Consider the following 288358-nt stretch of genomic DNA (forward strand, 5'->3'; position numbering starts at 1 on the left):
GTCTCCATCCTTTTATCCCTTACCAATTACTATTCTGCATCCAATCACCCGCTGTCCACATTTCAAAATCCTGCAAGGACCCCCAATTTATGTTATGACCGGGATGGGAGGAGTGCGCAAATTATTAAGCCTCACTACTCCGCAGGCCATACCGTTAATTTAAATGTTTACTTTTCTCACCCAAATGGCCAATTGTGTACCTATACCTTCAGTACCCAGAAGAAAACAGACTCTGACAAGGCTTCTTTCAAAAGCTGAGAATGACTCATTTATTTTAAAACAAAACCTCTTTTAAAAGTTGCGAGCACTGGTTAACACACAATTGTAATCGGGAAGTATAACTATCTATCTCTTCCTAAAGAATTCCCCCAGCACACACACTTACAAACAAAGGCCAAACAGATAAAGAGTCTCTCTGTAGAAGTGGGCTTTGGAGGATTGGCGTTATAAAATAAAGGATAAAGTTTACAGGGTTTCGACGCTGATGACCTGGAGTTCTCTTGTGTGAAGACAGGCCACTGGTCCTGGTCCTGGAAGCTCTCACCAACTGATCTCAGCTTTGCAGGTCCAAATGCAGACTGGTTACACATAGGTGAGGGTTCTCTGGCTACAGGTTGATAGCTACACACAATTTTAGACAAGGTAGAGAGAGGAAGCCAGTCAAGGTAGCCTTCCTATCTCAGCTTGTTCTCCAACAAGCTTGCCCTCAAAACAAGCAGGTTCACAACTTAAATTTTTTTCCTCTCTCCGACATGATTGCCTTTTTGTCTCCAAGCTTCTCATTAATTAAAGGTCTTTGCAGTTCAAACACAAACAAACAACTCCTTCTCAAGTATCTTATAGGTCAGGTGATTCCTTGGAAGAGACCTGCATGCTGATAGTTCCAAGGTGAACTTATGACCTTTTAAAAAATATTCCAGGTTAGCATCCAGATGTCCAGGTCATGCCAAATCCTTCCATTTTGTAAAAGAAAACTTCTGTCTTGAGAGATATGATTCTAACATTTTTCTCCTACCTGTGAGGCCACTGCGCACTGGACATGCGATGTTGTGGAATCACTTCATGGTTTTGTGTTACTATACCAATGCATAATTCACTGCTATTTTGTAGGACATCCTTAATGGTTATATGGCCTCCTTTTGTGCTGTTAAAATTCTGTGATTCTGTTATGGGTTAATATTCAAACTTTTTTGTATCTTCGAGTAACAAGCTTGCCAAGTTAAACAAGATTAGTTTCAAAGTGCTAGGAGAAGAAAGTATGGCTTAACTTCTGTTTTTAGTATCTGCATATTATATATGAGTTGTGATTGTGTAAGGAAATAAGTGGCAGGGATTACATGAACCATGAGTGATTAAGGTATAAGTTTAGTTGTTACTTAGAGGGACTTGTTAACCATAGTATATAAAAGTAACAGTTAATTAACCTATGAAAGGATTTTAGAACCCTTCAGTTAGGAAAACTTGTTTGAAGTATCGTTGAAGTAAATAACTACAACTGCTTATGTAATTAGATTGTTTTTAAAAGATTTGGATATATCATGAGGTCTTATGTCACACATGTATCTTTGTTGTGGGCAAAAATAAGGTGTATAAAAGAAAATGGTTTTCAATAGTTCTTTATAGGGTTCCAAAGATAGAAGCAGAAACCGAAAAGCCACTCTGTGGGCAGAATTTTCTGCCTGTCGGGCGGGCGGGCCGGACCCAATCTCCGGCGGGCTGGAAGCCGATCCCTGCCGGAGAAGCGGGCCGTGCCACCATTTTATGTGGGCAGGCCAATTAAGGCCGCTCAGCGTGACGTCTGGTGGGAAGCGCTATGCGCTTCCTGTGCGGGCGGGGGCATTCCCCAAAAGCGAGAGTGCGATCTTTCGCGCATGCGCACGAAAGAGTACACATCTCCCTGAGGCTAAGTGCTGCCTCAGGGAGATCGCTTCCACATTGAAAAAGATTAAAAAGAGAAAAAAAATTCCCTAACATGTCCCCCTCATGTGACAATGTCACATGAGATGGGACATGTTCATAATTTACACTATAACTTTATTAAACTTTTAAAAACCCTGCATGAAACCTCATCTCGCTGGTGGATGACGTTTCATGTTTTTTCTAATTGCTGCCGGGGCTCCTGGCCTGCCCGCCAACCTTAAGGTTGGACAGGAAGGTCCTTTAATTGTTTAAATGAACCTGTCAATGGCCTCAATTGGCCATTGACAGGTCGGTGGGCCTGCAGCTGATTTTGCTGCACCCCCGCCTTCCTGAAAATTTAAATGGGCCGGGATGACGTTTGGGGTTCTGCCCGACATCATCCCGCGTCATTTTACGCATCGGCGAGTGGGCCCCGTCCCCTGCTCGCCGACGGCAAAATTCTGCCCTGTATTGTTAGATTGATCACCCAAGCTGTATGTGAATAAAGCCTGTTCCATATACTCCATCAGAAGTGTCTTGGGTTACTTGAACCACAGGAGGTTGACTAAAATTGAATGTTAACAATCACATCTTCCACATATAGATCATCAACTTCAGTCCTTATATTAGCAATTCAAGATATGAACAGGGACTGCAGAAGTGAAAATCCATAATTTTATTTTGCACTGCCTACAATGACCCAAGTCTTGAAGTCAATTAAACATTAAATATTCAAATTACTTGAAACTGTATGTTGGGACTCAAGATTAAGTGTCATCTTCCAGTGAAGCAGTGTTGGAGAGTGGGAGATAATTGTATGCCTAGAGCTTGTAGACATAGTTCAGGCATCATTTTAGAATCACACACCTGTTCTTATTTTTGCGCAATATATAATAAACTACATTGTCCACATTTATATTGGAAACTGACTGTGTAAATATATCCCTGTAATTAAACACTCCCACCATACTGCAGCACCTGCATTTGGGGAGATTATAATTACAGTATGACAAGTTTATGTAAGCAGTTTCCATCATAAATGTGAACATAGCAATTTGTAATGTAAAACATTGCACAGCGCTCTCCACATCCAAAGTTTGTCCTTGTGGTCTGAAATCGTTTCACACTCTGTAGCCTTTTGCATGCTATTTATTTAAGAAGTGACCATCAATGCTCCATCTCTCTTATTGTTCCACCTGGCAAGTTTCTGCACTGCTTATGTCTGGGCTTCTGTAACTCATTGGTAAGAATGTTGAGATAATGGAGAGGGAGAGTTTCACGAAGAATTACAATTACATTTAATTGTATCAGTATCAAAGGAATTCAAGGTGCAGTATTTCCAGTCCCAGATATCGGAAAGTACAGAGGTGGATGGACATGAAAATTCCTGTCACCAGCTGGCGTGCCAGTTCACTGGCACCATCTTGCTCAGTGCCATTTTCCAAGGTGAGATCAGCAGTTGAAGAGCTACCCGCCCACAAGCAGCAGGTTGCCAATTGAGGATACTTAATAGTCTATTAAGGGCTATTGTCAGAAGCTGACTGGAATTTTCCGTCATTCTCAGCTATGGCCGCAGGATCTTCCGTAGAGGGGCTTCCCCTCCACAATGGTGGCTCAACTGGTGAGACCTTTAAAATGTTGGGAAATGAGCATTCAAAATGGAGGCATTGTCCTTTATCAGAACCACAGGCTTCATCCCCTTCCCAACTGGAGTCATCTATTAGTCCTTCAACTTCAATAGCCCATGTCCTGTCCTTAATTGGATGTCATCTGGCAACATTTTGGCCAATTCCGGGAAAATCATAACAGGGTGACTGTTTCCCACACAGTGCAGGGTTGTTGCCTCCATTTAACCCCAACATCAGGGTCCCCACCCAAAGGGCAAAATTCTGCTTGAGGTTACATAGTTTTTGATATTTGGGTTTTATTTTTGAATAAGAACTCTCCTGATAGTCAATTAGGTTATTTCATGATTAATTGAGCAACATCAACAAAGAAGGTCATACGTTTGATCCCTGGCTTCTGAGCTAGCTTTTTTAATTGGGCAGTCATAGAGTGATTACAGCACAGAAGGAAGCCATTCAACCTACCGTGTCTGCATTGACTCTCTGTAGATGAAAAAATTCTCTCATGGTGAAACAATTGTGCTTATGGATGGAGAGGATAATCTGGTTACTGTTCCTACTGGAAGTATATAAATGGGGACATTGATCACAAAAGATTCCCTCTCTCTAGTTCAGGAGCTTGCTGAACACTGCCTCAGCTCAGACATGATGAAATCAACTAGGTGACATACCAGATTGTTAATACCCATGGAAGTGTGCACCATGAAGAAGCTGATGCCCGCAGGAGATGAAAGAGGCGGCAAAACGGTCAAGAAAGTATTGGCATTCAATATTATGAGAATGACTGTTAATTGAAAGTGATTTGAAGGTCCAGCCAAGTCCTTCTGCTCTACAGAAGGCATGTCAAACGAGAATAAAAGGTCAAAAGCTGAATACTGCAGATGTTGCAAGTCGGAAAAAATAAAAGTCAACGCTACTTGCAAGAGCACTGGGGATATACAAAATATAATGTGGCAGAAAGAACACAGTGAGCAGGTGACACTACCTCTTTGTGTTTAAACTTGTATTGTAGTGTGTTCATGTGGGGGTGTTTGAGCTTGTGCTGTAGTGTGGAGGGGCGTTTATGCTTGTATTATAGACAGTGTGTGTGGGGACGTGTACTTGAGCTTGTATTGTCGTATGTGTTTGGGGAGAGGGTGTTTGAGCTTGTATTGTAGACTGTGTGGGGGGGTGTTTGAGCTTGTATTGTAGACTGTGTGTGTGGGGTGTTTGAGCTTGTATTGTAGACTGTGTGTGTGGGGTGTTTGAGCTTGTATTGTAGACTGTGTGTGGGGTGTTTGAGCTTGTATTGTAGACTGTGTGTGTGGGGTGTTTGAGCTTGTATTGTAGACTGTGTGGGGGGTGTTTGAGCTTGTATTGTAGACTGTGTGTGGGGTGTTTGAGCTCGTATTGTAGACTGTGTGTGGGGGGTGTTTGAGCTTGTATTGTAGACTGTGTGTGTGGGGTGTTTGAGCTTGTATTGTAGACTGTGTGTGGGGTGTTTGAGCTTGTACTGTAGACTGCATATGTGTGTGTGGTGCTTGAGCTTGTATTATAGATTGTGTGGAGGGTTCAACTTGAAATGACACCATTACCCCCTCAGTGTTCACTGAGCACCTTCATCAGCATTCCCCCACCGACTTCCCGTGACGCAGTGACGTCCCTAGTTATGTACGTCCCCCTATACGTGCGTCAGCAGCCCGACGTCCCCTGCGCTAAACCGCGCGCTCCAGAAAGTTACGTCGCCGCCTGTGACCCGGTCGATGTTCGGTTTCGGATTTAATAAGACGCTCTCCGGCGCCTCGACGCACAGGTAAGAAGTGACCGTTCCGGTTGCGTTTCCATTGATGATCGGGCCGTGTCGCCGCGGCGGGTGCCGTCCGCTGGTGCCTGCGGGACGTCAGGACGCAGACGGGCTGGACGGCGTCGAGTGTACGGACGGCGGCGTCACCTGCGTCGCTGCCGATCGCGGGCTGACCACCCTAACGCCTCGCTGCCTCAACCCAACTCGCTCGCTGCTGGGCCCCGCCCACCGGCGCTGCTGATAGGACTGTTGGCAACCTTTTCGTTTGCCTTCTTGCGTTTGATTGGTCTTTGCGGGCGTCAATCAAGGCGTGCCTGCTTTATCAAGTTTGGTTGGGGCCGCGCTCTTTCGGCAGTTGATAACAGGGTTGTAAATGGTGTAGGTGAAACCCTAAGAGCGGCCTTTTTTAAAAAACATTGTTGTGGGAATACGCTCCTTGTACAGATGCAATTAAAATGCAACACACGCGGGTTGGTGCGCTTTTTGAACATGAGATTTGAACATGTAGAAAAAAATAAGATGGCGCAGGCTTGCTGCTGAGCTAAAGGGAAGCTATTAACTTCAGAGAAATTAAACCATACTTTAACTTAAAGATTCTCTTAATTCGATTGACTATTAATATGCAGTGTACCCTCGGCTGTAGTATTTGATGTGAGTCTTATTAGATCACCTAGGGAGGACAACCTAAGGTGATCCAAATGGGTGTTGTGTTGACGAAACCATACCGTGCATGCCCAGAACTGCGACAAATCAATATTTATATATCACCTTTAATTTTGTATGATTTGTTCACATTCCTTTATCTGTATAATGCGTATTTCCGTCTTTCATAATCAGTGGACAATATTGATCAAGTTTATTGAGGATAAGGATATTGGCTTTATTTAGCTTTTTCTGTCAAAATGTGCAAGCGATTAAGTATATGTCGCTCAAACCAATAGTTTTTTTAAAAATTCAACATTCCAACAGAGAACTTGACAAACATTTAGGGCTGCTAATTTGGGGGAGAAAAACACGGTTGACAACTGTCAGGTTTGAGACTGGAGAGTTTGCTTTTTGAGTGGACCATCCAAACAATGTAAACTAAGCACTGAGTTATTTAATAAAAGTCGATATTTACTACTGCATCTCATGATTTGAAAGTATTGAGATCTTCAATGAACTTTGATTATCAGTAAAAATAATTCCAGCTCCCATCCAATGCAGCAGCCTTATGCTGCCTGGTTTTGGACTTGACAAAGAACCTTGTTTTTAGATGGCACTTTTAAATGGAAATTTCTTGACACAATCATTTAAAAATTACACAATTGGCCTGCTAATGAATTGAACATTGTCAGTTGCAGGTGGTTAGTGTCTGAGTTAATTTGTTGGTTCAATTCTGGAAGCAGATGTGCAATTTTTGATTTGAATGTAAGATTTTGGGTGTGGGTTTTCAGTTTAGAGTAATTTAAATAAATTAATGAGCTTGTGGCAGTGTTTGCCAGTTATAATTTTTGTATCTTAAACAGGTACCAATTCATTTCCCTTATGCAAATAGGGAAACAATACAGTTTCATAAAAATGTAGTGCCACACCCAGTATTCCTTGTCTTTTGCAGAGACTGCAATATGTGGCTGATGGAAATTTTACAAATACTGCTCCAGTCATGTAGAACAAGATTGCAGCTAATTAGCATAAAACACAAGAGTGCTTAGATCATTGCATCAGTGGCTAATGAGCACTTGAGTGTAAGTGCATTCAAAGATCTTTTACCATTCCCCTGTACTGTTTATGTGGGACAGTTAAGTACTTGCAGTGAGACAGTTATCATTGAGAAAATACTAGAATGCATTGCTGGAAAGTTGAATTGAAGAACATTGTTACATTTACAATAATTCATATTTTCCCTATTCCCTCATTATTTCACAAACCTGAGAAATAACTCTTTGTTCACTGAGCCAATCTTCCTATTTCAATAATCTAATACACAGCAGCTAAACTGGTGCAGGTGGAATTCATTGAACCTAGTCATGGAAAGCCTGTTGAATTGTGCACTCCAAGCCCTACCTAAGCCTTAGCCAAGCTACAGAGGAATATTTCATGCTAGTGTGCTCAGAAATACTGCTGTTTAATTGCTTCAAGCTGACATTCATCAGTAAGCATAAACCCTTTGGGGCACTTTGATTTTCTAGCAGTAACATTTAAAATGTTAAGATGGATAACTGGCTCATTTCAAATAAAACATATTGCCAGGTTTATTTTCTACTTGCAGTGCAGTATGCAGCTGTTTCCAGATCCCATTTCAGAAAACAACTTAAGTCAGTTGGAAGCCTTCATTTATATATTCCTGTTTCAGCATCTAATTTTGTCAGAGAGCAGACAGGTGAGAAACACAGATGTACAAAAAATAAACTGCACATACACATTTGGATTGCAATGCTAAGCTTGTTAAGGAGGGGAGTCCACAGAAAAATGTCAGCATAACCAGTCAAATGCTACTGCAATCCGCACCAGGATTGTCAGTGACAAGATGAAACATCCAATTGGAAAATTTTCTCTTGCAAAATTACAGCTAGGAAAATGCAATCCACCAGGACTGAATGTAAAAGTATAAATCCAGGAACCTATTCAGGCTTCGTAAGTACCTGATCAAACATTTGTGCTAAAATGTGATCAGACTTCCTATACATGCTGGAGGAAACTCTGAGCTTGATACTGGGAGATGAGGTGCTCTATTTGCTCAAGGCACTTTAAATATAAGCCAATACAACATCTTTGAATTGGAATTGACCATGTTGTTGCCATGTTGTCACTTTAGGTTTATATAAAGAGAAATACTGAATTATACTTTACTCCTGCTGCAAATTCTTTATTGCTGCCTGTACAATTGAAAGAGTAGCCCCACCTGGTGTGGTATTAGGCCACATGTTTACAAGTTCAGCCCCTGGTTATAATGAGATAACTGCTGTCACCTTAGCTTCAATGGAGGTAATGACAGAGGACGGCCATCGTAGTGGCCAGGAAATTCAGCAATGTAGGTAACCAGAATTTAACAGCAGGACCTCATTTAAATTATTTTTTCTGTTTCCTGGCCGGCAGCTGGGCAGATGCTAAGGCTATTTGACAGCACAAGGCTACAGACAGGAAAGGCTGAAGAAGGGAATCAAGGGTTATGGGGAAAAGGCAGGAAAGTGGAGTTGAGGATTATCAGATCAGCCATGACCTCATTGAATGGTGGAGCAGACTCGATGGGCTACATCTTATGGCCTTATGGTTAAGGGTGAGAATGCGGTGGGTAGGGGAGCAGACACATCATGGATGGCTGTGATGGACATTGTGTGGGGGGAAAGGAAGGTGAGGATGGTGAGTGAGAGGGGATGTCAGATCTTGGGATGTTCCGGTAGAAGGTTGTGGTGATTGGTGGATTGTGGGAAAGGAAGCAGGTTAGCTTGGTGGGCTGGGGAAGAACTGCACTTCCTCTTGGCCCACAAGTAGTGCTGGGTAGGCACTTACCTGTTGTTCTTGCCTTCTCTCAGCTGCTGGATTTCTTGAGTATTGGGAAATACAGCAGACATTACAAGGAAAACTGGGGGACATTGCCCCATTAAGAAATCTGTACTTTTTTGTAGTTTCACAAGAGGACATGTAATTTCTATTGGTAATCCCTCACGTCAAAGATGATTCTTGCATATGGCTGAATGGGTGTGAGATGTCAGTGTTGGCTGTGGGGTCGCAGGTGGCTTTTAAGCCCTATCTTAGCCTTGCAGGCTCTCCTTCAGTGAGGCATTGGTTGTTGGCCAGTAGAGGAGCTGGTGATTGTTGGCTCCACTCTCTCGCAGTTCACTTTCAGTGGCTACTCTTGTTGATTGGAAGGTCTTAACAGCACTTTGTACTTCGATCTCACAAAAGCCTTCAACTTGGTGAATTTAGTTGCCAATTGGAAGGTGCTACAATGATATGGATGCCCAGCTCAGTTCACAGATGTCATCCTTCTCCTACATGACAATATGCAAAGAACCCTACCCACCTGCCACCCTCACCCACCTGCTAACTACCACCTCACCCACCTGCCACCCTCCCACCCTACCCAACCACCTCATCCACCTGCCACCTCACCCACTTGCCACCATACCACCTCATCCACCTGCCACCCAACCACCTCACCCGCCTACCACCTCACCCACCTGCGATCCTCTCACTCTACCCTACTACTTCAGCCACCTGCCACCCTACTACCTCACCCACCTGCCACCCTACCCTCTTAACCCACCCCCCTCAACTGCCCTACCCCCTTACCCACTTACATTCTTACTTTAGCGTTTCAAAGAAGCTTTGGGACATTTACACTCCTTATCTACACAATACAGCAGCTAATGCCGTAAAAAGGGGGCATGGTTTCTGTGCAGATTCTCTCCGCTGCTCCCTCTGAGATTCCTGCGCTGAGTCAGTTCTGCAGGATCCTCCATCAGAAGAAGGTAAGTGTGTATTTTTTTGTCTGATCAGGGTTGGAAATAGGTGTTCCGACCCTGAACAGAAGATTCGGGCCTATCTGATAGTCAGGATCGGGGATCGAAAAGTTGTGCTCATTACACCGATGAACACAGGACAGATCACTGACTTATTCGCTCAGTATTGGCACTTGAGGCAGCCCCCTCAAGGGGGCTGAGGAACCGACAGACGCAACAGATACACAGGAAGTTTGAGGTGTCTGGCCTGTCAAAAAACACCAAGCTGAAGGAATTTTAACAAATCAATCGGAAACCACAGGAATGGATGGTCACACCATCAAGCAATGTCCAAGATGACTAGCAATCATTGAAATCCATCATCACTCGTGTGCCAAGAAATTTGCAAGCACACCATTAAAAATCAGCAAGAGTGGTTTGATGAGACTGGATACTGAAATATGAAAACTCATCAATTTGTAAATGGACAGCATTCTAAACCTGGCATAGGGATCCAAACTCCACAGAATAGAAGCCTGTCCACCAGACAGCAACAGTTAAAGTTCAAAGAAGAACCTTCAATTTTTCAGAACAAATGGTGGACACAAAGGGTGAGGAAATTTAATTCCTCGCTGGCATGCATGCATGCACTTTTCAGGGCAACCAAAGAGATTTGTGGACACTCAACATATGGACCAACATCAGTAAGATCCAAAGACATGTAATTTATGCATTGCTTTTTATGTGGAAAGGGTACTGTTTTCATTCGAACCCTCACATCATATTTATACTAATGGTCCTATGACCAACACACACATGTATACTTGTGCTTTGTTCATGAATGTAGTTTAAGTTAAAGCTATTTCCTCTAGGAGGATATTTTCATTAGACCAGTCTCTGAGATGTGCAAGGCAGCACTCTGGATTGAATAATGCTGGTTTATACTCCCATAACACAATCACAACTGTGGATTTGCCCTACTACAGATTTGGGCTTAGTAAATGTTCAGCACAGAGACTTCTTGTGGTGACCACAGTTTGGCACAAGGAAAAAATGTACTTTTCAGTGAGCTGTGTTTACACTGGCTTCTGAACCTCTAGGCATGTATGTGCATTGGAATGCTTGCCAAGATCATATTGCCAACAGTAAGGCATATTGAAGAGCCACAACAGTGAATACAGTTGTTTTTACATTTCATAATGAGACCCTAAAAAATAGAATACACTTTTTTCACCCATAATTATAGCTGAAGATGTCCAGTATTCGAAATACTTGTACAAAGTGAGCCCTATGAGATTGTATGTATCCTGAAAGAAATTAAAACTTGCCACAAAACCGTCATGTTTTTGATGCTTATGTTTTAAACCCATTTTTGATTTGCAACAGTGGTGGGGAGATGTTAGTCCAAACCCACCACTGGTCAAACTCTTGAACTCAAAGTATGAATGTAGCACAACATTTGAGCAGCTTGTCACAAATAGCTACCAGAGAGTTCCACAAGTGACTAATTTCAGTTCCAGGTATGTAATTTATAATACCTATTTGTTAGCATGTTGATCTCTGGACAGAGGTTCTCTGCTTTGGAGAAGTCTCACCAGTTGCTTTAGTAAATAAATCAATAATAGTAACTCATTTACAACCTTTTTTTAAAAAAAAAATTATTTATTCATGCTATGTGGGTGTCGCTGGCTAGACCAGCATTTATTGCCCATCCCTAAATGCCCTTGAGAAGGTGATGGTGAGCTGCCTTCTTCAACTGCTGCAGCTCATGTCTTGTAGGAACACCCACAGCACTGTTAGGCAGGGAGTTCCAAGATTTTGACCCAGTGACAGTGAAGGTACAGCAATATTGTTACAAATCAGGATGGTGTGTGGCTTGGAGGGGGAACTTGCAGGTGGTGATGTTCGCATTTATCTGCTACCCTAGATGGCAGAGGCCGCGGGTTTGGAAGGTGTTGTCAACGGAGCCTTGGTGAGCTGCTGCAGTGCATTTTATAAATGGTACACACTCTGTCCACTGTGCTTCAGTGGTGGAGGCAGTGAATATTTAAGGTGGTGGAGAGGGTGCCAATCAAGCAGGCTTTTTTGACCTGGATGGTGTCAAGCTTAAGTGTTGTTGGAGCTGCACTCATCCTGGCACGTGGAGAGTATTCCATCACACTCCTGGCTTGTGCCTTGTAGGTGGTGGACAGGCTTTGGTGAGTCAGGAAGTGAATTATCCGCCGCAGAATTCCCAGCCTGTGACCTGCCACACTATTTATATGGCTGGTCCAGTCCAGTTTCTTGTCAATGGTGATCCCCAAGATGTTGATAGTGGGGGATTCAGTGATGGTAATGCCATTGAATGTCAAGAGGAGATGGCTGGATTCTCTCTTGTTGGAGATGGTCAGTGCCTGGCACTTGTGTCGTGCGAATGTTACTTGTCACTTGTCAGCCCAAGCCTGGATATTGTCCCGGTCTTGCTGCATTTGGACATGGACTGCTTTAGTATTTGAGGAGTTGTGAATGGTGCTGAACATTGTGCAATCATCAGCGAACGTCCCTCTTCTGACCTTATGATGGAAGGAAGGTCATTGATGAAGCAGCTGAAGATGGTTGGGCCAAGGATACTACACTGATGAATCCCCGCAGTGATGTCCTGGGCTGAGATGATTAACCTCCAACAACCACAACCATCTTCCTTTTGTGCTAGGTATGATTCCAACCAGCAGAGTTTCCCCCCGATTCGCATTGACTTCAATTTAGCTTGTTGATGTCACACTTGGTCACATGTGGCCTTGATGTCAAGAGCAGTCACTCACCTCACCTCTTGAGTTCAGATCTTTTGTCCGTGCTTGGACCAAGTCTGAAATGAGGTCAGGAGCTGAATGGCCTGATGGAACCCAAATAGTGAGCAGGTTATTGCTGAGTAAGTGCCAGTTGATAGCACTGTTGACAATGGCTTCCATCACTTTGATGATGATCAAGAGTAGACTGATGGGACAGTAATTGGCTAGGTTGGATTTGTCCCGCTTTTAATAAGATTTGTTTATGCTGTGCTACTGCTCTGAGGACTGTAGCTATGGAGTTTGAAACGTTATTGGCAAAACACCTGTTACAGTAGCTGGCTATGGGCTACCTGGGGACATTTTAATCCAGTGCACTGGAGTTATATAGTGTCAAACCCAGATGATGTACCAAGTGAATGTTTTACATATTTGATCTTTCTTGTCCTTCGAATAGATTATTTCAGCCCTCAAAGTTTAGTTACTCTTGAGTGATTTCCAACTCCCCATAATTTGAGAGTGCTTTCTTTTTAAATGTAGAAACATATGAACAAGGAGCTGGAGTAGGCCATTTGGCCCCTTGAGCTTGCTCCACCGTTTAAGAAGATCATGCCTGATCTGATAGTAACCTGAAATCTGCATCCCACCTACCTCGGATAACCTATCACCCTTGCTTGCTAAGAATCTACCCACCTCTCCCTTAAAAGTATGCAAAGACTCTGCTTCTACTGCCCTTCCTGGAAGAGTTCCAAAGACTCATGACCCTCAGTGAAAAAATTTCACTCATTTCTGTTTTAAATGGGCGACTCCTTATTTTTAAACAGAAGCTCCTAGTTCTAGATTTTTCCACAAGAGGAAAAATCCTCCCCACATCCACCCTGTCAAGATCCCTCAGGATCTTATATGTTTCAATCAAGTCGTCTCTTACTCTTCTAAACTCCAGTGGATACAAACCTAGTCTGTTCCTCATAAGATAACCCACGCATTCCAGGTCTTTGGTAAACCTTCTCTGAACTGCTTCCAATGCATTTACATCCTTCCTTAAATAAGGTGACCACTACTGCACACAGTACTCCAAATGTGGTCTCATTAGTGACCTGTACAACTGAAGCATAAATTCTCTACTTTTGTATTCAATCGCAGTAAATGATAACATTCTATTAGCTTTCCTAATTACTTGCTGTACTTGCATACGAGTCTTTTGTGATTCATGCACTAGGACACCCAGATCTCTCTGCACCTCAGAGATCTGCAATCTCTCAGCATTTAGACAACATGCTCCTCTTTTATTCTTCCTGCCAAAATGGCCAATTTCACATTTTTCCACATTATACTCCATTTGCCAAATCTTTGCCCACTCACTTAACCTATCTATATCTTTTATGATGAAGGCAAAATACTGCGGATGCTGGAAATCTGAAACAAAAACAAAAATTGCTGGAAAAACTCAGCAGGTCTGACAGCATCTGTAGAGAGAAAGACCGAGTTAACGTTTTGAGTCCGTATGACTCTTCATCAGAAGAACTTAACCAGTTCTGATGAAGAGTCATACAGACTCGAAATGTTAACTCTCTCTTCCTCTCCACAGATGCTGTCAGACCTGCTGAGTTTTTCCAGCAATTTTTGTTTCTGTATCTATATCTTTTTGTAGCCTGCTTATGTCCTCTTCACAAACTATTGGCTTAGAATTTCCTAGATGTAATTTACACTGCTGTTGTCCCTTTTTTCTTTGAAATGTGTAATATCCATAAATGGCTTTTGGAGGGAGATGTATAGAAGCTTCTTGGATATGTACACTTGCATACCCATTTGTTCAGGGGTTGGTGTAAGAGAAATGTACGTATCTGAATGAACAAGAAACCTCCACAGCCTTTTTAATCCACTGCACAGCCTACACTTTTCAGCAGAACTCATGAACAAACAGATAAGACAGGAACAATGCTAGACCTTTCATTTCTCTCATTTCTCGCTGCAAGTCTTGGTAATGTTTCTACAAGGACAGAAACATGAATATTCAAGGACTCTCTGTTTCCAAATACAGTACCTGTAAGGCAAAGCACCAAGTCAGAGGAGAAGAATGTTTAACTTCACTCCTTCAACTCTTCAAGCCCTCCTGGGGAGGGTACATTGAAAAAAGTGTGGCCAAATTATGGAGTGTGAGTGTCACCAAGCCACCCAGAATTATAATTTGTGGACCTGGAATGAGGTGATTACTTGCTCCCTCACACATGCCTATAGGACAGAGCTACAAGAAGCTTCACTTCCTCAGCAGGACAGGCATTATAACACTGGATAAATCTCCCTTTTGTTCCTTGCCCAACCTGGGCACCTTCCTTAACCTTTTTAAAAGCTACACTTAAACAACAATTACACATTGACATTTGGTTAAGGGGCTTCAATTCTGTATTTTGTTTGATGGCTATCCACCTCCCCTCCTGGCATTTGTTTGCATGCACAACCCTAAAACTGCTTCTTCAACTTTAATGTCCTTATCCCTGTTTCTCTTATTCACAGCTCCTATGACACTTGGCACACACACTGCTTGCCTTACCCTCAGTCGCTATATTTTAGTCAGACAAATTGGCACACAATACTCATTATTGGTAAACTATTGGGCTGGGGGTGGAGGACTTCTCCAACCTTAAGTACCTTATCCTCTTTAGGGACAAGGCCATGCAGCTCATAGGCACTCAGTTCTTGCTGTGGGAGATGGTGAGGTCCCTGGCATCTTGCTGGTTCTGGTTTGCTGACTGAGCACCTACACTGATGCCTTAGCATCTCTGAAATATCACAAAGGACAGAATCTTCTCCCTTTTATGTCTCCTTAATCCCAAGGCTAAAACTATTCTTAAACTGCCACCGTCCTTCATGCATATCCACCATTGCAATGGGTACCACAAGAGGAGGAAGATGGTAATAATGTGGATCAAGCCAGCCAGGAAGCTCAGCACATGATGTAGCTCTCTCAGGACAGCAGGACAGTAGCATATGTCAGGCCCCAGCTTTTCCCCTCATATCACCATTCCAGTGAAGCATGAGAGTTGAGACCAGCTGCCCAGGAGCACCCTCCAAACATATATGCAGCAGTGGTTTTGTGCCAGGAGTCAGCTGCCATGAGTCTATAGCCACCTCAGTCACTTGATCTTGATATACTGCAAGAGGAGTTAACCATCCCTTGTGATCCTGACCCTCAGGTGGCACTTAGCAGAAGTGCTAGAAATAAGTATTTAAAAGGCATGCATAGACATGCAGGGGAAGCAGTGTCTTAGGAAAGAGTAGGATGACAAATCAGGTAAAGATGGCTGATGTGTCATCATGTAGTAGGATAGGTAATGGTTTGAGGGAAGGCCTATTTAGTTGCAAGTGAAGGAGAAGGATGTCAAGCTGTGATATCCAGGTAGATTGAATCATATAGAGAAGAGACTATCTGTCCTCTAATGCCTCCTGCAGCTAAGAGTTGGAACTCCTCTGGATGGATGTCACTCTGAAGTCTACTCTCTGAAGCTCATAATCCTTCAGAACCAGTGCTGCTTCTTCAGCCCTATCAAATTGTAGTTCTTCCTGAAAGACAAATTGTGACCAGCACAGCAGGCAATGATAACTCTTGTTGATTGTATGGAACCGTTTCCAACCTATCCAGGCAGCAAAAATGTGCTTTCAGTTTCCTAATGGTCTTCTCAATCACCAGCTTGTAGCATATATGCCTTAAAGTATTGCTCATCTGCTTTTGTTTGTGAGGGGACCATCAGCCATGGCAGTCAGCGCTGTGCCTTGTTGCCCGTTAACCATCCGTTGATGTGGCTTTCTTCTTGAGATCAGGAAGTGCCAAATGCTGAAGGATGAAGGTGTCATGGCGGCTTACTGCATTCTGAGCTTTGACATGAAGGATTCACTGTGTGGTACCAAAACACATTTTTAGAGTGGAATCCTTCCTGTGTATGTAGTTGGGGGAAGGGGGAGGTGTTGCTTTATGGACAGCATAATTGTGATGTGGAGAAGCCAGTGTTCTCTCTCTCTCTCTCTCTTTCTCTCTTCACTACCTAACTGTGATGTTGAAACCAATGACATTGTGTATGCGTGCCATTACTGCTCCTGGGCTTATGACACACCTCATATATTTAAGTTTAGCTTATGCAGTGTGCAAAGGAGGCAAATGCAGGAAACCTGTGTTTACAGTGATATTGGCACATGCATAAATGAGCCCAACAAGGAAGTTGCTGGATGGTTGTAGAAAGGCTTAAAAACATTTCACAGAATCACACAGTGCAGAAGAGGCCCTTCGGCCCATCGAGTCTGCACTGACACGTGAGAAACACCTGACCTACCTACCTAATCCCATTTATCAGCACTTGGCCCATAGCCTTGAATGTTATGATGTGCCAAGTGCTCATCCAGGTACTTTGAGGAAACATGGTGGAAATAATTCTAAAGACACACAAGTGACGCAAATTGCTTAAACCCAAGTTTCCTCATTAAAAATCAATTCAGTGCTGTTCCAATACCATTAGTCTGCTGAAAACAGTGAAGAAGTTCACCGTATGGAAGTATGTTTTGTGCCTGTGTAAGATCTCGCTCTAGTCTTTGAGAGTGGTGGAATAGTCAATCAAACCTTGTCTCAGTTATTAAATATTAAACAACGAACCAGAGGAAAAAAAAATGATTATAATAGTTATAAAATAACTGCAACTCTTAAGCTGATTCTTTAGGGCACTTTTTAAAATCTCTTAAATTATTAAAATTTATTACTACTGAAATCTCTTGGAAATTTCAATTTTGGGAGTTTCAAACTAATCTGTTCCTTCCCTTTTTAATTTTAAGATTGATCCTTCAATTCCAACAGGTTTGCTGGTTTTATGTCCAGCAACAGAATTACTAGGACTTTCTAGATTTTGGATATCTGACTACTAGAATTTGCAAAAGAAGGAACTGTCTGGTTCAATTTGTATGTGATTGAACCGATGACTTGACATTACTTAAGATCCAATTATTCCTCTCTCTGACCTGAAACAGGTGTAATGGGAAATGTGGAAAAATGGAATAAGCTGGGTAGAAGAATCTGAACTGCAGCTGGCATTTTTTAAAAACAAAAACTGCTAATGTAGATTAACTGGATTTATAGGAATAGCGAACAAACCAAAACAATAAAAAAAAAGCCTCCTCTCTGTTATGTTCAGAAATCTGATTGGGATCTGACTCAGCAGTTATTCCACCATTTTGATGTTGACATACAATAGAAACCAATACAAGCTGATCAGAAACGAAACCAATGCACAATGGTCTCAAAATAATGGTATATCCAATAGTTTTATAGATTAAATCGCCATGATACCTTTATTCTGCATTAGTCTGCTGTGCCAGCTGCACTTGAACCACATCAGCAAACCATATGGGCTATCTGCTGATGACTTGGCTCATGTCTCCTGTACACAAGTCCTGTACACGTGTGTATCGTGCATACAATGAAAGGCATGCATGTTGCACAACCTTACTATCACATGGCACAGCCATCACCACCAACTGTACAGTGAATATCTGAGGAGCAGGAGTTTGAGGCGGAACAGAATGAGAGAAAAGGAGGAGGCAACCTGGACAGCCCATTTCTGCCCAGGCTGTCTGGACAACTCATTTGAGTGTAATACTAGTAACTGCAACTCCAATTCCCCATTCCCCAACTGTCTCTCACCTGACTTTCCCTTTGTCACTGATCATCCCATGATTGACCATGATGCAAAAATAAAAGCCACTACAAAAGAAACACTCGATATACAACTGAAGTCTCATAACCTTCAGGGCTTCAGACCAAGTACTGGAAAATGGGATTAGATTGGGTGGCTTATTTTTCAGCCAGTGCAGACACGATGGGTAGAGTGGCCTCCTGTGGTAAATTTTTCCACATTTTCTAATTTGCTAAATATCTGAAAAGGAGGAATGTGTAGGGATGTGGGGAGAGGTGGAGTAGTGGCAATATGTGAATGGCTCCTTAAGAGAGCAAGGACAGATACAATGGACCGAATGGCCTTCTGTGAACTAAATTTATGAATTGGATCATACCATATGGCATGCAAAAGTCAACTGATCACCCTGTGCAGTCCCTTAGTGGCTGTCTTCCATATCCTTTTGCCAGCCCTAGTCCTTTGTAGTTAGTACAGTGGCTGCAACATGATTGGTGAAAGGCTGCTGATTTTCAGTAGAAGGTTGCTTTGGAGGAGTCCCTTGAGCTTCGAAGGCCTGGCTGTGGACTGCATCCTCTTGGCTTGGGAAGCAGCAGTCTGGACTGGCTAGTTGACAGGAACCAGCAAGGGCACTGACAGTGGCAGGCGTTGGAGGACAAATGCTGTCTTCTTGAGAGTGGACTACAGGTTCATGCTCCATGATGCCAGTGCCACTTCCCTGAAGCAGTGCCTCAGCAATCTTAGTAATCGGTTGGAAGGACAGATATCTGGACTGATACAACATCCTGAAAGTCCCTTTGCACATTTTAATTCACAGCCAGGATGGCAGCAAGCTGAGATTATACAAGAGCAGTCTGAGCTTCCGCTGCAGCAACATCAGTCAACAATTACTGCATCATAATTGGTTCCACAACTGTGCGAGCGGAGTTGGCTATCACTTCCACACTGGAAAGGATGCATCCCAACCTCTGTGCAAAGTCCTGTGCCAAGCTGGTGCTCCTTGACATTGACCACAGACTTTCTGACAGGCTTAGCAATACACCATATATTTCATTGTGCAGCCCATCAGCTTTCTTCTGTAGCCTGCCAAAAGTGTTCACCTGAGCCCGATGCAGTGATACTTCTGTGACCTTGCGCTCCAGCGAACTGACACCCACACCATACTTATCCCCTATACTGACTGCAGGCCATTCATGCTCACTGTCTCATCAAGTGCAGATTGCACCTTTGATCTATTCTCTTAAAAGAGTGCAGTTTTTTTGTATTCTTTCATGGGATGTGAGGGTCGCTGCCAAGGCCAGCATTTGTTGCTCATCCCTTATTGCCCTTCAGAAGTTGGTGGTGAGCTACCTTCTTGAAGCACTGTAGTCCATATGGTGTAGATACACCTACAATGCTGTTAGGAAGGGAGTTCCAGGATTTTGACCCAGCAACAGTGACGGAATGGTGATATAGTTCCAAGTCAGAATGGTGTGAGCCTCGGAGGGGAACTTGCAGGTGGCGGTGTTCCCATGTGTCTGTTGCCCTCAGTCTTTTAGATGGTACAGGTTGCAGGTTTGGAAGGTGCTGTTGAAAAAGCCTTTGTGAGTTGCGCAGTGCATCTTGTAGATGGTACACACTGCTGCCACTGTGCGTCAGTGGCGGATGGAGTGAATGTTTAAGGTGGTGGATGGGGCACCAGTCAAGTGGGCTGCTTTGTCATGAATGGTGTCAGGCTTATTAAGTGTTGTTGGAGTTGTATTCATCTGGGTAAGTGGACAGTATTCCATCGCACTCCTGACTTGCGCCTTGCAGATGGTGGACAGGATTTAAGGAGTCAGGCAATGAGTTACTCATTGCAGAATTCCCAACTTCTGTCCTGCTCTTGTAGTCAATATTTATATGGCTATTCCAGTCATGTTTCTGGTCAATGGTACCCTCAGGCTGATGTTTGTCGGGGGCAGGGAGGATTTCAGCAATGGTCATGCCATTGAACATCAAGGGGAGATGGTTAGAATCTCTCTTGTTGGAAATGGTCATTGATTGGCAGTTGTGTGGTGTGAATGTTACTTGCCACTTATCAGGCCAAGCCTGAATGCTGTCCAAGTCTTGCTGCATACAGACACAGAGTGCTTCATTATCTGAGGATTCACGAATGGTGCTGAACACTGTGCAATCAACAGTGAACATCTCCACTTATAATGAAAGGAAAGTCATTGATGAAGCAGCTGAAGATGGTTGGGCCTAGGATACTACCCTGAGGAATTACTGCAGTGATGTCTTGGGGCTGAGATGATTGGCCTCCAACAAATGCTGTCTTGATCTCAAGTGCAGTCATTCTTACCTCACCTCTGGAATTCAGCTCTTTTGTCCAAATTTGAACCAAGGCTGTAACGAGGTCAGGAGCCAAGTGGCCCTGGTGGATGGCAAGCTGAGCATCGGTGCTCAGGTTATTGCAGTGAAAGTGCTGCTTGATACCACTGTTGATGACACCTTCCATCACTTATGTTGATGATCGAGAATAGACTGATGTGGTAATTGGCTGGATTGGATTTGTCCTGCTTTTTGGGACATATCCAGGTAATTTTCCACATTGTCAGGCTGATGCCAGTGTTGTAGCTGTACTGGAATAGCTTGGCTAGGGGAATGGCTCATCCTGCAGCACAAGTCTTCTGCATTACAGTTGGAATGTTGTCAGGGCCCATTGCCTTTGCTATATCCATTGCCTTCAGCTGTTTCTTGATATCACATGAAGTGAATTGAATTGGCTGAAGACCGGCATCTATGATGCTGGGAACCTCAGGAGGAGGCTAAGATGGATCATCCACTCAGCACTTCTGGCTGAAGGTGGTTGTAAATGCTTCAGTCTTGCCTTTTGCACTGATATGTTGGGCTCCCCCGTCATTGCAGATGGAGATATTTGTGGAGCCTCCTCCTCCAGTAAGTTGTTTAATTGTCCACCACCATTCACGACTGGATGTGGCAGGACTGCAGAGTTTAGATCTGATGCATTGGTTGTAGGATTGCTTGGCTCTATGTATAGCATTCTGCCTCTCCTGTTTGGCATGTACCCTGTGTTGTAGTTTCACCAGGTTGGAACCTCATTTTTAGGTAAGCCTTGCGTGCCATCCTGCACTCCTGATTGAACCAGAGTTAATCCCTGGCTTGTGGTAATGGTAGAGTGGAGGATATGCCGGGCCATGAGGTTACAGATTGTGATTGTATATAATTCTGCTGCAGCTGCCGATGGCCCACAGCGCCTCATGGATTCTCAGTTTTTAGTTGCCCGATTTGTTCTGTATCTACCCCATTTAGCATGGTGGCAGTGTCATGCAAAACGATGGACGATATCCTTAGAGTGAAGATGGCACTTAGTCTCCACAAGGAGATGCGGTGGTCACTCCTGCCAATATTGTCATGGACTGATGCATCTGTGACAGGTAGATTGGTGAGGTTATGGTCAAGTCGGTTCCCTCTTGTGGATTCCCTCACAGCCTGCCACATGCCCAGACTGGCGAATAAGCCCTGTAGGATTCAGCCAGCTTGGTCAGTAGTGATGCTACCAAGCCACTCTTGGTGATGGACATTGAAGTCCCCCACTTAAAGTACATTCTGTGCCCTTGCTACTCAGTGTTTCTTCCAATTGGTGTTCAACTTACGGGAGTACTGATTCATCAACTGAGGGAGGGTGGTAGGTGGTAATCGGCAAGAGATTTTCTTGCCCACTTTGGACCTAATGCATTGAAACTTCATGATGTCCACACCCACACCCTCCCACCATTGTTCAGCCTCCTCCAGTGGGTCTGTCTTGCGGTGGGACAGGACATACCCAGGGATGGTGATGGAGATGCCTGGGACTGTGAGGTATGATTCCTGTGAGTATGACTAGGTCAGGCTGTTGCTTGAATACTCTGTGGGACAGCTCTCCAAATTTTGGCACAGGCCCCCATACTTTATTAAGGAGGAATTTTCAGGATCAGTTGTGCATGCTGTGCCGTTGCTGTTTCCAATGCTTTGGCCAATGTCAGTGGTTCATTTGGCTTTATTCCTTTTTGACTTTTCTGTAGAAGTTTGTAACAACTAGGCCATTTCAGAAGGCAGTTAGGAGTCAACCATATTGTGTGGGCCTGGAGTCACATGTAGGACAGACCAGGTAAGCGTGGCAGATGTCAGATATGACTCTCTGAATATAACTGTCAGGTTGTTGGTGGACTAGTCTGTTGGACAGCTTTCCGAATTTCAGCGTAATCCCCCTGACCTTGGTAAGGTGTTGGTAGGTGAGTGAATTGAGCAGTACCTGAGTTTAGTAGTGTAGTGGCGAGATATGACATTTAAAGATGCATTCGCTAACCTTGACCACATATCAGGTCTTCGAACACTTTGTGGCACTGCATCCAGACCCCCGGGGTTTAACTCCTGGCCTTGACCTACATGGCTATCTGCTTCCACTGCCTTTTGATAGCACATCTGGAGACTTGGCTCCCTCAAGATACAGGATATCTTTGCCACATTCTGCCTCCTCCACCAAGACCTCTGATGTAGCGTCAGAAAACCTTATTGTCCACTGTCGCCCATGTTGACCCATTTTGTTTTAGTTTCACAGGTCAGACTAATTTCCTGCACAACTGCCAGCACCTGCTCCAGCCACAGTGCTCCTCTCTTTAAGGGGTTCAGCCTAGCTTTAACTGCTGTTAGCAAGTTACGATTTTGAGCCCTCTGCTGATGGGTGCAGCCAAAGAACAGTGTAGTTCATGCTGGCTGTAGGCAACAACCATTCAAATGAACAGGCAGCACCAAGTTGACATGATGCTTGCATTACATTTAACAGGCACACTTAACTGTATATTGCTATTCCCATACATGTTTTCAGGGGCTATCCAATCTAGCTGACTTAGAATCTGAAAAAGACTATAACGTTGATTTCTTGACCAGGCATTTTTAAGTAAGAATGGGGCTCGCAGAGAATGCTAGTTGGAAATCTGAAGGTCAGCAGCTACTAATTTTATGGCCTTTAATTTCAATGTGCCAATAATCAAAGTTTGCAGGCTTACAGGTTTCCTGTAAGCACTGCTCCTAGCTGGAAGCATCTGATTAGAGAATCAGCCCACATATGTTTTTGGTGCATGCTGAAGATCTTCAAGTTAACACTGACTGCTGCCAGTCAGTTCTATGAAATTTATAGTTTATGCCTTAGACCATGATTGCCAGTTAATTAATTAAAATAACTAAACTATGCCTTTATAAAGCCAAGGGTTGAAATGTGTTTTAACACTGAAGCATTAAGCTTGTTTCTCTTCATTGACCAGTTAATCAAATGACTCATACTGTACTCTTTTTGTAAACTTAGTAATTTGTTGAACTTATGCTTTCCTTTTAGCTGGACAACCTTCTGTCATCGACTTACCTAAAACTTACAGCTATGGCTACTCCAGACGTCAGTGTTCACGTGGAGGAGGTGGTTGTCGTAACAACACCTGATACCCCATCAGATGGAAATGCAGTTGAAGAGGTTAAAACGGTTTTGGTAGACTTCAAATCAACACAGCCTAGGTAAGGAGACGTGCTCTAGATTCTTGTTTGTATTTAGTCTAGTCATCAAATCTTAAAATGCTTCCAAATTCTCTAGACACTGATCTAAACAACTGTTGGCTTATTGCAACTTTAGGTTTGGGAAACAATTAACATTGTTGCAACCCAATTATTTTAATTACTTTCATTTAAAAGTTAGATTACTGTAGAAGAAACAGTAATCATCTTTTAAACGGGATTTTCTTTAACAGGAAGGGATAAACTCAATTCTGCAGTATGGTGTACCATGAATGGTTTGTCTTCACGGATTTTGATTATAACATGTTAATGAGTAATCTGACAGGGTTAGTAACTTGAGTTAGCAGTGCTTTATGGATCTATCTGCTCTGTGGAAATCGTGAGTCAGAAAATCACAATAACTGTGTCTTTTGCCATGGAGATAGTGAGATGATGACTGGCAGTATTCCATTTGGAAAGAAATGTGCAGTTTTGAGGCTGTCGGTGTTGAATCACATTTCAACTTCTGAAGATCTGAAGAGTTGGCTTCACCTTAGTCACTGTTTACTTTATTTAGCTATTAATCTAGATTGTAAAAGTTCATGTTTTGCTGATGTGCATTGCCAATCTTTTGGTAAGAAGGTAATACTTAATTGAGATAAAAGCAAAATACTGCGGATGCTGGAGATCTGAAATAAAAACAGAAAGTGCTGGAAAAACTCAGCAGGTCTGGTAGCATTTGTGGAGAGAGGAACAGTTAACATTTCAAGCCCAATATCTTCTTGGAACTGAAGAGAGGTAGGAATGTGATGGGTTTTATGCTGTTGAAAAAGGGAGGAGGGGCAGGTGGAGCAAAAGAGAAGGTCAAGGATAGGTTATAGGGCAGGGGAGATTAAATGACAAAGATGTCATGGAACCAAAGGCAAAGGGAGTGGTAATGATAGTATCAAAGAAACAAAGGATTGGTCCAGAGTAGATGTGAATTGTAAACTAAAGGTCAGTCAGTACTGTCTGAAAGCAAAAACATGGGAACAAGGTACAGACTAGCACTTGGGGGGTTGGGGGGGTGGGTATTGGTAGAGGGCACTTGCCAACCAATCAGCACTCTCTTTTCATACAGTACAAATATGTTGTTTCCCCTAACATTGGTATTTTCTAGCGAATTGTCCTGATGAGTGCAAGATGTAAAGCTTCAACAAAAATTGTCTTTTTTTTTCAGCCATATTACTACCAAACAACTATTAGAAGTGAGAGCAGTTAGAAGAGAAATTGTTCAATGAGAGTACAAGTTCGGCCAGGCGGAGGAGGTTGTTGATGGAAAATGGTTAGGCCTCCATTCGAGGAAGAAATGGAGAGTCCTTAGACCATCCTGGCACAAGATGGAAGTGTAGAGAGATTGGATGTCCATGGTAAGGAGGAAACTGTTAGAGCCAGGAAATCAGAAACTTTTAAAATGACAGAGGGCATCAGAAGAGTCACGAATGTTGGTAGGAAGAGACTAGACAAGGGGACAAAAATAGAGTCAAGATTAGAAGAAAAATAAGTTCAGTGGGGCAGGAGCAGGCTGAAATGATGGGTCTACTAGGATAGTATCTTGGCTCTATTTTTTCTTCCCTTGCCTAGTTTCCTCCCACCTACATTTGTGATTCTTCTGATACCCTACGTCATTTCAACAATTTCCAGTTTCCTAGTCCTAACTGCTTCCTCTTCACTATGGATATCCAATCCCTCTCCCCCGCCAGGACAGTCTGAAGGCTTTCTGTTTCTTCCTTGAACGACGGCCTGAACAATCCCCACCCTCCTCTCCCTGGCTGAACTTGTTCTCTCATTGAACAATTTCTCCTTTAAATTGTCTCACTTCCTTCAAATAAAAGGCGTGGCTATGGGTACCCACATGGGCCCTAGTTATGCCTGTCTTTTTGTGGGCTATGTGGAACATTCCTTGTTCCACTCCTACTCGCACCCCCTCCCACAACTCTTTTTTTCTGGTATATTGATGATTGTATTGGTGTCAATTCAAGAATTGGAAAAATTCATCAATTTTGCTTCCAATTTCCAGCTCTTTCTTATGGTCCATCCTCAGCACTTCCCTTCCTTGACTTCTGTGTCTCCATTTATGGTGATAGACTTTCTACTAATATTCATTACAAGCCCACCAACTCACACAGCTACCTCAACTACACCTCCCCACACCCTGCTTCATGTAAGGGCTCCATTCCGTTCTCCCAGTTTCTCTGTCTCTGTCGCATCTGTTCTGATGATGCTACTTTCCACAATGGCGCTTTTGACATTCCTTTTTCCTCAGCCGATGACCTACCCCCCCCACTCCTGCCACTGTTGGTTGACAAGGCCCTCAACTGTGGTAGACCCATTTTCTGCTCTCACCCCTTCCTGTCCTTCACAGAACCATGATTAGGGTTCCCCTTGTTCTCACTTTCCACCCCACCAGCCCCTGTATTCACAGGATCATCCTCCGCCATTCCCACCAACTCCAGCATGATGCCACCACCAAACACATATTCCCTTCCCCTCTCCAGGCAGCATTCTGAAGGCACTGTTTCCTCCGTGACTCTGGTCCACTCCTCTATCACCCCCAACACCTCATCCCCTTCCCATGGATCTTCCCCATGCAATCACGGGAGATGTAACATCTGCCCCTTTACCTCCTCCCTCTTCACTGTCCAAGGCCTGAAGCATTCCTTCCAAGTGAAGCAGCAATTTACTTGGAATTCTTTCAATTTAGCCTATGGTTTTTGCCGCTCACAATGTGGTACATTGGGGAGACCAAACGCAGACTGCGTGATCGCTTTGCAGAACACATTCACTCAGTCCGTAAGCATGACCCCGATCGTCTGCTGCATGCCACTTCAATTTGCGATCTTGCTCTCATGCTCACATTTCTGTCCTTGGCCTGCTACAATGTTCCAGTGAAGCTCAATGTAACCTGGAGGAACAGCACCTCATCTTCTGATTAGGCACTTTACATCCCTCTGGACTCAACATTGATTTCAACAACTTAGGACCATGAACTCTGTTCTCCATTTTGAATTTTTTTTCCCTTCACGTGCCAGTCTGTATTTTGTTATAATGTTTTTTGCTTTCAGACAGCATTGACCTTTATTCTGCTAATCACACCTGGACCAATTCTTTTCTTCTTTAAAACTATAATTACCATTCCCTTTGCCCTTGGTTCGATGACATCTTTGTCATTTAATCTCCCCTGCCCTCTAACCTCTCCCTGACCTTCTTTTGCTCCACCATTTTTTCAACAGCATAAAACCCATCACATTCCTACCTCCCTTCAGTTCTGGAGAGGAGTCATATTGGACTTGAAATGTTAACTCTGTTTCTCCTTCCACAGATGCTGCCTGACCTGCTGAGTTTTCCTAGAACCTTCTGTTTTTAATACTTAACTGAGCTTCTGCAAGCCAGTATGTGCAAAAGTTTGAAATGTACAGAACCTTACACTGAATGCAAACATTTCTGAACTGAGCACATTTTTGCATCATGACATCAAAAGGCTTAGTTTCTGGAGGTATTTGTTCTGCTACTCCGTTCTTGGCTCAAAAGCCTGAGATTAAATTCAAGCACTCTAAGATCACCAGCTCCTGGTTTACCAATCAAAAATGTTTTGTAGAATCTTCATCAAATGTGCTTAGAGAGCACAAGTAAATAGCTCATTCCGATCACTGGCGATTGGGAGAGGCAAAAAAGAACAGAAACAAAGCCCAGGGCCAATAAGGGAAAATACATATTGAAAATTCCTTTTAGCTGATCAAAACCAGTCATGGAGAACCACATCAACAATAACTTTCATTTATGTAGCACCTTTCACATAATAAAATATCCCAAGACATTTCACTGGACCATGCATAGGCTAACTTAATCCATTTACCTTCTATATGATGCGATCTATGCCCCAGCCAAGAACTAGTCCAGCTCCCTCTTGAAGGTGTGCAGAGTGTTATGATGTGGCAGGTGATAGGTGCCAGGCGGACCAAATCCACAAGGAAAAGTGGCCATGCTATCACAATGGTTTCACAATTTGTTTTTATTACGAGAAGATTTGTGCACTGAATTCAGAAGTAATGAGTCCACTAGCACCTTTAGTGATTTTAAAAATTAAAACATTTATTTACAAAATAAAACAGAACAATAAACGCACACAAGATTACACTCACGTGGTTATTTAGTCTTAACAGTTTCCAAAATTCTTAACTAAGCAGGCTCCCAATTACACACCCCCTTTAAGGCAGCAGTCCAAAATAGATTTGAAATTATAAAATCAATCCAGCAAGGTTATCACCAAGTTCACCTGACAGTGGAATTCCAAAGGCTTGTAACACAACTTTATTTTCTGGAACAGCACTTCTTCCTGCAGAGTGGCTAGGGCTTCTTCCAAGTCTGCCACAAGGTGTACCTTTCAAGATTTTACATGGCCACCCCACCACATAGCCTTCCACCCTTCTTTATATATGTTTCTCTCTCTAATGTGTAAAATCCCATTGTTCTACATGCCTTCGGAAATTTGCTTTTCCTATAATATATAAATCTTTCATGTTGTCAGTATGGCCTCTTTTGGAGGAAAAATAAACATAAAGCGTGGCCTTGTTTATCTTGTTAGTTATAATCATCCTACCATCCCTTTGAAAATCAAACAACCCCTTCACTTATCTAAAAATGCAAATTTCATTCGCACCTTATCTATGGATCCATAATCCTAGCTTGTCCATCTCCATTTGAAAAGTCTGATTTACGCCTAACTCTTTTGATAATTTCAACCTTACAGTCGATCTGACTCTAATCCAATTAAATCAGTCACACAGACGGAACCATCCACACTCACACCCATAAGCTTACAATAACATTATCCCTCAATACTATTATTAAAAATATGATAGTTTCTTAACAAGAGACCCAGCACACACTGCACAAGCTAGCAATGCATTCTAGAGGCTCACTACTCTCTGAGAAAATGAACTGCCCAACATCTAGCCTATTCCTACTTTTGTACAGTTTAAATCCATGTTCCCTGTTTCTCTACAGTCTCCAATCTGAAATATTTTATCAAAAGGCAATCAGTTTCATTATTTTATATGCCTCTATAAGGTTGCCTTCATCTGTGCTGCTCTAAACTAAGTAGACTCAGCTTTTTAAGTTTACTTGAGTAACTATAGTTCTTTAAGCTAGGAATCGTTCTTCTAGCTTTTTTTTAAACCACCTCCATGACACAAAATCACTCACCTTGTGAGGGGACATAACATGGCACAGTGCTTTAGGTCTAACCAATGATTTGTGTAATAATAGATTGATGTCCTTTGATTTGCACTGAAGGATTGCTTAATATAATCAAATACCTGTTTGCTTTAGCTGTGGCTTCTTCTCTACATTAATCGTGAACCTTCAGTGTGTGTGCGCAGTAACACCCAGATCAGGCTTGTCCAACCTGTTCGCTTGGCGGGGGGTGGTGGAGAGGCCACATGTCAGTTATTTTCTCACTCAAGGGGCCGATGAGCAAATTTCGGAAAGATAAGGTTTGGCGCAACATTAAACGAGTTTAAAAAAAAAGCTGATGTATGAAAAGAAACAACTTGCTGAGCAAAAAATGTCAAAACGATAAATTGATAATTTAAAAAAATTGAGTAATAAATGCAGATGACCATTAGTGTGTGAAAGGGTGAGAATTTGTGTGTCCAGCTCAATCCCAGTCTTGGATGCTCACTCACTCACTCTCACCGCCTCTCACGCGCACACACACACGCACGCCTCTCACGCGCACACACACACGCACGCCTCTCACGCGCACACACACGCACGCCTCTCATGTGCACACACACGCACGCCTCTCACGCGCACACACACACGCACGCCTCTCACGCGCACACACACGCCTCTCTCACACATGCATGCTTCTCACACACGCGCACACACACACGCCTCTCGCACACACACATGCACGCCTCTCACACACACGCACACCTCTCATGCACACACACACACGCACGCCTCTCGCACACGCACACATGCATGCCTCTCGCACACACGCATGCCTCTCACACGCACACACGCACGCCTCTCACACACACACACGCACACACACACTGTGAGAGTGGGTGAGAGTACATGATGGTATGTGGGGGTGAGGGTGAATGAGAACCCTGAGACTGGGAGTGAGCCAAACACACACTCTCCCCTCAGTCTTACCCCTCTGTCTCTCTCACACACACACATACTCACCGCCCCTCCCTCCTGCACACTCAGCCCTCCCTCTCGCACACTCACCCCTCTCTCTCACACACTCATTGCTCCCTCTTTCTCTCACACACACCCACGCACACCACATGCATACCTCACACATCACACATACACACACCTCACATGCACACCTCACACACACACGCACACCTCTCTCTCACACACACACACACACACGCACACCTCACACACACACACACACACATGCACGCCTCACACACACACACACACACACATGCCTCTCACACGCATGCCTCTCTCACACACACACACACGCACGCCTCACACACACGTGCCTCTCACACACACACACAGACTCACGCATGCCTCTCACACACACACACATAGACTCACGCATGCCTCTCACACACACACACACGCCTCTCTCACATGCATGCTTCTCACACACGCGCACACACACACGCCTCTCGCACGCACACATGCACGCCTCTCACACACGCGCACACACACACGCACGCCTCTCACACACACGCACACACACACGCACGCCTCTCACGCACACACACACACACACACACGCCTCTCACGCACACGCACACATGCATGCCTCTCGCACACATGCATGCCTCTCACACGCACACACGCACGCCTCTCACACACACACACGCACACACACACACGCACGCCTCTCACGCACACACACACACGCACGCCTCTCACGCACACACACACACGCACGCCTCTCACGCGCACACACACACGCACGCCTCTCACGCGCACACACACACGCACGCCTCTCATACGCACACACACACGCACGCCTCTCACGCGCACACACACATGCACGCCTCTCACGCGCGCACACACACGCACGCCTCTCACGCGCACACACACACGCACGCCTCTCACGCGCACACACACACACGCACGCCTCTCACGCGCACACACACACACACGCCTCTCACGCGCACACACACACGCACGCCTCTCACGCGCACACACACACACACGCACGCCTCTCACGCGCGCACACACACACGCTCGCCTCTCACGCGCACACACACACGCTCGCCTCTCACGCGCACACACACACGCACGCCTCTCACGCGCACACACACGCACGCCTCTCACGCGCACGCACACACGCACGCCTCTCACGCGCACGCACACACTCACGCCTCTCACGCGCACGCACACATGCACGCCTCTCACGCGCACGCACACACGCACGCCTCTCACACACACTCACGTCTCTCACACACACACACGCACGCCTCTCACGCACACGCACACACGCACGCCTCTCACGCACACGCACACACGCACGCCTCTCACGCACACACGCACGCCTCTCACACACACACATGCCGCCTCTCACACACACACATGCCGCCTCTCACACACACACATGCCGCCTCTCACACACACACATGCCGCCTCTCACACACACACATGCCGCCTCTCACACACACGCGCGCACACACACGCCGCCTCTCACACACACACACACACACACACACACACACACACACACGCACGCCTGTCACACACATTTATAATTAACATTATAAGAATAGTCAGTCCTGTATTCGGATGGGTAATAACAGTAAACATTAGGTCAGTCAGATATCTGGATTGGATGTTTACAGTAAAAGCGATGTCAGTAATCCATTTGGGTGGGTGTTCAATGCTCCAGTTTTGCTAAGACAAATTGGTATGTGCTGTAACAGAATCTTAGTTGAAAATCCACCTATTTTATGGTTCAGGGACATTGTCTGTGTGTAAACCACCCACTCTCCCGCCCCTCACTCTCCCGCCCCTCACTCACCCGCACTCACCCTCGCTCACTCACCTTCCCTCACTCACTAAATCAGCAGAGGAAGGGGTGCGATGAGAGGGGAAGAGATGGAGTGAGGTGGCGCCCAATTGCGTGTGCACTCCGAGGGCTGTGGGAAAGCAGTGGGAGCTGGGGGAATGCGGCGCAAGGCGAGGGAAGCGGGGGGAGAGCGGGGGAAAGTGGTGAGAGCTTGGGGAGGAAGCGGGGGGAAAGCGTGGCCCTGCGCACCCCACAGTCTCGCTCTCTAACTCCACATATTCACAGCTGCCGATGTTCCCTGCTCCTTCAATCGCAGCCTGGCTGTGATTGGAAGAGCAGCTCCTTGCAGAAATTTTCAGTTTCACTTACCGATCTGAATGGCTCTGGAAGGCTTCGCGGGCCACAGTGCAGCTTGTGGGCCATCTGTTGGACAAGCCTGACCTAGATCCTTTTCTCTCTCAACCACTTTCAGTATAACATCCTGTAAATTATATGTTAGTCCCACTTATATGCCTGGCACTGCATTTATTTGGTTTAAATGCCATTTGTTCATTGTTCACCCATTTCCTTAGCAAATCTAAATCTTTTTGACAAGATGTGCTCCTTTACAGTCTTAACTCTTGCACACATTTTACGATCATCTACAAACTTACTGATCTTATCTCCAACATCATTGTCGAGCTCATCAATAAAATAGTGAATTGTAGTGGGCTTAACACCAATCAATCCAGAATGGAGCGGCCTCTCTGTTGTTGGGAAAATCCAGGCCATGATGTTCATCAGATCGTGGATCTTATTAAGTTATGACTTTTGGAAGCTTAGTAAAGGGTACCAGCAAAATCCTCCAATAATTGAGCCCTATAGTGCAAAACTGTGAAAATTCACTTAAGCAAACTGAACAGTGCAGATTTATGAAAGATCTTATTTGAAACATGATGCTTTTAGTGGAATTCCTGAGAATTTAGATTCGGATGCAGCTGCTAGAAGTACTGTTTTGGAGGCCTGTGTCCTGAGTACTGAACAGATGCATCTGGGGTAAAAATAGAAAATGCTGGAAATACTCAGCAGGCCTGGCAACATCTGTGGAGAGAGAAACAGAGTTAGCATTTCAGATCTGGGAAAAGTTAGTGATGTAATAGGTTTTGAGCAAATGTAAAGGAGCAAGTTGGGGAAAAAGAACAAAAGGGAAGGCCTTTGATATTGTGTACGGTAGGAGAAATTAAATGACAAAATTTCAGATTTCCAGCATCTGCAGCAATTTGCTTTTGTAAATGCATCTGGGGAGTAGATTGTGCAGTGGGTTACAATACAACCCTTTTAGCTCTAGACCCTGGACTTGAAACAACCCACATGATGACTCCACTCTATTGGTTTAAAAATTTTGAGTCAAATAAGTTTGAACTTGGTCAAGCTGTCAGCTAATATGAATCCACAGCACAAATATGACCATGACCTGATACTATAGTGTTGACTTCACTTTGGCAACTCACAACGATGGCTAGTGTAGTAAATTGATATTCACATTGGTACTCTTTGTAATTAAGGTAGAGTGGAATGAGCTCTTCTTTGTATCTGTCCTATGTTATACATGACCCATGTATAACTGGTTACCAGTCTTCCCTTCCCAAAGATTGATATCCCTTATATGTATTAACAAATAATAAATAATAGCTGCAGCTGCAAGGTAAATATTAAGTAATATATACTATGTAGCTTGTTTGTGACAGACATTTTTGAACTCAGCATACTTTCACCAATGTAGCCTGAAGTAACCAAATACTGGTCCACCTTCATTTAGAGGAATACAGTTCGTGTGCTATTTATGTAATATTCAGAATGGTTGTGAGAAAACAGAAAGGACATTACACTGGTTGCAAGACCCAGTAAATGGTCAAAATTTTAAAAGTGCATTCACTCATGGCTTAACCACAGATAACGTACACTACTTACTGAATTTGACCTGATCATATTTTCTATTTGTGAATCCTTTCCAGCAATAGATTTAAAAAGAAAATGTATTTAAAAAGAAAACTAACTCTTAAACCATAAAGAAAATCATTACTGGACAATAAATAGTACAATCACAATTTTATGGAAATTTACTTTTAGTGTATTTTATTCTTTGCCATCAGTAGGAAAGCCAAATGAATGGTCCTATAAGTTGTTCATGCCATAGTTCATTACTAGGTGTCTTGATTACAGGGTGCTGCACTATTTTTCTGTTCTGTTGTCAGAAATATCACACATCATATGTTTAGCAATACCTTAAGCTAACAGAAACAGCTGTTTATTTGTTAACTGTATACTAAAGTCCTTTTTTTTTTGATGATGGGGATAATGAGGTTGAGCTGATGATGAGCAGACCTACATATGCCTGCAGCTCAGAGGGGGAGGGCAAGCCTGACTCAGTTTTCTGATTGGAGTTCCCCTTTTAATTTGAATGGGCTACAAGCACAGGAAAAGCTTGTCCAGAGAGCTTGACTTTTAGTACAATTGTCTGAAAATTAGAAAATCTAGTGAAACAGCAGTTCTAAGGGCTGTAGCTAAAGTAACAAAACCTAAATCAGGGTTACTATGCACGCATTTGAATGCACAGAGTATAGTAAATAAGATTGGGGAGTTACAGGTGCAGATTGCCATGTGGAAATATGAAGTTTTTTGCGATAACAGAGACCTGGTTCAAGGAAGGGCAGAACTGGGTGTTAAATATTTCCAGGTACAAGGTGCTCAGAAGAGATAGGAAAGGAGGAGGGGTGGCGGTATTGGTTAAGGAGAGCATTGCAGTGCTGGAGAAAGAGGATGTCCCAGAGGGTTCAAGGACAGAATCAATTTGGCTATAGCTAAGGAACAAAAAGGGTGCAATTATATTGCTTGGTGTAGTCTATAGACCGCCAAATAGTGAGAAGGATGAAGAAGAACAAATCTGCAAGGAAATTACAGCGAGATGCAGGCATGATAGAGCAGTTAATATGGGGGACTTTAATTACCCAAATGTAGACTGGGACAGTGGTTGTGTAAAGGGCGGAGAGGGGCAAAAGTTCCTAGATTGTGTTCAGGAGAATTTTCTGCAGCAGTATGTGTCCAATCCAACAAGAAAAGACACACTGTTGGGCCTGGTTCTTGGAAATGAGGCAGTAGATCAAGTGTCATTGGGGGAGCATTTAGGAGACAGTTATCATTGTATTGTACATTTTAGGATGATAGAAAAGGACGACAGGCATTCCTGAGTAAAAATAATTAACTGGACAAGAGCTGACTTCGATGGGGCAAGATGGAGCTGGGCCAAACAGACTGGAACGAAAGATTGGCAGGAAAACTGTAGCTGAACAATGGGCTACCTTCAAAAAAGAATTTGTTCGGGCATAGTCAAGGTATATTCCATCGAAAGGGAAAGGTAGGACAAACAAATTCAGAGTTCCCTGGATAAAAAAGAAGATTGAAATTAAGATAAAGAAGAAAAAGTGCGCTTATGACAGGTGTCAGTTAGAAAATACAATTGAGAACCAAAAGGAATACAGAAGGTCCAGACGGGAGGTGAAAAAGCATATTAGAGAAGCGAAGAGGGATTATGAGAAAAGACTGGCAGCCAACATAAAGGGGAATCCCAAAGTCTTCTATAGGCATATAAATAGTAAAAGGGTGGTAAAAAGAGAAGTAGGGCCGATTAGTGACCTGAAAGGGAATTTACAAATGGATGAAGGGGCCATAACTGAGGTATTAAATGAATACTTTGCATCTGTCTTTACCAAGTAGGTAGATGCTACCCAGGCCATGGTGATAGATGAGGAAACTCTGTCATTAGAAGGGTTCAAAATTGATAAGGAGGAAGTGTTGAATAGACTGTCGGTACTTAAAGTTGACAAGGCTCTGGGACCGGATGAGATGCAACCAAGGATACTGAAGGAAGCGAGAGTAGAAATTGCAGGGGCACTGGTCATAATCTTTTAGTTTTCCCTAGACTCAGAGGTGGTGCCAGAGGACTGGAGAATTGCAAACATTCTGCCCTTGTTCAAAAAAGGGTGTAAAGATAAGCCCAGCGATTACAGACCAGTCAGTTTAACTTCAGTGGTGGGCAAGATGCTATAAACAATTATTCAGGAAAGAATTAGTAGTCACATAGAAAAATATGGGTTGATAAGGAAGAGCCAACATGGATTTCTAAAGGGGAAATCATGTTTAACTAACTTGCTGGAGTTTTTTGAGGAGGTAACAGAAAAAGTCGATGAGGGTAATGCTGTTGATGTGGTGTACATGGACTTTGAAAAGGCATTTGACACAGTGCCGCACAACAGACTTGTGAGAAAAGTTATTGCTCATGGAATAAAAGAGACCGGAGCAATGTTGATACAAAATTGGCTGATGAATAGGAAACAGAGAGTAATGGTCAATGGATATTTTTCGGGCTGGAGGAAGGTTTGTAGTGGAGTTCCCCAGGGGTCGGTATTGGGACCCTTGCTGTTCCTAATATATATTAATGATCTAGATCTTGGTGTACAGGGCACAATTTCAAAGTTTGTGGATGATGCGAAGTGTGGGAGTGGTGTGAACTGCAAGGGGGATGGTGTGGAACTTCAAGAGGACATAGACAAGTTGGTGGAATGGGCAGATAAGTGGCAGATGAAGTTCAGTGCGGAGAAGTGTGAGGTGATGCATTTTGGTAGGAAGAACATGGACAGGCAATATAAAATAAGGGATGAAATTTTGAAGGGATGAACTTGGGTGTATATGTGCATAGGTCATTTGAAGGTGGCAGGACAGGTGGAGAGAGCAGTTAATAAAGCATATAGTATCCTGGGCTTTATTAATAGGGACATGGAGTGCAAGAACAAGTAGGTTACGCTGAATTTATATAAGACACTCATTAGACCTCAGCTGGAATATTGTGTACAGTTCTGGGCACCATGTTATAGGAAGGATATGAACACATTGGAGAGAGTGCAGAAGAGGCTTACAAGAATGCTTCCAGGGATGAGAAACCTCAGCTATGAGGATAGATTGGAGAGGTTAGGACTGTTCTACTTGGAGAGAAGAAGGCTGAGAGGAGTTTTGATAGAGATGCTCAAAATCATGAGGGGGCTGGACAGAGTAGGTAGGGAGAAGCTGTTCCCACTTGTAAAAGTATCAGGGCACAGATTTAAAGTGATTTGCAAAGGAAGCAAGTGTGACGTGAGAAAAGACTTTCAGGTCTGGAATGCATTGCCTGGAAGTGTGGTGGAGGCAGGTTCAGTCGAGGTATTCAAGAGGACATTAGATGATTATTTGAATAGAAACAATGTGCAAGGGTATGGGGAAAAGGCAGGGCAAATGGCATGAGGCCATAATGCTCCTTTGAAGAGCTGGTGGAGACATGATGGACCAAATGGCCTCCTTCTGTGCCGTTAAGATTCTGTGATTCTGTGTGATTCTATTCCTTAAAGGAGAAGTTGTTAGCTGGGCAAGCGGAGGTTTGCTGGGGACAGAGAGGTGGAGAAATTTATTACAATGGCACTATGAAGATTTATGGTCAGCATTGCTCCATTTAATGTTGAAGATTTGGAACTCCAGCTGCAGGAGGTACACCAAAGGATTGAATTGAAGACTACTCTTCACTAAAAACATAGGTGCAAGTTCCATGGCCTCATTCAATGTGGTCACCCAGGTCCTTCGCATCTGGCTGCAAACAAGGAACAAGTTTGCCGGTATATTGAGAAAGGGAATGGTAAGTGTGCTCCTAACTCTTGCATATATTTCTTGTGGCAGCCACGAAGCATAGCATAAATCCAAGTTGCGAACTCCCATCTCTCTGGGAGGTTCAATTTCACACAACTATTGGTCTTTTTTAAATTATCTTTCATTATGCCTGATGTGGATGGCACACTTTTCTTGCATTTATTAGTGGCAGGTGTGGAAAGGATGCTCAAGCTTAAAACTAAAATTGCCCCTCTGCTGTCAGGAGCGTTTTTACAGGGGGTCAGCAGCTGTAGATGCCGAGGGAAGTCCTTGTTTCCTTCTAAAGTTGCAGTGACTATGGATTGCTGCTGACTGATGACATTATGATATGAAGCAGAAACAACTAACACATGGAGAAAAATACAGTAACATTGCTTGTAATTGCAACAGCAATGCCACCAACAACTTACAATTATAGAACACGTTTAACAGTGTAAAGCATTCTAACGTATTTCACAGGAGAGTTTTGAAACAAAATTTCACACTGAGCAACATAAGGAGATATTAGGACAGGTGATCAAAAGTTTAGTCAAAGTAATTGATTTTAAGGAACACCATAAAGGAAGAAAGAATTTGGAAAGGCAGCGAGGTTTGGAAAAATAATTCCAGAGCTTAGGGGCTAAGGATCTGAAGGCATGCTTGCCAATGGTGGATTGATAAAAATCAAGGTGCGGAAGAGGCCAAAATTGGAGGAGCATAGAGAACTTTTTTATATCTTGGAGGATTGTAGGCTGCAAGTTGTTAAAAGAATGTTTTTCTACCATCAGAATGTTCACCTGCCATAGATTCAGGATTCCTGGTACACCTATGGAAAATGGGGCAGCAGCATGTTGTGGATAGTTCCCCAACTGCAGTTGGGAATTCCAGTGGAAAAAAAACATTATTCATATAAATATGACCTTTAAGTAAGAGTTGTGCGTGCTCATGATGCAGGCTTATTTTTGGTGCAGGAATTGTTTGAGAAAATGTGTTGTCGCAGGCCCAATTTCTTGATTCCTGTCTGTTTTCTACAACATTATGGCAGAGCTTCAAAATATTGGGGCTTAGGTACCATTACCATCTGTGTTAATAAAAACATTGTACCCTTTAGTCCTGTGTGGTTGGGGAAATATAATACTTTCAGCAAATAAATACTGAACAAAACAACATTTTATCATATATTTCACAAAACATAGATAACCTTTTTATAGGTAGTAATTGGCTCATTGGATGTTATGGGAAGGTCTTGCTGAGTAAAATGTGAGCATCAAACACATTGCTTTATAAAGGCATATGTCTTGGCATATATGTGTAGGCCTTGACATGCATGATGAGAATGTTTTCAGTAATGAGAAGGTGATTGGTGATTAAACTTTTAAAATCTTTGTTTTGATTTCATATGGTAATCATGTTTAAAGTATTTAATATCTGAAAAGAGTCTGAATTTTGTAACTTAAGAATAAGATTAAGAATAAAGCATAAATAAAGAATAAATAAATCACTTAAGAATGAAGAATAAAGGTTTGGGGTCAATTTTGTATTGTTAAAGGCAAAAGACACCAGTTCTGAGAAAGTTTTTGCCAATTTTGTCAGCTGGTATCAAAGTGAGGCTTGTGTAGAAGTGGTATAGCCCAGCCAGCCGCAAAGCCTCCCTTTACAGCAGAGAGAAAAAAACCATGTTGACTTGGTTTGAAGTAAGGTCTCAGACTTGAACGAACTGCAGCACCCAGGTCTCCTGTGATACAATTTTAATGGTAATAATAAAGCACTTAGACCTTGACCAAGTTGTATAACATTTGTTTAAAGTAATTATTACTTAAATGTTTTGAAACATAAAAAGACAGTTCAATTGAATGAAACATCTGTCATTGAAATTCTGTGTTGCACATTAAATACTTGTTATTGCATTTATATAAATTAGATTTATAGACATGAATTAATGTTTGGTTGGTTATTTTACTCAAATACTTGCAACATTCTTTGTCTCTGACTAAGCAGTGGAGGATTAAGTGACGACAGTATGGACTCTGTCAACACCCCTGGAACTTATTCGTCTACCTCCACACTGATCCAGAAGGGTGATATTATTGGTAAGTATAATGACTACATACAAATAGTTAATTATGTCAGACTATGGGAATAATTTTGATTTGGACTTGAAACCCATTCCGCCTACTCTTATCCTTTAGAGTTTTCTTAGGACACAATTTCAAAATAAGGGTGAAGCCATTATCCAAGATGAGGAGAATTTTTTTTTACTCAAAGGGCTGTGAATCTTTGGAATTCTCTATCCCAGAGGGCTGAGGAGGCTTGGTCATTGAGTATGTTAAAAGCAGAAATTGAGAGATTTCTAAATATCAATGACATAAAGGGGTATGGGGATAGTGTGGGGGTAAAAAGGCATTGACGTAGATGATTAGCCATAACTGTATTGAATGGTGAAGCAGGCTTAATGGGCTGAATGGCCTCCTTCTACTCCTATGTTCCTATGTGTTGGCACTTTAAAAATAGATCTGAGTGGTGATAACTGAAGGAATGACTAAATTAGAGTTGTATCTTTTGATACAACTTTTGAGGGGAAGACTTACAACCTTTCTATGAAAATAACATCAAAACCTGAAAACTATATTTTAGAATGTTTCCATCTAGGTTGTATTTTTGCAATTGTTCAAAATTGGTATTTCACTCTAATTGTATTAATTACACATTGACCCAAACATTTGCATCCTACAAAAAAGAAACTGGCAACTGTCTTAATTTCTCAGTTAAAATAATTCTGCATGGCATAGTGTTCAACTGAATATGCCCTGTGGTGGCATTTTGATTAGTCCAGGAAATGCAATGTGGGAAGAGTTCAAAAATCTATTCTATGGCTGCCATTTCCTGGCTACTCTGTGGTGTTGCCACAGATCATATTTAAGGGGAAGGATACCAAAAGGAAATTTTGTACATATTTGTGATTAACTAGTATTTAGAATTTTTTAATGTATCTTATACTACAGTGCCCTAACATTATGGGGACTTTAGTTTTCAGATGACATGGCTGTCATTACATACAGTCAGTTGATGTGAAGTTCAGGCCTCCATCAGTGAGTGACTTGATTCCGTAAGATACTTTACCATGGAAACACCACTGATTAATTAAACAATCTTTCAACATTACTGTGATTCTCGCAGCTTTTATGCTCGAAAATGGATTCTGTTAGATAATGCCAGAATAGCAACTATGCACTTGCAGAACTGCCTCTAAAGATTTGGGCATTTAAATGTTTTCTAAATGTAAAACTTCTCAAACAATTGGAACTGGAACTGTTCACAGTTAATATTAGTGTCTTTATATTTTTGTAAGGCATATTTTTCTCCCTATAATTAGACCACAGCATGTTGTGGATGCACTTATTTGTCCTGACATGTTCTTTTACTGTGAGCTGCAACAGGATATATATGATACATAGATAAATGTTCGCTTACTGGTTGTCCCTTAGGTTTCGATGCATTGAAATTGTGCATAATGCAAACTCGCCAACCTTCATTTCTTTGATGTTTGTTTGGTTAAGATGAATGGTCTTTGGCATCCACTTTTAAAATTCTCACAGCCGAAATACATGATAGGAACTAGAAAAAAGAAGGCAAATAAAAAGTTTGAAATTTTAAAAATCAACAAACACTTTTTATAAAAGATGGTTTGAGTAGAAAAAGCAACATTAAGTGGCAAGTAAGAGACAATGAGGGAACAACAAAGCAAACCCAAGAGTAGTGTTATAAGAAGATATACTTTTTTGTAGCCTTGTGATACTCTAATGCATAGCATTCAGTTTTCATTACTCTCTTATTAATGGTTGTGTTAGTGTCAAAGTGGATAAACAGAAAACTTGAGAAACCACTACCCTTTGTAATAGTTGGCAATTTAAGCATTAAAATACCTTGCATTGTTTAATGTGATGAAAATCACCACTGCAGGAGTTCCTCAGGGTCCTCGGCCCAACCATCTTCGGCTGCTTCATCAATGACCTTCCCTCCATCCAAAGGTCAGAGGTGGGGATATTTGCTGATAGCTGCACAATGTTCAGCACCATTTGTGACTCCTCAGATACTGAAGACTCCGTGTCCATATGCAGCAAGACCTGGACAACATTCGGGCATGGGCTGATAAGTGGCAAGTAACATTCGTGCCACACAAGTGCCAGGCAATGACCATTACAGCAAGAGAGAATCTAACCATCTCCCCATGATATTCAAAAACATTACCAGTGTTGAATATTCCACTGTCAACATCCAGGGGTTACCATTGACCAGAAACTGAACTGGACCAACCACATAAATACTATGGCTACAAGAGCAGGACGGAGGCTGAGAATTCTGTAGCGAGTAATTCACCTCCTGACTCCCCAAAGCCTGTGCACCATCTACAAAGCACAAGTCAGGAGTGTGAAGGAATACTCTCCACTTGCCTGGATGAGTTCAGCTCCAGCAACACTCAAGAAGCTTGACACCATCCAGGACAAAGTAGCCCACTTGATTGGCATCCCATCCATCACCTTAAACCTTTCACTCCCTCCACCACTGTTGCACAGTGGCAGCAATGTGTACCATCTACAAGATGTACAATGCAGCAACTCACCAAGGCTCCTTAGGCAGCACTTCCAAACTGGTGACCTCCACCACCCAGAAGGACAGGGGCAGCAGGTGAATGGGAATACCACAAATCTGCAAGTTCCCCACCAAGCCATACACCATCCTGACTTGGAACTATTTCGCCATTCCTTCACTGTTGCTGGGTCAAAATCCTGGAACTTAACAGCATTGTGGGTGTACCTACAGCACATGGACTGCAGTGGTTCAAGAAAGCGGCTCACCACCACTTTCTCAAGAGCGATTAGGAATGGGCAATAAATGTTGGCCTAACCAGTAACGCTAACATCTCATGAAAGAACATAAAACAAAATACATGCTTCATACTTAGAAAATTGTTAATGAGCACTGAAAAGGGGAGCTTCTGTCTGAATTTTGAAATGCAACTATTTTCTCTTTGAATAGATATTGTCCGAGTGAATTGCGTACACCAGACTTATCTTAATAATCTTGTTTAAATAACCTATTTATCGCATACAATACCCTCCGAGAAAGTTAATTTAATCATACTTGAACATTATTGTGTGATTAAATTGTCTTTTTTTTGGTTTTATAGCTTCGAAGATCCTACTGACAAAGAAATATAAATATGTTTGTAGAAGTTTGTAATTAACTTTTTTTCCCCATGTATAATTCCTGTGGTGTTATATCTCTTTCCTTCAGTAATCGGTTTAGGAGCAGTACTCAGAGTTATCATGAGCTTCCATTCTCCACGGGAGAAAGTAATTCTTTGACAATTGGACCATAGTAAGTCTAGTATGGCTTCAAACTCTTCATAAGCAGCATGAAAACTAAAACTGTTCCAATCATAATCAGATTATTTTCAATTCCGGTGTTAAGCCATATTATTGAGGAGTAATTTTATTTTTAAGCTAACAGTCCTGTTTTGGTGACTTGGGAGGAAGGACTTTTCACACTTATTCTTAAAATGAAAGTAGTGAGCTCCACCTTTTGGTGAACCTTGTGTCTGTGCAGTCAGGGTCCATATATTTGTTCACTTTTTCCTAAATGTACCAGTAATACTGGATATACTTTTGGCTGTGTGTCAAGAAATTATGGATTTCTTCCTGAAGGATGTGTTATTTATTACCCTCTTCTTAAAATGTTGTCCATTGATCCCAACCCTTACACGTATGTTAGGATTTTGCCATTAAGAAATTTTATCTCAAAACATCCATATTTTATAAGGTTTAACAAGTATGTCAACATTTTCATAATGGGAAAAGTTTATTTGCTGCTTGTAATGCTGTACTGTTTCTCACCAGTGCTGATACTGACGTAAGTTGCCCCAGATTCATTTGCCATCTTGTTTTTTAACTCGATGTTTGGATATTTTTTCTCAATTTATCAGTTATTGGAAACCTGATTTTCAGGTTTTTTACCTAATGAGTATGGCGTCTAATTGTCTGTTTCTTTAGCTGCCCAATTTTGGACCTCTGGTTATGACTTCATACTACTACCTTATTTGCTTTTCCAAGTGGTTGTGCACCAAATTTTAGGTTTCAACTTAACACCTCGCTCCCCCACCTCCATTTGCCTCCCTGGGTGGCTGGTGTTGAGTATACCACTTTAAGCCTCAGGCCATACATTGTCCTCCGCCTCCGCCTTTCCCTTCTACCCCATATTACTATCTCTGACTTCTACATCTATGTCGTCTCTGTGACCTCTGACCTTTCCCCACACTTCCTTCTCCTTAGCATTTCTCCCTGTGATCTTTCTTAGTGGTGACTAAGCATGAGTGAACTTCTGGTTCTAAAGAATAGAAATCCTTTACAAATACTTATGGCCATTATGCTATACAAATATATGTAATACTGACTGTTTTAAGTAATGTTGCAAAACAGAGTTTTTTTACCTCAAATATTAAAAAGGTTTTTGTTTTATTTTAACTTTCCTTTCACATTGGTGAAAACATCTGGCACAGGGGCACCATAGACCTAAAAATCATACTATACATCGCATTAACTTTTTAGCAGTCAATGCAAACCAAGAGCCTATTTTTCCTGATTAAAAAAATAAAAAAGGCTTTTTTGGATTTTAACCTATCCTTTTAATGACTATGGGTAGCACACTGAAATTCTCAGTAGGGAGAACATTCACATAGTCACACACTTGGTAAAACAGAATATCATTCAACTTGTCTTGAGTGACATCACACAAGATCTCAAAGTATATGAAAATGTTGAACTACATGGAAATTCTATGTAGTCTAAATCTCTCCTCCATTGCCTAGTACAGGATTATCAGAGAGGCATCATCAACCATCTGATTTTCATGCAGGCTCCACTACAAATCTACACTATTGTCTGGTAGCTTGGACTGGAGTTAAGGGCCAATCGTTGTATACATTGGCCAGTATAGCCAAAGTGAGAGTTGAACCAGAATCCTAACCTGAAGTGATCTGTATTTTCCTCCCTGTTGGAGTAACATTTTCCACAGTTTAAGAAATTATAAATGTTTATTTCCTTTCTCTTTGTAGAGGTGAAAATCGCCGATGAGGGAGAAAATATAGAGCCAGAAATCATTTATCCTATAACCTGTGGAGAAAGTAAAGCTAACCTCATTTGGAAAAAGTTTGTTTGTCCTGGTATCAACATAAAATGTGTTCAGGTCGGTGATCAGTTCTGTGCAGCTCTTTGTATAAAACGTAGTTTTTAATGTAGTGAAGGCAGGGGGCAAAGAGAAAATTGCAACTTTTATTTCAGCCGGAACAATAAGGAAGCTGACTTTAGAGTAAGCGATGGCGGAAGCTTTGAAGCACCAATCGGCAGTTCCATAGAATCACCTCACAGAGATTATTTCCATTATCCCCCACCCCTGTTTTGAGTTTTCAGCAAGTTTGGTGCTTTATCATGGAGGGAGTAAAAACCTAATGAAAATTCATCAATGTACCATTGTTGCATACCTTCTTTCACTTAGGCATTTGTGGAAACCTGAGAGCTCTTTCTACATGTCTTATTAGGTCTCATCAGTTTATGGACCTCCCACACAAACTGGTCAGACCTAATGGAAGGGAAAGTAGATAGGACATATGTAATATAAGAAAAATAAAGAAATTATGACTTTGGAGAAACCTATTCTATATCATATATATATTGGTAGAACCATATAGATTATAGAATGAAAAGAGGCCATTTGGCTCATGTATATGTTTCTGCTGGCTCTTCTGCAAGAAGAATCCAATATCTAACTCTATAACTATTAACTTGCAGTGTCTATTTTCCTTTCCAGTTTGACAATCAGCTTATAAGCCCCAAAGAATTTGTGAATCTAGCTGGAAAATCTACATTGAAAGACTGGAAGAGAGCTATCCGTTTGAATGGTGTCATGCTGAGGTTTGAGAAACGCTATTACTAATAAAAAGTTTAGCTTGCATTATTAATGTAATTTCAAAATATAAATAAAAATAAGTATATTTTAATAATCAGTCTTAAAATGGATGTACATTGCCCAGAGAATTGATAACATCAAGATTTAGGAACAAAGATGAGATCAATTCTCACTCGTGTCAATGGTATTTGACCAGGGATAGCCCTGTTAGGTGCATCTTCCATTTGAGTTTTTTCTCAATTCCAAAGACCTGATGGGGGAAAGATTAGACAACAGCAAGGGCACTGGAAAATAAACGCTGTCATTCTGAGATGGAACAAGAGATTTTTGCTCCATGGAGCCACTGCCAGGGTAGCACCTCAGCCTGAAGACAGATTGCTGACTACTGTGACATCCTAGATTCTCTGTTGAGTGCAGGGATCTAGAACCATGATAGCTGCAGTCTGAGCTGTCATGACAGCAGTTTAAAATTCCACAGGAGCACTTACTCGGTCTGGCTGAAATGTGACTCCAGATCCACAGCAAAGTGGTTGACTCTTAATGGCGCTCTGAAATGGCCTAGCAAACTACTCAGTTAAGGACAGTTAGGGATGAGAAATAAATGCTGACAGAAACACCCACATTCCGTGAATGAATAAACAACTAAGACTTTTAGAAGCTGCTTGTTCTGCGGTGGAAGCTGAGACACAGACCATCAGACACTGCATTATGGTTGGTCCCACGAGTGTGCTGGTGGAGTTAACCACAGTTCTGTGCTGGAGAGGATGGGCTTCAAGCTCTGTGCAAAGTCCTGTGAAGAGTTGGTGCCACCCTCCTCCATGCTCTGTGACATTGAATGTGCTTTCTGGCAGGCTTTCCAGCATACTAGATGTTTCATTATGTACATAAATCAACCTTGTTCTGTAGCCTGGCTTATCAGAGTCTTCATCTGAGTCCTCTGCCCAGAATTCACATGCAACCCAGCCTTCTGACTAGCTGGTGCCTTTGCTGTCGTTGGCTCCTACCCTGCCTGCGAGGCAACTGTCCCCAGTGTTCCATTACATGCAGATCCCTCTTTATGCTATCCTCTAAAATGTGCACCATCTGAGTTGGTGTCTGCAAATGAGAAGTGAAATGATGGCGTGTTTTCATCATCATTGTTTTCCTGCTCTGGGAAGGCTGCAGTTTTTGGGTATCGGAAAGGAAAAAGAGGCAAGAATAAGGTAGTAATGAGAAGGGAGGGGAAAATAAGAAAGGCATACTTATGTCACCTGCAGTTTGTAAGCCAGAATAGATTGTGGGATGAGCAGGAAGTGGGATGTGAGAAGGAGGATTAGATATGAGGATACCATTATTTTTAATGGATTCAGCCCTGCTGCTGGCCACGAGGTCTGCAGTGGCTCTTCCCATAATGGGAAGCTCCATACTATTCATGAGGATCACAACATGCAAGCGCATCTCTCCCCCTCTGGTTAATTTCTGCTTCCTCCAACTGTGCACCACCTTCAACAAGAAAGAATTTGTCAATGATGTGCAATATGCTAGTATGATGTGGCTGTCATGGTTGAACAGCTTGCATTGTATATGAGGTGTGAGATGAAGGTGTAAGGCTTGCAACAGTGCTAAACGTGTGAGGGTGAGTTGAATCATATGAATGTTAAGTATGAATTCTGAGTGATAGGGATTGTTTGTAGTTGAGTAATGGGCAGTGGGGTGAATTGAGCAGTGGTTGAGGCTAGGGATGGGATATGGTATTTGAAGATGCATTCACTGGCCTTGACCACTCTTGTGAAGTTATTAAACTCCTTGCAGCATTGCATACATGTTTTTGGGACTTAACTCCTAGCATTGACCTCTGTGGCTGTTTTCACTGTCTTCTCATTGGGCAGAATTTTCTGCCTGTCGGGTGGGCGAGCCCGACCCAATCTCTGGTGGTCGGGGAGCCGATCCCCGCCGGAGAGGCGGGCCCCACTGCCATTTTATGTGGGCGGGCCAATTAAAGCCCGCCCAGCGTGACATCCGGCAGGAAACGCCGTGTGCTTCCTGTGCGGGCGGGGGGGTGATTCCCCAAAAGCGAGAGTGCGCTCTTTTGCGCATGCGCATGAAAGAACGCACATCTCCCTGAGACAAAGTGCTCCCTCAGGGAGATTGCTTACACATTGAAAAATATCAAAAATAGAAAAAATAAATTCCCTAACATGTCCCCGTCATGTGACAATGTCACATGAGATGGGACATGTTCATAATTTACACTATAACTTTATTAAACTTTTTAAAACCCTGCATGAAACCTCATCCCGCCGGTGGATGAGGTTTCATGTTTTATCTATTTGCCGCCGGGGCTCCTGGCCTGCCCGCCAACCTTAAGTCTGCTTATATAATTGATCCTGTCAATGGCCTCAATTGGCCATTGACTGGTCGGCGGGCCCCCAGCTGATTTTGCTGCGCCCCACCTTCCTGAAAATTTAAATGGGCCGGGATGACGTCGGGGGTTCCGCCCAACGTCATCCCGTGTCATTTTACGCGTCGGCAAGTGGGCCCCGCCCCCTGCTCGCCAACGGCAAAATTCTGCCCATTGTCTGTATGGAAGGGGCCTCCTTGCCCCAATGTGGGTACTGGACACCTCCTTGTTTCCATCTCCTCTACAAAGACCTGCTGTGCTTCGTCTGAAAACTTTAGTGCAGGCTCGCTCACTCTCTCTCTCTCTCTCCCCCCCTCTCTCTCTTTCCCCTTCCCCCTTTTCATGGTCAGTCATTGTTGCATAGCACACTATTCCCAATGACCACCAGCAGCCACAATGCACCTTCCTTTTAAGAGTTGCAGGTGAGCTTTTAACTGGCATCAGCAAGATAGAATTTTTGGCCTTATGCTGATGCGTGTAGTCAGTGAACAAGATAAACAGTGCTTGCTGCACGCAGCAATCATTCAAACAAGCAGGCAGTAATAGGTTGCAGTGCTGTTTGCATTGCATTAAATTGACGTAGGGTAATTGTGTATCGCTATTCCTGCACCTTTGTGGGCTTTTTATGGGCTATCCAATTTAGTCCCTGATGTGCTTGGTGCCTACTTGATGGCTTTTACACAAGGAACACTATAGATTAAAAGCACGGCCCATGTTTTAACGTTGGCAACTAGAGGCACAATGCAGACAATGTAAAATATTGTAAGCACTGAAATTGTTCTGTTAATTTTGTAACTAAGAGAGGAAAGATCACGCAGCAATTGAAGGACGACTGCATCTGCACTGCCTTGAACATCTTTTAGTTCTTCCAAATGAACATTAGTTACACGTCATTTGAACAGTAAAGCATTTTACATGGCACAAAAGAGCTTGCATGATGCACCATCAGGAGAACACTTATCGAATGAGTTGTTCTCTGCAGAATTGATTTGTCAATTGCTTTTGGCATAAGGGCAAATTCAGCCAGTGACTAATAAAACCTGGGGCACACAAAGGCATGCCATAATTTGATTCTGTTGCATTAGTGGAAGGTTATGTTGAGCCAAACATTTTTGACTAACTCAAGTTTCATGCACATTAGCTCATGCAGTGAGAGTGAACCTTTGGTTGAGTGTTAGTTTTCCCACCTCTGAGTCAGACAGTGAAGGATTTGTGCCCAGTATAGACAGCCATTGGAGACGAGAACATTGTCTCTAAGTACTGGAGTAACATCTAGCAGGGTACTTATATCTGGTCAAAATGACCACTGGCTCAGTGGTAGTATTTCTGCCTCTCAATTGGAAGGATTGGCTTCAGGCACAGTTCAGACAGCCTTGACAATTAAAGGTCAAAGTCAGCACTGGATATTGGCTTAATATTTGTGCCCGATGGGTGTGAGCGGCCCGTTGTCACATTCCCTGTACTCCCCCACACCGTTATAAAAGAGTAAGTGAGATAAAAGCCATGAGGAAGGCAGTGGGAAACAACCTCAATTGCTCTACCCTAGAAAATGGCTCAAGAATCTTGAGTGTGAGATTTGAATTAGGACCTGCTCTAGGTCTTAACACAATGGACGGATGTATCTCATGCATCTAACATGTAATCCAGTAGAGGGCAGACAACCCTAAGTGTACTGAAGCTCCAAGAGCCTGTCGACTTGTATAGTGATATACTATAGTAGGTAATAATACAGAAGTTGTCACTTGAGATGTCATCTGCTTCTAGTTTATAATGCATATGTATAATTTTCAGATGCAACTTATTAACTGAATCTGTTCTACCTTTACTTCACTGAAGAAAAATCATGGATTCAGGAGAATTGGATTTCTACCAGCATAGTAAAGTGTGTTCCAACACATGCCGTAGTACAAAAATTGATCTTTCCAGTGCCAGATCATCTTTGAGCAGTCAACAATCAACAGAGTATATCCCAGTGACTCCTGCAATAGCTGATGGTAACACATTTTCTTTATTAACATCTATGCAACTTTTGTATGCTGCAAGTCAAATTGAATGAGAGATGATTTCTGCTTAGAAACAGGTATTTGTTTGGCTCAGTTGGGAGCACTCTCATCTGAGTCAAAATGTGTTTAAGTGCCACTCCAGGAGTGAAGAACATAATCTAGGCTGACACTTATTGGAGGTATTCATCTAAGGCCCAGTATGATTGTTCAGGTGGATATATGTGATCTGATGACACTATTTGAAAAAGAGAAGGGAGTTCTTCCGGTATCCTGGCCAACATTCTTTACTCAGATAACACCACTGACAACACTAGATTAACTTTTTTTCATCTCGGTCACTTTTTTTGGGACCTTGCTTTGTGCGTGTAGGCTCCTGTTGCCTTTAAAACAACAGTGACTGCGAGCAAAAATAATTAATTGGGTGTAAAATTTTTTGAAATGTCTTAAGGGTGTGGTAAGGTGATAAATTAGGTTCTTTCTTTTATTCCTTTTTTTTGTACCAAATTTTTTAATTCATTTGAGAGAGAACATGAAGTCAAAAAATTGGTGGCCTCATATCAGTACTGCAAGTGTTTCTCTCTCCTGACAGATGCTGTCAGACCTGCTGATTATTTCCAGAATTTTCTGTTTTTAATAGAAGTTTCCAGCAACTGCACTATTTTGCTTTCGCTGTTGTAGTACGGCAAGTATTTAGCAGTCGTTGGCAAAACAAAGGCGCTTGCTGCTGACCTCGAAGAAACTTTGCTAGAGAGATTTAGCGATCTATGGCAAGGACTTGACTTTCCTTTCTTGATGGCAGTTTAAATCTGGCTCCAAGTCAAAGGGATCTTCGGGCATCCAGCAGAGTGATGGGAGCAAACAGAGTAAACAGCCAGTCACATTAACGTATTCTCACACACAGCAAACAACAGCACAGTTATCGTTACTTTTAATTAAAATTTTCAGCTAACAAAATAAATAAATTAATTTGATTGGTTTAAGAAAGAAGCTAAAATATTATTAAAACAAACTTAAAAGAATTATTTAAAAAACCTGTGGAATTTCTTTTATTATGGAGAAGTTTGACATTCTGCACGTATCAAATTAGCTTTGCGGGGCCAGTGAGGGTGCTTAGCAGTAATTAAAAAGCTTGTATGGCATTTACCAACCCAGTTACACCCTCATTCAACAAGGTGTTACTTTATCAAAGCTTTATATAGCATGACTAACTGCATAAAAGTGTAAGTTTCGTCAATTCACTGCTTATGGATTGCACTCTAGGCAGGGTCCTCAATAGTTCACCTTCTGGCGGATCATAGCATCACTGAAAGCAACTTCTGGATTTCTGTGTTATTCTGCTCACATCTGGACTCTCTTAAGTTGCTGTTCGTTTTGGTGGAGTAGTGATAGCAAATGCAGAGAGTTTTGCCATCGTTACCACCGCAAAATCCGGACCTTTTTTTTTTGATTTTGTGTGGTTAACTATTGCTTTTAAAAATTACTGGTTGTATGTTGGTAGTAATGTATATGGAAGACGTAGAGAAAAATAGAGAAATATGTTCAATAGCAAGTATTGTAAGGGGCATGTGAACCATGATGGTATATCTATTACTGTGGTATATCAACATGTCAAACTAAAGAAATTGCTGTGAAAGTGTGTTTACATTTTCTTTGGATAATAATGTTGCTTCTTGTAAATTTTTCAAATTTTTAAAAAAGCAGGTTTTTTTCTTATGGGGGAACTAACAAATAGATTCTTTAAAAGCCATCAAAAATTCTTTGACTACCTTTCCATTTAAGTGACGACATACACCATCAGGGCATACTTTGGCTCTAGTTTCATAGAATTAAACTTTGGTTGTTGTGGAGCTCTTCTTTAGAGCCACTTGTCTCCACTGAAAACTAAGCTAACAGATGTGGTGGAGCGGGGAGGGGGGAAGGAAGTGATAGTTTGCCTTTGTAGATGGCAGACATTAAACTGGACACATGCCAAAGCTGTCAAGCAAATACAGAAGTTTGAAATCGAAATGTATTAGAATAAGTTTAAAATACAATAAATTAGCAACATTGATTTGATAAACTTCTCTGAAGGTGATGCCATTATTCTTATTGAGATTTTGAAAAGTATAGGATAGTAAGTACATACTTCAAAAAATTGAAACCATTCATGGGAAGGCTATTTTGGGTGATGTCTCTGTTATAATTATTTCATGGCACCTAATACAAGAACAAAAAGAAATGACCAGTTTTGAATATTACAAAAAGTAAATTTTATACATGGTTGCTTAGAATCTGTTGTGGTAATTGATGGATAGAAGGCAATTAAGGTTAACTTAACATTTGTAATCAAAACTGTAGTTTGTGGGTTCATTTTATACACTAATTATAAACTAGGCAAGGGTGTTGATATACTATGGTACAAATGTTTCCTTCAGAAAAATTATATTTTCTATTTAGAATAATAATGGCAATGTAAGCGCTTAAAGGACAAAATATTAACATGGCTTAGATTAATAAGTGATAATCTATTCATTATTTATCCTTACAGATTATTGCACATTTAATGAATTAGTTTCTTGGCAATAAATGGGGGAACTGTTTGGTTTTCTAAAAGGATAGACTTGTTTTATGTGAAGTGTTGAAGTAGTGAATACAATTTAGTGGGCCCACCATCTCCTTCTTCCTAATTTCCAAAACTTGTGACCTTTTTAATTTCTGCTAATGTTCTATAGAGTATGAAGCAACAGGCCAGTTAACCTAACATCTGTCATTGGGAAATTGCTAGAATCCATCATTAAAGAGGTTATAGCAGGATACCCAGAAAATCAGAATTTGATCAGGCAGAGTGAACGTGGATTTGTGAAAGAAAAATTGTGTTTAGCTAATTTTTGAAGAAGTAACAAGTAAGGTGGATAAAGGGGAACCTGTGGATGTGGTCTACTTGGATTTCCAAAAGGCATTTGATAAGGTGCTACATCAAAGGTTACTGCACAAGTTAAGGTTACATAAGGTAGGGGGTAACATATTAGCATGGATAAAGGATTGGTTAACTAACAGGAAGCAGAAAGTAGGGATAAATGGGTCTTTTTCAGTTTGGCAAGCTGTAACAAGTGGAGTGCCACAGGGATCAGTGCTGGGACCGCAACTATTTAAAATCTACATCAATGATTTGGATGAAGGGACTGAATGTATGGCAGCTAAATTTGCTAATGACATCAAGATTGATAGGAAAGTAAGTTGTCAAGAGGAGGTAGAGAGTCTGCAAAAGGTTATAGACAGATTAAGTGAGTGGACAAACATTTGTCAGATGGAGTATAATGTGGGAAAATGTGAGCATGTCCACTTTGGCATGAAGAATAGAAAAGCAGTATAATATTTAAATGGAGAGTGATTACCAAACTTGGTGGTATAGAGGGACCTGGGTGTCCAGGTACATAAATCACAAAAAGTTAGTATGCAGGTACAGCAAGTGATTAGGAAAGCAAGTGGAATATTGGCATTTATTGCAAGAGGAATGGAATATAAAAATAGGGAAGTTTTACAGCAACTGTATAGGACCTTGGTGATACCACATCTAGAGTACGGTGTGCAGTTTTGGTGTCCTTATTTGAAAAAATACAATTGCTTTAGAAGCAATACAGAAAAGGTTCATTCGACTCGTTCCTGGGATGAGGGGCTTATTTTATGAAGAAAGATTGAACAGGTTGGGTCTATACCCATTGGAGTTTGGAAGAATGAGAGGTGATCTTATTGAAACATGTAAGATCCTGAGGGGTTTTGATAGGGTAGATACTGTGAGGATGTTTCCACTTGTGGTAGAGTCTAGAACCAGGAGACACAGTTTAAGAGTAAGAGGTCTACTGTTTAAGACTGAGATGAGGAGAATTTTTTTCTCTCAAAGGGTCATTCGTATGTGGAATTCTCTTCCCCAGAAAGCAGTGAAGGCTGGGTCATTAAATTTATTCAAGGTAGCATTAGACAAATTTTTGATGGACAAGGGAGTCGAGAGTTATGTGGGGGGCAGACGGCAAAGTGGAGTTGAGACCACAAGCAGATCAGCCATGATCTTATTGAATAACAGAGCAGGCTTGAAGGGCTGAATGGCTTACTCCTTCTCCTAGGTCCTATGTTCCTATGAATAAAAGTAAGGTACTTGCTGCCCAGTATACATGAAGATTGATATTAGGTACCACCCACCGCATGCCAGGTAGGAGTGGGTTGGAGTTTAAAAGTAAAAATCATGAAATGTGACACCAACTTTCCACAATTGAACCTGCTGCCATTTTTACAGGAACGAGTTGCATGGTATGTCTGTTCCGCTCTTGAAAGATGGAACACTTCATTCTAATATTTAAACCAAGCTTCCACAGTACATTTGGAGGTCTGAGTTAAATTTACTTCTGGTTGCTCAGATTCTCCAGGGCTCGGGCAACTCAGCAGGTAAATTGAGATGGGAGCAGCCGATTTGTGATTTTTATATTACTGCTTCTGAGCCAGGAGGCCTCCCAGAAAACCTGTTGCTGATTGAGGTTTATCTCCCTGCGATATGCCGATGTCTCTTTTTCTCCCATCCTCTGCACTACCCCTGCTCCGCAACTGCCATCTGCCCACGATTTCTTCCTTCCATTCCGATTGCCAGGCCAACCCTCCTTTCTACCCCGCCATCTTCTCCAAATTGCTGGGAACAGTCATCGAGGTTCTGGCTGTGGCCTTCTGTCATTGGCATTCCTGCTTGGCAGATGACCAGCCTGTGAATCTGGCTGGCTGCCTTGCAAGAAATGGTACATATAAAAAAAAGATAATGAAGACATGCCATTAAAGCCTCCACATCTCTACGATTTCCAGTTCCCCCCCTACCCACTTCTACCCATTGTCATGTTCCCTCCTTGTTTCTTCGTAAGTATTTGGGCTATGGCCTCCACCTATAAAAAGTTAAAAGGGGGTCAGATGGAGGTTAAGAGCTGGTGCAGAAAGCATTCCCATACTTGCATTCTGCACATGACTTAAAATGTTGGACAGCTGTCATGTATAAATGAATTAAAAGAATTATACAGCTTATTGATTCTTGAAACTCCCCTTAATGACCTCAGGGAACAGGATTTCCGACCATGCGGATCAAACTACTGTAGAAAATGATCCAATACTAAAAAAAAGCATCATGCTCACTGAGGCTCAGCCAGGATAGGTTGTCGGGACTAAGTCTCTATTCTTGGCTTACTGCCATCAACTGATTACCATACCCAAAACATTTCTCATGTACAAAACAGCAGGATGTCTCTCAATCAGGAAGGCAGTCACAAGGTTGCTGTAAAAAGACTAAATAATCAGCTTAAGAATGCCTTCTTTTTCCCAACAGCCTCTTCCATTCAAGGAAAACACTAAATGTATGCATAAACTGTCAGCCACAATTAATATATTGTATCAAACTATCTAATGTACAATGCTTAAAGCAGCATAAGATATGTGCTTTTTTTAATGTACTGTATGACAGCAAAGTAAACAAAGAAAATGAAGATAGCAGTGCCTTGGTCAATAGAATAATAAAATCTATCAAATGGCTCAAAAACCTCCATGCACTGATGAGGAGAGACAAAAAAAGAGAAGGATATTAAGAACAGCTGCAACTGAAATATATTTTATTGAGGGGTACAGGAAAATTCTTCTGAATGATTCAGTGACTAATACATTATTTATTTTTCAGAAGAATACCTCAGTACCTAATTCTTGACTGATTCCTGACTTTTTCAGTTAATGGCTCACCTGTCACATCTAGAATTGAGAGTTGCGAAGACAATTCTGAATGGATTTCAACAATACCAGGTACTGAGATTTAGAAATTCTTCAAAATTGCATTAAAATATTATCAATCTATATTATAATTCTAAGCATTTATATAATGGCCATTGGCACATAGTTGGAAAATTTAGGCCAAAGTGTAATGTACATATAGTTCTTGAATAGGCTCACCTACTACTAAAGATTGTAAATTCAAGGCAATTTCCAATGAGTGTGCTGTTATAGTACAGATGATGTGCTCTCCAAAGGCAGGACTTTTAGGTTGGCGGGTGGGCGCGATCGGCAGGCTTAGGATTGGCCGGGGAACGGACCGCCGACCACGATTTCATGCTGGCTGGCCAGCCAGTGTGAAGCACGCACTGAAATGCTCAGTGCTGCCGGCATGGGGGCAGAAGGAGGGCGGGCGCTGATGTAAGCGCAGGCACGGGCAAGCGCTGAACGAATACTCCCTGAACGCAGAGGGTTGCCTCAGGGAGCTGAAGACTTGAAAACCAATAAATAAAGTTTTTAAAATCAGGAAAGAAATGTCCAGGCATCACAGTCAGTCACCTGGACATATACATGATAAAAATGCTGTTCACAGACTTTTATTTTTATTTATTTAGTAACGGAAACCTTATCCCATCCTTGGATGAGGTTTCATAAAAAACGCAAAGTCTGCCTGGCCGATTCACCCATCCGCCAACTGTAAGATTGGATGGACCACGAAAAATCAGAGACAATTGTAACTTTAATTACACTAATTGGCCTCTTAATTGTCGATGGGCTTCCGACTTTTGCACGCGCCCGTCAACCGCAATGTCGCGCGAGCGGGGGATGACATCAGGACACTCGCCCGACACCATCTCGCGCAATTTCACATCGGATTAGGTCAGGCGAGCGCCGACCTAAAAATTCTGTCCCAAATGTTTTTTTACACAGTGGGTTACTAGGACATGGAATACATTACCACAAGTGGCTATTAAAGCAGAGTCAATTGCAGGGAAATAGCTAAACACTTGAAGCGAAATTGGTTGATGCAAGAATGTGGGATTAGAGTCAGCGGGGGAGCTAGCACAGGCACAATGATCAGAATAGTCGCCTTCTGTTGCCAAAATTCTGTATTTGATTTTGAATGGCGTGGTTTGGCTCTCTAAATTTATTTATTCATGCTGTTGTTCATGTTGTTATTGTTTGTCAAACCGAAGAGGATACCTTCTCATTTTGGCGTGGATTAAAAGAAGCAGGTTTACTGGAAGAGGTCATACAGGAGTTTCAGCAGGAGATGCAAGGTACTCTGAAAGGTCTTCAACAAAGACTGCATCAGCCTCCTCTTCAGGTTGGCGGTGAGTGTACCATATCTTTTTAAACATGTTAGTTAAAAACTTAAAATAAAAAATAAATATGATACAATTCTAAGAGCACCCTTCAGTTTCTTTTAAAATGTGAGGAAATGGCAGTTCACAATCTAAAGGAATACATTTAGTAAGATATAAACTAAAACATGACTTCACAGGCAGATTTTCCTGTTCTTGCGCCCGGCTGCAGTGCACAGAGGAAAATTAGGCAGGAAATTCACATTAGGGAGTTTCTTAGATTTTCCATCCACAATCTTCCCCAGCTGATTATCTTCTGTGAACTACATTCAGAAATAGGTAAATCTCCTCCCACAATCAGAGAGACTAGAAAAAGGACATTTTCTTTTTTAATGCCTTTCCTTATCTAAAGTTTAGCTTATCTCAATAGGCAGTATTTCTATCTTTGCTTCCTCTGATTGAGTGGAAGTAGAGTAAAAGTAGTCCAGGCAGGTAGAGACATACACAAACCAGATTGGGGGTGCAGGGGGCATAAGCAGATATTATTGGGAACCAAGAAAGGAGACAAATCTACAACATAATTTATATGCATGAACGACAAAAGCATGGGGCGGAATCATCCCAGATTCGCATGAAGTGCGGGAGTAAGCAGGAAAAAGAACATTTTACCTGCCAGCCGCAATGGTGGCTTTTCTCACCGTATCGTCCCAATCCCGCCTCATTAATCATGCATTCCAAAGAAACATGCCATTTCCCTGGTGGACAGCCTCCGAATCACGTGCCACGCCATGACCTCGCTGCTTCCTCACGCAGCATATTTAAAGTGTAGCTGTGCGCACATCTCTCAGTGTCTCTAGCCCAGGACTGCTGCATAAAGGACATGGCCCCGAAAGGCAAGAAGACAGCAGCCCCCCCAATTTCATGATGCGTCCCTGGAACGCCTTTTGTTTGCCGTGGAGGCCCAGTGTGATCTCCTCTACCTCCGCTCTGGGTGAAGGCCAGCAAGCAAGGTGACAAATCCAGAATGGGAGGTGATGGCAGCGGTGATCAGTGCCAACGACCTGCAAAAGAGGACAGCCACCCAGTGCCAAAAGAGGATGAATGATCTCCTCCGTTCTGCCAAGGTAAGTCACTCTTCTTATCACTCTCAACTCACACACTCACAAACCCATCACACATCCATAGGGATCTCACTCACTGCCAGTTCAAGGGACATCACCACGCACTCTCTCTCACACACCATTATTGTCCTCATACCGCCCATGGCACCATTCACCACCCATACATGCCACGGATACTATCACCTGGCCTAGCAGGCGTCCTGCTTACACTCGTTCCATCTGTATTCATGCAGGACAAGCTGGCACACAACAAAAGGGAGAGGTCGCAGACTGGTAGAGGAATGCTTGAAATGAAGGTCCTTATGGACATGGAAAATTCAACTGGCTGGCGAAGACCTGGACCGCTCCAGTGCTGACGGTAAGGTGCTCAACCAAGTGAGGATCCAGCAGTGCAACATCCATCAGACAACCATCCTGTGAGTGATCTGTCCTGTTTCACAGGCCACTGCCATGCACTAATTATCTCTCCTTACTATCATGGGCACGCCTGGGAAACAGCCAAGGGAGTCCTCAACCCAGGCCCTCAACTCAAGCCCTGAAGACAACTCAGAAGAGGAATCTGCTGAAACTCTCATTGAAGACCTAACACAGTGCTCACACACACCCTCCACCAGTGCAGAGACACACACCATGGTGGGACCTAGCTTTATAGTAGCCTCGGGATCACAATCTGGTGAGCACATTGCACTGTTTGATCTGCAGCAGGCAGAGGCAGGGACTTCCCAGGTTTCCAGCACTTGGAGGACTGCTGGAGACCAGAAATCTGCTGAGCCCGAGTCAGATGCGAGCCTCTGGACTTGGTCATACCTCAGTTGTTGGAGCAGCAAAGGCAAGCTTGGGATCATCAGTAAGGGGTGGCCGCTGCACTCCTCAGATTGCAAGGCACGATGGAGGAGTCCGTTGGCCTTCAGTATGAGATGATAGCGCCGGCATGCCAACGCACGGAGGTCAACGCTGGAAGGATGGCGGCCACCATGGAGACCTTGGTCCAGGTCATCGGTCCTGCACTGCTGAGCGGGCTGAACTCCATTGCTGCTGCCATAGTTGGCCTCCAACAGTGTCAACACGAGAGGGGTGCAGGGCAGCTTGATCTCACTCCAGCTTCCCCTTCTCCTCAGAGTCAGCCAGGGCCCTTCGGGCACCCATAGAGCATAAGAACATAAGAAATAGGAACGGGAGTTGACCATTTGGCCCCTTGAGCCTGCTCTGCCATTCAATAAGATCATGGCTGATCTACTTGTGTTTCGATTTCCACATTCCCATCTACTCCCGAATAAGAACATAAGAAATAGGAGGAGGATCAGCAGGTACACATCCCAGTGCCATCCACCCGGGTGACTCCAGGAATGCTTGGCCCATCCGAATCCTCTCTTCCTGTGACCCCAGCAAATCCAACTCCACAGGCCAAGGAGGGTGCAGCTGCCACACAGCAGGACCCAGATTGCAGGCTGGGGCTCGTCAGGTCTTGGTCCTCCAGAGGATTCCCATCAAGGTCATCACAGACTGGGTGTCACAGTCAGCAGGCTGCCTCCACCTCTGCTGTGGATGTCAGGGGAGCACCAAGACGTAGTGACAGGGTTAGGAAGGCTAAGAAGATGTAACTCTTTTGGAGTTAAACAATTAAACTAAATTAACAAAATAAGGATAAAATAAACACAGCCCCTAAGTCAGGTCAGCTGTAAAGCCAAGGACAAAAGTTAAAGGAAACTTACTAGCATCAAATCAAAATGTGATTAAAGGGTTGATAAAACATCCCAGTCCCCCCGGTGCCCACCGGGCACGGAAGGCCTTGACGGTGCCGGCAGACACCGCGTGCTCCCTCTCCAGGGACACTCAGCCATGAATGTAGCCGCGGAAGAGGGCCAAACAGTCGGGCGGGACCACCCCCTCGATCGCCCGCTGCCTGGACCTGTTAATGGCCAACTTGGCCAGGCCCAGGAGCAGGTTCACGAGGAGGTCCTCCTCCTTCCCGGCCCCCCTCTGCACCGGGTGTCCGTAGATCAGGAGCGTGGGATTGAAGTGCAAACAAAACAGTAATAAAAGGTTTTTCAAATAACTGAAAAGGGAGTGCAGCCTACCACACCCTATATAAGCATGGTCCATGGACTCCACAACACCACAAAAAGGGCAGGTATCCTGGGAGTCCGTGAACCTACACATTCTTCGGTTGTAGGGGACTGCTGCGTGCAACACCCTCCACCCTAGGTCCCTGATGGAAAGCGGGAAGCCACCTCCGTAGAGGGCCTCCAAACGGGGACCTTCGCTGCTGGGCGGTAACAAGGCATGCCAGGGCGGGTCCGGGCGGGAGACGAGGGCAAGGAAGTGAAAGGTGTGCAGCAGCAGTCCGTACAGAAAGCTCCTCCGCGCCGTGCCAAATGACACGGAGGGCATGTCCCCGAGGCAGCTCATTTTGCGGGGCATCGGCACCCGAGGGAGGGTTCGGGGCTTGGGGCAAATGTGGAATTCCGTCCGAACAGGGGAACGTTCAGGCGGAAGACCACTGCGCACCTGGGCCACCTCAAGACCTAAAATTACATCGGGTCTGAGCACGACCGTCCTTAAGTCTCGAATGGCATCGGCCACGAGCCGGACACTCTCAGATGCACGTCGCGCCAACTCCTGCAGGAGCATCCAGCCCATTCCTCCACCACCCAGCACGTCCCCGATCCTGGTCACCCCAGCAGCCACAGCCTTCCTCTCCGCCAGCCACTGAAAAGGATGGAGGGGTGGATTCCTGAGCAGTGGCTCTCTGACGATAGCCGCTACTCCTGACGGGGGAGCGCTGCGTCGCAAGGCGACCATGTTCCAGACTTTGATCAGGTCCTGGTAAAAGACAGGCAATGCCTGCATGGAGCCACCGAGGCCCCTCTGCTCTATAAACAGGAGCTGCACGTCATAATAAGAAGATGTAACTCTTTCGAGTACATTCACAGTTCTTGATATTTTTTTTTTCTGTGAGTGGGACATGAACCCACAACCTTCTGACTCAAAGGTGAGGGTGCTATGAACTGAGCCACAGCTGACACCTCATTAAAAAGATGTAGTTGCACAGCCTGGGCTAGGTGTTAATCACTTGTACATAATGTTCACTTTGTTAATAAACTACCAAGAATGTCTCCTTGTGTATGGCTCCTTGTTCTGATGAGCAGTATTCATGTTGCTCAGATGTGAAGCCTTGGCCCCTGCACTAGATAAAGGCAGGTACCTGAGCCTAGGGCCTCTTCCCTGTGTTTTGTATGAACTTCCCAGCACACTGGTGCGGCTTCACTGTCACTTGTCACATCAGTCATGCCTGCACCTTGATGGGGCTTATCATTGCTGCCAGAATGTCCTGGGCTGGCGGCACAGAGTTGTGTAATTCTCTGTGTGCTCCCAACAGCTTTGAGGTGCAGTTGCCACACAGCAGGACCCAGAAAGCAGGCTGGGGCACGTCAGGTCTTGGCCTTCCAGAGGATTCCCGTCCAGGTCATCACAGACAGGGTGTCACAGTCATCTGTGACATCTCATCTCATCAGCATCTGTGCCCGGTGACAGTGTGGTCCTGAAGGATTCAGCTCAGAAAGGATGCCATCGGTTCAGGGCAAGTTAAAGTTTCCCCACTTCATTTCCATGATATGACACTGTTCATAGAGCTTAAGCGAGGTGTCATTAGCCAGACTGGAGTCACATAAGCTATGTGAAGATATATGGAGTGTCCTCACTGCATATTGTCATTATCCTCCTGAATGTAGGGACTATGGGCACCTGCTGCATCTCCATGATAGGAGCTTTATCACAGGGGGTATGTGGGCTGCCATCAGCCAGACATTCACAGATGCAATGTGAGGATCTATGGTGTCTCCTCACTGCATGTTGTCATCATCCGCCACAATCTAGTAGCTATTAGGCTCATGCATGCCTGCCTCGTCTGGCCTGTGCGATGGCCTCATCGCCATCATCCTCACCTTTGAGGACCTTCTTGCCCTCATCCCGTCGACGTCCTCCTCATAGGAGGAGATGTGCAGCTCCTTCATCTCCTCCTTAGCCAGCTCCTCTCCGTGTTACAGTGTCAGGTTGTGAAGGGCGCAGCAGGTGACGACAATGCTCGACACCCTCTGTGAACTGTGTTGCTGGGCTCCACCAGACCGCTCCGGGCACCGGAACCTCATTTTCAACATCCTGATGGCTTGCTCCACCAAGGTGCGAGTTGCAGCATGAATCTCGTTGTACTTTCTCTCTGCTGCACGTGTGTCATCAGCCACGTCCTCTGCGGGTAGCCCTTGACCCCGAGGGGCCAACCCTGAAGCCTCTGTGGACCCTGGAAGACGTCAGGAATCTGAGACCTATTGAGAATGTAGGAGCCCTGGACACTCCCTGGGAACCGTGCGCAGACTTGCAGGATGTTTTTGTGGTGGTCGCACACCAGCTGACCAATCAGCGAGTGGAAGACCTTGCGGTTGACGTAGTTGACCGCTTGTTGCCATGGAGGTTTGAGCACCATGTGAATGAAGTCAATGGCACCCTGCACCTGTGGGAAACCTGAGATCTGTGCAAATCCCAGCACTCTTGCATTCTGGCTTTCCTAATCCCGGATGCAATGCACAAAGTTATGCGCCTTTGCAAAGATGGCGTCAGTGACCATCTGGATGCATTTGTACGTGGACGTTTGCGACATTCCAGACGTCACCTGGGGAACCACTGCGTAAAAATTCAGTGCTGTGGTCACTTTCACGGCCACTGGCAGTGGATGCCCTCCATGTCCCTGTGGCGCCAAATCCTGCAGCAGGTGGGAGATTTGACCGACCAGTTCCCTGGACATGCACAGTCTTCGGCGACACTGGTTCTCGGTCATCTGCAGGAATGACAAGCACCGTCTATAGACCCTGGGTCTAGCTAGTCGCCAACCAGCGACGGTTCGCAGTGGCCTTTCAGCGTGTGTGGGAGTGCCAGCTGCCCCATCTTCCTGAGGGCGTTGCTCTTCCCTCTGCTCAGCCAGGCGCCTCCGTCACTCTCATCTCCTTCGTCTCCGCTCTCTGTAAGCCACGAGGCATACAACTAGGTCACCAGGCTGCATGCTTCTGATGTACTCCTCCCGCAGGATGAAAGAGAGAGATGCGTGGGTTAGCATGAGTGTACTAAGAATCTCTCTTGGTTAAATCTGAAGGCCCTTTAACACATCCCAGAGAGTGCTGGCCACCACTTGGATGCCCAGAGTTTAGTGCGCTGCATGGCTGCCCGAATCCCCATCCTCCTCCGCCCCACTCCACCTGACCGATTAGCAGCAGCTTCGCTCACTGGACTGCATGCTATACTCTCAGCTCAGGTGCAGGTATTCTCCTAACCCGTGCTGCAAGTCTGCACTGTTATCTTGAACCATGGTGGAGACTGGTCCAAACCTGAATAATGACATTGCAAGGGGCTGTGAGTGCCTCTATGAGTGACTTTTCAAGGCCAGATTTCGCAAGGAGATTGTGCACCATGCCCAGTCGTCCAATTGTTCTGCAGTCCACTAAAACGCTCATTAGTTTGCAGTTTGTGCCCAAGGGGTGAAAAACTCTGGAGGCACTTGGTGGCACTTTCATGCTTCTGCATTGCCTGAGTGGGCAGATAAGCTAGAGGCCCAACTCAAAGCATGTCAATGTGGCTGCACCTGAACTGTCTCAGCTGTGGAGGAATGGTCACTTTATGCAAGGTTTCCCTAATGCATGGCTGCTTCCCTCCCCCCACACACCCCCATCCCTGCAGTTGCTTGCGCACTACCATCAACCGCAGTGCGGCCCTTGCCCCGGCACCACACTGTCAGCCAGCCGGGAAAATGTGCCCTCGCCTTAATGTGCGGCACCTCAACCTTGAGGTCCAACAGGCAACCCTTGTGAATGCTGCGCAACATTACTGTGCACTCACCTCCGAGTTCCCCTTGAAGTGCAACTCGCCAGACGCATGCCTTATAAATGCTGTTGTGAAACCGCTGACGTGCTCGGATAACCCAGTGTGGGGAGATGATTCTGGCGAGCTGGGCTTATAATGATATGCAGATGTATCACAATGAAATTCCTGACATGCGGCAACGGGAAATGCAGCCTGCCATTGATGGGCGGAGCGGACGATTGCAAACTTGTTTCACGACGTTGTGAGACTGATTTTTGGCCTTCCCGCCATATTGCCTGCTTACATCTGCCATGACGCCCAACACCAGTAGGCATGGAAAATTCCGCCTATGATGTCAAAAAGGGAGATTGTGGCATTAGGGAACTATGATATGGCAGGAATATCCAAAACTTGAGTGACCTTAGAGGACTGCAATCAATAAACACGCAGGAGTACAGAGTATTGAGAAAAGACGGATACACCGGAGCAGAGGCAATGTAATCATATATGTCAGGGATACCTGAGAGGTTTAAGAGGTTAGTTGTGTGGTAGATGGTAAATTACTCAATAAGCCATTCAAATTAGATATTCTTAATTTGACATTTGGGGTAAACTACAGAGCCAGTGAGCAAAAAGAATAATAGTTTGCTCTCTATGAAGAGATAAGGGTATGGGAAAACAGGAACATTTATTAATAGGTGAATTCAGTCAGCCAAATTTAAATAAATAAATTTACCAAATCAACAACTTTGATATGGTAAACATAACACATGCTGCTTCACGACCGACAGCAGTAGGGAAACCACAAGAAACAGTGCAAATTTTGGCTTCATAATATTAACTAATCCAGAAAACATACAGGAAATAGAAGCCATGGCACCCTTGGGTGATGGTGACTAAAGAATGATCAAATTTAATATGATTTGAGACTCAAATACTGAGAAACAGGGGACACATATGTCATTTTAGCAGGGCTAGCTTGACACAAATTAGGTAACTGCTTAAGTAAATTATTGGTTTTGTTCTGCAACATTTCAGTAGAGGAGAAACAGAACACCTCTAAAGATATAATACTGATCATGCAGAGAAAATAAGTACCTTGCTTCAGCAATCATGCACTAAACAGGAGTAACCATAAATAAATTAACAAATTAATAAGGACCAGATTGAAAGGAAAGCAAGTATCTACAAGTCCTGGAGGGAGAGTTGAGGAGGTTCTTTGGATGAATATAACAACATGTGGAAAATGTTAAGAGGTGGATCAGAGGGACAAAGATGATAAAAAAAAATACCTTCAGATGAAAAAACTTCATTGCAAAGTTCTTTCAATATTTTAACAGTGAAAGGAAATGTCAGAGAAGATGAGGGCAACATAAATATAGAAACATAAATAGGAGCAGGTGTACACCATTCTGCCCATTGAGCCTGCTTTGCCATTCAGCGCTAATCATGGCTGATCTTCTGGCTCAACTCTACTTTCTTGCCTACTCCCCATGGTCCTTGGCACACCAAAAATCTATCTATCCCAATGATGGAACATTCATAACCTTTGGGATAGACAAGTCTAAAGATTCACACCCACTGAGCGAAGAACATAAGAAATAGAAACAGGAGTAGACCATTCAGCCCCTCGAATCTGCCATTCAATTAGATCATGGCCGATCATCTTGTGTTTCGATTTCCACATTCCCATATAACCCCGATAACCTTTGATTCCCTTGCCTGACAAGAATCCATCTACCTCTGTCGTAAAAATATTCAATGACCCTGCTTCCACCACCTTCTGAGGCAGAGATTTCCAAAGTTGCACAGCCCTCTGAGAGAAAAAAATTCTCATCTCTATCCTAAAAGGGCGACCCTTACAATTCTCTTCACCTTAGTCCTAAGTGATCAGCTCCTATCCTGAGCCTTTGCCCCTGTGTTCTAGATTCCCCAGCTAGGGGAAACAACCTCCTTGTCTATTCCATCAAGGCCTTTCAGAAGCTTGTATGTTTCAATGAGATCACCTCTCATTCTTCAAAACTCCAGAGAGTATAGGCTCAATTTACTCAGCCTCTCATCATAGGACAACCCTATCATCCCAGAAACCATCTAGTGAACCTTTGCTGTATTGCTTCCAAGCCAAGTTCTAAGCCTTAAATATGGAGTTGAAAACTGCACAGTACCAGGTGTAATCAATTGTAGAATTCTACAATCGTAGAAAGACTTTCTTATTCTTATTCTGGTACTCCAATTCCCTTGCAATAAAGGCAAACATGTCATTTGCTTTCCTAATTAATTGCTGTACACTAACTTTCTGTGTTCCTTGTACAAGCACTCCCAAATCCCTCTGAACATCAACATTTGAAAGATCCACATCTTTTAAAAAGATATTCTGCTTTCCTATTCTTACCACCAAAAGTATGAATTACCTCACACTTCTCTACATATACCCCATCTGCCACTTTATTGCCCATTACTTAACCTCTCTATATCTCTTTGCAACCTCTGTGTCCTCCTTACAGCTTACATTCTCACCTAACTTTGTATTGTCAGCAAACTTAGATTCATTACTCTCTGTCTCTTCATCTTTCTCATTAACATAGATTTTAAATAACTAAGGCCCCAGCAATGATTTTTGTGGTACTCCACTATTTACAGCCTGCCAACTTAAAATGCCCTGTTTATCCCTCTTCTTTGCTTCCTGTCCATTAACCAATCCTTTATTCATGCTGATATATTAACCCCAACTCCATGAGCTCTTATTTTGTGTTCACCTTTTCTGTGGAACCTTATCAAATGCCTTTTGGAAATTCATCTACTGGTTCCCCTTTATCTACCCTACTATCCTCAAAAAACGCTAATAAATTTGCCAAACATTATTTCCCTTTCATAAAATGATGTTGACAATGTCTAATCATACCTAAGTGCATTGTTAAGGCTGCCTGAGTAGATTTTGGCATGGATTCCAATGACTGATGTTAGGATAACTCTGTAGCGCCCATTTTCTCTCTCCCTCTTTTGTTAAATAGCAGTGCAAACAATGCTAAAACAATGGAGGCGAATACAATGGCTAATATTCTGAGCAATCACTTGCACCAAATATTCATAAGAGCATCAAGTCCTTGCTAAGTAGTGCTAAGAATTAAGAACTTATATATAAATGTGATTGAAGTCCTAAACAGCCTAAAAGCAGTCAAAACAAGTAAGTTCCTGATATCTACCTATATTGACCTTTTTAAGGAGGTGACACCCTAAATGGATAGTGAAAAGCCCTGCAATGTGGTGACCCTGGGCTTCCAAAGAAGCATTTGGCAAATTAATGACTTCTCCGGTGTCAGTGGGCTGTTGCAACACCAGGATACCAAAATTGGTCAACAGTGCGCAGGCAAAAGTCTCCCTTCTTCCCCACTGAACCAAGAAGGATTATAAAACAAGATGGGACCTGTTCTAGGGCTATTTAAAGGGCCAGTCAACAAGCTGTAGCTAAGGTGATTTTGACTTGTGCTCACGCAAAGTTAGAGGAAGCGTTGTTCTGAGTGGTTGGAAGAATTCAGGAGCTCCTGCTAAGCACAGCAAGGTAGAAAATAACCTTGCCTTGCATTGGTATGAGGGCAGTTGTTGCATTGCTACACAATCTGCCACATGAACACAATATGGAGAGGAGGAGACAGAGAGGGGAATCTCTTGACAGGAGGGAGGAGAAAGAGGGCTCTTCTTAGATGACCTTACCTCGAAAGGGTTTTCTGGGAGCTCCACTCCTATGCTGCATTGAGCCAGGAGCAGTTCCCGAGGAGGCTACGTCATGCCACTCTTTCATACAACATGGAGCCTCAAACTAGAGTGTAGATGCTTCCTAGTAGCTGTGAAGATCACTGTTGCCCTTCTTTCTATGGAACAGGATCCTTCCAGGTGGGAGTTGGTGACAGTAGCAATGTATTGCAGTTTGCTGTCCACAGCAGCATCAGGGAGGTGACAGAGGTAGTCTACAGAAGGAGAGGGGACTTCATCATCTCCTCCCTAAGGAGTGAAGACCAAGATAAAAGGACACATGGGTTGGCCAGAATAGCAGGATTCCCAATAGCAGGGCACCATTGACAACGCACTTGCGGCTCTCCAGGTCCCTCATATCAGTGAGGAGCAGTGTGTAACTGCAAGGGCTGGCACCCTGTCAATGTGCAGTTGTGTGGCCATATTGCCTGTCATCCTGGCAGCACCCATGATACATCTATTCTGCAACAGTCAGCCATACAACTGCCTGTGGGTCTCCAAGGACCCCCATCTGCCATCTCGCCCCATGTGGCTGACAAGCCATGGAACCACCTGCAACATCTTGGAACATGTCATTGATCTCGTAAAGCAAAGATCTCACTGCTTTGTACATGTCTGAGAGGGTCATCTTGTATGTGGTGGTGTGCTGTGTCTTTCTACAACCTTGCAATTCTAAGGGCCTAGCCACTTCCCCCAGGTATCCAGAGGCTACCACAAGAGAAGGAATAGGAAGGGAGGAAACCTAATGCAACTGGACAAAGCAAGAGGCACCACATAGTGAGGCATTGCTTCAGCTAAAATGAACTTTCTCACTCCAACAGGGATCCATCATTCCCTAAGAATAGATCCGTTTCAGACTCTCCATGACAGAGTCCCCATGGCGGCAAGCATCATTGAATAAAGGCCAACAGCAAAAACCTTCACTCAACAACTCAATCCAGCAGTACATCAATAATACAAAACAAACAGAACTAATCTCAATTGTGTATCCCCTTAATGCCTGTCTTATGGGTGCCCTTGCCTGGCCTAGTGCTCCTATGCAGTGTTACCTCAGTGGCTGCTACATAGCTGGTGGAAGGCTGCCGCCAGACTTCAACCATAGCCACCTTGGCATGGGTGGTAGCAGAGCAGTGTGGGCTGGATGGTTGAGAGACAACAAGGGCACTGGCAGAATATCAGCGGTGGGATCAAGAATAATGTCATCCTGAGAGAGGACGGCAGGTTTGTGCTGCCACTCCCACAAGACGGAGTCTCAGTAAGTAATCTGTTGGAGCTCAAATTGCTGGACTGCTGTGAGATTAAGGACTGAGATCTGCATCCACAGTGGCAGCAGACACAGACTGGATGGCAGCAGTCTGAGCCTGCATGCCCGTAGTCAGGGATCCCATGGCCTCAGTCTGAGCTTCCACTGCAGCACTGATACATTGGGAGGAAAGGATGGACTTCAAGTTCTGTCTGATGCCCTGTGCCACAGTGGAGCCAGAATCCTCTGTGCTACATTTTTTAAATTATTCATTCATGTGGGTGTTGGTGGCTGGGCCAGCATTTATTGCCCATCCCTAATTGCCCTTGTGAAGGTGGTGGTGAGCTGCCTTCTTGAACTGGTACAGTTCATTTGGTGTAGGTATATCCAGAGTGCTGTTCGGAAGGGAGTTCCAGGATTTTGACCCAATGACTGTAAGCTATCTGGCAGGCCTGCCAATGCAACAAGCATCTCAGTGTGTGTTGTCATCAGCATTTCTCTATAGCTCACCCCAATGAGGTCCTCACCTGATTCCCCTGAGCAGAATTTGCCTGTTACCTCGCCCTCTGGGGAATTTGCACTTAAGCTGACCTATCCCCTTGTCCTGGCTGCAGCCCACGCATGCCCAGTGATCCACCATGTGCTGATCCTGACTTTAAACTAAGCTTCTAAGGTTTATGCAGTTCCAGCACCTGAGATAGTGGCTGCGGGTGTTAGGCCAAGTGGCAGTGCTCCTTCCTTAGAGGTGCGCTCTTCCTTTTGCCCTCCGCCCTGAGGCTGCAGTGACTGAGCAGCTGGTTATCTGAGAGGGGGGGAGGGGCAGAAGATCCAAAGTCACTCCATCTGCAGTTTCCATTTCATGGCACCTTTCAAATGGGTAAGGAGTGAATGAAGAAGCATCATAAGGATGGTCTTGGCAATGTTGCTTGCCTCTGCTTCTGGCAGTGGTGCCCATCATCCTGTGGGCCATCTTTTTAAAGGTGCTGAGTGGGTAGATGTGTGATGGTTCTCCGCTAGTCCTTTAGTATCCCTCGTGTTGGTGGCCACCTTCTGCAAGAGAGGGTGCAGAATGTCAGTGGTGGTGTGTCTTTGTGGTTGGGTGATGTGCCTGTCATAGCTGAATAGCTGTAATTTCCAGAGATATTTAGAGATGTGTGTGGCTGAGGAGGATAACAATGTTCGGGGTGAGTTCTTGAGTATCAGGGTGAGCTGCTAGGTGAGTGATGGTGTGGTGGGTGCGAGTTGAGACATGTAAATGCATTTACACATCTTGACCACTTGGATGAGGTGTTTAAACATTTTTCAACACTGCTGCCAAGTTTTGGGGAGCCACAGTCTGGGTATTTACCACCTTGCCATGTGCTTCCAATTCCTTTCGAGGCTCTATCTTGAGGGATTCCTGCTCCCCGCTGGAAACATGGCCTCCTTCCTGGCTTCCATATCTCTCCATTATGCATCTAGAGCAGCATCACTAAATTAGGGAACTTGTCCCTTCCCCTGGTGTGCCATCCTCTTCCCCCTCAATGGCAAAACACGAGTATCCAGCAGCCTGCAGTGCGTTATTGCAACTTCCCTTTTAGAGGGACTGAGCCTATGAAATGGGGAGGCTGCCTGGAGCATGTGTTTCTGTCACAACGTTACTCAGTCCCCTGCAATGTGCAGAGGACTTTGTCAATGCAGTGGAGTCTGGGGCTGATCAGGAGCCACTTGTGGTCAAGTTACTACCAGGGAAATGAGGTGGGTGTATGAATTTTGCATCTTACTCACCTAATTTCCAATGGGCGCAGGTAGGTCATGAATCACAACTCCGTGCCCAAAAATCAGGGTGAATGAATTTCAACCCCTGTAAGTTTAGGTTGCAGATTAACTGAATTCTTCAAAAACCAAATCAGAAATAACACCTATAGACAATATTTTCCATTAAATTTATTTTTGGAAATGCTGTATTTATATTACTTTTGGATAAATAAGTACCAAACAAAATTCTGCATAATTTTTTGGTTTCACTTACTGTTAGTATTTTTTATTGTTTAATAAGCATTTTTTAAAAATTGGTCTGTATTTTATGATTTACTAATTTTCTATTGATTATTATTTTCAGATGCAGTCATTCTCAACAATATTGTACAAAGTTTTGGTCTTTTGGACCTTGTTAAAAAGGTTTTGACAAGTCACAAGAGTCAAATGGATCGTTCCCGAGAGCAGTACACACGAGATTTAGCGGGTGAGTATATGTGCATTAATATTCTGCTGCTGAAAGCTAATACAGTTCTGATTTAACGGTTATAAAAAGCAGAAATTCTTCTTTTCTGCTGACCATTGCAATATTTTTGAAGTGCCTTTATACTTACTTCCCTTTCAGAGGGGAGAGGTGGGTAGACAATTGGTTTGTGTGCCATCATCAATGGTACTGTGCAACTAGCTTGTTGGGAGTGCAGCAGGGCAGCTTGAGATGACTCCTGTCTCTCTGCTTGGAAAGTGTTGTTCTCCCCTCAATGCCTTCCTGTGATATTACAGTTGAGTGGGAGGGATTATGGATAGAATCATCATTCTACCAATTCTGTCATGTAAAGTATTTGTACTTCAACTTGATGTTACCCACTAACGGCTACAGTTTCAATAAAGTTATAGTCAATATAATTTTACCATGACAAATTCTGGGAATAACAGCCTGTATGGCACTATCCTCAGTGGGTGCATCACAGAGTGAGGGAGCTTCCTTAAACTGATGTTTTCAACTAGATAGAATATTGGCAATTGAATGGCCAACGTAAAGAGAAATGAAAGGGATGCGATCAATGAGGAAAGGAAGAATCAAACCAATCAGAGTTAGCAAAAGGTGGGCGGATATCAAGAAGAAAATATTTGGAAACAGTTAAATAAAAATGTATCAATGGTCTGTTTCCATGGGAAAACACATTGGCCTGGATTTTGCAGTCAGCAACAAATGAACGGTGCTTGCCTTTCATTATGAATATAGTCATAGACAGGCTTTTTGTGGACTTTTGTGTGGCAATGCAAGGCAGAGAGCCATTCCAGCGTTGCGTCCTCTACAGAGGATCTGGGAGCTGTGTGAGCTGGTCAAGCAACAGCATCTCTCCTCAATGAATTAGATTGAAGAATCCTTACCCAGCTATGCAGGTCTTGAAATTTGCTCTAAGATGGGAACAGGGGAAGGGTGGCGATCTGGTAACATGCAGGAAGCGCGGAAGTAAATTCAGTGTGACTGTCAGTGGTCTTAACTGAGCCACTTCATTTGCATCTTACTTTTGGGTTTGGTGTCCAAGGCTCGGCAGAGGACATGATGAGGGCCATTTGATGTGATCTCAACTCCAGTATTTAAAGGATCAATATGGAGATGGAGTTTGCAACAAAGGAAGAGGAAGTTCAATAATTAAGCTGAGATGGGAAAAAGGCTGCACTGCATTTAAGTGACATCTCCCTTGATGTGGTGCAAGCGGCTGTGAGGAACCACAGAGGGATACTCTTTCACAGTATTGGGGGAACAAGCCCAACTGGTGAAACCAGGAAGATGTGGCTGGAGATGGCTCAAGAGGTAATCGGCACAAGCTTGGTGCTACCTTGATTTAGTGCAGGGCGTGCTATAATGACCTAACCAGGTCAGGAAAGAGGAGTACAATTGCGCATTCCCCTACATTCTGCTGTGCACATCCTATCCTCACTTGTTAAGCCCACTCCACATCACTCTTCACACCCAACTATTTTGCTCATGCATCCATCCTTCTATACACTTCCTTACCTCCCCATCCATCCATTCGCCACTCACCCTCAATTTCATGACTTTCCCTAATAGTGACCCTCACCAAATCCATCCAAAGATTGGGTGAACATATATACCATTACACTGTCTCATAGATAGGGCTGTTATTTCCCTTATTGTATGAGAAGAGAGCATAGAACCCAAGGGTTCATAGAACCATAAGTGTCCAGTTTACAAACGTAGACGAGGTGGCACTGGAGATCGGTGGTGTTTTGGCATTCCAGATTATTGGAGATGGGAAGCTCCCAGCTACGTGGTGATACAATTAACTATTAGTGACCACATATCATATGACGCTTGGTCATATTTTACTTGCTGTTGAAATCAAGTCAATATGATCACCTCCATAATGATAATTAGCAACATTTCTATATTGCCAATACTAATTTGCATCCGTCATCTCCTCTGGAGGTCCCCAGCATCACCACCACCATCCCTGGGTATGTCCTGTTCCACCGGCAGGACAGGCCCAGGAGAGGTGTTGGCACAGTGTTATACAGTCGGGAGGGCGTTGCCCTGGGAGTCCTGAACATCGACTTGGGACCCCATGAAGTCTCATGGCATCAGGTCAAGCATGGGCAAGGAAAGCTCCTGATTACCACATACCGCCCACCCTCAGCTGATGAATCAGTGGTCCTCCATGTTGAACACGACTTAGAGGAAGCACTGAGGATGGCAAGGGCGCAGAATACACTCAGGGTGGGGGACTTCAATGTTCATCACCAAGAGTGGCCCGGTAGCACCACTACTGACCGAGCTGGCTGAGTCCTAAAGGACATAGCTGCGAGACTGGGTCTGCGGCAGGTGGTGAGGGAACCAACAACAGGGAGAAACATACTTGACCTCATTCTCACCAACCTGCCTGCCGCAGGTGCATCTGTCCATGACAGCATCAGTAGGAGTGACCACGCATAGTCATTGTGGAGATGAAGTCCTACCTTCACATTGAGGATACCCTCCATCGTGTTGTGTGGCACTACCACCGTGCTACATTGGATAGATTTCGAACAGATCTAGCAACTCAAGACTGGGCATCCATGAGGTGCTGTGGGCCATCAGCAGCAGCAGAATTGTACTCAAACACAATCTGTAACCTCATGGCCTGGCATATCCCCCACTCTACCATTACCATCAAGCCAGGGGATCAACTCTAGTTCAATGAAGGGCATGCCAGGAGCAGCACCAGGCATACCTAAAAATGAGGTATAGTACTGGACTGCTTGCATACCAAACTGCATAAGCAGCAAGTGATAGACAGGGCTAAGCGATCCCACAACCAACTGATCAGATCTAAGCTCTGCAGTCCAGCCATATCCAGTCGTGAATGGTGGTGGACAATTAAACAACTCACTGGAGGAGGAGGCTCCACAAATATTCCCACCCTCAATGATAGAGGAGCCCAGCACATTAGTGCAAAAGATAAGGCTGAAGCATTTGCTGCAATCATCAGCCAGAAGTGCCAAGTGGATGATCCATCTCGGCCTCCTCTGGAGGTCCCCAGCATCATAGATGCCAGTCTTCAGCCAATTCGATTCACTCCACGTGATATCAAGAAACGGCTGAAGGCACTGGATACTGCAAAGGCTATGGGCCCTGACAATATTCCAGCAATAGTACTGAAGAGTTGTGCTCCAGAACTTGTTGCACCCCTAGCCAAGCTGTTCCAGTACAGTTACAACACTGGCATCTACCTGGCTATGTGGAAAATTGCCCAGTTATGTCCTGTACACAAAAAACAGGACAAATCCAACCTGGCCAATTACCACCCCATTAGTCTACTCTCCATCATCAGTAAAGTAATGGAAGGGGTCATCAACAGTGCTATCAAGCGGCATTTGCTTAGCAATAACCTGCTCATTGACGCCCAGTTTGGGTTCTGCCAGGGTCACTCAGCTCCTGACCTCATTACAGCCTTGGTTCAAACATAGGCAGAAGAGCTGAACTCCCAAGGTAAGGTGAGAGTGACTGCCCTTGACATCAAGGCTGCATTTGACAGAGTGTGGCATCGAGGAGCCCTAGCAAAACTGAAGTCAATGGGAATCAGTAGGAAAACTCTCCACAGGTTGGAGTCATACCTAGCACAAAGGAAGATGGTTGTGGTTGTTGGAGGTCAGTCATCTCAACTCCAGGACATCATCGCAGGAGTTCCTCAGGATAGTGTCCTAGGCCCAACCATCTTCAGCTGCTTCATCAATGACCTTCCTTCCATCATAAGGTCAGAAGTGGGGATGTTGGCTGATGATTGCACGATGTTCAGCACCATTCATGACTCCTTAGATACAGAAGCTGTCCATGTCCAAATGCAGCAAGACCTAGACAATATCCAGGCTTGGGCTGACAAATGGCAAGTAACATTCACGCCACACGAGTGTCGGGCAATGACCATCTCCAACAAGAGAGAATCCAACCATCGCCCCTTGATGTTCAATGGCATTACCATCACTGAATTCCCCACTATCAACATCCTAGGGGTTAGCATTGACCAGAAACTGAACTGGACTAGCCATATAAATACTGTGGCTACAAGAGCAGGTCAGAGGCTAGGAATCGTGCGACGAGTAACCCACCTCCCGACTCCTCAAAGCCTGTCCACCATCTACAAGGCACAAGTCAGGAGTGTGATGGAATACTCTCCACTTGTCTGGATGAGCGCAACTCCCCCAACGCACAAGAAGCTTGACACCCTTCAAGACAAAGCAGCCCGCTGGATTGGGACCACATCCACAAACATTCACTCCCTCTACAACCGACGCAACCATCTACAAGATACATTGCAGGAATTCACCAAGGTTCCTTCGACAGCACCTTCCAAACCCATGACCGCTACCATCTAGAAGGATAAAGGCAGCAGATAGGTGGGAAAACCAACACCTGGAAGTTCCCCTCCAAGTCACTCACCATCCTGACTTGGAAATATATCACCATTCCTTCACTATTGCTGGGTCAAAATCCTGGAACTCCCTTCCTTCCTAACAGCACTGTGGGTGTACCTACTCCACATGGACTGCAGTGGCTCAAGAAGGCAGCTCTCCACCACCTTCTCAAGGGCAGCTAGGAATGAGCAATAAATGCTGGCCCAGCCAGCGAAGCCCACATCCCACGAATGAATAAAAAAAAGTAACATTCGTGCCACACAAGTGCCAGGCAATGACCATCTCCAACAAGAGAGAATCTAACCACCGCTCCTTGGTATTCATCGCTGAATTCCCAATATCCTGGGGGGACCATTGACCAGAAACTGAACTGGACTAGCCAATAAATACTGTAGTTACAGCAGCAGGTCAGAGGCTAGGAAACCTGCAGCAAGTAACTCATCTCCTGACTCCCCAAAGCCAGTCCTCCATCTTGAAGGCACAAGTCAGGAGTGTGATGGAATACTCTGCACTTGCCTGGTTGAGTGTAGCTGCAAACTTGACACCTTCCAGTGTTATGTCCAAACACATGTCCTTTTGATAGTCTGCATACAGTCTTTGTGTTTCATCCGGTTTTGGTTCCATCACAATAAGTGCACTCCAGTTACTGCAGCTAGACTCAATGATGTCATTTTGAAGCATGAATTCAATTTTTTTCTGTACTTGTGATAACTTTGCCAGATTTAATCTATAAGGATGTTACCTTATCGAAGACGAAACTTCTACATACACATCATGTATAGCTAAATTTGTCCTCCCCAGCTTATTCCCACAAATAGCTTTGTGTGACTGCAATAACTTCTCCAAACCACTTTGACACTTGCTTGGAAGGTAACTCAATGTTACATTTAAATTTTCAAGTACCCGCTCATTATCCAATTTGGTTAGAGGAAAATCTATTTCAGAATCCTTTATTTCTACCTTTCTCTTTATCTACCACCACTAATACTTCCTTTTGGTCTTCTTCCCTGCCAAAGTACTTTTTAAGCATATTTACATGACACACCCTCTGCTTCTTTCTTCTATTTGGAGTATTTATTAAATAATTTACTTCACTCTTTTCAAATTTTTTTTCTTTTCAAATCTGTAAGGCCCACTAAACCTTGCCTTTAATGAGTCACCCAGTACTGGTGACAGAATTAGCATTTTTATACCAGCAACAAAACGATGAGCCGTAGCTTTGCTGTCTGCCTTCACTTTCATGACTTGCTCTGATATCTTTAAATGTTCCTTAGCCAACTCACATGCTCTGAGCAATCTCTCTCTGAAGTTTGTTACATAATCCAGGAGATTAGTTTCTGAATTTTGACCCACCAATTTCTCACAAATCAAATTCAGTGGTCCTCTTACCTCATGACCATAGACTAATTCAGGAGGACTAAATCCAGTCGATGCATTAAGGAGCATCCCTAATAGTAAATAACAGGAATGGAATTCCCCTAACCCAATCCTATGGATAGTCCTGACTATATGCCCTCATCATATGGCAGAAATGGGGGGGGGGGGGGGGGGAGGTTGTGCGGGGGCAGGTGCGAATCCGATTGGGGCCGCGCCACCATTTTACGTGGGCAGGCCAATTAAGGCCCGCCCAGCGTGTCACTTGCCTGGAAGTGCTGTGTGGGCGGGGGATTCCCTGAGTTGGGGCCTGTGCTCTTTCGTGCACATGCGTGAAAGAGCGCAGAAATCTCCCTGAGGCACAGAGGATTTGTTTCAGTTTTGAACATCTAAATAAAGAAATTAAAAACTTTTAAAACATGTCCCCTCATGTGACAGTGTCACATGAGCGGGGACATGTCAATGAAATTTAAAAAAATATTTTATTGAATTTTAAAACACACCATGAAACCTCATCCTGCCCGTGGATGAGGTTCGATGAAAAATGCGAAGGCCGCCTGGGCTCTTCGCCTGCCTGCCAACCTTGAGGTTGGATGGGCAGCTCATTTAATTATTTCAATTAGTTTTTAACAGGCCTTAATAGGCCTTTGACAGTTTGACGGGTACGCAGCCGAGTTGGTTTTGCGCCCACTGAACTGAAAATCTAAATGATGCGCGGTGAAGTCGGGACCCCCGCCCGACATCACCGCGGGTCATCTTACACGCCAGTGAGCGGGCCCTGCCCCTGCTCGCCGACCTGAAAATTCTACGCCTAGTTTTTAAAGTTTGATGCTATCTTTCCAAAGCTCCTTGTGATTCAGGATGGTAAGCTGTTGACTTAAACTGTTTTATCCTCAAACTGTTCATTACTACCTTAAACAGCAGTGACATGAAATTTGAATCCTGATATGATTGTATTTCTTTTGGTGAACCATATCTTGTAAAAAAAAAAATTTAAGTCAACTCTTCCACAATTCTCTTTGCTGTAATATTTCTTAAAGGTATCGCTTTAAGAAACCTTGCAGACACATCCATTATTGTCAGTAAGTACTGATTCCCACTTTTAGTCTTAGGGAGGGGTTCTACACAATCAATCATGACCCTAGTAGGAGGTTCTTCAAATGCTGGAGTTGGAATTAAAGGTACCGGCTTAATCATTGCTTGTGGTTTCCCTATCAACTGACATGTGTGACATGTTCTCCAGAATTTGACTACATCTCTATGCAATCCAGGCCAATAAAAATGTTTTTGTATTTTCGCCTGTGTCTTTCTAATTCCTAAATGTCCCCCCATTGGAATTTCATGAGCTTTTTTTAGATTCTCATTTCTATATCTAAATGGTATAACAATATGATGCACTCCTTCCAGCTTTCTTCTGCTGAAACATGATAAGGCCACCATTTTATCTTTAAAACATTACCCTTAAGGTAATAACATCCCGGAATACATTCTGTTTCTGAATGAGCTGTCTGATATAACTGTCTTACTTGTGTATCCTTTTTCTGTAACTCCACTAACTGCCTTGAGATAAATACCTCAGCTGCATTTTCCTCCATTGTTTCTTCCTGAACAATTTTATCAAAAACAGTGTCAGCTAATTGGACTTCCACACCTTCCCCCTGCCTTTTAAATTCCTGTTCTTCCTGTTTCAACCTGTGAGCCTGTGATCTTGTTACCACACAACTGAAAACACTCCAGAATGCTCTTTCTGCAACACTTCTGTTGAAAACACCTCTACAGATTGCTCAACTACCATAGGCATCACCCACATCTGGGACCTAGCTATATCATTACCTAAAATAAATTGAATCCGTGCAATGGGCAATTTTTCCACTACTCCAATAATCACTTGACTTGTTTTCCACTTACTCTTTAAATTTACCTTCTACAAAGGAATGGTTTAACATCTCTATGAACCCCACTTATTATCACCTGTTCCTGCAATACTCTCTTTGAACAACAAATGTCACTATCCCATAACATTAAGGATTGACTAGCCCCGGTGTCTCTTAAAATTTTAATATCTTTACCTACTCCACCCTGTACACATGGAAAGACTTCCTCTTCACATACAAAATCTTCAAAAATTTCTGCAACCTGATCCTCAGAACTCCCTTGGGTAAATTGTGAACACATGCCCACTTCTTTACCTATCACTGATTCTTCCTGTTTTATCTGTATACAAACCACTGGTTTTTCCTGTGCCTGGACCTCAGAACCCACAGTACTTTTGCTTCCAGAACTTTTCTGCACCCCAGTAATCCCAACAGATTTTCTCTGTAATTTCCAACACACTGACTTCGTGTGCCCAACTTTTTTTACAATGAAAACACCTCAATTTTTGAGTGTCGCTTCTACCCTCAGCACCTTCCTTTTTATTCTGAGAAAAAACTTCCTGGGAATTTCCACTTATTCCTCTTCCCTGACCACCCACCTTCCTTTCATCTTCCCACTTTCTATTCTTCTCTGATTTAAAAGGGTGACAAATAAAGGTTTAGACCTATGAGCTAACTGATAATCATCAGCTATCTTTGCTGATTGTCTTACCTTTTCAACCCTCTGTTCCTCCACATGAATTCTCACTACTGAAGGAATTGAATCTTTAAATTCTTCCAAAAGAATTACTTGTATAAGAGCTGCACATGTTGTCTGTATTTTTAATGTCCGTATCCACCGGTCAAAATTACTTTGTTTTACTCTTTCAAATAAATTTGCCCAGGCTGTTTTCTCATATTCCTAAATTTATGCCTGTATACCTCAGGAACCAACTCATATGCACTCAAAATAGCCTTTATTATCACATCATCGTTCACTGACATTTCTTCTGAAGCATAAACTTCATGTGCTTTACCCACCAACCTCGATTGTAACAACCATGCCCAGTTTTCCTGTGGCCATTTCATCTGTTTAGCTATTTTCTCAAATGAAATAAAGAATGCTTCAACATCTCTTTCTTCAAACTTTGGAAGAGCTTGTACAAATTTAAAGATCTCCCCACTGGGTTCTGATCTGGAAAGAAGTCCTTCCGCACCGTTTGGTGTCTCTTTTTTAACTGCCAGCATTTTAAGCTGGAATTCTCTATTGCTCTTTTTCTCTTTCCTCCTTTTCTAACCTTGCCATTTCTAATTCCCTTTCCTGTTTTCTTTCTTTCTCTCTCCTGCCTTTCTGCCTGTTCCATTTGGAATGCCCTTTCTCTTTCCTTTTCTTTTTCTTTCTCTGCCCTTTCTTTTTCTGTTGCCTCTAGTTACAATTTTTTCGTTTCCAACTGAAGTCTCACTACTTCCAGCTGTGACTCACTATTGGCAGGCATCCCTTCCAACTTTAAATGTTGTGCTATCACTTCAACAATGTCTGCTTTCTTGGCCCCTACAGGTAACCTCAACTGCAACTTATCTGCCAACTTTGTTAACTTACCCTTAGATTCATTTTGTTACCCAATCAGAGTTATATCTTCTACCCCCACAAAAGTTTTAGCCATGGATACAGCCACTTTTGCAGTCTCATCACTTTGAATTCAGGAATTGGTATGAGGTAATTTTAATTGCGTCTTGTACTTGTAACCTAAGATTCACCAACTCCAAACCAATTAAGGAATTTCAAATAAATCCTGCAAAGCGCCCCCAATTTTGTTATGGCACAGCAGATGGTAAATGCTGAGCTGCTCAAATCTCTGAGGGAAACTTAAAACAGCTGCCACAACTGTTTTGTAGTTTGTATTTTATTTAGAGATGCGTGCCTTGAATTCAGTAGTAATAGGTTCACCCAGTCTTAGAGGTTTCTTACAAAATTAAATTAAAGATTTATTAATAAAAGAAAAGATTTTAAGCACATACGTAGGTCTACAAATTACTACTATAATAACTCCTAAATCCTCTAATTAATCTGGCTCCCAGTTACACCTCCATTAAGGTAACAGTAAAAACAAATAGATTTAAACAGATCCAGGCAAGGCACACAATACCCTGGATAGTGATATTCAAAGTGAGTTTTCTTAGCTTCGGTTCCTGTGGACACCAACTTGACGCACAGAGGCTGGAGGCTTTTCACACTTGTGTTAGATCTTAGAATGTCTTCTTCCTTACACATAACCTCATTTCCTTTATACATGTTTCTCTCTTTTAATGCAAATTCCATTGTTCCCATATGTTTTTGCAACTTTACTTTTCTCATAATATAAATCTTTTCATAGTACTAATTTTATCAGTAACCTTTGGGAAAAATAAACATATTGATTGACTTAGCTTCTTCTGGTTAAGCGTAAAATCTTACCATCTCTTTGAAATTCAAACTACCCTGGTTTATCTAAAAATGCAATTTCCTCACACCTCACATTCTAAAACTTCAACCATGTTTACGTATTTAGCATTTCAAACCTAGCTTCCTTTTTGATAACACAAAACCTCCAGAACAGCTGTCTCCTATTCAATGAAACCCTGCACACAAACACACACAAACTAATCCAAACCCCACTATTAATTCAGCTTTACAATAAATCACAACAATATTATGAAAATTATTATATTTTCATGACACCAGGACAAAGCAGCCCGTTTGATTGGCACCCCTTCCAAAAGCATTCATTCCCTCCACCACTGATGAACAATGGCAATAAGAGTATACCATCTACAAGATGCACTGCAGAAACTCACCAAGGATCCTTAGGCAGCACCTTCCAAACCCAAGGCTGCTACCACCTAGAAAGACAAGGGCGGCAGATACATGGGAACACCACCGCCTGGAAGTTCCCTTCCAAGCCACTCATCATCCTGACTTGGAAATATATCACCATTCCTTCACTGTGGCTGGGTCAAAATCCTGGAACTCCCTCCCCAGCAGCACTGTGGGCGCACCTACATCACATGGACTGCAGTGGTTCAAGAAGTAGCTCACTGCCGCTTCCTCAAGGGCAGTTAAGGATGAGCAATAAATGCTGGCCTAGCCAGGAATGCTCTCATCCTGTAAATGAATTTAAATAAATCTCTGACAGTCTTCATGCATGCAACAGAAGTTGATGGAGATTACTGATGATGATTCCTCAGAGGAGTTGAATCCTTCTAAGGGTGCACCATCACAGGACTCATGCAAATCATGCATCAGCTCAGATACTCGCACTTCAGTGTGACTAGTTAGAGAAACATTTGTGCTTTCACGTGGTGATTCACACCAGTGAACAAAAGCTCATGGTGGCGGCAGGTGTAGTTATCCATCCTTTTAGGTGAAGATGACCATGTCCATCATCTGGGGTGTTTGGTAGGATTCCAGTGAGTACATAGGAGACTGCTAAGACTGATCTGTGTCCTGAAGGTTCTGTTGCAAATAGGACTGGCTATTGCAGATGATTGAGTTTTGGACGAGCTGCTGTCTTCGGATTTTCTCTCCTTGCATTTTCTTCTGTGCCTCTGATAAGTGCTTGCTTTCAAAGGAGGCTGCAATTTTTTTTATTTGGTTGTGCCAGGTGCAATGATCCTGGGCGAGCTTCTCCCAGTACTCGAGGCCAATATAAAATCTCCTAAGCCACAGTGTCCTTGTCATGCTTCCTTTAACTGCCATGAGAGTGCACCTCAGACTCGAGCTGTCCATAGATTTGCTTTGGTAAGCGACAGACAGGCATTTTAGCTACATGACCAGCCCAACTCAGTTATGACAGACTCAATATGATGTGGATGCTTGGCATGCCAGCTTGGATGAACATCTCAGTGTCTGGTATTTTGTCCTGCCATCTAATCTTCAGAAGCTTCTGAAGGCAGCTCAAGTGAAAGTGCTTTTTTGGGGTGATGCTGGTACAGTCCAGGTTTTGCATGCGTAGAGCAGAGTGGGAAGGGCTATTGCTGTATAGACTTTCAGTTTGGTAGGCAGACTTACTCCTCATTCCAAATTGATGTTCAAAGTCTTCAGAAGGCTACACTTTTTTTTTGCAATTCCTGCATGTATCTTATCATTGATATAGACTGCAAGAGAGTCTATTACCGAGATAAATGAACTTATTCGCTGCTGACAGGTTCTGGTCATGGTCTGAAACATTAGGCTCAAGATAGGGCTTTTCTGGAGAAGGCTGGTACATTACTTCAGTCCTCTTCCTGCTGATTGTAAGGTCGAAGTTGTCACATGAATTGGAGAACAAGTCCATGTTGCATGTTCAGCTCAGATCTGGCAGCTAGTAAACAGTCATCAACAAATGGGAAATCGGGAATATGTGCGTGGAGACCTTGGTCTTTGCCTGGAGTCATCTCAGCTCACGCAGCTTCCCGTACATGTGATACCTGATTTCACCATCATGGAAGGCATGTCGGAGAAGAACATGCTGAAAAGGGCTGATGCTAGCATGCAGCCTGCTCAACTCCATTAGTGACTGGGAATGTGTCAGAAGATTCACCATCATCCATGACATGCACGAATATGCTGTCATGGATCTGTCGAATCATTGTTATGCATTTCTCAGTGCAGCCAAATTTCTTCATAAGAGACTTTCAGAGCTGCTTGTGTTGAAGGCCTTGGTCAGGTCAACAAATGTGGCTTAAAGATCCAGGTTCTGTTCTTAACATTTCTGCTGGAGCTGTTTAACTGCAAATACGTCAGTGATTCCTTGACCTTTTCTGAAAAAGAACTGACTCTCTGGCACATATCCTGGTTGAGATGTTACACTAAGAGGGTTCAGAAGGATTCTGGTAAAGATTTTGCCAACGATGGAGAGGAGTGAGATTCTTTTTTGATTGTCACAAGATTGGTGAGTTCCTTTTTGCTTCTACAGGTGGACATTAGAGGCATCTTTGTATTCATATGGGATGGTTCCTTGCTCCCACATAGACTGAAAGAGTTCAGTAATCTTCTTGACCAGGTATTGATTTGGGGTTCAGGCACCCTTGATGAGATTGTGGAAGGGTGCTCAAAGAGAGGGGCCTGAAGGTGTTGGGGTGGGTTGGGCAGCATTGCAGCAGCTACTGGAAAGTCACCCTAGTCAGACAGGCAGTGCCCAAGTGCCATGGGTATCATTTATTCAGGAGGAGAGACCTCCCAGCGAGGAGAACCTGAGGTTGGGGGAAATGTTAGACATACGGATCAAGACAGCAACAACTTCCTGGCCACCTGCAGGGACAGCCTTGAGATGGGGAGGTGGTAGAAGGCTGCAGAGGGGACTGCGAGCAGGGGCCAGTGGGGAGACGTAGGAAACCTGTGGCCCTTAATTTTTATGTCTTAGGTTCATTCCATAGGCCCACTGGAGACATGTGGCATCTCCCAATCAGCCGCACGTCTCTGCATCAAGGTAGTGATAGATGCTTTCTCCAGGAAGGCCAGCCAGTACATGGATTACTGAACCGATGTGGACAGTCAGACCAAGGAGAACCAGAGGATTGTGTTTTTGCAAGCCTTGGTCAGGTCCCCTTCCTGAGCTGAAAAACATATGAGAATTGGCATCTCCCTCTGCCTCAGAAGGAATTTTTGAGCCTGGCAGCCCCACCCCAGCGAAGTAGTCTTTGAACCTACCTTAACTGTATTTTTTACTCTGACCTTCCCTCTTCCATTCCCCTTATTCTTCTCTTCTGCCTACCCCCTCTTCCCCTTTTAATCTCCATTTTCTCCTTACCTTTTGCATCCTTTGCTTCTCCCCTTTTGCCTTTCTCTCCCTCCCTTCTTCTCTTCTATTTCCTCTTACCCCTTACCCCTTCTCCACTCACTCTTTGAGCCTTTTCCTTTCCCATCTTCCTCACCGCTTGTTCCTGTCCCTCCCTTCCCCTTTGTTCCCACTCCTCCCTTTTTCTTTAAGGCAGTCTTGGTTTTAAAATACAACTAAGTTGTAAGACTTTTCATGTCACCAGTAATCATGATCTGTGCCTGTCACATGACTACAATCTTGTAACTGACTTCTGTGAAAGGCCAATCAGCTTACAATTGACATTCAGTGCAATAGTACACACTCAAGGCTTGCAATCTGAACAATACTGCATTCAAAAAAGCAGTCCTTGGCATTCTGTGTGCATTTAGAATTTTTTTTTTATCTCCACTGTTTCTCAACTCTGGCTGCAACAGGGCACATACAATTGTACTATTTTCTAACATAGGGGAATAGGTCAGTTGGACAGTGACCTTTGCTGTTGCAATTCTTAATCAATCTGAATTCCTACTGGCTCTCACATAACTATAGTATATATATATATATATTATAGTCAGTAATCACATTTACCTAGAGTAATATTAAAACAGCATTGCATTTGGAAAGCATTTTGGTAATGAAGCCTGGGTTTCATTTTAGTGCTCCATTTCTCTTGTAGACTGAAACATTACAACTTAATCTCCTGCATTGCCTTCAGAGGGACGCTGAAAATCTTGTTTCCTTCAGTTGTTCCAAAATAATTTTATTTTTCTCAAGTTTAATCAGCAGCTGCCACATCTTAACTTTAAGGCCCCCAGCTTCAGTCATTCTTTATCTAGTGATATTCTATCTCTTTTGATCTCCTATGGAACTCTAACATCTCCTCTAGCTTTAACTGCCCCAAAGAAGCTTGCTTTATTTTTGATGCCTAGCATTTCTTCCCTCAACCACAATTAACTCCTTATAAAGCCAAGGTTTGTTGAGACTTGAATGCAGCTCCAGTATATGGGGAAGCTATTCTAACAATGCTCCCATACTTATATAAGATATAAGAAAAAGATTGTCACCTGAAAGGTACACTCTATCTCATCTCCAACCTTTAACTTCATCTCTATTGCAAACATTTTTGTATCAACACTGCTATGATTACCTATACTTGTTGCTCGTTGTTTCCAATGTAAAACGCCTTGGTGTACTTTACTACGTTAAAGTTACCAAATTAGTGCAAATTGTTATTGTTAATCTAATGCTCTAAAAATTGCATTTTAGTAACCCTTTATCCTCTTTGTGTTAAAACAAGACTCCTCTCACAGTCTACTACTCAACTTGTTTTTTCCCAGATTCACAAAACTATGAAACTTATTTGTTTTAGTATTTTGTTGTTCTTATAAGTGCTTCATATAAGATTATATCAGGAATGAAGAGGGACTAGAGAAACTAGAGTTCTTCTTACAACAGAGAAAGTTAAGAAGAGGGCTGATGAAAGTTTTAAGCCGAATAGGGAAATGTATTTCCACTCATTGCTGACTTGGGAACTGGAGGGCATAAATATAAGATCATCATCAAATGAAGAAAGGAAGTGGTAAAGCATTTTTATATATATGCAGAGGATTGTTAGGAAAATAATGTATTACTAGTGGTGGAAACAGAATCCATAATCCTACTTAAAAGAAATTTGATTAATATTTGAAAAAGAATAAAAAGATATGGGGTAAAATCCAGGGAATAGGACTAGTGCACTAATTCTTCCAGAGGGCTGGAAAGTGCAATGGTCTGAATAGCTTCCTTTTGTTGCTGTAAGATTCATTATGTATCTGTCTTTTCCTTTTTTCATGTTTGTTGATGAACTGCATTAAGAGCATTAACACAAAAAATTACTCAATTTACAAAATACAGAACTGGAGCTAGATCAAGAACAGAACTCCTGTGCACATGGGATTGTTGTAAAATTTTTGTACAAATCTGGTTCCAAAAATAACATTTGTTGAGATGAAGTAACTGCCAAATAAGATAATGGAAGAATAATTAAGGTTCAGTCCTATCTAAAAAGGAAAATAACTTTTACCGCATAATACATAAAAAGCTTGCATTTATGTGGTAACATGATGTAAACTTTAACCTGCATACACCTAAACCACCACATGCTTCATTCATTCTTCACAATATTACTTCATCTTTTTTCAAATATCTTTCTTAGTTCTTCATTCTAACTCCTCACCATAGATATTTTTACTTGTTTAATGTGAAAATCGACATGCAATTTGTTGAATGCCAAGGACACAAACATTGGATTCAATGTTCTGACCACTCTCATTTCCTGTTGAGATGTTGAATCTAGCTATTTTTGACGTTTATTAATAATACTACTAACTGACTAGGTAAATGAGCTCATCCAAAACTCCTGCTGCCCTTATCCTAACACGCACCAAGTCTCATTCACCCATTACCCCTGTGCTCCCTAGTCTATGTTGACTTCTGTTCTGGCAAAGACTCCATTTTAAAATTCTCATCTTTGTTTTCAAATCCATCCATAGCCTTGCCCCTCCTTATCTCTGTAACCTCCTCAAGCTCTACAACCCAAAATTTCTGTGCTCTTCCGATTCTGGCCTCCTGCACATTTCCTATTTTAATCTTTGTAACATTGGTAGCTGTGCCACTCTCTTTTCCTTTAAGGTGCTCTTTGAAACCTACCTCTTTGACCAAGCTTTTATCTCCCTATATGGTTCAGTATCAATTTTTTTTTGTTTGGGTCAATCATGGGATTCCAGTTTGCCTAGCATGACGATAACATGGTTCTTTGTTAACAGAAAATTCAGGGTAAATTGCAATATAGTGACATTTTAGAACCTCTCAGACTGGATTTACCCGATAGTCATATTGTTAATAATCAGTTGGCTGAGAAACCCTGGGCAGAATATTACGCTTGGCATGCGGGCACGCGCATGACATGCCTGAGCATAAAATGATGCACGATGACATCAGGCATGCGTCCCCACGTCATCGCGCAGCCTCATTATATTTCATTCGGTGGGCGCACGTCGGAGTCAGCTGCACGCCCGATGATAATTGAAAGGTCTATTAAGGCCATTAACAATCTAATTAAAATTTACGCTGCCCGTCCAACCTAACAGTTGGTGGGCAGGTGAAAAGTCTAAGCGACCTTTACATTTTTTAGGAAACCTCATCCATGAGCGGGATGAGGTTTCCTGAAGCAAATAAACATTAAATAAAAACTTTATTTTTGAATTAAAAACATGACCCAGCTCATGTGACAGAGTCACATAAGGGCACATGTTTTTAAAAATTTTTATTCTCGTCATTATTTTTTTTTACACAGCGCTTCAGTCTCCCTGAGACAGCTCTGTGCTTCCTCCTCCTGCCCGCATAGGCAACGCTGAGCACTGCCACTCATGATCCACGCAGGGCGGGCCTTAATTGGCCCGCCTGCATGAAATCGCGGTGTGGAGCCGATTGTTGGCTTCCCAACCTCCCCTGCCCACCCCCGGCAAACTCACACACCAACAGCAAAATCCTGCCCCCGTGTTAAAGTCACATCAGCAGTAAATGTAAATAGGCAGCCCAAGTACTACTCACTTAAATAATTGGATTGCAAAATATTTGAAAATGCCAAATTGGAATTATTATATTGCATCATCTGTTTCACATGGAAGTAGAAGCCAAAGTGTTAGTATTTCTAGCTTCTTTAAAAAAAAAGACTTCTAATTCTGCTTTAGAATTATTAGTCGTTGACAGAAATTAATTTAATAGAGTCAAGGACAGACTTCTCTCACCTTTGTCCCTGCCAAAATGGTAGGACTATTAGTGGATCAGAAACTCGCTGAACTCTTCAGTGGGCTTTCCCAAAGCTCTTTAACCGAACTATAGCATTAATATACTGTTTCCATGTTCCCCGACCAAGCAGGGAGACAGGTGGGATGACATGTCAATTCTTTCAAAGGAAGACTTTCTAATTAAAGGGACTACAATGTGGGTTACAATGGCTCACCTACACATGGATTTCTGGGACTGCAGCAACCACAGGAATAGAGAGGTGACCTGGGAAGGGTGCTACCCAGGTCTCTCACTCTTACCTGGAGGTCCTGCAGCAGAATCTAAGGGACTGAAGTGGGGAGATTCTTCCCAAGGACAGTTGGAAGAGGACAACCTCTCCAACCATGTAGGCATGGATGGGAATGGCTGAGGAAATCAGCAGAATTGTGGTTCCTTCAAACTGGAGACAGTCCGCCAGGGACCTCAGCAGTGTGGGAAAGGAAAGTAGTGTAACAATTTCAGGTGCCAAGCCCTAAACTCTGACTTTTCCAGCATTCTCCTGCATAGCACTCCTCAGAACAACATACCTTACAGCTGCACCCATTTCTCTCTTTCTCCAGGCACCCCACATCCCCATCTGAGCAAGCAATGTTTATGTTCACGCTCATCTTATTGCTCTCTTGTTCCCATGTTTTAAATTCATCCTCTACAAATGTTGCCCTTCCCTGCTACCCACACAAGTCATTGCTGACACTTAACTCTCTGCTTTCTTTCCTTGCAAGCACACAACAGAGACCTGTGGGTGGCCTTCCAGTGAGTGGCACCTTGATGGCCTCTGGCAGTGCATGACCACCTGCTCAACTGGGAAGGAGGTCTTGTTCCAGGAGGCTGCAGCTGTCAGCAACAATTGAGGCACTGGTGCTCACACCTGTTGAGAGAACGAATCCTCTGCCTATAGACCTTGCATTGGAGATCTCACCTCCTTGGAGTTGGATCTCTGTGTCCATCTCCTCTCTCCTTTGGAGCTGCAAGTAACTGAGGAGAAGGTTGCTGCTGGTGCTATTGGTGTATCTGCTGCTGTTCCTCTTGCTCTTTGTCAGAGGTGCAAGCTAGAGCTGTATGAGCTACTCACATGCCATGGTGAAGGCTGGCAGCGGGGAAGAAAAGCTGAAGGTGAATGAAGTGAATTCCAAGAAGTAGGTAATCACCCATCAAGCACTGACATTCTTTCACCTCTCCATGGCTTCAGCTCTTCAGTTTCATTGATCAAACGCTTCCCAGCCAGTGTGTTTCACTGAAGTTGCACTTCCGCCGTGCACTCACCTTGTGGACCCTGGCGAGTTCCACACAGCTTGGGAAATCAGTTCACTGCCTGTTAAATGCAAAATCCTTGGTTAAAACAGAACTTAATTGCTCATTATAAATAGTTAAAGCCTTACCCAACAGCTGCACGCTTAACTCCCCGCATGCACCCATATATGCCCCCTGTGCCTGTCAAAATTCCCCTTCCCTAACCCTGCTCCCCACCAGATTGTTACCAAGTATTTCATCAAATGGAATCGATGTCAGTAGTCTTGCTGTACAGCAGAACTCAGAACAAAGAATGTTGAATTTTTTGGTAAACTCAGATGAACCAGACATTAATTTTGTACTGCTTATCTCTGAAATGGCTTGGCCTTGCTTCAACTCTTGGCCAATACAGAAGCTGGGTCTGCAGGCCATTCATGTAAATCTTGCACTCAAAGTGTAGACAAAGTATATTCATTTTCTCCCTGCTTATCTTTGTCACTGTATGACAATACTTGAGTGAAGAAATGTATAAGAGAAAAATATACTTATGCACTTCCACATCAAACTTGGGTACGTATAGTTATTTTGGGATTTATTTAGTTCCCAGTCCTGCATACAACCACATGCAGGTGGGATGATAACCATTTTTCATGAACTGCCAGAAATTTGTGCTTTGAATCATTTAAAAGGTGTGATACCTATTTTCTTAGCAAACAAGTTACCTGTAATAAGGAGTTAGATAAAATACTGAGAAGGAAATATTTATCAGAAATGTTGCACGACAGCAAGAAAAATAATGTATTGGAAGAATGAGTTGATAATTAAATGTTTTGGTTGTTGAATTAAAGTCTTTGTTGATATGTAAATTAATTTATAATACTGAACTGCTTTTGAAACCAGCTTTGTAAATGTGTCATTTTATTCTCCTATTTTTAAACATTATAAGATAACTTAATCAGCAAGAGGGAAAATATTGTGATTAAGCAGTGAGCTGTCCCAAATTTTTCTTCCTAAACTGATAATGTATCCGTTTTACAACAGTCAGTTGTTTCACCTGCCCGTGGCTCAGTTGAGGCTCAAAGTGGGAAAATAATGCCCAATTAAAGCCTCACCCTGTTGCTGCTCCAATTTAACAGGTGGTGGGAGAAGTCTGCCCAACATGTAGCCTGGCAGGAATCTTGTGACTGCTAGTTGGTGAAAGGGGTGGTGCCTCCATCCCAGGCCCCCATGATGTTTGGAGGCTCTCCTCAACAGTTTTCTCTCCCCACATCCATCCTATATCCCCCCCACTGACCCTGTCCTGTCCAACATGTCCCATTATCCCTCCTTGCCAGGCTTGCCAATCTGGCCCCAGCAAGATCCTGGACTTACCTGGTTTAGGAACATCCACATCTTCCTCCCGAGTCTCCTGCAATACCAACAGTGGCAACCGATCCTGGTGTGGCGCAGGGGTGCTGGCCTCTGATTAGCTGGCAGCTCTATTAGGAGGGATTTCCCCTTGGATGCAGATGGACATCATTCCTCATACTAATTACAGGGAAATCGCCTCAAAAATTACAGTGCAGACGGGCTCACCCCCAAAATTTACGCTTGTGTGAGCTCACCCTCAGTGATGGTGTGTTTCAGTTCACTCAAGGAATTCGAATTGCTGTGACAACATGCACTTTTACGTGCATGTTGTAGTCTGGAGCTACGGATAGTGATGGTAGGAGCTCCAATTTCTTTCCATCACATGGCTGACCAGGAATCTCTCCCACTCCCACATGCCATTGGCATGTGTTGGAAAGAATTGCAGTTTGATACTCAGCCTGTTTGGCCACATACCTTTGGAACATACCTTCCTTTGCCATCTAGTCCTGGCGGGGGGGGGGACTTGTACCCAGAGCTTCTGGCTCAGAGGTAGGAACGCTGCCCACTGCACAACAAGACCTACCAGCCTCAGCAAATAATTCAGCCCACCCAATCTATTCATTTTTTTTCAGCTAAATAAAGTGGGATTTGATGTAAATAGCAAGTAAATAACAGGTAGACTTGACTAAGAAGAGCTATTTCAGGTTGTTGAATTGTAGTTGGAAGATAGTCGTACTCTGAAACTATTATTAGCAAACAATATGGACAGGACTTTGAGGTCGTCAGGTGGTTGTGGTGGACGGGTTCGGGAGCGGCCGGGAAATGGCCCGCTGCCCGTGATCAGCCCCCCACCACGATTTCACACTGGCTGGCCAAATAACGGCCAGCCAGCGTGAAACACACGCTGAAAGGCTCAGTGCTGTTGGCGTGGGAGCGGGAGGAGGGCAAGCGCTGAAGTCAGCGTGGGTGCGGGGGAGTGTGCAACAAAAGCTCCCTGAAAGCAGGGAGCTGCCTCAGGGAGCTGAACAATTTAAAACCATGAAATAAAGCTTTGAGAATGCAGACAAAAACTTCCACACATCAGACTCACTCACGTGAAAATATAGATCATAAAAATTCTGTCCAAACATTTTTAATTAATATCTGAACCCTCATCCTGCTCTTGGATGAGGTTTCCTGAAAAATGCAAAAGCTACCTGGCCGATTCACCCGCCCGCCAACCATAACGTTAGACAGGCAGCGAAAAATCACATTTAATTAATACATTAATGCTCTTAACAGGCCTCTTAATTGTCGGTGGGCACGCTGCCGACTCTTGCGCACGCTGAGCCAAAAGATCGTGCCCTATGTGCAGTTCAGTACAAACTAAGAGTAGAAATCGTTTTGCCTTGTAATAATAATGTTGCAATATAACATGCATTTTGTTAGGAAAAATACTCCTTGGAAAATTAAGAGAATAAATGGGGTAGAGGAGCAAAGGGATCCAGGGGTATAGATTCACGTATCACTAAATGTAGCAACACAGGTTAATATGGTGGTCAAAAAAACAAACAGCAGGGTGGTACGTTTCTGGAGGAATTAAATTGGAAAGCAGAGAAGTTATGCTAAATTTGTATAGAACTTTGGTTAGACCGCACTTTGAGTGCTGTATATAGTTCTGATCTCCATATTATAAAATGGATATAGAGGTACTGGCAAATGTGCAAAAGGGACATTCAAGGATGTCAGAACTGAGAGGTTATACTTATCAGCAAAGATTTAACAGGTTGGACTCTTTCCTCTAGAAAAGAAAAAGACCAGGTTACCTGATCGAAGTCCTTAAGATCACGAAAAGGTTTGATATTGTAGATATAGAAAATATATTTCCACTTGTTGGGGAGACCAAAACCAGGGGCCATAACTATAAGATATACAACTATACTAAGTACAGTAAGGAATTCAAAAGAAATGTCTTTATCCAGAAAATATTTAGAGTGTAGAGCTCCCTAGAACAAGGAAAAGTTGAAGAGAATAGTGTAGACTCATTTAAATGGAAGCTTGATGAACACATTAGAGAGAAAGAATAGAAGATTATGTTTATAGGGTAGAAGAAATAGGATGGAAGAAATTTCATGTGGAGTATAAACATTGGCATGAACTGGTTGAGTTGAATGACCTGTGTTGTACTGTACATTCTGTGTAATTCTACACAGAGTACTATGGTAATAGGCATATTACACTCTTGTAACAAGTTAAGATTTAAATTAACATTTTTGCATTGTACTAAAAGGCTTCAAGCATTCCTTTTAGATGTGTTTTGCTTTATATTTGTTTTAGCTTTGGAACAACAATGTGATGAACATCGTAAACGAGCCAAAGAATTAAAGCACAAATCCCAGCACCTAAACAATGTTCTCATGACCTTGACTCCAATTGCAGCAGCACCTCCTTCAAAACGGCCTCGCCTTACAAGAGCAACATCAGGACCAGCAACAGTGGCGGCTCATATGGTCACAACATCACAATCAGGCCAGATTACGTTGGCTTCTGGAGTGCCTCTGTCTCAGCTAACAAATATAGGAAAAATGGCAACGTTATCCACCATTCCAGTCTCTGCAGTTGGCAAGATTTCACCACACACAGCAACATTTAATGCCACAGCTTCACCACTGATTGGAGGATACAGTGTTCTGGCATCTTCAAGCTCTGGGATACCTAATACAGTTGAGATCCACCCAGAGGCATCCAATCTGGCAGTCCTGAGCACGGCTGCCATCCAGGATGGTAACACAGTGTTGAAAGTAGTCAGCCCAATCCAGCTGTTCACTACAGTCCCTGGCCTCAATGCTGCACTCCATAACACTACCCAGATGGCATCTGTTGGAAGCACACTAATGGCTGTGCCATCTGCCGAAACCACCACATCAGCAGAAGGACACACCACTATACAGGTAACATCAATAAGTGAAGAACATGAACAGAAACCATAGCCTTTTGTTTTGTTTAAAAGCCTTGTTGCTACTGAATGTAACTTTTGAGAACAGTACAAGGATGGCTTCTGTTATGCTATGGTTAAACCTACACAGCGTCACCAAATGGTAATAATTGGTTAGAATGGAAACAGGAAAATCATGGAGCAGGAGCAAGTGTCTCAATTCTTTTTCAGACTTTGGCTTAAGTACAAAAATAAAGACATTTATCAGATATGCTTGGTAGAGTTGTTTATAATGCATTTTACAGAGCTTTTCTGCACTGTATTTTGTGTGCTTTAATACCTAATTACACTCAAAATGTTGTCTTGTGGTTGCTTTAAAAAATCTATAATTGACTATTAATGGCAGTTTTACTTTACAGTAGGTGCTCTCACTGTTTTCTAACAATTATTTTACTGTATTGTGCTGTTTGGATAATCACATGGTTAATATGGAGAATTTGTAAATATTTGGCTGTTGTAATTTGTTTACAACTCAATATTGTACAATCTGCATTGTATTTAGAATAAGGCTGGTACATGATTGCAAAGATTTAGGATTTTCTCACATATGAAAAGCAAACCAGGCAAATACAAACAAATGGGTACACTATAAGCAAGCTGATTTCTTTTTTAAAAAATGGATTTAAATACTATGTGTAAAAGAATTATTGCATTTGCGCTTTAGTGGCAGCCACAACATAAGGTACCATTTTTATTCATGGTGAAAGTGTGGTTATTTGAATGTATGAGCTATACAAAACAAAACTGGTGTAGTAGTGTTTCTATAGCAAGTTACACTTTTCACATCATATACCTTTTTTTACACTGCTGTATGTTTATTAAAATGATCAGATCAATACTTATAAGCTAAACTGGCGAAAAGAAGTGGATCAGAAATATTTTAATGTCACTGTTTTTCCTCTCTCCCCACATTAAGTTGAAACCATATATTCATGTTCAGCATCTTTGAGCTCCTAGTTTTTAAAGAAATTGTTCCCTGCGTTACAAGTGTGTGATCTTATTCTAGTCTATAAACACCATAATTTGAGAAATGTTTACAGTCTCTCAGCTGAACAGTATCCTAACTGTTTAAGTTTAGGGGTTCATCATATTTCCTTTCACACCAAAATTCAAACTTTTTTCCTGCCATTCTCAACAGTACACAAATAGCCATGAGATTAATGACCAGTCAGTTTATGATTGAAGGATAAAATGTTGAGCCAAATCCTTTGGCTGAAGATAGATTGCCTATACTCAGTTTTGTAGTACAGTAAGTGAAAATGTCTTTACGACTATTTTTTCACAATTGAAAAGATTTTCAATTCTTCCCTCGCCCTTTTATGAAGTCCTCTTGTGTCATTCACTTACTGCAGTTAAAACTGTGGGTGACTGATCACTTCCTGATTTGGCTCTTGAACTGTCTGCGGTGAGACACCTGAGAGCAGCATGTAATAAATTACCCTCAGATAGTGTTTTTTAGGGAATAGATTGCCCTGTACGCGTCATCTCTTCACAGTTACTGAGGCTGAGATTAGTAGCATACAGCAGGAAGATTGCTGGCACAAACCCATATTCCACCACAATGTATTGAATAACAGATAAACTGGGAATGAGTGATAAGATGATCTGGGTCTTTAATTTTGATCACATCAACTGAACCCTGAGATGACATTACAGTCTAGAACTCTTTTCCTGCTACCTTTTATTTTATATATACTGTCTGTATATGAATTTTCTGGGTAATGTAACAGTTTTGTGAGTTTTTAATCAGGGTTTGGTTGCAATTTTTTGTGAAGAGTACCAATGCTTCTGGCTGTTTTTCAGGAGTGTTCCATGTTCTTGTAATGTCAAGTGAACCTTCAAGAAAGGATATTTAACTCCTTTATGAAAATTATTTGTAATGAATGACAGGGAAATTCAATGTAATCTTTCAATATTTATCTATTTCTTTGTTAGGATTTTTTCTCTTTTTTTAAAAAAAACTGATCATTTTTAAGTGAAAAGTGAATCTGTTTAGTATAACTGCTGCAATTTGAATAAAGCTTTCATTTCTTACAGATTTCAAAATACATTTTGAAACACAAAGTAAAAGGGATCTTGAGTTGCATGTATGTAGCGCCTTATCATGTTGGACTATCTCAGAGTGCAATCTAGTTGATTCATTCATTTGGAGAGGGTGACAGGTAACAAGGTGGCCATCTCCCTTGAAGGACTCTTTCCTGATAAAGCACGAAGGGAAATTGTGTTGGTTAAATCTGACTGAAGATATTGGGAAATGAGAGACTGATGGTAAAGAAAGTGGGAAGTTATTGTACAAAATGTGAACACTCCAGAATCGAATAACTGTATGTGAAATTAGAATGTGAGCAAAACCATTTCAGCTGAAACTTACTTGGGGATCCTTTAAAGTTTTGTAAATAAAATAAAAAATGTGTAACATAGAAAATTTTTGCAAAATATCCATCGCATATTGGTTCTTGTTCTATATTTGTGCCTGTTGATTGATTTACATGCTGTTACTGTACTGTACTAGTTTGTCTGTGGCAAAAAAAAAGCCATTTTCCATTTTGTACAAACTTTTACGGCATAAATTGGGTATCTCAAAGTGTTGAAATAATAAAAACTTTATGTCTTGCTTTGAAAGAAATGCAGACTTTTTGGGGGCAAGACTAAGTGGATAGATAAATATATTTACTTGCTCATGTATGCCATTGCTCAGGATAAGCCAAAGAATAGGATTTTTAATGTAATGCCATGTAACACATAGGTCATATTTTGATTTTTTACTGGTGCCTTGGGGGATTGAATTCCCCAACTGTTCATTTTTCAACGAAAACAGTAAATGAATGACTATAATTTATGTTTATTCCTTTACCTATTTATTATTAATTAATTATTATCCTTTACTATTTTTAAAACTGAGGAAACACATTAAGATAAAATGTAAAATACGTCAATTGGAGGTAGGTACCTGAGCTCCAGTTTCTATGTAGTGTGTTGCACCACTATTTACAACAATAAGAGTATGTTCATTGAGTAAGTTCAAGACAGAGATCGATAGATTTCTATATAGTAAAGACATCAAGGGAGACGGGGATAATGTTGAGATGGAAGATCAGTCATGATCTAATTGAATGGTGGAACGGGCTTGAGAGGATGAATGGCCTACTCCTGCTCCTACTTCCTATGTTCCTATGACCAGTACTGAAAAAAGTTCAATAACATGACCAAAGCAGACAGGGTAACCCTTTAAATAAAAGGTTTCCCGTTTATTTCTTGGGTACCAACACACTTTTTATCTTCCAAAAGTAATAGTTGTGCAAAAAACCCTTCACAATGCAGTGTGGTTAAGGAGGGCAGTAACTCGAGATCTAATTGTATGGTTACCTATGTCCCTTTATAGCATTCACTTGCACGCACAACCTTAAAGCCCTTTCTTTCACTTTAACAATATAATACCATCACATAATTTCAGCTCTTTCATGCCACTTGACCCACACTCCTCAATTGCTAAATTCACATAATTTAGTTATTCTCGTGTCTGGAGAAAATGGCACACGATGCAAGATGGTCATCTGAAGCACCTCGTGGTTGATGAGAAGAAGTCTTTGGAGCTCATGGCACAACATTGGTGGGTCTGGCAGCATGGTGCCTGCGTCAGGTTAATATTTTGTGATTAGTTACTTGAAAATAAGTAAATGCTCTGGTTCTTTAATGAATAAATATCACATGCATAAATAAACACATGGGGCCTGATTTTAACTTTTCACAATTGGGTGGAGTTGAATGCGTTAAACTCGGCTCCATGGTTACTTCAGTAAAATTTTTAGTTTGAAATTCAATCAGGTATCAGTCAGCAATTTTTGCATTTCCTGTAATGAATAATCTATATGAATGGCCACTTTGCTGTCAAGCATTCCCAGCTATTGCATCAGAAAACTTTATTTAGCTTGGATAAGAGCTTTCTTTTGTTGACCAAGTTGCTAACTTTGGTCAGTAACAAGTGTGGAGAGAAAAACAATGTTAACATTTGGGATTGATTACCTTTCTACAGAACATTTGAAACGTCGGCCTCTATTTTGCAGTCAGGTAAGTGGCAAAGCAGGGGTGCTTTCTGTTGACATCAAAGAAAGCTGCTGACAAAGATCTAGCAATCTCTGTAACAGGAATTTCCCCTTTCCCCACAGCAGTTTAAATCTGGTGTCAAGAAATCTGGTGTCTTGGCATTCAGCAGCAGTGATGTCAGCAACAGTTGGCAACAAATCAAATTGAGTATTTACACATAGCACACACATACCAGGAAATTAAAAGCACTTAAAATCCTTCACTTTTAATTTAAATTTTCAGATACCAAGATAGATTTTTTTTTATTCGTTCATGAGATGTGGGTGTTGCTGGCTAGGCCAGCATTTATTGCCCATCCCTAATTGCTCTTGAGAAGGTGGTAATGTGCTGCCTGTAGGAACAGCCACAAAGCTGCTAGAAAGGGAATTCCAGGATTTTGACCCAGCGACGGTGAAGAAACAATGATATAATTCTAAGTCAAGTTGGTGTGTGACTTGGAGGGGAACTTACAGGTGATGGTGTTCCCTTGCATCTACTTACCTTGTCCTTCTAGGTAGCAGAGGTCACAGGTTTCAAAGTTGCTGTGGAAGGAGAATATTAAAATAGAAGCTAAAATTATGATAAACAGACTTTAGAAAAAGAAAACATTTATTTCAAAATGTATGGAATTTTTAATCATATTGTGGAGGAATTTGACGTTCCATAAATATAAAATTAGTTTTTCGGAGTCAGTAAGAGTATTTAGCAGTACTTATGGGTGGAATCTTATGCCCTCCCACTGGTGGATTTAGTGGTGGGGGGCATTTAATCAGGTGGGAATATGGTGGATGGGGACCCTGCCAAATTTCCACCTCAATCCCGATAAAGTCTGTGGTGGGAAGGCTTGTGAACTGCCTTCCTGCACTCTTGCCACTTGAGGCCCTTAAGTGGGCAAATAATAAGCATTGAGTTTCTGTCATTGCTCTGACCGGGACCTTGCCCTTCTGTGACCAGAAAATTATAACTTGTTGCCTGGAATATCTGTAACAGTTTAAAAAGACATTGTTTTTATGATAGCATATTAATGAGAGGAATCTCTAATAACATTTACCTATATTTGTTTCTAGTACTGCCGCCCATATGCCATTTTAGTTTTCAGGTGGAGCATTTTAAATCTTATTGGAGTATATAACAAGAGAAGGGAGAACACTTTGGAATGTGCAGATGTTGAGTTCCCAGTCAAGCTATTCAGGTACATGTTAGTCAGTGCGGAAGCTAAGTTCAATTCAATGGAGCTAGCTGCAGTGCCAAAATTAATAACCTCATCAAGTCAGGTCGGCTAAGAGAGGTTCAAGGGTGGGGCAAGGGGGCGGTCACCATTATAAAGTTAAGGAATTGTGGCAGCTAGCTTGCACACAGCAAGATCCCAAATACAACCAAGTGATAATTGACCAGATAATCTGTTTTCAGTTATGTTGACAGGGATGAATGTTGGCTATGGCAGTGAAAGGACACCCATTCTCTTTGAATTATGCCTTTGAAAATTTTATATATTAATGATTTGTTTTTCACTTGATTAATGCATCGCCCAAGAGATTACTGAAAACTCTGGGTGAATAAAGCAGAACTGCAACCCTGCACATCATTCTGAATTTTACCTTCAAAACTCATTCTGCACAAAAATTATATAGTTATAACATTGTATTGTCCCTCAGTCACCATTAGTCTTGTAGTCATGATGTACGGATTTAGTTTTTCATCTTCTGTCATGCTGCTGAAAAGGAACAAAGAGGAATATTCTATTAAGTTTTACAATTCAGTCTGATTTGCAATTACAAAAAATTTACAAAAGCTCAGGATGTGGAGCATCTAATCCCCAAGGGAAGTTTGACAGAAGACACAGTGGTGCAAATGTAGTATCTGATGGTCTAACCAACTTTAATTTTGAATGGCTCTTGAGATGCATCACAATCACACTAAGTGGATTCAGCAAGCATGTAAATATAAATAGGTAACCAACAGACTGACTGGTCACCCACATGATTATCTTCTTCAGTTCTCTGCCGGCGGACAAGTCTGACCCACAGTGGCACAGCAGGGTAGTGCAAGGAGGCAGGTCCTGAATCCACACCACCTGGAATGGGGAATCGAACCCCAGGCTGTTGGCACCAGTCTGTTCTCCACCAACTGTTCAGCCAGTTGAACCGACTGGCCTCCCAAGGAGTCTGAGCTACTGTGGCAATGTATACTTTTGCATGCATGCTGTATCCTGGAGCTATGGTAGAGGCTCCAATTTCTTTACATCACAAAGGATGACCAGGAATCTCGCCCACTCTTACCACTTGCCATTGGCATATACTCAAATGGTTTACAAGTTGATACTCAACCAGTTTGACTGTGTTATGAACACATCTTCCTCGGCCATTAAGTACTGGAGTGGGACTTGAACTCAGAGTTTCTGGCTCCGAGGCAGGGACAAAGCTCACTGCACCACAAGACCTCCCGCGCCATATATCATTCACTAAATTTGAAGGCCCTGACACCCCTATTTGACAATGATGATGGGAAATCATAGACTCTGGGTCTGCAGTTAGATGCAGAATTTACTCCAAGCATCAAAAACCTAAAAATCCAAGAATGTGTCCACTCTTAAGAAAGGGAAGGCCTATACGGGGCAAAGTTTCTGGGGGATTGGAAGTGGCATAGGTAGGTTTTGTGAACAGATGAAAGGTAGATTTTGGGAAATTACACCCATAACTGTACCTGTTTGGCTGAGATGAAGTTGTTCAAGTTTCCGTGCAAACTAATTAGTATATATCCAATGAATTTCCTATGAATCAGTGCCATCAACTAGCATAATTGATTTGTGCTTAGAATAGATCCAATGGGATCACAAGGTATTCTGTTAGAGTAACATGAAAGGTATGGGGAAATAATTCCTCCTCTGATTGAGGCTGCAGACTAAGTAGCACTTATCTCCTTGTCACAGTAATTTTAGAGTAATTTAAATTGCTCTGTACTGAGCCCAAAGAATTTTTAACTTTCCACTTCCTGTACAGGAATAGCCAGATAATGAGCAGATTTTTCAAGCTTTTTGAAAATAAGATTATATAGGCCGGAATTTTACAGCTCTGTCACGGCAGGGCTCTGTCTACTCCCAAATCAGTTCCTATCTTTCCCGGAACTCCATGTTTGAATCCCTCCAATTAGGTTTCTGCCCCTGCCATATTACCGAAACAGCCCTTGTGAAAGTCACAAATGTTGTCCTGTGTGACTGTGACAAAGGCAAAATATCCCTTCTCATCCTTCTCGACCTGTCTGCAGCTTTTTATGTGGCTGATGTTACTATCCTCCTACAATGCTCTCTACTCTCATCCAGCTGCATGGGATTTCCGTCAATGTTCCATACTTATCTCTTGAACGATAGGCAGAGAATCACTTGCAATGGTTTCTCTTCCTGCTCCTCCACTCTTATCTCTGGTTTCCCCCAAGAATCTCTCCTTGGCTTCCTTCTATTTCTCACCTTTATGCTGCCACTCAGTGACATCATCTGAAGGCACAGTGTTAGTTTTCACAGTTACACTGATGATGCCCAGCCCTACCTTACCACCACCTCTCTGGATTCCTGCGCTGTTGCTAAATTGTTAGACTGCTTATATGACATCCAGTACTGGATGAGCAGAAATTTCCTTCAGTTAAATATTTGATGACAGAGCCATTGTTTCTGGTCTCCACTCCAAATTCCATTCCCTAGCTACTGACTCCGTCCCTCTCCCTGGCAACAGTCTGAGATTAAGCCAGCCTGTGCACAATCTTGCTCTCATATTTAGCCCCAAGATGAGCTTCCAACCTTATTTTCATGCCATCATTAGCACTGTTGATTTCCATCTTTGTAACATTGTATGACTTTATCGCTTCTCAGCTCACCTGTTACTGAAACCTTCATTCATGCCTTTGTTACCCAAGACTTGACTGTCCCAGTGCAATCCTGGTTGATCGTCCACATTCTACCCTCCGTAAACTCGAGGTCTTCCATAACTCTGCTGCCTGTGTCAAGCAAGGTCTCGATTCTAAAATTCTCATTCTTGTTTTCAAATCCTCGTTCCTCCCTTTTTTTTGTTATCTCCCCCAGCTCCACAACCTTCCAAGATGTCTGAATTCATCCTGGCCTCTTGTTTATCCCAGATTTTGAGTGCTCCACCTTTGGTGGCAGCGCCTTCAGCTGCTAGGGCCCTAACCTCTGGAATACCCTCCCTACATCTCTCCACCTCTTTACCTCTCTTTCCTTCTTTAAGACACTCCTAGAAATCTACCTCTTTGATCAAGCTTTTGTCATCTCACCTCATATCTAGTATGTGGCTGCGTGTCATATTTTGTTTATAGGGTTCCTGTGAAGTTCCTAGGGATGTTTTATCACATTAAAGGCGCGATATAGATAGAATTTGTACTTTCTATTAGAAGCGGGTCTACCTACATTCTTAGAAAATTTCCAATGCCAACGGAACATGAATTATACATGTTTTTGGAACTGGATTCAACCAATATAACCAACCTGTTAGGGGAATGTCATCATTTTTATTGACATAGAAGCGCAACTTTTTGATTTGTGTGGTTTGCCCCACACAAAGATGGCGTTATTCAGCGCCGGTTCCACGATCAAAAAATTAAACGTTGCAACTACAATAATTATCATCACTTACTGCTCTTCATCACAATCAAACACAAGGCAATGCACACTCACGCACTAATTGTAGCCACGGGAAATTTTAATAATGGTGTTGGAATTAACTCAGGATCACGCCTGGTTCTTGTTTTCCTTGTGTTATTTACATGAAACAGTGAGGTAACTTCCGAGCAATGACAGCTTGACGGGCCAGCTCGAGTCGAGAATCGAAACTCTAAGCTCGTTTCCTGTATCTTCGCTTATTAGCAGCCAAGGCTACGGCTGAAGGACCAGTCTACTTCACACGGCAGATCTAGCTGTAGAAACATGTATTGTTTCATTTTAAAGGGAATGGTTCAGCCTCTGATTCCTCATGAAGTTTAAAGAGCAGCCCGAGGTAAGTGACTGAGTTTGTGTTTGATTGAGGCTTTCTTTGCCATAAGAAAAACAGGAAGTTTACACTGTTACTGCGCTTTGTCCATCAGGTTAAGAAAAGCCTTATGACTTTTACCTTAAATGATTGTGGTGTATTTAAACCTTACATTAAAAAAAAGTAGATGGCTGAGATTGGCGATGTATCCGGCAACATAGACAATGGATGTTTCCAGTATTGTGTGCTATTAACGTGACGATTGACACAAGTTAGTGTATGGAAAGGTTTGGAAATCACATGAAAACCGAATCGTTCGTCATTTAGTTGTGCAAACTGAGCCGAGGGAAACTTGATCAGAAACAAAGTCATTTTCCACGAACTATTGCAAGTCACACGGCCACACTTCCGACAACCTTTCCGGCTTTACGTTAACATGTGACTAATATCAGTGACATTTTTACTTGAGGCTAATGTGACAAAAAAAGAACTCACGTAGGCGATCCATTTCCTATTTGTAGGATGGTTGATGTACAGTCTAAGATATTGAGCAAGGACTGATGGCATCAGGTAATGATTCACCTTACCAAAACCAGGGCAACTCGAAAGTAACATTACCAGTGAGTAAAAATAGAATAATGATTAGCGGTTTGTTACTCATGGGAAATGAACTGTTCAGCTTGTTTATGGGGTTGTACACGTCAACTTAGTCAACGAGCTGTCGTGGGGTAGCAACCTCCCTTTAACGTTTCTTTGCCTCGGAACAACCTCTAGAATGCTTATTCTGAATAATAAGTTGTGTGTGTGTTGATTTATATATAAGCATAGGAACAAGAGTATATGCCATTCAGCCTTTAAACCCGTTCCGCCATTCAATTAGACCATGGCTGATCTGTACTTCATCTGCATCCTTCTTTGCTCTGTATTCTTTGATACCCTTAACTAAAGAAGTGCTATCAATCTTAGCCTTGAAAGTTTTAATGCAGCCAGCATCCATAGTCTTTTGGGGGAGTGAGTTTCCAATACTCTCTGTATGAAGAACAGCTTCCTGATTACTATCCTGAATGCCTGGTTCCAATTTTGATTGTTCTGGATTCTACCACCAAAGGAAATGTTTTTCTGTATATGCCTTACTGAATCTCCTCCCAGTTAAATGCCCTGATGTGATCACCCATCAACCTTCTACGCTGAAGGGAGTATAAGCCAAATTTATGCAACCTGTCCTCATGGTTTTTTAAAATTTCTGTTTATTAAGTTTTCACAACAATCATAATGAGTAACTGCACAAAAATAGCTTACAGTACAGCAATAATTTAATACACTTACATCTGGAAGAGAAAGAGAAAGAAAAGGGAAAGGAAAAGAGAAATAGGAGAAAGAAGATGTAAAAGGAAAGGAAAAAAGATGAAGAAAAAACTCTCCCCAGCACCCCCCCCTCCAAAAGAAAAGAAAATCAACAATAATCATAGGTCAGATATAGTTTCATCTGATATAATACATACAACCTCATTGGGATCAGTTATATGAAAGTAGAGAGCTATAGTTCCTCAAAATAATCAAAGGTTGCCAAGCTACATAAAATCCACCAGTGGAGCGTCTTATAGTGTACTTTATTTTCTCAAATTTAAGATTCTGCATTAGATCACGTATCCAATTAGTAAAAGAAGGTGGGGCAGTCTGTTTCCAATTTAATAGAACAATACATCTAGCCAATAATGTTGAAAAGGCGAGGGCATCAGTCTGAGTTTTTGTAAGAGGGATGCCATTTGGTTCCATTCCAAAGACTGCTATAATAGAAGGTTCAATGTCGCTACTAATAATATGTGAGAGTGATGTAAATCTTTTTTTGTCCAAAACAAAGCCAATTTAGGACACAACCAGTACATATGAATTAGAGAGGCTAGGGCAGTATGGCATTTATCACAGGTTGGATCAAAATTTGAATAATCTTAGATAATTTCACTTTGGATAGATGGATACGATATAAGATTTTAAATTGTAGCAACCATGTCCTGCACATGCAGGTGAGGAACATACATGAGAGAGTTATCTTCTGATAAATCTGAGTCAAAATCTTGCTCCCAAAGAGTTTTTAAGGTAGAACGTGAAGGGCAGTGTAGTGAAAAATTTAGAGAATACAATTTGGAAATGAACCCCCTGACAAAAGGATTTAATTCTAACATAATATCTATCAGTGATTTAGGGGCAATAAAGGAAACTGAGCAATTTTGTTTTGCATGCAAAATCTCTAATTTGTAAATAGCGAGAAAAGTGTATGTGGGACAGAATAATATATTCTGAGAGAGAGTCAAAAGAAGCAAAAATATTACCAATGTATAAGTTAGCAAGGGTTTTGGCGCCCCACGTGTGCCAGACTTGAAAGGCAGAATCTCCTAATGAAGGCAAAAATAAATGATTTGCATCAATAGGGCTGTATAAAGAGAGAGATTGTATTCCAAAGTGTTTTTTGAACTGGGTCCAAATCTTAAGTGACAGTCTAGCAATAGGGTTTGAAGAAAGGTGACTGGTTGAGAAAGGAATGGAGGAGCACAACAGAGCAGGCAGAGATGTGGATTGACAGGAGGCTGCCTCCAATTGCACCCGCGTTAAACTAGCCTAGTCCGAATGAAGCCAAAAAGAAACATTATGGATATTAGCAGACCAATAATAAAACTGAAAATTTGGCAATGCCAAACCACCTGAATGCTTGGGTCTTTGTAGAAAAACTTTACGAATTCTGGGTGTTTTCTTATTCTAAATAAAGGAAGAAATTAATTGGCCTATTGCAACAAAAAATGCTTGGGGATAAAAAATGGAATGCACTAAAATAAGTATAGAAATTTTGGCAAAATTTACAGAATTTAAACAACCATCTAAAGAAAAGGGTCAGCTAGACCAACGTGCTAAGACCTGTTTTGTACGTTCCAACAAAATGTTAAAGTTTTAGCTAGGCTTTAGCTAGTATTTTGGCATCCACATTTAAAAGGGAAACAGGCTGGTATGAACTGCAATGCAGAGGATCCTTATCCACCTTTAAAAGAATAGACAAAGATGCATTGTGCAGATTAGGAGGGAGTGTTTTAGAGAGAAAGCATTCTGAAAACAGAGACAAGAATAATGGAGAAAGTTATGATAAGAATTTTTAATAAAACGTTATTGTAAATCCATTGGACCCTGGTGCCTTTTACTTTGCATGAATTTCATTGCCTTTAGTATTTCATCTTGGGAAAAGGGTACTTCTAACATATTCATAGAGTCAGGCATAAGAGATGCGATGTCAATATTATCAAAAAAAATGGTGGAATAAACCAGGATCTGAAAAGGAGTCCGAGGAATATAGAGTGGAATAAAAAAGTTTGAATTGATCATTGGTCTCCTGATAATGGGTGGTGGTTGACCCTGTTGGAGTGGTGATTTCAGTAATAAGTTGAGAGGAAGCAGACTGACGAAGCTGGTGAGCCAAGAGTCTACCAGTTCTTTCATCATGCCCATAAAATGTACCACATGATCTAAGTATAAGCTTTTCCGTTTGTCTAGTAGAAAGAAGATAAAATTCGGTCTGTGGAGCCAGACACTGCTTGTATAATACTGGGGTAGGGGCAGTAGCATACTGCTGGTTCACTAAGAGAATTTGGTCAATCGGTTGGGACAATTTTGAGGTATTGCATTTATTAAGTTGAGCAATATATGAAATTGTTTGTCCACGTAGGTAAGCGTGTAGCAGTAGCAAAGGAAATATCTGGAGTAGTTTTAAGTTCCATAACAGTATCTATTTGCGAGGAAATGAATTTAGTAAAATCCAGGTCCACCAGAAGAAGCAAATCAAGACACCATGATGGATGAGAAACAGGTTGGTCATGGAATTGTATTGCTAAAACTAAGGGGGCATGGTCAGAGGTCACAAAACTATTGTATGCAGAAGATTGAATAAATGGGGGCAGCCTCTTGTCAAGGAAAAAATAGTCAATATGCGAGTAAGTGTGATGAACAGGAGAGGAAAAGGAGTATTGTCTTGCTGATGGGTATAGAAAATGCCATGATTCTACCAATCCTTGTGTATCCAGAAAAAAACTTATGGCTGAGGCTGATTTTGATATTGGAACAGATTTTGTGGATGAGCAATCTAAATTTGGGTTAAGAACACAGTTAAAGTCTCCTTCAAGAAGTAAGTGATACAAGTCTAAATCAGGTGTAGAAAATAAGAAATTTGAAATGAAATGGTGATCATCCCAGTTGGGTGCATAGGATCAAAGGACAGTTAAAAAGTCTGCCTTGTACTATAACATAGCGGCCATTAGGATCAACGATAACCTGAGAGTGAGCAAAGGGAATGCGTTTACGGATTAGAATTGCCATACCTTTCGCTTTGCTATGAAAATTAGAATGAAACACCTGCCCAACCCAACCCTTCCACATTCAAAAATGGTCAGATGTATGTAAGTCCCGCAGGAAGGCAATGCCCACTTTCAAATTATGTAAATGAGAGAGAACTTTATTTCTTTTAACTGGGTGATTTAGACCTTTCACACTCCAGGTGATAAAATGGATTGGACAACCACCCTCTGAGGCCTTAATATTAGTGGATATTATGGTAATAAAAGCATATCAAAGCATATGGCCCCCATAGGTTAATCATTGCAAATAAAGGATTAAATATTTTTGAACCAGAGTTTATCCACCTAAAGGATGTTAAAAACTAACCAAATGGAAAGTATATATGTATATTTGGAAAAGAACAAGCAAAAGAGAAAAGGGAAGAGAGAAGGGAGAAAAAAATAGAAGAAAAAAGGGAAGAAGGAAAGAAAAGCTTAAATCACCTCCGCAAACGAGGTAAATGCTACCCCTCACAGCTAGTGTGCTATTTAGACCTATCTTACCAGTGTGTCTTGAAAAGACAACACATATTAAAGCAATATGCAACCAAATATCCCTAACAAAAGTATTGTAAAGCTCAGCATATGCTAAACAAGATGCAGAGTCTGTTCAGAAGCAACAGTTTTGTAATACAGTACTCAACAAGCAAGGGAGAATATAAAGAGAGACTCAACTCTCAAAGAATTCAATTGCAGTTGCGGTAAAAAGTAAAATGTAAACTCCCATAGGGTTTATGTAAAACTTGCTGCGATTAGTGTAGTTTGGACATAAGATACAAAGAGATTGGTATAACCAGCAAAACTTATTGTGTAACTGAACTATCACATAGAGTTACCTAATTAAGCATTGAGTACTGTTTTGTCCTGGGTGAAGTCACGATATGACTTACTTAAATTTTGAGAATCCTTAAATTTTGTCTTCGACTGTGATTCTCCAGGTCATCCACCTTCATCAGCAATTTAGTATTTTGGGCTTCCAGCTGGGTCCAGCGTGTCTCCAGAGTCACAATCTGTCACTCAAGCCAGTAGCTGATTCTTCAACATCTCACAGCCTTTGATTGAAGGAGAGGATGGAGGCTTGTATAGTAGCGACAGAGGAACGCAGTTCCAAACAGAGTCCAGCAAATTCAGCGAGAATAGTGCTCTGTAAGTCAGCAAGTATGCTGACAGAATTAAATTCAATGTGGGAAACCACCATGTTGTTACCAGCTGTGATATCAGACACCGCAGTTGATAAAGCACCAGGCCCGGTTTCATTCTGATTGCGTTTGTCTCTGGGTTCAGACATTTTAAATGTATGTTGAGCATCAGAGTAAACCCTAAAACGCTGACAGTCAAAAAGCTGAATCTTTTACCCGATTATCAGTAATTTTTATATGGATTAATTACAGAAATCGTGGGCGCTGTCTTTGGTCACGTCTTATTCCATTCCTGTCATGTGATGGCCTCATAATTTAACCCTTTAACATATTATAATTCTAGTGAATCTGCACTGTACTCCTTCCTACCATTATATCTTTCCTGAGTCTTGGTGCTCAAAACAAAGTACAGTACTCCAGTTGGGGCCTGATGAAAACTCTGTAAACTGAAGCATTATTTCCTCACCTTTGAATTCCAATCCCCTTGCGATAAAGGCTAGCATTCTATTAGTTGTCTTGATTACTATTTGTATGTTCCCACATGCTTTTAGAGATGCGTACAAGGAAAAGTGGAAAGAAAGGAAAAGATAGGTGGAAAGTGAGTTGTGAAGAGGACATAAGGAGTCTGCAAAGGGATATAAACAGGTTAAGTGAGTGGGAAAAGTTTGGCAGATGGAGTGTAATGTTGGAAAATGTGAACTTGTCCACTTTGGCAGGAAGCATAGAAAAGCAACATATTATTTAAATGGAGAGAGATTTCAAAACTCTGATGTACAGAGCGATCTGGGTGCCCTGGTGCATGAATCACAAAAAGTTAGTATGCAGGTACAGCAAGTGATTAGGGAAGTGAATGGGGTTTTGTCATTTATTGCAAGGGGAATGGAGTATAAAAGTAGGGATGTTTTGCAGCAGTTGTACAGGGCATTGGTGAGACCTGTATACAGTTTTGGTCTCCTTATTTAAGAAAGGATATAAATACATTAGATGCAGTTCGGAGAAGGTTCACTAGACTGATACCTGGCATGGGGGCTTATCTTATGGGAAAAGGTTGGACAGGCTGTGTCTGTGTCCACCAGAGTTTTGAAGATTGAGAGGTGATCTTATTGAAACATATAAGATCCTGATGGGACTTGACAAGGTGGATCTGAAAGGATGTTTTCACTTGTGGGAGAGACTAGAACTAGGGGACACAGTTTAAAAATGAGAGTCTCCCATTTAAGATGGAGATGAGGAGAAATATTTTCTCTCAGAGGGTCATGAGTCTTTAGAATTCCCTTCCCCAGAGAGCCGTGGGGGCAGGGCTATTAAATATTTTTAAGACAGAGGTAGATAGCTTCTTCACTGATAAGGGAGTCAAAAGTTATTGAGCATTGGGGGGAATGTAGACTAGAGGCTACATTCAGATCAGCCATGATCTTAGTAAATGGGGGAGCAGGCTTGAGGATCCAAATGGCCAACTCCTGCTCCTAATTTGTTTTCCTAATTCATACATTGACAACTAAGTCAATTTGCTCGTCCACAGTGCCACCATTAAGAAAATATTCCAATTTGTTTTCCTTACAAAGTCCTCATACATCTCCACATTGAATTCTGTCAGCCATAGTTTTGCCCACTCACTTTTTTGTGGTGTCCCTATATACCTTTCTGCGCTCATCTGCATAATTTACATACCTCCTAATTTAATATTATTTACAACTTAGATATGCAACACTCTTTCTTCACCAAAAATATTATATCTGGTAAAAGTTGAAGCCCAGTACTGATCTTTGGAGAATACCACTCATCACACCTTGCCAATCAGAGAACAAACCCTCTATTCATTCTCTTAGTCTGCCACTTCCAAAATCAATTACTGACCCATGGCATAAGATTACCTCCAATCTCATGCACTCTTATATTCATACAGGCAATATCCCAAGACATTCCGCTATCCACCATAGTGACCTCTTTAAAAAATCCATCAAGAATAGCCAGACATGGCCTAAGCTTCACACAACCATACCGATTATCTTTAATCAACTAATATTTGTCCAAGTGCTCAACCATGCGGTTTCTGATGATAGTTTCTAGTAATTTCCCCATAATTAATGTTAAACTAACAGGCCTGTAGGTACCACACTTCTTCCTCCCTTCTTAAATAATGGAGTGATATTTGCAATTTTCTAACCTAAAAGCACAATTTCTGACTATAGAACCTTTGGAAGCTTATGATCGATGCTGTACGATTTTTCTGCTAATTCTTTTAATACCTTAGGATTGGAATTGTCAGCTCCTGGCAACTTATCTGTCTTAAGTCCTATTATTTTCTCCATTACCATTCTCTTACTTATATTAAATCTACTAAGTGCACCCCCTCCCCCTCACTTGATTTACTTCTGGTTCCTGTGTACCACTGGTATTTTGTCCTCTTCCTCCCATATGAACATGAATACAAATTATTAATTTAATGAGTCTGCCATTTCCTTATTGTCCATTAGTCTCATCTTAATGAGTTACATTCTTCTTTACGACTCTTTTTCTCTTATAGTTATAAAAAAACTTCTGCAATTAGCTTGTAAGATTTTTTTAGTATTCCTTTTTGCTCCTATTATTGCTTTCTTTGTATCCCTCTGTTGCTTTTGATAGATTTCCCAGTCAATTGGATTTCCACTTTTCCTTGCATTTGTGCTGGTCTTTTTTAGTTTGATTTTGTCATATATCTTATTTGTTGACAGTGGTTGTTTGACAACACAAGTATTGTATATATGTTTCTGTATTTTGTAGGAGAGTGGAATTTCAGGCCTTGAACACTGTCCTTATAATATTCTGTGAATTGAAACACTGCTGCCCAGTCTGTTCTAACATTAAAAAGTAATTATTGCGGTACTGAGTTCTGCATATAGAACAATACAGCACAGAAGGAGTTTGTTTTAGCTCTTTTGAGGAGCAATCTAGTTAATCCCACTTCCCAGCTCTTTCGCCATATCCTGGTATTTTTTTCCCCTCTTTCAGGTATTTATCCAATTCCCTTTTGGAAGCTACTATTGAATCTGTTTCCACCACCCTATCAGACAGTGCTTTTCAAATCCTAATCACTTAATGTGTGTAAAAAAAAAAGATTTTCCCTCATGTCAACTCTGGTTTTTGTGCCAATTACGTTCTATCTGTGCACTCTTGTTTTTGATCCTGCAGCAATTAGAGGCAGTTTTTCTTTATTTACTCTCTCTTCATGATTTTGTAGACACCTTTATCAAACTTCCTCTTAGCCTCTCTTTTCTAAGGAGAATAACCCCACCTTACTCACAAAACTTAATCTCTCATCCCTTGAACTATTCTAGTCAATCTCTTCTGTACCCTCTGCAATGCTTTCACACCCTTCCTAAAGTGTGCTGTCCAGGACTGGACTCAATACTCTAACTGGGGCCAAACTAATGTTTTATCTAGGCTTTTGTACTCTCTGCCTGTATTTATAAATTTCTGGATTGCATCTGTTATTTTAACTGCCATGTTAACCTGTCCTTCCATCTTCACCAATTTATGCACAAACATTCCCAGGTCTCTCTGTTCTCGCACCCTCTTTAAATTGGTACCACTTAGCCTGCATTGTCCCTGCTCATTTGTCCTACAAAAATGTGTCACCTCACACTTCTCTAATTTTGTGTTGTGTCTGAGGAGCATTCTACCTTAGAGTAAAACACTACTAGTTGCAGCTGTGTCACTGGTAATAGGAATATTGTGAATGGATTATTACATAAGAAATAGATATTGGGATATATCTTGAATGTGTGTACTAGTGTAAAATGAGTGATAGTAAACTGCTTGCTTTCCATCTCTCCCAAGAAGTTGAGGGAAGTATAAAGCAGGAGAGGTGTATAATGGGCTGCTGACTCATTATCACATGTTTCACACTATCGCACAGATCTGTCTTGATTAGCTTTTCGTTTAGCATATTGGCACTAAAAAAAATAATAGCTTCTATGTATTATAAATATTTCATCTAATTCAGATTACATAATTAATATATAGAATATTAGCTTAGAGGGAGTGCTAATAAACTGTTAACTAAATTAGTTCAAATTATTTATGGATTAAATCTAGGTAGTTGTGAATGATTGCAAGATTTATAGTCAAAGATTCAGCTAATGTTATAATGTTATATGTGTTCCATTAAACTTTAGCTGAATTCTTGAAGTTTATTTCCAGATTGAAATTGATGTGTTATTTTGAACATTGCTTATTTCTCTGAATTTGTTTTTTTTAAATGGTCATTCAACAACATGGCCTGAAGGTCTGATCACATGGCTTTTCCCATGTTACTTGGGGGTCACCACAATGTTTGTTGATCATCTTCATTTAAAAAAAAGTGGTGGGTGTTTTTTTTACAACCAGATGCCCTTCCTGTTGCTAGTTCTCCTCATTTATCTGGGCTGGAGACTGACACCATTACACTCTGTAGCTAGCTTATTTCATGATTAACAAGTCCTGGAGTGGGATTTGAACCTAGGACCTCCAGCTTAGAGGTAGGAGAGGCTACCCACTGAGCCACTCTCAGCAAGTGCTGCTAATTTGCTATATTCAAATACTTTATAGCATGCGTTATACACAATTGAAGTGGCAGTGTAGTTGTGAATTTGACAAGATATTTTAGTTTTATTTTTGTATGAAGTGGTTGAGTTAAATATTCACACAAGATTGATGATACAGTTGAGAGTGTAAGGCCAATGTATCCAGTGTAGGGGTGTCTAACTTTTGAAGCAATAGGCCAGTTCCTTGTGACACATTCATTATTGGATTGTGCATGATGAAATCACTTTTGAGTAAGATTTAATTATGATGATTCAACCCTTTGTCCAACATCCAGTCGACATTGAATTTCTTCAAACCTATTTACATTCCTTTGAACTCCAGCCCCTCCTTTTCTAACTCTGTCTTTCACTTTCACCTTTGTTTCTTTACTTCAACCCACTTCTGACTCATTTATTTTTAATCTCTTCCTTTATTTCTGCCTCGTTGTCCTTCACTTCTACCTCCCTCATCCTTCATTTCTGCCCCCATCTTCCACACTGTATCTTTCTACTCATTTAAACTTTCTTCTTTCTCTTCTGTTTAAAAGCCTTTCTAATATCTATCTGTAAAGTGTACGTGGGATGAGGCAGGAGCTTGGGGGATTATGGGGGTTGTGGGTGAGTGATGCAGTAGTCAGTGCACCAGGCAGGCTTTGAGGCCCTCCCTGCCAGCCTGTGTGCAGCAGCAGCTGCAGGCCATCCTGTTAAGCGGTTCCACCCTTTTCCAAAATGGTAGCCTGGCTGCAAAGGCCTTATTCCTATTTTAAATTTAAAAAGGTTGGCGAGAGCTCTCCTCCATTTTGAAATACCCTTTACCTCACTTATCTGCCATGACATCTTGCTGCTGCTTTGAAGCTGGAAGGCCTCTGTCTGGCTGACCAGTTTCGAGACCTCACCTGCCATCTTTACGTGGATGGTGAGTTCTGGGGGAAAATCACATTGAGTGATTTTATTTCCCACACAAGTGTGGACTTCTGACTCTCATTTGTACCTGATGGTGGGGTTCAGAAGCCCACAGGGAATATCCTGCCCCACCTCTTTAGTGGGTGAAGGAGAGAGAGAAATAGACGAGGAAGAAAGGGAGAGGGAAGAAAAGCTAAGCTTCTCACTTTGTACAAATTAATGGTAGTTAGTCATACTCAATTTTAGGATGTTTTTGGCTACAGAACTATCAATCAAAATGGAATGTCCCCCAGAAACCTGCCTCATTCGCCAACTTCACAAGCCAGATATACTAAGCTGGTAAACTTGATCCTCTGTCTGTTGAAACAGAATGCACAATTAATAACAGGTAGGGTCTTAAAAAATACTTTTTAAGCATTTTCAGTCACTGTAAAATAGCTTTTGTAAAGACTTTTGACCTACAAGAGATCATATAATCTAGTAACGAGGTATGTAAACCAACTATTGAGCAATGCTGGTTAATGTCTGAAAACAAATAAGAACTGATGATTTTTATACCGGGTCTCAAGCTTGTCTCTTGATTTATCACATGGTGGAGTTGGCATGCCTGTGTGCAGCATTTGGTAGTGGGACCAAATGAAGAACAAGTAGCAGCTCTATAAAATATCCAGTAAGTTAACACTGCTGCAGTCAGTGCCAGCCCACTTTAAGCACTGTCCAAGGATCAAAGCTGAGTCTTCCAGGCCTGTATGGCTTGCTACAAGCTACTACATGACGCATATTCCCCAGGCCATTGGATAAGCTTAGACCAGTGCGACAATGTGATCAGCGACGGGAACAGATATTTTCTGAAGTACCACAAAATATATTGTTTAAATGAAAAGAACTTTCATGTCAGCTGATGCGTAAAACATTGCTTACACCAGACACCATTGGCTGGATTTTTAGATCTTGCCGGGGCTAGAAACAGAGTTGGGTGAGTGTGGAATTTTATGCTGCTGGCTGCTCGATGGTTCCTGGCTCCATCCTGGCCCTGGGCTTTTGTCCCAGAGGTGTGATTGGTGGGCGGGGAAGAGGAGGGGGAGGAGTAGCGCAACAGGAGCAGGTGACCTGAATAATGCTCTTCGTCCATTTGAGAAAGGATGGAATTAGAACACTTAAAAACTACTACATATACAAGTGTTGTTTAGAAAAGGAGCCCGAGGAAAATTAATGTGCACCAGGAGTCAAAGAACTTCAGAGTTTGAAGGGATAAAACATTTTGAAGCTTTTTTGTTCAAAAAAACAAAAATAAACCACAATTAATACTGTATTGAAGTCTCAGGTAGACAGGACTCATCTTCCGGAGACAGTGGGGGGGCAGTTTAGCTGCCTGAGGCAGCCACATGGTGGCAGATTGGGGTCGGAGCAGGTGGCAGCTCTCCAGGCCGCCTTAAGTCTCTACCAGTTTGTCTGGTGCAGTGGCAGTGAAGGCCACCGAGTAGAGGCACTTCCCCTAACGCTGGTGGCCAAGGTGCAAAGGCCATTTATTAAATTTAAATTTGAAAAAGTTGGAGAGCGGGTGTCTCCATTTTGAGGTGCTCTCTATCTCACCTACCATGGCATCCTGCCGGACCTCTGATTGGCCTACCAGCTTTGAGCGCCCACCCAATGAATGGCAAGCCTGCCCTTTAGCCATTAATTGGCCGCTCTGGGGAAAATCACAATGAGTAACGATTCCCCACACAATGCAGACTTCTGACCTACATTTGAGCCTGATGGTGGGATTCAGAACCCTATAGCAACAATTCTGCCCATACCCTTGGACTCTAGATCCTGTATTATGATAATAATACATTTTCTTTCATAGAGGTATTACACTTCTGATGTATACACACTATTTAAAAAAGCGCATTGACATCAATTTTGGGTAACAATTGCTTCCCTCATATCAATACAGGAGTTCAATTGTAATTTTGTGCCTAATTGGAGGAACCATCTAAGTAGTTAATCAGGTTCAACACGCTGCTCAGATCCCAGGATAAATCGAGCTTTTTTTCATGATGAGGGGTCAGGGGTTATGTGCATGCCATGTCGATAAGGGTTCATCAGGTCAGGCAGGAGGTTTGAAGAAAGTCTGAATGGAGTGAATCCAAACTTTGATTTCAAGGGTGTTGAACTTTGACCAAGGTACCAGGTACAGCTTTTTTATGGAGCCCATTATGATAAAAATAGTTTCTAACATGATGAGAACCCTCGACTGATTCTTTTAGTGGTGCCTTTTCACTTCAGTCATAATGAACTTAAGGCTCAAAACATGCAAATAGAATTTGTAAAAGTTATGTAATGATTATTTTCTTTAATGAGGGTCCTGTGTATTTCATGGGACCGAATTTACAATTATGCAGTCTCAGTGGAGAAATTTGCCAACTGGCCGTGTATACCAAGAAATCACAGATGTGTTGTCCATAGGAACATAAGGGCGTAAGAACAAAAGAAATAGGAGCAGAAGTAGGCCATTCGGCCCCTCAAGCCTGCTCCGCCATTCAATAGATGCTGGTTGATCTGGCCTTAACTCCACTTTTCTGCCTGCCGCCCTCCCCATAACCCTTGTCAATCAAAGCTCTGTCTAAATGAGCCTTGAATATATTCAATGACGCAGCCTCATTGGGGAAGCGAATTCAAAACACTAATGATGCTCTGAGAGAAGAAATTCCTCCTCATTTCTGTCTTGAATGGGAGACTTCTTATTTTTTACCTGAAATCCCTAGTTCTAGATTCCACCATGAGAGGAAACATCCTCTCAGCATCCACCCTGTCAAGTCCCCTCAGAATCTTATATGTTTCAACGAGATCATCTCTCATTCTTCTAAACTCCAACCTGCCCAACCTTTCTTAATAAGACAAACTCATTATCACACGCAGCAGCTTGGTGAACCTTCTCTGAACTGCTTCCTATGCAAGTATGTTCCCCTTTAAGTAAAGAGACCAAAACTGTGCACAGGTGTGGTTTTACCAATGCTTTGTATTGTTGTAGGAAGACTTCTGCAATGTATTAGATGGAAAATCATAAACAATGTGCCCCACAGTTTCCTAAGACATATGACTGGCTGACAAGAGGCCACAGTTGTACTGTGTATTGTAAAATCAGACCTTGTGTTTGTTCTTTCAATATAAAGATTAAATTCAATTAGCATCCTCCCTAAAATGGGGCAGAATTTTACGGCCCTGTTTTGGCGCAGGCGGGGCTGTAAAATGCAGCGAGCCATTATGAACGCCATTGACTTCAGCGGGAATGTAAAATCCCGCTGTTGTAAAATTCTGCCCATGGTTAAGTACCAAACACAAATAATGTTTATATGAGTGATTATGTAATAAGAAGTCAAATTCATGATTTTTTGTTTTTTCACACATTTCATATACATGGTTCAGTAAGGATAACAGAACATCTGTTATTAGTGTTATCTATGTATTCTAGTGGAACACTATTATAACTAATTTTATGCGGCTGTCAGTTGCAAATATCTTTTTGTTATTATTAACACCCTTGGTCTTCCAATTTTTGAACTGTTACAATACCTGTAGAGACCAATAATCTTTCAAAAAGATGAAAAAGAAAGGAACCCCCACAAGATAACAGAGAGAAAACTGCTGGATCTTTTTCAAAATTTTACAGTAAAAAACCAACTAAAATCAACTTAATTAAAACATAAATTAACAGGCGAAGGATATTTTAAATACAAAGGTAAATTTAGCTTTAAATAGTTGATACAACAAAGATGTACCTCACATAGTTACAAGCATTCGCTTTACTTCCTGCACAAATGTACAGCACATGCAATCTCACAGTCATTCCAACTTGGCCTTCATTCTGTAGGACTGCTCACTTCCCATTCAATCGTTTTGGTGCTTGAGTCGCATTCACTAGCAGCGATGTTCCGTCTGAAGTCCTCGGACATGGTTATCACTGACAAGGCGCAGGTCTACAAACTTCTCTCTCTCCCTTTCTCGGGTCATGATGGCACAGAATCCCCAGAGACTCCCTTCTCCACCCCTTTAAATGGTCTGGTAGGCTCTGGCAACACCAAGACAGCAGCAAGGGATCTGTCCAATCCACAATCCCTTGCTGTTCCTGTCTCCTGCTCTCTGTTCTTTTCAACTGTATTGTGCACACAGTAACACAGGGCGGGATTTTCCCCTCAGTTCACTAATCGTGGTGGTGGATGTGAAAATCGTCATTTTATCTGCTGGCCGCAATGGCAGGTTTTTGCGCCGTATTGTCCGTTTCTCACCTTATTAAATATGCATGCATGGGAAACACACTGGATTGCATGCCCATCCCACCATGAGCTCACTAGCTCACTACTTCCTCACTCTGGGCGCCATATTTAAAGTGCAGCTGCGCACAGCATTACCAATGTCTGCAGCCCATGACTGCTCCACTGAAGACATAGCCCCGAAAGTCAAGAAGATTTAGTGACACCTCACCAGAATGCCTTTTGGACACAGTCAAGACGCACCGCAATGTCCTCTATCCACGCTCTGACCGTAGGAGGACCAGCAAGCTCACCAATTCAGCTTAGGAGATGGTGGCAATGGTGGTCAGTGTCAATGCTGCACAGAAAATGTCAGGCACCCAGTGCAGAAAAGAGAATGTATGATCCCATCCGTGATGCCAGGGTAAGTTAACCATCGCATCACCCTCAATTCACACACTCACAAGCCCATCATACATTCACTGATATCTCACTCACTGCCAGCTCAAGGAACATCACCACTCACTCTCTCACACACACCCTCACATCTCCATCTGGCCTCATCTCCTCTGGAGATCGCATCCTCATCGCATCCATGGCACCCCTCATCACCCACAATCCCAGGCATCCTTATCATTTGGCCTGGCGTGCGTCTTGCTCACACTCTCTCCATCTGTATTTATGCAGGACAAGATCGCATACAATTGCAGGGAGAGGTCCCACACCCTGGGGTGGAGTGCTGGAACTTAAGGTCCTTTCTCAGTTCAAAAACTGAACGATTGAGCTGGCTGGAGAGGATGTGGACCGTGCCTGTGGCGATGGTGAGGTCAGCGGCAAACACCCACGTGAGAATCCTGCACCAGCTCAACCCTCAGACAACCATACTGGTCATGCATTGTCCTGTTTTAGAGTCGCCTGCCATGCACTAATTATCTCTGCTTTCTTTCATGGGAACGTCAGCCAAGTGCCAGTTGGCCTCAACCAGACAGGCAATTGGCTCGAGCCCCGTTGACACCTCATGAGGATCCTGAGGACACCACAGCAGAAGATCTGTCACAGCGCTCACCCACACCCTCCATCAGCGCAGAGACATACACCATGGTGGGACCTACTTCTAAAGCAGAGTCGGGATCACAATCTGGTGAGCACAGCACACAATCTGGTCCACAGCAGGCGGAGGCACAGACACCTGAAGTTTCCAGCACTTGAAGGACTGCTGGAGGCCAGGATTCTGCTGAGTCCGAGTCAGAAGATGAGCCTCCGGACTTGGTCCTTAATCAGTTGGTGGAGCTGTAGCGACAGTCACGGGAACATCAGGAAAGGATGTCGGCTGCATTCCTCAGATTGTAATGGATGATGGAGGAGTCCATCTGCGTTCAATCTGAGGTGATAGCGCCGACATGCCAATACACCGCGGTCAACACTGGCAGGATGGTGGCTGCCACGGAGACGTTGGTCCAGGACATCGGTCTTGCACTGGTGCGGGGGCTGCACTCCATCGCTCTAGCCATTGGTGGCATCCATGAGTTGCCTGTGAGAGGGGGTGCAGGGCACCTCACTCTTACTCCAGCTGCCCCTTCTCCTCAAGGAGTCAGTCAGGGGCCCTCGAGCACCCACAGGGAGGAGGGCCAGCAGATGGACACCCTGGGGCTATCCACCCCGGTGACTCCAGGAGTGTCCAGCCGACCCCAATTCCCTCTTCCTGTGACCCCATCACCTCCAGCTCAACAGGCTGAGGAGGGTACACCTGCCCTAGAGCAGGGCACCCAGAGCAGGCCGGGGCCCTCCAGGCTTCCAGAGGACGCCTGCCAAAGTCATCACAGACAACAGGGTGTAGCAGTCAGCAGGCTGCCTCCACCTCTGCTGTGGATGCCATGGATGCACCCAGGTGTAACAGTAAGGTTAGGAAAGTTAAAAAATTTAGGAGCACAACAGTGGCATGGGTGTTCACGACATGTATAGAATGTTCACAAATGTAAATAGAACCGCACCCATTTCACATCTCCTCTTGTGTATGCCTCCTTTTTATGATGAGCTGTGTTGCTGTCAATCACGTGTGATACCATGGTGCCTCCCACCCACTTATCACAGATGTCGCTATCATGGGCCTCTCATCTATGTAGTGTTCTTCCGTGTCACCACACTGTGTGCCTCTTTCTCTGATCGTTCTCGACATCAGTGATACCTTGATCTTAATGTTAAGTGTGCTTGTGGAAGGAACCTCATTCACATGCTTTGCAGGGTCATGTTTATTCTTGGCTGTAAGATTGAGGCAGAGGTGTTCTCCTATCTCATCTGCATTCTTGAAAGGTGAAGATGTAGTGTACAAAGAGAGATGTGTTTATGCATGGAGAAGGGTCATAGATTGTGCAACTTCATGGGCTGAATTTTCATCTCGGCACACATGAACGTTGAAATAGTGCGCGATGATGGCGGGCGAGCACCCTGATGTCATTGCGCGATATTTCGGTCGGCGGGCGCATAGGAGTCGGCAGCGCACCTGCTGACAATTAAGAGGCTGTTAAGCCCATTAATAAATTAATGGAAGTGAATTTTTCCCTGCCTGTCCAACCTTATGGTTGGCGGGCGAGTGAATAGGCCAAGCGGCCTTTCAATTTTTTAGGAAATCTCATCCACAGGCAGGATGAGGTTTCCAATGTTAATTAAAAATAAAATAAAAGTTTTCCGAACTCATTTTCAACATGTCTCTGCTCATGTGACAGAGTCTCATGAGGGGGCATGTTTTCCTTTTTTCTTAAAACTTTATTTTTAACGTGGAAAATCTTCAGCTCCCCAAGGCAGCTCTGTGCCTTCAGGGAGCTTCCTGTGAACACACCCATGTGCATGCGCTGACTTCCGCACTTGCCCTCCTCCCCACCCCCACCCCCCAAGCAGCACTGAGCATTTCAGCACACGATTCACACTAGCTGGCCGTTAATTGGCCAGCCAGTGTGAAATCGTGGTCGGGGCCTGATCGTGGGCAGCGGAACATTGTGCAGCTGCTCTTGGGCCCGCCCGCCATGGCTGCCCAATGAGGAGAAAATCCTCTCCCGTGTGCTCTCTGTCATCCGACAGGGTTTTCATGCCATGAGCCTATACCCAGAGCTCGTGTATGCTCCTGTCTGCCAACCGCGTTTCCAACTTTCCTAGTATCGGCTAAGCCCACCAATAAGTGGGAGCACCTTGCCACCTCAAGGTGCTGAAGCTCTGCCCCTCTCAGCCATATTATTGCCCTGGCATTCGAACCTACAATCTTGATCGATTCTCAACCTGTAATTGTCAGCATTGCGGCCTCAAGGCTCTCGTCACGATGTTGGGATGCAGCGCTGTCTAACCCATCACCTAAGCACTCGCCGAGACTTGTGATGCTAATTGCAAATGGTGACTTTTGGCGGTCAACAGAGCCTTTGAACATGCTCAGGAAGTACACATCATAACTTTAGACAATGTTGTGAAGGAGCAATGGGAGAGGAGCGAGGATGTACTGAAGCTGAAGTCTACACTTCATTCGCAATGACTCAGCACCTTAAGGGCCTTATGGTGTCTGAGCATTTTGGAGGTTGCAAAGGCCAAGGCTGGCCATGAGGGCACAATGTGTGTCTTAAAGAGGAGATATTTTATTGTCTGGCATGCAAGTGGTTGAATGTCATCATCTTCAGGTGCTCCACATGCATGGTAAGGTGAGGATAAAAGCAGGCCAGCATCCCTAACTTGAGAGTGCCAGATGTTAATGTAATAGAGAAGAAGGTGGCACAAATGGTTGAGTTATATTTGATTAGATGCACACCCGTGGAATGTCCTCGGCTGCCTTGGCCCAAGTGCCACCTATCAGTTTTGCCATCGAGGTTACACAGAATGTGTGGTCCCGTTGCTGGAGATGGATCTCCTTGAGGAGCTTCATCAGAATGAAGGCACACAACTACAAGCTCACTGAGGACAGTGGAACAGCTCCTGGGTCTTGAATGCTGCCATTGTGACTGGGAAGCTGGGGATACGCTTGAAGAGGCAGTATTTTTTGACATTTGATGCTGGTAATCTCCCCTCATCTCAGGAAGGACACATACTCCCGATGCTTCATCATCCTTCAAAGTATCAGGACAATGTCAGCCTGATGTGTAACTATTCACTCTCCTATTGAAGTGCATGGTTGAAATGAGAGTAATAGCATCGCTGGTGCTAGTGTTGGCTCATGATTGAGGGCACTTGTCTAAAAGGGTACTCACTGAAACTCATCATAGTCGTCATGGAATCTGGTGGCTATGAGGGCTTCATGCGCATGCCTGCCTCATCTGCCCCGTGCAATGGCCTCTTCCCCTGAAGACTTGGCTTCTTCTAACTCAACACCCTCATCTCCTTCGATGTCCTCTCATCGGAGGAGACATGCAAATCCTCCATGTCAGCATCTGGCAAGTCCTTGCCCCCTTTGCAGCGCCAGGTTATACAGCATGCAGCAAGCCACGTTGATTCACGAGACCCTCTGGGCGGTGTACTTCAGTATTCCACCTGATGGTCCAGGCATCAGAATCGCATCTTTAGGATCCCTATAGTCTGCTCCACCAATGCTCGGGTAGCAGCAGGAGCTTCGCAGTACCTTCTGTCTGCAGGATTATGTGGCCGCCACACGGGTGTCATCAGCCACATTCTTTGTGAGTACCCCTTGTCACCGAAGATCCAACCCTAGATCTTGTGTCATCTCTCGAAAATGTCTGGGATCTGTGATCTACTAAAGATGTATGAATTGTGGACGCTTCTTGGGTATCTGGCGCGAACCTGCATGGTTTCTTATGGTCGCAGACCAGCGATACACTGAGCAAGTAGAGGCATGTCCTGTTTATGTGTTGTCATGCCTTTTGCCAAGGGGCTTTTATAGTCACATGAGTGCAGTTGCTGAAACCCTGCTCCTGTGGGAATCTGGAAATCACTGCAAAGCCCACTGCTCCAGTGTCCTGATTTGCTTGATCTCTGTTGAAGATGGCATAATTGTGGGCATTGGCAAAAAGGGCATCTGTCACCTGATGAATGCATTTGTGAGTAGCCGCTTCAGGGATCCCACAGAGGTCCACAGTAGAGCCCTGGAAGGAGCCACTCGTGTAGAAGTTCTGAGCAGTGGTTACTTTCACAGCCACTGGCAATGGATGGTCTCCCAGTCCCCATGACGCCAATTTCTGAAGAATGTGGCAAATGTGAGTCACCAGATCCCTGGACATGTGCAGGCATTGTTGGCACTGTCTCTTGCTCCGCTGTAGATAAGAAATACAAGTTCTGTGCACCCTCGGTCTTGCGAGGTACCTACGCACGACATTTCAGTGAACCTCACCCTCTGCGTCTGGAGGGGGCCCTGCTGCGCTTTGGTCTTGAGGGTTCAGCTCCTCTCTTTGGCAAGCATGGTACCTCTGTTGCAATCTTCTACTTCTTCTCTCCTGCCAGTATGCAATTATGCAACAGCAATATATCCAGGCTCCATCTTCCTGATGGTTTCCTCTCTGCAGCATCAACAAGAAACAGATATGAGTCAGCATCAGCTTGAAAAGGTCCTATTTCTGTCAATGACTCATCAGTGAATGTGGGCTCAAGGGCTTTGTTCCAGTGTTGGAAACCAATCGCCCCAAAATTCCAGGCCAGCACAGGGTTCATTTCAACGTGCGCCTTCCCCTGTCCCACCACCCTCCTCTCTGCATGACCGTCTGCTATGAGATTGCTTTGGCCAGGCTCTTGGATATGCTGCTTTCAGCCAAGGTGCTTGGATCCTCATTCACTGCACTCTAATACCACACTCCTTGGAATACACATGAGGAAAAATGTTCATTCAGGAACTGAGATTATTTGGGGGGCTGGGGTGGGTCGTGGGGGGTGAGGGGCTGAGGCTTCTCTTCTGTGAAGTTGCCAGCACCACAATTGTAACACGCATCTGAAGCTTATCCAGTTGCCCAGTTGCTCTGGAGTGTGTTACCCCTCTGAGGAATCTCCAAACTGTAAACAAGGGGTTAATACAAGGAGATCGATTAGTATCACTTTGTGGGATTGGTCTCGCATGAATGCACATCATAGCTTCACTCTCCTGATTCCCTGCATTGTCATTGAAAGGCTCCTAACACGTCTCAGCTGTGCATCTCTCCTTATTTGCGAATGCACAGTTCAGTCGGGTGCCACTTTAATTGCCCCTCCACCGCACGCCCATCCCCCACCCCCTCCCCACCGCCCACCACCCGTGCATGCACCTGCCCACCAGCAGATTATCTCCTCATTTTAATTTTGTACTGCACCATCGCTGCAGGTTGCAAGATGGTGATGCTGAGGTCTCACTACCAGACCAACTTGGATCCTTCCTGTGTGAGTATGGAAACCTCTCCCATCATCCTGGAGGAGCTTAATATTCAGGTTTCCCTCCCTCCAAGAACCTTTCAGTCCTCCCCCTGTATTCCTTGAACCCATCGTGATGTGGCCGATATCCCTTTGTTACCCCCTGAACATGGTGAGGTAGATGTGCCCCATGTGGACCTCACCCCTCCCCATCTTGATGCCACCTACACAGACTGACATATACCCCGTCCTTCTAACACCCTTGAGTGCCCTCACAATACCTTTTCCCCGTCTAAAGACTGCAGATGCCTCCCCTGACTGAGTGTGCCATCCGCGGCCCAGTATGATGCCAGAAACCCCCTGGACCAATGTGTGTGATGTTACGACAACATCCTGGGCACGACTGAGATTGAACTGAAATGCCTTTCCCCTCCCTGGACTGGGACAAGGACAGTATTTGCAAGCTCAACAATGTAAACTGAAGTTCTCCTTCACTTAGCGCTCCTCCCATGCTGGTCCCAAGTGGCTTATCTCAATCTGTAACCGACTCTCTCCATCCTGGCATTGAGGAGTCCTCCCCACTGCCACACCTCCCCCCCCCCAGTCATGTATCTGAGTGCAACCTTCCCCTCCCTTAACCGAGTGGAGCCCTCACCCCGCAGCCCTTCCTTTGCCTCAGGACAGTTTCCCCCCTTCCCCAATGGAGGTCTTACCCTGCAGCACACTAAAAACCACTCCGGCCTTACCACTGGCCTGGTAGGGAGAGACTTGCCTCTGACACCCCCGAAAGTGATGTGTTGCTGCCTGCGAAGCCTGGTGCAGAGTCTGAGTTGCCGTGAGCGTTGCACGATGCAGGTAAGTGAATGAACCTCGAAGTCATGAGTGAAGTGCAGGTTACTAGGTGCAGGTCACTTATATACCATTGTAAAACATGTTGGTCTAATTGGATGCCGACATGCCCTCTTGATCCAGCGCGGGGGAATGATTCCGGTGAGCAGCCCTTATAATGACATGCAAATGTTTTAAAATAACATTCCTGACATGCCGCAGTGGGAAACGCAGCCCGTCATTGAAAACTGGAGCGGACGATCCCAGACTGCTTTTATGACAGTGGTAAACGATTTTTTCTGATCTCGCGATATGTTCATATCCTGCCTGCCATGACGCCCACCATAGGCGGGGCCAGAAAATCCCACCCACGGTCTCTGCTCTATTCTCAGAGGCCTGCTTCAATACCAGGATCTGTTCAAAGACTGCCAAATAAAAAACAGTTCAATTCAGAGAGAACCTTGCTTGTTTCCATGTCATATGAATTCTCAGTGAGTTCTGAACTGCCAAACAGAAAACACAGGCTCACCCAACCTCACTGCCATTAGCTTTCAATTTATCTTTGCTTCTTAGCTGTTCACCCCCATTGAAATCCCAGGTCACGTGGGCATTTTGGGAACCTAATGATGTCATAATCAGGAAACCAACTAACCCTCTTTCAGAATACTCCCTAGCCCACGTCACACAAAAAGAAAATACATGCTTTCCAAAACACACGGGTTATCACAAAACAATGTGTGAGTATTTTATCCACCTTACAGTTTCTATGTAGCCTAATAGTAAAACAAATATAAAGCAAAATCTTTTCACTTTAACCTTTATCTTATTAATTTTATTCATATCACTCTGTTACTATATTCATGATTGCCTTTTTTACTTATTTATCAACCATTAACAAACTTGTGGTTAAGTTAGTAAACTCAGAGAAAGCACATTGATCTTTGAGAAATAGGTATAAAAACTGCACCCAGTTTCACTCTCCAACAAAGAATAGCTTTGGATGAAGTATGAACAGGGGCTGACCCAACCCCACCTCTTTCCTACTTAGTAGATTAGGTTATAATTTTACTTTTCTCATTTTGAGTTACAGGGTTGAGTTATTGAATATAAATATAAAAGCAATATTGTTTATTGTGAGGGGAATTAAATACAAACGCAGGCAGCTCACCACCACCTCAAGGACAACTAGAGGATGGGCAATAAATGCTGGCCCAGCCAGTGAAGCCCACATCCCATGAATGAATAAAAAAATTCAGGGCATTGGCGATAGCACGTCTGGAGTACTGTGCACAGTATTCGTATCCTTATTTAAGGAGGAATGTAAATGCATTGAAAGCAGTTCAGAAGAGGCTTATTGGACTAATACCTAGAATGGGTGGTTTGTCTTATGAGGAAAGGTTGGACAGGCTAGGCTTATATCCGCTGGAGTTCATCGCCCCTTGACATTCAATGGTATTACCATCATTGATTCCCCCACTATCAACACCCTGGGGGTTACCATTGACCAGAAACTGAACTGGACTAGCCATATAAATACTATGGCTACAAGAGCAGGTCAGAGGCTAGGAATCCTGCAATGAGCAACTCACCTCCTGACGCCCCAAAGCCTGTCCACCATCTACAAGACACAAGTCAGGAGTGTGATGGAACACTCCCCACTTGCCTGGATGAGTGCAGCTCCCACAACACTCAAGAAGCTTGACACCATCCAGGACAAATCAGCCTGCTTGATTGGCATCACATCCACAACCATTCACTCCCTCCATCACCGATGCACAGTGGCAGCAGTGTGTTCCATTGGCAAGATGTACTGCAGGAATTCACCAAAGCTCCTTAGACAGCACCTTCCAAACCCATGACTACTACCATCTAGATGGACAAGGGCAGTAGATAGATGGGAACACCACCACCTGGAAGTTCCCCTCCAAGTCACTCACCACCCTGACTTGGAAATATATCGCCATTCCTTCACTGTCATTGAGGCAAAATCCTGGAACACCTTTCCTAGCAGCACTGTGGGTATACCTAAAGCACATTGACTGCAGCGATTCAAGAAAGCAGCTCACCACCACCTTCTCAAGGGCAACTAGGGATGGGCAATAAATGCTGGCCCAGCGAATGAAGCCCACATCCTGTGAATGAATAAAAAACATGCAGGGCATTGGTGAGACCACATCTGGAGTACTGTGTACAGTATTGGTCTCCTTATTTAAGGAGGAATGTTAATGCGTTGAAAGCAGTTCAGAGAAAGTTTACTAGACTAATACCTAGAATGGGTGGTTTTTCTTATGAGGAAAGGTTGAATAAGCTAGGCTTGTATACGCTGGAGTTCAGAAGAATAAGAGATGACTTGATTGAAGCATATAAGAAGTGGCCTTGACAGGGTCGATGTGGAAAGGATGTTTCCTTTTGTGAGATAATCTAGAACCAGGGGTCACTCTTTAAAAATAAGGAGTTGCCCATTTAAGATAGAGATGAGAAGAAATTTTTTCTCTCAGAGGGAACTCTCTTCCTTAAGAGGGGGTGGAAGCAGAGTCTTTGAATATTTTTAAGGAAGAGGTAGATAGATTCTTGATAAGCAAGGGGGTGAAAGGTTACCAGGAATGTGGAGTTGAGGTCACAATTAAATCAGCCACTAAACCAGGAGCAAGCTTGAGGGGCCGAGTGGACACATCTTGAGTGTCATGGTGTGCTGCACATGAATGCAAAATGGATGGAATGTTTTCCAGGGCTAGGAATTAAAATTTCACCTGTGATGACAATAGCCAGAATAAATGGACACTCATATTTGTCTCTCAGGCTGGCTTCCCACAGGTACAGGGTGCACACATGTGGCAATCTGTGCATTACTGCAGCAGTCAGGAATTTTTGTAAACTTCAAACTTCATGCTGGTCTGTGCAGTCATGGTGTCATGGTGCATTCATACTGAGACATTTAAACATCACAGATCTGTTCCAGGAAGCACTCTTAAGGGCTGACTCTTGGGAGATAAGGAATAATCTCTTCAAACTTTGCTCAGATCACTTGTGGGGAACCCCATCAATGAGACAAGGAGCATTACAGCAAGAGCCATGTGACCACCAGGCCAACGCATTGGAGTGCTGAGGTGTGCCTATTGTGGTTCTTCGGTACTCACCATTGAGGATTTCCAGAATAATTGTGGTGGGTCTTCCACAACATTGCAGAGTAGAGAGTGTTGCAGGTGAAGGGAGATGAAGGGTCTCATCATTCCTCTTTCAATGAGAAGATCGTGGAGGAGGAGAATGATGAGGGTAGGACACCCATTGCCAGATCAGCTGCTTACATTGCTGACTGAGATGCCCTTATATCACAAAGGTTCACCTAATTTTGACTTGCACCTCAAAACATAACAAATTAGATTCTGCTGTCTGCTCCCACAACCAGGAATGCCCTCCCCATGCACTAAACAGTTCTTTAACCACTCATCCAACCCAATGTACATTCAGCTGATGGGTCTTTTCATGTACTGACATTCTTCATGGAACAACGGAAAGGGTGAGTTAGCCCACAGGATGCAATAATGAACAAGTCCTGGAATTGAAACTAATCAATAGATTTTATGTGGCATTATAAAAAAAAAGAAACTTAACAGGAATACATTTTGTCTGCCGTGTGCATACCCTTGGTAATTTAAAATTTATTAAATTGAAGCTTCCTCCTGCTTTTACGTGGTCCATTCTGTGTGGCTATAGAAGAGGGAGTGGGTGGCTGCTCACACCCCTGCCCTAACTGCTGAGATGCTCTCAGCCTATGCTGTCTGGGTTCTGAAGACCCTAGGGATGATGCCAAAGGCAGCTCCACCAGCACCTACACAGGAGCAGACTTGGTCATTGGGAAATGAGCTAGTGTGTCAGATTCTAGCTGAGAAGGGATTGGGGGCCAATGGGTGAGAAGTGGGAGCATTTTGAGTACAGTTCCCACTTGCAGGTCTCCTTTCATCATCATCTGCTTTGTGGAGCTGCACCACATCATTCTTTCCACTGTGCTCCACTGTGATGGAAATCAGTAATGCAATGTAAGGCCATGGATATGATATTTGGCATCCTCTTTAAGGTGGCAGACATCTCCTGCACAGCCATGTCATGGCCTGCATGGACTCATTTGAGAGCCATGCTTAAAGCTCCATGGAGATGGCTGCTACCTCCAGGGCAGAGATTCTCGCAATTCCCTGTGTCACCAATCCACAAGCATGCAAGTTAGACTCTTCCATCCTCTCTGCTTTTGTGGAGAGTTTATGTGGCATGTTGATCAGTACTTGGCTAAGTTGATGATGCACCTTTATCATTCTCCTTCTCAATATGTGTGTGACGGAACAGAACTTGCAGAGGATTGTGTCCTCTGATATTTTCTCTCCACAGTTGTTTCTGTCACCGATGTCAGCTCAGTTGAGGTGTGAATCACTAAGTGAAAACCCAACTACCTGTCTACATGGACCCACTGAAGTGAGAATATCTGTGCTGGTAGGGTTGTACCTCTTCTGATGATGCACCCTTAGAAGGAATGAGGCCCTCTGAAGAATCATCCACATGGATGTCCTGTGACAATTGCCGCATCTGTGAAGCCCCTGGAAGAGAAAAGAAAGGGATATGATTTAGTCACAACAAAGTCAGAATCTTGGCAATCACCATATTCAGTCTTCTTGTTGATTGGCTCTTGAGAAATTAAGTCAGCGTATGTGTGTCAGAGGTACTTGTAATTTTATCACCATACATCTGCTAGATCTCTGTATCTCCATCTCTCAATGGGAGTAATGCAATTGTGCCACTTACCTGCAAGGCCAGCTCCTCTGCATCTGTTAGGTGCACTATTTGTGGTGCCGCACCTTCAAACCTCTCAGTCCCCCTTGTGTTTTGCAATCTCTGCATGGGGCAAAAAAAAGACAGATCAGAAAGTGAGTGTAGGTGAGATATTCACCCAGATGGATGACTATGAGACACATGCATCACATTACACAGGATGGATAAATGTGCAGGTGGCAAACTGCATTAAAAGTGAAGGCTGGGTGCTGCTGAAAGCTGAGCAGGCGTGAGGAGTGATGGAATGGAGAATGCTTGCACGAAAGGTGGGTAGGAGCTTAAATCAATGGATATAGGTGAATTAGGAGGTTCACTCACTTTTCCTGACTTGGTTAAGACAGCAAACCACATTCTACATTGAATCCAAAACCAGGGCATGATGTTCTTACTGCTCACCTCCTCCAACCACCCTTTCTTGGTGAGAGCTTAGGTTTCATTCTCCCATATTGGAGAAAAGTCTGTTCTTCTTGCTCCTGATTGCACCCAGAAGTAATTCCAGTGATGTATCATTGAATCTGGGTGCAGCCCTCACCCTACCTGTATTATCCATTGTGACCACCTCCAATTTACATTTCTGGACTGTCCCTTTAAGTGGTCATGTGGTTACACATCACACCTGCTGCGCAGCTTGGAGCCATGAAGCCCGAAAGCCAAAATTGACTGCTTCATTGAGTTGCAATGGCGGATTCCATACTGCTGAGGTGACATCCGGGGTTTGGCCGGCAGTTTCACCCTTCCGACTTGAAAGCTGCCTTCAGATTAATACGGTGGGGGGGCGGGGGGGTGGGGTGGGGGGGGGGGTGGCGTTGGATTTTCCTCTGGGCTTGGGAAAACACAACCTGCTCACTTATGCACCTTCTGAAATGCAAATCCAACCCATGTGTGACTTTGTCCAGGACTTTGTCTTTTCACGTAGGGATTGGGTTTGCAGAGCATTTTGCGAGTTTGTGAAGAGTGTGGCTGTGGAGGTGGGCTGGTTAGAAGGCCCGCCTCAGTTCTCCAACACAACAGCCCAGCTCCCAACATTGTTTGAAGGCCCCATAAACCTCACCTCCTCAACCCCCCTCCCATGCTACCTCCATGCCCCTTCGCTCCTCCACCCAATCCACGTACTCCTTGTTTCCTCCATAGCCACTCACCCAGTAAACACTATGTACAGTCCTCAAGAGTAATGAAACAGCAAAGGAAATTATTTTAAAATAATTGGAAAAATAAAAAAAACTCTAATAATGTAATAAAGCCTGAATTCAAACACACTATTATTGATACTGGGGATAAAAAAACTACTCCAGTTCAAAAAAAAATCCTTTAAGTGAACAACCAAGAAACTACATCAAAGGCAGATGGTCAGGAAACTACAAGACAGTTAGCTTAATATCTGTCGTAGGGAAAATGTAAGAAGCTATTATTAAAGATGCAGGGCACTTAGATAAATTGAGGGTAATCAGACAGAGTCAACATGGTTTTATGAGACAGAAATCATGATTAACCAATTTATTGGAGTTCTTTGAAGAAGTAACGTGTGTTGTGGATAAAGGGGAACCAGTGGATGTACTGTACTTAGATTTCTAGACATTTGGTAAGGTGCCACATCAAAGGTTATTACGGAAAATAAAAGATCATGTGCAGGGGGTAACATCGTATGTTTGTTTGTTCGTATATATATTCTATTATGAAAGGCTCTTAAAAGTTTTAATCATGCTTGAATCAACAGATCACCTGCTGAGCTGAAGCCATTATCAGATTTTGAAACACAGCCAAGCTTTCATAATGGCTACAGCTGTCATAACAAATCTTCCAGCTACAATGCTTGAAACTGACAGAACATAAGTGGTGTGGGGTGAGAAAGGCAGAGGAATATTGTTTTCACAGCAAAAAAAAAACTAACTTCAGCATTTCACGACCCGATTTGCACCTCTACTGGGAGAAAAAATCTGGCCCAGGGTCTCTAAGTCTGTGATTCAGATATTAATTCTTGATAATCCTTCCAGGAACCAACTGCTGCTAATGATTTAAGAAGCTGAGAATTTTTAATTAACTGGGCAAAGAAGTGCTCCTAATAATTATTGTTGCAATAAATCATTCAATGAGAAACTTAATTGTTGCCTGATGCCTCTGGCTACATTGCTTGGCCATTGAAATTAATCAAAAATTGATTAATATAAGGTCCTATTATCCACTGTTGCAGAAGAGAGGGATTACTAAGAAAGTATGTAACTGTAGTGCAATATAGTGAAGTAAAACCTATTTCTAATAATCTTAGTTAAAGTGAAACACTTCAGGTTCAGTTTTGTAACTTAGGATCAAAGTTGAATGTTAAAAGACTCGAGGCATAAAGCAAACTCTGACTTCTTCAGCGTGAAGCCAGAAAAGTTGTAACTCCTGGGCCTCATCTACATAATAACCCATTGAAGGAAACCTTTTCTCGGCCTGCTTTTTTGTTTAACCTGCCAGACCAGAATGTAATGAAACATTGTCATTTGAGGACCTGTTAGAACATGCTAGTTTATATCCTTTTATTGGTCCTCTTTTGTTTTACTGTGTTTTTATTACTGGTACCAACTCGTATAGCTGACACATAAATATTATGTATATTATCTGTCAATATTATCAACAAATTATTGTGTGTGTAATTTCATACCAATTCAGCTATTGATAACATATTTAAAGAGAATACCGAATATGTTAAATCTTTACAAAAGCAAAATACTGCAGTTGCTGGAAATCTGAAATAAAAACAGAGAATGCTGGAAATGCTCAGCAGATCAGGCAGCATCTGTGGGGAGAGAAACAGAGTTAATCTTTCATCAGAACTGATCTTCCATCTGTTCAGAACTGACCTTTCATCTGTTCTAGTGTAGGTAGTTTCAAAGAAGAGAAAAAGATAAAATACTGTTAAAAACGAATGGCAGACAGGTTTGAATGTTTCAGTGTAGCCCACCAAACAAATGAAATCTATTACTGTAATAATGTTTTAAATTATTAACCTTAAAGAGATCAAAGGTTATGGAGCTGCAATTATCATTAATTCAGTATGTAAGGAATTGTGAAATATGCTACATCAACAGTAAGAAATGAAAATCCCAGAGTGTATACGTGCATAGAAAAAATAAGAAATAATATGTCTAATATGTGTGTATATATATAATATATATATAGTAATTTTGTATTATTTTATGATGATGTACCCACCAACCTCCCACCCTCAGTTCTTTGATTTTAGCTTGTAATATCCTGCATCTAATAGTGTATCAGGACGCACACGTTCTTACATCTCCTGACTGCGTAGATTAATAAAATGTACAGCAAGAAGTATAGAAACTTCGATGGCAATGTTAACATCTTTGTACTATATAAAAGCACACTGTACTTTGTCACTCTGTCAAATAGTATGAAAAAAAACCTCTATTCAAAACGCTTCAGTTTGTGAATGTATTCCTGCATTGAAAGAAATGTTAATATGCTTTGAATAATTGAATATAATTCAGTAAGATTTAAAGAAAAGCAGAAATAGGCAATCTAATGAATCAGTATGGAGTAGTCGATCTTGACAGATATAGAGTAGAAACAGCAATCATGGCTTCCATATTTATTGGTGGAAAGGGTTAGCAGACTCATCGGAGCTCTTAGTTTAGCTAATTGTTTTTACAGTACTAAATAACAATGATTAAAATTGCAATCAAGACAAATAAATTGAGTGTTTTAGTAAGAATTGACATGGATGATCAATGGCTGGTTCTTTAAAGATAAGGGCTACAAAATTCAAGATGCAGAATTCTTATTTTTTGGGATCTATCCTTGGCTGCTTCCAGACATGGGTGCACTAGTAGACATTTGGACTACAACATGACTTGGAAAATGCAGTTCCGAAGAAGTCATATTCGACGCGAGACGTTAACTCTGTTTCATTCTTCACAGATACTGCCAGATCTACTGGGCTGGATTTTACCATCGGCGAGCGGGGGCGGGGCCTGCTTGCCGATGCGTAAAATGATGTGCGATGACATCGGGCAGAACCCCCGCGCCCCATTTAAATTTTCAGGAAGGTGGGAGCGCAGCAAAATCAGCTGCGCGCCCGCCAACCTGTCAATGGCCAATTGAGGCCATTGACAGAGCAATTAAAGTAATTAGTGCACCTGCCTGTCCAACCTTAAGATTGGCGGGCAGGCCAGGAGCCTTGGCGTGAACTATAAAAAGCATGAAACCTCATCCACGGGCGGGATGAGGTTTCATGTAGGGTTTTAAAAATTTTAATAACTTTTTTTGGAAATTATGAACATGTCCCAACTCATGGGGAAAATTCAGCCCACTGAGTATTTCCAATATTTCTATCTTCATATTAAAAAAGTGGGCTTAGTTGTGTATTGGAGTCTGTTTTTATCATGTTAGTCAGAGTCATGAGCTTGAACTCTAACCCTTTATTCATGTACAAAGGAGTGCAAATACAAATATTTAAACACTCATGTTCTGAAACAGAAGCTGACATGCTCTACTTGCCAACCTCAGGTACATTGCGTGCATTCCAGACTCTACTCTGGCATGAGCTTCAATCACCCAGAGAATTTTATAACATAGGGGTTGAAAATGGTCTTCAGCAGTTGAGTGAAATGGGTGATAGTAAATCAGTGGCCCATTTTGCAATGCTTCTGATTTTCTTTTCCATAAACATGTAGTAAATCGTTGTTAGAGATTCTTTAAAATTTAAAATGTAATCTTTTTCTTACTTTTTCTTTTTGCTTCTTTATTTCTCTCTCTTAATCCAATCTTTTTTTCCGCTCTCTTTAGTTCTTTTTCCTGTACCTAATTCACCCTATTTCCTCCTCTGTAATTGCTCTGACTTTCTCAATCCTTAAATCTCATTTGTTAGGGTGATAGGCTGTTGATTTGAAGGTCCCTGATGCCTGCTTGCCTTCTCTGTTTCATTAACAGCTCACACTTCCAGCAACTTAAAAGAAAAAAAAATGAGCTGAAAGGTGAGGGGAAAAGTCTAACTGCATGCCACGAGGTGCCTTGTGCCAACAGAATCTGGGCCGTTGTTTTCCTCTGACTGTGCCCAAAACTTTATACAAAAAAAATCATATAATACTTTGTACAAAAAGACTTTCCAGTTGCAAATGAAAATGTGAGAAGTAGCGATTAGCACTGAGATATGACAAAGAGCACCAGAAGTGAGGTGGGCTGGCCAACTCACAAGTAACAGTTGTGAGTCTAATAGCTTACTTAAGTGCCTTGGCTAGTAAGGTACTGAGCCGCACTATCAGGAAGGTCCAAACTTTACAACTATGCTGAATTACTTAGTGGCTGTTAAACTGCTATTATTTATGAGAATTTCCTTGGGCTGTGCACCCTGGTATCCCTCTCTAATATTCTCTCCTGGTTCTGTCGTTTTGCTAGTGCTTTTGGGAGGGCTTTAAACTTACTCGGCAGGGGTGTGGGAGCCAGGAGAGAATATTAGAGAGGAATATAGAATCTTCAGGCGAGACAGGGGAGGGGATCAAAGAGGAGGATTGCATTATTAGTCAGTTACTGCAGTAAGGAGAGATGATATCTTGGAGGGGGGCATCAAATGAAGCTTTGTGGGTAGAGCTTAGGAATAAAAAAGGGGCAGCCACATTGTTAGGTGTTTATTATGGACCCCCAGATAGTCAGCGGGAAATTGAGGAGCAAACATGTGCACAATTTGTGGAGATGTGTAAAAACAATAACAATACAACAATAGGTCATGCTTAACAAATTTGATTGCATTTTTTGAGGAGGTGACCAGGTGTGTAGATGAGGGTAGTGCAGTTGATGTAGTTTATATGGATTTCAGCAAAGCCTTTGACAAGGTCCCACATGGCAGACTTATAAAGAAGGCAAAGGCACATAGGATACAGGGTAATTTGATAAGGTGGATTCAAAATTGGCTTAGTTGTAGGAGGCAGAAGGTGATGACAGAAGGATGCTTTAGTGACCGGAAGCCAGTGTCCAGTGGCGTACCACAGGGATCTGTGCTGGATCCCCTATTATTTATCATTTATATAAATGACATAGATGACTATGTTGGGGTTAGGATTAGTAAGTTTGCGGAGGACACAAAGATTGGCCAGGTGGTCAACAGTGAGGTTGAGTGTCTTGAACTACAGGAAGATATAGACAGGATGGTCAAATGGGCAGATAAGCGGCAGAAGGAATTTAACCTTGAAAAATGTGAGGTGATACACTTTGGAAGGAGTAATTTGACAAGGAAGTAGTCAATGAACAGCATGACACTAGGAAGTTCTGAGGAACAAAGGGACCTTGGCGTGTGTGTTCATAGATCTCTGAAGGCGGAGGGTCATGTTAGTGGGGTGGTGAAAAAGGCATATGGGACACTTGCCTTTATCAATCGAGGCATAGATTACAAAACCAGGGAGGCCATGTTGGAGTTATATAGAACCTTGGTGAGGACACACCTAGAGTACTGTGTGCAGTTCTGGTCGCCACATTATATGAAGGATGTGATTGCACTGGAGGGGATGCAGAGGAGATTCACCAGGATGTTGCCTGGGATGAAACATTTAAGTTATGACGAGAGGTTGGATAGACTGGGGTTGTTTTCGTTGGAGCAGGGAAGACTGAGGGAGTGACCTGATTGAGGTGTATAAGATTATGAGGGGCATGGACAGGGTGGATAGGGAGCAGCTGTTCCCCTTAGTTGAAGGGTCAATCACAAGGGGACATAAGTTCAAGGTGAGGGGCAGGAGGTTTAGGGGGGATGTGAGGAAAAACTTTTTTACCCAGAGGGTGGTGACAGTCTGGAATGCACTGCCTGGGAGGGTGTTGGAGGCGGGTTGCCTCACATCCTTTAAAAAGTACCTGGATGAGCACTTGGCATGTCATAACATTCAAGGCTATGGGCCAAGTGCTGTTAAATGGGATTAGGTAGGTCAGGTGTTTCTCACGTGTTGGTGAAGACTCGATGGGCTGAAGGGCCTCTTCTGCACTGTGTGATTCTGTGATTCTGTGAATACCAGGGTGCACAAAATACTGGGAGTGACAGATAGCACTAGTATAGAGAATAGAAAGTTAATAGGTGGAGTTAGAGTAAGGAAGAAAGTAATGAAGTCTAAATCCGGGTTACTATGCATGAATGTGAATGCACGGAGTATAGTAAGTAAGACTGGGGAGTTAAAAGCTCAGATTGCCATGTAGAATTATGATGTTGTGGCAATAACAGAGACCTGATTCAAAGAAGGCAGGACTGGGTGTTAAATGTTCTTGGGTACAAGGTGCTCAGAAAAGATAGGAAAGCAAGAAAAGGAGGAGGGGTGGAGGTATTGGTTAAGGAGAGCACTGCAGTGCTGGAGAAAGAGGATGTCCAAGAGGGGTCAAGGACAGAATCAATTTGGCTAGAGCTAAGGAACAAAGATTACATTGCTTGGTGTAACCTATAGACTGCCAACTAATGGGAAGGATGTGGAGGAACAAATCTGCAAGGAAATTACAGAGAGATGCAAACATTATAGAGTAGTTATAATAGGTGACTTTAATTATCCAAATGTAGACAGGGACAGTGATAGTGTAAAGGGCGGAGAGGGACAAGAGTTCCTAGATTGTGTTCAGGAGAATTTTCTACAGTTGTATGGGCAGAATTTTCTGCCTGCTGAGCGGGCGGACCCGACCCAATCTCCAGCAGGCAGGGAGACGATCCCTGCCAGAGAAGCGGGCCCTGCCGCCATTTTATGTGGGCGGGCCAATTAAGGCCCGCCCAGCGTGACATCTGGCGGGAAGCGCTATGCGCTTCCTGTGCGGGCGGGGGGGATTCCCCAAAAGCGAGAGTGCGCTCTTTCGCACATGCGCAAGAAAGATCGCACATCTCCCTGAGGCTAAGTGCTGCCTCAGGGAGATCGCTTACACTTTTAAGAAGATTAAAAATAGAAAAAAAAAAAATTCCCTAACATGTCCCCCTCATGTGACAATGTCACATGAGATGGGACATGTTCATAAATTACAGTAAAACTTTAAAAAACTTCTTAGAACCCTACATGAAACCTTATCCTGCTGGTGGATGAGGTTATATGTTTTTTCTATTGCCCGCCGGGGCTCCTAGCCTGCCCGCCAACCTTAAGGTTGGACGGGCAGGTCCTTTAATTGTTTAAATGATCCTGTCAATGGCCTCAATTAGCCATTGACAGGTTGGTGGGCGCACAGCTGATTTTGCTGTGCCCCCACCTCCCTGAAAATTTAAATGGGGCGGGATGACGTCGGGAGTTCTGTCTGACATCATCCCGCGTCATTTTAAGTGTTGGCGAGCAGGCCCCACCCCTTGCTCGCCGACGGCAAAATTCTGCACTATGTGTCCAGTCTAACAAGAAAGGATGCACTGTTGAACCTGGATGTTGGAAATGAGGTGAGCCAAGTAGATCAAGTGTCAGTGAGGGAGCATTTATGAGGCAGTGGTCATTTTATTGTACGTTTTAAGATGACAGTACAAAAAGACAATGTGCAATCCAGAATAAGAATAATTAACTGGGGGACAGCGAGCTTCAATGGGGCAAGAACAGAGCTGGGGCCAGATAGATTGGAACCAAAGGTTGTCAGGAAAAACTGTAGCTGAACAATGGGCTACCTTCAAAGAAGAAATGGTTTGGGTACAGTCAAGGTGTATTCTCTCAAAAGGGAAAGATAAGGCAAACAAATCCAGAGCTCCCCTGGATGAAAAAGGAGATAGAAATTCATATAAAGAAGAAAAATTGTGCATATGACAGGTGTCAGGTAGAAAATACAATTGAGAACCAAGCGGAATACAAAGTTCAGAGTGGGTTGAAAAAGCATATTAGAGAAGAGAAGAGGGATTATGAGGAAAGACTGACAGCCAACATAAAGGGGAATCCCAAAGTCTTCTGTAGGCACATAAATAGTAAAAGGGTGGTAAGAGGAGGAGTAGGGCTGATGAGGGATCAAAAAGGGGATTTATACATTGAGGCAGGAGCATGGCTGAGGTGTTAAAATTAATACTTTGCATCTGTCTTTACCAAGGAACCAGATGCTACCAAAGCCACGGTGACAGAGGAGGAATCTCTGTCACTAAAAGGCTTCAAAATTGGTACGGAGGAAGTGTTGGATAAACTGTCAGTACTTAAAGCTGACAAGGCACCAGGGTCAGTTGAGATGCATCTAAGGATATTGAAGGAAGTAAGAGTGGAAATTGCAGGGGCACTGGCCATAATCTTTCAGTCTTCCCTAGTCTCAGGGGAGGTGCCAGAGGACTGGAAAATTGCAAACATTACGCCCTTGTTCAAAAAAGGTTGTAAGGATAAGCCCAGCAATTACAGACCAGTCAATTTAACTTCATTGGTGGAGAAGCTTCTAGAAACAATTATTTGGGATAGATTAGTAGTCACGTAGAAAAATATGTGTCGACAAGGAAGAGCCGACATGGATTTCTTAAGGGGAAATTGTGTTTAACTAACTTGCTGGAGTTTTTTGAAGAGGTAACAGAGAGGGTTGATGAGGAAAATGCTGTTGATGTGGTCTACATGGACTTTCAAAAGTCATTCAATAAAGTGCCACACAACAGACTTGTGAGAAAAGTTATAGCTCATGGAATAAAAGGGACAGTAGCAACGTGGATACAAAATTGGCTGAATAATAGGAAGCAGAGAGTAATGGTCAATGGATATTTTTTGGGCTGAAGGAAGATTTGTAGTGGAGTTCCCAGGGGTCAGTATTGGGAACTTTACTTCTCCTGATAGATATTAATGATCTAGACCTTGGTGTGCAGTGGACAATTTCAAAGTTTGCAGGTGATATGAAACTTGGAAACATTGTAAATTGTAAGAAGGACAGAGTCAAAAGGACACAGACAAGTTGGTGGAGCAGGGAGGTAGGTGGCAGATGAAGTTCAATGCGGAGAAGTATGAGGTAATGCATTTTGGTAGGAAGAACATGGAGAGACAATATGAAGTAAGGGGTATAATTTTTAAGAGGTTGCAGGGCAGAGGGACCTAAGTGTATAGATCATTGAAATTGGCAGGACAGGTGAAGAGAGCAGTTAATAAGGCATACGGTATCTTGGGTTTTATTAATAGGGGCATAGAGTCCAAGAGCAAGAAGGTTATGCTGAACTTACATAAGACACTAGTTAGACCTCAGCTGGAGTATTGTGTACGGTTCTGGGCATCACACTATAGGAAGGATGTGAACGCATTGGAGAGATTGCAAAAGAGGTTTACAAGAATGGTTCCAGGGTTGAGGAACTTTAGTTATGAAGATAGATTGAAGAGATTGGGACTGTTCTCCCTGGAGAAGAGAAGGCTAAGAGGACATTTGATAGAGGTATTCAAAATCATGAGGGGGCTACACATAGGGAGAAACTGATCCTGCTCATAAAATGATTGAGAATGAGAGGACACAGATTTAAAATGATTTGCAAAAGAAACAACTGTGATGTGAGAAAAAAACTTTTTCACACAACGAGTGGTTCGAGTCTGGAATGCACTGCTTGGATGTGTAGCAGAGGCAAGTTCAGTTGAGGCATTCAAGAGGACATTAGATGATTATTTGAATAGAAACAATGCACAAGGGTACTGGGAAAAGGCGGGAGAAAGGCACTAAGTCAAAATGCTCATTTGGAGAGCCGGTGCAGACATGATGGGCTAATTGCCCTCCTTCTGTGCTGTAACAATTCTGTTATTCTGTGAGGCATTCATCCGTGGAGCTGCCACAGAATAGATCTACAGCTTTGTAGCCTGTGGCTGATACAGAGGCCAACAGAAGTAAGGCATTAGAGGGCATACTGGGGCAAGAGAAGGCAGCTCTTCCTCCATTGAGTGACCTCTGGGCCCTTATTGCTGCTTCATCTGATCTACCGTTAACTTCCCCAGAACAGCCCTGGGAAGTTATGTGAGCACAGGTGGATGGGGGAAATCCACCAGTGACCTGGGCTCCACCACCCTCTGTTATTTTTAATTTTGAATGGGATCACAGAGTAGAATCCTGCTCCGAATGTAATCATGGAGATCTACAATTCTGCTTGTAGCATATCCTATTTCTAACATTTAGTAGGCTTTCAACTAAAGTTTGATACCATCAATGTCGTTTGGATTTTGTACCAATATAACTATGTTTTTTGAATTTTTACTCACATTTCTTTCCAGAAATATTATAAAAAGGTAAATTTTTCTTGTTTTTTATTATTATTGCAGGGCTGGTAAATACCTCTTTTATAACTCAGGGACAGAATCTTGACTACTGAACAGGCCATTGGAAACCAGACAGCACGGAATTCCTTTAATAACATAGCCTTCCTGGGGGAGAATGAAAGGAGTGGAAGATCTGTTCAAAGTGCTTGATTTACAGCTGATTTGCTCACAGTGTTTTGAGAAGACGAATGAGAGCACCATCGTCCTTAAAAATGTGAACCACAAATGCCAGCATCACCACCTTGTTGCTAGGAAGCAACAGAACAGATATGAGAGCTGGAAATTCATTCGCAGACGACCAACTTTCATTAATCCTGCACGATATGAAGTATGTTGGTTCTACAGGGAAGGCTCAGGCTGCAGGAGGCAGCAGAATCGCTGCACCTTTGCCTGGAGTGAAGAAGAAGCCTTTGTGTGGAACTATGAAAGAAACAACCACATTGAACGAAACAAACTAAAGAAGTTGGTGGCAGAAAGAGCAAACAATGGGAGACCATGTTCAGGCACAGCCAATGAAAAACAACAAAGTGTTGAGGAAGAAATTGTTAATGAATTTGAAGGACAATTTGTTGAATTATGTGCAATATGCTTCTACAGTGTACCTCAGCAGATAGCCCATCAAAACAGTAATGGCTTTTGTACATTCTCAGCACAGCATGGATGGAGTCCATTGTTGGTGCATATCCTTGAAAATAACAATGGTATGAAACAATGCAATGAAATTAGACCAGCCACATCCCCAGAGAAGCTGCAATACTGCAAACGTGTACTTCAGGGGGCATTATGCCATCATGATTATAATTACTGCAATTTTGCCCATAGTGCAGTTGAACTGATGGTATGGAAATCAGAGCTACAGCGGGGTTTGAAGCGTTCTACCTTGCTTCAAGTATCCCAGCAACAAAACTGGAATGGACAACCAGGAGCAGAAAGGCTGGGAGAAAGCAATGTTCAGTTCTATTGTAGAGTCTGCCTGGTAATCTTTTCTTCTCAGGATAGGTTTGAGAATCATTGTACAACCGTAGAACATTCTCAGATGGCCTTGGAAGATACTACAGTTGAGTGGAAGCACCGAAATCCGCCTCTTAAAGTCAAAAAATATCAGTTATGTTCAAGGTAAATGAAATTTTGGATGTTTACAAAAATAATCCACAGAGAATGAATAATAATTTTATAGGACAATATTCATTCCATCTGGAGTGTTGCTAGTAATTCATCCTCTTCAGAAAGAGCTATGTAATATTGCAAGAAGCCCTGGAATTGGAAATGATACAAAAAAGTGAGCCTGAAAATCCATGGGGCCTCACAACAGCATCCCGATGAACTTTCCACAATGGATTGGCAGAATCCCTTAGGAAATGAAAGAGACCTGGCACACTAGGTCCTTGCTTTTTATAGGAGAATTGTCTGCCCCAAAATAGGAAAATGTCTTTAGTGGGTTGGAGTCAAGGGCAGGGCACTCTGCATTCAGGGTTCCCACTTGCTTAGCTCATTTAGAACCCATGAACTTTTGGAGGCCAGTATATGGAGTGAGTCAAGGCTGACCTTTGCATAGGTGAAAGTTGGTCCCATTGATGAGGTTGAGGCTACGGAAGCAGCTCAAATCTCTGAAGAAAGGGAGCACTTTTTTTCATGGTTGGAATAGTGGGTCTAAGTGACTCCTCTCCCATTGGCTGGTGAGTGTCAGATGTTCCTGCCCCATGACCTTATAAAGTCTGGCAAGATCACTTAGATTTGGATGTAACTGCATGTTGTGAAGAAGTTTGGGGCCTTGTGTCATTACGTTAGTAACCACAACCTGATCAATGTGAATTGATAGCTCTAATGTCCATTTTAAAACACAGTGCTCATTCCTAGCGCACTAATATTTGCAACAACAATTTACATTTATATGATAGCTTTAAAGTACAGTCCCTTAAAGATTCCTGATTTTTTTTCTGTTTTGTTTATTATAAATCTTTGCTAACTAACAGCTACCTTCAATTCAGAGGCTGAGAAAGCACTGTCCACAAACTTCTTCCTGACCATAACATTGTTCTTTCCTCTACTGAGGTGGAATGCTCCATTTCCATAAAACCATAAGACCATAAAACATAGGAGCAGAAGTAAGCCATTCGGCCCATTAAGTCTGCTCCACCATTCAATGAGATCATGGCTGATCTAATAATCCTCAACTCCACTTTCCTGCCTTTTCCCCATAACCCTTGATTCCCGTACTGATTAAAAATCTGTCTATCTCAGCCTTGAATGTACTTAACAACCCAGCCTCTACAGCCCACTGCGGTAAAGAATCCCACAGATTGACTACCCTCTGAGAGAAGAAATTCTTCCTCATCTCTGTTTTAAATGGGCACCCCTTACTCTGAGATTATGCCCTCTGGTCCTAGACTCTCCCACAATGGGAAACAGCCTCTCAGCATCTACCCTGTCAAGCCCTCTAAGAATGTAAGAATGTTATATGATTCAATAAGATCGCCTCTCATTCTTCTAAACTCCAATGAGTACAGGCGCAACCTACTCAACCTCTCCTCATAAGAAAATCCCTCCATATCCAGGATCAACCTAGTGAACCTGCTCTGGACTGCCTCCAATGCCTGTATATCTTTCCTTAGGTAAGGGGACCAAAATTGTTTACAGTATTCTAGGTGTTGTCTAACCAGGGCCATGCATGGTTTTAACAAGACTTCCCTATTTTTATACTCCATTCTCTTTGAAATAAAGGCCAACATTCCATTTGCCTTCGCTATTACCTGCTGAACTTGTATGTTAGCTTTTTGTGATTCATGCACAAGGACTCCCAAATCCCTCTGTGCTGCAGCCTTCTGCAGTCTTTCTTCATTTAAATAATATTCAGCTCCTCTACTCTACCTGCCAAAGTGCATAACCTCACATTTTCCCACGTTGTATTCCATCTGCCAAGTTTTTGCCCAATCATTTAACCTGTCTATATCCCTCTGTGGACTCCTTGGGCAGCATTTTCCTGTTGGTGAGCGGGGACGGGGTCTGCTTGCCGAAGCGTAAAATGACGTGCATTGATGTTGGGCATGCGTCCTGACATCACCGCGCGTCATTTAGATTCTCAGTTTGGCGGGCCTATCAAGGCCTGTTAAAAACTAATTAACTCAATTTAATGAGCTGCCCATCCAACCTTAAGGTTGGCGGGCAGGTGAAGAGCCCAGGCGGCCTTCGCATTTTTCATGAAACCTCATCTACAGGCGGGATGAAGTTTCATGAACTGTTTTAAAATCTAATAAAAATTTATACATTTATTCTTTGACATGTCCCAGCTCATGTGATAGTGTCAGATGAGGGGACATATTCTAAAAGTTTAAAAATCCTTTATTTCAAAGTTTAAGACACGGAGGTGCCTCAGGGAGATCTCCGCGCTCTTTCACACGCATACACGAAAGAGCGCAGGGAATCACTCAGGGAATCCCCCCCCCCCCCCCCCCCCCCACCCGCACAGGAAGCGCACAGCGCTTCCGGGTGCACATCACGATAGGCGGGCCTTAATTGGCCTGCCCACGTAAAATGGCGGCACGGACCCAATCGAGGGAACCGATCGGGTTCGTGCCCGCCCCCCCGTCCGTCCCTGCACAACCGCCCCAACAGTGGGATATTTCTGGCCCTTGTGTCCCCCTCGCCACTTGCTTTCCTACCTATTTTTGTGTCATCTGCAAATTTGGCAATGGTACTTTCACGTCCCTCGTCTAAGTCATTAATCCTTGAGGTACTCTAGTTCCTGAGCACATTAAGCAATGAGATTAAACACAGTTGTTGCTGACAGTAAGTTTAACCTTTCTCTCTGCACTTCCAGCATTCCTTGATCAACAGGGTGAACGAGCGAGCTGTTGTTAGGCAGTGAGCAGCATGTTTCATTATCGGCTATGACTATCAAAAAGAGACTATATTCTCATTTTCCCTTGCTGGGATTGGAAGGAAACTCACTAGTTCTCAGAATCTCAAGCTGACAGCTTCACTCAAAACCGCCTGAGCAACGCATTGCGATACCAAGTTGTTTTATTTTCAGGCAGCCGAAGCGTCATAGCTAACAAAACATTGCCCATGTCCGAGGAAATCTATTACCCAGTAATTTGAATATGAAGCCAGTACTGATTTTGCTTGTGTACTCGACTAGCAATGCAAGAACAGCCTCTTCCTACTTGGAATTTTCTCTGCCTTTGCATGATTTATAGAGTATATATGTTTGCTGCTTTATTTTAAAGGATAGACATCTGTGAATTTGGCGAGAACTGTGTATGCGCTCACTCTCATGAAGAACTTGAAGAGTGGTTAACGCGGTCAGAGGTTGCTCAGGAACTGAGGAAATCAGTGAAGAAACAAGGGCTAATATCCTATCGGGACAGATTACTGGAGGAATACAGGAAGTGTGGAAATGAAGTATTGATTGTAAGATGTTTTCTTTCCTCAATGGTCACTTGTGTCTTTTGCTAGTGATATTGCCTCATCGTTATTCATTATTCAAAATATATTTAATATATGCCTATTATTGCACATGCTTTAATATTATTTATTGATTTGCAGATGTCAGAAGAAATTGATGATATTGATATTTCATGTGATTGTGCCTTAAGAATAACCGATTACAGGAGAAGATCTAAACTGAAATGGAACTTCCACATACAATCACAGGTAGACAATCACTTCTTTCTCAAGTACTGTATCACGTGGATATGAGATCAAATATTCCCACACACTGTCACAACTAGACATTATGAGATGCAACAATTTTATAGGACACATTCATTGCATAGAACTACTGTGACCCAGTTTTGTTTTCATCAATTGCAATAAGTAATTAAATGTTCTGGTAAGTGAATGGGACAGCGACCACATATAATGTTCAATAATCATTCTTAATTTGTTTGTAAAGATAACTGTGATAATACTTCATAATTCATTAACAAGCCAACTTAGATCTTTACCTTTATTGTGGGGAACCGTTGTTCAAAGCATTTTAAGCTTGGAAAAATGGAATGGCTGTAATTACACCAGTTTGAATTTTTCCATTTCGCACACTATTTCTAGGGTATCTAGGAATAAGTTGATACCAGTTTATTACAAACAATACAATCAGCATGCGCATATTTGAAAGTGTGCATTTATGTCTGTACATATATAAACTCCCAGTTAAAACTTAGATTAGAAGTGCCTCATCCAGTAGTAGGGCTTTACAATTCACCTTGGTTTAGTGTGACTATGGGCTGAATTTTCTGGCTGATGCACGGGTGGCGGAGCCTGCACGTCAGCGCTTAAAATGTCACGCGCTGACATCGCACGAGTGTCCCGATGTCAACGCTCGGCATCGCAATATTTAGGTGGGCGGGCGTGTTATGCAGCGCGACGTGCGCCTGCCATTAATTAAAGGCCTTGTTAAGGCCCTTAACTCGGCAATTGAACCCGATTTTGAGGAGCCCGTGCGAACTTTGGCTTGGCGCACGGGCCCAACAGGCAGGCGGGTAACTGATTTTTTAACAAACCTCATCCACTGGCAGGTTGAGGTTTCATGTCGGTTTTAAAAAAGTTTATTAAAGTTTTTGTGCACTTTATTAACATGTCCCATCTCGTGTGACATTGTCACATGAGGGGGACATGTTAATGATTTTTTTATTGTTCTATTCTTAAAGTTTGAAAACCTTTCAGCGATCTCCCTGAGGCACCACTTAGCCTCAGGGAGATGTGTGCTCTTTCGTGCGCATGCTGGGCGGGCCTTAATTGGCCCGCCCGCGCAAAATGGCAGCACGGCCTGTTTCGGCGGCAGTGATCGGCTGCCCGCCCGCCCGTCAAGGGCAAAATTCAGCCCCACGTGTGTGTTGTTCAACAACTGTAGGGGAGTAAGAAGATAACCAAAAGGAGGAAATGAATGGCCAAGAAATTAGATTATGTATGTAAACTAGAAAGGAAAGTTTGATAGAGTGAAAATCTACGGGCAGGACTTGCCCCACAGATTTCAGAACCCTGGCGCGCAGCTTAACTGGGGATCAGAAGCCTTCACTATACGGGGAATGGTCACTCATCCGCAATATTCCACAAATTGGACAGTTAGAGGTCAGAGGGCAGGCTCGCTGTCCAATTAAGCATGGCGGGCAGGTTCTCAAAGCTGGAGGGCCAATAGGAGGCATAGATCAGAAGCAGCAGCAGGTAAGTGAGGGAGAGAGAACCCCAAGATGGAGGCACCCTCTGTCTAACTCAAATTTAAAGCAATAAAAGCCCTCAGCAGTCGGGCCATCATTGTGAGGTGGTAGGGGAACCTGTCCACATGGGGGCCTGCTGCTGCATCTGAAGCTAGGCATTTAGGAGGGCCTCTAAGTCTGCCAGGAACACTGCCCACCCTCTGTGGCCTCCTGCTGGGAGGCCACCTCCAGCAGCTGTGCTGTTTCCTCATTCCTCCACGGAGCTGGAAGCTGGCCGGAAAATTCCAGTTGGCCTCCAATAATAGGCCTTCAATTAGATGAATTAGCTGCTTGCTGCTTGAGGGCAGGTAGCTCTGCTGACCCCCATCCCAGCTCCGGGAAAATGGGGGCAGGATAGAGCTAGGGAACAGGCAAGCTTGTCAGCGGTGTGAAATTCTGTGCCTGCCTGCTGCGCGCGCCAGCCCCCATTGGCTCCTAATAATTCAGTCCTATATTATTAAGTTTCTCTTGTACTGATTGCTATTCTACAAATAGTAGCCCTGAAATTACTCCACGGTTCCATCAGAAATCCAGCCGTGCTAGATTTCTCCCATTTTTGGGTGTTTCTTCCATGCCTTGTGAAGGCAGGGCCAATGTTTCCCTGTCGCAAACGATGGCAAGGGGGGACTGAGCCAGTAGCAGGAACTTCTAGTTCTAATGGCAGGAATTCCCAATGCTAGGAGTTCCTGCTCCTTAACCTCAGTTGGGATCTGGCTCATCCCCACATTTCCAAGCATGTACTTCGTTGACCTGCATTGCTGCCCCAGCCCCCATCATTGTCAATGCACCCTCCACGATCTCTGACACTACCCAACCCCATTGATGTCAACTGCTACCCTTCCAACCATCAGTAACTCCCACTGTAATCGTATCCCGTCCCCCAGCACCTCGATTCCCAGTCTCTCAGCTTCATGGTTGCTTAACTTCCCAAACGCATTCCTCACCCCTTTTAATCACTTAACTGAAGGCTACAGCTGGCTTTCAGTGGAATGATCTTCATTTGCTCTTTGCCTGCGAGCTGTCTGGAGAAGCCTATTAAGTGTCTGCAGCTTGCAATATGGTTCTATAATAACATGGCTGGCAGCCTAATATTTGCTGCACCTCATGCACATTCATTTAGATGTAGGGGTCACTCTGTGGGCCTGCTCCTTATATGCTCAAAAATGAGTGCACCTGAATTTGTAACAGGGACAGTGGCATTCCACAGGGACCAGTGTTGGGAAATTGCTCTTCACAATCTTTATAAAAATTGTTTGAGAAACTTTGCAAATTTGAAGATGACATAACGGTTTCTTTTAGCATTTGGAGAAATAATGGTAGCAATCGGCTCCAAATATGATGGAGAAATGGGCCTCCATCTGTCAGATATCCTTTAATGTAGTGCTATGCATGGGGATTGGGCTCACACTAAGCAAACAAAAACCATTAAATATTCGCAACTAAAGGCTGTTGAGCAGGAACAAGATCTAGATCTTCCAGTGCAGAGATTTATCACATGTTACAATCCCAGCTGAGGTTACCCCTGGACAAGCCTGATCCCAGAGTGAAACCCAGCTTGATAGATCCTAACTTCTATTTGTTTGTTTAGATACATGGAGAGTAGCTACTGAACAGGGCCGCAGGAGTCAGCTGATGAACTTATAACAAAAGAATAAAATATTTATTCAACAAGAAAAGATTAACTATATTACAATACTTCTTCACCCACACCTATACCTTTACAGATATATACAGATTTGTAACACAAGTTACAAAAGCTATATCATACCTTAATGTTCACAGTAAATACACAGTCCATGTAAATCAATTGGCACCCTGTGGTCAGGCACACCACATTCTGAAACCAAGTGACAGATGCCACCTCAACCAGATGCTATTGATCTCTCCTCAACTCTCCCTAGACACCTGTCACACCATGAGCCAACCAGTCTCACTGAACTTTCACACAAGGGTTTCCATTTGCCACTCTTAAAGAACTCGCTTGGAATCTTCTCCCAAACCCATGCTTTCTCGGCTGTCAACAGTACACCACTGTTTCACATGCCCAAAGCAAAGAGTTACAGACCTTCAGCCATCTCCCTGGACCTTCTGGCCTCCTGCAAGCTGTCTTCACTTTAAATCTGCTTTCTGCAGCTTTTGTCTCTTTAAATCTGAAGCTTGGAGCCTTTCTCTCTGCCCCTCACTCTTAACTTCATTAACAGGACCTTTTCTAGGTTCTTGTCCTTCCTTTGACAAGAAGGTCATCTTGTTCCACTCCCCTGGATTTTTGGGGTTTTTCTTTAGCTTGGGACTAGCTATCTGTCCCTTCCAGGTTGCTTGCCTGGCAGCTATCTTCAAAACCAGCTGAACTCCAACAGCTTCCAAAACAAATTGCTGTTTCTAGCTTTTCTGTGTGTGTGTCTGTGAGAGGCACCTGCCTCTCTGGACCTCTGTTGCTAGGCAACAGCCCAATTATTCTACTATTGTTTGCTTAACTGAAGTCATAAAACTCCAATTAGAAATGCAAGCGCCTTTTTAAAAGTGAAACTAAAACTACATTTGACCTTTCTTAAGACACAGATACAGAAATACAAATCAAACTTAAACTTTAAAGCTAAAATTCATTCCTAACACCCACAAATAGCAATATAACTTACTTAAACTATCTCTATTTCCTAACAAAAGTGCTTATCAAGTGCTCTGAAGAAGAGTCAAACGGATGCAAAATATTAACTCTGTTTCTTGCGCCACAGATGCTGCTAGACCTGCTGAGTTTTTCCAGCATTTTCTGTTTCTTTTTCAGATTTCCAACATCTGCAGTATTTTGCTTTTATCAAGTGCTGTTGGTATAGCAAAAGCTAATAGAGTGTTAGAATGTATTACTGCCAGGATGATCCAATGTAAAGCAAAAAACACAATACTATCCTTTTAAAAGATCTTTGTGAAGCTTCAGCTACAAAACTGTATCCAGCTTTGGTCCCCTACTTGATGGATGCAGAGGCTTTGGAAAAGACTCAAATGAAAATCACTAGATTGACACACATCTTGAAGGCTGTTAGCTATCACACTAGGCTTAGAGAGCTGGGTGTTTTTAACTTGAGAAAAATACATTTTGGGGAGATTTGAATGAGATTTTTAAAATAATGAAGGGGTGAGACTATGTCCTTGACAGTAGATGAACTGAGTTAACTAGCTGAGGGAGAACCAAGAGATGAACGTCTAAATTATGAGCATATAACTAGATTAAAAATTAAGAAGTTTTTATTTTCACAGAAGGCTATGAACCTTTACAAGTTGTTAGCCCATGGAAAGTAAAACGAATCTAATGACTCACTCTGATTCTGAAATAATAACTAAACCAGACGCATTTTAGTGATACTCAAAATGACCTTTCATAATGCATCGTGAGATTTATTATATTTATAACATGTTAACAATGGGAAGTACAATAAATTACAATGGGCTCAATTTTCAGGCCCAGCAACATTGAGACAGAAGGCAGAGGGAGGCTGAAAGTTATGAGGTCGGCTGGTGTGCTGACTTTCTGATCCTGTTCCAATTGCCGCTCATTTTAGCCGATGCAGATTCGGGGCCGGGGCCACCCTCTCCCATGAGGCGGACAGGCAATTAGGCTCATAAATCAGTGGGGTTTCCAGTTAGCCTCCAGTTTCCTGATGGGATGGGGAGCAGTTTAACTGCCTGGAGGTGGGCATCTACAGCAGGCTAGGTTGCCAGCATTCTAGACAAGCCTAAAGTCCTCCCTGCCTGCCTGGATTGGGGTACAACTAAAGACCACCCTGAAGAGGGGCTCCACACCCCTTCCCTCCCACAGTAGTGGCCTGGCTGCTTTTTGTATTTTTTAAATTATATTTTTAAAAAAGTGTCTGAGAGTGCACTTTCTTATTGAAGCACCCTCTCAGTTACTTACGTTAAACTGCAGCTGGGTGCTCCTCTGAAGCTGGAGGGCCTCTGACAGGCCCTGACGCTTTGGGAGCCTGCCCATCACCCTTAATTGAAAGGGGAACCTATCTCCATGCCCTAGTCCAAATTCTATCAAATGGCTATTTCCCAAGGGTGCAGGCTTAGGACCTGGAAACAATCCTGGCTTTTGTTTCCTGCCCCCAAGTCAAAATTCAACCCTATAGTTGGAAGAAGTTTCAGAATTAATCATCTCCCTAAATTATGAACATAAACTGAATTGCTGAAGAAATGCTGTTGCAGCTTTCCGTCTTATACTTATTGGGACAAATGCAAGAATGCCAAATTTCAAAAAGAGCAACCATATATACTGCATGAAAAAAGGGTGTTGATTGGGTGACAGGTCGATTCTGATTAGTTGAGGTGTTGCCATGGAAAATGCACCAGGGAATTATTTTCCCCCAAAGCTTTTGTTCAATTTGAAAAAAGACGCAATACCTGAACATGTTCTTTTTGTCTGCAGAGGGCAGGTTCCTGCTTATGAATATATGTGGCTTTTAGCAAGTGTAAGTGAGCTGCATAACGAGCCTGATTGATAATCTTAAATTGGTTGTTACAGCAATACTGGGGTCTATAGTCTAGACTGGAGTCAACTTGTCAACCAATGAGCACTTTTTTCTAATGCAGTTTAAATTGTTGCTCCTTTTGAAATTTGGCATTCTTGCATCTGTCTTGTTGAATGCAGGATGAAAAGCTTCGTCAGCATGTCTTTATTTTTTTGCAATGCTCAAGTTGTGTACTATGAAGTGACTATTTATAAACTGAATTATTTAGATGACCTGTAAGAAGTTGAAGCATTAGATTATTTTACTGTAATCAAAATCAAACTTGGATCCCTTCACTGCTAAAATATGATACAACTAATGAAAAATAATATCCAATACATATTGAATTAGAACCAAGATTGTAAGTTCTTCGGAAAAGATTTGTTTGGTAATCATACTCTTTGGACTGTCACAAACACTGTCGGTACTATTTGCATTGCAAACATAGGTGAGGCCACAGGCTAAAGTCTGAAACATTGTGAAGTTCATTTAATAAAATATCTTGATAATGCAGCACATTAATACAGGCTCATGCAAAACTAAACAGACAAGCAATATAAAATAGAGTAAAAGAACAAAAAGAAAAGTGTATTCTTGTGCCCACTCTGGTTAATTCAAGGTAAAGAAGGAGATCATTATCATCAAAGGAGTGGAGTTTTCACTTTGAGTATTTGAATTCCTGCTCAGGGTAATTTGCATATTGGTGAATGCAAAGCAATGGTGTAGTGTTTAAGAATGTAATTTGATTAATACAGCTGAAAATTGGTTTATCACAAAAAAAGAAGCATTTTTAATTACAGTGCTAAGCTACCACCAGTGAGTAACCCAATTTTAAATGACTGAAAATGACTTCTAAAACAGCTTCATAATTACAGCTTCATTTGCTAGTTATATTGAGGTACAGTTGTCAGTTTCTTCATAATACTTTTTAAAAATTTACATTTAAACTCTTTATGCACACTCTACTAATAGTGTCCTAGTGCCCAAAGCACCAGCTTAATTTTTGGAACCTCTGCAAGACCTGCAAACAAGTGCAATCAGTGGAACTCCCAATGATAATTAATTCATCTGAGGGAGTGTCCAATTTTGAGAATGGGTGGGACTTCTAGTTTTTTTTAAACCAGCACTACAGATCACAGAAACACGATTTCCACTGAATATAATTTGTGCTTGAAATTTTGTAATCTTTTTCACTGGTCACGTCAATTTTGGCCAGATTGTACTGAAAAAAATGGTGCAACCAAGTAGAAACTCTGACCCAGTATTTCTAGGTGAATAACACTTTTCTTCCTACTCCATTTAGGGACAAGTCATTGGGGGGAAATTTCCATTTTAGAACAATTTGTTACTGAGTTTCCAACAGACAGTTTTGTAGGTGGATCTAGTTTTTCTCTCTGGAATTCCTTCCCTAAGTTTCTTTGTCTTTCTACCACTCTTTCCTCCTTTAAAACTGTCACTAAAACCTATCTCTATGACTAAGCATTGATCATCTACCTGAGTATCTCCTTATGTGGCTCGCTGTCAAATTTTATTTGATAATGTTCCTGTGAAGCACTTTGGGACATTTTATTATGTTAAAGGTGCTATAGTTAAGGGTAGCATAGTATTTATGCCGTGGACTAATAATCCAGCAGCCTGGACTAATGATTTGGAAATATGAGTTTAAATCCCACCTTGGCAGCTTGGGAATTTAAATTAAATAAATCTGGAATAAAAAAACTAATATCAGTAATGGTTGCCATGAAACTATAGGAGACTCATACAATCTTTCAGGGAATGAAATCTGCCTTCTTTATCCGACCTGGCCTAAACGTGATTCCTGGCTCATAGCAATGTTGTTGACTCAGGTTGGCAGTTGACAAGAAGGGGTATTTAATTGAACGGGAGGCAGGATGAAAGTTAATTGAGGGAAAATTGTGCTTCCTGACAACAAATGGCAAGAACTTATTTTTACTACATTAGCATGTCATGCATGTTCATTAAAACACAACTTCACCAGATAAAATTGTACCTTTGTCATTTTTAAAAAAATCATTCATGGGATGTGTCACTGGCTAGGCCAGCATTTATTTCCCATCCCTAATGCCCTACTTCAGAGGCCATTTTAAGAGTCAACCATATTGCTGTGGGTTTGGAGTCACATGTAAAGATAGCTGATTTCCTTCCCTAAAGGACATTAATGAGCCAGATAGGTTTTTACAACAATTGACAATGGTTTCTTGGTTATCATCAGACTTTTAATTCCAGATTTTTTTCGAATTCAAATTTTACCATCTGCCATGGTGAGATTCAAACTCAGGTCCCCAGAGCATTACCCTTGGTCACTAAAATACCAGCCCAGTGACAATACCACTATACCACCATCTCCCCTCGTGCATGCCTCTAGATTCGTGACTGGTTAATGGTGGAGTGCAGAGGCGAGGTATTCTTCTTGGTGAATTTGGACTGAGTAGGATCTGCTTTTCTTGTATGGGGAGCTTTGTTGAACCAGGGGAGAGGAGGCATTGATGCATTGAGATTTTGTGGTGGCTGTGAAAAGGGAAAGGGACATGGAAGGCTGACCGTGGGAGGTGGCAGCCCTATAAAGGCTCGTGGGGGACAGTGAGAGGAAGCTAGACTACATAGGGAAAGTCAATGTCTACAGACGGGAGGTCAAGCATGATTGTGGGGTTCAGGTGTTATAGAGGGCAGGTCAATGGTGAGGTCCTGAGGGTCGAGGGTAACAGAGGACATGGCAAGTATGTTAGAAGGAGGGTTGAGGATGACAGATGACAGGTCGAGGGTAACAGGGGACAATTCCAGTGTGCTGGGATGCTGACTGATGGTGATGGGTAAAAGCTGTAGAATGAATGATAGCTGGTAAAGGGTGATGGGGTGGGCCGAGGGTTACCTAAGGCCGGGCAAGGATAATGGAGTGATGTGCCAGACAGGCATCTGACACTTTCATTGCATCCAGATTCCAGGCTGACTGGTGCTGTTGGGTGGCAGGGAGTGGATGCTAGTTTGCTGTTGTTTAAACATGGCACCTGGATCTCCAACCGGTTAGGTAATGGCGGGGCCAGCGACTTCCTGCCCATACCTCCTGCAGGATTAACTGGGATCCTCACCTATGTTCATATCTAATTGCCTGGCCAGAGTCCGCGGTCTCATCATCAAGCCTCGACACGAGAAAATTCTGCCCTTGGTTTCTCTTTCAGCCTGACCTGCTGAGTATTTCCAGCATTTTCTCTCTTTGCCTCAAATTTCCAGCACCCACTGTATTTTGCTTTTTTGTTACTATTATTTGGTATTTACCCAGGATTTTAGGCCAGGATTTTACCTTCGGCGATTTTGGGGCGGGGCCAGCTCGCCAAGGGGAAAATGACGCAGGATGACATCGGGAGGAATCCCTAATGTCATCCCGGTCCCTTTAAATTTTTAGGAAGGCGGGCGGACAGTGAAATCAGCTGTTCACCCGCTGACCTGTCAATGACCAATTAAAGCCATTGACAGGCTAGTTAAGATAACTAAAGACCTGCCCGTCTAAGCTTAAGGCTGGTGGGCAGGCCAGGAGCCCCAGCGGGCTCCAGATTATCATGAAACTTCATCCACTGGCGGGACGAAGTTTCATGTCTGTTTTTTAAAAATGTAATAAATTTTATGTGTTTATTATTAACATGTCCCATCTCGTGTGACATTGTCACATGAGGGGGACATATTAATAATTTTAATATTTTTCTATTTTTAGAGTTTACTTACCTCTCACGAATCTCCCTGAGACAGCACTTTGCCTCAGAGAGCAGTGCGCGAAAGAGCGCACTTTGACAGTTGGGGATTCCCTCCCCCCGGAAAAGGAAATACATAGCGGGTCCCGTTTTGGTGGCGAGGGTCGGCTGTCCGCCCGCCGCCGAGCCGGTGGGGCCCGCACACCATCTGGGGGAAAAATTCTGCCCTTAAAATTTCAACTTAAAAATTCCATTCATTATACATAAATTAAGATTTTTAAAAATAAACTGGAATTTGTCAATCCTCCCACTCATTTTAAAGTGTGAGGATTTTCCTTTTCTGTTCCAATAAGGCATTTACCAAGCAAAGGGACAGCCTACTCCCATGCATCTGCCAGTGTTGCCTACAGTCTCGTTGCCAGGAGATAAACAGGAGTATTTCAATATCAACTTGGCGTTTCAAACCAAGGCATACCAATATAGTTTTTATCGGACACCTTCACAATTAAGTTCTACGTGGTTTATACAGAACTTTAGTCAGAATCTGGAAAACTTGTAAGTTGCCAATAAAGGCTGTGATTACTTTGAAAACATGTCATCTGCTTTGCTTTAAATTTTCTTCAATATAAATATTGGGTGTTTCTTTCAAAGGTTTCACCTCAATTTCCCGCAATCCTATCCTGAAGGTTTTGTCTCATGCTGCTGTATGGTTCCATGGGCATTGATTGTCCTCCAGTATTTTATCCAAGTTGCCATGCTTGATGTAGCAATCTGATTCTCAGTGTTGGCAGGCTGTGTAACTGAGAGAGGAATCACAGCCAAGCCAGACTCTGTTCTTACCCTGTGTCTATGTGCAGGCATTTCCTAGCAGACGTTGTTGGATAGCAATCAGAAGCAGCACCCTGGCTGAATTCCCCTCTATGGTCCTGAGACACTGAGATCAGATGGAGTGTTACTCACCATATATTCGATCCGGGGCTTGCCAGGTCTATGTCGTGCAGTTCTGAAATGGCCAATACACTTGAATGTGGAATTATAAGGGAACACATACTGGTTATCTTTATACAATATAAATAAGTGGTCTTGAAAATGGCATTACACTCTTGGTCTCGTACTATGGATGGAAAATTCAATTTTGGCAATGGCATAAAACGGGGAACAGTGGATTGGCTGCTCATTAGACTTCCCACTCGGTTTTCCTTTTTAATCAAATTGAAAGTCCGCCCCCTGTATTATAACAAAGAATGAGGCTCCAGCTTTGAATTCCAATGTAACCCAATGTTTGTACTGTGATCGCTCAAAATTGGACCATGAAGGAGAGTGATCACACACGCACACATGGCTAATATGGCTTTTCAATGTACAAAATGTTAATTGATTTCAATGTCTAAAGTGGACTATATGCCACCACTGAAGCTGAACAGCTCAGTCCCTTAGGGCTGAATTTTGTGCTGGGGATGGGTGTCCCCAAATCCCAACCTAAAAGTCAGTGATGAGCTGCCTGCACTTGGCCAGCTCGCCCTGCAGACATTTAACTGCTGTTGGGCCTTTAATTGGCTTAAGGTGGGACTTCCACTCCCTTCCAAGAGGAAGTCCTGCCTCAGAGAACTGTTAGCCAATCAACTGGCCTAGGAGCGCCACCAGAAGTGGTAGCCACTGCTGGGACTGCAATAGTCCCTAAGGAAGGCATTCAGTGATGGACTCCAGACTGTGAGTTGAGTCCAGGTCTCATTGGGGCCAGGCTGGCATGTTTGGACAAGGGGAGTGGGTGCAGGGTGACAAGTTGGAGGGGAGGGGGTGCAATGCTGGGGGGTTTACACCTTGCCAGAGGGATCTCTGATGGGGACAAGGTGCCTGGCCAGGAGGCACTCCCTCCCCAGCCTGTCCACCAGACTCGCAGCTCTTGCTGGGCGCCGAGAGCTGTCCTGCTGCAGGTAAAATCCCAGAGTCGGCAGGAAGAGGCCTTTAAATGGCCATTAATTGGCCATAAGGGCCTCAATTGGCCCATATGCAAGTGGGGAGCTCGACACATTCCCTGTCATGGGTAAAATATCCATGGGGGTGGGGATGAGGAGGGTGGGCAGATGATGGGGATGACGTCGCTGGCATGGCACCCAGTTTTATGCACCCTCCAGCCTGCCATCCCCCTCTGAAGGGAATGTAAAATTCGAGCTTTAATTTTATGATTATAGGCTTTCTTTGTTTTTGATGTTCCTCTGCCTTTTAAACATTTGTATTTTTTGCTGTAATTTATAGTTATCAAGATGAATGAATGTCACTTTGTCACTTCTATCATTCATTATTGGCATTGAATACTTCCAAGTCAAGTATAGCACAGATAAATGCAGGATAGAGTTCCCCTTTCTTTGGCCCAGCAAGGTGCCTTAATCCTAACCTCAAAGCTCTAAGGTACAAGTGGAGGATTTTACATTTCACAAACCAATCCTTCTTTTGATCTTTCTGAATGAGGCTGCTAACTTTAATTGAACTATGGGCAGCTCTGGCTGAATGATTAGAAATATTGTTCAACAGGCTGTTTGGTTTGTACCAATATATTGGAAGATATTTTGAAGCTCTTACCTCCGAATTGAATGAAGAATATCACTGATGTTATTTTATTGTTGTGTGTGCAGAAACCATTGTTGAATGTTGCACTGCTAAAGAGAGAACCTGGTGCAATGTTCTGGCTGGAAGGAAAAGACTTACCACATAATTGTTTTCATGCTGAAGGCATCAAATTCCGATTATCAAAAACTTCCTATGATGTTGGGGTCTCATTCGAAGCTATGAACTTTGGAATTTATGACCAGTGGGTTGTTTTTGATTTTGGAAGCCGACCTCTACTTGTCAGGAAGATTTACGTCAGTGAAATGAATGTTTTCCAACCACCTGTAAACCCAAGCAGTGATTTCCAATTTGCCAATCTGGAGAGGTGGCACAGTGGCAATCGGAGGATAGTGCCTTGTATGGAGAAAACCGAACATGAGCTTCTGGTGTTGCAGAAATACAAGACACCTGCTTTATCATTGGAATATAAAGTCAAGGACATGGCAAAAATCCCTATAACACCTGCCAATTACAGAGAAAAAATGCACCATTTCCTGTACCAAGAGGAGCAAGCTGAAGAAGATGTCGTTTCGAGGTAAAGTATCTGACAAGAAAGTTGTCCAGACAGTATACAGCAAAATGTCTTACTCAGGCCCTAAATCAGTAGAGTCAGAATGAGACAATTTGGATCTAAATAGAAGAAAATGTTAGCATTTTCCTGAAAAGGCTTCCTCTATAATGCTAATGGTGTCCAATTTATCAACCCCTAAAATACCTCCCAGGTCACAAATCTTTAGACTTTTGCATTAATGCAAGTGCAACTCTAATGATTTTTACCTTTGCCATTTACTTTATTGACAGTTTTATTCAGTTCATCTCTCACCATCAGAATTAGATTTATTAATCCATGATTTGTGTTTTAGCTGGTACACCTTAAGCTTTACTACAATTGGTAGAGATGTTCCCTTACACATGCCCCACATCTTCAAACACTTTGCCTCCATTCTATTTATCCTGCCAGCAAGCATCTCTACCTTACACTTGTTTAGATGGAGCCTGTCTGACCAGTATAAGCTTCCCCGTTCCAAAAGCTGTTTTGTTGTTTGAGGAACTGAAATCTTGATTGCCTAGATAACAGGCTGGTCTGCCTATAATTCCCCATATCTCTCCTCACCAGCACATAACACAGGCACTTATTACAGAAAATGGAGTGTTTCGCTTCCCAAACACAGGAAACTGCGAGTTTCAAATTTCCTCAGGAGTTCAACTTTAACTGATGGACGACTTTTAGTGAAACCCACTAGAAAATGGCAGGGATTCAGTTGCTCTGTTTATCTACTGTTTTCCATAATTTTCTGGCCTGGCATGTAAGGGGCAGAAATGTTACTTGCTCCTAACAAGGCAATTAACCTCAGTGGGCCAGAATGAGGGATAGAGACTCTCTGAACCAGGAAACCACCTTTTCCAGGCTCATTCAAGACCCAGTGTAGTATGGTGAGTCAGATAAAGCTTTGATGGGATGTTATTGGGCCCCACTGATGGGTTCAGGCTAAGTAAGCAGCCTAGACCCTCGATGAGCTAACAGATTTATTTACAAAGAAAGGCTGTGTATTGCTAAAAAAAGAGACATGCTGTTAAAACTTTTCATCTTGCAGTCATCAGGACCGATGCAAAAATACCAAACTTCAAAGGGAACAACAATTTGTACTTTACGAAAAACAAGGTGCTGATTAGTTGACTAATGGACTCTGATTGGTCAAGGAATTGCCATGGAGAATGCACCAGGGAACAGTTACCTCAAAGCTTTTGTTTAAATTCAGAAAAGGCAAGGCGACTCTGATTGGTCAAGATGCACTATGGGGAATCCACCAAGGAACAGTGTTCCCCAAGCTTTGTTTCATTGAAAAGGTGCAATGTCTGAACAAATTCCTGTTGCCTGCAGAGGTCTGGGCCCTGTGTATGAATATATGTAGCTTCTAGCATGTGTAATTGAGCCATATTGCGAGTCCAACTGATAATCTTAAATTGGTTGTTACTGTAATTTTTGGCTCATTTGGGATTGTTCAGTAAGTGCTGCCCAATCATGGAATCACATCTAATGTTGGGCACTATGTTCTGAGTTCTGCAAGCACGGGTTGGTTGAGTATGGACAGTACTTTGCCTGTTGCAAACAGCTGAACAGACGTGCTGTTTGATACAATCCACCAGTAGTTGGGATGATGGTCCAATCAGAGTCCGCTTGCTAACCACTCAGCACCCTGTTTCTCATGCAGTATAAACTATTGCTCCCTTTGAAATTTGGTATTCTTGCATCTGTCCTGATCAGTGCAAGATGAAAAAGTTTTGATGGCATGTCTTTTTTTTCAGCAAAATGGTTTCATTCAAAAATAGTTGTTTGGAGGCATGGCAGGAGGAGAGAAGAGGAGAGGAGGGCCTGGACATCACCCCTTCTAGTGTGGCAGGTGTCAGAAGTTTCAGCTGGGCCAGAATTGCACCAATTATGCCTGCAGCAATCACTGCCCCTCCTTCTCTACTGATCAATACCCTTCCCTCTAATGATCACTACACCCTCCCTCTCAATTGCTTGCTCCATGCACAGTGAGCCCCGTCCCAACCCATTCTTCCCCTTGTCTCCCAGGATCTACCCGAAGCCACTGCTGTTGACGCAGTGGCCCAAAGTTGATGTCTTCTTCTCTGGTGAGCTCCCTGGAAATTCCCAGCAGGAACCTGCAGTTCATGGGCTTAGTTTACGTGAATCCTACATTATCATTTCCTGCACCTGTTTCACACCGGCCTGTGGCATAAACCAATTTCCAGGGCATAATTTTTTTCAATGCGCATCTGTGCACATAGTTATAAGAAGATAATCAGAAAACAATAGAGTCTTGTGTGTTAAACATGTTAAACATAATTGTCAAATTTCTCCTTGATAGGCTCAGTCTACAGGTGACACTTTCTATCACAGACAAATTGGAAGATATGTTTGAAGGGTTGATGATTGCGCAACATGGAGAGCTCTTTGGTGTTTTTCCACCCCCTCTTGCTTTGACTGATACAAATGAAAGCTTCCTGTTCAAGAGAGCAATTAATACGGTGCTGTTAGCGCCAAATCCTTCCCCAAACAATGCAGTTTATGAGGCTGCCATTCTTCGTGAGGTTACCACTGAAAATCGAATTGCTCTAAAGCTGTCACCACGTTGCCACACTGCTCTTGCTTTCCACAAAGGAACCCATCACAGCGTAGAGATTCAATTCCAATTGGATCGGCTTCCATTTTGCTTCAAGCACCAAGCTGTGGATCTGCTTCCAAATGAGCAAATTATTTTCCCAGACATCACCACGTGTTCCATTCCTCAGTTTACCGCTCCTATTCTAACTGGAAACCAAAAGCAACGTGCTGCTGTTGCCTTTATTGCTGGACAAACTTCTGGGGAAAAATCAGCCCCCCCTCTTCTAATTTACGGTCCTTTTGGAACTGGAAAAACCTTTACCTTGGCAACAGCGGCTATGGAAATAGCAACAAAACCAGGCTCCAGATTGCTACTATGCACTGACACTAACAGGTGAGTAGTATGTTATTCTCTGTTTGCAACAGGACAAGATGGGAATGCTTTCATTAATGAAACATTTGACAACAGCACATAACATTTCTGAATTAACACCAAGCTCAAGATTATTGGTATTTTCAAAGTCTCAGCTGGTGATATTTCACACTGTGAAAGTAACAATACGCACATGAAACATCATCAAACACCTTTAATCATCGCTTTGATTAAAAACACAGCCTAAAGGTCCATACAATCTCTTTCATTTCATATTGTCCTTATTGAGATTCTGGATAAACAGCTGAGAATTAGAATACCTTGAGTTCCAATGACAAAGTCTACACCAGCTATTTTCTTTTGAGTCTCCATATATATTCTCGATGGTGGGAGAGATAGAGAATTGCAAACTGCCCGCTGTTGCTGTTTATATTTGATATTTGACATCAATATTCTTCATGTGAAAGCTCATTTAGAACAGATGCCCACTTATTGGGTCTCATTTATTAGATAAGGCAATAACCAAAATGATTAAATTGAATTATTAGAGTTTACAAAACTATTTTTGTAACAGAGGTGGATATTTTCTCATTTTCAATAGGAAACTAGTGTTTGCTACAGGAATGCTTTAAACAGGCCAAGTGATATTAAAAGAAGAGACTGAGCTGAGGATCTAACAAGGTTCTATGATTAAGATAACTCTGGAATGACCACCAAGGGGTAGATTTCCTTTGTTATTGTGCTTGACATCAAGCATCAGCAGACTTCAGCACAAAGAGAAAAATCAGGCAAGGAGAATCACACAACCATAATGGAGTCACCCCAATTTTCCATTCTTTAATTGAACTAGAATAATGGGCTGGGATTTTCCAGTCCTGCCAGCAGCAGGCATTGTTGCAGGCAGGATGGGAAAAGTTGGAGAGCGACCAGAAGTCAACTGACTAACAGTTACGAAGCAAAAACTAGCACATCAAGGCAATAGCTGAGAGACAGTGACAGTGCACTTGTATCTCACTTTGTAATATTTAGGGTTACAGAATAGTTCTGTAAGTATAGCTCAATTTTAAATCCTTCTGAGTCCAGCATAGATAATGAATGATTTTTGAATGATCTCTGGTTTTGCACAGTAAGATGGTTTATATGTAGAGACTCTAATTTATTAGGGCATTGCTCACAAACAGTAAGCATACAAAGTATTTTTGATAATGGGTTATAAATATGAAAAGAAACTCACTAAACATAATGGGCTGGATTTAGCCCTACCGTCATAGTACCTGCTGGTGGGCCCTGAAGTCATTGGGGTTCTGGCCCGGGTCTGTGGTGGTTGGCTGAACCTAATTACGTGGTGGCTGGCCAATTAGTGCGGATGACACGGGCTTGCCACCCGATCACGTGGGCAGCCTGCATCACCTGAAAACCGTGCAGGATCTGGCACCATATTTAAAGGGCAGTCAGTCCTGTGTTAGAGTTGGAAATACTCTTGCAGGCTTTTTACGAAAGCGCTGCAGTTTAAATCTCCTGCATCTGACCTTCTCTTGCTCCAGCACAAAAAGATGGCCCAAAGTCCAGGGAGAAGATACCATTGTCACATAAGATCATTCAGTAGCACCGACAGGTTTAAGCGAGGTCTGAGATGTCACAGTCCAACTAGTGCATTGCCCCACAGTTTAGCAAAGGCTTTCTGACTGATCTCCTGCCCTTGTGCCCCCTGCCACTGATGATGGGTGGCCTGCATAGGTTGGTGTGCAGCATGGTGCTCATCATATCGCACATCCCCTCCAGCATTTGAGGATGAAGAACGACAGGATGGATAATTCCCATGCTGCCACTATCTCTCCCTTTCTTTGATGGCAACCTACAAAATGTCCACCCCTTAGGGACTCAGATCTGTGCTGCCAGTCTAAAGGATGACCCCTCTACATCTCGTTGTGCACAGCCCCTTTAAATTTCGGACCCCGTGCTTCTGGGTTCTGAATTTCTAGCCTGAGGCTCGCTCCTCAGTGTGTCAGCTCAGCGAGTTTTTACACAGAAAAAACATCTCCAAGATCATTCCAGTGTGACTCAGTGTCCTTGAAGTCCAAAGGACACTCACAGTGAGTCAAGAAAGTCACATATAAGATGCCAGCTTTCAATGGGCAGGTTACTGAAGGCACAAGAGACACATGTGAGTTTCACTAAATTGTGGGGATGGGGGTGGTGGTGGGGTGGTGCAGGATTAAATTGTGTCGAATTGCATTGAAATTATATGCAAGTGGGCAATTAAGCAAATCATTGAACTTCCCATTGCTAATGGGCAAGTTTCCCATTTTATTACCTTCCTGCTAAAGATTTAATCGCTCACAACTTTGCCGCCGCCTGGAGCCTGACGCACGGCCTCCTACGCAATTCTCCATGCCTGCCCGCCATTTTGCCCAGTCCAGCGGGCTCCACAAAATCTGGCCCAATATTATAATTTTAAACTGTAGTCAGCTGACATATTTTGAGTCTCTGTGTTCCTATTGGGTAAAATAATGGGAATTCATGTGGAGCAATAACATTTATTTGTAGAATGGGCTGAGGGAAAAGCCACTCAATGTCACATCGCAAACAGTTGAGAACTTGTTGAGCATAAAGGGCTGAAATTGATTATCTGTTTCATAAAACTCTAGTAATTTTAAACCGGTGTTCACAGCTAATGATTAGATGGAAATACAACTTTAATTGTGGAGTATAAAACTATGTGCTTCAATTGTCTTTCAGATCCTTATACCAACATAAAACATCATAGCAGCTGTTCTCACTGTATTTACATCAGTACATCCCATTGTGAAGTGGATATGAAAACTTTTAAAAGCATTTTAATATTCCAAATAAGTTGTTTAGATCTGATTTTTGAGCTTGTTGTTGTTTGCCTTGTCATTTCAGTGCTGCAGACTTATATGTCAAGGACTATTTTCATCACCATGTCTGTTCTGGACATCATGAAGGAAGACCCCTGCGATTGAAATACGTGAAGCAAAACCCCATTCATACTGATGCCATCACAAAACAATACTGTTTAATTAACAACAATTCATTTATTGCGCCTGACAAAAGTACCTTGGAATCATACCGCATAGTGATCACCACTTGCATGGAGGCAAAATTGTTTTCTGAACTCAAATTGCCCCCTGGCTTTTTCACACATATCCTAATTGATGAAGCAGCTCAGATGTTGGAATGTGATGCACTGATTCCACTGGCCCTAGCCAGCAATAAAACACGAATTGTCCTTGCAGGAGATCACATGCAAGTAACACCTAAGCTTTTCTCCATTGAAAGCAGTGAGATGGCAGACTACACCTTGCTCAATCGCCTGTTCCAATATTATCAGAAGAAACGGCATGACAAGGCAATTAAAAGCCGTCTAATCTTCACGGAAAACTATAGATCAGTGAAACAGATCATTGACTTCGTGTCAAAGCATTTTTATGTGGGAAAGGCTGATGCCATTCAAGCAAGTGGAAACATCCTACCTCATCCTACAATCTACCCTCTAATGTTTTGCCATGTTCAAGGGAGCAGCAGTTTCAACTCTTCCAAGTTATCCTGGTATAATGAGATCGAAATTTTCCAAGTTGTTGAAAAGGTGGTATCTGTTCTAAATAACTGGCCCATGGATTGGGGAACACTGGATCCACGCTCAGTATGTGTTGTGTCTTCTGAAGCGTTTCAGGTAATACAGCTTAGAGTATATACTGAAGCCATTGAACTACTTGAAAAGGAATAAGGTTGCTTTGAAAGGAGAGTTTTAAGAATAGAATTAAGTTCCTGAAATAGCTAGGAATAGCCTATGGCTGCAATTATGCCTTTGTGGGGCCAAGAATTTTGAACAGAGCCAACTTCCTTGTGGATAACTGTCAGAGAGGTGAATGGCAGGTGCTGTTCATTCTCCACTGACCACAAAATCTGAGCCAATGTTCCTGGCTAGGGAAATGTTGCACAGCATTATACAAAATGATTCTGAGCAAGTGAACTCAAGTAATAATGGTAAAAATGTTTCGCCAGCATAAATGATTTTAGCTGAATTTTGCAAGCATCAAGGGAAGAGAGTTAATGCTGGAATTGAACTTTTCTTCACTTTTACTACAGTGACATTAAATACTCTTGGATCAAGTATAGCATAAATTGTTGACAGACTGAAGCAATGACTAATGTATCCCAAAATGTTTCTGAGCCCTACTCTGAGAAGTGGGCATCCTCTGTTTTTTCAGTGCCCAACCACAGAGGACCCTATGGCCTGATTCCCAATTTTGTGCAAATTAGTGCCAGTTCCGCACCTACTAAGGTGAGACAGTTCACTTTGAACCAAAGTAGAAGAGACTCCCAAGACCTAGAAACATAAAGCCAGTGTGAATTCAATGTGCGATTTAGTCATAACTACAATAATTTCTTTATCATTTGAAAAACCAACTTAATACAAACACAAGCACCATCACATAATTATGGTTATTTCACAAGACTACATGGCCCCTTTAATAGCTGTATGTAAAAATGCTTTTCTTAAATTCTCACAGAACCCAAGAATCCCAAGAACCCAGGATCTTGACAAATATGCAAATTTTCTATCTGTTATAGTTTAGCGGAAAGCAATTCAGAGAGGGCCTACTGTACAAGGCAGAAATAAAGGCCAGAGCTAGATCTTTATCAGTTTTCATGTGTTCATGTTGTGTAAACATTTCCTTGTTGTTGTCTGATGCAGCAATTTCAGGCCCCAAGTCTAACTGTGTCGAGTTCAGAACTGTTCCAAATTTGCCTGTGTTGTTTTCTTAGGATCACGACAATCAATTTGTGCAGCTCTTTGTTTGCTGAAAGCCTAAGTTTCAGTTCATTTAGTTTTGATTTACAATTGCAAAACAGTCCTCTTATTGTAACGCCCTTTGAGTCGCATGAATAGATTATCCTTCAGTGAGGAAATTGCCAAGTCTTTTAACTCAGTTTTTGTACTATAGTTGGTTATTACCAGGAATGGTTTCATTTTATTTTATTTTCTATGTAGAAGATTTTTTTCCTGCTAAGCAAAGTGATGGATATGTTTGAGGGATGGCTCCCTCTTGTCTTTTAGTGCCTAGACCTAGATCTTCCAATTGGGTGTTAGATGGGTGATGTGGCGTTAGCACCCACCTGACCATTAGTTTGCAGTTTTCATAGTGGAGTGGGGTGCTGGCCTATTGGAGCTGGAATTGGAAACACACCAGAGGAGAAGAGGAAATTTGCATGTGAGGGGCTGGAATTCACAAGAGTCTTGAAAGACTCTGTGGAGACTTTTTTAAAAATTGTGGGCAGGACCCAGAAGCGGAAGTCCCACCCCCATTTCCAGTTAGTAAAGGAAAGGGGGTGGGGTGTGAATCGCACATGCGTGAGACACAAATCTGCTGGGCCATTTGAAAATAGTGCTGAGATTAAACAGATTCAATTTTTCCTTGCTCCAAGTGCCTTAACCTGTAGTGTGGGGGTCATGAGCTTGCGGAAGAGACCTCATAAAAGGTGTGTATTTCTTGTGCAGAGCTCTGCAAACTAATATTTTAAATACTGAAGCCCGTCCTGTCTCCCACTTGGCTGTCCAAAACAAGGAATAATCCTGAGAGACCACACAGTTCTGCCCTTCCCCTTTCACAACCCCATGTGGTTTTCCACTAACCTCTATCACAAAAAGTTTGTATGCAGGTAAAGCAAGTAATCGAGAAGGCTAATGGAATGCTATCCTTTATTACAAGAGGAATTGAACATAAAAGTAAGGATTTTATGCTTCAGCTTTACAGGGCATTTGGTGAGACCACGTCTCGAATACTGTGTGCAGTTTTGGTCTCCTTATTTAAGGATAGCTGTAAATGCATTGGAGGCTGTTCAGAGGAGGTTTACTAGATTGATACCTGGGATGAGCGGGTTGTCTTATGAGGATAGGTTGGACAGGCTGGGCTTGTTTCCACTGCAGTGTGGAAGAGTGAGGTGACTTGATTGAAGTATTTAAGATCCTGAATGGTATTGACAAGGTGAAGTCTCCATCAGAAGAAATAGTTGCTCTCTATCCATCCTATAAAATCCTTACAACATTTTAAACACTTTGATTAAACTTAACTGAAGGGAATATAAGCCAGGTTAATGCAGCTTCCTCTCATAATTTTACCCCCTAAGGCCCAGTATCATTCTGGTAAATCTGCTCTCCACTACCTCCAAGTCCAATGCATCATTTCTGAGGTGCGCTGCCCAATATTGATCCACCAAGGGGTGCGGATGTCACAGGCCATTCCAACATTTGTTGTCCATCTATCGGTGCATTTGAGGAAGTTGTAAAGATCGGACATCTTGAGAAGATGCAGTCATATGAATATATGAACATAATGAACATATGAAATAGGAGCAGAAGTAGGCCATTCAAGCCTGCTCTGCCATTTAATAAGATCCTGGCTGATTTGTTTGTGTTTCGAGTTCCACATGGATGTTTCCTCTTGTGGGTGAGTCCAGAACTAGGGAACACTTTTAAAATTAGGGGTTGCCCTTAAGGGACAGTGATGAGGAGAGTTTTTTTCTCTCAGTGTGTTGTGTGACTTTGGAACTCTCTGCCTCAGAAGGTGGTGGAGACGGGGTCATTGAATATTTTTAAGGCAGAGGTAGATAGATTCTTGTTAGGCAAGGGAATCAAAGATTATCAGGGGTAGATGGGAATGTGGAACTTGAAACACAAACAGATCAGTCAGGATCTTATTGAATGGCAGAGTTGGCTCGAGCGGCTGAATGGCCTCCTTCTGCTCCTATTTTGTATGTTCGTATGACTGCACCTTCTCGAGATGTCTGATCATCACAACTTCCTCAAATGTACCTATGGATGGACAACAATTGTTGGAATGGCTTACTCCATCCGCACCCCTTGGTGGACTAATATTGGGCAGCGATCCTCAGAAACGATATATTGGTGGAGAGCAGATTTACCAGAATGATACTGGGTCTTAGAGGATTAAATTATGAGGGAAGGTTGCATTAACCTGGCTTATATACCCTTCAGTTAAGTTTAAGTGAGGTTAAAATATTATAAGGATTTTATAGGGTAGATAGAGAGCAACTATTTCTTCTGATGGGGTTCTCAAGAACAAGAGAACATAATCTTGAAATTAGAACTAGGCTATTCAGGATCAAAATCAGAACGCACGTTTCACAAAGAGTAGTAAAAATTTGGAACTCTCACTCCCCAAAAGGCTGTGGATGCTGGGACGATTAGCGTTTTCAAGACTCAGACGTATAGACTTTTGTTAGGTAAGTGTATCAAAGAGTGTGAAGCAAGGCAAGGAAATGGAAGTGGGGTGCAATTTAGCCATGATATAATTGAATAGCAGAGCAGGCCCAAAGGGCTGAATGGACCATTCCTGTTCCTTATGTTGCTATGTTTTCTACTTTCATTGCTGCCCAGATGTTTACCTCCACACATATCGAAGATATACTGAAAGGCATCCCTATAGCAGAGGCATAGTTGAAACCAGCATGGATGAGGCTGCAGTATTCTGAGCAGCACGCATCTGGGCTGTCCAATCCCTGCTTCTCGGATGATAGTACATATGCCAGAAGGAGCTGGAAGCCACCACAGCAGTATATGTGGTCAAAGCAGTTGCAGGAACATTTGATGACACAGTACAAGGAGGGAGAGGGCTATTTTAATTTCAAGAGGCTCCCGGAGATATTGAATAACCACTTTTTTTCTGCAACTGGGGGAGGATTTAAAGGTACTAAAGCGCTGAAGGTGCAAGTACTGCTAAGTAGTCAGTGGATATTGTACCCACCCAGAGCTTGCTGAATAACTGCAAAGGTATTTCATCAGGAATTTTATCTGACTGAGGGACAGTGTTCTTGCTCTGTCTGCTCTTGACTATGGGATAGCCTCTATTTCCTCTACCTGCTCCATTGTTGAGCCTCTCTTGATGAGACAGTTGTGTGACATGTGCAGTTAGTGATAATCCTGCACACGCTGATGAGTCTGTATTTTAAGATGCTTGAAATCTGATTGCTGGTCTTGAACTATAACTTTCTGATATTGAAGCTGAAGTACTGACCACTGAATCAATCTGACAGTGTATTGCAAGGTAACTGTTAATAACGCTGAGAAATGTAAATATATATGTAGTCAGTCTTTGAAATAGTGCAGCAAGGGAGGTTGTTGAGGCAAGTAGCTCAGACCTCAAGGTCAAGTTTGACAATTACTTGACAATTACTTGGTACAACTTCAAGGATGGAGGGAAGGCAGACAAGATGTTCCTTGCTCTCTGGGGAATGTCATTCCCTGGCGTAAAGGGTCAGGAAGAAATCACAAAAATTAATTCCACTAGGTTTTGGCTCTTTTGCTTTATTTCGAGATCTCTGAAGGGAGAGTGTAGGAAAATTTGTGTAGTGATTGAAGGTAAAGCCATTTCCTACTGCCTATCAGGGCTCACATGATTGTTCTTGTAGACTCTGATGAATGAGCCCTAGGCACGTGTAATCTGGAGGGGGTGCGTGGCTTTCCTAGTGGAGGACCTGGTTCCAGCATGTAGCTTCTGAAAAGCTCTCTGTAATAAAGTTATCTGTTTCAAGTAGAAACAGATATGTCTGGTATGTCAACTCATTACATTTGGTGATGGGGGTAAAATAGCGCTGACGCTGCACCTCGCTTTGTGAATGTGAGTTCATCAGATCTTAAGAAAAAAAGAAAAGTATACCCACCAGTCATCCACTCTTTGGCAGAATCGACCCTTATGATGCATCTATGGAAGACTGGAGCCAGTATGTAGAGCGCCTTGGTTTTTATCTTGTGGCGAATAAAATTATTGTGGAGGAAAATCAGAAAGCAATCCTTTTGCGTGTATGTGGTAGCAAGACATACAATCTCATCCACAATCTGACGGCCCCGAATGCGCCTAATTCTAATCTTTTAACGAATTAGTATACCTCGTGAAGATGCATTTTCAGCCGGAGCCATCCGTGATAATGCAGAGGTTTCAGTTTAACTCCAGAGTAAGGGCCCTGGGAGTGTGCAAAGTTGAAGTAGTTGACCTAGCACTCTGACTTCGGAGACACACTCAACGATATGTTGTGGGGCCGATTAGTTTGCGGGGTTCGTGATGACGCCATTCAGCGCTGTTTACTCACAGAAGTCAACATCGATTTGAAGCGCAGCCATGGAGATAGCGCTAACCATGGTAAGTGCTGCGAGAGATTTGCAGGCTTTACAGAATGTGCAACATGGCACCTTTCTTCAGGCAGGGCAGGAACCTACCACCGGGTGTGACACGAAAACCGGAGTCACAGCAGTGAACTGAACGACAGTCTCTGCTGCTTGACAAAAGAAAAGGCCCAGTGGAAGCATTTCAGCAGTGACTCTGAAGTTAGGCTGTTTTAGATGTGGGGATAACCACGTACCGGACACCCGCAGTTTCAAGGAGGCAGAATGCCATTTCTGCCGTGAAAAAGGTCATGTAATAAAGCAATGCAGGACGAAATGGAAACAGCCCATAAAGCAGCAGACCAAAATGATTGAACTGAATAACAGAACCTGAAGCTACCGATACAGATATCTATTCCCAGTCCAATGTCAAAGCAGTAAAAACTGAACGTATAACCGTCACAATTCAAGTGAATGGGAAGCCACTAATAATAGAGGTGGATATGGGAGCCTCAACCACAGCAGTGGGAGAGCACACATTTAAATACGTAAATGAAGGTACCCAGCCACTGAATCTGGAGCGAACCACGGTTCAATTGAAAACATACACTGGAGAATCCACACAGGCATAGGGCACTGCCACAGTACTTGTGTCCTATAGGCAACAGACAGCCCAGCTTCCAGTGATCATAGTGACAGGTGAAGGACCTAGTCTTCTGGGCCGAGACTGGTAACAAAAAATTAAGCTTAACTGGTCTGAAATATTTCACTCGAGAACAGGAGGAGTTCCTGAACTGCTAAGGAAATACGACAGTGTATTTCATGGTGAATTAGGAAAGTTAAAAGGCTTGCAAGCAAAAAGATATATAGATTCTCAGGTGACGCCCCATTTCTTTAAGACCAGACCTGTGCCTTATGCCCTAAAGGAGAAGGTGGATGCAGAACTGTACTGGTTAGAAAAGCCAGACATCATCCATCCAGTTCAATTTTCGGAATGTGCAGGGCCCATAGTCCCTGTGGTGAAATCTGATCAAACTACATGCATTTATGGGGATGATAAATTGACCGTGAACAAGGCAGCTATACTAGATAAATATCCTGTCCTGAGGATAGGTGACTTGTATGCAAAGCGAGGTAGAGGCAAATCCTAAACCAAACTGGACATGAGCCATGCATACCAACAGTTAGAGCTGGATAGCACGTCTTTTTAAAAAATTATTCATGGCATGTGGGCTTTGCTGGCTGGGCCAGCATTTATTGCCCATCCCTAGTTGCCTTTGTGAAGGTGGTGCTGCCTTCTTGAACTGCTGCTGTCCATGTTGTGTAGGTACACCCACAGTGCTGTTAGGAAGGGAGTTCTAGGATTTTGACCCAGCGACAGTTAAGGAACAGTGATATATTTCCAAGTTAAGATTGTGACTGACTTGGAGGGGAACTTCCAGGTGGTGGTGTTCCCATGTGTCAGCTGCCCTTGTCCTTCTAGCTGGTAGTGGTCATGGGTTGGAAGGTGCTGTCGAAGGAGCCTTGTTGAGTTACTGCAGTGCACCTTGTAGATGGTACACACTGCTGCTACTGTGCATCGGTGGGTGGAGGGAGTGAATGTTTGTGGATGTGGTGCCAATCGAGTAGGCTGCTTTGTCCTGGATAGTGTCAAACTTCTTGAGTGTTGTGGAAGCTGCACTCATCCAGGCAGAGAGTATGTAACCATCAACACGCTCAAGGGTCTGTAACAATATGTGCGCCTACCCTTTGGAGTATCGTCTGTATGTGCAATCTTTCCAATGGAGAGTCTTTTGCAAGGAGTTCCCTGAGTGATAGTATACCTAGGTGATGTTCTGATCACAGGGTTAACTAAAACCGAACATTTGGCTAACCTGAGAGAGGTGTTAAGAAGATTCTTGGAAGCTGGTATACGATTAAAGAAAGAGAAATGTACATTCCAAGTGCCAGAAGTTACTTACCTGGGTCACTGAGTGGATGCCATGGGGTTGCATCTGGTAGAAGATAAAGTTAGCGCCATCAAAGAGGTGCCCTCTCCATCCAGTGTAACTGAACTCAAAGTTTTTTTGGGACATGATCAATTATTATAGCCACTTCTTGCCAAACTTGTCAACAATGTTAACACCATTACACTAGTTGTTAAAAAAGCACCATCGTTGGTCATGGAATTCACAGCAAGAAGAAGCCTTTGTAAAAGTTAAGAAGCTTTACAGCCATCATGTCTGCTAGTACATTACAACTATCAAAAAAATGAATATTAACCTGTGATGCATCTCCTTATGGTGTGGGAGCTGTGTTATCACACAGGATGGAAGATGGTCCCAAAAAGCCAATTGGCTATCTCTCCAGAACCCTCTCTCCAGCCGAGAAGGGTTATTTTCAACTTGAAAAGGAAAGTTTACTGGTGGTATTTGGAGTGAAGAAATTCCACCAGTATCTGTATGGATGACATTTCATCATAGTGTCAGACCATAAATAATTAATGGATTTATTCAGTGAGAATAAAGCCATTCCGCCAATAGCCTCAGCAAGAATTCAATGTTGGGCTTTGATATTATCTGCGTATGAGTATATCTTTATGCACCGTCCTGGCTTGAATGTTGTGAATGCGGATGCATGTAGTTGTCTACTGTTACCAGATAGCATTGTATATGCTCCACTGCCACAAGAACTTGTGATTGTATTGAATTTCATGGAGGCTTCACCTATGTGTGCAAAGCAAATAAGGAATTGGATGAACAGAGATCTAATTTTGTCGAAAGTCCAAGACCTTGTATTGCAAGGGTGGTCGAATTCACCAGTGCCTGAAGAGATGAGACTATTCCATGCCCAAAAAACAGAGTTAAGTTGTCAAGGTGGAATATTGTTGCGGGGATCAAGAGTTGTCGTCCCTTCGCAAGGAAGAAAACCACTCATGACAGAGCTTCACAGTGAGTATTCAGGCATATTGAAGATGAAAATGCTTGTGCAAAGCTATGTCTGGTGGCCAGGCATTGATGGTGACATTGAAAGCATGGTCAAGCACTATATCCAGTGCCAGAAACAACAGAGGTTGCCTGATTCACCTCCACTGCATCTGTGGGAGTGGCCTGGTCGACCATGGGTTAGACTACATATTGATTATGTAGGACCATTCTTAGGTACCATGTTTTTATTGATCGTAGATGCACATGCTAAGAGGGTGGATGTGTATGTAGTTAGATCACCGACATCGGGTGCAACTATTGAAAAGATGCACAATATTTTTATATACATGGCCTACTGGAAGTCATTGTTGCGGATAACAGAACAGGCTTTACTACTACAGAATTTCAGAGATTCATGAGTTTAAATGGAATCAAACATACTAAAACCGCACTGTTTCAGTGCTGTTTTAATATCATCCTTTAATTACCAACCCTCATCAAATGGGTTAATTGAAAGAGCTGTTCAAACTTTCAAGTCTGGAATGAAGAGGTTATCCGAAGGTACTCTAAAAACTCAACTTTCCCGTTTTCTTCTCAATGATCGTATGCCTCATTAAACTATGGGTTCAACACCGTATGAATTATTGTTGAAATGTTGCCTACGTACAAGGTTAAATCTGCTGTTTCCGAACTTAGTGGGGAAGGTAGTGAAGAATCAGAGTAATCAAAAATTGAATCACGATATAGCAAAGCTTGAAGATTTATCGTGGGAGATACAGGTTTCGTGTGGAATTTTGGAAGTGGGCCTCGTTGGGTTCCTGATACAATTGTCTCAGAAACTGGTCCCTTGTCCTTCCAGGTGGAAGTGGAAGATCAAATTGTTCGAAAACATGTGGATCATCTTAGGAGTAGAGAGACATTCCAACAACCAACTATTCTGCTTGTGATTAACATCGAACCATTAATCCCTAAGGTGACAGATTGACCTAGAATAGACATACCCAATGCCTGTGTAGGGTTGCCTAACCCTGAACTGCCACTTTATAATGAGGTACCTGATGCTGCAGCTCCTGATCATGTCGATCCAGTGGGAGAACCTCAAGTGGTAGAGCTACACTGCTCTAACTGAATAAGACTTAATCTTTAATCACCTGACCTATATATGTGCATATGTTGTGGATTAAAATGTTCTTTGTAAATAGGAAATGTAAAAAAACTAAAGGGAGAGGAAATGTAGTGATTGAAGGTATAGCCTTTTCTTGCTGCCTATCAGGGGTCACGTGATTGTTCTTGTAGACTCTGACAAATGAACCCTAAGTGCAGGTAATCTGGGGGGCATGGTTTTCTAGTGGAGGACCTGGTTCAAGCATATAGTTTCTGAAGCGCTCTCTGTAATAAAGTTATCTGTTTCATGTAGAAACCTGTCTGGTATGTCAAGCCATTGCAATTTGTCTTTCCAGTGCTGAGATTTTCTATGGGTGGAATCGTTCCAGATTTGCACTAAGTGTGGTAGTGGGCGGAAAAAAGAGCATTTTTCCTACCGGCCATAATGGTGACTTTGCATGCCATATCGTCCCAATCCTGCCTTGTCAATCATGCATTGCTGGGAAACATACCGTTTCAATAGCAGGCGGGCTCTCATTCACCCACTATGCCATCACCTCGCTGCTTCATCACGCTAGGCGCCATATTTAAAGTGCAGCCATGCACGCACCTCTCAGTGCTTCCAGACCAGGAGGGCACCGGTGAAGACATGGCCCAAAAGCCAAGAAGAGTGCAGCCTCTCAATTCAGCGATGCACCCCGGGACACCTTCTAGACACCTTTGGAGTCTGCCGCGATATCCACTACCCCAGCTCTGGCCACAGGAGGCCCATCAGTGTGACCACTCCGGCTTGGGAGGAGGTGACAGAGGTGGTCAGTGCCAATGCTGCACAGAAGAGATCATTCATTCAGTGCAGAAAGAGGATGAATGACCTCATCTATGCAGCCAGGGTAAGGCAACCATCACATTAATCTAAACTCATACACTCATAATCCCACCACACATCCGCTGGCATCTCACTCACTGCGAGCTCAAGGGTCATTGCCACTCACCCTCTCACACACAACCTCACATCTCTATTTGGCCTCGTCTCCTGTGGAGACTGCCTCCTCAGCCTTCACCCTCTTGAGGCCACTTGCACAGATCAACATATGTCCCCACACACACACCCTGGGATACCCCCATTCCCAGGTAATACTCTGAGTCCTGAAGCCTCTTTCTTTGCCTGAGGCCACTTTACCTCCTTCCCCAAGTGAGCTCTCACCCTACAGCTGTTGAAAAGCCACCCCCGCCTTACAGCTGGTCTCCTAAGTAGAGACCTGCCCGTGAGTCCCCCTAATAGTGATGTGCTGCTGCCTGGGAAGCTTGGCGCTGATGACCGCAAGTGCTGCCTGAAGCAAGGTAGGCAAACAAATCTCAAAGTCCCGAGCGAAGGTGCACGTTGCTTATGTATGGTTGTGAAACACATCAGCGTGCAATCATGCCAACATGCTTGGATGATCCAGCGCGTGGAGGTGATTCCAGTGGGCTGGCCTTATAATGATATGCAGGTTTATTACAAAGAGGTTCCCGATGTCTGACAGCAGGAAACATGGCCCGCCATTGACGGGCTGAGCGGACGATCGCAAACTGGTTTCACAACATCATGAAACCGATTTTTGGCCTTCTTGCCATATTGTCCGCTCACGCTGCCAAACGCACCCGATGCCAGCGGGCACGGATAATTCTGTCCTATGTTTCAGAATACTTAAAGATTCACACACTATGGCAATCAATCCTTTATTATTTAAAATGCTAGTGACTACATTCAAATTGTTGCAGTTCATATAAAATTGATTGAGAGATTATATGTTATATGTTGTGAGGTATGTTTATTTTTGGTCCAACTGCTATCCCTCACAATGTACAGAGACTTATAAAACAGGCAGATGAATTCAAACCATCAAAGCCTTTTAATCTAAGTAAGACAGACTAATGAGCAAACAAATATTGCACTGCAATGTATCATTCAGGGCACAGTTTCAAACTGATAGAGGATAAATTTAGAACTGATGTCAGGAAGTTTATTGTACAAGGCGACCAAAATCTGGCTTTTGGTATAGGGTAAGTGAAGTCATTCGAGAAACTGTTGGGTTATGTGATGTAAAATACAGGCTTAGTTTAACAAAGATAAATTGGGACTCCCTCCTTACTTGTCTCTATCTTGATGTGTTGATTGATGGGGCCAGGAAACTATCTGTAAAATCGCCCCTATCTGTATCTAAATGATCAATAGTGAGCAGTGAGTTGCTGCTCTGGTTTCCCCCCCTCCAAGTGGGCATGACCTTAGTTTCACAACATATACATAGAATGCCTGAAATTGGGAACTCGCCAGTAGTAATTGGGAAGGTGAAGTTGTACCCTTCATTCTGCAAATTCAAATTTTCATTTCATTCAGAAGGATTTCAACTTTCTTTCAGCCAAAAGACAAAATTTCACAAATTTGTGCATTTAATTTAATAATCACGTGTAAACTTATTTTATCCAGGTTCAGTGCTTGAGGCACGAACTCAGGAAATATGGACACTCATCAGTAACTGTAGAGAATGTTTTCAATATTCAAGGTAGGTGCATGTGTAGCTTGTTGAACCATAAAAGAGCTTTAAATTCATTTTTCATATTGGTACTGCATTTGAGGGTTTCTTCCTCCTGTTGAGAAACCACACCACTTATACTGTGAGGCTGTTTTACTGACAGGGAAAGAAAAACAGTGTTGTTCTGAAATGAGTTGTAAGCTATTTTAACAATTATAGAAATCTGTGAGTATGCATGCACACAGTATTTTTGTCCCTTTTTAAGTTCATTTGCGATTCAGATCTGTGCATGTAAGTAAAACACTCATATTTAAGAAATCCCCTTTTGACGATACTTTAAAGGCAAGGTAAAAATTAATCACAAGGTATGATATCAGTCACTAGAAATTCAGGGGTTGGAGCCTGCCAAATTCTACACTAGTTAGAATTCTACATTTAAAATATCCTCCAACAGCACTTTCCAAACATGTGACCTCTACCATTTAGAAGAATAACGGCATCAGGAGTATGGGAGCACCACCACCTACAAATTCCCCTCCAAGCCACACAAACCATCCTGACCTGGAACTATGTCACTATTCCTACACTATCCCTGGATCAAAATCCTAGAACTCCCTCCCTAACAGCACTGTGGGTGTACCTACACCACAGGGACTGCAGTGGTTCAAGAAGGTGGTCACCACCACCTTCCCAAGGGTAATTAGGGATGGACAATAAGTGCTGGCCTAGCCAGTGATGCCCACATCCTGTGAAAGTATATCAAAAAAAGTATTCTAAATTTCCAAAATTTATACATTTATTAATCAGGAATAATGGTCAGTTGTGAGATTCTGCAGCAGAACATTACAGATGTTAGCCATGGAAACAAAAGGAAGCAGAACGTTGTGGCGATATATGTGCAGAACCTACATAACCCAGATTTTGCTCTCAGCGGCAAAGGAACAGCTTTGGCCATTTCCTTCATATACAGTTGCTTAGAGACTTTTGTGGGCATGTCAGCAGAGGCCTCCAGCAATCTGACATGTGTTTCACCGTAGCAACCTCTATATGGGATCTGTGAATAGGGCATGTAACAGTGAAGCTCTTCAGCCAATTAGATCGAAGTATCCTCACTGAACCATGCAGAGTCTAAACAAGTAAGTAAATACAGGAAATATAAGTCATACTTAATTTTTAAAAATTCTTTCACGGGATGTTGGTGTTGCTGGCAAGGCCAGCGTTTGTTGCCCATCCCTAATTGTTTTTGAACTGAATGGCTTACTAGGCCTCTTCAGAGGGCAGTTAAGAATCAACCGCATTGCTCTAGGTCTGGAGTCACATGTATGCCAGGCCAGGTAAGGCTGGGACATTTCCTTCCCTAAAGGTTATTAGTGAACCAGATAGGTTTTTGTGACAACTGAAGATAATTTAATGGGCCTGAATTTCATGCTCCCCCTGCCGGCGGGTTTTTAGGTGGGGGAAGCATGAAATTGAAGGAACAGGATTCCTGCCCGCCCTGACCTATCAGCGTTGCCCGCTGGGACGGACAAGGCTTCAGATGGGGAAACTGCTCTTGCCCCAGTTACGGCCCTTAAGTGGCCAATTATTTGGCCACTTAAGGGCTGTTTCCGGCCCAGCCTCAATTTTTAGGCTGATGGGACGATTTACCTGGCTTGGGGGAAGCCCAAAAAAGAACAGGCTTAGGTCTCAGGCAGGAAGGTGAGACGTGGTGGGGGAGGCAGCTCCATCAGAAGCCCCCTTCTGACTGCGGGCATCCCCACCCTTAAGGTACAGTGGCCGTTGGAACTCCCACCCACCTCCGAACTCCCCCCCCACATCACGATTACCCGCTCTGTGCCCCTCCCCAAGCCTTCCTTGCCCTCCCCGCCCTGGGACCCTTGAAACTTACCTGGGTCTTTGGTCCCAGGGCTTAGACTCAGGCATGTTGGCGCACTTCCTCTTCAGTCCACTGCAGCTCTTGTTGCTGCAGGGACTGGAGAGCTGCCAGACAATCGGATTGGCTGACAGCCCTCTAAGGCGGGACTTCCTCTCAAGTGACGGGCAGAAGTCCTGGCTGCAGTCAGCTAATGCTCATTCGAGCGTGAAATGGCTCGGAGCCAACTCTTTGGATGGCAAGACCCTGCCATCTGAAAAATTGAGGCCATGGTCACTGTTATTGAAACCAGCTTTATATGCCAGATTTATTAACTGAATTCAAATTCCACCAACTGCCATGGTGCAACCTATGCCCCCAGAGCATTAGCAAGGCCCTCTGGAGTACTTGTCCAGCAACATTGTCACTAAGACACCATCTCCCCATATACAGGAAGCAAAATAAACATTGCAAAATATAGATGGGGTTAAGGGGGGAGTGATAAAAGAGAGACAGGATTTTTTTTTAAAATCTGCAAAATTATTTTTCTCCTGAGAGAATGGGCAGAATCTTATGGAGGTAATGTGGGTCTCGGCCGTCAGCTGGAGAGCTGGCGAGACCCCACATCACCTCTTTTTGAGGAGGCTCGCTGTAACTTGATTCTTGACAGAGGTCTTTGTGTGAAATTTCTGACATCTTCCTGAGTCTTACAAAAGGTACTTAATAGCAGTGTGTGTCAATACACTGCCAATAGCAGAAGGCGTCACTGCTTTAGAAAAGAAGTATTTGAATATTTTGATTACTTACATTTACAGGAATGATAGCTTCACATGGGGTAACCTTTTTTGTTCTTTCTCTCACTAGGAAAGCAATTCAGAGTGATTATCATTTCTACAGTGCATACTTGTAAAAGCAGCATTTCTTCAAAGAGTGCTGGTTTGGAGTTTTTCAATCAATCTAGGGTTTTGAACACAGCCATGACACGTGCCCAATCTCTTGTGATAGTTGTTGGCGATGCAGTGGCTCTTTGCTCTGTTGGAAAATGCAGCAAAATTTGGAAGAAGTATATTCAGGAGTCTATTGACAATGGAGGCATTTACCCAGAGGAACTCACAATGCAACAGATTAAACAGGCCATTGTTGACACGGAGACCTGGACTTCCAAAGAGGAAGATGAAAGTGATAATGATTCCTATTATTCAGACAAAGATGTTGATCCAATACTACAAGAACTTTTAGATGAGAGCAAGAATGTGACATTAACAGTGACAGAGGAAGGATTGATTGACATTTTTGATGGCGAGGAAATAGAACCAGAGTATAAGAATAATGAAATTCTAGCAATACCCACCCAGCCCTTGCGGAAGAAGAAAAATGCGCAGTACACGGATTATCCTACATATGTCCTGAAGACATTGCTATTAACTCAGCCTACAAAGTACAAACGATGTGAGATAGTCATGGAAAAATTTTACAAAGGCTATGCCATCACCCTAGATGAACCTCAGTCTGTACACATTAAGATAGAAGGTCGAGTTAACTGTGGACAATCATTCCCTGGTGACCAGGTCTTAGTTGAAATTCTGCCCCTGGGCTCAGGCCAAGGTGATAATTCTGGTCTATGTGGAAAGGTTGTTGGAGTGCTGAAGGCAGGTGATTTGCCAAGAATCTTTGTCTGCACAGTTGATGAATATGATTCGCATGTAATGGTTCCTGTCAACAAATGTGTTACAAAAATCTACACGCCGCCAGCAGATAAAAAATCTCGCAACAAAATCCCCATTCGCAAACGTAAAAAAGAAAAAATTGTGACAACAAGAACTATATGTCTTACTGAAGAAATAAAGAGGAATTATTTCTTTGTTGTTGAACTACTATGCTGGCGTAGCTGTTTTTACCTTCCATTGGGAATTGTAACAAAAGTACTCCCTGCAGCAGTAACAATGGATCAAGGAATGGAAATACTGAACTTGGAGTATCATGTTCATGACAGCTTTCCAAAAGAAGTTATCAAAGAGATAGCAGAACACAGCCAGAAATCTAGGAAAACTTTGGGTGGAAATCGAAGGGACTGCCGGAAGTATTTCACATTCACCGTGGATCCCTTGAATTCCAAAGATCTTGATGATGCTATTAGTGTGAGAGAGTTGGATGAAAATTATGAAATAGGGGTTCACATCACAGATGTAACGAGCTTTGTGCCAAAGGGTAGTTCCTTAGATGATGAGGCACAGAAGCGTGGAGTTACTTATTATCCACCTGACAGAGAGCCAATTCACATGCTACCACCAAAACTCAGTCAAGAAATCTGCAGCCTGCTGCCAGGAAAAGAATGCAAGGTCATCTCTCTGTTTGTTGTAGTACAAAAGCATACAGGCAAAGTGGTTAAAGCAAACTTTTCACTTTCTGTTATTAAGTCAGACAGAAGACTTTCCTATGATGAAGCAGAGGATATCATCAAGGATTTTAGCGGAAGTGAATTGAGATTTGACACTTTGGAAGATTCAATTGCTGTAGCTTTTCACTTTTCCAGAATTCACAGAAAATGTCGACTTCAAGATGATTGCTATTATGAACAGCCTGATGAAAACAGGCACCCAGGAAACAGGCAATCCCATCAGATGATTGAAGAACTCATGATAATGATGAATAGCTTTGTTGCTGAATTCTTGACTAATAAGACTGAAACAATGAGTGTGACACCATTGAGATGCCAGGGTTCCCCTGCACATCAGGACATGGCCAATCTAGAAAGTAAGCATAGAAATTTGATTTGCCTTTCCATTCATCTCTCTCATCACATTGGCATCACGCCAAATTTTCAATCTCCAACCTGTGAGGGATTCCAGATCTTGTCATCTTTGTGGAACAGCCTGATAATAGCAGCTAAGGATAATGACATTCATAAATTGACAGATTTCATTACGACAGATGATATCCACCCAAGTCTTGCACCAGTAACATTAGAACTGAGAAAACTTATGCACAAATCATTCTTTGTTTGTTCTAACTCAATACCTGGGTCGAAGCAAGGGCATTACTCTCTGCAACTTGAATCCTATACCTGGGCCACTTCACCCATTCGCCGATACCTGGACATTATTATCCAGCGTCTCCTTGTCACAGTCCTATGCAAGGAACACCTTCCATACAGCAAACAGGAAATTGTAAAATTATGTACTTATTTCAACGGAAAGAATAGGAAGGCCTCAAGTTATGAAAAAAAAGCTCAGAACCTTCACTTGGCAATACAGCTTAGAAGTCAAGTGATGCAAAAGCTGGCATTCGCTGTTGATGTTGAACCACAAACCAGGTACTTCAAGGTTATGTTCCCTTTGAACAATGACACCCTATCTGAGTTCCACCATATAAATTACAGAACTCTGCAGTTGGTGGATCAACCTGCATATGATCAGATGAAACATTCAATGAAATTAACTTGGAGGAAAAGAATCTACTGCTTGCAAACACCAAGAAATTCTATTCTTCCACCTGGGCCATTCAGCAACCCACATGTCTATACCATTAATGCAAACACTTGGCAGCAATTTGTGAAAGCAGTCAAATCAGAAGAATTTCCCAAGGTGGCTGCCCTGCTCCTAGAGGAGAGCCAAGGTGCTAAATCTAATGGCAAGCAAGGGTACTTTGGCAAGATAGAAGTAAGCAAATGCCAACATTCTTCAGTTTCACATTATGTACACGTTTCCCTGGAGGTTAAAAATGGTAATGCATTGCAGTTGCAGCTGACCACAGATATAAAGAATGGTTTCTTGGTGCCAGCTGTGCAGTTGTTGAGTATAACTCCAATGTTTGAGATTTGCATTGAACATGCAGAAAATCCCATTACATGCTTCTCAGAGTACGCTTCAAGGTCACCCCGAAAGGTCTATAATGATGCAAAGGAATACCAAACTACCTGGGGACCACTGTGTGCAATGGAATCTGCATCAACTGCTGTTTGCGAGAATGAAGCTATAGTCATCTATGATGTTAAGATAATTTGGAAGAGGGATGAAACACGAGGCAGGAAGCTGTACGGCTCATTTTCTATTTCCAAAGAATTTTGTAAAAATTGGCACATTGAAAGTGTCCTGACCAATTGCTATCTGTGTATCCGGTGTAGAGGCTTAAAACAGAAAGGAGAAAGCAGTCTGACCAAAAATGATGAACCTCTTTATGAAAGTTTTAAGGCCCTTCACATATCAAAAAATTCCTCAGAGCTGAATATTGACCCTGCTAGTTACATCTGGGTGGCACATGCCGTGACTGAAGAGTTTCAAAATGATGGTCCAAAACCCGATAGAGAACCCAACCTCAAGACAAACTTTTCTGTGCACAAAATGTCCATGGACACTATCCCAAATGAGATATTCCAGAAGGATACAATGTTTACTGTGGAGATAATTCCCAAACTACTTCCTGATAAGTAAGTACTATAGCTGGACAACTATAATTAACGGTTTTACGTCCAATTTTGTAGTAGCTTATAAGACTGAAAAGTTTGGATTCCTAATCTACTAGGATTTGGCTTCAAAAGTTACAAAGTTATCATATATACCTCTGTAAAAGGTGAATTTTTGAATCCAACTTTTTAGGAAAATGTTAAGGGTCAGCTTTTACACAAGTAATATTTTTGAAGGGTTTACATGTGTGCTTGATTTGGGCCAGTTTGTGATCTGGAGCCACGTCTTTATTCTTATCTAGCTAGTCCATAATCTCAGCACCCAATTAACAGCAGCATTTTATAACACAGACAGGTATTTGACACAATGAATTTAAAGTTTTTGCTTCATACGTTCCAGTATTTTTAGATTGAAGCTTTTTTTAATGAATTTCCATACTGATCAGTTAGCTTTTGACTTTTGTTATCATTAATAGTGGAATATTTTGTTATTTGCTTGTTTATGACTGCCTAAACAACAATGGCCTCTGCCCCTCTACTTTTCATCTTTGTCTCGCACAGCAGGCACATTGGGCTGGATTTTCCCTTTGTGATGAAAATCAGAAGTCTTGCCGTTTCCCAACATTGCGATCCCGCCTCTGGAGTGGCTGTGCATGGCCACTCTATTTTCACCCCGCAGGGTTGGGGCCACCATCTCCCGAAACAGGATGGAGGTGGAAATGAAGTGGGACGGTTGCTGAGATGTGTGGCATTGAAGGCCCACCTCTGTGCGCTGGGACCAGCCCAGTTCAGGAGACAAATGTGAAGCCCCCTAACCCTCAGTCCCACTACTCCATTCACAAGCCCATGCCCCCCTCAAACCCCATGCGCCCTCATACTCCCATACCCAGTCACCCTGTATACACTATGCACAGAACTTTTCAGCCCTATCGTAACGTTGGGAAGTCTTTGAGATGCTCATAAAACAGATAAAGTCAAGATAAACTCATTCAAAAACTGCGCAAAAAAAGAAACATAATCCTATTAGAACCTCATAAAACAGTCAAGATAAACAACAGTCATCAAAACTACTTCAAAAAAGCATAATTCTATCATAAAACTGTCAGAATAAACAAACTCTCAGTCCCCTTGACAGCCGTATCAACAACCCTTGCTGAGCTGAATCCATTAATGGAGTTTGTAGCTTAGCCAAGCATGCATAATGAGATTCTTTTGAATGACTGGGTTGAATCTTACATGTCCTTGATGGGTGTGTCCCCTGCAGGTGGAGAGGTGGGGGGGATTGGGAGCCCACCCACCATATTTAAATGAATAATCAAGGGTCTATTAGGCTTGTTATCAAGCCAATTGACCCGGATAATATGCTGTCCTCACCATAAAACATTTGGTGTGGGAAGCCGGGTGGGAGTGAGCAGCCCGATATTTTACCTGTTTAAAGGGTGGGAAGGAAGGGTGAGGGTTGCTTTCTGGTGGTTGCACTTTGCTGATTGTTGGGTGGACCCCCTTAGGTTGAACCCCCCTTCCTTCCTACCTGCTCCCTCCCTTAAACCCACCCCCTCCCCCACTGTCCCTCTCCCTAACCTGACCAAACCCCCCTGGCCCAAGACACAGGACTTAGTTGCTTTGGGGATCCATGGGCCTTGATCTTCTTCTTCTGCAGTCCTGATGGTACCCTCTGATGGTTTCCTGGCACTTCTGGGACTGATGAAGCTGCTGGCCAATCTGGTGGGACTTCCAATGAGGGTCGTGAATCCCACTCAGCCCATGTTAGTCCGCCCCTCAGCATTTTACGGCTGCGGGGTGGGTCAGCATGGTGCATGTCAGCTCCATGCCGACGTTGCTTCCAGGGGGCTGGCATGCCGTCTGCCCCCACTGCACCTCCCTCTCCTCCTACCATATTATCCAGCTCTGTATCAACAACCTCTGTCAAGTTGAATCCATTAGTGGGGTTTGGAACTCAGTCAACCACGCACAATGAGATTCTATTGCACAACTGTGTCAACAAAACCTCCAGAGCTAAATACATTAAAGCCTTTGAAAGAATTCAGACAACTGTTGAAGGTTTAAAGCAGGGAAACAGATGCCTGAGTTGTCAATCATTGAAAAGATTAAATCACAGGGCACAATTGACACAGTTGAATCTGAATATGACTATTGTTCAATGCAGAAGAGCATTTTATCCATTGGATAATGCACACTAATGCATGTGAACACTTTTCCACTTTCACAGTGCTGGTCAATTTACTGATCACTTCCCTTTTAAGAACAAAACCTTGTCATCAACCTTTGCGTTAAAACATATTTAACTTATTATACAGCATTACCTTATGACATGTGAAGTTGGCAACGCCCTTTGAACTTATCTGTCAAAAGGCTCCCAACCCCAAATCCCCCATGGTTCATGGAACCACTGAGCTGGTGTGATCCACATTGCCTTCAGAAGCTGGCCTGACTCCATCAAAATTGAGTGTTGTCTAAAATGTCCACTCCCGCAATGGTGCGGGCAAGGTTGGGAGTGTTGCGTGTGGACTCCTGACCCATCCTGCTAAAAATTGCTGGTGATGGGAATGGGGGGGGGACTTCTGATTGCAGGACCCACTCACCTCTTTTTCCACCAGCCCAACGCAGGTTTGCCCCAGGTCGGAACAGGAAAACCTGGCCCATTGTATCACTGTACCACCTTGTACCTTTATATTTGAATGGTACTTCAAAAGGTATGCATTCACTGTATGAAAATCTGGTATACAAATGTTTGCTTCCTGGGGAGTGCTCACAATTTCTGTATCCTAACACGGTTTGGCATGTCCTAAATTTCACAGATATGGATGTTTTACTTTTGGGATATTAGTTCTTCATTGCAGTTGTGGCTCATGAGACTTGGCCATCAACTCAGAACCCAGCGCAACTACAACAAGGCACATGGGTGAGCTAGGAGACTACCTTAGTGGACACTTAGAGCACTCAATGTTTGAACTGCTCAAGGCTTTTGAAAAATTAGTATAGAAAGAGTTAGCAGAATTATTCTTATGTGCTTCTGCTGCAAAATTAAAGGGCAAGGGGCTTAGTATCGAATTGTTTGACTGTGAGCAACAAACCACTGTATATGAGGAGGAGAACAAAGTGCAGGAGGTTAGGAGCTCTGGTGCTCTGGTTCATCTGATGAACTCATTAAAAAGAATGATTTCAAGATGTACAGTTGTGAAATGCTCAGTGTTTATTTGTGTAATAGTGCATGAAGTGAATATGGTCAACTTGAAGTGATGCAAGCCATTTTGGTTACTTTGAAGTGATAGATATGGTGGTTGTCTGCAAGTTATTTTTGCAAGCCTCTTGGGATTCCAATGGAGTGCTGATTATACAATTGAACCCACAGACCCCACATCTATATAAGGAATGTCCTAAGCTAGATTTGGTATTGGACCTCCATATTTTCCATAGGTTTACCTCCCACTTAGGAAAGCGTGTGACTTGATATGTCACTGATGTTAGCATAATAGCTTGTACTGCTGTTTCATGGCCTTGCTGGAAAAGTCCTCATGAGGGCCACTGATTTGGTCAACGACATCAATTTACATTTATATAGTGCCTTTGATGTTATTAAACATCCCAAGGTGTTTCGCAGAAGGGTTAACAACAAATTTTTACACCCAGCAACATGAGATATTAAGACAGGTGATCAAAAGTTTAGTCAAAGAGAGAGGCTTTAAGGAGCATCTTATAGGAGGAGAGAGGAGAAAAAATCTAGGGAGGGAATGCCTGAGCTTGGGGCCTAGGCAGCTGAAGACTCACTATCAATGATGGAATGATTAAAGTTGGGGATGCACAAGAGGACAAAATTGGAGGACTGCAGGTACCTTGGGGAGTTAAAGGTCAAGCATAAACTGTTGAAGTACAGCAAGGTATTGTGGTTGCATTTATTCTGTTATTGGTTGCTAATGTATCATACAGTGATAATTTAATGCCTAGTAGAATCCCAGAGAGCTAATCCCTAATTGTATCACAGCGAACATTCATAAGATGTTCCTATTGTGTTTTCTATTGCGGTCATTGATGTCTCAGTGCAGTTGCCAAGCAGCCAGTGGCAGAATTCAGTTCTAGTGCCTGCTACTTTTAATGGCAACATCAACATCAATAATGGCAGAAATCATAGTCTAGGACCGTGAGAGTCCAACTTCCAGCATGTAACAGGCGGAATTTTATGCCAGCGGGATTTTTTGGTCCCGCCGAAATCAATGGACTTTTGAATGACTCACCCCATTTTATGGCCCTGCCCCCGCTGTGATGGGGCTGCATGCTCATGCACCATTCTCTGTTTAAAAGTTGATTTTGTTGATTTGAATCCTAAAGCAATGCTGCAGGTTTAGTAGATATAATGAATTCCTACCTATCAGCCTGCCAAATTTTGTTGTTATTAGAACTCTCTTCTCACTTAGCATTTGAGACTGGAATATGTCTGAAGCCTCTTAGCATCCTTTACCACCAGGTTTAAAGAGGGGTATAAAAGTCTGACAGTCTCCAGCAAAAGCTAGAAATCGGAAATAAAAACAGGAATTGCAGAAATACTCAACAGGTTAGTCAGCATCTGTAAAGAGGAAATGTAGAGGTAATGAAATTCTCCTCATCAGACTCATGGTCAATGCTAGACTCACCAATCCTTATAACTTCTATTTGAATTTTCCAGACGCAAAGAACTTGCTGTTCAGAACCTGACCAACTGTTCGCCACTGGCTCAGAGCATAGCACTGGGTAAACACATACCTCCCAGACGTAAGAACAACTTACAAACTTTATTATATATACTAGGATATGTTCAATGGTTCTGTAAAAAGTTTAAAGACACATTTGTTTTAGAGCCATATTAACTCTTTTATAGCACTACAGACATTTCTTCACCCAAATAACCATTAATGTTGTAAGGAATAAATGCAGAATATTTCAGAAATATGCGAAGCACCTGCCTACTCCAACACACTGAAAGGATACTGTGTGTTTGTTGTAGGAGTCACTTAATTCTGAACAGTTTCCTGAACTCTATCCTTTAGTGTTAGTTGATATTATATGGTCACAGTGAAATTATGGGCCTCAAATATCCTTGGGATAATATCCTAGTGGGTTAGCTGGGATCAGCTAATGTTGACCAAGTTGGGTTTGCACAGTCATTGAGAGGTCACTGCATGCAGCTGGGTTGTTTAACTAGAAAATTAGGTGCTCCTCAGTCATGAGGAGAATATTGTTGTATTGTTCAGATCTCTGCCATGTTCCCTTTAGCTTTCCTGTGTAAGGGGCAGATCAAGATGTTCATTAAAAAAAATTGTATCATTTTTGGGGGTCCCGGCCACTTGCTTGGAATGCCCAGGTTGTCAGGTCAGGGTTTTTCATCTCACTGAGTGTACTAGCCTCTCGTTATATACTGGTATAGGGAGTAACTGTTCTTGTCATGACTCTGATATTATTTGCCTTGTAAGAGGCAAGTGGAGGTTCTGCCCCTTACAAAGCAAACAGAAAACCCAAGAAATGGCAGAGACCTAGGAAACAACTGGCTCTTTGCTATTTTCTGGTCATTGCTGCTGGTTTCCTGTCACAGTTGTAATGGGAGTCAGCTAGAACTCTGCTTGATTTTTGGGGCTATTATCTTGAACAATCTTCAAATATCTAGAGTAGCATTTCTTATCATTAAACTATAACATTTCTTATCATTAAATACTATCATGTGGAAATATGGCTGTTTTAGTGTTCTTATGGTTCTGGAGCCTAATGGAGTTGTGGTCCTTTAAATATTTTACATATTTCATTATTTATGTCACACTTGTGATTAGTTTGTGATTGATATGTATCTGCTCTTTCTGATTCACTTAATGACCATGGCCTTGAAAGTTCACTTACTGTGTGCTGAGGATTGCCCAATGGCGAACCCCTGCTCCTAAACCTGCCAAAGTACCTGGGGCCAAAGGGAGTTCATGTTGGTGCACTTTGAGCACGCATCAAAAGTTTGGGAGATCTCTGGGAAATGCAACATTGAGCAGGCACTGGTGGGCCACCAGCACAGAACAAAATTTTACAAAAGAGCAGGTTACAAGGAGTTACTAGAAATATTTCCTAGCGGTCCTTGTTGAGACCCTGGCTTGGCCTCCCAGTTGGGCCCCGTGTTTGTCAAGCTGAGTGCCACTTTACCTGATTCAACCTGGTGTATTGGTTGCTAAGCAGGTCCCAAGCCAAATATAAAGGGATTCTTGGTCTTTGCAATGCCTTCCCCATCTTATTAAGGGGCTCTGTTTGGAGCAGATGAACTAAAAAGACCCCTGGGGAAATGTTGCGCAGAGGCCAGAACCAACCAAAATTGCAGCCTCTCCATCAGGCTCCTGAGTATATTAACACACTGGAACTGCATCTCTAGGGATTTGGTTTCAACTCATTCCATCAATCTGTTGTCACATATTTGTTGATTTAACTCAGCCAGTGCTTTGAGACTGGACTCTAAAAATTCATAAATTAATGTTTTCTGCATATATATCAAATTTCTTTGTTTGCTAATTTAAACAGTTTAGCATTCCGTTACATTAGCAGAATGGTAAACTGTTTAAATTAGCAGACTGGGCAATTTCTTACGTTTGTGCAATTATTGAAGAAAGCAGTTTCAAGGCATGTGTTCTAATTGGGTGAGATTTCACTTGCTATGATAAAGCTTATTTTGGGAATGAATAAGTTAACTAAATTCAGGGGCCGAATTTTGTGGGGCTGACTGGGGTCTCGCCCACTGGCTGGAGAGCCGGCAGGGTTCCCCAGTCAAGTTGCATGGGGGCGGCCTGATGGAATCAAGTGCCTTTCAGGCAGTTAAGTGGCCCCATTGAGCCTCCCCTGCGATTGAGGTCAGTGGTGGCGGAAGTCCTGCAAGCCCACCAGAGCTGACAGCTACTCGTTGCTGCTAGTGCCAGCAGGAGGTGTGCCTGCTGGTGACACTGCACCTACTGGAGGCCCCAGAATGTCGTGGGATCCCAGACCAAAGGTGATTGAGGGCGGGATTGAGATCGAGTAGTGGGGGTCAGTGGCAAGATCAGATGGATGGCTTTCAGTCTCTGATCTCCCTCTGACTTATCTTACTCATTATGCCTGACCAACTGATGCAACTGTTTCTTTTTTTGGATGTGGCAAGATTTTCGGAATGAGCCTCCTCCTTCATGCCAATGTCTTGACAGTCCTATTTACATAGAGAAACTTCCAGAATATACTGAGAAATATTAGTAATGTATATTATTCTCTTTTGGGTGCATTTCTAGGCATTTATTATTCCCCCTCTTATATTTTTACCTTTATTAATATTTCTTCCCTCGGCATTGATTAACACAAGACATTTTTAAACAGGTATTCCAATGTCACAATCAGCTATATTGAACCAGATCAGCTATAACATTCCTGGATTCAGAGCCCTCAATATGAGTCAAGTAATAGCGGTTTGTCAAGCTCTTGAAAGCCCTTTCTCTCTTATTCAAGGTCCACCAGGTAAGAGGAGACCAAGCACATGAATGAAAAACGTAAATATACAAATAATTTGGGAAACAGAAGTCAATTATCAGCTGTATATAGATGGCATTGTTTAATCACTGAGATTACATAAAATGACTTTGAAATTGTAATGCAGAAGCAATTTGGCCTGCCCAACTATTGCTTCTTTTGTGTTTACCCTCAACACAAATGGTAGTCCTAAGCTTATCTGCCAGTCCAGTTAGGTTATACAGATATTAATTATGTAGAGAAATTCCCAAGGATAAAATAATTGTACACTTAACATTTGAGAATAAAAGGTTGGGTAATGTAGCAAAGATGTCTGTGGATTAAGGGTGTAAAGGGAGAAGAACCAGAGGAAAAATTCAAGAAGAAAGAAATATGGAAAAACATATGTGGGGCAGGGGAGTGAAATCAGCATAGCTTGTGGTTATTCGCTGTTGATGCATTAGAGGGTGACCTAATATTTACTTAGCAGTGGTATGAGCTGCATTGCATTCTGCACAAACAAGATCTATCATATTATTGTAGTTTATTGTGTATTTTGAAGAAAGTATTTTTTTCTCCTAAACAACAATTTTTTTGCCTTACCCAAGATAGAACTGAGGTGTATAACTGCAGTATTCTAAATGACCAGTGCTCAACCCTGAATACACACTCTTGATCTTCATTCTGTTGTGTTAAGGGTTGAACAGTGCATGATTGATCAGTCTATTGTTTATTCATTAAGTACATTCACACTAGTAATCCTATTTTGTAGGAACAGGAAAAACGATCGTTGGAGTTCACATTGTATATTGGTTCCATCAAATGAATCAAGATCATAACAGTCACAACTATCCTTCTGAAAGGAATGACCAAAATAAAAGTTGTATACTTTACTGTGGACCTTCCAACAAGTCTGTCAACGTTGTTGCTGGTAATGTTTCAGTTAAACCATAACTTTCATCACTTAAATTCTCTCATGTTTACTCTCTCAGTCACTGACTCAGATGGCTGAATTTTACAGGGACAACAGAAGTTGTGCACCAGGGTGAAAAGTGAGAGGTGACCCCATTTCAGCCAGTGGTTGGGGAGACATATTCCTGGAAGTGGCCAATTTAGTGGTCACCTCCAGGGTGACCGTCCGATTAAGGATGGTGGCCAATTTAGTGGCCACCTCCAGGGTGACCGTCCAATTAAGGATGGTGGCCTGCTCCCAAGAACTGCTGGCCCAACCAGAGGACTGGCCACTCAGCAGCCTCAGTAATGCCATTGCTAGCAATGGCCATTTCTGAGGCTGCAACTGCAGGGAGAATGTACCCTCGAAGAGAGGTAAGTGGAGTTGGGGGTCACCGGGACCAGATATGCAGACTCTAGCGATTGGTGGAGGGGGTGGATTCACAGTGCACAGGCAGTGCTGTTGCCATGGGTGTGGCCATTGCAGCCAGGGGGTGTGGTTCCTCCCATGGGCGGCCTCCTCATGTGATAGTGACCTGACCACCATCCCCCGATGCTGGAAAAATGCCCTCAGAGGAGGGGTGGCCCTTGTTTAGCCACTTAAGTGGTCCAGTTGGGCTCTGGGAAGTTGGCTGACCTGACAACATATCTGGCACTGGGCAAAATAGCATGGCACAGGAAAATGTTGGGAAAACCCAGCATCACCCCTGGGCACCTAACCTCAGCCTGTTACCAAAGGCCTGGTAAAGTTCTGGCCAGATTCTCTCATTGACTTGCACACGCTCACCATTTCACTGAGACTAAGACATTCAATTGTGACTTACTCACATACATTCTGAACGCATCACTGACTAAATCACTGATGCTTTTGTACGTGAGTGCATACACACAGGAACGACCAGACTACCTTAGTATTTTATGAGATCTATGTCAGAAACTACCAAAATGATATGAAAAGTAGTAATACATTGGCCCAGAACTTCTGATCTCCGGGGGTTGTATCCTGGAGTTACCCCAGAAGATTCGCTGCAGAACCCCCCACCAGAAGTATCCATGCAAGGACTGCATGGGAATTGCCCGGGAAGTTTAAACTCCTGATAAGCAATTACTCTGCACTGGGAACCATCTGATACTCTTGGTTTAAATCTTAGCAGAATAGTTGTCTAGGAGAAGTTAGAAGGATTAAAACAACTTCTAACCCCTGGGTAACTATGATACTGACTACCGTCAACCCCCCCACTGAACCCCTGGCTACACTCCCCCAACCACCCAACTACTCCCCACTACCCTCCCGACCCCCCGACGACCTTCCCAACCATCCCCCCACCCCTCCCGACTACCCCCCAACTACACCCCCATCCCCCGACTACCATCTCAGCCACCTGACCACCCTCCAACTACCCTCCTGACCACCCAAGAATCCTCCACCACCTAGCTACCTCCACGACAATGCCCAGACTACCCCCAACACCCTACTAGCCCCCCAACCCCAACCACTCTCCAACTAAGCCCCCACCCCCATGACCACCTTCCTGACCTCCCCTGCCCACCCCCCAACTAACCCCAACCCCCAACCACCCCCCCCCAACCACCCCCACCCCACCCCCAACGCCCGGCCAACCCCGCACCCTCCCAACTAGCCTCTCGAGTCCCCAACCAAACCCCAAATACCTCCCAACTCTGAATAGTGCCCCCACCCTGACTACCCGCGCCCCCCCCTAAACCCTGACTACCCCCACTCACTAACTGCCTACCCGAACCCCCCGACCCATCCTACGCGTACCACACCCCCCCATCCTACTCAGTTAGCTGATACATTTCTCACTGGCTTCTCAAAGTCGCACTTAAACACAGGGACCTTTAAACCTATTGACAGAAAGGACTTGGGAAGCAGGTAACGCTGCACATTTCTCACCAGGCAGAAGTCCAGGTGAGAAATGCGCAGCCCCCGACCTAGGTAAGTGAAAAGGAGCGGAGTGGCAATCCGACAGGGTTTGGCACTGCTCGGAAGCTCTGGCTCATTACTGTCAAACACACAGCCACCCGACTCAAAGTTAAAAGTGCTACTAACTGTGGCAAGCTGACAGTTTATACTAATTTACGGTAAATTGCGAGCAATTTGGTGGTATAAATATTGCCCAATAGGAACAGGGCTGAGATTGGGCAAACTCGTTTCACAATGGGCTCACATAGAATATTCATTTGGTTGTATCATGATGAGTCAAGATGAGCAGTGTCTTGAATGTGCTTATAAAGATCTATTTTTCAGTGAGATGGACATGGTAAATACTTATATTTGTTCTTTGTAGAGTACCTGCTGAAGCTGCGATCGTATTTGAAACCACTCCGTGTTTACAGTGAGCAGATGGAGATGATAGATTTTCCGTATCCTGGGAGCAACCTGGTGACCTCTAAGAGGTCTGTCAGGGAAGGAAAACCGAAACCTAACCTTAGGTAGATATTTCTCTTGCAAGTATGGTAGCACTTAATTAGAAGTTGCTTTCATTGCTTGGTGGTCTTTTGCACAGTTACAGAATGTGAAATTATATATAGAGATGTGACTTATACATTATAATCCAAATTTTCATGGACATCTTTAAATTATCGAGGTAGCACATTGACCAGCTATTGACCCTGTCCCAAATCACTGGGGCAGGCCAATTACAAAGTCTGATTGAGTTGTCCATACATAGCGGTGCAACAGAGGTACCCCAATCAATGAAATACCATGTCAAAGTAGCAGTTCACCACTTTTCTTGAATTGTAATTTGTGGCGGTTCTTATATTAGGTTGGAGCCCTGATCCATTTACTTTCCACTCCAAATTGCAACCTCTCTGCCAGGATCATAGAATCATAGAATGACACAACAAAGGAGGAGGTCATTCAGCCCATCATGTTTGTACTGGATCTTTGAAAGACCTAACCAATGTGACCCCTTTAATTATCCCTTTACCATGTAGCTGTTCTATCTGGCTTAATTTTTCCAGTGCACTGTTCTTTAAAATTTTCTTACACACCGTGTTATTGATCGCAGAACAAGGACTGTGCGGTGCCTTTTAGGCTACTTCCAAATATTGGAACAAACCAACTCAAGCAGCTCAAATTAATCCAGGACTTGAAAATAGCCTTTAAAGTTAACTCTAGTATTAACAAATGGCTCCTTCATGATTTATGGCATCCTCAGACCTGTCTTTTTAAGCTTTGTGATTTTCTGAACTAATTCTTGCAATCTAGGCTTTTCTATTAAAGGATTATTTTGTTGACTTAAGCTCTCGTGTAGGTACAAAACAGGAGAAAGCATTATGAATCAAGTACATTTCATGGCAAGGAATAATCTTCGGTTGAAGTTAAAAGTGTTAATTGACTGTAGTGTATTTTTTGTTGCAGGTCAATAACGCTACATTACAAAATCCGAGAACCATCGAATCCCTTTGCCAATCAAATAACAACATATGATGCACGCATTCAAAGTGGGACAATAATGGCAGAAACTGAAATAGAGAAGTAAGTCAGAAAAAATTATATATTATCTATGTATATTTTTTAAATTTACTGAATAACTTCTACAGGTATCTCCTGCTTGCTTTAAAGTAACATTCTGTAAACCCTATGATGTAGGATTTCAACTTTCTAGATTGAAGAGTGGAATCTCCAAGAAAGTAATCTTTGGGTGCCTCTTGGTGCCACATGCTGGATGAGAAAGATTAGCATTCTCAATGTCAGAATGAAAGAATGGTGCAGAAGGCAGGACTTTATATCCCTGGGGTCACTTTTGGGGCCAGAGAAGGCTGTACAGATAGAATGGACTTTATATAAACTGATGAGGTATCTACGTCCTTGAAGAAAGGGTAATTAAGGTAGTGGGGAAGGATTTAAGAGGGAATTTTCCCAGGCAAGGGGAAGTGGATTTGCATGGGTGCAGGGAATTAAATCCCCTGAAATTGATGTCAGGTTGGAATCCTGCTCCCTTCTGGGTTTCTGTGGGGTAGACTTGAAGGTAAGCAGGGAACCATCTTGAATCCATCAGCTAAGCTAATAGAGTAATTAAAAAAAGCCAATTAAGGCCTGTTTTAATCTTTGTTTCTGAATTTCCCAACCAGTTGCCCTGTTTCCTGACTTGTCAGTAATCCCCCAGGGTCATTGAGGTGAACCCACAGCTTCTTCAGTGAAATTGACAGGCTGTAAAGGGTTTGATCAATTACACTGAAGAGCTCCAGCTATGGCCATTGAGAGACTGTTGTTCGAAGAACTCCTTCACTCAGAGTACTTTCATTGCTTGACAGATTATTGGCAACTTCTTGGAAGTCACTTTACCTGTCTTGCACTTCACTCACCCTCAGCTGCACTGCCCAGCTGCCCTTCTTCACCATGGCAAGAGGACAGCCATCTTCTGCCTCTGCAAAGGAGAAGAGCAAAAGCCATATCAATGCCAGGAGCAGCAGCAGCTGCCATCCCCTCAGCCTCCTGCTCTCCCGGAGGGCAGAGGGGTTGGACCCTGAGATCCAGCTGGAAGCAGGTGAGACTCCCAACACACGCTATAGGCAGAGGATCAGTTCTCGTGACATCTCTGAGTATCAGTGCCTCAGGCTCTCAGCAGGTTACTGCTGACATTTGCAACCTCTGTTAACAAGACCTGTTTCCCAGTGAAGCAGGAGGGCACACATTGCCAGTGGCTGACAAGGTGCCTGTCACTGGAGGACAAACGGCCCCTGGGTCTCTGCCTCCTGCCGAGTTGTATTCTCTCTTCTCTTGCAAGGAGAGAAAGCAAAGAGGTGTGAGTGTTCAGAATGGCGTGTGTGGAGGAAGGGAAGGATAATATTTGTGGAGGGTGACTGAGACATGGCTGCAAGAGGACAATAGGATGACAGTGAGTGTGGGTGTTGACTGTTCAGGTGAGGGTATGAGGTGCCTGGAGAAAGAATAATGGGTAGAGCTGCAAAGTATGTTGTTGTGAGGAGTGCTGTGCAGGAGAATGTTGGGAAAGTCCGAGGGTGGGTTTGGCACCTTAAAGTCTTACTCCACTCACCTGCCATGCCTTCTAAGGTCCATGATCCTCGCTGCTCTGTCTCCAGGTTGGAGGGAGCATATTGCTGCTGCTGACTTCCTTGCCACTTCTATCCACACCTATTTGGTTGGAGAAGTTGCCCTTTCCTCCTGTCCTTGGGAAAGCTCACCTTACTGCAGCCCCTCAGACCCAAAAGCAGAACTGTCAGGTATGAGTGAGAGATCCAGCGAGCAGCTTTCCCAGGTCTCCTGCCCATTCCTATGGTTGCTCCACCTCAAAAAATCCATGTGTCCCTTTAATTAGAAATCATTCTTTTGACAGAATGGATGTGCCATCCTGCCCGCCCTCTCTAACTGGTCGGGGTAACCTGGAGGCAGGATTCCAATGTCATGGCTGAGTTAAAGAGCCATGGCTAAGCCCCGCACATTATCATTTGGATTCCTGACCTGAAAATGATCCCACTGTTCCAATGGACTAAGTCCAGAAGATTCTGTCCTTAAACTAGTTTGAGGAGTTGGAGGGGAAGATGCACTGTAACTGTTCAAGGTGTTAACACGTGTGAGAAAAAAGAAAACAACATGGCATGTCGGCAGGGTGAGGACAGTTACCCAAATAAGAGTTCCACACACAAATGTATGTAGCATGAGAAATAAAACAAGTGAGCATGAAGGATAATTCATCCTGAAGATTAGTAACCATTCCCATATGCCTGGCTACAAGCTGGACACGATCGGCAGCTAAATATTCCAGACAATAAATTCCTTAGAAAAAAACAGGAAAATTTTGAATGGAGAAGGACAATATCTATGAAAAAAAAATGCATTTACAAAGTCAAAAGACTTTCAGTAATGGTGATCAGGCATTGGAAATAGGATGGGTAGAAAGAAGGAGCAACAAGGATGTAAGGCTTTTGGACATATTCTCTTCAGACCTCCTGGTAAGAATGATGAAGTGGCGGCTGGGGGTTGGGGAGGAAGGATGTATATAAACACAGAGAGAAGCATGTGGCACAAAAACAGATGGTTAGATATGGGATTTTATTTGTCGCATTGATTGGGAGAAGCTGAACTGTTTTGTTTAGTTTATGAATATATTTAGGACAGTTCTAGAAGTTTGTTTTATACTGAATAAGGGAGCATGACATATTAGATTTAATGATGAGAGACATATCAGAATTAGCTAGAAATCTGACAGTGAGGGAACGGGCATATTAGGTAGCTGGACAAAGTTGTGGCAGGTGCAATTCAATGAGGCGAAGAATGAGAATAACAAATTGGAATATTTTGTTAATGAGGAGAAATTAGAAGTGGTGGAGGAACGAAGGGACATGAGTACAAAAATCACAAGAAGATAGTGCGCAAGTACAAAAAGTAATCAAAAAGTCATGTTGGTCTTTATCTCAAGGAACTTGAAATTCAGGAGGTGATGTTTCAGTTGTAAAGAGCCCTGGTCAGACCTTGTCTGGAGCACTGCGTTAAGTGTCGAGTACTGCCCATCAGAAGAGATATATTGGCCATGGAGTGGAGTACAGTGCAGATTTGCCAGAATGATACCAGGGATTAAAGGACAGGTTGCAAATACTTGATCTGTTTACCTTTGGGCTGAGATGAGTGATGGATGATTTGATAAAGTTATTCAAAACAGTAAATAATTTGGTTGGGTAGATACAAGTAAGTCACTTCCTCTGGTGGAAAAATCCAGAACAAGTGGGCACAATCTTAAAATTAGAACCAAAATCCTCAGGACCAAAATCAGCAAGTACTTTTTCCCACATTAGGATTGTGGACATCTGGAACTCCCTCCCTCAAAAGATGTGGATGATGAGTCAATTCAAATTTTCAAGTCTGAGATTAACAAATTTTTGTTGGCTGAAGGTATCAAGGAGTGTGGGGGTGGGGGTACATAGATTTGAGGTACAGGTCAATCATAATCTAACCAAATAGCAGAGCAGGCTCTAGCGCTGAGTGGACCTACTCCTGGCATTTTTGCCAGTGCAGCTCTTCTGCTTGTAACAGAGATTCCCCCTTCATTTCACTGATTGCATGCTGGAGATGGGATCCTGGACATGGGCTGGGCAGACACACCAGACTGGCAGTCATATCGGACTCAGGCATGCCTGTTGCTGAGGTCCCTGTGTAACTGTGCTTTGACAGCAATTGAATAGGCTGCATGATAATTACATTCTCAGGGCCCTCTCTACCATCTGCCAGATGATGGATGCCAGAACGTAACAGGAAATCTCTGCCTCCAACATTTAATCAGGGCAAATGGAGGGGTGCACAGTGTAGATGAATTTCCTGAGAATATTGCTGGCCTATCTGCCCAGATCCACTAGAAAATTGGCAAGACAGGCCTGGAACCTAGGCTAATTTTAAATAAAGAATGGTGAAACATATTGCATTTAATTCTGCTTTATGAATTGTTTTGCTGCAATACTTTCCATTAGTGTTTCCCTGTTTATATGTTCATGATGTGTGCCAGGAATGTCAACCAAGTGATGGTCCACCAACACTTGTTCACTTTATAGCAGCTTGTGGATCTGGCAGTCTTTCAGATCTAAAGTAGTTTAAAATAAACAGAAAATTTTAAACTAAGTTTCAAATTAATTTACAATAAACTACTGCTATTAAAAGATGGTTAAAAGTTGTAATTTAATTACTTTTGACCTAGGGAGCTGCAAGTCACTTGTCCTGCTTCAGTCAATAGGATAAGATTTGGAAAGTTCGAAACCCAGGGTGACATGTGGGTTCTGAGTTGGATGATGCTGTTTCTTCTTTATCTCTTCAGTAAAGCGCAGGTTTAATTTATCTTTCCTGTTTGCTGAAGCCTGTTGCATCATTAGACTACTAAAACAATCATTAATATATGCTTTAAAAAGTGCATGTCATTTTTCTCGTTTTTGGCTAAACAAGCATGCAACGAGAGTTGACGTAATGTGTGATAGAGCTTAGCATTGTCCTAACCTAAGGCCCTATCTCCATCCACATTGTGCACCAAGAATGTGCAGCTCAGTCTGTGTTTGCACTGAGCATCTTACAAAGCATGTGCCTGACTGCTGATGTGATTTTCTACCCACCACAATGTGATTTCTTCATTATTAATTACCAGCAAGGAGAGATTTCCCAGTGGCATTGAAACGCCATTTTGTAAACTGTAAGGTGCAGGCACCATTCTGACAACAGAAATTTGGATTGTGGTGCCTTAAAGATGGTACAAGTACAATCAAAAGTTTCAGATTATTACAAAAGAGATTGAGACTTTTTGGTTGGTGCTTTATCTCTTTAGTTTAGGACTTAAGTCAATTGGTACGCACTGGCCAGGATTTTACAGCCCTGCCGCAGCATGCCTCCCCCCGGCAGATTCGGCGAGCCATGTAAATCTCCATTCGATTTGGTGGGACCAGGCGGGAGGGGCCGTAAAATCCTGGTCACTTTTTTAGTGAGTTTCTCAACTGTGGGCAGTGATGTTTGTTATTTGGATCTGATGGCAGAAGTATTTTCTTTGGCTATAAAAGTTGCTGCTACCTAAAATATTAAAAACAACACTTAGGAGTGAATTTCCAGAAGATTCTCCCACTCTTCTGTTTTTCTAGAATTTCCATGTGTCTACTGCTGAAGTTATGGCAGATGATCAGGAGAGCCCCATAATACTAAGCTGTAAAGTTTGTATGTTGGTCTAACTGTTGCCATAATTTCCTAGATACAAGAAATTGCTCACCAAAGCACGAGGCCATGAACTTAAATGCCATGATATCATCCTTTGCACATGTGCCACTTCTTCCGGCCCTTTACTAAAAAAATTGAATGTGCAGCAAGTATTGGTGGATGAGAGTGCCATGTGTACTGAACCAGAATTGTTAATCCCTATTGTTGCACATAAACATGCAGCTCAGGTAAGTGGATTATTTTGCTCTAAAATATCTTTAGAAATAGACTTCGAACCATCAATTTTAATTTCTCTCACTTGATTTTTTTTTTTAACTAGGAGAATGAAATAGTGTGCCGATTCATGTCAGTAATGTTTCTGAGAGCCAGGACTGATCTTTCCAGATTTCTCTTCCTGAGGGGAATACTTTTGACGAAGTAGCTAAAGTGGTAGAAAGGAAACTGACAAAAATTTCCGTTCCTTCCTCAAAGAATGCAAATAGGTTAATTAGACATGACCTACCTTTTACAAATCCATATTGGCTCTCACCAATCGGCTTACATTTCTTCATCCGCCTGCCTTTTACTCTTTTTCCCTCAGTTCCTATTAGGATATTTGAATCCCACCCACTGACCCCCCGCCCACCCCCACCCCACCCCCACCAACCCACCCCCCCACTCCCCCCCACCCACCAACTCCACCCCCCCACCCCCCAACTCCCCCCCCCACCCCCCAACTCCCCCCCACACGCCCCCCCACCAACTCCCCCCCCCACCAACTCCCCCCCACACCCCCCAACTCCCCCTCTCCACCCCCCAAACTCCCCCCCACATGCCCCCCCACCAACTCCCCCCCACCAACTCACGCCCCACCCGGACCCACTCACGCCCCACCCGCATCCACTCATGCCTCACCCACACCCACTCACGCCCCACCCGCACCCACTCACGCCCCACCCGCACCCACTCACGCCCCACCCGCACCCACTCACGCCTCCCCCGCACCCACTCATGTCCCCCCGCACCCACTCACACGCCCCCCCGCACCCACTCACGCTCCCCCTCCCCCTCCCCTCCCTCCCCCCTCCCCCTCTCCCCCTCCCCCCCCCTCCCCCTCCCTCCCTTCTCCCCCCTCCCCTCCCCCCTCCCCCCCCCTCACAATCCCCCTCTTCCCACCTCCCCCTCTCTGTTGATTGATATTACCTTTTTGAGTTTTTCCCTCTGTACCTGCTGTTTTGGCTCTCCTGGTAGATGCTGCAACACTTTGGAAGGAATACTTGGAAGGAACACAATGTTAATTTACCAGGGGTTAAGTTCACTGATGGAGAATCTATAAGGTGACATCGCCTGAAGTGAGAGCCTTGTTTTCAGGAGTGAAGTTAGAAAATACTTTTACACACAAAAGGTGACAAAAGTTTAGAACTTTCTTCAGCAAATGGCAATTGATGTGGCTTCAACTGTTAATTTTAAATCTGAGATTAATAGTTTCTGTTAAGCAAAGGTATGAAAGGAAATGAGGCAAAGGTATATGGAGTTAGGCCTCAGATCAGCCATCATCTCATTGAGTGGCAGACAGGCTCATGTACCCTTGTACCGATGTTCCTATTCCTATGTATTATCCACTTCTTCTACTGTGAAGATTGGTACAAAATAATTTTGAAAGCCTGTCATGTCCTTACTTTCTTGTGCAATATTACCCCTGTCTGTTTTTAAACAAATCATATGGCATTACCCTTGATTACCCTTTTCCTTCTAAAGATTAGAAGAAAAAAGGTAGTCAACTGTTAAAAAAAATTGTATTAACCTTGATATCCCTCACAAGTTTATTGAAGGGGCCCAGTGAAGTGATTTGGTTTGCAGTCTACTGTATAGGTTCTGGACTAGGTCAGATTAAGTTTCTACAAATTAGTAATATTTTATGCTAACATGGTATACAATTTACTTTTGTTTATTCAGAAAACACATTCAAATTTGGATGGTTGTAATTCTATGTAAATCACAGGTGAAGGAGAGGAAATAATTAAAATCTTTATTACGGGCAGAAGTTCTGCTTTGCAATTAATTGAATGATCAGGAGAGTTGGTGGTACAAAGTCTAGACCTTTCTGGTAACTGAACACGTGGAATAGATTTTCCGGCCCATGTGCCTTACGTGTATTGGATCACTGTGTTGCAGTGCATAAAAGAAAATCAGACAGGAAGTATTTCACAACTGTAATGCCTGTGCAATAAGCTACTTTGACTATGGAAGAAATCAAAGTCTGCTTGAGTTTGATTTCTTTAATTTGACACTATTTGCGTATAAAACAATGCTTTTTCCTTCAGATTGTTCTTCTGGGAGACCATATGCAACTCCGTCCCATCATAAGCAATGAGTTCTGCAGGCGTCTTGGCATGGAGAAATCACTATTTGAGCGCTATGTTCAACGAGCATTGATGCTTGATGTGCAGTATCGGATGGTAAGTATGAGTTGCCTAGATGCTGGTGGTGTTGGAGATGAGAATCACTTAGCATTGAATATAATCTGTTACGATCTCCAAGGAGACCAATAACATAAAAGAACCAAACTTCACAAACGACCACAATGGAAGAAACCAATGGACATGATTTCACTTTTAAAATATTTTCTTGCAACAATCAAACCAAAATCAACATAAATTAAACATGAATTAACAGGGAAATTATATTCTATTGAAACTATAAATTACATTTTAAGTAGGCCATATAACAACGAAGGATCTCACAGTTTTCTCTGTTGGTCCCTTCAGCATGTATGACATCAATCTTAGCCTCAGAGTTGCACAAAACCCTGTTCTTCCCAGGTAGAGTTTCAGGTATTTTATTCATGCAGGAATTAGACCTGAAGTCCTAAGCAGCCTTACCACCCCAGGGGTCCATGGGTACAATGTCAAAGGGCACATCTTTCTGAATCCTTCACAGCGTTGCTTCTGGAATCAGCATTTTTGGTCTCCTTCTACAGCTGTGCCATGACTTTCTACCTTAGTTGTCTCAAACTCACACTTTCATAGCCACTGTACTGTTCTCTGCCTGCTGGAAAACTAACCACAGGCTGAAATTTGACCTCTCAGCCTGGTGTTTGTTTTTTCCCCTTTCCAAGGAGTCTGACATCACAACCAGGGATTTCAATTTACAAACCCCTCCCAAAAACTTGGAACTTGGTTTCTCTTTCAGTTAGGAACTGTCTCAAAAAGACGCAGGCTTTGAAACCATGATCAGTGCAGACAACAGCTTGCAAGCTATAGATTTCATCACAAATTAATCTTTAACTGAAAAATTGAGCAATGATGAAAAAAAAGCATTGAAATATTGTGGGGCAATTTTAACATTTATCTTAAACCAGATGATAGCAAACTGGCAACTCATTTTGCATCTTGCTTGATTTCTCTTCCAGAATGGAGAAGTTGCCTGGGAGACTTAATTTCTCAATTTCTGCAGTTTTCAATTTTACCCTATTCATCTGAGCAGGCAGCAAGGGGACATACCTGAAACATGTGGGGTGCTTTTCAAGGTGTGGCCATTGGTTGTGAAGGGCTAGAATTAACTATGTCCACCACAGCATCCATACCACCACCCCCACCCCCCCAACCCCACGCCCCCACCATCACCACACCCCATTGTCCTGAGGAGATTGTAGTGGATCTTCTTGAATCGCTGCAGTACATGTGGTGAAGCGCTTCTGCAATGTTGTAAGGCAGGAAATTCCAGAATTTGCCCCAGCAATGAAAAAAGGAATGATGATCTATGTCCAAATCAAATGGCATGTGACGTGGAGTGATGGTGTTCTCAATTACTTGCTGCACTTGTCCTTCTGGATGGTGGAGCTTTGGGAGGTGCTGCCGAAGCAGTCTTGGCAGTTTGCTTCAGTGCATCCTGTTGAAGGTTCTCACTGCAGACATGGTGCATGAGTACTGATGAGCGGATGTTTAGGCTATTGGATGTGATGCCATTCTAGTTGGCTACTTTGTCCTGGATGGTAACAGTGGGCCTGATTTTGACTTTGTGCAAGTGAATGGGTTTTGAGCGAGTTAAAATTTGACTTATGAAATCTGGTAGAATGATAGTACTGAGGAATAGAACCCTATGTCCACAATAGCACTGCCAGATAGAGTAAATTCCTTTCTGCATCTCCAATGCATGTTAAAATATTGGATTAATAGATCCTGGGGACTTTTCTCAATTATTAATTGATCTCCTGTAGCATCCCACATTGGGGGTCAAGAGTAAATACAGTATTGCTGAAAAAAGAGACTTGCTGTTGAAAATTTTCAACTTGCACTCATCAGGACAGATTCACAAGAATACCAACTGTAAAGGAAACAACAATTTATACTGCATGAGCAGAGAGTACTGATTGATTGACAAGTGGACTCTGATTGGTCAATGCATTGCCCTGGGGAATGACTCAGGGAATGGCTGTCACCCAAGCTTTTGTTTAGTTGAAAAAGGTGCAATGCATGGGCATGCTCCTTTAGTCTGCGAAGAACAGGACCCTGTATGTGAATATATGTAGTTCCTAGCATGCATAAGTGAGGCACAATGCAAACCCAACTAATAATCTTAAATTGATTGTCAGTGTAATTCTTAGCACAATCAGGATTGATTAGCAAGTGTTGTCCAATCACGGAATCACATCTAATATTGGACATAATGTTTTGAGTTTTGCAAGCACAGGCTGGTTGTGTGCAGTTAGTACTTTGCCTGCTGCAAACAGCTGAAGGGCTGTGCTGTTTGATATGATTCGCCAGTCGTTGGGATGTACGGCCTATGTACCTGGCATCACACTGGCACTGAAATTCATATACCACGCTACTCATTTAATACTCAAATTCTGAATAATTTAATACTGCAAATTCTGTGCTTGGAAAATTTGCCCATGGCTATTTGCCTCAGGTAAATTTTCTTCAACTAAGAATTATAATGAAAGGTGTGGGGTGCGTACAAAACAGGTAATTGCTAGTGAGAGGAATTTTGTGAAGGGTAGTGTTTATATTGTGTGTCTGAAGAACTAGGTTGAATTGCCCTTTTGATTCTGTATTTTTTGGGTGTGAACTTCTGTATACATATGCGCAGTTTTTCATTACTTGTAAAAATACCAAAATTGAAATTTATTATTTAATTTTTAGCATCAAGAAATTTGCGAGTTTCCCTCTGAAAGGTTTTATGAAGGGAAACTGAAAACTGATCCTACGATTGCACGACGTCCTAAAAGTGTCTTCTGTCACCGTGGAAAGAAGAATTGCCCAATAATCTTTGGACACGTGCTGGGAAATGAAATTAGTCTGATGGTTTCGACTGAGGAGGGAAATGAGAATTCCAGAGCAAACAAGATGGAGGCTGAAAGAACTGTGAGTTGTAAATCATAATTATATTGTAAAGAGAATCCAATAGAAAACATGGATCTGAATTCTTTGCTCGTCGGGTGTGCGCAATTAACGGGCCCGGAAGCGGATGGGAAACAGGCCCTTGACCTCGATTGGCCCCCAACCGCGATTTCACGCTGGCTGGCCAATTAACGGCCAGTCAGCGTGAAACGCGTGCTGAGAAAGGCTCAGCACCTCCGGTGGGGGTGGGAAGAGGGCAGATGCCAACGTCACCGCGGATGCTGCTGAGCACTTCCATTGAGCTCCCTGAAGGCAGAGAGCTGTCTCAAGGAGCTGTAGACCTCCACAGAATCAATGAAATAACAAAAATGCTGCAAAATATGTCCATGCAGCACAATCAAGCATCTGAAAGCAGACCTCATAAAAAAACAGTCCCCAGATATCTCTTTTTATTTTACTTCCTCACGGAGATTTAATCCTGCCCTAGATCGAGGTCTGAGCAAAAATGTAAAGACTGCTTGGCCGATTGGCCCGTCTGCCAACCATAAAGTGGAAGGGACATGAAAAATCGCTTTCAATTGCCTCCTCAATGGGCTTAATTTCCTGTTTCATTGTTGGAGGGCGCGCTTCTGGCTGCCGTGCGCACCCGCCGACCTGAAGATTTGTGCTATTTCACGTCCGTTCAGATCAGGCACGTGCTTGCCCACAAGGTGTGAGATTCTGCCTGCGGGGAGTTAAGAGGCTTAGCCTGAAAACCCACAAGAAATTTTATTTAGGCTTGTCCATTGGTTAAATATTATTCATATTTCTGTTTTCCATTTGAAATTTGTTTGTACTACAGCTATAAATACATTTTTTATTTATAATAAAATATTAATATAAGCATAAAATGACTGTTTAACATCCTTCTTTAAGATAGGTAATCTGCTTTTTACTAAGGATAACTTTGTTTCACAAATTCTTAACCTATAGTTAAAGTGGTCTTAAACGCTTTGTAATCCCTTTATGGTTCGACGGTGTAAGTGGCTTTTTTTTTTGCAAAACGACTTTTGGTTCAGAACCAAACTACTGTTCTGAACAAACATCTAGTTTCACAATTTATCAACAAATTCCCAGATCTTGGGACATTGTCCCACTTGTTTTCTTAAACATTAGGCCATCTAAACCTCATTCCCTACATCCCTTCACTCCCCCAATCATGTCCCATGTCAATTAATGCGAACCCATGCCTCCACCCACCCCCATTGCCCCTTATAGCCCCCATGCCAAAATAGTACCAACTCATGACCTTCCACCCATCCCCATGGCCCCTTTTAGCCCCTATGCAAACTTAGTGCCGACTCATATGCCCCACCAACCATTATTTACTCTTACACCCTCCATGCTAGTGGACCCTGTTTCTACCATGAGCAGACCTCAGGAATCATGCTGAGATGAAATAAAATGAAGACTTCACTATATGAAAAAACTCTCATTCACGAAAGCCCATTCAATACATTTTGATACCTTCAAGTACTTAATCCACATTTGTATTCCTAACCCCAAATCAAAGACAGCTAATCCTTCAATAACCATTTGGAGCTGCCAATCAAACTGAATTTACAGCCCCTTCTGTGATTATGATAGTTGTGGAAAGCAATCAAGCATTAATAATGTTATAATGATAGTACTTAGGGCGATGTCAACAAACAGCATTGAAACTGCTAGAACAGATTTTTTTCTACCTTCACGGACACAGGCAGGCAGTCTTTTTCATTTTTTAAAGGACTGGCCATTTAAATAATTTGACAACTTGACAGTTCTACAAACCTTATCCATCCGCCATGAGCATTTACAACTTCTGTAAAGACTTGTAATACCCACACTGTGGATAAGGCCCTTGTTCCGTTGAAAGAGGTATCTGTTTGAACTCAGTGCTGAGTTCAAATGACCTTGCTAAGTTCTGGTTTCCCATGTATGGGAGTCACACCCTGCCACAATTTCCATCCACCCCCACCGTGCGCACCACCCCCCCACCCCCCCCAACCCCCTGCCTTCTCACCCCCTCACCCCCTCCCCCCCAGCCAAAATGGTAGCTATCAGGTAAGGGAGCAGAACTTGCAGATCTGAGTCCATCCACTATTTCGGATACTCAGCGAAAATCCAGTCCAGAGACTTTGGTGCTGGATGTTGGACTGGAAAAGTCATTAAAAACAAGATAGGAGATGTGAAGGCACAAAGATATTTTAACACAAGGGTGAGGATATTAAATTTGAGGTATTGGGCAAGTACAGACATGAAATTTTATGAGGAATAGGAAAGGTGCTGCAGAAGTTTGGATGAACTGAAGATTATGGAAGACCAAATTTTGAGAGCTGGGCCAAGACAGCAGTGGAATAATTGTTTCTGGCATTGATTTTACATTATCCAGTGACCTAATTAGAGAAACAAGAAAATTAGTCAACAGAAAATGCATATCTTGTCATTTAGGGGTATTGTAGCCTTTGCTTTGAGGATTATCAGTTCCTGGGCAATTTACTGTTCTTGAAAAAATGCAGCTGAATAACTCCAGGATTTTGGGACTTTGGAAGTGATTGCTTTTACAAAGGCAGCAGATGTTTTATTGGTAGAATTGTATACTTTATTCAAAAAAGTATAAGACATTTGTGTACTGTCATGTTGGCTGAATTCCATTTCAGTCTCTGTGTGTTAGCTATGGCTCAGTTGGTAGCACACTGACCTCTTAAATCATAAGGTTCTGGGTTCAAGTCCTGTTCTAGGACTTGGGTACAAAAGCTAAGGCTGATGCTCCAGTGCAGTATTGAGGGAGTGAGGTGCTGTCTTTCAGATGAGATGTTAAACCAAAGTCCCATCTGCCTGCCCAGGTGTTGTTAAAGATTCCATCTCATGGTATGATTTCAAAGAAGAGCAAGGGAGGTGTCCTGACCAATATTTATCCTTGATCAACATTACAAAAGACAGATTATCTGGTCATTATCGCATTGCTGTTTGTGGAGCACAAATTAGTTGCTGTGTTTTGTGCATTACAGCAGTGACTATGCTTCAAAAAGTACTTCATTTTCTGTAAAATACATTGAGACACCCAGTAGTTGTGAAAAGCACTATGTAAACGCAAGCCTTTCTGTTCCTTTTTCAGTTTTCTCTTTGCTGTTCAATGGTTCTAGTGTCTGTGAGGACACTGCTTTGCTCAGACATGTTATAAAGTTTTATCATCTAGCACTTCCCAGGATGCAGCCTTCTATTCCTTTGTTGTAATTTTCATCAACTCTGCTAACATCAGCACCTGTTAATTGTAGCAGCTGGACCCTAAAAGTAAAAACATAATTGTTGTTCCAGGGTTGTATGCATATTGCAGGGTACCTGCACCAGCAACAGCATTTCTAACATCGTAAAAAACCATCACAGATTTTTTTTTCCTGCCCTGGGTACATTTCTGGTTGAATCCTCTGATAATGGCTAGCATTCCTAATTCCTATCCAATGTCCAACATTGAATCCAAACAGTCACCAGATGAATGCAGGATTGCAAATCCTAACCACTTGCTAGGATGGTCTCATTGAGAACTGAAATAAACATTGCCTGTTGATGAAAATACAATTCACACTCATAATATCAGGGTTTTTGGGAACAACCCTGTGAAAATTAGCTACGAGCTTTATTTATGAACAAATATGGAGAAATGTGGATATTACCATCACCTAATAGTCCTACAAAGAATTGGTCCTTATATTGAGGGTGATGTTTGCTCCTTCAGTTACCATGAGCAATACTTGCCATGATTAAAGGCACATACTTAATAATAGGGCTGGATCTGGTAAAGAGCATATGACTTGTGTTAAGTAAATCTATGATTTGAAAGTTACATATTCATGTGTTCACTGTCTCTGTTTTTCTACCTGATGTATAGGTGAATATTGTTAAGCAGCTAACCTTTGTCAAAATCAAACCAGAGGAGATTGCGGTTTTGACGCCCTACAATGCACAGGTGTTAGAGATAAACAAGCTGCTCAAAGCACATGGAATAACAGGAGTAACTGTGTGTACCATCATAAAAAGTCAAGGTACTGGTATACGCAAACTACACCTCCTTCATATAGGTGGATGGCAATTATGTTAGTCACTGTGGGGGAATTTTAACCTGCCAGGGTGGGTCTCTGTGTGTGGTAGGTTAAAAGAGATGGATGGATGCACTTTCAAATTGCATTGGCTTGAGGAGTGCTGTGCAGGAGAACACCTTTCCTGTCCTGATCAGATCACTGAACTTCTTTCAGCACTGTCTCCAGGAGCAAGGCACCATACTCCTGTGGCTTACCTCGGCCACTTCCAGCCACGTCTGCTTATTCACTGGGAACAGAATTTCCCTGTGGGCCCTTACAGCCTGAAGCGTGATGTCCAGGGATGCATCTGAGAACCTTGCTGCAGCCTTCCCTTGTTGAGAGTCTGGGAGAAAAATTAATTTGTGCTATACTGCTTTTAGCTACCCTACGTGCACTATGTTGAATACCTGGGGGTAAAAAGCTGTTAACTGCACAGTCCACACAGTGTGCTTTAGTAATATCCCCACCTGGGCCACTCAGGTGGTGACGCACATTGCTGCCTGCTCTAGGGAATCAATGTAAGTCTGTCTGAGTGCTAAGCAGTGCTAGCAAACCAATTTCTTCTCCCACTTGTCGAGTGGCTGGCTCGAGATGTTTGTAGAATGCCTCTATTCTGACCCTTACAGGCTTCCTTAAATGGTGCAGCTTCGACAGTTATTTTTGGTTCATCATCATGCCTGCCTACTGTAATTGATTGAGAATCCTGGAAATCAGATGCCAATGCTAAATGCTTAGTTAAAAAGCCACTGACAAATATGCAGCTCAAACTTCTAGATTCTGGACACACTGCCAGCCTTCCTGCTGCAAATGGATCAGAAGGTTCAAATACAACCCTGTGTTTTCCTCTCCATGCAGAAGGTGACATGACTGAAATATTTCTAACCTTAGTTTTTAAACTTCCTTCGTGTGCCCTGGAATATTTTGGTACACTAGTGTGGTACATCATCAGGCTTTTATGACAGAGCATTTTTATACACCGACTTCATTTTCCATCTACAGACTTAATGATTCCCCTTTCCCTCCTGAAGACCTTCAAACCACAACAGCACAAAATTAAACATTGTAAACCATCAGTAAACCATACAGCTCCTTGAGCCTGTTCTGCCATTCAATTAGATTCTGGCTGTTCTCTACTTAAACTTCATTTGCCTTCCTTTGACTCATATCCCTTACTTAATCAAAACCTCAGCTGGGAAAAATTTCAATTGACCCAGCATCATAGCCTTTGGGGGAAAGAGTTCCAGATTTCAGAGCCCCTTTTGTTGTTTTATCCAAGCCAAGAACAGTCCTGATAAGAATCTCTGTCTCCTCCCACTTCTGAACATTTTGAACAACCTTACTCCAGAGAAGTTTGACAAGCTCTGCCGTGAGTTACTGTTGGCATAGACTCTAAAGTGGCCCTTAAAGCAACCTTTTGCTGATGGTAGATAATCAAGTCGTCTATCAATAATCAATGGACAATGATTTAATTGACAGCACAGCCTCTGGCTACCAAGGTCACCATGTTCCTTAAGTTTTATGAGATCATTGCAGGCTGCAGCAGGTGACATCAGTGACAATTCACCCCTTGTTGTACAATACTGTAGCAGCAAGGTGACTGAGGCTTTCTATGCCAGGAGAAACACATACATCACTTTCCCATAGACTGCTAGAAGAAAGCAGGAGGAGAGGGCACTAAACTTTGACTAGATTGTAGACTTCCCGTGCCAGAGACTGGTATTGCTTAAAAGCTTCCTGTCACCAGCCAGGAACCTTTCTCAATATCAATGGATATCACTTCCTCTATACTGAGCTTGGTTGCAACCACAAGCAGTGGTGTATCATGTAAACCTGTAACCGCTTTCCTGACATTAGTCATGATTCATTTATCCCGTACCAGTCCTCTGTGTTGCCTTTATACCAACTAGATGGTGTGGTCACAGGCTGGATACTTGGTGACAAGGGATAACCCCTTTGGATAAGGCTCGTGACTCCTGTAAAGGACCTGGGTATGAGCCCAGAGCATAACAAGCAATGAGAGCCATTCCACCACCAGAAATACAATTGAGCAGAATATTGATGTGTTGTCTGTGGCTGTGCTTCCAGATTTGTGGCCATGTGCTGTAGGCTGCAGAGCTTTACTATACTGAGGGACTGGCCCCTACCACCAGGGCAGCAAGAAGTGGAAGAGAAGGAGGAAAGGCAGCACAAAGAGGAAAAGAGCAAGAGCAGCAACAAGCCCCACTTCCCCTAGTTGTCAGAGCTCTCAAGGGAGCAACTCATTCAAGAGCTTCAGCTGAACCATAGCTCCCAACCACAATATGATAACAGTCCTCAGTCCTTATCGCCATCATCCTCACCATTTTCCTTCAGTTCAACATCATGGGTTTGGGCCTCAACAGGCTACATATATGAATGACTCCGCCAAATCCAGAAAACAAATCTTACCTCAAAGACTCACTTCAGATCTGAATAACAGCTATTTGATGTAATTAAGACTCTCTCATGTCCCAAGTATCTGTCTTGTCTGCTCCTTCAAGATTTATCCCCAGTGGCTGCACCTGGGTGGTGGAAAGCTGCTGAGCTTTCAAAAAGGATACTTCAGATGACCATGGCAGGAGACCTTCAACAGCTCTGGGCCTTGAGGGCTCAGCTATAGACTGCAGCATCTTGACATGTTACAGTCTAGCCCAGCTGGCTGCTTGACACTGACAGGAGCACAAGCAGAGTGGGTGCTGAGGAGTACGTATGCTGTCATATGAACATACAAGTATATGAATTAGAAGCAGGAGTAGGCCATTCAGTCCCTCAAGCCTGCTCCACCATTCAATAAGATCATGGCTGATCTGATCCTGGCCCCAACTCCACATTCCCACCTACTCCTGATAACCTTTGACCCCCTTGATAATCCTATCTATTGTGAAAGGACAAGTTGTGCCACACCATGGCACAAAGGCCACTGTTCTGTGTCGTCTTCACTTCAGCATTCCTACAGCCTTGCTTGATAACAGAGTGCTGGAGTGACGTGATGCTCTGGAAGCCCTGTCAATGGTGACCCCCAAAGTCAAGATGACAACTGCCTGGGTCTCCATGGCAGCAGAATGAGCAGCCATGGAAGCTGCCAGTGCTGTTGTCAGAGGCTTCATCCTGTTGGGCTCCACGCTCATGCTTATGGAACTGACCATTCACTCCGCGTTCAACTGAATGGTCTCCATGCTCTGAATGAAGGCTCAACTCAAGTTGGAGGTGGATTTTTCCATGCTCTTAGCCATTATATGCAAGCTCACTCACAATTTACCCAGTGCACCTAGCATTTCCCAGTGTAAACCTATCAGTCTTCTTTGGTAGCCCTGGCCCTGGAAGTCAGCATCTGCACTCTCTGCAGCATGCCTAATGTAGGATCTCACCCTAGCCCCTGCCCGTAGCGCTTACACATTAATGCCTGGTGATTTATTATGTGAATACCCCTCTCCCAACAGAGCCTCTAAGTGCATGAACTAAGCTCCTTGAAATGACGTTCTCAGCCACCTCTTCCCACTTGTAATGGAGGTGTTGCCTGTCTGCATTTCTGCCTTTCTGTTTCATATTAATCACTTGTTGAAGCAAAGTGAGCTTGTAGCTGTATAGTTTTCAGAGTACTAAATTTTGAACAAAAATATTTGAAATGCAGGGAAAATGGAAATGGGAAAATGGCAGAAAAAAAAGGAGTGGGAATTGAATAGAAAACCTGAAGTTGAGTGGCAGTTCCATCACTACGCAAGCGAAAGGATACTTCAAAAAATAACAGTGTTCATGTAGTTTGATTAGGCTTCAATCATTCTGGTGATATGTTGAACTTTTGATTCAGAATGTTGGCAATAAAGCAAATCCAGCTGAACCACACATACAGCGTGATTCAGCAATATGTACATATGAGAAGGTGATGACTGTTTTTCTCATTTTCTTATAGGAAGTGAGTGGCGTTATGTCATTGTTTCTGCAGTCCGTTCCCTTCTAAAAAGAGAAATTGATAAGCAGCCTTCAAAAGCCTGGCTGAAGAAACATCTGGGTTTCATTACTGATCCAAACCAAGTGAATGTTGCACTCACAAGAGCACAAGAAGGCCTTTGTATCTTGGGTGAGCAGAATCTCATATCTCAAAGATTGTCTTTTCTATTTTAGCCCTTTCCACCTGAAAAAACTGTTGATGGTGATGACTGAGTCCCAAACAAACACAGGAATTCTAGCCAAATTTATTCATGATTCAGGGCTGCATTTTTGCCAGGAGCTTTGTGTTACCACAAACAGGTAATTCAGGCCTGTCGGCAATGAGGAAGCTGCTATAAGCTGTTATTAAGACAGATTAACTGAGTGAGCACTTGAACAAATATGACATAATCAGAGACAGTCATCATGGCTTTGTTAAAGCAAAGTAATTTCTGACTAATCTAAATACATGTTATGAGGAGGGGTGTAACAATGTGACTTGCTATTTGTACTGGATATCAGATTCTCTGCTTATGCCCTCATATGGCTTTTCCAATCTTCGAAAGGGCAGACACTCACTGCCAGCTCCAAGGATATCATCACCCATTCTCACACACATACTGTCACATGTCCATCTGGCCTCATCTCCTCTGGAGACTGCCTCCTCAGCCCTCACCATCTTGAGGCTGCTTGTACAGATCAACATGTGCCCCCAAACACATCCTGGGTTACCCTCCTTCCTCAGTACAGCCCTCGTCCTGCAGCCTCTTCCTTTGCCTGAGGCCACTTCTCCCTCTTCCCCAAGCAAGCCCTAGCCCTGCAGCCATTGAAAAGCCACCCAGATATGGCTGATCTGGTAGGTAGAGACCTGCCCGTGAGCCCCCCTAAAAGCGATGTGGTGCTGTCTGTGAAGCCTGGTGCTGATGACTGCGAGTGCTGACCAAAGCAAGATAGGCAAACAAACCCGGAAGTGCAGCCCGCCAAGTGCATGTCGCTTATGTGCTGTTGCGAAACACATCGGCGTGTTTTCCTGCCAATGTGGGCGGACGATCCAGCAGGTGTGGGGCGTTGATTCCGGTGGGCTGGCCTAATAATGATATGCTAATGTATTACAATGAGGTTCCCGATGTCCGATGGCAGGAATTGCGACCCTCCATCGACGGGCTGAGTGGATGATCGCAAACTGGTTTCATGCTGTCATGAAATCGATTGCACCATATTGTCCACTTACACCATTGAACGTGGCCGACACCAGCTGCACGGAAAATCCCGGCCCATGTTTGGACTAAGGCTGAATCATCCGCTCCCGTTGGTGGCGGGCGTCATGGTGGGCAGGGGGATAGGAGGTTTCAGTGGGCAATAATGTGAAATCACAGTGGGATCATCTGACAGTGTCCGCCATGGTGGACCACGAATCCCGCCGACATGAACCCTATTTGCATCCTGCTAATTGGATGCAAAGTAAGGCCCAACTGGAATTGTATCCCCATGCCCAATTTACCATTACACCAGCGAAAAATACATCTGCCCAGAACACATCTGGACAAGCGTGACGTGCAAAAGTCGGGACTTCCCTTCAGGACCTTGCTCAGATCGTGGACATCCGAGGAGAAGAAGATGCTGGAGCCCTACAGCTACTGGGCCCTGGAGAAGCACATGCATCACATGCTGGGTGGATCCTCGTGTGCATGGCTTCACCGTGAAGCAGCTCTTGGGAGGTGGGAGGTCTCCACGCAGCTTTGACTTCGTTGAGGCCTCAGATCTATACGGACTTCACCATGGGCTGGACCTTTAGGACGGCGAGCGGGGAGGGAGGGTGGGTGTTGGGGCCCGCGGACCGCATAAAATGATGCGGGATGATGTCAGGCGAAACTCCCGACGTCACCTCACGTCATTTCAATTTTCAGGTTGGCAGGGGCACAGCCGAATCAGCTGTGCGCCCATCGACCTGTCAACGGCCAATTGAGGCCTTTGACAGAGTAATTTAGCTAATTAAAGGACCTGTCCGTCCAGCCTTATGGTAGGCGGGCAGGCCGGGAGCCCTGGCGGGCATTAGAAAAAGCATGAAACCTCATCCACGGGCGGGATAAGGTTTCATGAGGGTTTTTACATTTTTAATAAAGGTTTGACTGAAAGTGATGGGCATGTCCCAACTCATGTGACAGTGTCAGGGAAATTTTGTATTTGTCCCTGTAACATTTTTAAATTTGGAGCCAATCTCCCTGAGGCAGCATTTAGTCTCAGAGAGATCAGTGCACTCTTTCACTCGCACGCGCCCACTCCTGCACTTCCCCCCCCGATGGGGGGATAATTCTTCCCCATGGGCTCGCGCCATCTCCCATGATCTTCATTGGTCCTTTGGGCCTGCTTAGGAACTTCACGGGCTTCACCATGGGCTGGTACAGGTGATTGGATGAAAGGGTGGGTGGGGGCTGGGAGAGGAAGGTCTAAGTGTGAGTAGGAGAGGAAGGTGTATCAGTGGTGGGTGTGTGAGGTTGGAATGGGAGGGACGAAAGTGTCAGGGGAGAGTGAAGTTGGAAGGGGGGAATCAAAGGTGTCAGGAGGTTGCGGTTAGGAGAGGGAACGAGGGTGTCCAGGAGGAGGGAGTACAGGGGGAGGAGGGAGTACAGGGAGAGGAGGATGTAAAAGGAGAGAATGCTGCATGCGGGGAGGTAGGTGTAAGGGGCTGGAAGGCATAAGGGATAGAGTTTGGAGGGGGGAAGATGTATGGGGGAGGAGGGAGTTTGGAGGGGGGATAGCGTATGGGGGAGGAGCGAGTTCGGAGGGAGGAAGGTGTACGGGGGGGAGGAGGGAGTAAGGGTGGGGGAAGGAGTAAGATGCAGGACGGAGTAAGGGTGGAGGAAGGAGTAATGGTGGGGGGGTGGAATGTCCAGTTGAACATGCAAGGGAGGGATCCGTGGAGTCAATGGCTGCCTCCTGGGGAGTAAACTCAGGGTGTGCATAGTAGGATGGAACGGTGAGTATGAGAGGAGCCAGAGGGAGCCTGTAGGATGTGAGGGTGAGGGTGCGTCGTTACCAGTAGAAGCGGAGGTGAGGGTGGTTGGATGGGGAGGTGGGGACACTGAAGTAAACACGAACCCTGGGGGTGGGAAGGAGAATGTCGAGGAGATCAATGTGGATGGGGGTGGGATTTTCAGGGAGGTAGCAAATGTGCACGTTCACCTGGACATCCTGGAATGACAGGTGTTCGGGCTGTGTGGTAATGGTGGGGAGGTCGAAGGTGATACTGGGGTTGGGGTCGACTGATTGGAGAAAGGACTTGGATGCCTGGGGGGTGGGGGAAAGGATGGCTCAGCTTATGAGAAACTTGACTACGACCATTTTTTCAAATTGAAAGTGAGCGGAGCCTCGTGTTGGACGGGCACAAGTGCTGCATGGGAGTGTGGTCAATGGGTGGGCGGAGATGCAGGTCAGCTCAGATGGACAACTGAAAGAGAACCCCAGCTGGCAGCATTGAAAATGTTCGGGACATTGAGATGAGTGTGATGGATGAAGGCTCTGCGTGGGTGGGAGAATGCTTGCATGAGGCTCCAAAAGGCCCTGCCACACACACACGCTTCCCCTTCCAGAATCATTCGTGGTCCGGCTGCCTGCAGCTGAACTGCTAGTGGGGGGTGGATGCAGGGGGAGGACTCCCGAAGCCTGTCAATGAAGCCGAAAGACAACAATACACATTATTCAGTGAAGGTGAATATATTTTCAGATTATAAAGTGATAAAATGTGTTCACCCGTGCAACCACTTGTTATCAGAATTTCTTAGCTTTTCTAAGCCTACCACTTCTTCTTTGTGCCACCCTGACATCTGCAGCAGGGGTGGAGACAGCCTGTGTAATGGTTGGCCCTGTTACCTCTGATGATTTTGATGTGTGTCCTCTAGAGAGCTGAGGCCTTGAGGGCACTGGCTTGCTTTGGCTGTCCTCCTGTGGGCCAGCTGCTCCCCCTGTGGTGACAGAGGACAAGGTTGCGGGGGTAACAGGCAAAGGGGACTCAGAGGGAGCGGGCAGTCTCTGAGATTCTTGAGTGGATGACCCAGCTGCTGCTCCTCCTCCCTTCGGGTGCCCGAGAGCCCCGGCCTGACTCCTTGAGGGGAAGGAGCACCTGGAGGGACATCAAGGTGCCCCTTTCGCTCTCACAATGCCACTACAGGAACTCACCCATGGTTACTGTGATGGAGTGCAGGTCTGCATGCATTTCTGTGTTCTGATGGACCAGGGTCTCCATGGCATCCGCCATCCTTTCCATGGAGACCTCCATGCACGTACATGTGGGCACCACTTCATCAGAGAGCAGGCGGACACACTCCTCTGACTCACGTGCAACTCTGTTGAGGGCTTCCAACAGCTCTGCGTGATGTCCCCCTGCCTTCTGCTGACTCTTCACAATGAGTTGGAAGGCCAAATCCAGAGGCTCGTCATCTGACCTTGACCTCACAGATGCCTCTTCCCCAGACGTCCTCCGACTGCTGTGGAGCTCGGCTGCTCCTGCTGCGGACACATGTCCATGTGGTGACCACCAGATTGCAAACCTGAGCCTGCTCTAGAACTAAGTCCCATCGAGGTGTGTGCGTCTGCGCTGGTGGAGGGTGTGGGTAAGCGCTGTGATGGGTTTTCCACGCTGCTTATTTCCAGCTCTTCAGCAGAGGAGGTGTCCTCTTGCTAAAGGTGGATGGTGGATGGAGCTGAGGACCTGGCTGGCTGAGGGTGTCGGTCCCTAGGCAGAGCTCCCTGTGAACCTAAGTATAGATAATTAGTGCATGGCGGCAGAGTCAAAAACAGAAGAGAGTGCACTCACAGTTGCGTTGAGAGAGGGATGATGTGGTGCAGGATCCTCATGTGGGTGTTCACCACCGTTGCCACAGGCATGGTCCACGTCCTCATCAGCCAGAGCAAAGTGAGTGAGGGGCCTAATGTGGGCTATTCGAACCCGGTCTGAGATCTCTCCCTGCTGTTGTGAACCAGCTTCTCCTGCATGAAAACAGATGAAGGGAATGTGAGCAGGACACATGGCACTGAGTGGAATGTTCGTGTGGTGAGTGGAGCCATGGACGGGATGAGAACGCGAACTCCAGAGGGTATAAGCCTGATGGAGATGTGAGGGTGTGTGTGAGAATTAATGGTGTTCCCTCTTGAGGTGAAATCCCTGTGGATGTGTGATAGTTTAGGTTTGGGAGTTTGAGTTGAGGGCTGCTGTCACCTCTGCTTTCCGGGCCATCTGTCATCTGGAGCTGTCCTGGTCTGAAGACCTGAAGTAGACTGCGCTCTGGTGCACTTTAAATATGGTGCCCGTAGCGAGGAAGCACTGAGGTCATGATGTGGCGGGCAAATCCAAGCCCACCCACCAGCGATCCGGCATGTTTCCCGTGAATGCATTATTAGTGAGGTGGGACGCGCCGGGAAGGGGACGATGAGGTGTGAAATTCTACCATTGTGGCTGGCAGGTAAAACCTCTTATTTCACACCCACTACCGCATTTAGTACAAATCTGGAATGATTCCGCCCTAAGCCTATAATCAGGTCAGGAGCTGAGTGGCACTGGTAGAACCCAAACTGAGTGTCCGTGGTTGGTTTTCTTATTAAGGGGTCATTGGCCTGGGCCATATCTCCCTTACTACAGAACTTACCAACTGACCTTGAAGCCTTTCGGAGTGGGAAGTTTAGCACTTTGACACCTGGCTCTTTTCCTGTCTGGGATGACCAGTAAAACTGCCAAATAAACCAGTTACCATCTTCCAGCTTTTTGCGTACGAGTTTCTACTGGAAGTGTTTGACATGGAATACAAAACTTTCATCAACGCTGAGTCAAAATCCTGAAATTCCCTTTCTAATACTGTTCTGGAAACACCATCACCAAAAGGACCCCAACAATTTAAGAGGACCCATAGCATTTTCTTAGAGCAACAAGGGCTGGGTAATTCACACAGTCTTGCCAGTGTAATTCACACCCCGTGCACTGTAAATAATCATTACAGTATTTACCTATGGTGTTCCAGGCTTACAAGTTTGGACTATTTCTAAGAACTTATGGAAAAGGCAGATGCAAAGGAACATAAAACATTTCACCCGGAAATCAGGCGTTATTTATTCTTAACTAATGTATTTGTGTATAATGCAGTGGAAACCCTACACTCTTTCCTGGAGAGATTTTGTTTCAATGGAAAGTTGTCACTTTAATTGTAAAGAACCAATGCTAACACACTAGTCGGGTTTCTACCCTTCCATCGTGATGCACTGTGAAGGAGTGAGAAATAGGGAGGGTGGGAAATAGACCTCTAGATCTGACAAAATGCAAATACTTCCTGGAATACACTGTAGGCACATTTATGACACAAATCGAATAAAATTTAGCTCAGTCAACATCTGATTTCAGAAACCCAACCCAGGCTCATTCATCAGGTGCTTACTGCCATCTAAAGGCGGAACCAGATTCTGCACAATTAATGTGATTTGCAGGAAGCCTCCTGACATCTGTTTGAAGCAATGTGGTTGATGGTACAACCTGAGCCTGAGCACTGCTACACATGGGGCAGTATGAAGTGCCTAAGGGGTGAGTCCTAACTTGTATCTAAATGCAAATACACCTGTCTGGCATTTCTTCCTTGATCTTCCTCCTCCTCCTCCAGCAAGAACTGGAATCTACCTGACAATGTGGAAAATTGCCCAGGTACTTCCTGTTCACAAAGAGCAGGATGAATCCAATCCAGCAAATTACTGCCCCATCAGTCTACTTTCAATCATCAGCAAAGTGATGAAAGCTGCCATCAACAATTCGGTCGAGCAGCACTTACTCAGAAATAACCTGCAAAACGATGTTAAATTTGGGTTCCGCCAGGACCATTCGGCTCCTGACCTCATTACAGCCTTGGCCCAAACATGGACAAATTTGACAAATGGGCCCAAGGCCACCACCTATGGACTTGAAAAGTGCCCAGACTACCTCATATTACCTGGGGAGGGTACGGCATCTCAAAAATTTGAGCAACAGGTGAAGTTAGCGGTTTCACGCAGCTACTATGCAGTAGGAACACATATGATATTTTCCATTGTCAAGCCGAAAAGATGTTCTGCCTACCACACAAATGAGTAACGTGGTAAATGAATTTCACTGCCAGTGCAATGCTAGGTATGTAGGCTGTGCAGGCTGTACATCCCAATGCATGGCAGATAGTGTCAAACAGCACATCCCCTCAGTTGTTTGCAAAAGACAGGGTACTGACAGTACTCAATCAGCCCGTGCTTTCAAAACTCAGAACATAATGCCTAATGTTAAATGTGATTTGCCAATTGGACAGCACTTGCTGAACAATCCCGGGTGTGCTAAGAATTACACTAACAGCCAATCAGTTGGGCTCACAATGTGATTCATTTATGTTTGCTAGGAGCTACCTATATTCGTACACAGGGACCTGTCCTCTGAAGGCAAAAGGATCATGCCCAGGCATTGTGCCTGTTTTTGAAATAAACAAAAGCATTGGGATAATAGTTCCCTGGTGCATTCTCCATGATAATGCCTTGGCCAACCAGAGTTGACCTGCCAACCATCCAGCACCCTTTTCTCATGCAGTATAAATTGTTGCTTACTTTGAAATTTAGCATTCTTGCATCTTTCCTGATGAGTGCAAGACAAAAAGCTTTGATAACATGTCTCTTTTTTTTAGCAATACACAAAATAATTGTCCTAAAATTGCCCCATGACAAGTTCCTCTCTCTGCTGCTTTAATGCAACCAGCACTGGTTTCTCTTCCTGTATCTGTGCCATGACCTCTGGAATACCCCAAGCACATATCCTCGGCCCTCCCCTCTTTTCCATTTACCTGCATCCTCTTAGGGATATCAACTGCAGACGTGGGTCAACTATGCTGAAGAATCCCAGCTCTACTTCTCCACCATCTATCTTGATCCCTCCATAGCCTCTTAGGTGTCAGACTACTTGTCTGACATCCAGCATCTGCTGGGCCACAATTTCCTACAGTTAAACACTGTGAAGACCAAAGCTTCATATTCTTTCCCCACCACAAACTCTGAGTCATTGCCACTGATTCCCTCCACCTCTACAGCACAGTGTCAGGCCGAATAGACTGAAGCTTAGCATCTTATCTGACCCTTAAGTGAGCATTCTGCCACATGCCCTCACATCACAAGGAAAGCAATTTTCACCTTCATAACATCACCCATGTTACAAAGGACATGGATTAATACTTTCATTACTACTACACTGTAATTCTCAGTCCGGAAAACTATTGTTCGGAAACATCAGTTGTCCAGAATATTTTTGAGCAGATCCAAGCAACTCATGGACTTGTCACATGACTGTTCAGGCGCTGCGACAAATCGAAAAGGCAAGTGCTCAGTAAAGATTATTGGCATTTAGATAAGTAGAGCAACTTTTACTGATTTTTATCACTGTTTTATGTTTTAGGTAAACATATATATCTGTGGCATTTTCCAGTTCACACATTTTTGGCTAGGCATTCTGATGTCACTGTACAAATGAGAAAATTCTGAAACCCAGAACTTGGTCCCATGCATTCAGATTATAGTGTACCACGTGACTCAATAATTTAAATCAACATTTATCTTATCTTTTCCTGTTATTCTAGGAAATGAGCATTTACTCTGCTGCAGTGATCCCTGGAAGGATCTGCTGACACATTACAGGAGGAGGAATGCTTTGGTGAATGCTGAAGACATTACTGTGAGGAAGTAGTTGGGATGTTGCATGACAGGAAACTCAGGGTTTTCCAAACTTGCTATTTTGCTTTAATATGTTTGAAAACCATGCAAATTAGTCTTGTGATTTCAGGTCTAAACTTCTAACAGACATTGATTTCACTTCATCTGATTCCTGCACCACTATTGAAAGTAATTCTTTTTTTAAACATATCATTAGTGCAAATTATTGATGCAAATGTGAAGGAGTCAAAGATGGATTTACTGAATTATAACAATTCATGATGCATTGCACTTGGTCTCTTAAATAATGTACTGAATATTAATTCTATGTACTAAATTCAAAATGCGAGAATTTTATAGCTTAGGTGCTAGTTTATAAACAACACAAAGGAATAAGGTTTAGAATTGTAAATAAAACATACATTGTGAATCTGAATTTTTAACTTCAGCAGCTCTTCCAGCATTTTCTGCTTAGATTTTAATATAATTACTAATGTTCGAACTAATTAACTACATTCCTAGCTTTTTGAGGTCTTTAGGACTGCCCAAATTTTAAATGTTTATGGACCAAAAATCATGGCGGTGTTATACTTGCCAATAGACAGTTGAAAGGGAAATATATTGTAATTATGTCTATTTTGAAAGGGGAAACCACGTTTCATTTTAAGCTTTAAGTAACCCTTTTAACTAAAAACCACCTAAAGTAAATGAAATTGATCAGCTTTCTCATCTTCTTTCACATTTTACTTTTACTCTACCATTTAACCAAATGTGTTTTCAGGTAACTGTATCTGGCTCCATCCCATTCTAATCTGGCAATGGCGTGTTTATTAAATATGAAATAATTAATGCTGATAAGATAAGATTATCGTACTGTCAGGGATAGGTAATAAAACTGTGGGTATGCTAGAAATCTCCTGTTCCTTAGGAGTCCATCTGGTGACATAACAGATCAATAATGACCTTCTATCACCCAGAGCTGTTTAAACAGTGATGTAACAACAGGGATTCTTATTATCACAAAAACTACCATGAATTGGCTTGGCAGCAGATACCATAGCTCCTACAGTTACAGTGATCTATTTTGTAAAGCCTAGTATTCCTTTTTCCCAGAGTAAGTTAATAACTTTTGGATTTCTTTACCATTTAATGTGCCTGTAATTTTTTTGCCATCTTATTTCCCCCATTTGTTGACACTTATGACCTCCTACCACATTTGAAAAGGCCAAGACAGATTGATCAATGGACATTTCTCATTTCTCTGTGTAGAACTGGCAAGTACAGTAAAACCCTCTCAGTGATAACCTCCAGTGGGGGGAGGGGTGGGGGAGAAACATATTCCTTTATCCAGATGTTCTAATTCAATACTCTTGAACATCCGGGAATAAACTGGAGCTTGAGCAATTCATTTGTCAATATTCCCATTAATGGACTTCTGTTATTGAACAAGTGTTCTGTTGATTAGAGAAACTAAATCAGTTTTCTATCAATCTCCAGGGAGAATCTCTACTTTCATAACACATTCCATGGCCAGAATTTGATGGCCCCATTGTGGCGGGGACGGGATGTAAAATGTGACGAGCCATTCTAAACTTAATTGATTTCGGCGGGAATGTAAAATCCCGCTGCCATAAAATTCCACCCCACCTATTTGAATCTATGATCACAGAGAAGTGGACACTATGATATTCAGGAAAAGGGTAAGAAGTAGGAGCAGGAGTCGGCCATATGGCCCCTCAATCTAGCTCTGCCATTTAGCAGGATCATGGCTGATTTTCAACCTCAACTCCACCTTCCCACCCGATCCTCATATCCCTTGATCGCCTTAGAGTCCTCAGCCTTGAAAATACTCAATGATTGAACATCCACAGCCCTCTGGGGTGGAGAATTCCAAAGTTTCACAATCCTCTAAGTGTGAAGAAATTTCACCTCATGCCAACACTAAGGATAAAAGAGTGTAAGTCTTCAGTACTACAGCTGGGATGTCAGAGCCCATAGCCTTTGCTTTATCCAGTGCCTTCAGCCGTTTCTTAATATCACATGGAGTGAACTGAATTGGCTGAAGGCTGGCACCTGTGATGCTGGGGAGCTCAGGAGGAGGCCGAGATGGATTGTCCACTTTTGTACTGATGTGATGACCCCTTATCCTGAGACTATGTCCTATAGTTTTGACTCTTCAGCAAGGGGCAACAGCCTCCCTGCAACTACCCTGCCAAGCTCTCTCTGGTTATTATGTGTTCCAATGATATCCAATCATTTTTCTAAACTCCAGAGGCCATAGGCTCATTTTCCTCAATCTCTCCTCATCCCAGAAATCAAACTAGTGAATCTTGGTTGTACTGCAACTAAGGCAAGTATATCCTTTCTTTGGCACTGAGACCAAAACTGCACATGGTATTCAAGATGTGATTTTGCTAAAGCAAGGTACAACTGCAGCAAGACTTCTATTTGTCTTCCTAATTATTTCCTGTACCTGCATATTAACTTTCTGTGTTCTGTGTACCAGGACATCCAAATCCCTCTGAATACCATAATTTAGTAGTTACTCACTATTTAAAAAATATTCTGTTTTTCTATTTTTCCTGCCAAAGTGAATAAACTCACATTAACCTATATTATTCTCCATCAGCCAGCTTCTTGCCCACTCATTTAACCTGTCAAATCCCTTTGCAGATGCCTGGAGGGGAGTTCTCACTTTTTGACCCTCTGGGGAGTGGGGAGCTCAGTAGCACACAAGAAACCTGGATGTCAGGGTTTCCCCACACCCTCAGGAATTTTAACTCCACAGCATGGAAGTCAGCTTGCTTGACAGGCTTGGCTTCCAGTTGGGTGTGGGATACTAGAGAGGAGGCTGGAGGACCAGGTAGGTTTGAAACCTGACCCTGTGTTGTGGAGGGGGTCCGATCCCGAGAAGAAGTATTGGAGGCCGCTGGTTTAAGTAGGGGAAATTGGAGACCTTTGGGAGGGCTTTGGGGAAATCAGAGCCCTCAGGGAGATTAACAGATTATCAGAGGGTGTGGCGGGTGTGGGGGTGGGGCAGAGTGGAGCCAGGTCCTCACCAGGGAAATTTGGGGGGATGTTCTGAGGCCTGAGGTTGGGAGCAAGATTTGAGGCCACCGGCGGGGAATCCGGAGGAGATCAGAAATGTCAGGGAACCTGTCCAATTGCAAGGGGTTGGTGAGATGCCTGCAATGGATCCAGCAGATAAGTGGAAAGGTACTTAACTCTTGGATCCAACAATTCTCATCTCCATGTAACTGGTCAGAATTCAATTTAAAATAGTATAAAATAAATATGGGGCACTCAGCCCCATTATGGTATTTACCTTATCAACCCAATTCCTAGAAGCGAGTTGGCTTCTCATTCAGCCTCTGTTAAGACTGGAAGTGGTCAGGTTGGGGCCGGGTTATGGTCCAGATTAAGATTTCTAACACTTTAACCTCTCAGATGACTCAAATTCACTCATTTCTTTGGGTTAAATTTCCTTCCTTGTGTCGTCCTCACAGCTTACTTTCTCAACTAGCCCTCTATCATCAGCAAACTCGGATTGATTATACTCTTGTCTGTTCATCTAAATGATTAATATGGATTGTAAATAGCTGAGATCCCAGCACTGATCCTTGTGGCACTGCAGGAACAATAACCTGCCAACCTGAAAATGACCCTTTCATCCTACTCTGTGTTTCCTATCCTTTCACCAATCATTCAATTAATGCTATTAAATAATTAATTAACTACCGCCATGACCCTTTATCTGATGTGGCAACCTTTTGTCTGGTTCCTTGTCTTTCAAAAATCCAAATATAGCACATGCACTGGTTCCTCTTAACCTTGTTACATCTGCAAAAAATCTCAAGAGATTTGTTAAACACAATTTCCCTTTCACTCTGCCTAATATTATGATCCCGCCTAAGTAGAACCTTAACTTAGAAAAATGACTATAAAAACTGTAAGTAGAATGTTGCATTATAAATAGAGGTTTTATAATTACCTGTGATTTTAAGACGTACACATTATTATTATGAATGTCCTTCCTGTATTGTGTCTGGAAGTGGCACCAAGCATCTGAACGTGCAATTTTTATTTTTATGAAATAAATTTACTTTCTACTTAATGAAGTGATTTTTTTTCTAAAGAAATGAATATTTTTATATATTTGCTGCTGGAAAAATTTTGCTTTGCAGTATTGTTATTATTATGTTTCTGAAATTCTTTACTCAATACATTTATATAGCTTCCTTACTTATAGTGAGAGGTTTTCCACTCCCCCTCACCGGCCATTCATTTTTACTGGTCATTTTGCAATTGGATAAAAGGGCTGATCTAGGCCATGAAATTATCAGTAATGAACTCAAGTGTCATTCTAGAATTAGACTATAGATTGCTTAGAATGCCTCATGACCACATGGTGTTCTGCGAAGATGCCCAGCTGAGAACTGACTGAGCAAGCAGATTTGAGTCACAGACAGCTCTAAGGACTCAATCTTAGAACATTCTAGTTGGGAGTATTGTTCTCCACTATCAGAGCTGCTGGGCAACTTTAATCTTATATACTTCCTGATGTGTACCTTAATTGCCTGTAAGCATAATAAACCTAGAAATTGTTTTCAAACTTAACAGTCGAAAGCTTAATGCATTTGGATGACCTTTCTCTATCTCCCATATAATTAGACATTAACCTCCTTTTTAAAAATTTTGAATGTGTAGAATAAGTAGATGTTTTTTATTACTTGTGTTTTTCTGACTTTGTAATTTTGAATCCCTGTCACTGGATCCAGCCTGGTGAAGCAGTAGATTCTCCACAGCTTAGTTAATGCTGCTTTGTGAATGAGGTCAATTTGCTACTGCAGAAATTATCTTCCTAGATAATGGAAAACTGGACTGTTAGAATGGAAGAATTAGAAAGGGTTATTTATCTCCACCTGGGCCATTTCATCATCCAAGTCCTGATTCAGAATACAGGCTGACCATTTTCACTTCCTAATTTTATCCCTTACAGAACCCATTTGCTAACACAGAGTTAAAATTGGGCCCATGTAAATTTCTTTGCTTAATCAGCATTTGATGTAATTCTCTTTTCAATGCTTCAACTGAGCCAGCACCAGTGCACTAGGGTGAAGTGTTAGCTTGAAGATAGTCCTTAATTTGAATTTAATCTATACTTTTTTAACAAATGCCTATCCTTATGTCTTTTCTGATCTTTTATACAACGCCTCTCCATAACCACACTAATTCTGTCAGTAAAATTTGGATCATTTTACCACTTCTCTTTTTCTGAAGTGCTTTATTTTGAAGCAAGGCTGAGAATGAGCAAACAAGCTCACTGAGGGTCATATTTCTGGTACCGGATAGCTTCTGCAGCCTTTCCACATTTTGGAGGTATTGATTGAGTGACAGCTCTGTGTGCTGTCTCTGTTCCACATCATTCCACTCTGGAGCACTGAAGCACCTGCTTTTATTTTAAGTGCTTGATTAGCAATCTGTAAATCAAAGCACAACAGTTAAATGCTATTATAATAAACTGAGACCAAAAATGATTTTTTTTTTTGTCCTTTGTATCTGTGGTAATTTAATGTTTTTTTTAAAACCAAAAGGCTATCTACAATTGACTTATGTTTTATGGATTGATGTGATTTGGAGGTGGTGTCTTTGTATTTTTCTGAGTGTATTTGTTAAGTATTAGTAATAAATTGTTGCCATTGATCTCATATTGGTATATGTTTTTGTATGGAGTCAAAAAAGCTGAGCATTTACTGGTGCAATATGTATACTTGCCTGACTAGAATGTAAGACTTTAGTAATCTTGTGCAGATCGCATTGTAATGAACAGAATTTTTGAATTTATCACTGTTTTATAGGGCTCTCCTCTATTATATTGAAGTTTTAATAATAATAGAATCAGAAGTAGTTTTTGCATACAGTGTTTTACCCTTAGCACATTCTTGGTATAAAAAATGTCATTTTCGAGGGTTTGAATTTTTTTTACATTTAATAAAGAATAAGCGTAAAGAAAGATATATTCTGATGCATATGCTTTTAAACATTGCACCACCAGCCTTAACCATAACTTTCTGCATTCACATTTCCTTCAGCTTTCCTGATATAAATTTACCTTGGGCCTTATCTGCACAATTCTCTTGCTTAGCATACTAAAAAAAAAATGGTTGAAATGGATTTATTAACTATTTGGAATAGCCGTATCAGCTATATAACTGGGATACCTTTAAAAATCCTTGTTTTTGGTAACATTAATCCATGGGTGGCCAAACTAAATGGCTTGCTACAATGCTTTTAGATTGGTTGAGAGCATTTTTTTTTAAGCCATCTATTAATTGAGCTCATCTAAGGGGTTTTCACCGTGATTGTTGTTTTTTTTTGGTTGTTCTTTCACATCATTTTCTGGCTGTCCAGATCTGAGGCAGGAGGCAGCTCATAGGGCAGTTTTATGTGAAATTCTCCTGGTGATTAAAACCCCAAAAAATTAGGCTGGATTCTACTCTGTGATCCCACCAAAAAATCAGGTGGCATTGTGGCTGACAGTGATGGAAATCTCTCGCAGGTAGGCCTTTGCTGCCTGTCCTCAATTTTCTTCTGTTCCCGTTCATTCCTGCTGAGACTGGCTGCTCCTTTCCCTTCCACTCTATGCAAAGGATAGCAGGGCCTGTGCTCCTAGCAGGTTTCCTTCCCGTACACCATGCACCTTTGCTTCCAAGGTCTGCAATGTTTATAGCCCTGTGATTTCCGATGGAAGGAGATGACCCTTTCCCTCCAGCCTGGCTCTAAACGGTTTGCTTGTGCAGGTGTCGGTCTCAGCCAGGGCTGCTGCTCTCACTGTTTTCTGAGCACTTCTGCCGACTTGAATCAGTTCCTGGTTTTTAAAGCGTTGCAGTGGCAGCCTCCCTAGCGGGAACCCTGCTGACAGCCCACCATGTATTGGAGATTACCCCAAACTGAGCGGGGCTCAGGTCAGGATTCAAAGTGGTTTTGTGAAGGTGGGCAGAGATCCCAACTATCAGAACTGCACTGATAGAAAGAAAATCCATGCTGCGTTTCTTTAAATTATTATGTGTTAAAGGTGACATGCTTGAATTGTATGAATGCTACAGAGAAGAGCGATGATTCCCGAGCTTACTGATATGCTTGCCCAGATTTTATTTAGGGCAATCATAGACACAGATTCTTCCACATCAAAGAGTTTGCATGTATAAATGTCAGGCCTTTATCCAGTGATTGCTGCTGTTCTTCATCATAAACGTGATTACAAAAATGCTTTGAGCTTCTTAAATATTAGAATCATAGCATGGTTACAACATGAAGGAGGCCATTCGGCCTGTCATGGCCATGCTGGCTCTCTGTAAGGTCTACTCCACTAATCCTACTCGCTGGCCTCTTCACCGTAACCCTGAAAATGTTTTCTTTGTCCTATGCCTCCACGGTGGGATTCTGCTCTGGTGTCATCAACCATGTATTCAGTCCCCCAGGAGCCATCCTCAGAGGCTGTTCAGCGGCCTGAAGAGTTGAAGCACCTGAGACTGCCTCAGTATGAAGGCATCAAGGCAGCTACCCAAGAACCTTGCTCACACTTGCAGGATTTATTTGTGGTGGTCACATATCAGTTGCATGTTATAGGAATCCCTTCTTATCTACAAATATACCTGCCTGGTCTGACAGTGCCTTGATGGCCACATGGGCACTATCACACCCTGCACCTGACAGAATCCTGCCACAGAGGCAAAGCCGAGAGCCCTATGGGCCTGACTGGCAGCATCTGTTTTGAACCTTAAGTAATCTGATGCCCTCGCATACAAGGCATCGGTCATCTGTGTGATCCAGTTATGTACGGCCGATTGTGAGATCCTGCAGATGTCAGCAGCCGCCCCCGGAATGATCTTGATGTGAAGAAATACAGTGTAATGGTCACCTTGACCACTAAGGCCAATGGATGTCCATCCCTCCCTTCCTTCTACAGAGACCTACTTACCACCTGAGCTCAATTAAAATTGCTGTCTCTAAAAGGGCATATAAATCTGCGACCACCTGTTGCAATAATCACAGCCTTTGGAGGCACTGCTGCTCCTAAAGGTACATGAAGCTGGCCCTTTGCCTATTTACTCTGTAGTGAGGGTACTGCATTCATCTATCTCCTGGCCTTTAGTCAAACCCTCTGCGCTAACCAGCTGCATTTGGGTGCCTTTCTTGCTGTAGCTGCTGTTCCTCCTCCAGGTGCTGTCTCCCAACCTATGGCTGCTTAGTCATCTCTTGCTGTTGTTCCTCAGAGGACCACCCAACCTCAGGATATGTGTAACTCATGTTCCTCAGTAGCCTCCAATCCACAAGGGTTTGGAGCTGGATTATGGAGCAGGAACCTTCAACAATTGCTTTCTTCCCTACAATGTCAGCCAGTAGCAGCAGTTTCTATGAGCAACTGCTGTTATGGCAAGCCTCTGTGTTTGGCTGACCCTTGTACTACATTTTTATTCCTTTATATTCCTGGGAGCATCTTGCCTCAATGACTTTCTGTTGTGTACTCACCTCCTGTGAACTGACATGTTGCTGGCAGTGTGTGGGTCCCATGTGCTGCTGACAAGGTTCCATTGGCCTGGGAAAACTGCAGATAATCACTAATAACACCCTGGCTTCCTGCCACTGCTGGGCAGGATGCTTCGGAGAAAAATGGGAGGGGGTAGAAACATATTGGGTAATCCACACACCAACTTATTTAATTATTTTTCTGTACCCCGCTCCACCGCAATCATGCTTCCAAATCTGCCTCCACTTTGTTTCTCCCATCTGACCACAATTACTGAAATTCCTTCTTCCTACTGCAGCAATTGCATCTATGTTATTAATATTGCGACCCCTCCTTTCCCAATTTTCCTGTCCTTTGTAAAGATGCTATAGCCTGCAATATTTTGCTCTCAACTGAGCTCAGGTGGTAGGTAGCACTCTGTAATAGCTGCTGTTGTACATTGTACTTGTAAGCTGAATTTGTGCTTCCAGTTCAGTTGTTTTACTTTTTATGCTACATGTATTTGTGTACAAAATTCTTATCTGACTAACAGTCCCTACCCTGCCCTGAAGAGACAAAAAACACATGGCTCCAAGGAAAGGGCAGACGAGTGGGACTAGCTGAGTTGCTCTTTCATAGAGCCGGACACAATGAGTCAAATGGGCTCCTTTTGTGCTGTAGCCAATCTATAATTCTATATTCTGCTGGTCTTTTCCTTACAATTTTTGACTTATTGTGTAACTGGCCTGCATTATTTTTAGGATACTGTTCATTGGCAATTCAGTCTACTTTCAGAAGCTGTTCACAAGCCATGTGCACAAAGGAGGAGATACTTCTAAAATATCTAACAAGCAGCTTTAAAAATCAAAGGATACCTTTGTCTATTTCCTCAATAGTTTTAATTAGTCAAACATGGTTTGGCCCTTACAAATCAATTACTCTGATTTAACCTCTACGATTGCATTCTAGTGATTTCGATCCTAGGATTGGTTAGAGGCTTCTTTTCAAAATAATATAAATGAGTAGTAAAGTCTGTTATTTCTCACTGCACTTCAAAAAAGAGTGAAATAGTTTGGGACATTTTGACAATTTGATACAACAGTATAAAAATACAATTACATCAAAACACTTAATACAAAGAATTTATTTTTTGAGGCCAAATGACCAAAATTTTCCTTCTATGCTTTCACTTCACGCCAATGATTGAAAATATGCCTCAGAATGTAAATTTATCATATGGGCATTTGTGCTGTGCAACAATGCATATTGATCCTTCAACACATAACTACTGTACAGCTAATCAAATTGTTTGGAAATTATTTTTAAATTTATTATTGAAAATATATAATTTCCAATTAAAGCAAGATTGGTTCCTAATGGAGCCTCTGGTTTAAATAGTTTCACCTCTATTTGTAATCTATATAATAAATTCAGATTTAAATAGCTACTTCCTAGTTGGCAGAGGCAATGATGGATATATTATCAGAGATGCTAAGCAAAATTATCACACTATAGGCCCAGATTTTGTGGTAGTAATGATGGCAAAAATGTCAATGTTCACTGCCATTGCTCCTCTGAAACTGACAGTAATTTCTGGGGCCCCACATGTGCAGTTGAAGGCAGAAATCCAGAAATTGCTGTCAGTGATTTGACGTTTCTCCAGAGGGTGCGCTGTTGAAGATCCCTCAATTGCAATTAAGTAGAAATCACTGAATTGATGAAAACTTTCCCTTTTATGCTATTAGTCGCATGGTAAAAACATTTGAAAATGTTAGATCATGTTGAATGAAGTGTAACTGCATGGGCAGAATTTTTCGCTGAGCGGTGGGCGTGTGCCTGACCCACTGGAGCATAAAATAGCGCGTGATGATGCCGGGTGAGCGAGCCAATGTCACCGTGCACTCGTGTGATATTTTAGTCGGCGGGCACAAGCAGAAGCTGGAGCCATGCCTGCCATTAATTAAGAAACCAGTTAAGGCCATTGAAAAGGCAATGGATGCCGATTTTACGTTGCCCGTGCGATTTTGCGCTCACTGCATGACAAAATGGGCAGGCGGCCAGCCGACAATTTACAACGCCTCATCCATGGGCAGGATAAAAAGGGTCAGCAGCATTGCCAGTGTGACTAGTGAGGACTTTGGTAGATTGTTTGCTGCTGGTGACTTATTGGTACTTGGCAGCTTCATCTCTGTTTGGGGCTTCATTCTTAGCATTTCCAGGCTTCATTTCAGGTCTTGTTGGTGTCTCCAAGGCCCCTGGAGGATTCAGACTGTGTGGACCCTTCCAGGTATCAGACAGCCTTCCGTTACCCTGGTAATGGGGATTGTGGTCTCTGCTGGAGGCACCGCCTCTGAGGAGGAATAGAGGGGCAGAATGGAGAGGAGGCCAGGTGTCCCAATGCAGCTTCCAGGGGATGGACCTGTGGGACGAGAGGCGCAGGCACAAGGGGTGCAGGGCCAGCAGGAAGTCCAAGGCGGAAGAGGCCGCAGAAGACGCCACTATCCTGCTGCCAGGGTTTACAGACAGCGATGCAACTACCTCAATATGTCTGAGGTGCAATGCCGAAGGAGGCTCCACCTCTCAAGGGAGACAGTGACCTCTATTTGTCAGATGATTAGGCCTGAGATCAGCTCCGATTGTGTGGGTGCACACTCCATGCCAGTGGCGCTGAAGGTAATAGTGGCCCTCAATTTCTATGTATCCGGCTCTTTCCAGGGGTCAGTGGGGGATCTTTGTGGAATCTCCCAATCTGCTGCCCATAGTTGTGTCAAGCTGGTGACTGAAGCTCTGTTCAGGCATGCATTGACCTTCATTCATTACCATACGAACGAGGCCAGCCAGGCAGAGTGAGCCAGAGGCTTTGCAGCAATTGCTGGGTTCCCCAATGTGTCCAGGGTGCAATCGACTGCACACATGTGGCCATCAAGGCGCCAGCCGGTCAGCCGGGTGGTTTCGGTAACAGGAAGGGCTTCCACTCCATGAACGTGCAGATCGTGTGTGATCACAGGATGCAGATTCTGCAAATCTGTGCAAGGTACCCAGGCAGCTCCCACGACGCCTACATCCTCAGACACTCCCAGGTGCCGAGGCTCTTCAGTGCTCCAGCCTGACTGGATGGATGGCTGCTGGGTGACAAGGGCTATCCCTTGAAAAGATGGCTCATGATGCCTCTCTGCCACTGAAGAAGAGAGGCAGAGCAGGGGTCTAACAGGAGCCATGCCTCCAAAAGGGTGGTGATAGAGAGAACCATAGGTCTTCTGAAGATTCGCTTCTGACGCCTAGACCTTTCAGGGAGAGCACTACAATACCCCTGTAGTAATTATGGTTTTATTTAGTGTGTAATGTACCTTTAAGAATAATACTTGTTAGGCAAGATCATATAATCTAAATACCAATAGGAGAGAAGCACGGGCCACCTCAGCAGTCAGTTTAGAGATAGAGTTAGAGTTGAAAACACAGGTATAGTTGCCGCTGAGTATATTGTAAATAAACATAAAGTTTCCACCCAATAAGTGTCTGCAGATCAACTCTATCATTAACAGCACAACTTGGCCACCCTACAACAACCCCCCCCAGAGTGGTGTCACTGATAGTGGTTGCATGCAGCGCCCTCCACAATCCAGCACCGGTAAGGGGGGACTCACTGGAGGAAGAGGATCTTGATGCAGCTCCCCAGGCCACAGAGGATGAATCCAGTAGTGAGTCCGAAGAGGAGCACAGTGAGGAGAATGCTGACAGTGTGGAGGCAGACCTCGGTAACCTCCAGGGAGGCAGGGACACCAGGGATGCCTTGATCCAACAGTCCTTCAGCTAGGCTACCAAATAAATGCTACCACCTCATGCCAGGGTTGCCGCCTCCATCCTGGATGCCTGAAATGACCCTTTCCTTTGACCCCAAAGTCCACTCAGTGCCTGTGCAATTACATACTGGCGTACCCTGCATCACATGAAATAAAAAGGGTGAAGCATACTCAGGCCATTAAGACAAAAGAAAAGTTATCTCATTTTGCAGTCCAAACAAATTAACGGAACCTTCTCTGATCTTCACCCTCAGGCCAGTACACATAAACAGAACATTACACAACGGATGATCAGCCGTGAACAGTCCCTCTTGTACTCATGGTGCCTTAAACTTATGTTTGCGAGTGTTACATCTTGGTGCCCCCCCACCCCCACCTCTTGCTGGCACCGGCATTGGAGCCAGCCTGCTGACTCTGTCGTCCTGTTGGCCTTGATGACCTTAGCGGTCGTCCTCTGGCCAGTGAAGCCTGTGCTGGCCCCACCTGGGAGGGAGCGGCCTGTGTCATGGCTGACATCTCCCCAGTCGCCACAGCCTCATCAGATGCCAATGTCACTGAGGGGCAGAGGAGCTGCTGCCATCATCCAGAGCACCCTGAGAGGAGCCCACAGAGATGATAAGCAGCTCGTGTGCCAACATGAGGACCTCCCTCTGGACCTCCCTGCTCACCATTGATGGATGGGCACTTAGCTGGGATACTGGGTGCCCAATCCATCTCCCACACTGACACTGACTACCTGAGGTCAGTGTCTGTGTGAGGGCTTGCAGGTCTGAGTGCAACCTCAGGAACCCCTGGTCCTGTTCCTGGAACTGTCTCTCCATGAGAGTCACCACTCTCTCCATGGAGGAGACAGTGCACTCATCCATGAGTGTCAATGCAGTGCTGATGCTCCGCATGGACTCCTCCATAATGGAGACCGTGGCACACATACCCTCATGGATCTCTGCCAGATCTCCCCGCACATCCTGCTGGACATCCAGCATCTGCCACCTAGTGGATGACTTCAGAGACTCATCATCTGCCTTCACCTCAGCATCATCCTGGTCTCCAGGAGCCCTCTCTGCCTCTGCCTGCACCTCAAGCAAGTGTGAAGTGCCCTCACCGCTGTGCAACGACATTCTAGCCGCCGATCTAACGCCCATCGAGATGCTGGTATCTGCACTGGTGCCTAGTTCAGAGAGTGGGTGTGATGCAGGTGCATCTGGAGCCTGGTGGTCCTCCGGCATCAGGGGTGGCTCTTCAGGGCCCTGCGATTGGCTGCGTGGTGTCAAATCTAAGGGAGAACAATGACATATCATTTTAAGTCATCACACTGTCACTGTGCATGCCAGGCACCCTGGTGAGGCAATGGAGGTCTGCATCATGGTGCCATCGTCTTTCAATGATCCATGGGGACTCCAGTTTTGAGGCTCCCATCAATGATGAGATGACACAAGAATGTCTGCAACATCCGAAACTCTCACCTCTGCGCACTGCACTCTTAACTTCATCTGACACCCCAGCCTCTCCACGGCTGGTTGACCGAGGTACATGCCGGCTTTTCATTTCCAAAGCATGCTGCTCGTACCACATGAGGTTTTGGGGGCCTCTGCCTGTCTGTGACCTTTCAATGTTGTTATGGGTCGACTTCTCCTGAAAGGACAGAGGAGCATTGATTAGTCCACACTCTACCTGCAGCACCATTGCAGCCTGGCCAACCCCACCTGAGAAACACCTTGCAGGGCACATCTGAGTCATGGCCTTTGAGCCGCAAGGCACTCAGTCAAAGTAGCCAGGGCTCAGCCCCTTGGCCAGCTCCAACTTCATTGACAGTTGGCACACAGACTCTAACACCCCTGAGCTCCATTGGGGGTGGAGGTGGGGGGGTGGGGGCGTGGGACGGCTAGACTTTAACACTTCAACACACTGATCCATGCCAACACAGTACTCACCCTTCCTGGGCGCAGCAGGTTGTTAAACCTCTTGTGGCACTGGACCCAGGTGCGCCACACAATATCACGGCTGCTAACCAGCGCTGCCACTTCTTCCCAAGCTCCTTTGGTAAGGTGAGGTGGCCTCCTCCTTCCATCCCTATGGACAAGGGTGTCCCTCCTGGCAGCTATCTCCTCCAGGAGGACCACGAGGCACTCAACAGAAAAGGGTCCGAGTGCCCACATGACCTGCCCTCCCTCCTGGCCTCTGCAGCCGCACTGGAAACCATCATTTCCTGTTGACAACACTGAAGATGTCTTCTTCGCTGACAGCCTTCCAGGGGTTGCCTGGGCTGTTTTTAAACTGGCCGCCGGGTCGCCATTGGCCTCGGTGGCCGACAGTCCCCCTACCCCTGCTCGGCCCTTCCCGACCAATGAGGAGCCGTGTTTCACGCTGGGCGAGCCTTAACTGGCCCACCAGCATGAAACCGTGTTCGGGGGCCAATCACAAGCGGCGGCCCATTTCCCGGTTGCTCCTGGACCCAACAACTGCGCCTGCCTGAACTCAAAATTTTGCCCCATGTTTAGTGGTGTACAAAATTCATAATTACCGCTGAACACTCTCCCTGAAAAATTTAATTTTATATTTGTGGAATGTCGAATTTCTTCATTATGATAAAATAGATTCACATTTGGAAATAATATTTTAGAAAAATGTTCATGGATATTCATCCCATGAGTAAGTCAAAATCATTTCTTTTGCTCTCTGTAAAATTTTAATTAATAGTGCAAAATTCAGTGCATTGGTTGAAGAGCCCTGTTGTTGCTTGCCCTGCTCACATACCATAGATCCCTTGTGGATGTCTTGCTGGATCAGACGCCTGATAAAAAATTTGTGGGCCGCTGTCAGCAAAGTGAACAGTGGGTGTTGCACCTTCACTGCTGACCTCAAAATTCAGGCCAATGTGCTTTTGCTGTAGTGCCCTGACACCCCAACCCCCTAACAACCTCCAAAGGAGCAACAATGATCTACGTCTAGGTATCTGAAGAGGATATCTATGTAATCAAAATTGCAAGATCTATGTAATCAAAATTTCAAAAGACTGCAATGAATAATTCTTAATGAGGTAGAATGGCCCATATTTTTTTTGAGCAGGCTGAATGTTCCAACAAGAAAACTGCCCCAAAATAATTTTTTTTAAGGGATATTGTCAAACCTAAACTTAGCTATGAAAGCTTTGTTGTATAAATAAATGTTCCAATGATGCAATTTTCATTGAAAAGAATTAAATTGCCCCAGAAATAAAATATATTATTAACATGATTTCAAGAAATGTCATATGAGGCACATCTGAAAAATGATCACAATGTTTTCTCCCCTACAGGGCAGTTTATAATGCTTATGATATAATATGCAAATATATGTTCACATTACCTAGTACATTTCTCTCTTTTTACGTTTATAATGTATTGCCAAAAAAATCATTACAGCATATCTAACTTCAGTTGCTACATGAACTCAGCATGAAAATCTTTCATCAAATGGTTCAGAATTGGCCATTCTTGGGTGTTACAAGAACTTAAATGTGGTGTCTGTACCATTGTGAGTCAATTGTTGTGAACTGGGTTTAAGTGTGTGATAACATTTTATACCCATCTTAAAAAATACAAGGGACAAACTAAAACATGCCAGATTTAGTTTGCATGTTAGCCACAGAAATTGCTTACTTTATTGTGTTAAACTAAGCATGAAAAATTAACTCTAACATCAAGGTACTATCACAGGAGGGAAACAAAAACAAGTTGCTATTCACAGTCCAGAGAACATTTTTTATTGAATTCACATAAACTATGACAATAGAGAACAGAATTAATTGACTTAATTGCTGTTTAGACAGCCTATTGTAAACTTAATAGCAAAAATATTTGTGCATTCAAAACAATACATTTATAGTTTCAATACTTCATCTATCTTGGCAGTGCGCTTTCTCACATCCAGACTCAAATCACTTTGGCTCTTTTATAAGTCTGAACCCTCTTCAGAGTAATCATTCACATCACCATCATCTGATCTGACCGAAACCCGGAAATGGCGCCGCAAGAAACCACCATATCTTTTTTGGTTATCCCATTTATATCTTGGTCTACCAATTCTTCTCATGAAACCTCCATATCTCTTTTGCAGTTCCACATCTTGATTTGCTTCATCACCCAGCTCTGCACTTCTCTTGTATCCAAAGCCTTTCATGAATCCTCCATAGCGCTTTAGCTCTTGGGTAGAGGGGATATCATTATTTTTTTCCAGCAGATTTTCCATTGCAGCTGCTAGTTCCTGTGAATTTTTCTCTATTTCAGTGGCACCCCTTTCGCCAAACTTTTGCAGAAATCCTCCATACTTAAGATTTTGTCCCTTATAACTATTTCGTTGGGCTAATTGTTTGGCATTAATTCTGCTCTTGTCAATCTTCTTCATGAAGCCCCCATACCGCTTAACAAGGCTCTTGTGCTGTTTTCCAAGGAATGCTTCTGCGCTCTCATCTTCCTTTTCATCCAGGCTGGGGTCAGCAAGAGCTTCGTCCACAATGCCAAAAAGGTCAAGCTTGTATGAATGAAGCACCTTGTCACATTTTTCCCACTCATTGGTAGACAGCACCACCCCTTCACACTCTAAAGTGCAGGTCTGAAAGATAGCAGTCAGAAGACAGTGTTTTTAATGTTAAATTAAACCTTTATTTAACACAAATAACTCACAACTATTGATATTGCCTAAAAATAATTAGTCCTTCATCCACTTAAATTAGTTTCAAAAGGGCACTGACCTTATTAGAGCCAAAAATCATGAAAATGTTATTAATAGCAATCATGGTTTATGCCATTACATGATGTGGTCCACAAAATGAGTATCTCATTAGTGAATAGTGAACCAAGGACACCTATTTGACCTGGCAACATCACTACATATAATAGATAGCTGATGTGTGGAAAGTAGGTAAAGATAAAGGAATCCATATGTTACTGTTAGAGATATCATGCTGCTGCATATGACTATATTGTTGCAGTCTTCAATGATAAACTTAGCACTGAAATCACTGTAATGGCATAAACCTAGAGTAATTTTCCAATAGTCTTGCACTGAAAAGCAGGTGAAAAAGTTAGGGTTTGTATATTAAAGAGTAAGTGAGCTTTTTTTAACAGTACAAAGTGAAAATTACTATTGAGCTACCCCTCTGGCCCTGAAAAAGTAATTTTATAAGTGACCCTTAGAAGAAAATCTATCTCCCCATTGATGCTACCTGACCTCCTGGGTGTTTCTAATAATTTCTATTTCGATTTTGGACTTGCAGCATCTGCAGTATTTTTAATTTTATAATAATATATGTTCTCCATTTAAACAAAAAAAAAACACTGCTTTACAAATGAAAATTCTTTTCAAAGACTAAACAGGAGCAGGAACATTATGGGGATGTATGCGCATTGATTTTGAAGGACAGTTCCTTGGTTGCGCACGCAGGAGGGAATTTAGTTCCGCGCACCCCCAGTCAAGTAATAGAGACTACAAATCCAGAAGGCAACTAGAGCAGCAGATTGTACTTTGCTGCACAGGCAGGAATCATCCCACAGGGTGTCCTCATCTTGGTCCCATCATCATAACAGATATCAAACAGATAAAAGGATTTAAGGGTCGTTAATCTTAAAAATCTCTCCATTAATGCCGGTCTCCATGCAGTCAAGGCGTTCCAAGATATTACAAAGCGCCCCCGATCGACCACTTGCTATTCATTGTCAGTAGCGTTTGCATATTATTCACCCATACACCTTGGAAAACTACAGCCCCCCCCAAAGAGCTTGTTATTTTTAAATCTGCAATTACTGCATTTAACGTTTTATACTTTTCTTGTCGGCCTGTGGTTAACTTAGCATATTTAATTACCCAGCCCCATCCGCTGGATACGTTCTCGTTCAGAGATACTCGTTTTGTTCTATTCTGCATGTTCTAGTAGCGAACGAGCCATGCATTGGACCGCTATTGTTGTTGCCTTACAATTACATCGTTTACAATTTATGGTTGCCTGGTCCATGAAACACGGCTAAATTCTACAGTGCGTGCATTGAATTATTCTGACCTGGAATTGAGCATATGTCCTTGTCCTGGTATTGCAAACACAGTTATTAATGAATACATTTATTGCGTAACTTGATATGCTATGTATTCTGTTCTTTGAGGATGGATATTGGTGTATATCGTTCCCAAGACCGTTCCGAATATGTTACTCTGAATGGATAGAAAACTTACAAATTTGTTTGACAAACTGTAGCACATAAATGAAAGCTGATTTCTTTGTAATTAATCAATACTATCGCGCAAGTTAATTTAGGATAAATATATGGCTGCCAGTTATTTGTGTCCTTTAAGCTGTCGTCACACATCAACGAGTTGATGTGGATGAATATAATGAGACTCGGTTCTGTTGCCAGTTGATTTATATAGATAACTATAGTTTGCATTGCGGTAAAGCCGCATGTCGTTAATCTATTTCTTTTTAGGTTTTGTCGATGTAGATGAGCATAAACCACACCTGAAACCTTTTGATTTCGGAACTGTATTATCGGGTGTGGTAATCTTACCAGTGGTTTGATTGAGCTGTCCAGGACTGAGTTGCAGGTCGAGCACCGTTCGGCACAGTCCGCGTGGACCGTGTGCAGTGAACTTAGGGACAACAGCAGGACAAACACACTCCACTCCATCACTAGCCTCTGAAACATAAAGTGGAATATTCTCTACAATGTTGCTTTCAATTCAACAGGAGTAAAATGAAAATATCGAGGTTTCAAATCTTAACTTTTAGACAAGGATTTAGTTGAACTTGGAGAAAAAAAGTTACTGTATGTGGAAATATGCAACAAATCCGGAACGGGAACATACTTAAGGTCACAAATGGAGACATTCGTTCAGAATCTCTCCGAAGGCGCTCCACCTGCCTCTCGTTCAGGTCCTGAAGAAACCAACTATATTTTCCAATATTTTCTGCTTTTATTTTCAACTTCAATCATTCTGATTTTTGTTTTAGTCTCTATTACTTGAATAGTTTTCAACAATGGTAGCAGAAACAGTTTCTAAGGTTAGGAACTTGTACAACCGATTTTCAAACGTTTCAATATTATCGCCGCATTTTGTAAGTGGCTATCATCAGACATGAGAATGACCAAAACAGATCCGGCTCGCCTATATAGGTATTTAAATACAGAGATCTGTGCTGTGTGGCAGAATACATCCCTATAGTATTTACACCTTCAATAACATACTTGCATACATTTCAACACATGCGAGGCGGTCACACAACACTTCATCTGTTCAAAAAATACTGCCCATTGTATGGTTACATTCTTTACATAACCTGAGATTTTCCGAAAGAAAAACTTTGGTGTTAATATGATTTTACAGATGAAAACAACGTTAATTAAAGTGAAGAAGCAAAAGTACATTTGAAAGAGAAAGTAGAGCACTCAACAGAATTCAACGATTAGACAGGTGAATAATGATAGCTGATAAAAGTTATCTCAATAATCACGGTCACGTCAGAGGGTGGATGTCTCTGATATCCAAAAAATCCTTGACATGAACTTCTGCCAAGTAGCAATTTCTTGGCGAGGCAGGAACGGTCGTGATCTTTCTCATCCAGTTACAGGTAAATCTGATTCTAAGCAAATGGTTGTTACTTAAAGCAGATCGCACACAACGTTCCACTGTACCCTCATATGGATCGGTCCACACCTTTGAGAATAAATCCAGATGTCTTTAGAGACTGATAATTTTCTAATACATTAGAGCAGAGCTGAATTATTCATATAAAGTGGAAACTGAGATTAAATGGTCAACAGAGAAAGGTTAGCTATCAAAACGGTTAACTTCAAGACAGTTTTGTACAGACTTGCCTTTTAACTTGCATCCTTCTGTTCAAAGGTACAACGATCCCTACAAGCATAAATCATTGATGAGCACATACTTTCAAGTTACCTTGATATTCCTTGAGAACAAAAATAAGTCAGGATCGTTGTAGGCTTCTGAGAAAAAGTGCTGACTCCCTTTGTGAAATGCGCTTATAAATGGCCCCTGTCCACACAGATTTCCCCAGCTTCGTGAAGTAGTGCTGAGAGCCAAGGTTTTCCAAACTGCAGCCTCCAGCGCTCGCTATTTATTTACCGCCGGCGTCCTGGTGACATGTGCGACGTTGAATGTACGTCTTTTTTGAACCAATGACTACACTGATTGGCTTAATTATGGAGCAGCAATTTCCTCAAATGCTACCAACATATTTTATAGCATATCCGTCGTACTCCTCCCGCGCGATGTTACAAAGGCAAGGGCAATTCGGGTTTAAAAAATAACCAGCATTAAATTAAATCCTAATTACATTTGCCTTACGCTACTTTGACTGTTGAGATTTTTTTATTTTAGGAAATGTACTTTTTATGCTGGAACCCGAACATTCGCTGCCTTACTGGTAACAGTCTCTGCACGCCTTCCTCTGGTTCAAAATAATTATACATTGGACGAAAGTGTAAAACCGCTGAACTCTCCTTTCTGGACGGTATATGTGAGCAATTGCAATTTCTTGGGCAACGATTCTCCAACTGGAACTTTAAGGGATTTTAATTCTGATTGGAAATTAATGGATTAATAGATTTCATTGAAATTGTTTCCTAACTTGTTTCTGTCTATCCCAGGTAAACAATAAAACAGGCGACACAGAGAAAAAAAATACTGTAATGCGCTTTGTTGGTAACAACAAAATAATATATTCTGGTTCCAAAAAATCCATCCAACTAGATGGGCGCCTGTAAGCTTTCTATTCTATATTAAAGTATACTTAGACACTAAAGATAAATTAATCTTTCTGGATTAAAATAATGGTTAACACATTGCCGACAAACACACAGGTAACCAAAGAGATCGTATCATAAGCCTGTTGAAATACGAGTTTCTGTGTGTGTATACACATATATATATTAATACATTTTAACCTTTTGGTAAGGTTTAATTTCCCCTTTCAATATTGAACTGATTTTACCACTTCTCCTTTTATCTCACAAAAGCACCCTGGTGCAGCCATACACTCTTTCAGACGTGTATCGATTACATTAGTCCGTGCATGTGTTTATTTTTACAGAGTATGTGTACCATCAGTGAGAAAGTGGATAAGGAACATTTATCCGGCTCACTAGATACAGACATCTGCATCTTGCAAAGCCAAGTTGTGCTGGATGCCAGTTAAAACAATGAACGACAAGGCAAAGCTAGAGTAATGAGAGTAATCGGTTTCCAATCACGATCTTAGTAACTGCTGACGCAAATAATAGTTCAACATTGCAAGACCACTGAATTAGTGCAGTGACGGAACCATCATAATAAATGCATTCATAACAATTAAAATTGCGGTGCTTGAATTCGTCTTGGTCATGGTCGCTTAATCCATTACAAGATCATTCAAAAGAATAAGTGTAGATTCAAATCTAGGGAGTACATGCAGAGAGGTGGAAGGTGGAATAAATTAATTATATTTCCCAGGGACATTGAAGCTGTTGCCACTTATGTATTTACCACTGGGATGGCAAGACTGGATTTAATTCTTCTCAATTTATGTGCTGTCATGCTACATGTGTAATATGCATTATTCATGCAAATTAAATTGAATTATTTACCCATATTCAGGCAAGTTTCTAGTCTAGTATCTTGAAATACACATCAAACTAAATATAAGTGCACCACAGAATAATAGAATGTTGCAGCTCCAATGAGGATTTGAATGTGAGATAGTATTTTCTATGTAAGAGCCACTTGGCCGCTTGATCTAATCACACACTTGTTCAGTGCCCATAGTTTTTGATATTCATCTTTTCCAATAATAACTGGTTTCACATAAGGAAAGGCCTAACGCGCTTAAAAAAAGAAGCCTGTAAAAATGGATTCCAAGTCATTAAAGGAGGGATTAGGAGGGTGAGCAAATTTTTGATCAAAAAGATGAATTTTTAAAAAGTTTCTGAAGTCAGTGAGAGAAATGGAGATACAGTGTTACTTAGGAAACAGTTTCAAATAGTAGGGCTAAGGCAGCTGAAGGCTTGATCAATAATCCCGATCACCAATGATATGGTAAAGTATGGTAGGAGAATGCATCAAAGGATGTGGGAGGCAATAGAAGGATTTGGAGACTTGGTTTAGGAGTTTAAATTCACTACTATGAGGAAAATAGGGACCCATTGCAGGCTAGTACTGGCAGGATGGGTGAACAGACCATAATATGGGACTGGCTGCATTTTGGACAAGCTGAAGTATTTAAATGACAACCTAGTTTTCTTATCTGGTCTTGTGTCATGTAACTGACAGAATGCTTCATCATTAAAAATTACTTTTTGTAGTGATATTGTTAAGTATTAACTTGAATAATTGTTTTGTCAAAGTCATCAGCACAAACCTATTAACAATTTAGCATTAATTGTTACAAATTGACTGTCTCACTCAGAGGTTACAAAACTGGTGTGAGAAATGGAAATATCACACATGGGTAATTGAGATATTTAGCTAATGTAAGATATGGTAGAGTAGGCAGTATTTTAAAGTTGGGAGAACTTGACCCTGATGCTGAACGTCCATTCTACAAATGAACATCTTGACTTTGATAAGCACAATGACCAAAGGGAAAGGAAGTCTACATGTCTGTCCTATGGTATCTTTCAAGGACAAAGGGAGAAAAAGGCACAAACTCTAGGACCACCAGCTTCTGAAAATGGCATTAAAATCAGTGGAGATGTGAACACAGTAGTTTTCTATATTTACAAGGCAGCAGGACTATTACAAAGTGATATTCTATGAGTCAAAGTGAAGGATGTAATAAATTAGCATTACTACAGAGTTGGTGATTGGGTGCTTGAATCAGGTGTGAGTGAATAAAGCATTGGGGCCAGACATGGAAATATCAGGAAAGTGAGCTGGGATCAACATAGATAAGCCTCTCAAGATATTAAACCATTGTTTACTGCTGCCAAGGAAACAAATGCAATATTAACTTGCTTTTGGTGGTGTTGATAGAAAAATGTTGGCCAGGATTCCTTTTTTTAGGTAAGTTAATGTCATTTTTCCTGTTTATTCACGTTTTTACTAAACTTCAAATGGAGGAACAATAATGGTAGAAAACCATAATTTTTTCTTTCATCTTTACATTATTCTGAATCTTATTTCCAAACTGAAACATATATTTTGTTCTTGAAGTTCAAAGGATGTGAGCATTGCTGGCAAGGCTGGTATTTGCTGCCCATTCCTAATTCCCCTGGGGAAGGTGGTGGTAAGCATCCTTCTTGAACTGCTGCAGTCCATATGGTGTAAGTATGCCTTAAGTGATGTTAGGAACGGTATTCCAAGTTTTTGACTCAGTGAAAGTGAAGGAATGGTGATGTAATATCATGTCAGGATGGTGTGTGGCTTGGAGGGGAGCTTGCAGGCTCTGGCATTCCCCTGTATCTGCTACTCTTGTTCTTGTAGGTAGAAGATGTTGTAGATTTTGAACGTTGAAGGAGGTGTGATGGTTGGCCTCAGTGCGACTTGTATATGATCCACACTGCTGTAACTATGTGCCAGTGGTGGAGGAAGTGAATGTTTAACGTGGATGATGGAGTGCTGACCAAGCAAACTGCTTTGTCCTGGATGGCGTTGAGCTTCTTGAGTGTTTTTGCAGTTGCACTCATCCAGGTAAATGGAGAGTATTCCATCACACGCTTGACTTATGCCTTATAGGCAGACTTTGAACAATCAGAAGGTGAAATCCTTGCTGCAGAACTTGCCTCTGACCTGCTCTTGTAGCCACAGTATATCTATAGCTGGCCCAGTTAAGTTTCTGGTCATGACGATGTTGGTGATGGGGGATTCAGTAATGGTGATGCCATTGAATGTCAAGAAGAGATGGTTAGATTCTCTCTTGTTGGAGATGGTCATTACCTGGCACTGTGTGGTGCGAATGTTACTTGCCACTTATTATTCTAAGCCTGAATGTTGTCCAGGTCTTGCTGCATATGGACCTGTCTGCTTCAGTATCTAATGAATGGCAAATGGTACTGAACATTATGCAGTCATCATTGAACATCTCCACTTCTGACTTTATGATGGACAGAAGGTCAATGATGAATCAGCTGAAGATGGTTGGGCCTAGGACACTACCCTAAGGAACTCCTTTAGCAATGCCCTGGAACTAAGATGATTGGACTCCAACAACCACAAGCATCTTTCTTTGTGCTAGATATGACTCCAACCAGTAGAGAGTTTTCCCCCTGATTTCCATTGACTCCAGTTTTGCCAGGGCTTTTTGATGACACACTCAGCCAAATGTTGTCTTGATGTCAAGGGCAGTCACTCTTACCTCACCTCTGGAATTCAACACTTTTGTTCATATTTGGTTTAAAGCTGAGTGGCCTGGCAGAACCCAAACTTAACATCATTGAGCAAGTTATTGCTGAGTAAGTGTCGCTTGATAACACTGTCAATGACACTTTCCATCACCTTGCTGATGATTGAGAGTAGACTAATGGGGCGGTAATTGGCTGGACTGGTTTTATCCTGCTTTTTGTGGACAGGACATACCTGGGCAAATTTTCACATGGTTGGGCTGTAGCTGTACTGAAATAGCTTGGCTAAGGGGTACAGCTAGTTCTGCAACACAAGTCTTCAGTACTATTGCTGGGATGTTATCAGGGGTCATAGCCTTTGCAGTATCCAGTGCTTTTGGCCATTTCTTGATATCACTCAGAGTGAATCTAATTAGGTGAAAACTAACATCTGTGAAGCTGGGACCTTTCAGGAGGAGGCTGAGATGGATTATCTATTTGGCATTCTATTTGAAAATAGTTGCAAATGTTTCAGTCATGTCTTTTGCACTAACGTGGTGTGTTTCACCATCATTCTTACAGGGCTCAACAGGGTAGATGCAGGAAAAATGTTTCCCCTGGCTGGGGGATCTAGAACCAAGGGCCACAGTCTCAGAATAAAGAGCAGTCCATTTAGGACTGAGATGGGGAAGAATTTTTTCACTTAGAGGGTGGTGAATCTTTGGAATTCCCTTCCCTAGAGGGCTGTGGAGGCTCAGTCACTGAGTATGTTCATGACTGAAGTCGATAGATTTTTACATATTAAAAACATCAAGGGATATGGGGATAGTGCAGGAAAATTAGAAGATCAGCCATGATCTCATTGAATGGCAGAGCGGCTTTGAAGGGCTGAATGGCCTGCTTCTACTCCTATTTCTTACGTTCTATATGGGGAAGTTTGTGAAGCCTCCTCCTCCAGTTACTTGTTTAATTGTGCACCACCATTCGCGATTGGATATGGTATGACTACAGAGCTTTGATCTGATCTGTTAGTTGCAGAATTGCCCTGCACCATCTGTGGCATGCTGTTTCTGCTGTTTAGCATGTATTTAGCCCTGTGTTGTAACATTGCGAAGTTGGACCTCATTTTTGGGTATGTCTGGTGCTGCTCCTGGCATGCTCTTCTGCGCTCCTCATTGAGCCAGGGTTCATCATCTGGCTTGATGGTAATGATAGAGTGAGGAATATGCCAGGCCATGAGATTACAAAATGTGGCTGAATCCAATTCTGCTGCCGCAGATGGCCCACAGCATCTCTTGGCTGTTCAGTTTTGAGCTGCTTGATGTGTTTTGAATCTGTGCCACTTAGCAGATTGGAAGCACCACATAACACAATGAAGGATGTCCTCAGACGGAAGATGGGACTTTTTCTCCACAAGGACTGTACGGTCTTTACTGCTACCAGTACTATAATAGACAGAGGGATCTGTGACAGATAGATTGGTGAGGGCGATGTCAAGTAGGTTTTTCCCTCTGGTTGGTTCTCTCGCCATCTGCTCATACCCTGTCTGGCAGACATTTGCTTTAGGATGCAGTCGGCTCGGTCATTCCCCCAACCAGGTTACACTGAGCGACCTGGCTATTCTCAGTGAAAGGGTAATTCTTTCTCCCTGAAATACGTCTTTCTAAGGGTGGCTTAAGATTTGCTAAAGGTCAATTATGATAGAATTTTGAAATCATGCACAGGGGGAAGTAGAAATGAGAATTATGTTCTTAACTTGAATTTGATTATGCGAAGAAACCATAAGGTTTCACTGCTTCATAGATAGCAGGATACGCATTCCTACATCATGGATACACAAACAAAGATGTCCAATGGTAGCTCAAGGAAACTGGGGCCCTAAAGTGCCAAGGATTACAAATAGCAGCAGGCTATTACCCCAGGAAATGAGTGTGCTACACTAAAGGCATTTACCTGACTGTGGTGGGAAAGACACTCTCATATTTTTTGTTCCTCTCCATATTAGGACAGCATTATTTGCCATGTCATTGCATTCATTAATTATATTGCGTGAAGGTGTCCTTTATTTCATTGATATTTTTAACAACTGAGTTAAAAGTATCTTCTATACATGTAAACCACCTTCATGTTAAGGCAAGATAACATTTTTGTCTTAGCTTGGTGCCACTTTCCAAGTTGTGGAACATCTTCTGATTCTCTTCCTAGGGCCTCATAGTGAGTGAATCTGAGTTGACTCTTTTAGGAGTTTGTGGTCCATCTGTCACTACAGAAGTGGCGTTTAGGCCACAATCAGATCAGCCATGATCTTATTGAATGGTGGAGCAGGATCAAGGGGCTGAATGGCCTACTTCTGCTCCTATTTCTTATGTTATGTTCTTATGTTCTTCATGCTGGATAGAGATCATACTTGCCATTTATACTGATTTATTGTCAATTTAGCTGGTTGAGAATGGTAAAAAGGGCATTATTACAGGTGTGTTATGGATGTTTTTCTTTTGCCCCCACAGGCAGATTAAGGTTGCACAGAATCTTCATTGGTAAAATCATGTTCAACTGCCATATGAAATAATTATGTGAATTAATGGGATTTAATCTTTCAACAGGAAAAGGGTAAACACTCCTTATGGAGAATCTAATCCATTCACCTGGCCCATCAGGATGTATGGGATTCAATTGTGCCTCATGACCTTTTCTCATTTGAAGTTTTTTTTTAATATGCTTGTGAACTCTAATTCTTGCTGTTAAATTTCCTAACTAAACTTTCCAAGGAAGTTTATTCCACTGAGCTAATCTAAAATTGCAAAAAAGGAGGGAAAGATTTTTTTTTTTGCAACTTTAAATCCTGGACATGTGGAGGTGGATGTTGTTTAAGATGGAAGCTTTTGCAGCCTACCACACAATTCCCTCCCTTGCTAATTGTGATATGTGGAACAAAAATAGAAAATGTCAGAGAAAGATAACAGGCCAATTAGCAACTCCAGAGAACCAACAATTGACGTATCTGGTTTTGTTTCAAATTATCAGCGCTTGTAGTGTTTTGCTTTTTATTTGTGACATCCCCACCCAAAAATTTTAACATCACTTTTGCATTCAAGTATACTCAATGCTCTCAATTTTAATTTGACATCAAAAGCCCTAATTTGGAATGAATTTAACATCAAATTTGGTTGTGCACTCAAAGCTATTCAGTGCATTCAAAGCTAAATCCAGCGCACTCAAACCTATATCCACCATGCTCAAAGCTATCCAGTATATTTTGGAAGGGTGGGGGAGGAGGGGAGGGGAAAAGAGGACTGGGGAAAGGAAGAGTGGGGAGAAAGGAGAGGAGGGGGAAAGGAGGGGAGGGTGGACCGGAGGGGAGGGGAACAGAGAAGAGGGGGAAAGAAGGAGGAAGGAGAAAAAGGGACAGGAGAAGAGGGAGGGGAATAAGAGGGGGTTGGGGAGGGGAATAAGGTGGAAGGGAGGGGGAGAGAGAGAGAGAGAGGTTGGGTGAGGATGTGGGGAGTGTGACCCTACACACCGCATACACAATCAGCTGGGACTTAGGAACATTTTGGCTGTGTATATAGTCACATTTTGTTGCAGTCACTGCAGGATGGCAATTGATGAGAATGATGTCAGTTGATAACTATCATTTGACATTGCAAGTGTGGTACTAAGTGAAAATGATAGCTAAATGGTCAGTTCTGAGTAAAAATGAAATAGAATGATAGCCAGATGATTGCTTCTGTGTGCAAGTGATATCAAATGATGACAAAATGATTGCATTTGAGAACAATTGATGTCAAATGATGACAAAATGATGGCATTCGAGAACAATTGATGTCAAACAATGGCAAAATGATTGCAATTGAGTGCAGTTGATGTCAAGTGAACGTTGTTGAATGAAAATTATGTCAAATGATCTGAAAAATTTGGGGTAGGGATGTATTATGCATGTGACTATCTGAAAACTACCCTTGAGTAGCAATCATTTTTTAATAACTCTATTCATTATTTCTTTCAAGCACAAGCAAACTACAAAATTGCAATAATAAATGGAGCATTTTGCCCAGTCACTTATTGTAATATAGAGCTGACTTTTCTACTGTTGCCATGTTAAAGTTTACCAAGTTGTGTTTTCTACAATGCTCCCTAATTTATCATTTTATTCTAATGTCACGGACGCTTTTGAAGGTGTTTTCCCAAAGTCACCTGTGAACAATGTATTTGTATTTGTGTGTGTTTTTCTTACCTATGACATGAGAAATTCAATTTAAAATAACCCAACAGCAAAACCTTTGTACTTAAAAAAGATAAAGTTAGTTTATTGCGCTGTATTGCTCTGGAAGTTACTTAAGAAAAGATAAAGCTACTAACACATGCACGCACAAAACTTAGTTACAAACGAAGATAAAAGGATACCTAAAAAAATGTATCAGTTTAGTCCATATTCAGCACAGGCCTGACATTTTTGAAGTCAAGATGCTGTGTTGTCTGAAGTGAATGTTTTGAAGTAGTAGGGTTGTCTCTGCAGCTGCAATAGCTTCCACTGTCAAATTTCTAGAGGCTGCTTTAATATGTAGTTTAGTAAATAGAATCAGAAAGGGGGGAGAGAGGAGTTTCTTTAGTTCTCTTTCAAGTTAATACAGTCTGGCCCTTTTTTTAGCCTGGTTGATTACAGCAATTCGATGGTTATGTTTTTTTGGTCCTTCCCTCCCTGTGTTGAAGCTCTTGTCTGCTTCTCTGAAGATGTTTTTGTCTCTCAACTTGCTGCCCTTTTCAATGCTTTTTACAGGAGCTAAGGTGGCTGCTGTTATCATGTGACCTGCACAAAATGCCAAGTTATGTCCCAAATAAGGCATCAACACTTCAAACAGCCCTTTCCCACCGGTGGTTCTTAACTTTTGTCCTGGTCAAGGCAAAATTTACATTCTTACAATGCGGCAACAATAAAACTTTGTCATCTCCTGGACAAGGCCACAGTGAACCATAATTAAATTGAAGATTGTCTTTTGTCCTCCGGGAAGAGGATACCTAGCCTGAAATACAAAATTCTATCTGGTAGCTTGGAACCATTTTGAAACAGTCTTTGAACTCAGTCCAAGGTTTTTATTTTTTTTTAAATGTAACCTTTAAAACAGCTTTTCTAAAAATTTGTAATATATAACTGCAACATAACACTAGACTAGCTTAGCAATGGTTTATTCCTTTGCATGCCCTGTTGCAAGTAATTTTGTAGTTATTAATCTGTTTGATAAATGTCATGTGGGAGGGAATACTTCATATAATCACAATGACAAAGTAACTTCAACTGCCTTTTACTTGACCAAATTCAACCTCTGAAATGTTGTGAATTTAGTGTGATATATGTACATTTCAATATAATTATATCCACTTATAAAGTGATCATTATTCACACAAGATTGCCACTTATGAATTATCTAGCCAGACTTGCATGGACAGAAAAAGAGAAAAATAACTCTTAATTATGGAAATATGAAATAAAATGCTGGGAATATACTGCAGGGCTGCAAGCATAATGAGATAGAAAAAATAGTTTAATGCTTGGGTACAGATTCCATGTCAGGTAAATTTTATGTGGAAGTATTTATTAAATACATTCACAGGCTGTGCTTTATCCTTGATTAGCTACCAGTTACTCATTTCCTTTAGTTTTGGGTTAACATATGCATTCTTTAAAAATGCCATTAATTTAATTTTTGACATCTCCTTTTGAACTCTACAACAATTTGTTTTGTTTATTTGCAATACGATTTCTTTAAAAAATTTAAAGAGTTTTTTTGTTTCTCACTGGTACTCCACAGAGATCTTCTGGTTCTAAAGAAGTTGTTTAATATTTTATTTATGCTGAGACCTGTGGGAGGATTTGCGCGCCCGCCCACTGAAAGATCGCAAGAGTGGGCGGTGAAGTTGGGACGTTGGGATGCTCACCTGACATCATCACGCACTATTTCACCCCCGTTCGGGTCAGGCACGCGCCCGCTTGCAGATCAAAAAATTCCGCTCCTGATTGCTGGAACAATTTCAGCTTTAACTTCTGTGTGAGTTTCATCAGTTCTCAAAGGAGGCACGAGGTGGAGCATCATTCAACGCCTGTGGTTTATCTAGTTTGCCTTTCGGGGCAAAGATGCCCCTGTCCATCATCTGGGGTGTTTGGTAGACTTCTGAAAAGTACATAGGTGACTGCTAAGACTGATCTGTGCCCAGAAGGCTCTGTCGCAAATAGGACAGGATGCAGCAGACAATTGAGTTTCGGACGAGTTGCTGACTTGTGATTTCCTCTCCTTGCATTTTGTCTCTGCCTCTGATACGTGCTTCTTTCAAAGGATGCCGCACTGGTACACTTACCCTGGGCAAGCTTCTCCCAGGACTTGACATTGATATTAGAACTCTTGGTTGAAGCCTTCAGAGTGTTCTTGTAGCGCTTCCTTTGACTGCCTTGAGAGTGCACCCCAGACTCAAGCTCTCCATAAAAGATTCGCTTTGGTAAGTGACTGTCAAGCATTCTGGCTACATGACCAACTCAACTGAAGTGTGACTGGCTCAATGTGGTGTGGATGCTTGGCAAGCCAGCTCGGGTGAGCACCTCAGTGTCTGGTATTTCGTCCTGCCATCTGATCTTCGGAAGCTTCTGAAGACAGCTGAAGTGAAAGTTGCTGAGCTTTTCCCCAAATGCTGGTATACAGCCCAAGCCTCGCATGTGTGGAGCAAAGTGGGCAAGACTATTTATCTTGATTTAACAGTGGGAAGCAGAAATATTGTCTGGACTATCTGTTCCATAGCTGGGCACCTCCTGCAAGCCAATCATGGAACAAAATCAGTATACAAGAACTGTTGCAATTGACCATCCTGGCTTCCCAGTCTACAGTTCTAAAGAGAGTGGAGGATGTTAAAGAGGGAAAACATGAGATATCTTCAAGAGCATTTCTACAGTTTAAAAATGATGAATTGAGCTTTGGAAGTAAAGTACTTCATGCAAGTTCATGACAAGAAAACCTTTCAAAGCAATTCTATTACAAAGCACAATTAATAATGTATGCTTTTCCTGGACATGTGAATGGATACATATTTCAATCCTTTTGTCATGTTCAGGACTAAAGATTACAACACACAACCTGCAAACTGGTACTTGCAGTTTGTTTCATAAGCATGCAATTAACGTGTAGTGTGAATTATACTCATGTCATGTTCTAGTATATTATAAACTTCCAGTCAATACTTTTAAAATTTGACACAATCAGACTATTGATATGGCCACTGCAAATAATGTGACCTTGGTATTTTGACCTCTGGGCAGTCCTGACAGTCAAGCAAATATCTAATTAAATATGGACATTGACAGCCATCTCTGGAATTCACACATCTCTTTGCTTTAAGATGGATCATCAACAAAAGTACTATAGAATTCCAGCTGGTCTTTCTCTCTGTTTCAACATGACAAAAGGAAAAATTGACACTCAAAGTGTATAAGATGAATGTGAATGGATCTCATTGAGTTGCTATTGTATTATGATGATTTCCCACATCCAAAATCTCAATGATGAATCTCAAGCTGTCAAACGACAACACAGGATGATTGGAACCAATGTACACATCGCTCTTTGTTTGGAGAAAGGACTTTGAACTTGTGGCAGTCACATGATGAGGGAATTATTTTGGTTGCCTGCTTTTAAATCAGCAGAAGCTGCTTGCAGACAGAGAGAGTTCCACCAAAAACCATGGACCAAGCAAACCATCCATGCAGCCAAGGTAATAAACAGCAATACCTTGAAAGTTAGAGATCATAACCAAGAAGAACTTCCCCCAACCTGCTCCAACTTTGAATTCACCTGAAAATCAACCTCCTGTAAATTCAACTATAGGAAACCTCACAGTTTACAGAGAATCCTTTGTTTTATGAGATCTTTACCTCAACTGCAAAGCATCACCTTCATCTAAGAATCTACAGACCTGCCATGAAAGAAACTGAAACAATTGTAAGTTGTAATATTGTTTTGTATTTATCTGTACCTAATCTTTGTGTGTGTGAGATGAGTGAGTGAGACATTGTGTTCAAAAATGCAGGGTAAGTGTGTGATAATAAACAACCTTCTTTATTTTAAAACTCACAAAAGCCTTGCTTCTGGAATTATTTAATTGAGGCACTCACTTTGACGGTAAGAAAACACACACTCCTTACATATAAACATATGATCATGGGCAGAAAAAAAGGAACACATAAGTCCTGTCCATGGCACTCAATAGACTTCCTTACAGTCAATGGTGATAACATAACCAATTTCCATACGCATCCATTTGTAGTAACAGTAATATGTTTTGCCCTGTCTGATCTCCCCTCATAGGGAGCACCAAACTTACCTTCTTCTATTTTTCTACAGATTACATTCCGTCTCTTTCCTTGGCTCCTAATATCTTTTGATCTTCCATAAGTGACCTACTTGGTTTCCTTTCAGAAGCTTCACTCATCAGTCTTCTGTTGTATTCCACACAGGTATGACCTTTCAGTCCTTTTGATAGGATCCCATCGCTGACTTGAGGAGTGGGACCAAGGAGCAGAGCTTGTCACTATTTGCCTCATCATTGTTTTGTGGCTGTCTCTGAAGTTTTAGATCTGTGTCAAGTTGAATTAATGATCAATCACCACTAAATCTTGAATTGACAGTCACTATGGTACTTTTATTTTGCTGATCTCTGCTATACTGCCTGTTGCAATATAATCAAATGTTGTTTTGGAAGTGAATGTGACTACATTCACTAACCTCAACTCCCAAACTCTGACTGGAGATTCAGTATTGGAAATTCCAAAGGCAGATACTCTGGGAGAGCTGCTCACCTCCTGACTATGAATCATTCCTTCTGTCTTGTTTCTAATTCATTTTGCTACTTTTTGTAAAATCTGTGTAAATTCTCTGGTTCCCAACGTTTTGTAAACTTCAGTGTAGAGGGTGTTTTCTTTCTTGTGCATTTTTGACTGGAGGTGAATCTTCTGGTTAGGACTTATACAAAGTATGCCTTTTCTTGCGCAGTCATCTCTATTTTACTGATGCTGAACAATCCTGTCTCCCACCCCATTATCCCCTGCCCACTTTTATATCTAAGAATAATTGAACCCTTAGTTCAAGTTACACATTGGGCTGAATCTTCGGCTCGGTGAGTGGGGGCGGGGCCCGCTCGCCGAGGCGTAAAATGACGTGGGGTGATGACGGGTGTGCGTCCCAACATCACCACGCGTCATTTAGATTTTCAGTTTGGCGGGTACACAGCCGAGTCAGCTGCGCATCTGCCGAACTGTCAAAGGCCTATTAAGGCCATTAATTAACTAATTACGCCTATTGAGAAAGCTACCCGTCCAACCTTAAGGTTGACAGGCAGGCGAAGAGCTCAGGCGGCCTTCGCATTTTTCATGGAACCTCATCCATGGGGGCTCTGCGCCTCAGGGAGATTCCTGCGCTCTTTCGTGTGCGCGCAGGCCCCGATTCGGGGAACCCCCCCACACCACCGCCACCAACACAGGGAGCGCTCAGCGCTTCCAGGCGTGTGTCACACTGGGTGGGCCTTAATTGGCCCACCCACATAAAATGGTGGCACGGACCCGATCAGGGGCGCCGATCGAGTCCGCGCAACCCCCCCTCCCGACGGGGGGGAAATTCTACCCAAGATTACATAGAATACGCAGTACAAAAACAAGTCATTCAGCCCAACCAGTCTAAGCCACTATTTATGTTCCATTTGAGGCTCATACATTGTTCATCCAATTCTATCAGCAAAACCCTCTTTCCCCTTCTCCCTCATATGCTTATCTAGACTGCTGCCTGTGGTAGTGAATTCCACATTCTCACCACCCTCTGGGTAAAGAGGTTTTTTCTGAGCTCCCTATTTGATTTCTTGGTGACTATTCTATATTGATGGCCTTTAGTTTTGATCTACCTCTCAAGTGGAAACACTCTCTCTGTGTATACTTTATCATAAATCTTTCATAATTTTAAAAACCTCTATTGGATCAGCTCTCATTCATTTGACCCATGGCTGTTCATCTCTTCCTGATTGGTATAACCATGCAGTTCTGGGGCAGAATCTTCTGCCTGTCGGGCGGGTGGCGCTTAGGCGGGTGCAGACCCGATCACTGTCTGTGATCGGGTCCGCGCCGCCATTTTACACGGGTGGGCCAATTAAGGCCGGCCCAGCGTGAATCACGGCTCCTGAGGACAGCGGGAGTGGGCAGGCGGGTGGTGGGACCGCTATGACCATTGTGTCCAATGGCGACCACAGCGGCCTGTTTTAAAAAGTTGCTGCAGCCTGTCAAAGGCTGTGAATCATGGGCCAGTGGGAGGGCTTCACAGAGACGCTGCTGGTGAGCAGGCCAGGCCGGAGGGTAGGGCAGGGGGACATTGTGCTCCTCGTTTTTCTGACGAATGCCTTGCTACCCTCCTCAAGGAGGTGGCAGCATGGTACCCCAGGATGGGAGGAGGAGGAGGAGGCGCCCCCAAGATGGCCAAACGTGCCTGAGAGGAGGTGGCGGAGGTGGTGAGCTCCCGCGACGTGGTGTGGCACACCTGTTGCGCTCAGGAAGGGTGAGTACCATGTTGGCATTGGTCACTTAACCCAGCAGGTAGGCTTTCCCCCCTGGTGCCTTCCCCCACCCCAAGTCTGAGTGTAGCAACTGCATTGAATCATTGACGGCATGTGTCCTTCGCTGGGTGGACCAGCAGATATTGCCCGTGCCGAGGTCACCCTGAGAAGGCGGTGAAGAGATGGGTTCAGCACCCACAGCATGTGGTACACTGAGTCCCACATGACTGTTTTGGGGGCAACCTGGAGAAGCTGCATGTAGGCACAGTGCTGGAGCTCCAGGACATGTCCAAGTCAGGGTGATGACATGCTGGGAGGGGAGCTTCAAGGTGGTGTGGCACCGATCGATCTGCTGTCCTCTGCGCTCCATGTGCTTGCGTCTCCTTGCTATGGAAGGTTAGATCGTGTGATGCCGAATGTGATGTAGGCAGCATTTGGCCAAGGGCGTGGCGGGGGGACAGGCCTAGCATCTTTGTGTGAGTGTTCGGCAGCAGCGGGGTGAGGAGACACTGGAGCCCTGCAATTTCCCACTCTGGTTGGGGTGGGTCATCCGCGAAGAGAGTCCAGGTACAAGTAGTATTAATCAATGCTCTTCTCTCCTTTTCAGGAGAAGAATGTTGCCGAGCAGGTGAGGACTGGTGCAGGACTGGCACAGTTGGCGATTCTCAGCTGCTTCACGCAGGAGGTCCTAGATTTGGAGAGGTGCCATGCTCCCAGGTCCACCAGTGTCGGTGAGGCTGGGGTGCCACGGCCAGGTATGTTTGCCTAGCAGTGAGGTCAACATTGTTCTCCCAATAGCCATGGCAGTGCTGAATGTTCAGTGATTGAAGTTTAATAAGCAATGGTCAAGCCATGTTGCAAAGGATGAGCGCATAGTGATCCGGGGGACAGGGATGCACATTGACATTGTTTCCACATTAACTGATCCAATGTCCTTGTTGTTCCTTTCAGCATCAGCGGAGCAGGGCTGGGAGGAGGAGCAGCAGAGGCCCCCTCTCACACCTGAGGGCCCTGAAGTCACGGACTCACCAGCATCACACCATCTCTGCCAGGCAGGATCCAGCGCAGATACTAGCACCTCGGTGGGAAATAAAACATCGGCTAGTGTCCCGGGGCACAGCGGTGAGGGCACTTCAGAGTCGCTGGAGGAGTTGGCAGAGACAGCGCCCATGGCGCTAGCAGTCAGAGGACTGCAGGGGACCAGGCACATGCTTGGTCGGTGGCTGATAATGTGCCTCTGGAGTCGTCTGCGATGCAGCAAATGCAGGAAATGCGGCCGGGTGTGTGGGAGCATCTGGGGGAGATACATGAGGCTATGCTTGGTTTGGTGTCCGTGGTGGAGGAGTCTATGCGGACTATTGCCAATGTGAGCGCCATGCGTCCTCCATGGAGAGAGTGGCAACCCTTGTGGAGAGGCTCCTCCAGGAGACCAATCAGGGCTTCCTGGGGATGCACTCGGACCAGCAAGCCCTCACATCGGCATTAACCTCAGCTGGTCAGTGCCAATGTGGGAGATGGCCTGGGCACCAAGTTTCCCAGCTCAGTGCCCATCCATCCATGGTAAGCAAGGAGGTCCAAAGTGACCTCACATCAGCGCTGCAGCTGCCTGTCGCCTCTACGGGCTCCTCTCAGGGCGCTCCGGATGAGTGCGGCAGCTTCTCCGCCCCTCTGCCAGTGAACGTTGTATCCAGTGGGGCTGCGAGGACTGGGGAGATGCCAGCTGTGGAACTGGCAGCTCCCTCCCAGGCAGGGCCAGTACAGGCTCCACAGGCCAGAGGACGACCGCCAAGGTCATCAAGGCCAACAGGACAGCAGAGTGAGCAGGCTGTCTTAGATGCCACTCCCAGCGAGTGGGCAGCACCAAGACATAGCACTCGAAAATGTAAATGTAAGGCACCTTGGGCACACCACGGGTTTATCACTGCTGTTTTTGTGTTGGCCCGAGATGAGGTCTTTATGAGTTGGTGTGATTTTTAACACCTTCGTCATTTTGTTTTCTTAAGCTCCTTTGGTTGTAATATTAAATTCAGGCATGTCACCATGGCTGGGGGTGCCTCTTTTCTTCTGCAGGTGGATGGTTACCAATAATGTTATGAGTGTTTGTGGGACATTCATGCTTTATTAACAAGGCCCTTAGTTAATGTTCTTATCCAGGCAGATTTTGCACTTAGGTGTCGAGTGTCAAGCCGACAGCCCAGGCTTGTCCTGGGGGTCCATATATGGTGTGCTAGCTGAAGGTTCATTGGATTAAAGCTTCCTGGGTGTCCCTGCCTCCCTGGAGTATGCCCGGGTCAGTATCTACCCCCTCATCATTTCCCTGTGCATGCTCACCCTTGGACTCACTGCTGGACTTATCGCGTGCAGCTGCAGACACTGCGTTGATGTCTTCACCATCCACAGCTTCCCCCCTTTCCAGCGCATGATTGTGGAGAGTGCAGCATGCTACCACTATCACCGAGACACGATCTGGGAGATACTAAAGTACGCCCCCTGAGCGGTCCAGACATCGGAAGCGCATCTTGAGAAGACCCATGGCTCTCTCCACCACAGCCCTTGTGGAGGCGTGGCTCCTATTGTACCGCTGCTCAGCTTCTGTCCTTGGATGGCGGAGAGGAGTCATGAGCCAACTTCTGAGGGAATGGCCCTTGTCACCCATCAGCCATCGATCCAGCCGAGCCAGAGCACTGAAGAGCCCCGGCACCTGAGAGTGAGGGTGTAGGCATCATGGGAGCTGCCTGGGTACCTTGCACAGACTTGTAGAATCAGCATCCTGTGATCACACACTATCTGCACATTCATGGAGTGGAAACCCTTCCTGTTGACGAAGGCACCGGGCTCACCTGCTGGCGCCTTGATGGCCACATGTGTACAGTCTATTGCACCCTGGACGCGGGGAAAGCCAGCAATGGCCGCGAAGCCTCTGGCTCGCTGTGTCTGGCTTGCCTGGTCCCAATGGTAGTGGATGAAGGTCAATGCATGGCTGAACAGAGCATCTGTAACTTGCTTGACTGAAGTGTGCACAGCTGATTGGGAGACACCGCAAAGATCACCCACCAACCCCTGGAAGGAGCCAGAGGCATAGAGGTTGAGGGCAGCTGTGATCTTCAGAGCAACTGGCATGGGGTGTCCGCCCACACAGTTAGTGGAGATTTCAGGCCCAATCATCTGACTGATATAGTTGACTGTCTCTCTTGAGAGACGGAGCCTCCTTCGGCACTGCACCTCAGATATATTGAGGTAGCTGCTTTGCCGCCTGTATACCGTGGCAGCAAGATAGTGGCGTCTTCTGCGGTCCCTCCCACCTTGGACTACCTCTTGGCCCTGCACCCCTTGTGCCTGTACCTGTCATCCCAAAGGTGGTTCCCCTGGAGACTGAAAGTGCACTCCTGGCCTCCTCCCCCTTCTAGCCCTCCCTTCCTCCTCAGAAGAGGTGCCTCCGGTGGAGAGTTCAGCTCCCATCCCCAGGCTAAGGGAAGGCTTCCTGAAACCTGCAGGCTCAGAAAAGATTCCTCACTGCAGAGTGCTGACCTGAAGGTTGTAAGTCCAGTCCAAGCAGCTGGTATGTGTTTTGAAATATTGCAGATCACACAGGCAAGTATCAATAACTTTGAAAAATCAACATTTGACAAAGCACACTTGTGACCCCATTGAGCCCTCTTATCCCGCCTGTAGATGAGGTTAATACAAATGTGTCCTACCCGCCTGCCCGTTGTACCCGTGTGCCGACCCGAAGATTGCATGGGCACCGAAAAATCGGCTTCGATTGGCGCCTCATGGGCCTTAAGTGACCCGTTAATTAATAGTGGGCGCGCATTGGATATCATCTCGCGCCCACCCAACGAGATATTGCCATGGCGCACGGCGATGTCAGGACACTTGCCCAACGTCACCGCGTGTCATTTTATGCATCGGCTTGCGGATCCCACCCCCGCACGCCAACGGGAAAATTCTGGCCCTGGTATCATCCCTGTAAATCCCTTTTGCATCTTCTTCGAAGCCTCTATATCCTTTTCAGAATATGGTGAGCAAATCTGTACACAGCACTCCAAGTGTAGCCTAATCAAGATGTGATATAAGTTTAACACAATTTCTCTACTTTATAATTCTAATCCTGTAGATATAAACCGTAACGCTTAGTTTGCTTGCATTATGACCTTTACGACCTGTGTCACACCTTTTAGCAATTTGTGTATTTGTACTCCCAGATCCCTTGGTTCTTCTACCCCATTTGCACTCCCATTTCCTAAGTAACACCTGACCTTGCTATTTTTCTTACCAAAATATAGGTCCAGATATTCGTTACAATGGAGAAGCCCTCTGTTGTGGCAAAAATCCCGGAAATGGCCAGAAATTCTAAGTCCTGCCTCCAAACATGGCATTTCCTATTTTTGCAGGAGCAGGACTGGAGTCGGTTCGAGGTTTGTGCATGCAAGGTTTACCGAGGCAGCTGGCCAGTTAAATCACCAGCTGCCTTTACTGCCTACTGCAATGGGATTTTGGTAGGACAGGAGTGTGAAAACCGCATGTGCAGATTAGAACGGCCAAGAGGAGATATCCTTGGTGGATTCATTTGGATAGCCAGGATACCCCTTTGGAGAGGTAAGGTACCTGTCATGAAACTATAATATTTTTCATAATATTATTATAGGCTTATAGGTGTGAGTGTGAATGGTTCAATCTGTGTGACTGATTTAATTGAATTAGAGTCAGATAGACTGTAAGTTTGAAATTATTAAAAGAGTTAGGTGTAAAACAGACTTTTGAAATGGAGATGGACAAGCTAGGATGAGGGTTTCACAGATAAAGTGTGAATGAAATTTGCATTTTTAGATAAGTGAAGGGGTTGTTTGATTTTCAAAGGGATGGTAGGATGTTTACAACTAACAAGGTAAATAGGGCGAGGTGTTTATTTTTCCCAAAAGGAAAGAAGCCATATTGACAACATGAAAGATTTTTATATTATGGGAAAAGTAAATTTCCAAAGACATATAGAATAATGGGATTTTGCACATTAAAGAGAGAAAAACATGTATAAAAAAGAATGGAAGGCTATGTGGGAGCAGCCATGTAACATCTTGAAAGGTACACTGTGTAAAGCAGACTTGGGGGAAATGCCTGTAGCCACTTTTGCAGATCTGCTGCGTCCAGTAACTAAAGTTGTGTTAAAAAGCCTTTGGAATTCCACTGCTGAATAAGTGCATGTGGTGACTTTGCTGGACTGATTATTCAAATTTAAAATCTATTTTGGACTGTTGCCTTAAAGGGAGTATGAAGTTAGGAGTCAGGTTAATTAGGAATTTTGGGATTTGTTATAATATCAAGCAACTGTAGTTTTATGCACGTGTTTGAATTATTTTCTTTTGTTAATAAATGCTTTAATTTTTTAAATCTCTAACATTGTTGGTGGACTCACTACTTCTGAATTCAGTGCATAAATCTTCTCATAGGCCAGCATCTTCCGGTTGGCAAGCGGGGGCGGGGCTCGCTCACTAACGTGTAAAATGACGTGGGGTGACGTCAGGCGCACGTCCCGACATCACCCCACGTCATTTACATTTTTAGGTTGACGGGTGCACATCTGAGTCGGATGTGCACCCGCCGCCCTATCAATGGCCTATTAAGGCTATTAAAAAAACGATTGAACTCATTAATGGACCTACCCGTCCAACCTTAAGTTTGGCGGGCAGGCTGGGAGCCCAGGCGGGCTTGTGAAAGAACATGAAACCTCATCCACGGGCGGGATGAGGTTTCATGAATGATTTAAAAAATGCAGAATATTTTACAATAAAAGTTATGGACATGTCCCAACTCATGTGACAGTGTCACATGAGGGGACATGGCAGGGAAATTTTTTTCTAATCTTTATTCAAATCTCCCTGAGGCAGCATGCGTGTGAAAGAGTGCACTCCCGGCTCAGGGAATCCCCCCACCTGCACAGGGAAGTGCTTCCTGGCGGACATCTTGCTGGGTGGGCCTTAATTGACCCACCCACGTAAAATAGCGGCGTGCCCCTGATTGGGGATGCCGATCGGAAGCCCGCCCGCCCACGCCTGCTCCCGCAATTCACCCCCGACGGGGGGAAATTGTTGCCCATAATAAATACAAATTACAAAGCTGCTGTGATAGTGTGGCCAAGTTTCCCTTGTGGATTTGGTCCACCTGGCACATATCACCTGCCACATCATAACATACCCCCTTGGACATGGTCCTGGGACATGTTTAGGATGGGTAAGGCACCCTTTGAGAGAGGTAAGTCATCCTTTGGGATTGTGAAAGTAAACAGGATTGTGCATAAGAAGTGCATAAACTAATTGGAACTGTCAAAGAACTCTCAAGCTGTCAAACTGTCATTGAACTGTCAAGCTGTCAAGGAACTGTCAAAGCTATCAAAGCTGTCAAGACACTGTCAAAACTGTCAAGGAGATGTCTAGGTGATACTAGGTGAGTTGGCATTGAGGAGGTAAGGGCAAAGGTTGGTGGGTGGAGAGTATGGATTGACATGAATTAGAATAGGGGCTTTAAAGGGCTATGAGGATATGGGGACAAGGGGTTATGAGGGTCCATGGGCATGGATAGAGGGGCATGGGTTGGCATAGGGAGTATGAGGGGCCATGGGTGTGGGTAGAGGGCCATGGGTTGGATTGAGGATATGAAGGACCATGGGGAGTGGGTGGGGCACTTCAGTTTGCATAGAGGATATGAAGGGCACTTTGGTTTGCGTATAGCATATAAGGGAATTGGTAGAGGAGCATGGGGGCATGAAGGGCCAAGTTGGCGTGGATGGGGCATGGAGAGTATGTGGGGGGTAGGTGGGTGAGAACTGGAGTGCTGTTTTTTGTTTTGATTTTTAAAAAGTGACTGGAATGAAGTGCCAGAGCACAGAAGCAGGCCTTCCGCCCACGCTGCCTCCGCACCCGGCAATATCTGATCTCGTTCTTGGGATGGTGGGCCCGACTCCTAATCCAGCCCACCCCCAGGAATGAATATCAGACCTGCGGGTGGCCAATTTTTAAAGGTCAGGTTTGCAGAGCTGGGAGCTCTCCTGTCTCTGCGCACCTGACCTGGAAGTGAAAATCTGGGCTATAATATCTCCCACATATGTAAATTGAAATTCATTTGCCATTTTGCAAATTTATTAATGCCTTCTTGTAATCTGTTGCAGTCCTCCTCAGTATTGACCATCTCCTGCAGTTTGGTGTTGTCTACAAGCTTAGAGATTGCAGTTTTGATTCCAAATTCTAAATTTTTAATATAAATTGTGAACAACATTGGTCCTAGAATTGAACCTTGTGGGACCCCAGATCCCACCATCTGCCATTCTGAATAGCAATGCTTTGCCCATACTCTCTGATTTCTATATGCAGGTAGCTTGTTGATTCCATTTGTTTGGACCTTATTAATTAGTCTATTATGTGATAACTTGTTGAAGAACTTTTGCAAATCTAGATATATTGAAAACATTACATCATCCTTGCCTACCCTGTCTGAAATCTCTTCAAAGAATTCAATGAGGCTTGTCAAGCAAGACTTCCTCTTTTGAAATCCATGCTGACTATTCATTATCACATTTTTAGCTTTTCGAGGTTTTTCTATTTTTATTCAGAAAATAGGGATTTCAGTATTTTTCTTACTACCAATGTTAAGGTGGCTGGCCTACCATTCCCTGGCCATGTTCTATCTTCTTTCTTAAATATAGACATAGCATTAGCTTTCCATCATTCCTCTGACACTACACCTTTTTCTAATGAATTATTAAATACATGTAATAATGGACTGTAGTGATTCAAAAGGACAGCTCACCCATCACCTTCTCAAGGGCAATTAGCGATGGGCAATAAATGCTGGCCGAGCCAGTGACACCTGCATCCCATGGACAAATTTTTAAAAATGCCTCCAATATCTCTTCCCTCGATTTTTCTTGTTTGCAATCAGTCTGGGTGAGGGATCTAACCCCTTTGAGTTTGGTTAGTTTATTTAATATTTTTCCTCTTTTTTTATTTTGAATATGATTTCTAATTTCTAACCTCATCTTTCAATGTCATGTCCACCTGATTCATCTCCCTGGTAAAATACTGAAGCAAACTAATAATTTAATCTTTCTGCCATTTTCTTATCATTGCCTGTGATTTTATCCTGAATGTCCCTTAGTAGCGCTGTTCCCACCCCAACTTTCCTTTCTTATTTAATTTCCTCTATAATAGTTTACTATTTTGTTTCATGTGCCTTGGTAATTTACTTTCATAGTTTCTCCTTGCCTTCCTTTTTGTAATTTTGAGGGTGGAGTTTTTACTTACCTGACCCACTAGGAATGGATTAGTCAGAAAATGTGTTGAACCAGAAGATGTGGAATCTCCCACATGTTCTGGAGTTTTAGCTCAGCATGTCAGTGACATCACCAAATTGTTCCCCTCCTAGAGGACAGCCCGACAGTATGGGCCACCAGTCAGTAAGAAGGCAAGCGGGAGAAGAATGCAGCAGCAGGTAAATCTGTGTTCGGGAAGTGGGTTGATTGTGGGTGGTGGGAGTTTGGGGGAGGGGTGTGGGGTCAATTGCAGGGTTGTCAAATAGGGAGGTGGGGTGGAGGAGTAGAGTTGATCATAGGAAGCGAATTGGGGGAGGGGTGTCGGGTGTTGATCTTGGTGGGAGAGTTGGGGTTCTGAGGGTGCGGAGATGTTTGGGAGGTATCGCAGGCCACAGGGGGACTTGGAGGCTGATGATATGGAGGCAGGGGGACCAGGTGCCTTTGGGAGGGGGAGATTTTGCTGGTCTTGGGGTGGCCTGGGGTTTTATCAGAGTACTGTGCGGGGTTCAGAGATCTTGGAAGGTGGGAGATCAGAGGCCTTATGGGGGTCAGATGCCTCCTTGGCAGGGGACAGGATGGGAGAAAGTGGAGTTTGGAGGCGGAGTGATTTGGAAGCTTTGTGAAAGGGTGAGTGGTTATTCGCCTTGTGGAGGGATAGGAGGCCTTGGGGGAAACGTCATCAGGTAGGTGCCCAATCACAGAAACTCCTCACGCAGGCACCTAGATGTAAAGCACTTACTCCTGAAATGGCCAAATCCTCTCCTCAATGAAGCTGCTGAGTTTTCTGATGTTTGGGAAACCCAGCCGACAGCAGTTAAAGTCAAAAACCTGAATGACAATGAACTCACAGTCTCATTATCACAACATGCCTTCCAGGAGCACATTGGTCACCTGCCTGCCTTCCAGCTTCAGTCAAAGCCAGAAATGGGTGGGTTTGGGTCAGATGACTGATTTCTCAGACTTTAACCCCCACCTGACCTAAACCTGCCAATGTTTTTAGGTTAAGGTCCCCCCCCAGTCTCTTCACACTCTCCCTTTTCATGCTGTATCCTGCTGTCCATGTACTTAGTGCTTGTCCCTTTCCTTAACCTACATTTCTCTTTATGTATTTCATCCATGATGTCTCAGCAGTGTATGGTTTGTTTTAACTTTTCCGTAGGGGATATTTTTCCTGAGCTCTGTTGAACACATTTTAAACGTTTCCCATTGCTGTTCTACATCATTGTTTGCCGACATTGTCCATTTTATTTCCCCAAGTTCTGCTTTCAGCCCTCAAAATCAGCTTTTTCCCAATCTATTATCCTGCTTTTAGTTATGCTTATGTCTTTCTCAGTTATTATCCTAAACTGTATTATATCATGGTCACGATTGCTAGATACTCCTCTAATTTTAAATATCTTGTATACTCTGGTACATTTTCCATTGCTAGATTCATTAAAAAAAACCCTCCCTTGCTGGGATCCTTACCAACTGGGTTAGAAAGGAATCCTGCACACATTGTTGCAACTGTAAAATAAAAGCAAAACACTGCAGTTACTGGAAATCTGAAATAAAAATAGAAAGTGCTGGGGAAAGAAAATCAGCATGTCTAGCAGCATCTGTGGACAGAGAAACAAGGTTAATACTTTGAGTCCAATGTGACTCTTCTTCGGATCCCTGAACTGGCTCAGAAGCTCTTCATAAGAAGTGTTCCAAAGAAGAGTCATATTGGACTCAAAACGTTAACTCTGTTTATCTCTCCCGCAGATGTGCCAGGCCCGCTGAGTTTTTCCAGCACCTTCTGTTTTATTGTTGGAACGCTCTTCACTTATCCCCTTTACCTATCTCTTCTAACCAATTCATTTCAGGTTAGTTAAAATCCCCCATCATTATTATTTGATGTTTTTTATTCTTTACCTAATTTGTTTGCATATTTCTTCCTTCGCTTCCCTTCCACTATTTGCTGTTCTGTAAGCTGCCCATATTAGTGTGATTGATCCTTTTTTAATCTTTTATCTATATGCACATGGATTCCATTTCTGTCTTACTGATGGCTGTGCTGTGTTCTTTTTTCTACTGCCAACACGTCATCTCTAATAAAAATAGCTACTCCACCTCCTCTTTTCCTTCTCTATCTTTTTAAAATATGTAATACCCCACAATGTTTAATTCCCAGCCTTAATTTTACCTCAGCTGTGTTCCAGTAATTCCCATGATATTTGGTTTCTCAAAATGCCTTATTGCCTCCGGTTACCCTGTTTTATTATGCACACTGTGTGCACCTCTGTACAGATAGATTACCTCATGGCTGTTCCTCTCGCTTCATTTGAAAGTTGAGGAAGAATGCGCTCCAAAACATTTTTTTCAAACAAAACTTGTTTATTTAGATTCTATTTGTTTCCAAAGATTGTGTAAATGAAACCTAATGAAAATCTGCAAAGCTATATTATCAAACGTCTTTCCGAGTAATTTTAAAATTCCTTTTCTTGTTGTATTCTTGTGGCCTTGAGATTTTCTTTCTGCAAAAAGAACCTTGTGGGGAGTGTGTTGGTTATAGAGCTGTATGCCTTAAAGAAGTCTTCATAGTCTTCTGTAGGTTAACTGCATTATGATCCCAGATTATGTTGATACTTGACAAGTCAGACCCCAGAGTGAAACCTGGCTTGGTAGATTCTAACTTTTTTTTAGAAACCGTGGAGGAAAGTTACTGAGCAAATTCACAGGAGTCTGCTGATGAACTTTTGATACAAAGAAAAAAATATTTATTAAACAAGAAAAATGAACCATATTACACCAGATGAAAAGGCTGGAAAGATCTCAGTACACAAGAAGATGGCTCAAATTCACACTATTTCTTTACCCCAGCAATATCTTTACAGACACATAAACCAGTGAAGAGTTACCACTAGCTTCACACAAAGGCTTCTCATTTGGGACTAGAACAGTTGCAAACAGCTTTCTTCCAGTGAATTCCTGGATATTCACTTGACGCTTTTCACCCAACTTGTATCTTTCCCCGAGACACCCAAAAGCCGTACTCTAAACTCACTGTTTTCTTCAACTGCAGAGAAAACAAATGAGTTCCCTAAACTCAGTCTTCCAGTAGCACCTTTGCTAAACTGATTACTTTACTGAGTCCTATAACTGATTATTCAGTTTACTGTCCCAACAGCCTTGTAGTTTTACTTCTCAAGAGAGCTTAAGATTCCTGATCTCTCTCTCTGACACAAGCTGGGATCTCTCCCTCTCAACTCCTGTCCTTTTTTTTGTGTCTGTATCCCTGGACCACTGTTACTAGGTAACAGTAAAGTTTTTTCAACTTTGCGTTTTCCTCCCCCAGCCACTAAACTTTTAAAAAAATAAAAGCAAAAAAACTGCGGATGCTGGAAATCCAAAACAAAAACAAAAATACCTGCAAAAACTCAGCAGGTCTGGCAGCATCTGTGGAGAGGAGCACAGTTAACCCCTTTTAACCCACCTCTTTAACTTCAGGGGGTGTATAACCTCATTAAAAATGTATATATTCAAACAAACCCAAAAGACCTGACCTTTTAGCCAGAAGTCTATCCAGACTCCCAGGTACCAAGGGCAGAATTTTACGACAGCAGGGTTTTACGGTCCCGTTGAAGTCAATGGAGTTCAGAATGGCTCGTCGCATTTTATGGTCCCTTCCCCACCGCAACCGGGCTGTAAAATTCCAGCCCAAGACTCACAAACAACCTAAGTGAAACTGAAACCCTTTTACCTTTCTTAACACACACACACACATATATATTTATTTTCAGTCTAAAAATGATTACAACACCCTGTAGAAAAAAAGGCATCTTTAAGCGATGGTTTCATTTTCTATTAAACAATCCCCTCTTATTACTATCTCTATCTTAATTATACAGACTTACTCTAACAGCAACAATGTATTTACATCAAATGTATAAGGATACATGACGTTGCAATAAAAATTATGGGGAGAATTTTCTCCCCGTCGGGGGGGTTGGGTGGAGGCGGATGTGGGTGGGTATGCAGCCGATCGCCGCCCGCAATCGGCTGCGCGCCGCCATTTTACGTGGGTGGGACAATTAAGGCCCGGCCAGCGTGACACGCACCCAGGAGCGCTGAGCGGCCCCTGTGTGGATGGGGGGGAGGAGGTTGAGTCGGGGCTTGCGCTCTTTCACGCATATGCGCGAAAGAGCATAGAAACCTCCCAGAGGCACGGAAGTACCCCAGGGAGATTAGTTTTAGTCTTGAAAAATGTAATAAAGGTGAAAAAAAATTTTAAGGACATGTCCCCTCATGTGAAACTGTCACATGAGCTGGGACATGTCCATTAATTTTTTGAAAAATTTTATTTAATTAATGAACCCTTCATGAAACTCATTCCGCCCGTGGATGAGGTTTCATGAAAAATGTGAAGGCCGCCTGGGCTCTTCGCCTGCCCGCCAACCTTAAGGTTGGACCACACAGCTTCTTAACAGCTTTAATGACTTTGTTAATGGCCTTAATAGGCCTTTGACGGTTAGGCAGGCGTGCAGCTGACGTGGCTGCGCTCCCGCTGAACTGACAATCTAAATGATGTGCGGTGACGTTGGGACGCCCACCCGATGTCACCACGCATCATTTTACGCATTGGCGAGGGGGCCCCTCACCCGCTCGCAGACGGGAATATTCCTCCCAAAGTCTCTTTTCCACAGTTGAATACAATTTTTGGCATGAATTCAACTGCTGAGAAAAATAACTAACTGGCCATTCGATCCCCATCTCATCCTCCTGCAATAAAACTGCACCAACACCTATATTGCTGGCGTCAACAGCCAGTTTAAATGGCTTAGCAGAACTCGGTGCTGCTAAAACCAGTGTGATAGTCAGTGCAGCTTTCAAGCTGTCAAAGGCAAGTTGACACTCCTTTGTCCACTCAGATATCTTGCCTTTCTTTAACAAGTTTGTCAGCAGAGCCACAACAATGCTGAAATTCAGAATGAATTTCCAATAGAATTCACTTATGCTTATATACCGCAAAATTTCTCGTTTTGCCATAGGCAATGGAAAATCCAAAATAGTCCTTGTTTTTGCTTCGCTATGTGATACTTGGCCTTGTCCCACAGTGTGGCCCAAATAAGTACTTTTGCTTTGGCAAATTCACTTTTTTACCAAGTTTGTGACCAAATTGGGTCCTTGTAACCGATCAAACAATTCGTTCAAGTGTTATAAATGTTCCTCTCAGGTTTGGTTGATCACAACCAAATCATCAATATATGCCACACAATGACCTTGCTGGTTAACCTTGGATAAGTTGCTGGTGCATTTTTCATTCTGCAAGGCATGACTTTCCATTGATAGGGCAGAATTTTCTGCCTGCCGGTTGAGCGGGCCCGATCCAATCTCTGGTGGGTGGGGAGCCAATCCCCGCCGGAGAAGCGTGCCCCACTGCCATTTTATGTGGGCGGGTCAATTAAGGCACGCCCAGCGTAACGTCCGGCGGGAAGCGCTATGCGCTTCCTGTGCGGGCAGGGGGGGATTCCCCAAAAGTGAGAGTGCGCTCTTTCGCGCATGCGCACGAAAGAGCGCACATCTCCCTGAGGCTAAGTGCTGCCTCAGGGAGATCGCTGACGCTTTTAAAAACATTAAAAATAGAAAAAAAAATCCTTAACATGTCCCCCTCATGTGACAATCTCACATGAGATGGGACATGTTCATAATTTACATAATGGGCAGAATCTTCTGGCTGGCGTGCGGGTGGTGGAGCCCACATGCCAGTGCTTAAAATGTCACGTGCTGACGTTGAGCGAGCGTCCCAACGTCAGTGCGCAGCATCACAATATTTCGGAATACGCGCCCGCCATTAATTAAAGGCCTCGTTAAAGCCCTTAACTTGCCAATCATCGACGATTTTGAGGGGCCCATGCGAACTTCGGCTTGGCGCACGGGCCCAACGGGCAGGCAGGTAGGTGATTTCTTTTTAAAACGTTTTAAAAACGTTTAATAAAGTTTTTTGTTTATTTCATTAACATGTCCCATCTTGTGTGACATTTTCACATGAGGGGGACATGTTAATAAATTTTTTATTGTTCTATTTTTTGCCAGCCTTTCAGCTATCTCCCTGAGGCAGCACTTTGCCTCAGGGCGATATGTGCTCTTTCGCGTGCATGTGCAAAAGAGCGCACTCTGACAGTTTGGGAATCCCCATCCCCCCGCACAGGAAGTGCATAGCCATTCCTGTCGGGTGTCACGCTGGGCGGATCTTAATTGGTCTGCCCACTTAAAATGGCAGTGGGGTCCGTTTCGGCGGCAGCGATCGGCTGCCCGCCCACCGCCAAGCCGGTGGGGCCTGCCTGCCCATCAAGGGCAAAATTCTGCCCAATAAGTTTATTAAACTTTTTTAAACCCTACATGAAATCTCATCCCGCCGGTGGATGAGGTTTCATGTTTTTTCTATTGCCCGCTGGGGCTCCTGGCCTGCCCACCAACCTTAAGGTTGGACGGGCAGATCCTTTAATTGTATAATTGATCCTGTCAATGGCCTCAATTGGCCATTGACAGGTTGGCGGGCACACAGTTGATTTTGCCGCGGGCTCACCTTCCTGAAAATTTAAATGGGTTGGGATGATGTCGGGGTTTCCGCCTGATGTCATCCCACGTCATTTTACGTGTCAGTGAGCAGGCCCCGCCCCCTGCTCACCGACAGCAAAATTCTGTCCATAAAGTCCATCTGAGGTTACAAAAGCTAATATTTCTTTGGTTGTATCTGTTAATGGAACTTGCCAATATCCCTTCTATAAATCAATTTTTGAAATAAACATTGCCTGTCCAATCTTCTCAATACAGCTTTCTCATTGTGGAATTGGATATGAATCTGCCTTTGTTTCCACATTTACTTTACGATAATAATCGCTGTGGCCCATTCAGTTTCGGTACCATTACAATAGGTGATCTCCAGCTCCTGTGACTGGTTTCAATAATGTCATTTTACATCATGAACTTGATCTCTTACCTCACTTTGGGCTAACTTCTCTGGATTTAGTCTGTAAGGATGTTGCTTTATGGGTAATGCATCCTCTACATTAACATCACGTATGGCCAAAGATGTTTTCACAAGTCAATTCATGAGTTTGTAATAGCCTTCATAAGTCACCTTGACAGTTTTCTAGAAGATAGCTTAATACTACATCTAAATTTTTAAATACCTCCAAATTATCCACTGGAGGGTCGACTTTAGAGTTTTCAATTTCTGATTCATTCTCAGAGTGTTCTGGTATTTTTATTTCACTCCCTACTTCTTTTACCACTGTAAATACACTCCTATCCTGACTATCTTCCCTGTCATAACATTGCTTTAACATATTAATGTGACACACTATTTTCCTCCTGTCTGGAATACTCACTATATAATTTACATCACTGAGTTTCTTCTTGATTTGCTAAGGTCCAGTGAACCTTGCTTTTAATAGTTCACCAGAAACAAGTAATAATGTTAACACCCTGTCTCCAGCGACAAAATTTTGAACTTTGGCATTTTTATATGCTCTAGTTTTCATTGATTGTTGAGTGGTTTTCAGACAGGTCTTTGGCCAACTCACATTTGGTTAATATTTCCCGGAAATTTGACACATAAGTCAAAAGTGCAGTTTCTGAACTTTGGCTTATGAATTTTTCCTTAATTAATTCAAGGAGTCTTCTGACCACATTTCCATATATCAGTTATAAAGGGCTGAATCCTATTGACTCATTTGGGACATCCGTAATGGCAAACAGTAAAAATGGAATTCCTTTATCCCAATCATTAGGCCATTCCTGACGTTAGGCTTTAAACATGGTCTTTAAAGTTTGATGCCATCTTTCTAATTCTCCTTATGACCGTGGATGATAAACTGAAGATTTAAATTGTTTTATTCCTAATTGGAGTTAATTCCTAATTAATCCCTTAATTGGTCTACCAGCATGAAATCGTGGTCGGGCCCCAATTGCGGGTGGCGGTCGGCTTCCTGGCTGCTCTCACTCGCCCCCACCAAGCCCGCCCGACGAGGACAAAATCCTAGCCATTATTTCTTTGAATATTTGTGACATAAAATTTGAATCTTGATCTGATTGTATTTCCTGAGGTAACCCATATCTCGTCAAAAATTGAACTAACTTTTTCACTATCACTTTTGCCATAATTTTCCCCAAAGGCACCGCCTCAGGAAATCTTGTCGAAACATTATAATTGTTAAAAGATATTGATTCCCACTTCTGGATTTAGGTAGGGGTCCTACACAGTATATTAAGACCCTGCCAAATGGTTCTTCAAAAGCTGGTATCGGAATTAAATGTGCAGGTTTATTGTCGATTGGTGTTTCCTCACTACCTGACATATATGACATGCCTGGCAGAATTTAAACACGTCTTCATGCAATCCTGGCCAATAAAAATATTTCATTATTTTAGCCTGTGCTTTCCTAATACCTAATTGACTGCCATTGGAATTTCTTGAGCCACTGGTAAAATTTTGTTATGATGCTCAGATGGAACTGCCACCTGATGAACTACTGCCCATTCCTCATCTGCTACTATTTGTGGGGGGTCTCCATTTCCTCATTAGTACTTTGTCTTTTAAATAATAACGTGCAGGTATTGGTTCTCATTTGTCTCTGAGTAGGCTGTTTGATATAACTCTCTCAGCTCAGGATCAGCCTGTTGTATTCCTACTAAGGAAGATGGGCTAAACATGTCAGCCTCATTTTCTTTGCCTTCCTCCTTTTTGCTCAGGTTTTCAAAAATAGTGCCAGATAACTGAATTTCTACTCTATCTCCCTTTTTCATAGATTGTTCCTCTTCCTGTCTAATTTTATGGGCCGGGGATCTGGTCACTACATAGTCAAGAAACAATCCAGGATTTTCCTCCTGTAGCATCTCAGTTTCTTTTACCTCCACTAGTTGTTCCAACATCCTCAGTGAGGCTAATATTTTTAAGTCAATCAGGTCATTCCCCAAAATAAAATCAATTCCTGATATAGGAATTTTATGCACTACTTCAACTGTAATCTCTCCATTTACTAAATCACTCTTTAATCTAACCCTATATAATGGAACTAGTTTATAACACCTGTGGATACCTCCAATTAATAGTTTTTTCTTCATTAACCCCTCTAGAAAACAAACTATCATCTTCCAGCATCAGTGACTGACTTGCTCCAGTGTCTCTCAATATCTTTATTAGTTTACAGCTTTGATTAGAGGAATAAGGGAACACCTCTCCTCTATGCACAAAATCTTTAAACCCTTCTGTAGTTTGTTTTTCCAAATTTACATAACTAGTCTGAGGAATTATCTCTACCTCTTTGGTAGATTCTGGGCCTTCACTTTGTACTTGTACAATGGCCACTGTTTTGTCACTTGTCTCCTTCCCTAAGTTAGTTTTTCCTAAAGATTCTTTAGGCATCCCTATTACTGCAATAGGTCTCCCAATTAATTTCCAGCAATTAACTTTCGTATGTCCAGTTTTATTGCAATGGAAGCATACTATTTTCTATTCATCACTTTTAGGTTCTAGCCTATCTCCTTTATTATTTTGGCATCCTTCTGTCTTTTACCTAGAACTAGTACCTTTTCCATCACAAGGTTTTCTATTCCTCCAATTTCCGTGTTGATTCCTATATGACTATTTCCCCCAAATGTAACTGCCTATGTGAGACATCATTGATATCAGCCAAAACTGCTGCATCCCAGCACTTGACGCTCATCATATAAGTCTTAATGGTTATCAGAATGCTATTTCAGAATCTTTCATAATCATAATTTCCCTCATGTTAATTAAAGTCTGTTCCAACTTTAATGAGTGAAACCATTGACCCCACAGCATTTCTTTTTCTCTAACAAATTCTACAAATGTTTGATTAGGCTTTTTCCTTATGGTCCTAAACTTTAATTGATAAGCTCAGGGTCAAGCACACAAGCATATTGCATATTGCCCTTTTAACTGCTGCATAGTCTGCAGATTGCTCTTCTAACAGACTAGTGTACACATTCATAGCTGTACCTGTCAGGACACTTTGTAACATTAAGGTCCCAACACCGTTTTATCACTTCAATTTCACAGCGATCTTTTCATACGGGGTGAAATATTTTTCAACTCCATCCTCTGTAAATTTAGGCACCAGGTGAAGACGCTTTGTTATACCAAAACTCAATTCCTCATCCAAGCTATTAGCCGCTCTTTTGCTCTGTATCTTAAGTTTTTCTCTAGCCAGTTCATGCTGTCTGATTTCTTTCTCTCTTTGAAACTCCCTTTCCCTTTCCTTATCAATTTCCTCCCTTGCGAACCTCTCTGGAGTTCAAGTTCAAGCTTTTTTTATTTCTTTTTCCATCTCAAGTTGCCTCATTTTCTTTCTCTATTTCAAGTTGCTTCATTTGCAAGTGAACTCTAGCTAACTCCCACTGTGAGACACCAATTTCAGGTTTCTCTTCTGTTAAGTTTAAATGTTGGGTAATTACTTCAATCATATTATTCTTACAAAATCCTGCTTTTATTTCTACATTCAATTGCTTTGCTAGCTTTCTTAGTGTAGCATTAGTCAAGGATTTCAAATAATCTACTGTTACATTTTTAAAAATTTATTTACGGGGTGTGGGCTTTGCTGGCTGGGTCAGCATTTATTGCCCATCCCTAATTGCCCTTGAGAAGGTGGTGGTGAGCTGCCTTCTTGAACTGCTGCAGTCCCTGTGGTGTAGGTACTCCCACAGTGCTGTTAGGGAGGGACTTCCAGGATTTTGATCCAGCAACAGTGAAGGAATGGCAATGTCAGGATGGTGAGTGGCTTGGAGGGGAACTTGCAAGTGGTGGTGTTCCCATGTATTAGCTGCCCTTGTCCTTCTAGATGGTAGCGGTCGTGGGTTTGGAAGGTGCTGCTGAAGGAGCCTGCAATGCTTCTTGTAGATGGTACACACTGCTGCTACAGTGCAACAGTGATGGAGGGAGTGAATGTTTGTGGAAGGGGTGCCAATCAAGCGGGCTGATTTGTCCTGGATGGTGTCAAGCTTCTTGAGTCTTGCTGGAGCTGCACTCATCCAGGCAAGTGGAGAGTATTCCATCACACCCCTGACTTGTGCCTTGTAGATGGTGGACAGGTTTTGGGGAGTCAGGAGGTGAGTTACTTGTCACACGATTCCTAGCTTCTGACCTGCTCTTGTAGCCACAGTATTTATATGGCTACTCCCAGAAAAGTCTTAGCAACAGTCAATGCCATTTTTGAGTTCCAACCAATGTAATATACTTCACAACAAACCCTGTTCCTATGCCCAGTACCTCCATGTACTCGTTTCTTTAAGGATTCACAGATCCCATTAAATTCAAGGGTTTTTGATCCACAAAAGCCTCCAATTTGTTGTGATCCTAGCTGATATTAAGACCAGACAAGTCAGATCCTGGAGTGAAACCTGGCTTGATAGACCCTAACTTCTTTTTGGTTTACAAACTGGAGGAAAGTTACTGAGCAAATTCACAGGAGTCTGCTGATGAACTTTTAGCACAAAGACTAAAATATTTATTAAACAAGAAAAATGAACCATTTTACACCAGACAAAAAGGTTGGGAAGATCTCACTGCAAACACAAGAAGATGACTCAAATTCACACTATTTCTTTAGCCCAACAATATCTTTACAAATACATAAACCAGTGTAGAGTTACCACTAACTTGACACAAAGGCTTCTTGTTTGGGACTGGTCCAGTTGTAAATGGCTTTCTTCTGGTAAATTCCTGGACCTTCACTCGATGTTTTTCACCCAACTCGCATACCTCCCCAAGACACTCAAAAACCGCACTCTAAGCTGACCATTGTCTTCAACTGCAGAGCAAACAAATGAGCTCCCTAAGCTTGGTCTTTTAGTAGCATTTCTGCTAAACTGATTACTGAGTCCTATAACTGATTATTCAGTTAACTGCTGTCCCAACAGTCTTGTAGTTTTACTTCTCAGAGAGCTTAAAATTCCTGTCCTGTCTGAGGATTAAAACTACAAGGCTGTTGGGACAGCAGGTCATACATTGAATTCTCTCTCTCTCAATTCCTGTCATTTTTTTGTGTGCCTGTATCCCTGGATCAATGTTGCTAAGCAACAGTAAAGTTTTTTTTCAGATTTGTGTTTTTCACCCGCCAGTCACTAAACTTTTAACCCCCTTTAACACATCTCTTTAACTTCAGAGATGGTAAAACCTCATTAAAAATGTACATATACAAACAAACCCAAAAGACCTGACCTTTTAGTCAGGAGTCTACCCAGACTCCCAGGCACCGTGACTCACAAACAACCTAAATGAAACTGAAACCATTTCACTTTTCTTAACACACACACACACATATATATATATATATATATATATAATATTCAACATAAAAATTATACATTGTTCATAACAACTTTAAGTCTTTATTAACTACTAGAACTATTTACACATACAGTAAAGAATATAAGCCAGAGGCTGCCTCCATGCTCATGTCTTTACATGTCTCTGGTCAACAGCACACTGACTTTTGGGTCTGGGCCATGTGCATTCTTACATCACTCTGTAGGCGGTACTGTACTCAGTCCCAGATTAACCCTGTATGTGCCAGACCCTTATACTACGCCCCATCCCCCAAGTCTACATCCAATGTATTTGGAGTTACATTAGTTTACTTCATGTCTTATATTGTTATCAGTCCCATACATTTGCATTGTTGTTACTACGTTATCATGATGACTACATTATTACTATTACTACATTATCTCCACCACCTCACCTCCCTTCTTCAGGTCCTTGAATTTAAAGTTTCAGCGGCTCTGGAGACCTTATAACCCTTCCATATATCGTTTACAGTTCTGTTGAATGAGTGGTAGGCTCTGTTGTTGCTGGTTCTTCATGTTTGCCTGGAGGTTGGGCTAGCAACTGGGTATCTTCATTGACAGCCCTCCGCTGTACAGTGGGAGCAGCCAGTCTAGAGATAGGGCAGACCCTTCTCCCATTTTGCCTGATCGTGCCCTCTGCAGTGCCAACCTGGTAGAAATGAGGTTGGTCCTTGTTCCTTCTAATGACAGTGCCTTCTCTCTTGAGGTCTTGATCCAGACCTTGTCACCTTTCTGTAGTTATAGCAAGTGTCTGGTGTGGTGTCGTCTGTTGTAGGCGGAAGCTTGGTTCTGTCTGTATGACTGTCTTTTGCTTGGATGTCCAGGTAATCCTTGGTTACCAACCCTGGCATTAAATTTTTTCAGCAGGATTGGAAGTTGTGTGTGGAGTTTTCTGCCTATCAGGAGTTTGGATGGGGACAGGCTGCATTGTAAAGGGGTGGACCTGTATGTGAGCAGTGCTGTGGGTAAGTTCTCATTTTTTTCAGGATGGCTTTCAGCTTTGCTATTTGACTGTGGGCATTTTGTGGAGCTGGTGAGGTGGTGGAAGCCAGATGTGGCGGTGAAGTGTGCAAAGTATTTATTGAAAAATTGTGGGCCATTATAGGACACGACCTCGCCCAGGATGCCATGGCTCACAAACATCTCTTTTTGTGCCTTTATGACTGCCTCTGTGGTGGTCATATATAGTTATTTCACCTCCACCCATCTGGAGAAGTAGTCCACCATTATAAAGAACAATTTGCTGTTGTAGACAAACAGGTCGATGCCCAGCCTCTCCCATGGCCTGGTAGGGAATTGTGTGGGGATGAGGGGCTCTTTTTGGTCTTGCCTGTGCAGCACACACACCTGGCAATTTGTAATGGTGCCTTAGATCGCCTTGGAGATGCCTGGCCACCAGACAGATGCTCTACACTTAGTGATGCCCAAGTAGCCTTGATGTATATTTTGAAGGACCTCTGGCTGCAGGGAGACTGGAATGACCAGTCGTTTATCATAGACCAGGAGATCATCTATAACTGTAAAGTGCTTTTGTTGCTCCAACCAAGTTTTTGTGGTACCTCCGTTGGGTCTCTGTCGAGCACATCCTTGTTGGCAGTATCTGCGGATGGTGGGCACACTCTGCATTTTGCAGTTGCTCCTGGTGGAACTATTGGAACTTACTTGTGCTCGCTGGCAGGTATCTTCTTGATGAGGAGTAGGATTCCAGTTCGTCAATGAAGTTGAAATCTTGTTTTTGTCAGGAGGCCCATTATGGCCCTTGAAAGTGTGTCTGCTGTTGTTTGATTTTTGTCTTGGACATATACTGTCTCGTCGGTGAACCTATGAGGTGCAGGCGAAATGTCTGGATCCTGGGAGGCGTCTTTGCTAGCTCATTCTCGTCGAATAAGGAGACTAATGGTTTATGGTCCATTCTGATTGGGACCCTGAGGCCAATGATGTAGTCAGGAAATTTCTTGCATGCCCATGTGACTGTAAGGGCTTCCTTTTCAATGATGGTGTATCTCATCTCTGTGTTCGACAGCCCTCTGGAAGTGCAGTACACTGGTCGATGACTTCCATCCAAATAGACATTTGGTAGTACAAAACGTAAGTATTGCTGAAAAAAGAGACATGTCTAAGCTTTTCATCTTGCACTCATCAGAACAATCACAAGAATGTCAATATAAGGGGCAAACAACAATTTATACTGTATGTGAAAAGAATGCTGATTGGTTGGCAACTGGACTCTGATTGGTAGAGGCATTGTCATGGAGAATGCACCAGTGATGGTGACTGACAGTTAACTGCCAAGCATTGTTTGAAATTTGAACCAGACAGCTTGACCCTGATTGGTCAAGGCATTGCCCTGAGAAATAAATCAGCGAATGGCTGTCACTTATTTTGTTTAAGCTGAAACAGGCACAATGTGTATACATGTTCTTTTTGTCTGCAAAGAACAGGGCCCTGTGTATTAATATATGTAGCTTCCAGTACATCCAAATGAGCCACACTGCGAGCCTGACTGACAATCTTAAATTGATTGTCAGCGTAATCCTTAGCACATTGAGGATTATTTAGCAAATGTTGTCCAGTCGCAGAATCAGATCTAATGTTGGACACTTTTGAGCTTTGCAAGCACGGGCTGGTTGGGTACAGTCGATGTTTGCCAGGCAGGGTCATAAAATATGGTGAGCCATTCAAAAGTCCATTGACTTTAGCAGGACTGGAAAATCTCGCTGGCATTATGGTTTGACATCCTGGGCAGAATTTTATATAAAATGCTTCAGGGCTGAGAAACGTCAATTATGAGGAAAGTTTAGACAAAGTGAGACTCTTTTCAATAGAATTAAAGAGGTTAAGAAGGGACTTGGTGGAAGTGCTGAAAATTATGAACAGTTTTAATAGGATAAATTGGGAAAAACTACTTCCCTTTGTTAGTGATTAGTAACTAGAGGGAATACATTTATCACTATAAGTATGAAAGGAGAGAAACAAGCTATGCATTCATTAGATTGTGGGTACATTAATCCTAAAACTGAATTCAGCCCCCAATTTATTATAACTTTTTGATTGGGTGTTCTTCAGGCAATTTAATGTTAATGTTTGTTTTAGACTGTTTTGGGGATGGTTACATTTTTTATTTCCCTGATGCCTGTTTTGCTTCGGCATTCTTTCTATTAAATTCTTGTTCTGACACACAAGAATAATATAATTACATCATGCTACTGTTGCTAAGTAACTCCTCTCCGTATAAACAATGTCCATGTCATGTGTGATCACTGGATTTTAAATGAGAACAAACAGATGTGATTTAATTAAAATGAAAGATATTCTGCATTATGATGTTGGCTTGTTTCCAATTTGTGATGAATTGCTTTTATAGCGCAAACAAATCCATGCAGAATAGCTCTCTTGAACACAAATAGATTATTTTCAAATATAAGTAACAATGATCTGAAAATTGACTCAGTGGCTGAAAAGTTGTGTCATTTGCCTCCTCTCTCTGTAATTGCAACCCAGAAACCATTTCACAACATACCTAATGGATGTTCCTCTTGTAAAATGATGCCATGGATCCAGCTTAACCGCATAGGGCCAGGTTTCCTGAGCTCCATGCAGTTGTGCACTAAAACTGCCAAGTGTACTTGCTGTCAATAATATTGATTTCTGTAATACCTGACAGGCAGAATGGCTTCACTTGACAGAGAAAGCCATGAACCCCAACAGACCCCTCAACCTCATGTGCTTATCTAGCTTTCATTTGACTGCATCTGTGCTGTTTGTCTCCATTAGCCCCCTGATGCATTGAACACAGAAGAGCAGTAGGAGACAGGGATCTCCACCTCTTACAGCTGGAGGGCTGTGGACCGTGGATTTTCAAGAAAAAAATGCTTTCCGTGTGCTAAAGATGATTCCGGCCTTTAGGTGAAGTGCCTAGAAATTTCTGAAACATGGTATTATTTATGGTGGAGTCCAGATCCCACAAGGTTGGGGTATTGAAAACATGAGCCTTCCTCTGAAGAGTGCTTTAATATTTGCTGAAGTCTTTGATCCAATAAAGTTCTACAATTGTGGGTTGCCAGTTAGTTAATTAAATATTGTAACATTCTGGTACCAAGTGGAATAAATTATTTTCATCCACAAATACAAAGCACCTGGAGTAAGGGGAAAGGGCCTTTGTTTATGTTCAGGGCATGTCTCTTTTAATCTCCACTGTATACAACCTGTTAATAGTTGTTATGGTGGAAATATGTTTTAACATTATTCAATCTTTTGTTAATGGGGACCATAAATTTGCATAGTATTAGATGAATTGTAACATAACAACATGCAGCTTTAACATATAAAAGAAACAAACCAAGCACAACCTGGATTGGCCACATGTATATAACATTATGTGGATTATAATGGTGAATGACTTAACTCAAACTTGACTGAATTTCACTTTGATATGGCTTCAGTTGATCACTTGCTCCACCTCCTGCTAATGCAGGAAACCCCACACAAAAAACTGTCTTCAAACTGACTTGCAGTTAATTAACTGTTTTCTAAACTAGGCAATATCCTTCACTGAAACCTTTTCAGAAGTAATTATAGTGATTAAGGTCAATGTAACATAAACTACAAACCAATTGCAACTTAGCAGTATTTTGTATGAATTTAGATGGAGTTGCAGAATGGGGTATGCCAGGCTTACAAGGACAAGAGGTTGAGGGGTATAACTATTGGGGCCACTCTCAACATTCGCAGAAATTTAAACTCACCCTATCCAGCAAGAGCAGCACAGACTCACAGTTAAAATTGACCCTTAAAGCTTACCATCTATTTCTGCTCGGTTGCCACTCACTGACCCACTAACTGGGCGCACTCTTTAATCGGCCCAGGTACCCTCCGGAAGCAGGCGTGAGCCTGAATAATAAATATAAATTGGGATCCCAAAGTGTCATTAGGACTCCCATGGCATTTGAACTGAAAGGGGCATCTGTTGCGGCAGTTCCACTCAATGACTCCTGCTCTGCAGGAAGAGGCCCTGTGAGGTGTGAAGTGTTAGACATTACATAATGGGTCCAAGAGGAGCATGAAGAAAGTGCGGGTCCCTGATTCTATCGATGTGTGCCCCCACATCCCCTTCCCATCTCTCCCTGCATGATTTACCTGTATGCTAGCAGGTGGCCTCTTTGGACTGTCCGGTCTGTCAACAGCTACCTCTTTCTATCTATTCCAAGCAGATAGTTCGTCAGTAGGGTGTCAATGATGATGGGATGTTAAAATAGTTAAAATAGAAGTTAAAATATCTGGGGGTGCACCAATAAAATCCTCCAATCCCACTTCTTTTATTAATGATCATTAAGGCAGTTTCTGTTTAATACTATTGCTATTTTGTTAAAAAAATTAAAGTTCTAATATAAGTACAACAATTAATCCCATCGTTAACTAGTGGTTGATTGCATCTGAAAGTGTTGCTGAAAAGAAAAAAAATGAAAGGAAAAATTTGTGATTCATGTGCAGGAATTATCATCATGCAAAGTTAATATTCATTTCATGTAATATCTTGCATCAATGTGAACACCAGGGGGCACCAATGAATGATTCAGAGACTAATTCAATCCCTATAGAAACTGATATGCAGAAACTGTAAAGAATGACCGAAGCACTTTTGCAATTGCGTAGAACTTTGTTATGCTAATTATCTCCCAGCTCATTATGCATGGCTAAAATGTCTTTGCCTTCTACCCTTTCTGACTCCCTGGTTTGTTCTTTCTTTCTCTGTCTCTGCCTGGCTATCGTATACATCATTTTTGCCATCATTTATATCTCTCGTTATCTGACTCTTCCTCAGTCCTTCTGTTTGAATCTTGCTGGTAGACAAAGTTGCCAGATGACCTCTTTTTGGGTAAGTTCTATATGGTGTGGTTGTGAATGTGTTAGAGTGGCAAATATTTTCCAATGTTATTTTTCCTGATTTAATTCCTGAATAGTTTCTGTACCAGTCATGTTGCTGAGCTTGCTACTAAGTGAGCCATTGGGAAGCTTGTATTTTGTTGTGGAAGAGTAATGTCCTGAGACATGGGGTTAAAGGCTTGCACTCACCCATTTGACTGACACTAAAGGGCTGACATCTTTGGCCATTAAAGTACTGGCCATTCTTCAGAAGCCCAATGTTTTTTCTCTGCCTATGGCATTTTATATCAAAACATAAGACACTATCTCAAATGGTTATAGTCATTAATCACATTTTTTCTTCCTCTTAACTTGGTACTGCCTTCAGATAACAACATCTGATGTAATATCACTCCTCTTAGTTTGTCAACAGCCTCTTAGTTTGTTATAACCCTCATAAAATATGTTGCTGTAATGTCATTATGGAAGCAGAACATTGAACAATATCCAGGGCAACTCCTGACATACTATATCCCATAATACTTTGATAATTGTAGTAACTTAAAAAAACTTTCTAGATGGAGAAACTCTGAACAATGTAAGGGCGTCCTGTACATTAATTAGCTTTTGACATATTTTACAAAGTAACACTTGTTGAAAACATTCCTCAAGGAAATGAGTGAAATCATTCCTGAATTGTGCCTTGCTCATTGTTTATCTGATAATCAAGGGTCTAGTTTTCTTGCTCACTACACTCAAGGAATTGTGATTCATTAATTAAAACAATGTCAGCTGTGTTTTGCTTTAAAGTTCAATGAATTCAGCTTCCAATGAGCAATGAGAAATGAGAGTTACGGTAATTTCCTTTGTGCCTGGTAGAAACACATACTGATAGCACTTTTCATGATATCAGTTGAACATGTGCACTCCTGTGCAATGTTGGCCTTCACAAGGAACTTCACAACAACTTTTACCGCAAATTTCATTCTCACAATTAACCCTACCAATATCACCGATGAATTATCCTATTTCACAAAGAAAACAATGATCCGGATATTTATTGGGATTTTCAAGTACGGGGAAGGAGTTCTGGTCAACCTGGAAGTGCAAGTTTCTCCTAGTTTTGTGCATTTTGACTCCACAACGTGCATGATTTTTAAAAACAGATTCCTGAATGGAAGCCAGTCTGATAGACAAGCAGAACAACCTGGTGAGTGGAGCAAAGGCCGCAGCCCAGATACAGGTAAGTTTGAGCCTTTGGGGTAGAGATTGCAGGGTTGGAGGCACGGTGTGGGCACAGTGTGGCTTGTGGAGTTGAGGGGGAGGGTGGTGGTGGCAGGATCAGAGACTGATCTGGGAGAAGAGATGGGAGGATCAATGCTTGGAGGAGGAAGGCCCTATCTCAGTGGTTGTGGTATGTGAGAGGGTGGGGTGTCGGGAAAGCAGGTTATCTTGGGCGATGCGAGAAAGCACTCTTACTTCTCCTGCCCCACAGTCACTGCTGGAAAGGCCTTTACCTCTTCCAAGCAGCAATCCTTGTCTCCCTTTAACTGTTGGGTTTCCCAAAGCCCGGGAAACCCGGCTCACTTGAGTCAAATTTAAAATGAGGATACGATCTGAGCCATGCTGACCCAATAATTGAGTAATCCACCTCCTGGGCCTCACCCTCTGCAACCCCCCCCCACCCCCAGCACCCCACCCCACCCCACCCCCCCAGCCCAGATCCCCATCATGCCTCCATTAAGATCAGAAATGTGTGGGTTTGAGGCACGTTGGGTTCGAGTTTGATTGAAAAAATTTTTACATCTCACCCAACCCAATGTCACCCATTTTTAAAAGATTTCCTGTAATAACCCTGTTCCTAAGGTATTTATAATATCCGTGTTCTCATAACTTCCTTTTACGATGACAATGAGCAATGTTGCTGCAACTGAACTGATTATGGTTTTTTCTTGCCATAAGTTCAAAACATCATAACCTTAATGTTGGTTAACTGAAAATAACATTTCAGGTTTTGTTAATGATTTTTATTTAACTACCTGGATACCGTGTAGTGCATGGGATGGTGGTTTAGAAAACCTATGCTTGAAAATCAGTGATAGTAGAAGCTATTTGGTAAAATGAGAATCAATAGCAGAAATGGAGAAAATGTGTCAGAACATCAATGAGGCAACCGATAATATTGTTATAGATACATTGGTACAGTTTTCATTTTTACAAAATGAAAATTAGATGTGACTGAATTATTAATTTCTGAAAGACGGAAGTAAAATTTAAATTTGTTTAACAATACTAGCATGACAATGAATATATTCTCAATTTTTTAAAAGCATGATAACTGACCCATGAAGCTATGTTTATTTATACTTAATAGGCACTAATTTTGATAGTCTTTAGCCATGTAACCATGGAAACCGATAAGGAGATTTAACCTTAAATCCCCTAGGTTCTAACAAAAGTGAAATAACAGAATCTCATTAAATTTGTGTCTATGTGTCAATAAAATACGAGAATAACATTTAATTCCTAAATATGTTTTCAGATTTCAAGATGTATTCAGAAATAATGTCTGAAACCAATTCAATAACAGAAATATCCAACACAATTCCAAACTGAATGTAAAAAGCAATGACAATTCGAGCCACAGAACATTTTATTTACTATTCTCTAAATAACATGACAAATTGTAAAATTGTTTTAATTCAGTCACAAAAAGAAATATGTTCTGACAAGACATTGCTGACATTCAACATTCAAATGAATAGAAGAGAAATAAATCTTTCTGTTAACAAAGGTAGAACCTTTAAGGACAAGTGGCATGCCCTCCTGCACTCTTCATTGAACCAGAGTTGATCCCCTGGCTTGATGGTAATTGTAGAGTGGGGGGATAGGCCGGGCCATGAGGTTACAGATTGTGTTCGAGTACAATTCTGCTGCTGCTGCTGCTGATGGCCCACAGCGCCTCATGGATGCCCAGTCTTGAGTTGCTAGATTTGTTCAAAATCTATTCCATTTAGCATGTTGGTAGTGCCACACAACACGATGGGGGATATCCTCAATGTGAAGGCGGGACTTCGTCTCCACAACAACTGTGTGGTGGTCACTCCTACTGATACTGTCATGGACAGATGCATCTGCAGGTTAATGAGGATGGGGTCAATTATGTTTTCCCCTCTTGTTGGTCCCCTTACCACCTGCCGCAGACCCAGTCCAGCAGCTATGTCCTTTAGGACACAGCCAGCTCAGTCAATAGTGGTGCTACTGAGCCACTCTTGGTGACGGACATTGAAGTCCCCCACCAGAGTACATTCTGCACCCTTGATTTATCACTTTAATATTGCATCACCAGGTTAGGATATGTTCTCTTAAAATCAAAGCATGATGAGGAAAGGCTCCATCTACCCTTCTAATCCACTTATTCACCAATAACCTGCTCAATAACTCTCAGTTTGGGTTTGGACTGGACCACTCAGCTCCTGACCTCATTACAGCCTTGGTCCAAGCATGAACAAAAGAGTTAAACTCAAGAGGTGAAGTGAAGCTGATTGCTCTTGACATCAGAGCAGTATTTAACCGAGCATGGCATTAAGGAGCCCTAGCAAAACTGAAGTTAATGGAAATCATGGGTAAAACTCTCAACTGGTTGGAGCCATACTAGCACAAAGGAAGATGGTTGTGGTTGTTGGAAGTCAATCATCTCAGGACATCACTGCAGGTGTTCCTCAGGGTAGTGTCCTCGGCCCAACCATCTTCAGCTGCTTCATCATCGATCTTACCTCCTTCAAAAGTGGGAATATTCACTGATGATTGCACAACGTTCAGCACCATTTGCAATTCATCAGGCAAGGAAGCAGTCCATGCCAAAGGCCTGAGCAACATCCAGGCTTGGGCTGGAATCTTCTAGTACCACTTGCAGTGGGAAGCTTGGCTAGCTGGGGTAGTTAGTTTGGCAGG

At 43.0% G+C, this 288358-nt stretch overlaps 3 protein-coding genes across 6 annotated transcripts; 2 read left to right on the top strand and 1 right to left on the bottom strand.

Moving 5' to 3' along the window:
* The first annotated feature begins 5178 nt into the window (after positions 1 to 5178).
* gmeb2 (glucocorticoid modulatory element binding protein 2) lies at positions 5179 to 96435 on the top strand. Of its 2 annotated transcripts, XM_078555296.1 has the most exons (10): positions 5179 to 5316; positions 23525 to 23697; positions 39392 to 39483; positions 44505 to 44635; positions 45257 to 45360; positions 49572 to 49729; positions 55466 to 55537; positions 56701 to 56838; positions 70871 to 70993; positions 93152 to 96435. In XM_078555296.1, the coding sequence occupies exons 2-10, from the start codon at positions 23567 to 23569 to the stop codon at positions 93802 to 93804; spliced, it is 1602 nt and encodes a 533-aa protein (XP_078411422.1). In that variant the 5' UTR covers positions 5179 to 5316; positions 23525 to 23566; the 3' UTR covers positions 93805 to 96435. The 2 variants fall into 2 exon arrangements, with proteins under 2 accessions (XP_078411422.1, XP_078411423.1); XM_078555297.1 differs by lacking the exon at positions 70871 to 70993 and having other exon boundaries at positions 56701 to 56784.
* Positions 96436 to 102451: 6016 nt separating this feature from the next.
* On the top strand, positions 102452 to 225095 carry helz2a (helicase with zinc finger 2a). Of its 3 annotated transcripts, XM_078555299.1 has the most exons (21): positions 102691 to 102892; positions 103387 to 103485; positions 141174 to 142286; positions 145397 to 145580; positions 145716 to 145823; positions 158204 to 158712; positions 161051 to 161680; positions 164564 to 165353; positions 177282 to 177357; positions 180044 to 183605; positions 188263 to 188348; positions 190941 to 191078; positions 191842 to 192000; positions 194330 to 194474; positions 195409 to 195525; positions 200726 to 200918; positions 202995 to 203129; positions 205815 to 206036; positions 209920 to 210073; positions 214038 to 214205; positions 222673 to 225095. In XM_078555299.1, exons 3-21 carry the CDS (start codon positions 141286 to 141288, stop codon positions 222777 to 222779), a joined length of 8484 nt encoding a protein of 2827 aa, XP_078411425.1. In that variant the 5' UTR covers positions 102691 to 102892; positions 103387 to 103485; positions 141174 to 141285; the 3' UTR covers positions 222780 to 225095. The 3 variants fall into 3 exon arrangements, with proteins under 3 accessions (XP_078411424.1, XP_078411427.1, XP_078411425.1); XM_078555298.1 differs by lacking the exon at positions 103387 to 103485 and having other exon boundaries at positions 102452 to 102892; XM_078555301.1 differs by lacking the exons at positions 103387 to 103485; positions 209920 to 210073; positions 214038 to 214205; positions 222673 to 225095 and adding an exon at positions 208889 to 209025 and having other exon boundaries at positions 102452 to 102892.
* Positions 225096 to 238984: 13889 nt separating this feature from the next.
* pdyn (prodynorphin) lies at positions 238985 to 241710 on the bottom strand. Its single transcript, XM_078556302.1, has 2 exons — positions 241591 to 241710; positions 238985 to 239644 (listed from the first exon to the last, which is right to left on the bottom strand). Exons 1-2 carry the CDS (start codon positions 241708 to 241710, stop codon positions 238985 to 238987), a joined length of 780 nt encoding a protein of 259 aa, XP_078412428.1.
* Positions 241711 to 288358: the final 46648 nt, after the last annotated feature.

The sequence above is a fragment of the Cetorhinus maximus genome, chromosome 13 (genome assembly GCF_964194155.1).
Source record: "Cetorhinus maximus chromosome 13, sCetMax3.hap1.1, whole genome shotgun sequence".
In the NCBI taxonomy this organism is placed as follows: domain Eukaryota; kingdom Metazoa; phylum Chordata; class Chondrichthyes; order Lamniformes; family Cetorhinidae; genus Cetorhinus; species Cetorhinus maximus.

Bases quoted from the DNA above. Each gene is read 5' to 3' on its own strand.
- pdyn (XM_078556302.1), bottom strand. From the start codon at position 241,710: ATGGAGTGGAGTGTGTTTGTCCTGCTGTTGTCCCTAAGTTCACTGCAC. The intron at 239,645-241,590 runs GTAAGATTACCA...GCTATCTTTCAG, and splicing joins ACAGCTCAATCAAACCACTG to ACCTGCACTTTAGAGTGTGA.
- helz2a (XM_078555298.1), top strand. From the start codon at position 141,286: ATGAAAGGAGTGGAAGATCTGTTCAAAGTGCTTGATTTACAGCTGATT. The intron at 145,581-145,715 runs GTAAGATGTTTT...ATTGATTTGCAG, and splicing joins GTGGAAATGAAGTATTGATT to ATGTCAGAAGAAATTGATGA. The intron at 161,681-164,563 runs GTGAGTAGTATG...TTGTCATTTCAG, and splicing joins CTATGCACTGACACTAACAG to TGCTGCAGACTTATATGTCA.
- gmeb2 (XM_078555296.1), top strand. From the start codon at position 23,567: ATGGCTACTCCAGACGTCAGTGTTCACGTGGAGGAGGTGGTTGTCGTA. The intron at 49,730-55,465 runs GTAACACATTTT...TGACTTTTTCAG, and splicing joins GACTCCTGCAATAGCTGATG to TTAATGGCTCACCTGTCACA. The intron at 55,538-56,700 runs GTACTGAGATTT...GTCAAACCGAAG, and splicing joins ATGGATTTCAACAATACCAG to AGGATACCTTCTCATTTTGG.